This window comes from Mercenaria mercenaria, chromosome 3 (assembly GCF_021730395.1).
Source record: "Mercenaria mercenaria strain notata chromosome 3, MADL_Memer_1, whole genome shotgun sequence".
Taxonomy (NCBI): Eukaryota; Metazoa; Mollusca; class Bivalvia; order Venerida; family Veneridae; genus Mercenaria; species Mercenaria mercenaria.
The window spans coordinates 34,230,635-34,456,926 of record NC_069363.1 but is presented as its reverse complement, the minus strand read 5'-3'; the positions used below and the strand labels follow the sequence as shown (position 1 = coordinate 34,456,926).

The 226,292-nt window shown below is 35.5% G+C and overlaps 6 protein-coding genes across 13 annotated transcripts; 3 read left to right on the top strand and 3 right to left on the bottom strand.

Annotated features, from left to right (window-relative positions):
* The first annotated feature begins 11,942 nt into the window (after positions 1-11,942).
* LOC123525115 (tubulin beta chain-like) lies at positions 11,943-17,185 on the top strand. Its single transcript, XM_045303864.2, has 4 exons — positions 11,943-12,101; positions 13,655-13,763; positions 14,858-15,213; positions 15,510-17,185. Exons 1-4 carry the CDS (start codon positions 12,045-12,047, stop codon positions 16,326-16,328), a joined length of 1,341 nt encoding a protein of 446 aa, XP_045159799.1. The 5' UTR covers positions 11,943-12,044; the 3' UTR covers positions 16,329-17,185.
* Positions 17,186-19,910: 2,725 nt separating this feature from the next.
* On the top strand, positions 19,911-26,709 carry LOC123525116 (uncharacterized). Its single transcript, XM_045303865.2, has 5 exons — positions 19,911-21,490; positions 21,813-21,977; positions 22,990-23,073; positions 23,256-23,334; positions 23,748-26,709. Exons 1-5 carry the CDS (start codon positions 21,397-21,399, stop codon positions 25,522-25,524), a joined length of 2,199 nt encoding a protein of 732 aa, XP_045159800.2. The 5' UTR covers positions 19,911-21,396; the 3' UTR covers positions 25,525-26,709.
* Positions 26,710-27,370: 661 nt separating this feature from the next.
* On the bottom strand, positions 27,371-29,167 carry LOC123525117 (uncharacterized). The gene is made up of 2 exons (XM_045303866.2): positions 28,454-29,167; positions 27,371-27,628 (listed from the first exon to the last, which is right to left on the bottom strand). The coding sequence occupies exons 1-2, from the start codon at positions 29,082-29,084 to the stop codon at positions 27,411-27,413; spliced, it is 849 nt and encodes a 282-aa protein (XP_045159801.2). The 5' UTR covers positions 29,085-29,167; the 3' UTR covers positions 27,371-27,410.
* A 17,913-nt stretch (positions 29,168-47,080) lies between these two features.
* On the bottom strand, positions 47,081-98,056 carry LOC123525118 (serine-rich adhesin for platelets-like). Of its 8 annotated transcripts, none has more exons than XM_053538157.1 (25): positions 97,845-98,056; positions 97,707-97,747; positions 89,506-89,580; positions 84,370-84,433; positions 81,695-81,835; positions 80,259-80,349; positions 79,052-79,146; positions 78,818-78,880; positions 78,429-78,484; positions 78,111-78,159; positions 77,398-77,497; positions 70,717-70,823; positions 66,159-66,200; positions 65,790-65,882; positions 63,549-63,755; positions 59,810-59,960; positions 59,201-59,341; positions 58,360-58,491; positions 58,038-58,129; positions 57,456-57,557; positions 56,368-56,505; positions 55,706-55,771; positions 52,220-53,381; positions 49,795-51,612; positions 47,081-47,504 (listed from the first exon to the last, which is right to left on the bottom strand). In XM_053538157.1, exons 1-25 carry the CDS (start codon positions 97,917-97,919, stop codon positions 47,488-47,490), a joined length of 5,118 nt encoding a protein of 1,705 aa, XP_053394132.1. In that variant the 5' UTR covers positions 97,920-98,056; the 3' UTR covers positions 47,081-47,487. The 8 variants fall into 8 exon arrangements, with proteins under 8 accessions (XP_053394132.1, XP_053394134.1, XP_053394131.1 ...); XM_053538159.1 differs by having other exon boundaries at positions 65,790-65,879; XM_053538156.1 differs by lacking the exon at positions 70,717-70,823 and adding an exon at positions 69,773-69,879.
* Positions 98,057-98,080: 24 nt separating this feature from the next.
* On the top strand, positions 98,081-134,904 carry LOC123525119 (DNA repair and recombination protein RAD54-like). The gene is made up of 21 exons (XM_045303868.2): positions 98,081-98,230; positions 103,263-103,361; positions 104,556-104,675; positions 105,261-105,321; positions 107,449-107,584; positions 109,834-109,903; positions 112,618-112,695; positions 114,356-114,403; positions 116,013-116,081; positions 116,816-116,909; positions 118,772-118,896; positions 119,235-119,385; positions 120,193-120,299; positions 121,348-121,420; positions 123,263-123,421; positions 127,307-127,417; positions 128,013-128,136; positions 129,385-129,463; positions 130,340-130,519; positions 131,721-131,884; positions 134,314-134,904. The coding sequence occupies exons 1-21, from the start codon at positions 98,228-98,230 to the stop codon at positions 134,519-134,521; spliced, it is 2,259 nt and encodes a 752-aa protein (XP_045159803.2). The 5' UTR covers positions 98,081-98,227; the 3' UTR covers positions 134,522-134,904.
* Positions 134,905-145,084: 10,180 nt separating this feature from the next.
* Positions 145,085-169,857, bottom strand: LOC123525120 (uncharacterized). The gene is made up of 14 exons (XM_053539654.1): positions 168,667-169,857; positions 166,569-166,693; positions 166,042-166,214; positions 164,555-164,689; positions 163,294-163,497; positions 162,600-162,719; positions 159,957-160,983; positions 159,646-159,779; positions 155,116-155,169; positions 154,408-154,461; positions 154,181-154,226; positions 151,498-151,623; positions 151,264-151,337; positions 145,085-146,636 (listed from the first exon to the last, which is right to left on the bottom strand). The coding sequence occupies exons 1-14, from the start codon at positions 168,908-168,910 to the stop codon at positions 145,409-145,411; spliced, it is 3,744 nt and encodes a 1,247-aa protein (XP_053395629.1). The 5' UTR covers positions 168,911-169,857; the 3' UTR covers positions 145,085-145,408.
* Positions 169,858-226,292: the final 56,435 nt, after the last annotated feature.

Below are 226,292 nucleotides of genomic sequence, written 5' to 3'. Positions count from 1 at the left end.
GAGCTTGAAATAGAAAATATTTTTAACACCTGATGGAAATTCCAGCAATTTTTTTCTACAAATTGTTTCGGGGTCACTAGAGCTTAAAATTGGAAATCCTTCTTCTCATGAACCACCTGATCGATTATTTTTATTTTTTATAGATTTTAATGTCTGATGCCACCTTATTTCTTAAACAGAAAATCACTTTATTTTACTCTCTGATTGAGGACTTATTTGTATATACTTTATCCTGTCTATTCAAAACATGACCCTACTTGACCAGGCATCTGCGTCCTTCCATGTCTACACCTTGATTAAAGTTTTAATGCACTTTCTCTTTATCTGTAATTACTTGATGGACTTTATTCCTCATCATCCACATATTTAGAATTTCAGGTTAAAGTTTTGTTGCACATTCACCCTATCTCAGTTATTATTTAATAAATTTGATTCAAACTTAAAACAGTTGTTCCACATCATCACCCATATCATATGACACAGTAATAAATTTTCATGAATTTTGCCCTTTTTAGAATATTTGGTTAATTCTGATGCATTTTCACTATATCTCTGTTATTACAGAAGAGATTTGATTCAAACTTAAAAAATGATATTTCTGCATTATCACCCACATCATTTGACACAAGGGCCATAACTCTTCAACAATATTTTATTGATTATGCCCCCTTTTAACTTAGTATTGCAGGTTAATTTTGGTATACTTTTACTATATCTTTGTTATTTACTTATTGAACTTGATTCAGACTTAAAATAGTTCTTCCACATCATCATCACCATCATATGACACAAAGTTCATAACTCTGGTGCAGATATTTCACGAATTATGTCCCCTTTTATTTAGAATTTCAGTTTTGATGCTTTTCACCACATCTCTGCTGTAACCAAATGAATTAAAGTTAAAACATAAAATGTTTGTTCCCCATAATTACCTACATCATATGACACACACAAGGTCCACAATGCTGGCACCAATATATTACGAGTTACACCAATTTTTGATTCAGGTTCAATTTTAGATGCACTTTTGTGCTATCTCAGTTATTATTCACATTATTAGCCGTGATATGACACATTCTGCAGGCATTTTCCATGAATTATTCCCCTTTCATACTTAATTAATGTTTTGATACACTTTATCTCTGTTATTACTAAATACATTTGACACAGACTACAGAGCTATTGCCCAATATCTTCATCCACGCTGGGGTCAATAAACACTCCAGTGACAGTCTAGCTGCCTCAGATGTGCCCTATTTCACTATCCAGCATTTAAATAGTCTGTCCCCCATCCCCACCCCCTACACACACACACATTTTAGGAGGTGCAGATATATTTACCACTTTCCGTAGGTCTATCTTGTCATCCAACTGAATTTGTGTTGCGCAGGTCTAAAAAAGTCTTTGATCTTGAGTCATCAAACATAAAAGGATTATTAAGTTGTGAATATGTAAAGTTATGTACCTGGGGTTTTGCTGGGGTTTCACAAAGCCACACCAGAGTTAAAACATTTGACTTAGTCAGAATTATGCATAAATTGACCAAAAATTTTGTATCGCACATATCTCAAAAAGTATTTGACCTAGGGTCATGAAACATTTTAGAAATATTTTACTCAGCACAGGGAGTTGTGCACCTTGAGTTTTGATTTGGATTTTACTTAGCCAGACAAGACTGGTCCTTAACTTAATAAAAAAAACTTGCAAAATTGGCATAAAGAGTTGTGTCTCCTGTATCTCCAAAAGTGTTTTACAGTGAGTCATTAAACCTTAAAGGATTTTTATTCAGCATGTAAACTGTGCCCTGCGATATTGTTTGGGATTTCTGTCAGCCAGTCCAGAATTATGGCCCTTGCCTTTGTCAAAAATATGCTTAAAGGGTCTGAATATTGGTGTCACATGTTTCTCAAAAGGTATTTGATCTTGAATCATGAACGATTAGGGGATTGTTATATAGCTTGTTAAATTTTGCACCTGATGTTCTCTCACTCTACCAGACATTAGTTTTGGTCCTTGACTTGTAAAAAATATGCATAAATGCCTTAAATGTTTAGGTTACATATATCTCAAAAAGCATTTGATCTAGAGTCAGAGGACCATACAATTCAATATGTGAATTTGTTTTCCTGGGGTTTTGTTTTGGATTTCTCTCTGCAGAACTGGAGTTATGGCCATTGACTAAGTCAAAAATAGGCTCACTTTCTTTTATCTAGTGTTTCTTGGTGATGTGTTTTATAGTGTCCGCCTAAGGCAATAGCTCTGTAAAAGTTTTTTTAGTCTTGTATTATCAACAAGTAACAAATAATGGTGCATTGACAGGAAGTGGGGGCACCAGTGTGGACACACATCTAGATTTATGCACAGTTTGTTCAAGATAAATTACAAACCTGTGTTAAAGACCACCTCTGAACAGAGACCACCTGGCTCTAAAGACCACATGTTTTGTTTCCCATTTTAATATTTACAGTGTATTTGAACCTTTGAATAAAGACCACCTCCCAATAAAGACCACATTTTGGCCCTTCCAAGGATGGTGTTTATAGACAGGGTTGACTGTATAAGAGAAAATATCCCTTAAATTTTTACAATTTCATGTAAAACTTGTCTGCTCACAACAACCTTCATCTGAAACAATGGAGGTTGAAGAAACAATTAGATGTACATAGTTTTATATCCGTTAATTTATTTTTAAAATGTTTATTATTTAGATGCATGTACATTATTTGTTATTTTTAAAATGTTTTGCGTATCACTATTGTTATGAAATCCACATATTTTTTCACATATTTTAGAAGATTATATGGTTTGTTAGTGTTTTTCTGAGTATTGTTTTTGAATGTGATGTAGTAACTATTTTGTATAAGTTATATGTTTACCAAGGCCATGGTATGTTTAAGTTGCATTATTATTAAGATCTATTTGTAATTGCATAAAAGAATACCTATTGATGCTGTTTTAAGATGTATTATTACATGACTGTATTCTATTGTTTCTCTGATTGGCTGAAAACGGTTCGAAAAGTAACGAGTACATATCATATCAACTTATCTTGGGTTATAAATAGTACGAAAATAAAAATAGATCGAAGTAGGTGCTTGGAAAACCAATAACAACCTGATTTGGTCTAAATTTATTCCTTATTAAATTTTCTTTATTAAAGATACAGTTGTAATAACAAGACTGACTATGCATTTATTCATGTAATAAAACAATTATTGACTTTTTCATAGGTTGATATCAGGATTTATCAACCCGCAAAAAGTTATATTCATCTCGCCTTGGGCTCGGTGAATATAACTCTTTTTGGGTTGATAAATCCTGATATCAACCTATGAAAAAGTCAATAATTGTATAAGATCATTGACAAATAAATTCAAGTCCCAGTTGTAGAACTTTTGTGTTTTTGCATCCCTGCTAAACAGAGTCATATGTAAATGTGTGTCCAAGTTTATTTATAGTAGCCACAGGTTTTCAGGCCTCAAATCTACCATTTACTATCCTGTAGCATCCTTGAACCTCACAAGCTGCTGAAATTGTTAAACCCATAGATACAAAGTATATGGGGACAGCGTTGGATTCATGCATGTCCGTACTTGGACCATCTGTCTGTCTGTCTGTCTGTCTGTTCCATATCTTCTTAACCACTAGTAAGATTTTCATAAATTTTACCGAAGTTAATGACTTCATCAAGATGACGTGCAATGTACATATTCAAGGTCCCTAGGTCCAAGGTTATGGTCACACTGGAGTCAAAGGTCATATAGCTTAACTTACGTCCGTTCCATATCTTCTAAACGGCTTAGAAGATTTTCTTAAAAATTAGCATGAAATATTTAGGTCAACAAGATGATATGCAAAGCATATAACCCAGGTCAATTGTGTCAAGGTCAGGGTCACACAGGTAAAAGGTCAGATAGCTTAACTTGTGTATCCGCTCCATTTTGAAAATTTTCATAAAACTAGCATCAAATATTTACCTCATCAAGACCACATGCAGAGCACACAATCCAGGTGACTTAGTCCAAGGTCAAGGTTACACATGGAAGTCAAAGATCAAATAGCTTAAATTTGTGTCCATTCAAAATCTTTTTAAGCCAAAATGTGGAGGTCAGTGCCTTTAAAAAACAAGGTCACACTAGGTCAAAGGTTGATATGGTATGAACAGGGTGTGTTTTGTGTTTGATCCAAAACTCTGACATCCAATTAGGAATTACAATAATACATGGCAACACTGTTTCACATAATTAAACGATGTGACGTGGGCAACACCCAAATCCCTAGCTCAAAGATCAAGGTCACACACTAAAGTCAACGTTTTTTTCCCCTGTCCGTTCCACATCTCTATCATTTATCAAGGAATTATAATATTACTTGATACATATCTTACCCATAATGATACGATACCAAGGTCCCAAGCCTGGCAATACTTCATTCACTTGTTTGAACATATTTTTTTAAATGAATATCGTGGTAATTTGAACAATCCTGGTCACCAAATGAACATTTCTTTGAAATTATTTTAAAATCGGACCAGCGGTTCGAGAGATGTATGAAGATTTTCCTACTTTTTAGCTTTAGTGGTACCTGTGTGCGACCAAGCAGAACGTTTCAAGACCATCTAAGGAATATCTGATATCCATCTATCTAATAATCTCAGAGGAGATGTTGTTTGAAGAAAATGTTAACGGACGGACGGATGGTCATAATATTATACAATGTATATTATAAGAATTTTTCACTGGTTGTAGGTGCAGATTTTCATCAAACTTGGGTCAAATGATCACCTCATCAAGAACTCATGAGTCAGCCATGTCAACTCAAGGTCAAGGTCACAGCTGAAGGTCAAAGGTTTTAGCTCTGTATCTCCTAAACCCCTTGAAGGATTTTCATGAAACTTGGGACAAATGATCACCTCATCAAGACGTTGTGCAGAATTCATGAGTCAGCCATGTCAGTTCAAGGTCAAGGTCACAGCTAAAATCAAAGGTTTACCCTTTCACTATCCATAGCAGTGGCGGGGGATTTAGCTGTCTTTCAGACTGCCTTGTTAAATAGAGGTTAGACTGTAAATTTTGTAAACCTGCAAAGAAAGCAGGCCTATGAAGTGTAAAGTAAAATAGCTGTGACACAGTTTACTTCTATAACCTTTCATTTGTCATTTACCCACCTGCTGAGCACACTAGGTAAAACGCACATAATATCCAATTTGGAGGTTTTTGCTAGGCTTGACAAGACATGTGTTCTCCATGATTATTGACTGAAGACTGTTTGTCTAATTTCATTTCTCCACAACCACAGATTTATGTGAGGAAGTTGTCAGTTAGTTGCTGAAAACAGGTTAATATTGGCAGGAAATGAGAAAAAACATGGTCTGGCTCTCCACCAGAGTTAACAGAAACACTGTTAAAAATGTAAAACAGCTTTAAGCTGAACAGAACAAACATTTTTATATAATTTACTATACATGTTAGGTATTATTATTGTTTCTCTAGGTCCAGATCATATCACTTTACAAGTACGGCCCCATCATGAAGTATCTCTGCAGACATGGAGTATAAGCGAGTACAAGCCGTATCCTGTAAAAATGCCACGTGACGTTAATGAAACAGCATATTTTGTCTATTATTCACACGGTGAAACTCCAGCCACTCCCTGGACATTTTCTATACATTTTAAGGTAGGTTGTATAACATTGCTAACTTAACCTCTATAACCTGCTAAACTTCTAAAATGGACTGGTCCATCATTCAATTTGGGCAATACCATTTATTATTTGAAGGGGTGTTCACTCAGATTTACTGACTGAAATAGCGAAGAGTGCAGACCATGATCAGCCTGCACGAAATGTTTGATGTAGAGAACAACTTGTTTTTTACCCCCAAACTAATTGCTCTGTAGTTTGTTGCTCCCTCCATTCAGAATGTGTCTCGGCTATAACTTCTAAAATGTTCAGTCAATTATGTTGAAACTTTATATGCATGATAATCATGATTAGTATTGTCACAATCATGCAAAAGTTGGATCTGTCCCTCAAAGATAATATAACATTCAAGGGCACTAACCAGAACTTTAACGTAATTCTGTGTTTGATATGCCATTTAAGGGGCATGTGTTTTGCAAACATGATTACTTTAGATCTTTCAAAATATAATTAGAAATAACTAATTTTGTGAAGTTTAAGCTAGGCAAGTTTTAATGTGTATAGTACCGGTATGTAAAACCTTTTAAACTCGTTGATATTCAATTATTTTAGTGCATCAATATAAAATACCATATCTGATAGAATTACTGCTACGAAAATGAATGCTCATTAGGGCTTTCATAGCCATTTGGTTGAGGAGGCTTGAGGCTACTTGCCCTTTACTACTGTCGTAAGGAAACTCTGCAAGGTATGCAGTATTTATATGAGGAAACCTTCATGGCGGCTTACAGAAAGTCTATGGTTCTATCTAGGTGCCCACTTGGGCATGAAATAGTACTTGTAAGGTCACTTGTGGTCTTTCTCTGGCAGTAGAAGCTAGATTATTGTCATTTGACCTAAAAATGTGTGGGAGTGGCTTAAAATCCAAGAAAGCAACAAAATGCTAACAAGTGTATAATATTGTAAGTGGTTGCAGAGTTTCCTTTGCTTGCAGGTACCACAGAATCTTGATACTAGTAAAGGAATAGTGGATATTGGCTTGGCTGGACACTATTTACACAGTGAAGATAAACACACACTAGAGATGGATACCCTCCTTTCACAGGCTCCTGATTGGGCAACTCCAATCACATGGTCCGCCTCCTGGGATGGCTTTGTATTTTAAGGCAATTCATTTGATGATGACATGGGACTGTAATAATTGCAATAATTGTGTGAAAACTTTTTGAAGATATTTGAAAAGGGTTCAAGTTAGAATTACAGTGTAGGTGTTTGAAAAGTTTTGAAAGCACTGATTGAACAAAATGAATCATAATTGACTGCTAAACTAAAACAATGTGTAATTTCACAGAACATTTTGTTTCAACTATTTGAAATTTTTAGCTCACCTGTCACAAAGTGACAAGGTGAGCTTTTGTGATCGCGCGGTGTCCGTCGTCCGTCCGTGCGTCCGTAAACTTTTGCTTGTGACCACTCTAGAGGTCACATTTTTCATGGGATCTTAATGAAAGTTGGTCAGAATGTTCATCTTGATGATATCTAGGTCAAGTTCGAAACTGGGTCACGTGCCATCAAAAACTAGGTCAGTAGGTCTAAAAATAGAAAAACCTTGTGACCTCTCTAGAGGCCATATATTTCACAAGATCTTCATGAAAATTGGTCAGAATGTTCACCTTGATGATATCTAGGTCAAGTTCGAAACTGGGTCACATGCCATCAAAAACTAGGTCAGTAGGTCTAAAAATAGAAAAACCTTGTGACCTCTCTAGAGGCCATATATTTCACAAGATTTTCATGAAAATTTGTCAGATTGTTCACCTTGATGATATCTAGGTCAAGTTCGAAACTGGGTCACGTGCCTTCATAAACTAGTTCAGTAGGTCTAAAAATAGAAAAACCTTGTAACCTATCTAGAGGCCATATATTTCACAAGATCTTCATGAAAATTGGTCAGATTGTTCACCTTGATGATATCTAGGTCAAGTTCGAAACTGGGTCACGTGCCTTTAAAAACTAGGTCAGTAGGTCTAAAAATAGAAAAACCTTGTGACCTCTCTAGAGGCCATATATTTCACAAGATGTTCATGAAAATTGGTCAGAACGTTCACCTTGATAATATCTAGGTCAAGTTCGAAACTGGGTCACGTGCCTTTAAAAACTAGGTCAGTAGGTCAAATAATAGAAAAACCTTGTGACCTCTCTGAAGGCCATATTTTTCATTGGATCTGTATGAAAGTTGGTCTGAATGTTCGTCTTGATGATATCTAGGTCAAGTTCGAAACTGGGTCACGTGCGGTCAAAAACTAGGTCAGTAGGTCTAAAAATAGAAAAACCTTGTGACCTCTTTAGAGGCCATATATTTCATGAGATCTTCATGAAAATTGGTCAGAATGTTCACCTTGATGATATCTAGGTCAGATTTGAAAGTGGGTCGCGTGCCATCAAAAACTAGGTCAGTAGGTCAAATAATAGAAAAACCTTGTGACCTCTCTAGAGGCCATATTTTTTTATGGGATCTGTATGAAAGTTGGTCTGAATGTTCATCTTGATGATATCTAGGTCAAGTTCGAAAGTGGGTCACGTGCCTTCAGAAACTAGGTCAGTAGGTCAAATAATAGAAAAACCTTGTGACCTCTCTAAAGGCCATATTTTTCATGGGATCTGTATGAAAATTGGTCTGAGTGTTCATCTTGATGATATCTAGGTCAAGTTCGAAACAGGGTCATGTGCGGTCAAAAACTAGGTCAGTAGGTCTAAAAATAGAAAAACCTTGTGACCTCTCTAGAGGCCATACTTATAAATGGATCTCCATAAAAATTGATCAGAATGTTCACCTTGATGATATCTAGATCAAATTTTAAACTGGGTCACGTGCCTTAAAAAACTAGGTCAGTAGGTCAAATAATAAAAAAACCTTGTGACCTCTCTAGAGGCCATACTTTTCATGGGATCTGTATGAAAGTTGGTCTGAATGTTCATCTTGATGATATCTAGGTCAAGTTTGAAACTGGGTCAACTGCGGTCAAAAACTAGGTCAGTAGGTCTAAAATTATTAAAATCTTTTGACTTCTCTAGAGGCCATATTTTTCAATGGATCTTCATGAAAATTGATCTGAATGTTCACCTTGATGATATCTAGGTCAGTTTCGAAACTGGGTCACGTGCGGTCAAAAACTAGGCCAGTAGGTATAAAAATAGAAAAACCTTGTGACCTCTCTAGAGGCCATATTTTTCATGAGATCTTCATGAAAATTAGTGAGAATGTTCACCTTGATGATATCTAGGGAAAGTTCAAAACAGGGTCGTGTACCTTCGGAAACTAGGTCAATAGGTCAAAAAGTAGAAAAACCTTGACCTCTCTAGAGACCATATTTTTCAATGGATCTTCATGAAAATTGGTCAGAATTTTTATCTTGATAATATCTAGGTCAAGTTCAAAACTGGGTCACATGAGCTCAAAAACTAGGTCACTATGTCAAATAATAGAAAAAACGACGTCATACTCAAAACTGGGTCATGTGGGAAGAGGTGAGCGATTCAGGACCATCATGGTCCTCTTGTTATTTTGTCAAAATTATGCCCCTTTTTAACTTAGAAATGTTGTGACAGTTTTTCATGTAAGCATGTTTCTCAGGAATTACTTGACCAAATGTTTTTGGATTCTCTACACATCTTTGGCATTATGGGATGACCTCATATGGCAAGTTTCATAACTCTGGCTTACATTTTAGCAAAATTATGCCCCTTTTTCAACTTAGATAATATTGCTTAAAGCTTTTGTATGTAAACTAGTATTAGATGGAAGGGCTTCAAAGAGTTGAACATGCTGTCTAATCTCTTGTTAAGGAATATATTTGGACAATTGCAAGGGATCTCGCAAAAAACTTTTAAAATCTTCTTGTCAATAACCTACAACATTCAAATTTGGACCACCTGTATGGTTTTGAGTGGCAAGATGAACCTTGACATGAGTTGACCTTGATTTTGACCTAGTGACCTACTTTCACATTTCTGTAGCTACAACCTTCAAATTTGGACCACATGCATAATTTTGTGCACTGGAAAAAACTTTAACCTTTATTTTGACCCTAGTGACCTACTTTCACATTTTTGAAGGTACAGGCATCAAATTTGGACCATATGCATAGTTTCGTGTTTCAAAATGAAATTTGACATTGATTTTGACCTAGTGACCTACTTTCACATTTCTCAAGCTACAGCCTTCAAATTTGGACTACATGCATAGTTTTGTGTACCGAAAAAAACTTTGACCTTGACATTGACCTAGTGACCTACTTTCACATTTTTGAAGGTACAGGCTTCAAATTTGGACCACATGCATAGTTTTGTATTCTGAAATAAAATTTGACTTTGATTTTGATCTAGTGACCTACTTTTACATTTCTCAAGCTACAGCCTTCAAATTTGGACCACTTGCATAGTTATGTGTACCGAAATGAACTTTGACCTTAAGATTGACCTAGTGACCTACTTTCACATTTCTGTACTACAGGCTTCAAATTTAGGACCACATGCATAGTTTTGTGTACCGAAACAAACTTTGACCCTGACATTGACCTAGTGACCTACTTTCACATTTTTGAAGGTACAGGCTTCAAATTTGAACCACATGCATAGATTTGTGTTGTGTACGGAAATGAAATTTGACCTTGAGCTAGTCAATAAGTCTTGAAATTTGGAACACTCAAAAATGGCACATTGGTGGGCGCCAAGATCACTCTGTGATCTCTTGTTCTTTGTTACTATTGCTTATATCTTACTATAACTTCACACTAACATTGTTCAGCATGCAAACAAAGTATGTGCAGGGACTGGGCCCATTATACCCAAGTTCAAGGTCACCAAGTTGTTATAGTGGTTAAAGTTTTTCGGCAACCTTTGTTTTTCTGTCATATCTTTGTTACTATTGCTTATATTTTACTGTAACTTCACATAAGCATTGTCCAGCATACAAACAAAGTATGTGTAGGGGCTGGTCCCATTATATCCCATAAAGTCAAGGTCACCAAGGTGTTATACTTTGAATTATTTTCATGTTAAAGTATAATTATGTATTTATTTCCAGACATTTTTCTTTAAAATCAGTGGGAGTATTTTTTTATTTCTGTCTCATAAATACTCGGGGAATTAGGGTAAAACCGGTAATGAACCTATATATCATTATTATAATCTGTGATTTTTACTATAACGGCATTGCTAAACATTCCTTTTTTATTTTGTGGGTTTAATTACACATTTACACTCGCTTTTAATGAAAATAAATATTAAAATTAATGAAACTTGTTTTTGTTTTACACAGCAATGGCGCAGGAATGTTAGTTTAGCAGATAGTAGCATAGAATGTTAAAGGAGGCTGTGAATTAAGATCATCCTCGCTAGTGGCTGAAATATAATTATATTGCCCCTCTATCCGTCCCCGTTCAGAATTTGGCATAGGCTTTCTGTCGCCACTCTTCACCGACGCGCACGCGTAAATTTATACGTGCACGCACAACTACACTGAGTGCACGTATAATACACGCACGTCTGTATAAGCGTGCGCCTACATATTTACGCTAGCACGTATAAAATTATACACGTGGACGTACATATTTTAAAAAGCATGTACATATATTTTGAAATGTGCGACCTAAATGGTACACCATACTGTACAATAAATGAAGAAATGCTATCAACGGCGGTAACATGTTACATCTGTTACAGATCTTGGAGAGTTAAATGATGACACATCCGTAACATGTTGTCTTGCATATTTTGATCGTCTGCCAACAAAGTGTTTTGCTCGAAAATCCATAGCCTGGTGCTGTTACTAATTATTACAGAGGAGTAACGTCTGATGAAAATAGAATAATGATTTGCATAATTAAAGGGGAAAACACCAGACTCCGAGCCAGGGGGTATGTGTTTCCTGATATGGCTTGATAGAGATGACGGTCTCCCAAAGTACTAGATATCAACCCCAGTGGCAGTCCTTGATCAAAAGTTACTCGCACACACGGAGCCAAGCTACAGTCTTAAAATTGGTTCCCTGTGTTATGCTCAGAAGACATTATTTCAGGGAAGGTTACAAACACTCGGGTTAATGATGTTATAAAAGCCTTTTTTTACATACTTATATTTATCAAACTATATTATTGTATGGGGCTGCCAAAACGAAAAGGTTTCGTGGCTTTTAACATTGTGACTAACTCGAAAGCTACTTCGGTTTGGCCGTGACGAATAAAAATCATTTCTTTGCAGCAGACGGTATTTTCATTGATCATTTTCTGGTTCCTAGCTGCAATCGCTGAATCATTAAGCACGAGGGTTTGGCAGATGGTAGAGTGCATGCACATGTTACATAGTTTCTGAAAGTGGTAGACGTTTTATTCATTTCGCCAAAATGAGAGAAATTGTGCATATACAAGCTGGACAGTGTGGAAATCAGATAGGATCCAAGGTATTTTTGTGTATATTTATCTGGATTTTTGTTCTTTCAGTATATCTTAATTAATTCAAATTATTTGTAAATATTTCTGTTCGTGTTGTTGTTCAGTTCAACAAACAGTTCGCACTTGGTAAAACTGAAACTTTTCGGACATAATTAAAATTTTCTGTACTTTTTAATTTGATATATTACAATGTATTTAAAACAGTAGTCAATTATTGACCTTTTCTAAATTAAAGATGTTTTAATATACTAAAACATAACGTTCCGGTTTCTTGAAGAAGAGTGGTATGGAGACTGAGATAGGCAGAAATATTAGACGTGTACGTGATAATTTTACCTTCAGCTTCCATATTTTTTTTTAATTTATATTTTATTTTTAATTTGCAATGTAACGATCTGAAATAACTGATAGACACCAACAAAATTAATGTAAAAAAACAACAACAAAAAAAAAAAAAAACAACGTTATTCGAGGTCTTATACAAAGAAGATAACCCAAAGCACTTCGGGATTTCAATCTTCCGGTATTGAATAAGTGAATTTTAAGAAGGGAATAAGAGCGAATGGGAAACGAAATAATTTGCCTTTTCTGAGTCATCAAAATTACATGATAATTTGAAATTTACTGAATGTTCCGAGTATCGTACGTTAGACAAAATTATTTACAAAAAATATCAGTTTTAACAACCGTAAAATACACCGTATGTCCATTTTGCTCTTTATTTCTTTTTGCAAAAGTTGCATAATTTTGAGACATGCAAAATCGATTCTTGTCTAGACAGCGGGATGTTAAAGGTTTCCACGGCAACTGAAATGAACTTTCTCCAAGAAATAACGGAAAATTTAATCGAACGTCTGCGTCATTACGCAAGAATGCGGAGAATGTGGGGAATTTATTTGTAGAAGGAAATAAATACTTGTAGGATGGGATAAATATAACTGAAGTATATTATACTGGCGGTATATATATCGGAGTGTCAGCCAAAAAACATCACTTTGACGTATGATGTACAACTGTACATATCGTGCTACACGACTGTTGTACAAAGGTGATCAACTCACTAAGACATTGGTCTTTAGTGTCACTGTAAAGAGGTGGAACATGGAGCTCACATAAAATTGTCCTTTCTGTTGCGACATGAACGTTTTTTTTTTCAAAGTAGATTTTAACGGTATTCCGATATGGTATTATAATGACAATTTCAAGATGGCTTTATATAAATACAGTTCGAATTGATAAAATTCTCTTTCTTTTGGTTTAACCCTTATCACGCTGGACACGACTGATTCTGCCTTTGCGGCCAGTTTAGATCATAATCAGCAGTCTGATCAAGATCTGCACTGTTCACCATTCAGTCAGTATCTTTTTGGTAAGCACCCCTTTTAACAGTTAATGGCACTGTCCAGATTGAAAGATTGACATGTTCATTATGTACTCGCCGAATATATAGTTCGTCACGACGCAAACCACTATATAGAAGATATTATATAATCGCGATTTACCTAGAACCATTTGAAAAAAAAAACTTATTTATTGTTAAAACAGGAATTTTATATTTTAGTTCTGGGAAGTGATAGCAGATGAACATGGGATTGACCCTACGGGGACGTACACAGGGGACGCAGACACGCAGCTCGAGCGGATTAACGTGTACTTTAATGAAGCTTCGGGTAAACTTAAACATTGTCTGTACACTTCTTGCGCTTCAGTAGCACTCTCGGTTTGGCATTTATATGTCAAAGAATTTCCTTTTCACATTCAGTAAAAATCTTCAATGAGTCAATTTCTGCTCAAATGCTTAGATTGCCACAAATCCGTCTCTCTAATATTCAACTTGTCTTTTCGGCACTTAAGCCTAAATGTTCTGACATAGGCCCATTTGTGCTTCTAAAAGTTTCGTTGAAGATATTCGGGTGATATGTATATATATAAAAAAGGAACGAAAATATTAGCTATTACAATTACTGTCAGTTGCAGTACAAGTATAGGCAGTCGCACAGGTAAGTTTCATGTACAAGTGTGTGTTTGCCAGCAATTAAATTACCAGAAATCAGAAATTGTTACACTGTTTTGCGCTTGAGCAAACATATGTTATTTCAGCTTAAAACATGATTTTTTTCTTATGATTCTTTTTGGGTTGCCGTTCCCGAAATAAGATAAGGCATAGCTCATCGCCTACAATGAAAGAAATGCATGATGTTCAAATATACCGTCATTCCATTTTGTATACGTTCGCCGCACTCTATTCAAACGGGGGAAGCGGCGGTCTAGTGGGTAAGATGTCGACCGCTCAACCCAGGGGTCAACTGATATCATATCTCACATGGCACCAGTTCTGGGTTTTCAACGCAGTGGAGACGAGAGCGGCTCCAATAAGCTTTAACTCTGGCAATCGAGCTTAGATAAATTAGTATAAATTTAGTAAATCCTTTTAATATTCTAGTAGCAATGTTTTCATGCCACAAATATTAGCACCCCTACACCCGTCCACTCAACCTCTCTCCCCTCAACATATTGAATACAATCGTCATATTCTAGGGTAAAGGTCAAAGTTATATAACCATATTTTAGAAATCACCTCATTGATTGTGCTGTAGTGAAAAGATTATTCGGTGAGATAATCTCTACAGGGTTGGAGGTACGGCGGGGCGGACTGATTTGTGTTGTTCATCAGTTCTTTTTATTTTACTTAAAACGTTTTAATCTAGCTTTCTCGTGCTTTCCAACCTGTCGAAACATTGCATTATTATTGATATAATTCCAGGAAACAAATATGTGCCACGGTCAATTCTCTTGGACCTTGAACCAGGGACCATGGATTCAGTGCGATCGGGACCATTCGGAGCTCTTTTTCGACCGGACAATTTTGTGTTTGGCCAATCAGGAGCTGGCAATAACTGGGCCAAAGGTCATTATACAGAAGGCGCGGAACTAGTTGATGCCGTACTCGAGGTTATCCGGAAAGAGGCGGAAAACTGCGATTGTCTTCAAGGGTTTCAGCTGACACACTCGTTAGGGGGTGGAACTGGGTCTGGAATGGGAACATTGCTCATCAGTAAGATAAGAGAGGAATACCCAGACAGAATCATGACAAGCTTCTCTGTGATGCCATCTCCAAAGGTATTGTTATGTTTCGTCCTTTGTTGCTATCAGAAAATATGTAGACTCTACGTTTACTTTTGAGCCAGACAGTGCTGTATTCTGTCGGCAGTAGCTCATGTATATTCTTTCGAAACGTTGTGGCAACCCCCAAGAAATTCATCGTCAACGATAAGATACATGTAGAATGAAATCACGATCTTTATGGCTGCAGTGGTCCGGGATTTTTTTTTCTGGGTGGTATGTTTTGATTCCAGGTTATAGCTGAAATAACTTAAATTATACATTTATATCATACTTATCCCTCTTGTTTTCAGGTCTCCGACACAGTTGTTGAGCCATACAATGCCACATTATCCATACATCAACTTGTTGAAAACACAGATGAAACGTTCTGTATCGACAATGAGGCTCTATATGACATCTGTTTCCGGACACTCAAACTTACCACACCTACATATGGGGACTTGAACCACCTGGTATCTGCAACAATGTCCGGTATTACCACTTGCTTAAGGTTCCCTGGACAACTTAACGCAGACTTGCGTAAACTTGCAGTAAATATGGTACCATTCCCTCGTCTTCATTTCTTTGTTCCCGGCTTTGCACCTTTGACATCACGTGGCAGTCAACAGTACAGGGCACTAACCGTTCCGGAACTAACCCAACAAATGTTCGATGCTAAAAACATGATGGCCGCATGTGATCCAAGACACGGCCGTTATTTGACTGTGGCTGCTATGTTCCGTGGACGCATGTCAATGAAAGAGGTTGACGAACAAATGCTAAATGTTCAGAACAAAAACAATGCATACTTTGTAGAATGGATTCCAAATAATGTTAAAACGGCCGTTTGCGATATTCCACCACGTGGTTTAAAAATGTCTGCCACATTCGTTGGTAATACGACAGCAATTCAAGAAATCTTCAAGCGAGTATCGGAACAATTCACTGCCATGTTCCGTCGTAAAGCTTTCTTGCATTGGTACACAGGCGAGGGTATGGATGAGATGGAGTTCACGGAGGCGGAGTCGAACATGAACGACCTGGTGTCCGAATACCAACAGTACCAAGACGCTACGATCGACGAAGACGAACAGGAATATGACGAAGATGAGGAGGAAGCTGATGAATGAATCAGACTTTAATTATATGTGCTTTTTTGCTTATAGTGCGTCATGTAAAGTCAACATATCAGTTTAATTTAAATAATCGTGCAAGACTCAGAAACAAGACGTTTCGTGGTCATTCGCCGGAAATGTTGCCCATAAATACGCCGAAAAAAACAGAAGCACCGTTTGTCATAAGGTCTGAATTAAAATATATAGATATTTGTAAAGAGAGAGTAACGCTAAGAAATAAAGAATATTGAATAGTTTATCATCTCTATTCTCAGATAAGTCATGATGCTTTCATGAAGTCTTATCTCTTATCCGTGATATAGTCTTGCAATGATAGCATAATGCAGCTGTAATAGAGTCGTAATAATGTTGTTTATATCTTGAAAGTGCTTTAAAGGCAGACACAATTGTTAGTTACTTGGATGATAGTAAATTGATAGCAGACTTTTAATTTAATAAGATCTGTGGTAAACATTTTGTTGCATTTTATTATCTTAGAAACACGTTTATAGTCGCTCATTGCAAAGCAATATTTGTTTTGAATTGACCGAGTTTAGATTTTCTCCGTGCAATATATTATTTTTTAATCATTTACGTGCTCAGTGGTATAATTTTTACCTTTCCTCGACTTGGACTAATTTACCTCGAATATTAATTTGATAAGAATCTAAATACTCCTTTCTCTGATATACATTCGCTGTACAACCTATAATAGTCCCGAGTAGATGCATATGTTAATTTAACTTTAAGACGAAAGTTTTAGTCACTACATTGACTAAAAATACTGCAGTATTTCGCAGATTTGGCAGTAATTACTTTTATATACATGTACTTTTATTTGCTGCCGAAAATAAATTTGTCAAAACATTGAATACAGTGTTAAACTAAGATATAGCTTATGTGGAAGGTAAACATGTTTACTTCCCTTTTCCCTCTACGCTGCTAAGGCGTAAAAAACTGTTTGTTTCCGGTATCCCGACCTACCCTAAATTTTTGGCCCGACCCTAAATGTTTTTATGGCCTTGGAGAATTTTTTTTTCAACTTTTTAAGAAAAAGTTGCAAAACTTCATTTTTATGCTTTAAACATGGTCAGTGATGTTAGAAATCAACTTACTGATGCTCTAAAGGCATAACCACCTTATTTGTATTCATGTTTTGACAAAGAAATAATTTCCGTAAGTCTCACTTAATAAAAAAAAAAATCCGACCTACCCAACTTTTTACCGGAAACAAACGGAGTTTTTTAGGCCTAACAAAGCATTTCAAATCTAAGACAAAGTGCTATGGTTGTGTCACTTCAAAATGCATGTATATCTGCCAGGCCTAGATCAAATCCCGGACCTCACAAATCATTAATCAGGTAATATTTGATATATTGATACCACCAATCTGTACCAGTCTATGATGTCACTAAACTATTATCAACTTAAGGTAGTAGAGGTGTAATAGCAATGTTTACAAAATGGCATTTGCATGGTATATTCTTAAAGATGACCGTGTTTTGCACTGCATTGCAAATTTTAAACAACTTTTACCATGCCGTTTTTTCTAAATTTTGTATAACTTGTGGTATCTCCTCTAGCTCAAGTAGAGAAAAATTTCAAAGTGATGGACGCTATATAAAATGTTTGCAGAGAACTCATTTTACCATTAATTTTAATAAAAGAATCATCAAACTATAGTTAAACAATTATTAAACACAAAATAAAAATGTGGATATCATTTTATATAGTGTTCCTCAAGTAAACAGATTTAATGATACAGAATTCTTATTTCAACGTTGAAAAAATAAGGTCGAATCCTTGTTTCTGTTTTGAATTTTGCTTACTTCATTCAAAAATTACCTTGGGACAGATGTAAATCCTACCTAAATTTCTTCCACAATATGTAATCTAAAGAATGGAAGCAAAACAGAGAACTTTTACCACATGTAACTCAATATTTTTACAGATGTGTAACTCTACCCCTTCTGTTTAAGTAGTAAATTCACTTTGAACAGCAAGAAATCGCTTAGCAAATGTTTTTTTTTTCATTTTTGTACAATAAATCTATCATAAGTCTTGAAAGAAGTAAAAACTTACTAGAAAAAATCGAAAATAAGGGGAAAAAAAATTTGGTCCCAGTAGGGCTTGAACCTACGCCCCCCTGAGAATTGCAGTAAATGTGGGTTTATGGTAGGAATTGAATACTCTTCAAAAAGGAGGTACTCTATTACACATCTACTACCTTAAAGGAAGTCATTCAATGTTTGAGTTGCACACATATATTTATAGATAAATAAATACGCGCATTTGCCAACATTTAAGAAAATTTGAGAATACAATTAAATTACATCTAAGTGATAACCGATGATGACAATAGTGTTGTTGTTGATGATTATGATGATGAGAATGATGATGACGACGACGACGGGGAGGATAGCGACGACGACGGCGATGCTGTTGATGCTAACGTTAATTTTATATTATATCAAAATTGACTTGAGATTTCCTTCTATAAACGTGGATACCAAATGAGAATAACATCATTTAAAAATGCGTTCATAGTATATTTGTTAGTAAAATGAAATATTTAGACAATACGAAGACAAAAGAAGACTCCTTGATAAGTCGGTATCAGGTAACGAACATGTACATTTTGATTTAACAGTAAAAATGTGAATGCAGGGCAAATGTTTTTTTATTTGCGTAACAAAGGTTTCCGTCGATATGTCTTGGACTGTCGTGCAAAGAATTTCGTCTGCTCACGATTTTCTCTATCTTGAATTCTGTGAAGTATTTTATTATCATCAGGTGCTCAAATAAAACGATATTCATATTTTTAGTTATTCCCCGTACCATGCCATAAAGTTAACAATCATTTACATTTATATAGGTAACTAGTCACCAGAATGTATTATTGTCGTCAAACTCAAGATAACACTTTTTATCATAGGTTATGCCGCTATTCGTTGGTACTAAAGATAACACTTTTTATCATAGGTAACGTCGCTATTCATTGGTACAAAAGATAACACTTTTTTATCATAGGTAACGTCGCTATTCATTGGTACAAAAGATAACACTTTTTATCATAGGTAGCACCGCTATTCATTGGTACTAAAGATAACGCTTTTTATCATAGGTAAAACCGCTATTCATTGGTACTAAAGATAACGCTTTTTATCATAGGTAACGCCGCTATTCATTGGTACTAAAGACAACACTTTATATCTTGGTAACGCCGCTATTCATTGGTACTAAAGATAACACTTTTTATCATAGGTAGCACCGCTATTCATCGGTACTAAAGATAACGCTTTTTATCATAAGTAGCACCGCTATTCATTGGTACTAAAGATAACGCTTTTATCGTAGGTAACACCGCTATTCATTGGTACTAAAGATAACACTTTTTATCATAGGTAACACCGCTATTCATTAGTACTAAAGATACAGAAATCAGATATGTCTTATTTCAACACCGGGTCATTGATGTAACATTTGATATAATAGTTATCGTCATCCATGAAGGTCCCAGTCCATAATTATAATAGTTTACAATATGCTTTTAAAGTAAAATTATATGTAAAATGTAACACAAGGTCATAAAGGTAATAGCCGATGTAATAGTCAACACCATCTCATAAAGGTAACAGTAGATGTAATATGTAACACCAGGTCATAAAGGTAACAGTCAATACAATAGTTAACACCAGGTCATAAAGGTAACAGTCAATATAATAGTTAACACCAGGTCATAAAGGTAACAGTCGATGTAATATTTAACGCTATGCTATGAAGGTAACAGTTGATATAATAGTAAACACTATGGCGTAAAAATAACGGTCGATATGATAGTAAAACACCCAGTCATAAAGGTAACAGTCAATGTAATAGTAAACACCCGGTCATATAGGTAACAGTCAATATAATTGTAAACACCATGCCATAAAGGCAACATTCAATGCAACACTAAACGCCTGGTCATAAAGGTAACAGTCAACATTATAGTTAACACCATGCCATAAAGGTAACATTTAATGTAATAGTAAACACCAGGTCATAAAAGTAACAAGCGATATAATAGTAAACATCGTGCCAAAAAAGGTAACAGTCGATTTAACGGTGTACTATGTCATAAATGTAACTGTCAATAAAATATTTACCACCAGGTCACAAAGATAACGATTCGTTGCCTTTATGTCATAAAGAGTTATTGACGTCAACACTCGTGGTAACATTTTTATCATAGGTGACATCCGCCTATATCCATTGGTGCCAAAAGTAACACTGTTTATCGTAGGTAACGCTGGATTTCGTTGTCACTTAAGTAATCGTGATTTTAGGTGCTAATGACAACTGCAATCCGAGCTTAAACAGTAATGATATCTTTCTTTAAAAAAGGTTATGAAATATACAAATAGTAATATGTACATCATTTCTTAAATGTGGTTTTCTGAAGAAAAAAATAGTTGTACATAATCATTTACGGTGTTTGTTACCATGAATGACGATGGAACCGGGTGCACCTTTTATAACCAAAGGTGTCACTTTAAGTGTTGGCGAATCTGTTACATTTATAACACTTTGTTGCCTGCATGTTATGAGCCCGCGTTACCATTATGTCCAGTTGCAACAAACTTACTGGTAGTTTGAATTACACTTTCGCAGCATACGGGATGGTTTGTAATTGACAAATTATCGTGTATCCAGTTTTATCTTAACTTAATAATAATATCTGCACCTTGATGGTGAAGTTATCAATGAACATGTACCAAATATACCTGATATGTACAGTTATGTCCACGGCTTGATCAGCCTAATTTTTGTGCAGATTAATAAAAGGATTGTCTTTAATAATTACATTCTTTTGTCAATTAAAAATATTAGTGTATATTTCTGTAAGAGAACGTCGTTTAGTGCAAATTAGCAGAAACAAAGTGGGCAAGTTATTTAAACATGTGTGTTTCACCCAACATCACGGGATTGTTTTTAATCTAATTTCGAAGTCCACCTTTTCATTCCAGGAAGGAAAAGCAAAACAGACATACATTTTTAATGAAAAGAAATTTCTACAGTGATTATTTTCAGTAAATAATGGATGTTTGACAGCTGTAAAACATTAAAAATGAAGAGCTTGTTGACTTTTATCATAGTTTATGTTTTAATTCAGGGATCTTGCAGTTCAGGTATAGGTAAGTTTTTTCACCTTTTTCAAAACATACTTGTTTGGTTTTCTTATTATCATTTAATGTTATTAAACAGGAGCAGGAATCAACATCACAATTTAATATGCATTTATCTAAAATCCACACATGTACTGTAAAAATATCATTATTTTTGACAATTTGAGTGCATGTGCGTCTATCAATTTACACCTTCTTTTGTTAATCAGATGACTTTTTAGATTGCTAGATTCTATTTCAATAACAAAATTTATATCCACACGTCTTCGGACTTGATCAATCTGTACCTGGCCGGTCTAGCTTACTTTCTTTAACTGCATGTGGTTTTCAGCTGAGACTGTAACAACCATTGCATCATTAAATTCCACGTACATAACAACAGAAGAAAATGCTGCAACACGTGTCACCACAGCGACAGCGTTTCCAGCCACGACAGCGTCGAAGACCACTGTCCAGTCTGGTGCTAGTATTAATTCCTCGTTGGCATTTTCGACAGGTATTCCGATACAAATGAACAGTATTATAAAAGATGATTAAACATTGTCACCCATAGCTTTGTCGTCGGGTATATTAAAACCTATGAAAGGATACAGAAAATCTGTTGAAGTATAGCCCACCAATCGATATATATCCAGACGATAAGCATAGGCTTTTAAAGTGTTTTTTTTTTAAATTGTATTAGATTAGCATTACAGTTTGAATATATTTTACAGGCAGCCATATCCACTGTCCTTAACCAAGGACAAACCACGGAAAAATTACATACTCTTAGATAAACAAAAATGTTTCTCTATTCGTATTTAATTTTGTTTATATAATCGCCATCGTTTGCTTATATCGTGTATATGGGCGGCGCATTTACATTAATATAAGTAAGTTTATGTCTTAAATGATATTGCAAGATACATAAGATGGTCCAGCCCTATTCCCACTCGGTAACTCTAATTACCTCCTCTTACGAAGTGCCGTTGAAATGAAATAATTTGTTACAATTTCGCCAAATGTTGGACTAGTTCCAGAAGTTTCCTGTAATTCTTTCACGAGCAAGGTGTGAAGCACTGACTTAAAGTTAAACAGTAATTTTTAGAAAAAAAGTCCAGCCTTTTGTTTGTGAAGTCTGAGCTAAAGCGGACTCAAAATCTTTACGGATTCTCCGAACTAATTGCAAAAATATGAGTCGTGCCATGGGAAAACCAACATAGTGGGTTTGCGACCAGCATGGATCCAGACCAGCCTGCGCATCCGCCCAGTCTGGTCAGGATCCATGCTGTTTGCTAACAGTTTCTCTAATTGCAATAGGCTTTGAAAGCGAACAGCATGGATCCTGACCAGACTGCGCGGATGTGCAGGCTGGTCTGGATCCACGCTGGTCGCAAAGCCACTATGTTGGTTTTCTCATGGCACTGCTCATATGGCACTAGCATTTTGACCATCTTGGTAATCTACTTTTATCAAATTTCTATACATGCACGTTTACCAACATGTATAATTTTATTCATACATAATAGGAAGCGGTCTTACAGAAAATGGACAAAAAGGAAGCGGATTCACAGCTCTGTCTACAACAACAACTAGTCCAGGACCATGGCGAGGTTTGTAACATAAAATGGATACATGTACTAAGATATTTTACTTTAACTTCATGTAATTCACAGGTTCAAACCTGAAATTGTAATCCGAATATATAAGCTTAAATTCGCTTTGATATACCACATACTTTCCCTATGCTATAATATAAGCATTTTTTCTCTCTTTTTTTTTTCATTTTCAACAGTTCTGACATACGCCTTGTCTGCAGTATCTGGCGTGTTTTTCTTGGCCTTCGCAACTACTGTTATCATTCTATGTAAAATGTAAGTATAATTTCGGTAACTGGGATAATATATTCCGTTGTTTTTTTTCCTTTAACGGACAAGATTATAAGGTTTTTACATTTTATTTCGAGAAGATGAGGTGGGGATAGGGAGGAAGAGGGATGTTGGTGAAAAAAGAAGAAACCTATAATTTTCATTCATCAGTCTGTCTTCTTTAACATGTCATATCGCTCATTTTAACACACTCTTCCTTTTTGTTTAAAATTTTCGCTCATGTCTAGATAAATATTTTACATGAACGTTCATATTTTGATCTCACTTATCTCATGTTATCATAATGGCATTATGTAAATATTAGATTATATCTGATAAACAATTATCTTCTTACGGTATAATCTAGTAAATATACTACATGGAGTTCATAAAATAATTTCAATTTATATGTATTTTAGGAGAACAAGGCTCCGACAAGCCAGCAAAACATTGTACCCTATAACCCCTGGCCCAGATGATCACGAGTACCTTGACCTTGAAGAAGGTATTAAGAAAAATAATAAAAAGGCAGTCCAACTGACACATATAACCACGACACATGAGGAGGAAGAATTCGACAGTCCCACGTTCTCTCCAACACCACCAGCAAAACCAAAAAGGTTTTTCAAAAATCCGCCACCAGTGCCTAATTCAAATCCACCTACAGACAAGTCTTCAGATGGCGCTCCGCAACTTCCGGTGAGAGCAAAGAACAAAGGGCCACAGTCAAAGTTGTCGAGTGAAAATATGCAGGGCACATTGTCTAGTGGAGGTAACAAACTAGCTGGATCTAATCCCGGTATTGGTGAAACCAACGCCGCTTTTGTGAATGACGAAACAAATACAGAGGACGGCGAAATGTATGAGAGTTACGAACATAGTAATACTGCTAATCTTACAGATGGAATGGACGACGATGATGATATGGATATACAGGGACCATATGAGGAACCTGTCAAATCGTCTACCATAGCAAAAGAACAACTACTACAACGCCAAGGCTCTTCTACTGGCCTCCCCGACTTGGCGGTACAGAGGATACCAAGTCGAGAACAAATGCAGGACACACCTCTACCAGTAGAGGAGGAAGAAACGTACGATAATGAAGATTTTGGAAACGTAGATCCTGACAGCGGCCTTCCAGACTTGACTGGTATGCAAAATATTGATGACTTGCAGTTTTTCGATGATCCTGATGCAATGACTGCACAAGTGAATGGAAATGGTACAAATACTGAAGACACGGAAGATTCCCAAGACAGCGAAGTTGAACATAGCGATGCACCTTCACCAACAGTAGAATCATTAGATGATTTACTTACTTACGATGACGCTGATATGGCAATTGCTGATTTTGGTATAAATAAAGATGGTGATGATGAACCTGGACTTTATGAAGATTTTGACATAAACAATGAAAATGAAATGCATTTTAATATTCATTCAGCATTTGATGAAGAAGACAGTTCTAACAAAGCAGACATGATCAATAAAGAAACTAGTAAAAATAATGTTGTTTTAGAAAATGACTTGCGAGAGAGAAATACGACAAATGAAAGAAGCGGTGCTGACGAATCTGAATTTCCAAAAGTTCCCCCGAGAAGGAAAAGCACCATTGATAAAAACAGACGTTCAGCAGATCAAATCACAACCCCTTCAATAAGCAACAGTGCTACTAATGAAGGCAGTGGCGTTCCAGAACCAATTTCAATTCCGTCAGTGCCTCCGAGAAGGGATCTGTTGAGAAAACAATCAGAAAGTGAAAGCGCTACTGGAAGTTTCGATGAAATGGTTTTAACAATTGAAAAGCCACGTGAAATAAATTGGGATACCTTTCCAACGAACAATAACCCTGAGGATATCGTTCAATTAAGACCCGGAAAGAAAGTTGGCGAGCAAGGACAACAGCGACCAAGGGATTCCTATTTTCTATATATGGAAGAGAAACCTGTAGAATTAAGTGAAACCAACACAAACGATATCTCTGATATGTCAGGTCTAACAGAAATTTCAGAAAGAAGCGCGGATTTAAATGAACAAAAGGACACATACATAGGGTCCGTTGCCGCGGAGCTATCAGAGGAATCAGGAACAGACACTTTTTTGCACATAAACGGCAATGTACCAAACACTAGAGGGAGCGGTGTGGACGATGGCGGGTTTGCCACGTGGGAGAACAATGATTTGATTGATTAATTTCTTACTCATGTACAACATTAAAACGTAGTCCAAACACATGTTGATGACTGTAAAACTGTTTTATGTGAAAGAAATTTCGGACAATGAAAACAGGTAACAGACAGATTTTACTACTTTTTAAGCGAAAAGCTGAACATGTCTTTTCTTATATGTGTGAAGTGCACATATATCATTTGTTTGCCGACCATATATCGTTAGCAGTTCTGACAGCACAAACTGGTCTTTTGCACAACGGAATCGGATGGTTATTTTTTTTCTGATAAACGTAGACATAAAAAGAACAAGTGCAAAGATGGTTCCAAAACGCATTAGTTCATTATTTTCAAGAATCGTTAGAGACTTAACGCATAACTCTGAAATTTTAGCAAAACGGACAGAATTATAATCTTATTCTTGTGTCCATTCTACCGAAAAATTTTGGAATTATTGACCACTGCATGTACGACTGTTTCAGACATTGACGTCTTTTGAGCGGACTCTCATTAAAGACTATCTTTTCATCATACCGATAACAGAAATCATATTAACTATCAGTACGTTTTTTTTTAAAGATATAAACTTTCATTGTTTCTTTCTTTATACCGTTTATCTTTCTTCTCTTATCTTACAATTCGTTTTTCTGTGTCATTACCTGGCTAATGTAGTCATATCTTTCAATTCGGACGGAGAAATCAAAGTTGCAAACAGATATACTCCATTTTTGTGCCCCCACTCCCATGAGTGGTGGTGGTGGGGGGGGGGGGGCATATAGATTTGCTCTTGTCCGTCCTTCCGAGAATGTTGTGTCGCGCCTAGCTCCAAAAGTATTTGACGTAGAGTCACAAAACTTTACAGGAATGTTAGTCAGCATGTGTAGTTGTGCACCTGGGGTTTCGCGTCCGGATTCATTCAGTCGTGTAGGAGTTATCGCCCGTGACTTTGTAAAAATTGGTCATTTTAATGTTGTATCGCGCCTAGCTCCAAAAGTATTTGACCTAGAGTCACCAAAGTTTACAGGAATGTTGGTCAGCATGTGCAGTTGTGCACCTGGGGTTTCGCGTCCGGATTCATTCAGTCGTGTAGGAGTTATGGCCCCTGACTTAGTTAAAAATTGGCCATTTTAATGTTGTGTCGCGCGTAGCTCCAAAAGTATCCGACCTAGAGTCGTTATTTCACTACACAAGACCGAACTTCTTTTCCAGACTTACTCAAAAAAAAAGTTTGCGAAACATGTATGTTAATATGTACTTGACCTAGAATCATAAAACATTAGAGGATTGTTTTATAGCCTATGAAGTGTTCTCTTTAGGATTTTACTCAGCTAGGCCAGAGTTATGGCCAACTAAGTTGAAAGTTTGTGTTGCAAACATCTTACAAATTGTTTAACCCGAGTCATTAAACCATGTTACAGTGGCAGGAGTGGGTAGGGGTTGTGGGGATGGGGCACCTGTGTCCTATGGACACACATCTAGTTTTTACTTCTTTATTAATTTTACTGCAATCCGTATAACTGCTTTATTTGATGTTTAATCGGACAGGCATAATCCAAGCTAAGATAATCTTTGTCTAATATTTTCCCCTTTTGCTTATTATTTCTAGATTTTATTTAAGTTATGCACACACATACATACATGTATATTTAATAAAATATGGTTAAAAGTATTAAAGTCAGAAATTATCTTGTTTTTATGTAAATAAGCGATTAGAAACTTAGAAATAAGTTAACGTATCTTGTTGGCCATACATTATTTTTGTCATACCGATCAACATGACATGGTGCGCTTGTTTCACGGGGCGGGGTGTAGGATTACGCTGAATACTTGTAACTTGAATATGAAGTTTGAATACTACTGAAGAAGAAACAGAAAACTGCAAAGCTCTATTTTTGGTAACATAATGAAACATTATACAGTAGAATTGACATCGCAGTTCTGCGTTTTTGGTCTGCAATATTGCTCCACTTTGTGTCCAAGTGAGGTTTCCAGTGTGTCGGCGATAGCTTTGAAGTCATCTTGGCTGATGGTTGGGGTTCGTGAGTACACAATGTTACCTTCATACCACCAATCGCTGGTCATGTGACCACAGTAATACATGATCACATACTTCCCTGACTCTGCGTAGTCTGAAAATATAGATTTTAGAAAATATGCTTTTGGCTAGATTGGTCTAAATATTAGCTTAACCTTTACCCTGCTAAATTTATAAATGAATTGGTCCATCATTCAGTTTCAGCAGTACCACTTCTTATTCAAAGAGGTGTTCACTGAAAATTTACTGAACGAATAGCGAACAGTGCAGACCATGATGGGCAGGCTGATCTTGGTCTGCACTGGTCGCAAAGGCAAAACCACTTGCCAGCAGGCTAATGGTTAATTTCAAGTATTTTCAGATACTTGCAAAATAGCAAACGGTGGGTTATCTCTTTTGTTAAGTATAGTTTGAGCATGAATATTTGACATAATGTCATATTTTTCAATTTGTTAATTTGTACAAAAAGTAAGATGAAACTTTTTTTATTTGATACCATTTCAGGAATTATAAATACTTCTGATATATAACGTTTTTGCGAGGGAAGCGAGCTGAATATTTGGACAAAAAGACTGATGTCTTAATTTTCATCGAATTGATAATATGTTCGACTGATTATAGGATTGTGCCTTACTTTTGATCCATCTTTGACTTGAATTTACATAAAAATGTTAACATATAATGAATAGACACATTTGCACGTGAAGGAAGATGTATTTAAAGTGATTCCTCAGTACACATATTCAGTTGTGTTTCTGCATGTTTGTTAATTACCTAGAATCTACATCTAATGACTTGTAGAATGTGTAATGTGGTCCTTAAATGATAAAAGAAAGTGCAGTTTTAAATCACTCTGCTTTAAATACAAGTATTATGAATTAAAAACAATATAGTTGTGTCTTTGATGAAATTAGCTCACCTATGACCTGCCATTTCTCATACATGGTTAATCCCATAATTGTGTTTGTAAAATCGAGATTCCCGCCATTGAATATATCCTTCTGCTCCACTTGCTGTATGGCGATGCGGTGACGTATAGTACCGTTGAGCATATTGACGTCATACTTCTCCGACAACGTATAGTTTCTCGAGTTTGGAGTGGGTGCGTAGGACGATATTTGACAGTCAAAACAATCATAGTCCCGATTGAGACCCAGAGCGATATACCAGGAACCCTTGAACTGGGGTAGTGAAAAGTTCTTTACAACGGCTGTCGGCGGAGAGCATCTGAACGTCGGATCCGGCGGTACAAGCTGCAAACACTGATAGTCGTCAACTAAGCATTTCATAAAAGAGTCAAAAATTTTATCCTCATAAGTATTCATACACTCGTACATACAGCTGTGGTTAGTCATTCCGCACTTCATCATGCATACCATATTCGCACGACAGTTAGCGTCCCCCATACAGTCGGCAGACTGACGGCTGCAGTGCTCCATGATGCAGACGACATCCGGGTTGCTGTTGAAACCATGGTGACCGAATAGTGATTCAAGAAACGCGAAACTCGTAGAACAAATCGCGAACGCTAAAGTAAGTTTGAGCAACATGATAGTCCTTTGATTTCCTAGCCGTATCAAAACGTTGAAAAATCTTGACTAAAGTTCTATATTAGACCTCGAATTCCTTATCGTTGCGAAAGCGACCTTTTATCTAGTACTTTTGACCTGACGGTCATAATTATGTAGAGCATAAGTTCCTCTGCTTACGACGCAGATTTTGTAACTTAACTTTTGTAACTCAGTTTTTAACAAGCAGGTCCAGTCTTAAAATGGATCTTAAAAGTACATTGTATATATAATCGGTGATTAATTTCGACAAAAATAACAATAAAATAATGGTTAATTAACGCCGTGTAAAATATTTACGTTTACATAAAGGGGAAGGCAGTCAAAGACCTCATTTATGTGGCAAGAGCTCTCTTTTTCTGCTTTATTTAATTGAAATTGTAGAAGTAAGCTAGATATATCGCATCGGCATAATTATCTAGGCCACATGGCGCTTTTCCAGCTTTTGATGGCGAAGGAAGATCTTAAATACCCCTTCGAACATTATGCCAAGCACCGGTGGGCACCCGAATACAAGTACGGGCTCACCGCAAGCAAATTGGATGGCTTCCTCACAGAAAAGATATAAGCCACAAGTTAGGTTTCGAACGCAAGTGATTCAATGCAGCGACCTTAACCACCCGACCACTGAGCCCCCTTTAATAATGGGTACTAGGAGGGAATGTTAGAAGCATATTGATATTATTCAGTGCAAGCATTGATTAAATTTGCTGCATACCGTGCTGACCAGTGTTTAGATATTTTAAAGGGATTATGAAAAAATGTTTATTGAAATTTTGCATTAAATTGCAGTAACACAAATGGTACTGTTACGTGCCATGCAGCTTTTTAGATTGTTACATATAACATATCTCTGATAAGTAGAAGTGCATGACCGAAGATAACGGTCTTTTAAAATTGAGCACGAGTACATACGCGGCACAATGGTGTGTTAAATTTCCATTTATATGCTTTTATGTCAAAAACAGATAAAGTAGTTGTACAGTCAAAGTCATAAAGGGAGGTAAAAAAATCAATGGATTCAATATTTTCTTCTACTATATACATAAAAATCAAATCTTTGATGAATATCTAAGACAACAATTACCACGGATAGAAAATAACGAGAAATTAAAACATTTTATGTTCAAAACAAAAAGATGCCAGCCATCCAAAAAACAAAGACATTTTTCAAAGCCAGTTGCCGAGTGGGAATAGCACCACTAGATAGGAATCCATTTTACAGGTTTGCTGAAGCTCTATATTATCTTGTACTCGCCCATGTCTGAAATGATATCCAGGGCGACAACTGGGAGGTCTTCTGTTTACTGGCAAGAATTATGAGCATTTTTGTTGATATTTCTTAAAAAACAAACAAACAAGGTACTTTAATCGGGTATTGTATATCATTATGCTGATTTCATCCAGAAAGTATTTGCTTACAACTGATTTGGCAACATGGCGAGTGTGGTGGACTTAGGTGTCGACTGTTTGTGCTGGATGTCTCGGGTTCGAGGCTTACTGGGCCATGGCCCTATTTCCTGTAAATGACGAATCAGAGTTTTAGATATGCACCCAATGACGGTCTATATGAGGAAAAGGTTTGTAATTTTCAGTTTTAAGTATGCTTTGACCTTGAACTTTGACCTGATGACTCCGAAAACAAAAGGAACCAACTGCTGACGATAGACCAATGTGTTATGAAATTCGGTAGTCATATGCAAAAGTATTCACCAGCTATAATCCAGAACCATTTTATGTCTCAAGGCCAGTGGCATAGACCTTTAACTTCCAAAACGACACAGGCCATCTACTGACCATACACAATCATCCTACGAAACTTGATGATCATAAACCCAAGCATTCTCGTGCTTTAGATGAAATTACATTTTAATCTCATCGTCACTTGACCTTCTGGCGTGAGAAATGTGAAAGTTGGTCACTGGATCAATTTTAAGGTCAAAGTTTATTTCTGTACACAAAACTATGCATGTGCTTCAAATTTGGAGGCTGTAGCTTGAGAAATATGAAAGTAGGAACTACATAAAAAACAAGGTCAAATTTCAATTCAGAACACAAAACTATGCATGTGGTCAAAATTTGAAGCCTGTAGCTTGAGAAATGTGAAAGTAGGCCACTAGGTCAATCTCAAGGTCAAAGATCATTTCGGTACACAAAACTACTAGTATGCATGTGGTCCAAATTTGAAGGCTGTAGCTTAAGAATTTTGAAAGTAGGTCACTAGGTCAAAATCAAGGTCAAACCAGCCTGTACCTTCAAAAATATGAAAGTATGTCACTAGGTCAATGTCAAGGTCAAAGTTTATTTCTGTACACAAACCTACGCATGTGGTCCAAATTTGAAGGATGTAGCTACAGAAATGTGAAAGTAGGTCACTAGGTCAATCTCAAGGTCAAATTTCATTTCGGAACACAAAACTATGCATGTGGTCCAAATTAAATGTGAAAGTAGGTCACTAGGGTCAATGTCAAGGTCAAAGTTTATTTCGGTACACAAACATATGCGTGTGGTCCAAATTTGAAGGCTGTACCTAAAGAAATGTGAAAGTAGGTCACTAGGTCAAGATCAAGGTCAACTCATGTCAAGGTTCATTTAGCCACTCAAAACTATACATAAGGTCTAAATTTGAATGTTGTAGGACAAGAAGATTTTTAAAGTTTTTCCCTATATAAGTCTATATAAACCATGTGACCCCCGGGCGGGGCATATTTGACCCTAGGGAAATAATTTGGACAATCTCGGTAAAGGATCGCTAGATGATGCTACATACCAAATATCAAAGTTCTAGGCCTTATGGTTTTAGACAAGAAGATTTTCAACGATTTTCCCTATATAAATCTATGTAAATTATAAAAATAAACAAAGAGCCATAACTCACTCAAAACTTGTTGAACCAGTCTGACTTGAGGGGGACAATACATCATTCTGACAATGTTTGGTCAAAATCCCCCCTGTAGTTTCTGAGTAGATGCGATAACGAGAAATTGTTAACGGAAGGACGACGGACCACGGACGCAGAGTGATTTGAATAGCTCACCATCTGATGATGGTGGGCTAAAAACAGTAGGGGTCATCTATTGACCACAGATAGTTGTCCTATGGTGATTGACAGTCTGTTTGTTTTGGGTTTAACGCTGTTTTTCAACAGTATCTCAGTCATGTAACGGCGGTCAGTTAACGTAACCAGTGTTCCTGGATTCTGTACCAGTACAAACCTGTTCTCCGCAAGTAACTGCCAACTTCCCCACATGAATCAGAGTTGGAGGACTGATGATTTCAGACACAATGTCGTCTATCAAATAGTCACGGAGAACATACGCCCCGCCCGAGGATCGAACTCACGATCCCGCGATCCGTAGACCAACGCTCTTACCTACTGAGCTAAGCGGATTGACAGTCTGAGAACAAAGCATTTTTCAGTTATTGATACGAAACTATTTTAGTCTTGGAGTAACAATTAATGACATAGCTTGACCTCCAAAACAAGAATAGATGATATCACTGTTTAGTTTTATGGTCGTAGAACCAACCTTTTCAGCTATCTATAAAAACCTTCTGGTATCAATGCCATTGTGACCATTAACTTTCTGATTGCAAAAAAACAGTACAGGTCATTTAATGACCACAGTTTTCTTATGAAGTTTGGCAGTCCCTGAACTTTTTGTGACTTTGACCTACATACCCTAGGTATACTAGCAGCAGGTATCTGTTGGTCTGAAGTCAAATTTTCTGTCAGCAGACTAACACTGAGCAATGCAACACACACCCTCTCCTATGAATGGGGCATAATTAGCAGAAAGGGTTATGGTAGTTATACTGTGGCATCCCTCTCCTATGAACGGGGCATAATTAGCATAAATGGTTATGGTATTTATACTGTGGCAACCCTCTTCTATGAATAGGGCATAATTAGCATAAATGGTTATGGTAGTTATACTGTGGCAACCCTCTCCTATGAATGGTTATGGTATTTATACTGTGGCAACCCTCTCCTATGAATGGGGCATAACTAGCATGAATGGTTATGGTAGTTATACCGTGGCAACCCTCTCCTATGAATGGTTATGGAAGTTATACTGTGGCAACCCTCTCCTATGAATGTGGCATAATTAGCATAAGCAACCCTCTCCTTTAAATGGGGCATAACTAGCATGAATGGTTATGGTAGTTGTACTGTGACAACCCTCTTCTATGAACGGGGCATAATTAGCATAACTGGTTATGGTAGTTTTACTGTGGCAACCCTCTCCTATGAATGATTATGGTAGAATGTGGCATAATTAGCATAAGCAACCCTCTCCTTTAAATGGGGCATAATTAGCAAAAATGGTTATTGTAGTTATACTGTGGCAACCCTCTCCTATGAATGGGGCATAATTAGCATGAATGGTTATGATAGTTGTACTGTGGCAATCCTCTCCTAAGAATTGGTCTTCATTAGCATGAATGGTTATGGTAGTTGACTGTGGCAACCCTCTCCTATGAATGGGACATAATTAGCATGAATAATTATGATAGTTGTACTGTGGAAATCCTCTCCTATGAATGGGGCATAACTAGCATGAATAGTTTTGGTAGTTCTACTGTGACAACCCTCTCCTATGAACGGGGCATAACTAGCAGCATGGTTATGGTAGTTGTACTGTGGCAATCCTCTCCTATGAATAGGGCATAATTAGCATAAATGGTTATGGTAGTTATACTGTGGCAATCCTCTCCTATGAATGGGGCATAATTAGCATACATGGTTATGGTAGTTGTACTTTGTGTCAGGATACGAGTTATATGACCCAGGGAAGTGCCTACGCCTTTAGTATCTTGAACAATGGTTTGGGTCCAATCGCTAAGGTGACTATGTCTTAGACTAGCTGACAAACGATGTAGAATGTCCTTTGTTAAAACGTAGAGCTGGTGAGACCAAATATATCATATATAGAATTTTCCTCTGGCTACCTTGCCTAAATGATTCGTGTACCAATGATTCGTAAATGATTTCTATTAGGAGCTTATAATAATTTCAGGGATCAGGCAAATCACTAAATGTTTCAAACCAACAATCTTCATTTAATGATAAAAAGCTCAAACTCCTATAGGCTGGAGACGCTATACTTGACTGGTCTTTTTGTTGAAGTTCCCGTCAGACAATGTCTTTGAATCGACAACATACGAGTCCTATCGCACAGATGCTCGGCCTCTGTCCTCTTAATTGAAGTTTATAACTCTACATGAATGCCCTGACTCCTGGAATGCTCAGCGCCTAAATGCTACCATATGTAGCATTCAACTACCATATAGGTATATCCCCCGATGCCTTGGCTGTACTTCACCAATAACGCTGAACCGTCTATAAGCTGGAACTCTCCTACTCTCAGTAGATTATCAAACTCTGGGTCTCTGTCTCAGCTTTCCGATGCTCAGCCTATATTTGCTATAGTCTATAAACCATAAAGGTAAAACTCCTATGTGCTGGCCCTATAGCTCGAAACCTTTATTGAAATTCTGCAACTCTTCTTTAGTCTATGAATTTCAAACGTCTTTTTTTTAATAATTTATCCGCCCTAACAGGTTAGTTGCAATAACCTCCTTCTCAGTATTAGTTGAATCCTCGATGTGTCTTCTTCAATCGCGGGATACCGAATGCCCTCTCTTTTGTTTGTTTGTTTTGGGTTTAACGCCGTTTTTCAACAGTATTTCAGTCATATAACGGCGGGCAGTTAACCTAACCAGTGTTCCTGGATTCTGTACCAGTACAAACCTGTTCTCCGCAAGTAACTGCCAACTTCCCCCACATGAATCAGAGGTGGAGGTCTAATGGTTTCAGACACAATGTCGTTTATCAAATGGTCACGGAGAACATACGCCCCGCCCGAGGATCGAACTCACGACCCCGCGATCCGTAGACCGACGCTCTACCTACTGAGCTAAGCGGGCGGGCTAAAATGCCTTCATTGTCATCTATTTTCCTATTTATACCTCAGCAGACGTGCTATTTTTAGAACTTGTTTCTGATTGGTCCAAATTTAAACATAGCGTTTTACAACCGGCCTCTTACAACGAGTACTTGCTCTATCAAATACCTGGTTCCCTTTAACTTTTGTATATGACATAATGTGTGATACTGGGATCCAGCTATCCACATAATGAACCCAAATCAGCCACAAATAACACAAATTCTATTATTTACAGCAATTCAACAGTAATCATAGCAATGATAACATGAAAAGGAAATCAAGCACTATCTGTGCTTATGTGTTACGTTATCAATGTATTAAACACACAAATTATTCTGACACTGTGGCAATCCTCTCCTATGAACGGGGCATACTTAGCATGAATTCTATTATTTAAAGCAATTCAACAATAATTATAGCAATGACAACATGAAAAGGGAGTCAAGCACTATCTGTGCTTATGTGTTACGTTATCAATATATTAAACACACAAATTATTCTGACACTGTGTCAATCCTCTCCTATGAACGGGGCATACTTAGCATGAAGTCTATTATTTACAGCAATTCAACAATAATTATAGCAATGACAACATGAAAAGGGAGTCAAGCACTATCTGTGCTTATGTGTTACGTTATCAATATATTAAACACACAAATTATTCTGACACTGTGGCAATCCTCTCCTATGAACAGGGCATACTTATCATGAATGGTTATGGTAATTGTACTGTGGCAATCCTCTCCAATTAACGGGACATAATAAGCATGAATGGTTATTGTAGTTGTACTGTGGCAATCCTCTCCTATTAACGTGGGCATAATTAGCATGAATGGGTATGTAGTTGTACTGTGGCAATCCTCTCCTATTAGCATAAATGGTTATGGTAGTTATTCTGTGGAAACACTCTCCTATTAACGGGACATAATTAGCATATATGGTTATGGTATTTATACTGTGGAAACACTCTCCTATGAATGGGGCATAATTAGCATGAATGGTTATGGTAGTTATACTGTGGGAACCCTCTCCTATGAATGGGGCATAATTAGCATAAATGGTTATGGTATTTATACTGTGGGAACCCTCTCCTATGAATGGGGCATAATTAGCATGAATTGTTATGGTAGTTTTACTGTGGCAACCCTCTCCTATGAATGGTTGTGGTATTTATACTGTGGAAACACTCTCCTATTAACGGGACATAATTAGCATAAATGGTTATGATATTTATACTGTGGGAACCCGCTCCTATGAATGGGGCATAATTAGCATGAATGGTTATGGTAGTTATATAATACTGTGGCAACCCTCTCCTATGAATGGGGCATAATTAGCATAAATGGTTATGGTAGTTATTCTGTGGAAACACTCTCCTATTAACGGGACATAATTAGCATATATGGTTATGGTATTTATACTGTGGAAACACTCTCCTATGAATGAGGCATAATTAGCATGAATGGTTATGGTAGTTATACTGTGGAAACACTCTCCTATGAATGGGGCATAATTAGCATGAATGGTTATGGTAGTTATACTGTGGGAACCCTCTCCTATGAATGGGGCATAATTAGCATAAATGGTTATGGTAGTTATACTGTGGGAACCCTCTCCTATGAATGGGGCATAATTAGCATGAATTGTTATGGTAGTTATACTGTGGCAACCCTCTCCTATGAATGGTTATGGTATTTATACTGTGGAAACACTCTCCTATTAACGGGACATAATTAGCATATATGGTTATGGTAGTTATACTGTGGAAACACTCTCCTATGAATGAGGCATAATTAGCATGAATGGTTATGGTAGTTATACTGCGGAAACACTCTCCTATGAATGGGGCATAATTAGCATGAATGGTTATGGTAGTTATACTGTGGGAACCCTCTCCTATGAATGGGGCATAATTAGCATAAATGGTTATGATATTTATACTGTGGGAACCCTCTCCTATGAATGGGGCATAATTAGCATAAATGGTTATGGTATTTATACTGTGGCAACCCTCTCCTATGAATGGGGCATAATTAGCATGAATGGTTATGGTAGTTATATAATACTGTGGCAACCCTCTCCTATGAATGGGGCATAATTAGCATAAATGGTTATGGTATTTATACTGTGGCAACCCTCTCCTATGAATGGGGCATAATTAGCATGAATGGTTATGGTAGTTATATAATACTGTGGCAACCCTCTCCTATGAATGGGGCATAATTAGCATAAATGGTTATGGTATTTATACTGTGGCAACCCTCTCCTATGAATGGGGCATACTTAGCATAAATGGTTATGGTAGTTATACTGTGGCAACCCTTGCCTATGAATGGGGCATAATTAGCATGAATGGTTATGGTAGTTGTACTGTGGCAATCTATCCAGTCCTGCAACAAATCTTGTTCGATATACTTGACGTGGAGCAAGACAACATGTAAACAAAACAGAAACTGCTTGAATTTTAAAAGCTTTTTATTTACATTTTTACTAAAGTAGGCCATTGAGCTTTACTTTAAAATGATTATGATAAACATTCAAAACCAGAAACACACAATCAACATATAGGGGAAAACTCCTTTCTCATTTCAAAGACAAAAATCACTTGTGATAAAATAATAAACTATTAACAATTAAATGAGTAAAGAGTATCAAAACTATACAAAATTATTAACTTAACAATTGGAACAAATCACTATTGCAAACTAATGGGAACTTTGTTATTATATTTGATAAACAACAAAATTTAATACAGAATTATCTTTGAAAACTAATTATTACTCCTGGACTATACATTGCCAGTATTTGTTTCAAGTGCAGTCAACCATGTCTATAAAGGTTACTACTGGGAAATAAAAAGTAGACTTTATTAACAGGTGTTTTATACAACTAGTACCAAACAATGGTATACCTTGGCAGGTTAAATCTACACCTTTAAAGACAGGTTCTAACACTGTAGCATTTATTCAGAGGTGGTTTCAGAACAGGGAGCACTGTAACTGACATATCATGGAACTTGTGGTCTATTAGCATATGCAACTGACCAATATCAATGACCTATTTCTATGCCACTGTTCAGAGGAATGACACGGTGACATCAGAGATGACCAAAGTGATCGTGTGGCATCAAGTAACCTTGTTTTTTTTTTGTTTTTGTTTTGTTTTGGGTTTAACGCCGTTTTTCAACAGTATTTCAGTCATGTAACGGCAGGCAGTTAACCTAACCAGTGTTCCTGGATTCTGTACCAGTACAAACCTGTTCTCCGCAAATAACTGCCAACTTCACCACATGAATTATCAGAGGTGGAGGACAAATGATTTCAGACACAATGTCTTTTTTATCAGATCGTCAAGGAGAACATACGCCCCGCCCGGGGATCGAACTCGCGACCCCGTAGACCAATGCTCTCCCTACAGAGCTAAGCAGGCGCAAGTAATCTTGTTACTTTGTTCAGTAATATAACTGAAATGTGGAAATATTCCCAAACCAACAATAACAAACAACCTTGTAACATGTACATAGTTTTTAAATATTGATATTTTGGCTAAAGAATAGTAAAATATAAAGTTAGTGAACGATTTATAAACTTCTTTACTAACATAATTTGTCCTGAATAATTTTTTGCATAACAATTGTAAGATTTAATTAAATTATTCTATACATGTCACTTAGTACATATATGTTGTTGCATGTATCTATACAGAATTCAAGCTTTTTCTTCTTCTTTTTTTTTTAATCACTGAATCAGTAATCTCTACTTAAGCATAGAGTCTCAAGTTTTAAAACCAAAAATCCAGATTCCAAGGATATAAAATCAGATTTTGAAACGAACCTTGCCATTGGTCAATTTCCAGATTTAGCTCAGAAACAACCCATCAGATGTTGGCACATCTAGACTGGTGTCAGAACTCAATCTTTATAAAACAGGACCAGTCTCAAATCTCCAGCTCCTGACTGGTTGATGCTGAGGTCAAAACTGAAATTGTCCAATGGAAAGCTGCATTCTGACACTTGTCTTAAAATGCAATTTTATAAACTAAGAACCTGATAGTTTTAAGGTTGCTCTCTTAACTATTCTAAACCTCTAGCATTATCATTAGTAAATACTTGAAACAAATCACTCAAAAAGGTATCAATTTATACTAGGTATCAGTTTTTTTTTAGTTAAACACATATATTAAAACACTAAAGTATTCCTTTACCAACTTTACATTTACAAGTTTAAAAATAATGAAAAACAATATATAACAAGAGCTGTCCGTAAGACAGCACGCTTGACTTTTCTCAGTGCTTAACTTCATTGCCAGTAAAATCTTTATAAAACTTTAACCAAAAAAGTTAAAAAGGGGCATAACTCTACTCTGTCAAAATTCAAATCAGAATTATGGGTATTGTTTTTCCCGGTGTAGACTTTGATAGTAAATAACTATTTTAAGTTTCAAGCCAAAAGCTTTGATAGTAACAGAGATATTTGACTTTATTAAAAACTTTAACCAACGGCCATGGCGACACCAGGGCGAGTGCAATAGTTCTACTTTTTCTTTGAAAAGTCCAGCTAAAAATAAATTAAAATCAGCTAAAATAGTAAAACTGCAAGAAACTGATTTCAAGTGGTTAAAAAAGTTTAACTACAGGCATATAATTAACCTTTTCCAATATTTGATATAACAAAGTTTGGATTTAACTCACTGAAGTATGATGGCAGCTATATCTGGACAAATCCCACCCCTCACACAGTGTTTGTACAGGAATACTATCTCCAACAATTTCATTTTATTACAACTTAGGCTGAATTTGAAATAATCATTTTAAGCTTATAAACTGTACCATTTTAGCTACCTGTTTGGGTGTCTGCACTACAATTCTATTTAAAGTCACCATCTGGAATGTTTTTCATCGGCATTAAAATCTTAATTCACAGGCCATGCTTTAAGTGGAATTCACCAATACTGAATTTTATTAATTTCATCAAGGCTGTTATATAATTTTTCATGGAAATAATATGTAGTTAACATACATGCCCATGAATTACGTACAACATATGTAATACCCATGGATGAATTACATACAACATACGTAATACCCATGGATGAATTACATACAACATATGTTATACACATGAATTAAATACAATGTATCTTATACCCATGAATTACATACAACATACGTATTTAACATTACATAATATAGCAGTTTTAATTATTTCCACCTGTTTCTGTTTATTTTCTCACTCCTGTTTCACTAGTATCTCAATAAAAAAAGTGAAAAATGTTGTTCTGGCTGAAATCATTCACCTATCACTTAAAACATGTACTTGTGGAGAGAGCCTGTAAAGTACATACGTAAAATAATAATATGAGCTGTGCCATGAGAAAACCAACATGGTGGCTTTGTGACCAGCATGGATCCAGACCGGTCTGCGCAGTCTGGTCAGGATCCATGCTGTTCGCTTTCAAAGCCTATTGCAATTAGAGAAATCGTTAGTGAACAGCATGGATCCTGACCAGACTGCGCGGATGCGCAGGCTGGTCTGGATCCATGCTGGTCGCAAAGCCACTATGTTGGTTTTCTCATGGCATGGCTCAATTATAGTATATTGTAGCAAATATTTTATAGAAATTATTGCGGGTACATACCAGTCCATACTTCTAAGTTTAATATATACCTATGTTCAAACACAAAGTCAAACTTTATATGATACAAACATATGTAACTATATATATATTTATATCAGGCAATTTTAAATTGAATACTAGATTCATATCCCTAGTCATATTTAGAAATAAATTGTCACCTGTTACTGACTTTCTTGGAAGATTGCCATAATTTGTCAACAGAATGTAAAATGAAATATCTGTTGGACTGTATTAAAGATGACTGATTGATACATTCGGTACACCTTTACTCTATAACAGCAGTTTTGGTTTACTAGGGATCTAAATCTAGCATACATTTACAATGAGCCTTTCTATGCTGCCAAATGAAGTATAAATTAGTCTCTGATAACAACATGTACAATCTTTGCAGACAATATGGGGACAACATCTCTTGTACATCTATTCCCTTAAAAACTTTTAAGTCTACATCCATAAACCAATAAATACTGTCATTCTCTTTTGTATATTCTATTTATTATCAACATTCATTTAAATTTATACATTTAAAATACTGTAAACTTAGAAATGATTTCGCACTTTTTAAGTCTCTATAATTTGTGAGAACAGTATATCTGCAAACTTAAGTAGTTGTGATATTGTCGCTAAATACCGTGCTATAGCAGAAGAGTCAAGAAAATGTCACTCAGTAGAAAAGTACAAAATACTACCATAACAAACATTTCTAAGTTTACAGTACACATATGGAAGTTTTCTCTTAAACAAGGTTACTACATATCTTGTTCACTAATACTAGTACCAGTGACCTACATAAATGACTATATATCTGGTTACCTATACTACTGTGAAATCATTTGGCAGGGGGGACAACTTTTCCAGGATTTTGTAAATGCCTAGGCCACAAAATTATATCACAACAAACAAACAAAAATCTCATTCATTCTACCTTTCAATTCAGCAAGCAATGTCCCAATAAAATACAAAGTTTTATGCCCACAAAATCAAATAATTTCACAGTATCTACTTACATAAAAGCTAACATTTTCAGTATAAATAAACTACTAGTATTCCTATTACCTGCTAGCTATTTATTTTAAAGCTAAAGCCCCTTAACAGTTTATACCAGGTTAAAGGTATCTATATCTGAAAACAACAATCCAAATAGTTACACTTTGTTGCCACCTTTAAATAATCCTTATGTACAACCCAAGGTATATTATCTTAACAGAAGAGCTTTCTATATTTTGTTTAAAATCTTCTAAAGCAGCTGCCGATATCTAACATTTTTCCATGCCAGTTGCCTGCATTCTAATTAATTATAATGTTGTTAGTAAGTCTGTTAACAACACATTTAAAGCGCAAACACCACTCTAAAAGACAGATAGTTTCTTTCCCATTCCAGTAACTCCTTTATAATAGCCCTCGAGTCATTAACCTCACCTTTACTAGAGCAAAAAAAAAGTGCAGTCTCCCCATGCATTCAGTTTTAACCAGAGGGCGACAACCTGGTGAAGAAATCCTCCAACCATAAAACCTGTAATACTTGTACAATTGGGCTTGGTATTGAATTGATCATTCCAAATACTGTAAAAATGTTTAGTAAAAGAGACGGATAGGACAAAATTAAAACAGCTCCTCTACTTAAGGGAGACAACTATTAAAGTTTAGTCTCCACGTGGTGTTTGCTCTAGAGAGTTGTATTCAAAACCCAGAACTTGTGTTCTGATAGTGCCAGTAACAACTATATGCTGTTTATGTTAAATGTTTATGCACATGAGTAAGGTGTAAGATAAGGCATGTACAAAGTAAAAAAATAATCCAACACTTTGAGTATTTACATGGTGTTGCAGCTTTACTGAGGTAATTATTTTTCTCTGAATGGGATGTATAAACTAAACATGTTTGCAGGCTTTTCCTTGTGATGAGCTTGTAAAAAATTATTTCTATCAAGATGCTGGGGATTAAAGTGTAATTCTACCAATGTAATTAAATATGGTAATGTAGATTACTTTAAAAAAAAAAGAAAAAGAAAAGAATATTGTGTTTTTTTCATCAAAAAAGGTAAAAAGATAAGCATATTAAGGACAAGTATTCAGACACAACTTTGTAACTAGAAGATGCTTTTGTAGAAAAGTGCATGTCTCCCCCAATGCACAGTGATATAGGCAAGAAGTCAATAGGGGACAGGAGCGAAAGACAAAAGACATTGATTGTTGGCTGCAATAGGGGTCATCTACTTAGCATGTCCAGTCATCCCACTAAGTTTCAACATTCTAGGCCTAGTGGTTCACAAGTTATGAATTGGAAACGGTTTTCCATGTTCAGGCACTGTAATCTTGACCTTTTATTGAAAGACCCCGAAATCAGTAAGGGTCGTCTACTCTGCATGTCTAATAATCCTATTATGTTTCAACATTCTGGGTCAAGTGGTTCTCAAGTTATTGATTGGAAAGAGTTTTCTATGTTCAGGTCTCTGTGATGTAGGGTCATCTACACTTTAAGTCCTATCAATCTATGAAGTCTGAAGGATCTAGATCAAATGGTTCTCAAGTTACTGACCGGAAATTGATTTCAATGTTCTGTCCACTGCTTCCTTGACCTCTAATAGAGTGACCCCAAAATCAATAGGGGTCATCTACTCAGCATGTCCAATGATCCTATGAAGTTGCAACATTCTGGGCCAAGTGGTTCTCAAGTTACTGACTGGAAATGGTTTTCCATGTTCAGGCCCCTGTGACCTTGACCTTTAATAGAGTGACCCCAAAACCATTAGGGTCATCTACTCTGCATGATCAATCAACCTATGAAGTTTCAATATTCTCAGTCAAGTGGTTCTCAAGTTATTGATTGGAAATGGATTTCCATGTTCAGGCCTCTGTGACCTTGACCTTTAACAGAGTGACCCCAAAATCAATGAGTCATCTACTCTGCATGTCTAATCAACTTAAGAAGTTTGAACATTCTGGGTCAAATGGTTCTCAAGTTATTGATTGGAAATCGTTTTCCAGGTTCATACGGGTCGTCTACTCCATAAGCCCTGCCATCCTATGAAGTTTGAAGATTATAGGTCAAATGGTTCTCCAGTTATTGATCGGAAATGAAGTGTGACGTACGGAAGGACGGACAGGGCAAAAACAATATGTCTCCACCGGGGGGGGGGGGGGGGGGGGGTGGGGGGGGGGTGTGGAGACATAATTAGTCAATTACATGAATTACCAGTTTGTTAGATTTATATACATATAAATAATTTCTGAGCAGAATTATTAGTACAGACTAGAATATGGAGTTAATTCAGATGCCCTTTAAACTTTCATATATAACAACTTAAGTACTGGTTAATTGCTGACTAAAACTTCTGTTTTAATTAAATCAGAAAGTGAAACTGTATACAGATACTGTAAAGCATATACAGAAATTCCTGACCCCACTGCTAGACTGGCACAAGAAGGACAAATTCAAACTTATTTTTCTAAAAAATCTCCTAAATAGTAAGATCACAAACAGAAACTCAAATGGGAGAAACATCAACTTGAAAAATTGTAAAATTAAAAAAAACAAAACAAAAACAAGAGGACCATGATGGTCCTGAATCGCTCACCCCTTCCAACATGACCAAGTTTTGAGTATGACGTCGTTTTTTCTATTATTTGACATAGTGACCTAGTTTTTGAGCTCATGTGACCCAGTTTTGAACTTGACCTAGATATTATCAAGATAAAAACTCTGACCAATTTCCAAGAAGGTCTATTGAAAAAAATGGTCTCTAGAGAGGTCACAAGGTTTTCCTATTATTTGACCTATTGACCTAGTTTTTGAAGGTAGGTGACCCTGTTTTGAATTTTACCTAGATACCATCAAGGTGAACATTCTCACTAATTTTCATGAAGATCTCATGAAAAATATGACCTCTAGAGAGGTCACAAGGTTTTTCTATTTTTATACCTACTGGCCTAGTTTTTGACCGCATGTGACCCAGTTTCGAAACTGACCTAGATATCAAGGTGAACATTCAGATCAATTTTCATGAAGATCCATTGAAAAATATGCCTTCTAGAGAGGTCAAAAGATTTTAATAATTTTAGACCTACTGACCTAGTTTTTGACCGCAGTTGACCCAGTTTCAAACTTGACCTAGATATCATCAAGATGAACATTCAGACCAACTTTCATACAGATCCCATGAAAAGTATGGCCTCTAGAGAGGTCACACGGTTTTTTTTATTATTTGACCTACTGACCTAGTTGTTTAAGGTACGTGACCCAGTTTCAAACTTGACCTAGATATTATCAAGGTGAACATTCTGACCAATTTTTATGGAGATCCATTCACAAGTATGGCCTCTAGAGAGGTCACAAGGTTTTTCTATTTTTAGACCTACTGACCTAGTTTTTGACAGCACTTGACCCAGTTTTGAACTTGACCTAGATATCATCAAGATGAACATTCAGACCAACTTTCATACAGATCCCATGAAAAGTATGGCCTTTACAGAGGTCACAAGGTTTTTCTATTATTTGACCTACTGACCTAGTTTTTGATGGCACGTGACCCACTTTCGAAATTGACCTAGATATCATCAAGATGAACATTCAGACCAACTTTCATACAGATCCCATGAAAAATATGGCCTCAGAGAGGTCACAAGGTTTTTCTATTACTTGACCTACTGACCTAGTTTTGACGGCGCGTGACCCACTTTCAAACTTGACCTAGATATCATCCAGGTGAACATTCTGACCAATTTTCATGAAGATCTCATGAAATATATGGCCTCTACAGAGGTCACAAGGTTTTTCTATTTTTAGACCTACTGACCTAGCTTTTGACCACATGTGACCCAGTTTCGAACTTGACCTAGATATCATCAAGATGAACATTCAGACCAACTTCCATACAGATCCCATGAAAAATGTGGCCTTTAGAGAGGTCACAAGGTTTTCTATTATTTAGACCTACTGACCTAGTTTTTGATGGCATGTGACCCAGTTTCGACCTTGACCTTGATATCATCAAGATGAACGTTCTGACCAATTTTCATGAAGATCTTGTGAAATATATGGCCTCTAGAGAGGTCACAAGGTTTTTCTATTTTTAGACCTACTGACCTAGTTTTTGAAGGCATGTGACCCAGTTTCGAACTTGACCTAGATATCATCAAGATGAACATTCTGACCAACTTTCATAAAGATCCCATGAAAAAAGTGACCTCTAGAGTGGTCACAAGCAAAAGTCTACGGACGCACGGACGGACGCACGGACGGACGACGGACACCGATCACAAAAGCTCACCTTGTCACTTTGTGACAGGTGAGCTAAAAAAACTTGGTTTAATATTGTCTAAATTACACAAGTAGGATTCTGAGCGTGACAAGCTTTGTCCTATATTCAGTTGCCCTCTAGACAGCATGAGGATCAGTTAAAACCAGAAGTCTGAAAATTTACATGCCAAGTCCAGAAGTATACTTATTCAATGAAAGTGTTATGTAGAACACACAAAAAGCTAAACTATTCCAGATTTACAAGACTAAAAATTCTATAAGTTTGATGTAGCGACAGAAATAAAGCCACACCTTCAGTAAACATCTCAGATTTACGTATCATAATGTTTTCTCACATGTAACCACATAATGTTTACTAAAACTCTTATAACAATGGCACTTTTTTCATTCATAGTTATAAACTACGCAGTAAATACCCGTTATAATGAATTTCTCAAAATTACAGTTTATCAAGAACATCCATGTTTCGTACCATAATTTCAACTCCCTTATTATTTCATTTGATTACCTACTCACTTTTACTCTATACTGTTACAACAGAACTGGAAACGTCAATATTATTCCATTCTGAAGCCTGAGCTTCAAATCGGGTGTGTAACGTCAGTTTAATGTGTTTTTTTTTTTATTTACATAAGTTTCAGCTGCTAAACAAATTCATAAATATGATATAATATTAATATGGGAAAATACATAATGTATTAACCTTTAGCCTGCTGGCGACAAGTGATTCTGCCTTTGCGACCTTCGCAGATCATGATTAGCCTGCACGTCCGTGGACGCTATTCAATCAGTATATTTTCAGTGAACATTCCTTCTTATTATAAATGGTATTGCCGAAGTTGAATGATGGACCAGTCAATTTTAGAAACCTAGCAGGCTGAAGGTTAAAAAGATTATTAGCCTTGCATCGAGAAATATGCACTCATTCTTTGGTGGAATAATACTCGCGCAATATTTCCATTGCAGAACGTGTTCATATTTCTTGATACAAAACTTAACTACAAATACGAGTAAGTCCTCGTGTCAGAAGGAACGCTACCTTTACTTCAGTAATTTTGGTTTCTAAAAGTTGTTGTAGCATGATCTTATGTACAGGCCTTAATCATTATTATTTTGCAGCATATTTAAAAATGATACAGAAAAGGAAAATACCCCCAAAACATCTTACGATGATCCCCATTTGCATGATCCACATATTCAACATTAGCACTTTCAAAGCACAAAATTATCCATTGTAACAGGATTTACAATCATTTCTATAAATTAAGACCAATAATGAAGTATTAGGTGAATAAAATAAAAAAAAAAATACTTCATTTTTTCACCTGCTAATAAATATCCCTGATTTGACCATGGTCTAATAAAAATGTTTATAATATCTGCATTGGTAAGATCCATCTTTGTTACCGAACACTGTCAATCGTGTTAACTCAATCCATTCTGAGGTAATTATTGGATGGCGGTGAACCAATGAACAATGATGATGCAGATACTATGGAATTCAATACAGCACTTGTCCAGTAGTGTTTGTTGTACCCTCACCTTATATTCCAGCCTGAAAATTATAATAGTCTTAAAATAACAATACGGCTCCATTTGTTTTCCTTTATAACATAAAAAGCTGAAAGGATGGTGCTGTTCTATAATAAAAAGATTGTTTATATGCAATTGTAAATCAACACTTGGGTGAATTCATCCTACTTTATAAGATGAAAAACATTATACCCACTATATAACAAATGCTTGCGGTTAAGATACATATCATTATATCACTCGACCCTAGTTTTTGAAGGCATGTGACCCAGTTTCGAACTTGACCTAGATATCATCAAGATGAACATTCTGACCAATTTTTATGGAGATCCATTCACAAGTATGGCCTCTAGAGAGGTCACAAGGTTTTTCTATTTTTAGACCTCACCTTTACAGTATCTGTATACAGTTTCACTTTCTGATTTAATTAAAACAGAAGTTTTAGTCAGCAATTAACCAGTACTTAAGTTGTTATATATGAAAGTTTAAAGGGCATCTGAATTAACTCCATATTCTAGTCATGACTCTCTCAAAGGATAAATGAGCTGCGCCATGAGAAAACCAACATAGTGGCTTTGCGACCAGCATGGATCCAGACCAGCCTGTGCATCCGCGCAGTCTGGTCAGGATCCATGCTGTTCGCTTTCAAAGCCTATTGCAATCAGAGAAACTGTTAGCGAACAGCATGGATCCTGACCAGCCTGCGCATTCGCTGGTTGCAAAGCCACTATGTTGGTTTTCTCATGGCGCGGCTCAACTGCTTTTTTTTGGGATACATTATACATTTATTGAATAGCTTGCTGGTCAGAAATCAAAACCATTTGCCCAAGGCCTGAGGGCAAGTCATTCACATTCAGTAAGTGTTTATTACAGGACATTCAAAGCTTTCATTTCTCAATTTTTGACTGTAACGCTGCAAACCTGCTGAAGTACAGACTGGTCAATAGCACAAAGTACTTTATATAAGTTGTTATGTCAAGCCACGAAATTTAATCCCAACAAACAAGTAAAATTCCCATTCATTTTATATTCAAAAGTTGAAATCCACGAATTCCTATCGCCAAGAAATTGCTGTTTTGACCAAAACCACGAAATTTCATGCCCACGAAATTAAATGATTTCACAAATTCCTAAATACTTAAAGATGTGTACACTCTAACTAGTCATAAATAAACTTGAAGCAAATATTCCACCTTTCAGTTCATAAAAATATTCTAAAAACACTGAAAAATACAATATGTTTAAGCAAAGTAAGATCTGATTCTTCTTTTAAACAAGAGGGTCATGATGACCCTGAATCGCTCACCTGAGTAATATGAGCCACATGTTTCAAATGGCAAACTGATACTAAAATATTAAGAAAGTAGGTCAGTAGGTCATATTCATGGTCACTGAAAGTCAGTTTTAATATCGGTGTGCAAAATTGTACATGTCATCCAAATTTCAAGGCTGTATCTTAAAAAACAAGAAAGTAGGTCATTAGGTCAAGGTCACAGTCAAGTGACCCCTAATCACTTGGAGTCATCAGGTACTTATAATTAAACAGTCTCAGAAATATTATCTGATAATTTTTGAAATATTTTTTCCTATATAACTCATATAACAAGTGACCCCAGGGGCATAATTTGAACAATCTTGTTAGAGATCCACTAGGCAATGCTACATACCAAATATCAAAAGCCTAGGCCTTAAACTTTCAGATAAGAAGATTTTTTTTCCATACGTAAGTCTGATTTTTTTCCCTATATAAGTCTATGTTAAACTTGGGACCCCAGGGCAGGGCCTCTTTTCATCCCAGGGTTATAATTTGAATAATTTTGGTAGAGGACCACAAGGCAATTTCCTATATAACTCATATAACAAGTGACCCCAGGGTGGGGCCTCTTTTCACCCCTGGGGCACAATTTGAACAATCTTCACAGAGGACCATTAGATGATGTCACATGCCAAATATAATGGCTCTACGCCTTGCGATTTTGGACGAGAAGATTTTTAAAGTTTTTCCTTTCGGTTGCCATGGCAACCAGAGTTCTGTGTGGAATTAAATTCTTTAAACAATTTTGAAAGGGGGCCACCCAAGAATCATTCCTGTGAAGTGTGGTGTAATTCTGCTCAGTGGTTTTCAACAAGATTTTTTTAGAACACGACATGACACACGAAGGACATTGAGCAGTCACAAAAGCTCACCATGAGCCATATAAACAGAAACTGACTTTAGAAAATTAAGTTAATAAGTTAAAGCTGTACAAGAAAACCATTGAAAAAAATTATTAAATTCTCTAATTATTTGGAAATTCTCTCATAGTGTTTACCTCCAGCTGGTCTATATACTGGAAAGTCAGGTCTCAAACTCGCTCCTGCCTGGTCAGAGTACATCGCAAGTCTTTGTGTGGCCAAACCCTGGTAGCCTTGAACACGTATTGCATGATGTGCATCTCCAGCCTCGTTTGGCCGGATTCCTGTGACCGTGGCCAAGCCAGCATGATCCCCAGTGAATGGTTGATGCGAGAACTGACCCAGGTTGAAAACACCACTGTTTAACTGGCTGAGGTTAGATGGAATTAAGAGGCTTTGCCCTTGAATTTGAGAATGACGCTCATGCGATAATTCCGTTAAAATATTTGGCGTGTTTGCACCTGGGCCTGGTGTGTATATCCTTGGAATAGGCGTATGGGCAGGCTGAGGTTGCACGGATGGCGATACAGAATTTAAGGATGACAATTTTGTTGAACTTGATAATTTGGAACTTTGCGATTTATGCTGCGAGGTGGCAATTGTCTGACTGGACGATGGATGTTGGAATGCTGCTACTGGCACCAAATGGGACGGTAATCCATGATTAAACATAAGAGGTAAATTTGATGCTGCATTTAATGTATGTAGTGTTGCTTTCGGTTTCGGTATATCTGATAACTTTGAATGTGTTGATCCCACAATATTTCCCATCAGTAAAGAGTTACTGCTTGTACTTTGAACAGAACTGTATTTTGGCACATTAGAAGCACTAGTATGTTTATTCTGACTTGGTTGTCGTTTCAAATCATGTGATGAGGATGATTGGCTGCTACTCCCTGAATTATTTGATCTGGAATTTGATGGTTTTGATGTTGTAACAACATTTTTCTGTTGACTTGCTGTCCTATTACTGGAACCTGAACTTTGAGGTGTAAAAGTAACCAGCTGGTAACCTTGTGCTACACCATTACTACTCTGAGGTAACAATGCCATTTGTACAGGAAGCTGGGAACCATGATGATTTCCTATTGGCTGACCAGATATACCAGTAATGAACTTAACTCCGCCTCCAGATAAGGATGAATTATTAACAACTGTCATATTTTTCTGTCCCAAACTAGAGCTTAGTGTTGTTACATTTGATACCACTGGATTAATCATTTTATATGCTGTCTGAATAGATGGTGCACTTGTTTTCTGCTCTTTACTTACTGCATGTTGTTTTTGAACAATCATTGCTGAGTTACCCTTTTGGCCGATTAAAACTGCATTTTTCTGTGCTACTATATGTGAATTATATACAACAGTACTTTGAATAGTTTGGCTAGGTCCAGAATTTTGTAAATGCATTTTATATTTAGGAACGTTTTGCGATACAGTCACAACAGGTTTTGTTACTGTTGTTGATGCCACTGATTTCAATGGAAGTTGGGGCTGTGTTGGTAACGTCTTATTTTTAAAGTTTTTCTTTCTACTTTCATCTCCGGAGTCATTGCTACTTGTACTACTGCTGCGACTACTTCGAGAAGAGCTACGACTTCTACTACGGGAACTAGATGTACTGCTCTGACTTGATGACCTTGACCTGTTCCGACTGCTATTTTTAGATTTGTTACTTTGAGACAGTGAACTTGGTGATGTAGCTGGAGAGATAGACTCTAGACGAATTCTTTTTGGAGAGCCAGCTCTCGCGCTTTCAAACTTCTGTGCTCTAGAGGCCTTATCATTTATTTCAGCGGTATCAAAAGACTGAAATAGTCTTTCCTGTGTGGGTTGAGGTTGCTGTTTTTGTTGTTCTTCCTGAAGGTTTTTATTGTGTTCCTCTGAAGCAGTAGCAAGCAAAGCATCAAATGTTGTTGATGGATGCTTGCTTGGTGAACTATGCAAATTTGCACCTAGAAAAGAAGTATCCTTGAATAAATAATCTTTCAAAAAATCCTAACATATCTAAGGTAATCTTCAAACATAGACTTTCTTTTTTTCCAAATAGAATTATCCTCGTTACCAACAATAATTTTTAGATTCATATCACATTTTCTAAGAAGAGAAAACAAACTGCTAGGTATTGTGCTAATATTGGATAGGATACTTAATTTTTTCAAGTTAAACTCAAATAAGCTAACAGAAGTCAACATTATATCATTGTTAAAATGCAGTAAAAAGATAAAAAATGTAAATATCATCTGTCATTATTGCAACTTTAACTCTATATCAAACAGAAAACAAAATTTAACATTGCTTTGTTACTCAAAAATCTGTGACATTTTCAAAGTCATCGACTAAGTGCCCCTCACTCCCTGAAAGATAACTGGAGACCCTTATTTTATTATTAATCACTTTAAGTCCAGTATGAGAAGGACTTTACGGTAAATTACCTATGGTGTTAAAATCCAACACTATTATTGAATCCCAATCAGAAGTAAACTAAGCTATTATCAAAAATATTTTTTTCAAAACTGATTAATTATACTAACAAGTGAGATATGTAACTAATATTCTTACTGTTAGACTGGAGAACAAGGTTTTTGCCATGAAGATCTGGCGATGGTATCGCACTAATTGCTATTGGCTGATTGGCTGTGGAGATCAACATTGCCGTTGACGTCCGTGATTCTGGAGAACTGGAGGCCTGATTTATCACATGACCTTGAACAGATGCAACCTGCTGCATACCAAGCAGCTCACCATTCATCATTAGTCTCTTTGATACAGAGTCCATTTCTTGCTGACTTTTTCTTTTCAAATTTTTATTCTGTTCAATTCTATGTACCAATGTTTGTTTTAGAAGATCATTTGTATTATTTATACTACCATTTAAAACCTGTCCTCTTTTTTTCGGAATAACCATTTTGTCTATAGCAAAATTTGTTTTTGAAGACGCCACTGTACTTCCAGCTTGAGAATTAGCAACAAAATTAGCAGACGTCCAAGCAGACGACTTACTGGATTGGTTTAAATCACCCTGAAGATTTACTGAAATTTGATCACAACTGGTTTTGTTCAAACTATGTGCACTGCCTACAATATTTCCATTTTCAATGATACTGTATGGACTATTTTCTAGACCTGCTACTATAACACGTTCCATAGCCTTTTTCACATTGTCACCTGGAAGACAGTCAAATGGAATGCTGATAGGTAAACTAGGTCGAGATTTATTGAGATCATTATCGCTGCGACTGGACTCTATATAACCGTTTAACTTTGGAACTGTATCAGCAGTTTTACCTGACTGGTCTGTTCTAGTATTTTCTAAAAGTTTCCGAATGGATAAATTAGAATTAGCTGCACCAGAATTATCCAAGTCAGATGGCGCTTTTGATATGTTGTTTTTTCCACGATTTGAACTCCTGCTTTTTCTTTCTTTACTTTTTCTGTTAGATTTTCCAACAGTTGGAGGTGGAGATGAAGCAGACGGTATATTGGCAGCCATGTTTGGGTGTAAATTCTCTGACTCCATTTTCCTTTTTCTGTCTGTCCTTTTTGCAGGTCCCTGAGGCAGTTGGTTTACAATATTTTCGCTAACTTCTATGCTACTTTGTAGTTGTTTAACCTGAGTCTCCAGCTCCTGTGCTTGAGAAAGAAGTTGTTTCTTTCTACTGAGTGATTCAGAAAACTGATTGGCTAAGTAACCCTGAGCATTGGAAAGCTGCACTAGGCCATTCTGAAATGAGAAAGGTGATCATTAGTTCATTATATGCTGTACTCAAACATATTACAGGAAAACTGAGAATAATCATCGTATCTTTGTTTTAATAAGGTTTCAAGAAATATCTATGGTGACTCAAGAAGACCCCAAAAGCCCCTTTTGGCATTATGTGAGACACAAGCGTGTACCTGGGAAGAACCAACAATCTTCCATAAGCTAGCTGGATGGCGTCCCCGCATAAAAGAGTGCAACACCCAAAGCAAGATTTAGAACCAACTAGAAAATGCTTTTGTAAAAAAGCGCATGTCTCCCCCAATGCAAAGTCCTATAGGCAAGAAGTCAATAGGGGTCAGGAGCGAAAGTCAGAGACACTGATGGTTGGCTGCAACAGGGATCATCTACTTGGCATGTCCAGTCATCCAGTCATAAATTTCAACACTATTGGCCTAGTGGTTCTCAAGTCACTGTTCAGGCTCCAGTGACCTTGACCTTTGATCAAGTGACCTCAAAATATTTAGGGGTCATCTACTCTGCATGTCCAATCATCCTATTAAGTTTCAACATTGTACGTCAAGTGGTTCTCAAGTTATTTCCAAAAAAAGATTTTACATGAACAGGCCACTGTGACCTTGACCTTTAATTGACTGACCCCAAAATCAATAGGGGTCATCTCCTCTGCATTAATCATCCTATGAAGTTTCAACATTCTGGGTCAAGTGGTTCTCAAGTTATTGATCGGAACTGGTTATCAATGTTCAGGCCCCTGTGACCTTGACCTTTAACGGAGTGACCCCAAAAACAATAGGGGTCATTTACTCTGCATGAACAATCATCCTAAGAAGTTTCAACATTCTGGGTCCAGAAGTTCTCAAGTTATTGATTGGAAATGGTTTTCAATGTTCAGGCCCCCGTGGCCTTGACCTTCAACAGAGTGACCCCAAAATCGTTAGGGGTCATCTACACTGCATGAACAATCATCCTATGAAGTTTCATCATTCTGGGTCAAGTGGTTCTCAAGTTACTGACCGGAAATGGTTTTCAATGTTCAGGCCCGTGACCTTGACCTTTCACAGAGTGACACCAAAATCATTAGGGGTCATCTACTCTGCATGACCAATCATCCTATTAAGTTTTAACATTCTGGGTCAAGTGGTTCTCAAGTTACTGACCGGAAATGGTTTTCCATGTGTCCCTGTGACCTTGACCTTTAATGGAGTGACCCCAAAATCGATAGGGGTCATCTACTTTGCGTGTACAATCATCCTATGAAGTTTCAACATTCTGGGTCAAGTGGTTCTCTAGTTATTGATCAGAAATGGTTTTCAATGTTCAAGCCCCTGTGACCTTGACCTTTGATGGAGTGACCCCAAAATCAATAGGGGTCATCTACTCTTTATGACCAATCATCCTATGAAGTTTCAACAATCTGGGTCAAGTGGTTCTCTAGTTATTGATCGGAAATGGTTTTCAATGTTCAGGCCCCTGTGACCTTGACCTTTGACGGAGTGACCCCAAAATCAATAGGGGTCATCTACTCTTCATGACCAATCATCCTATGAAGTTTCAACATTATGGAACAAGTGGTTCTCTAGTTATCGATCGAAAATGGTTTTCAATGTTCAGGCCCCTGTGACCTTGACCTTTGACGGAATGATCCCAAAATCAATAGGGGTCATCTACCCTTCATGACCAATCATCATATGAAGTTTCAACATTCTGGGTCAAGTGGTTCTCTAGTTATTGATCGGAAATGGTTTTCAATGTTAAGGCCCCTGTGACCTTGACCTTTGAAGGAGTGACCCCAAAAACAATAGGGGTCGTCTACTCCAGCAGCCCTACAACCCTATAAAGTTTGAAGGTTCTAGGTCAAATGGTTCTCCAGTTATTGCTCAGAAATGAAGTGTGACGTACGGACGGACGGATGGACAGGGCAAAAACAATATGTCTCCTGGGGGAGACATAATAATGGCAAGGAGCAAGTGTTTCAAAAACAGAGATCTTACCCACCCAGCCACATTGGCCCCAAGATCAGTCTTAGTGTACAAAAAGAGAACTTAGAATGTGTTTTAGGGGATTGTACATAATGTCTTCTGTCTAATAAATACTACTCCAATAGCTTTAAGTCTAGGTTAACAGCATATGATTACATTACAAAAGTATATTTATAAAAGACAGATTTTAAATTGTTTTATATGAATATGTCTATTTAAATACTTGATGATTTCTTCAAGATTTACAGGGATGATTAAGAGGCTTACAATAGTGCTATGATGTTAATAATATTATTTGACCGTGAAATTGTATCCCGATCACCTAATACTTTAGTGAGAAGTGATTACCTTCTTGCCATTGGACTTCCCTGATGATAAACTATGGTCTACTACAGCTTGATTTTGAGCAGCAAGCTGTAAATATACAAGTTATGTCGTGACTTCCATTCAGAATAATAAAATAGTCATTCTAACATGGTTTGATTTGTAAGTCAGTTAGGAAGAATGGAGTCAAATGTGTTCGCTACAAATCGGGCAATAAACCTAGTGAAAACCATGTTTAATGTATTGCTTTATGAAATTTTATATAATATCCATTTACAAAGCTGTCTCTATTTTCCAATATAATTTCAGTTTTAAAACACATGTCAAAATATTAAAATCTATAAGACTACTAACTGCATTAATAAAATATAAAATGCTTTAGATTCTACATTGTTCGGTTTTATGGTTTTAAGGGCGACTTATGTTATACAGCAACTTTCCACCAATAAAAGTAGATGGACGCTTCAGGCACAAGAGGCACCTACATTTAAAATGTACGTGTTGTGACAAGCCAGCTTAATGGTGTCTTATAATGAAAGAATTATATCCTTGTATAGTATGAACCAAAACTAATTAAGGCAATACTGCCCTGGATGCAAAAGAATCACACAGGAATGGTGGTGGCGTTTGGTACTGAGGAGAGGGTGAAGGTCACTAGAATTTCAACTGGTCTGAGAAGCACTTACCAGAGCTTGATTTTCTACTTCTAGTTGTTTAATCTGTACTTGCAGACTTTGGCCCATGGCCTCTAGCTCGTTCTGCTGTGTCAGTATACCCCTTGCCTGAGCAATAAACTCTGATGGGGTACATGCATCAATCTGTAACTGAAAATTACATGTATATTTGTAATGGTATAGGATTCTAGATAATAAACTAAGTTATGAACCAGTCTTAATTTTTTGTTAAACAGTCTAAGTACTCATAAAGTCTAATTGGTTGTTTCTCCAAAATCAAATTTAGTTTCAAAATCTCGAACCTTTTGTTCTGATCATCATTTTGAATTGAAATTGGTCATTTAGGTCAACAAGTTGATTAAATACACAATGTCTAATGAGTTTCACACTTTCCAATTAAACACTTTCTTCATACATACTGACAAGCCTAAATGGACTTAACAAATCATAAGTGCTAAATTTACTGTGACCATAACATACTATAATTAGTATCAGAAACTCAAAATTTACATAAATCATGATTCACTTGACTTTTACCTCATAATTTTCACAGATATGGAAAACAACTAAATTTAATAAACATTAACAAGTACAATCAAACCTGTATCAAGCAGCAAGTCAATGGAAAAACACAAGCTGATGGCTTAAAGGTCCATTACTAAGGGAAAGTGAGTTGGCAATTTTTTTCATAGCCAGTGCATAGACTTCTGCAAGACACTAAATAATGAAGATTGGCAGGTCAAAATTTACAGAAGGTCTTTGGAACTCAAAGAAATGTATGTGTATTATGTTGAAATTTCAATGAATCGACAGAATGACCCCCCAGGTCTTTTTAACTTTCTTCATACTTCATAGAAAAATAATTGTACATATACTGCGATTTATTTCGAATTTCTACATACCAACTTTCATTTGCCAATAAAATGAAATAGTTTCTGTGCTTTTTAAAAGAAATTAAAATGTTCACTTTCCTTAGTATTGGACCTTTAATGTAGGTGAATGCTTATGACAATTTGAAATAGAACAAAATGTCAAATTGTTAAGTACCCCGACACATTGCTTAATACAGGTGGCCACCACAGCAGGTTCAACTGTGTTACCTCTTTCAACCTTGTCTTCAGTTGCTTGGTGCTGTCTTTCTGTAAATGCTCTATCTGCTTCTCCAATCTCAGCACTTCAGAGTTCAAATCCAGCTGTCGTAACTACAAATACAAACACACAATAGTTCACTTGAAGCCTCATTTCTAGATGAAACATGAATTAAGTTATGCGAAATCTTGGCTGGATCAGAAGTATAAGCATGAAATCTTCAGTACTGAATTAAATCTACAGATCATACTTTAGAAGCAAAGAACGCCACCAACAAATATAACAGCAGAAATGTTTTTGTCAAGTCTTTTCATGAAAGGTAATGAAAGATGCAACACTCCTCATGCCTGCTAAGGCCGGCTTAAGTAGAGCTCTATACTGCAAACACTTTGAATGGACAATCCCACAGGATGGTAAAATATAACAACATTGAGGAAGTAATTACTTAATTGGCTTGTCTTTAATCAGTCACCCCTTACAGCCATTAGTTCAAGACTTCCCATGGCTTAATTTTTATAGGAGTACAAGTAACCAACTTTATTTATACAAATGTGGAATTTCCTTAAACCAAACAAAATATTTAAATAACCAACCTTTTCTTTTTCTATCTGTTCAGTAACAGATTCCTTATACTCAGAGGTCTGCATGTACACTAAGAATTGCATAAACTGTTGTCGGAACACATCTACAAAGAAATATATACATAGCAACAAAGCCTTTAAAAAGATAGAAATCATAAAAGGGCTGTCTGAAAAAAAATGCAACTGAGTATGTATTTTGCTAACCATGCCCGTTCTGTTAAAAACAATTGTTTATTTTTACTATCAGTAAATATTTTCTCATGTCCTCCGTGCTTAAGCTAAAAACGGGGGCATTTTTGACCTGTAGTAAGTATTAATCCAAGTAATAGCTTACCCATGAGTTGTTGAACCACTGGAGCCATTTCTAATGCAGATACAGACTGGGGCTGGACAGACTGTTTGAAGTAAGAGTTGGATAAAGCTGTCATACTGGGTTCATTGTAACTCTTCTTCATTGATTCATCGGCTGTAAAATACAAAACAACACGTGTCTACCTTACAGTCAAAATGCTGCATTCATACTGGTTCATATATATAAACGAACAGAGATCATGATAGTCTGATACTAGTTGTAGATGTAGATGACAAAATATATCCAGTTTGAGACTAATGTTTTGGCTGTAAAGAGGTCCTGTGGAGTTACTGCCAAAACAGTTACCTGAGAGCCAGATATTCCCATCTGCATCTACAACCAGTGATAGATCACTATTCTTGCTTACCTAATTTTACAAACTATGGAGCAAATACTACAAATACTATCAATAAAATAGATTGTACCACTACAGCCAAATCTGTATTAAGAAGCAACACAATCTGGCTGCTTAGGTGAGGTGGCTACTAAAGACAAGTTGAAATTAGAACAGAAAGTTCATTAGAGAAGTTAGCTAAGTGGCTGCTTAAGGAAGGTGGCTACTTAAGCTGAAATTAGAACAGAAAGTTCATTAGAGAAGTTAGCTAAGTGGCTGCTTAAGGAAGGTGGCTACTTAAGCTGAAATTAGAACAGAAAGTTCATTAGAGAAGTTAGCTAAATTAGAACAGAAAGTTCATTAGAGAAGTTAGCTAAGTGGCTGCTTAAGGCAAGTGGCTACTCGATACAGGTGGCTGCTATGGCAGGTTCAACTATATACAGAAATGATCTTTTCTACATGAAAAGGAAACAGTTTTTCGAGACTTACCCACAGCTGATGTTGACAGCAAAGTGTGACTGTGTAACAAATTAAGGCTATCCAGTGCCAGCACTTTCTCCTTGCTTTTTGTTTTAGCTAAAGCACGAGCTTTTAGTGCAGACAACACTTTTCGCTGCTTTCTTCTTTGTACTGAAATGGGCAAGAATAGCAATTCTGAACAAAAATCCTCATTCTATAAACAATAGCAGAAAGTGATTCCTTAAGCACTTGGACTGACAATTATTTACATTTTAAGTTAGAAATTCATAACTCCAGACCCAAATTTTCTTGCATGTCAAGTCATCACATTATACCCACACAACCTAACCCAGAGTGATAAACTGATTACAAGGTCAAACAATTTGATCTTTTTTTACAAGCAAACACTAATGTCTTAATCCTCAAAATAAAGTAAAACCTGTACAAAAAACTCAATTGAATAGCTTGCTATAATGATCACCTGTTTAATTTTCTGTTTTACATTTGCAGTTTATTTTAACTTGTGAATTTAAACACCACTACATTAAAGACCAATTTTTGGTTCTCCAAATTATCATCTTTATTAACAGATTTGGCTGAAAATATCCATGTATATTTTCTAAGATATAAAGTACACACCCATTTTCTTTTCTTTATCATCCTCCTTCAGCTGTCCATTACTAATGTCTGTAATTGCAGCCTGAATCTTTTGTTTAGCAACTAGATGTGCTTTACGTCCCGCTAAAGGTTTAGGCTTCTGTCGCGTCCTCCTTACCTCCATCTCTTCCTCCTAAATCACATAAATTATAAACTTTCTAAAATCCAAGTTCACAATTGAAAAGGGTAAATTCAGAAAAAAATATTTTTAGTTTGTTGTTCATAGATTCTAAAGCAATAAATTTGTTATTTCATATACAATACAAAGAGAAAAACGTTCCTAACAGAATGAGAGAACTTGATCTGGCTCCATTTAATGAGATGCCAGAGTATTTGTTAAAATCACTGCACAATAAAGAAAATCGCAATGTGTGTCAATACAGTTGTTAACATGTCATAATTATGTTCAATTTTTAGAAATTAAAAGCATATAACCAATGAACTGTTCAAATATCAAATATTAAAATTACTCCTACTTCTAAAAACTGTGATCCAAGTTTTAAGCAAGTAAAACAGTTATACAATGTATATACTTGAAAATTTCACAGTTCACAGGTTTTGTGGTCTAGTAACTTAATATCTAAAAGCTGTGGTAAAGATAGTATCACACAGTGCTTTCATCCCATTCCCAGTCTTCAAACAAAATGAAATTCAACAAAATATCTCATGTTATAGGCAGATTGTATTCAAACAGGTATAACAACGTTACTAGAATGTTAAATAAGAGAAATGCCTCGAAATTGAAACCATTAAGAAACAAATTCTGATGTTTTTCCTAAAAAAGCCTAAAACTGCAGCTGTCAATACAATCTATTCAGAAAACCAAGCTGTTAGATAAATGAAATCTAAATGAGCCGTGCCATGAGAAAACCAACATAGTGGTTTTGCGACCAGCATGGATCCAGACCAGCCTGCGCATCTGCGCAGTCTGGTCAGGATCCATACTGTTCGCTTTTAAAGCCTATTGGGATTGGAGAAACCGTTAGCGAACAGCATGGATCCTGACCAGACTGCGCGGATGCGCAGGCTGGTCTGGATCCATGCTGGTCGCAAACCCACTATGTTGGTTTTCTCATGGCGCGGCTCAAATGAAAATTGATAAAAGAGGAAAATCTTCATATACTGCAACATACTGCCATTATTTATTCATTGTTTTTGTAAACGCTCATGTGACAGGCTGTATAAAGTCTCTTGTAACATATTCATCTGTGCAAGATTTTCTAATAAGATATCAAATCTAATATGAAAGACTATTTATCCTTGAATCACAATGTTTTTTTTTTGTTCTTTGTGGTTGCTTTAACGTCAGATTGGCAAATATTTAGTTTTAATAGTAAATGAAGACCCTCTTGATGGTGCTATTTCAGACACCTGGGTGAAATAATTGACTTTGCACAAGTCAGATGAGATGGAAAACTTCCTCACATGAAAGAATTCTTCACCCGAAGTACGTTTCGAACCTACAGCACAAAGAAGGAAGTTATTAACCACCTGGTCATCAAGGCCACTGTAGCATCATGATAAAATGATTTGCTTCAACCTGAACAAACAATCCATTCAGAAAGCTGAATGGAAATCTTTTGTAACTCCTTCTTTATAACAGCTTTTTTTTTGCATTCAACCCTTGATTTATGTTTAGCAAATGTAACTTTCATAAAATTACATAATCACTGTCAGAAAGTCACACAGTTACTGTCTGGAGTTCATCAGTAATTCACACAGTCTCTTCTCATTTGCTTTCTAAGGGACAGTTATGAACTAGAATGTGTCTGTAGGACACAGGGTGTGCCCCCCACTGGTACATTTATCACAAATAAGAGGAAATCATTCAAATGTTTGCAGTCTTAATGGGGTATAGCCTCAAAAAAAAATTTATGAAATGGATTCATTATTCTATTCTATATACTTTTTGAGCTATGAGCATCACAAACAAAAAATCCACTATTTTGGCTATTTCAAGGGCCATAACTCTGTAATAAATGCTAAAATTCTCAAGAAGAATGCCAAGTGTGCAAGGCCACATTATGATAAAGACTCAAGCAAGGTTTCATGAATTTACATTAAATACTTTTTGAGTGAGGCACATAATTAGGTGAAAATGTGCATTCTTTTACTATTTCAGGGGCCATAATTCTGGAAATAGGGGTCAGACCCAGATGAAAAATAGGAGGTGCGCAAGTTCATATCATGATAAAGATTCATGCAAAGCTTCATCAATTTATATCAAATATTTTTTGAGCTAGGCGTGTCATGAAGTGAAAATGTGCATTTCTGACTATTTCAGGGGCCATAACTCTAGAAATAGGGGGCAGACCCAAATGAAAAATAGGAGGTGTGCAAGTTCATATTATGATTCAGACTCATGCAAGGTTTCATGAATCTATATCAAATACTGTTTGAGCTAGGCGTGTCACAAGGTGAAAATGTACATTTTTGACTATTTCAGGGGACATAACTCTAGAAATAAGGGGCAGACCCAAATGAAAAATAGGAGGTGTGCAAGTTCATATTATGATTAAGACTCATGCAAGGTTTCATGAATCTATATCAAATACTGTTTGAGCTAGGCGTGTAACAAGGTGAAAATGTTCATTTTTGACTATTTCAGGGGCCATAACTCTAGAAATGGGGGGCAGAGCCAGATGAAAAATGGAAGGTGCGCAAGTTCATACCATAATAGAGACTCATGCAAGGTTTCATCAATCTATATCAAATACTTTTTGAGCTAGGCATGTCACAAGCTGAAAATGTGCATATTTTACTATTTCAGGGGCCATAACTCTAAAAACAGGGGGCAGACTCAGATGAAAAATAGGAGGTGCGCAAGTTCATATCATGATTAAGACTCATGCAGGGTTTCATGAATCTATATCAAATACTTTTTGAGCTAGGCGTGTCACAAGGTGAAAATGTGCATTTTTGACTATTTCAGGGGCCATAACTCTAAAATTAGGGGGCGGAGCCAGACGAAAAATAGAAGGTGCTTAAGTTCATATCAAGATAAAGATTCATGCAAGGTTTCATTAATCTATATCAAATACTTTTTGAGCTAGGCATGTCACGAACTTCGGACAGATGCACGCATGGACAAGAGCAAATCTATAGCCCCCGGGGGGGGGGGGGGGGGGGGGGGGGGGCACAAGGATGTGCAAGTTTGTCTAACCTTTTTGAACTTTAATCATTAAAGACTCATAATACCTCTGTCTTTGTGCTGTATAAGCAACTGAAATGCTGGCAAGTTAACCTAATTATTTATTATTCTCCACTTGTAACTGACAACTTTCACAATATGAATCAGAGGTGGAGAACAATTATTTAAATGGTAATTAGAGCTACAATTGTATATGAATCTTGTATATAAAACTGCCTATACAAATAATTAAATATTACCATGAAATATAAGATATCTGCCAAAAAGTGGAATTCAAAGTCTGTGCTGTATAATGTAGCAAAGTAAAAGTTCAGACAGTCTTTGTTAGTTTAAAAGACTAACAGAAAAAATGCTACTTAGATGACACTGTGAATGAAGCTTTTCTTTATCACACTGATACACTCCTTCATTTCTGAACCAAAGAAGGAAAGAAAAATAAGTGAAAAACTTAAGAAAGTGTGTTAACAGTGAAACACAGCAAAACTGAATACCTCCCAACGTTAACAAAGAAAACTGCAAACTATTCACTACTTTAACTACCGACAACATCTCCTCGTTAGCCTCACTCACATTTTCTGTGTCGGAAACAGAAGATGCAGACTGAACGGGTGGAGGTCTAGAGATCCACTGGGACCACTTGTGCCGAGTCGTAGGGCCATATACCTGATACTCCTCATTACCCGTCATTTCGGAACTCGCGTTGCTTGTAGAGTCAAAGTCTAGAAGTTTGGCTGCCTTGTAAGAGCTGTCAGATTTCTTATCGCCAGCTTTTTGTTCCTGAAAAAGTAAGAAACTATTTTGGTCCTTCATGTTAGAATTTCACTATCATGTATATTCCTATTCTTTTTTTCAAATCTTTTAACAGTTTCACACAGCTGTGAAATCAAACTAAAGTGAAAAGACTTATTGAACTACTTCTCTATCACCATAAAATATTCATACACTAGATTAAGTATCAGTTAAGTGGTTTCTTTACCTCAATCAATGAGACACTGACACACTAAAAGAAAAATCATATAGGTACATGTTGCAAGGTATAATTTACACCTTATCACCTGTTTCATAAAGCAGATATATGCACTAGTTTTGAAGATAAATTTGACATATTAAAGCAGAATGTTTTAGGCTTTACCAATGACTTTTTTGTTAACAATGATTAAACATTACTTCTAGAAATAAAGGTCATAAAAAATTAAAGGGACTAACCCACACAGCTTAGGCAAAAAATAATTTCTCTCAAAAATCCATAAAAAGTGAGTACTCTGAAGGTGACTTATTGACATAAGACTTTTGCAAGATATCCAAATAAATAACCAAAAAATATTGTGGAGAAGGTAGAAAACCATTTCAATGCTTTTGAAACAATGCAGAAAATTTACATTTTTCTTGCATTTTTACCAATATCTAACTTTTATTTTCACCCACTTTATCAATCTTCATTGTCATATATACAATCTATGCCAAACCTAGTGGAAATGTATATGTTGAAAAAATGCACACAAACTGTGGGCGAGTAGCTTTAAAGATGGTAAAACAAATTTAAGCAAGATTTTATGAAACTTTTCCTATATTCTGTAAGAGATATATTTAAGGAACAAAAAGACCCATTACATAGCGTTAGATCCCTATCAGGAATGTTTTATTGCTTTTATAAATTTTTGAATTACCCCTCTTTAATATCAAAGTATTTAAAAAGTTTATTTTTTTTTTTTACTTCAGTCATTTCTAATTTTACATTTGATATATAATGGAATAATTCAACAATCTGAACTAGATGGCAACTTTTAAAACTGTGGATAGCTTTGAAATTCATCTACATGTATTTTCAATCTATCTTTTTTGCACTACATGGATAGGTAAAGGGAGGTAATAATACTTTGACAAACTTGCAACTGTAATAAATTTCTCCTAAATACACAATTATTGTTTGACAAATATAATATAACAGTTCTTACATAAATTTTGTATCATTCCTTAGGATACACATACCAAATTTGTATGTACACTACAAACAACTAGATCTTAGTTAGGCAACCAGGATAGGATAATCAAATTAAAAAAAAATCCAGTAAAAATCTAGTATTAAATACTCTGTGAGCATGAATAAGTGTACATGATTACGTGTTAAAGTTCTAAACAATTCCAGCAGTTCGCCAAAATCGGAATAACCACCTTTAATTCATACGGTATTATACTAATAATTTCAAAGACATGAAGTGATGCTTTGTACAAGCTGCCAGTTTTTGTTTTATTTGGTTTCAAGTCACAACAACAGACAGTAGGTCATATGGCAACTTTCCAACTCTTAGTGGAGGAAGACCACAGATGGCCCTCCCAGCAATATTTCATGCACAGGCTGGTACAGGGGTAAAAGCCACTGATCTTCCATAAGCAAGCCAAATGGCTTCCTCACACGTATGTGTACACGCATTGGTAGAGAGGGTTTAGACACTTTCCTACAGAGGTGAAGGCCCCAAGTTCGATTCCTGATTACTCCCATTGCGGTGTGTCCTTGGGCAAGGCACTTTATCACGATTGCCTCAGTCGACCCTGCTGTAAATGGGTACCAGCAAATTGCTGGGGTAAGGTATAATTGGTTTTAAATGTTCTTAAAATAGGGTTGCTCAAAAGTTCAACAGAGCTTATGTTCATTGTTTCACAAAGCGACGGTAAATAAAATTTACCTTTACCTTTACCTGTACATCCATAGTGAGGTTTAAAACCTACAGCAGTGAAGATCAACTGGGAAAGTGATTCAAAATCCCTTATACAAGCTAAGTTCTTATATTTGACACAGTATACAGCACTGACCTGAGAGTTGTTTTTCAATGATGAAGTTAATGAAGGTACAAGTCTGCCTCTTCTATCTTTTCTCATTGGCTTGGATGGTTCCTCTTCAACCTGCTAATATATATCAACATTTGAACAGGGAACCACTCATTGAAAATACAATCTAAGACTTCAAAATTGGGAACTTACCAGAAATAATGGACTTCAAAATTATTTCATCATATAAACTTGGAGTCATACCATGACATACTATTTCCTTTAGAAAACCAAATATTTCTCATTTGCATTAAAGAGAAGAGCATTATCTACAAAATCATTCAGTTAAAACACCTTAATTAGTAGAAAGTACTTTATTCTTTAACTAATTTATTACTATAAAAAAAGTCCTACCTTTTTTGAAGGATTTCTGATTCTTTGGAAGTATTTCTCTAGCTGTAATGACAACAAATTGATAGTTAACATATATACCACTTACATAGATATATAACACTGGAAAATTACATTTGTATATCATACAGCTTTATTGACAATGAGCCATTTGGTATTACTTTAATCAATAGCAAAAGTATTACACGGTATAAACCCAATAAGACAAAATGGCTAGTACATCATGTGGTATAAACCTAACAAGACAAACTGACTAGTACATCATTTTTCTAGTTATACTCTATACTATACATTATAAACCCAACAAGACAAACTGACCAGTACATCATGTATTATACAGTATAAACCCAACAAGACAAACTGACCAGTACATCATGTATTATATAGTATAAATCCAACAAGACAAACTGACAAGTACATCATGTATTATACAGTATAAACCCAACAAGACAAACTGACTATGACATCATGTATTTTTTATACAGTATAAACTGCCATGGCTCACATCATGTCCTACAGTAATTTCATTAGGCATTTGTAGTGATGGATTTCTTTAACTGTGTATCATGAGTGTACATAATTTCCATTATATGTTAAAGGGGCATCCAGATATAAGGCTGATTTTCCCTCCTAAACTTCTATCATCAGCAGAATTTTCAGTTTACCTTATTTCATATCACACTTATACATTATCGACAGATTCATTCACACTTTTAGGCCAACATTTTCGTCTCACTCAAAAAAAAAAAAAAAAAAAAAAAAAAAAAAAAAAAAAAGCCACAAAAAGTGGGTGCTGTGAAAGCATCCAGAGGTACAAACTTGCTGACATATGAGCCGCACCATGAGAAAACCAACATATGCTTTGAAAGCAAACAGCATGGATACTGACCAGAGCGTGGATGCCCAGGCTGGTCTGGATCCATGCTGGTCGCAAACGCACTATGTTGGTTTTCTCATGATTTTTTAAGACATATCTTAATAAACTGTTATCAAAAATATTGTGCAGTTAGGAATTAATTATTTGTACCATAAACACTTTTCAGAGAACTGAGAAAACCAACATTTTTCTTGCTTTTTTAATCAACATCAAACACTTATTTTTTGCTCACTTTGTTATTTTCAGTGTCATATCCAATACATTGTTTGCAAAATTGGGTGGCAATAAAAAATTGAAAAATGTTTTCTTCCACTCTCTCTCCACCATGGGCAAGTAGTTTAAAGTCATTATAATCTGCTTTAAAATTATAATTTACAACTGGTGGCATGGCCTGCTTTCAAAGCTATCAATGTTTTCTGCTTCATTCTACTCTATCTTTTTACTATTGTTGTTTTTGTATTTTTTTAGTTACATCAACACAACTTGGTGCTGAAGATGTTTTGTTTAACTCAGTGAAATCATTTTTCATATCTAAATGCTGTACTGAAAGTCTGGCTCATTTTCATGGGAACACCTTTTTCTATCATGTACGTAAGGAGCATGTTTCTAACTGAGAAGTCAGAAAATAGAGAGGTGTTAAAACGGGGATTGCTTTATTAACAACAAGAACACAGTAGGTGTTGTTAACAAGTAAATAGACAAAGAAAAGTGGGATGGATATCTGACAAGTCATTGACTTCAGCAGTGCATGTCTTTTCAATAATGTGTGGGCTTAAAAGTAAATGGGGAGAACTGCTTTCACAATATTGTATTCTAGTACAAAAATAGAGAATCTATATTTGGTCTGATAAATAAAATTTTACCTGTAACATTTTCTAGTAAATATTGAAATTGTTGACAAAAAAGAAAACACTGTAACGTTTCGGTCAGGCCATGTTTTCTAGAAGCTCTTATTTATAAAATTTCACGCCTTCTGTTATTGGAGTTATTCATATGTCATCAATAAGTGGACTTTGAAAACAAACTTCTTTTAATGACCTTCTCCAATACCAATCCTTATGCTTCGAAGGCAACTTCTAAGCTTTTAGTCTTCTAGTGCCACATAACGGCCCTTAAATGTTTCCCTGTCCTTGCACAAACTGTTGTTATATTTTCTGGTCCTTTGTAGTCCATTTAATCTTTATTTATAGTAGAGTTCCTCTTAGGCCGATGCTAGGGACTGATGCACTTTTCACTACCTCTCACAAACAGACTCACTCAAAATCAAGGTGACAAAATACACAGGATTATGAAACAATATATAGACAAGAAGATTTTCTTGTCAATTACACAATATCTGAAATACAATAGCCATGCACCCAAATTTTCATTAAGAGCAATTTAACAACAGCTATTCATAAAACAAATATGCTTTCATGATGGCCTGTTCGAGGCAACTGGGTATGTAATTCTATATGCTAAGGCCTCATCTTTTAACCTTAATGACCTCTATAACAATATTGGTCTTCTACTGACTACAGGCCTATGAAGTTTAAAGCTCATATCCAGTTACTGACAAGGCCACTGTCCCTCAACCAACTTTGACCTTGACCCTTTAGGCATTGACCTTAAAAACAATAAGTGGCATCCTTTGATCACAGGCAATCATTCTTGAAATTTGATGACCATATGCTTAAAAGTGCTCCTGATACTGATCAGACCTGTTTTCAGTTTCGAAGTCTCCTTGATCATTGACCCAAAAAACATTAAGGGTTGTATGTTGACTTTTGGAAATAATTCTATGAAGGCATAAGCAAGCAGAAATCGTCATCCTGACCTTGACCTACTGACCCATAAGATAATAGGGGTTATCTGCTGACCACAGGCATCCACCAAATTAAGTCTAGGTAATAATAAATACTACAATAAGCCAAGGAATTTTCTATTCTCATTTCTTTCTAAAATATTAGAATCATGAAACACTATTTGAACAATCATATTTACATCCAAATATTCATTGTTCAAAGATTCGTTGACATCCCAAGTTTAAACACATAATGCAGTCAGTTTGTTTGATAGTGAATCAACAATTATCTACAATGTTCAACATTATATTGTAAATAACATTACAGAATAAATACATAGTATCTAAAGATGTAATTTTTCTTTTCTAAATTCCTTTTTTAACATTGTTCCACCCAAACTAGTTTATAACATAATATTTTCATATTGACCTCACCAAAATTCAGACCTTTACAACACCAAAGAACACTCAATTTTAATACTTCCCCTATATTCAAACTTTACTCTATCAATTACAAAGACATTTAGGTTTTTAATAATACATCTTTTTGTACAATGATATTAGTTATTTGTTCCGTATCATTTTTAGATCAAATATTGACAACTACAATTCTTTCAAAGACTCACTTTATACTGCATAGAAACATAATACATACTTACATGATGTACCTATCTTTGTCAAAAAGTCAATGCTTTCAAGTCACAAGTACATGTTATTATTTAAACATTTGAAATTTCATTACATATAAATATACAAAATATATCAAAAAGTACAGTTTCTCTAGAAAGAAAGCTCTTATTCTACATCACTACTCTATGTATTTTACAGTCGGCTGTTTCTTGTTGCCCCTGGTACAGCAGCTATCATCATGTGATATACTATATCCTGTTATGTGACCACCATCCCTATGGTAACAGTGAAGGTGACAAACAATGACAGGAGTTTGACTTTACTCACCAGGGTTCGGTCTATTGTGTGGACATAGTAGCTAAACGCTTTTCCCGTCCACGACACCGCACCACTCATGGGGGATAACTCAGTCACGTGCATAATTGTTCCAATATCTGCAAAGGCAGAGACGTGAATTCATCGAAAAGATGAAAGTTACTCTCTCATGCATCTTGTTGATGGACAAAAAGACAGACAGATGAACAGACATACAAAGACAAACAACAACTGTAAAAATACACACATTCCATGCACACGTTAGAGTAAGATTCATTCGCTGTGAGAGAGAAAGATACAAATATCATCATTCAAACATAACGTAGCCTCTCAGCTCATCAAGAAGCTGCTAATGATAACCAATTTTTATGTCTGGTATATCTGATTTTAATGAAAGAACTTAAAATCTTTAACAGCACTTACAACTGCAAAAAAAAACCAACAAAAAAACTAGAAAATTTCAGCAGAAAACATCCCATAGCAAATAACTTTGTCAATCTAAAGCAAAAAATATTAATGTCAACAAATACAGACCCTGAAAATATATGAACTACCTTTACACATACCACCTGTGATCTAACTCATTATAGGAAGATAAATTCAAATAATGTATGTTAACATTTGGATGAAATGATGTATTTGTATCTTTCAGGAAGGAAAATGGGTGTGGCTTGGTTATGGAAAATGGTTCAATGTTAGTGAATGGAAAAAGAAAACACACACAATCTTCTGGTTAACAAACTTGTATATCTAAACAACCCTCCCATTTTAATGGGAAAATGTATGTATAAAGTTATTTATTGATAAATAATTCCATCTAATTTTTTAACCAGAAGGTTATGTAAACGTGAAATGAATAGGTATTTTTTGCAGCAGACGACAAAAACAAACTGATCTGCAAAGACAGTCCATTCATCTGCTACACACAAGGGACAGAACTCCTGTCGTTCACTCACCATCGTTCTATCAACTACATGAAGAAAATATGTGACTGGATTACAGGTCCACGAAACGGCTCCTCTCAAGGGTGACAACTCTGTAACCTGCATTATAGCTCCAATATCTGTGAACAAGTTCCGACAAAATAAATGGGTGAAACAAAAAATTGGTGAAATGGAACGGTAAATTCAGAACATTTTCAGGGCTCTTGTTTAAAGCATTTAAGGGATATAATATGCCTCAAACTGTATATCTTATTTTCCTTAAGTTAGAGCCTAAAATATTACTGGTAAATAAAATGTAAAATTAGCAATTCAGTGGGCTCTCAGCATTTCTAATTAATAGGAGATTCATGAGGTCTCCAAAGTATGTAGAAAAGCTTTTTACTGTTTTAGTCACACAATGATTGTCTTTTTATGTAAATCATAATTTAGCTGTACTTGTATTATTCTGATAAAACAGCTACTCCAATATTACTGACATTCAGCTACTTCAATATTACTGACATTGCTATCATTTTGGAGAAAAAAAAATCATTATTTTGAATTTGCCCCTTCAATTGAAGTCTAATATAGTAATTTTCTTTTTCTTTTCCATTCTGTAACTTTTGCTTTTCTTTCTTCAAAATTAATCCCCTTCCAAAAAGATAATAAGAAGTTTTAATACACAAATAATATAAATGAATAAATATGATCAATAAAGTTTATTTTATTCTTTTATTATAAATTTTGCAATTGGATACGTGTATTTTTATTTGGAGATGAAATTTAAACTAGAAAATGCTTTTGTAAAAAAGCGCATGTCTCCCCCAATGCAAAGTCCTATAGGTAAGAAGTCAATAGGGGTCAGGAGCGAAAGTCAAAGAGACACTGATGGTTGGCTGCAATAGGGATCATCTACTTGGCATATCCAGTCATCCCGCTAAATTTCAACACTCTTGGCCTAGTGGTTCTCAAATCACTGTTCAGGCTCCTGTGACCTTGACCTTTGACAAAGTGACCCCAAAAAAATAGGGGTCATCTACTCTGCATGTCCAATCATCCTATTAAGTTTCAACATTGTAGGTCAAGTGGTTCTCAAGTTATTTCCAAAAAATTATTTTACATGAACAGGCCACTGTGACCTTGACCTTTAATAGACTGACCCCAAAATCAACAGGGGTCATCTACTCTGCATGTTCAATCATCCTATGAAGTTTCAACATTCTGGGTCGAGAGGTTCTCAAGTTATTCGTTGGAATTGGTTTTCCATGTTCAGGCCCCTGTGGCCTTGACCTTTAACAGAGTGACCCTAAAATCGTTAGGGGTCATCTACTCTGCATGACCAATCATCCTATGAAGTTTCATCATTCTGGGTCAAGTGGTTCTCAAGTTAATGACCGGAAATGGTTTTCAATGTTCGGGCCCCTGTGACCTTGACCTTTCACAGAGTGACCCCAAAATCGACAGGGGTCATCTACTCTGCATGACCAATCATCCTATTAAGTTTCAACATTCTGGGTCAAGTGGTTCTCAAGTTACTGACCGGAAATGGTTTTCAATGTTCGGGCCCCTGTGACCTTGACCTTTAATGAAGTGACCCCAAAATCGATAGGGGTCATCTACTTCGCATGTTCAATCATCCTATGAAGTTTCAACATTCTGGGTCAAGTGGTTCTTTAGTTATTGATTGGAAATGGTTTTCAATGTTCAGGCCCCTGTGATCTTGACCTTTGACAGAGTGACCCCAAAATGAATAAGGATCATCTACTCTTCATGACCAATCATCCTATGAAGTTTCAACATTCTGGGTCAAGTGGTTCTCTAGTTATTGATCGGAAATAGTTTTCAATGTTCAGGCCCCTGTGACCTTGACCTTTGAAGGAGTGACCCCAAAATCAATAGGGGTCATCTACTCTTCATGATCAATCATCCTATGAAGTTTCATCATTCTGGGTCAAGTGGTTCTCAAGTTACTGACCGGAAATGGTTTTCAATGTTCGGGCCCCTGTGACCTTGACCTTTCACAGAGTGACCCCAAAATCGACAGGGGTCATCTACTCTGCATGACCAATCATCCTATTTAGTTTCAACATTCTGGGTCAAGTGGTTCTCAAGTTACTGACCGGAAATGGTTTTCAATGTTCGGGCCCCTGTGACCTTGACCTTTAATGAAGTGACCCCAAAATCGATAGGGGTCATCTACTTCGCATGTTCAATCATCCTATGAAGTTTCAACATTCTGGGTCAAGTGGTTCTTTAGTTATTGATTGGAAATGGTTTTCAATGTTCAGGCCCCTGTGACCTTGACCTTTGACAGAGTGACCCCAAAATGAATAAGGATCATCTACTCTTCATGACCAATCATCCTATGAAGTTTCAACATTCTGGGTCAAGTGGTTCTCTAGTTATTGATCGGAAATGGTTTTCAATGTTCAGGCCCCTGTGACCTTGACCTTTGACGGAGTGACCCCAAAAACAATAGGGGTCGTCTACTCCAGCAGCCCTACAACCCTATGAAGTTTGAAGGTTCTAGGTGAAATGGTTCTCCAGTTATTGCTCGGAAATGAAGTGTGACGTACGGACGGACGGACAGGGCAAAAACAATATGTCTCCTGGGGGAGACATAATAATCTATTTTTCTGTTTGTTACTGAAACGTTTCTCTTATAATGCAAAACAAGAGAAAACCTTTTGAGCAGACTAGTTGTCAATTTTCTCAATTTTGAATAATGCAAGGATCCTTAACCCTAGAGCTACAATGAATATCTAGTTGGTTATCAAATGTGGCAAAGATAATATTCCCATAAACTTTGTGACCAAGCTGGGTGAACACTGGCCAGGAACTACTCAAGTTAAAGTGTGGACACTATTCTTGCATTTTTTATTAATTCAAAACCAATCACTCCAGAGCCTCTCAGACAATCAGGCTGGTTATGGAACACAGATAAGTTATTATGCCAATAAATATTGAGACCAAATTTGGTGAACATTCAATAAGAACTGCCCAAGTTAGTGAGCAGAAACTATCATTTTTCTCAATGTTCAAGGGCCATAACTCCAGAGTCTCAAAGACAATCAGGCAGATTATTTATCATGGCCAAGATATAATACCAAATAACATTGTGACCAAGTTTGGTGAAAACAGGATAAAATCTGGGCAAGGCAGAGTGCAGATACTTTCATTTTTTGCAATTTCAAGTAATTCAAGAACCATAACTCCAGAGAGAATTGAATGATTATTAAGGTTACCAAACCTTTTCAAGGTGGCATTATAATAAACACTGTGACCAAGTTTACTGAAAACTAGATAAGAGACTCAAGAAAGAGCACAGACACTGTCAACTATCACAACTTCTAGTAATTCAAGGGCCATAACTCTAGAGCCTTTCTGACCATCGGAGTGTTTCTCAAACATGGCCAAGATATTAAACCCATAAACATTGTGATCCAGTACAGTGAACACTGGATAAGAACTGGCTCATATTAGAGAGAGGACAACTCTAGTGGAGGCCACCCACCTACCACAGCTGGTAATCACATTTTAAGTCCAATTTAGAGTACATACAAAGATTTGAACCCTCTCGTCAATTAATACCATGCCTCGACTCATAACAAGCGCCCTGATGTTAAGGTAGTGGACCCATAATAACACTCTGCAATTTCTGAGCAATTACATTTAATTATTAAGAAATTTAGCATTCTTTGGCCGTAATATGTAGCTCAACATGCACACGGTTTTCCCAAAAACTGCAGAATGCAGCAATCGAATCCAGAAACAAGAGATCACAGAGTGATCTTGGCGCCCACCAATGTGCCATTTTTGAGTGTTCCAAATTTCAAGACTTATTGACTACTCAAGGTCAAGATTCATTTCCGTACACACAAAATCTATGCATGTGTTCCAATTTGAAAGCTTTAATTCAAATGTGAAAGTATGGTCCTAGGTCATGTCAAGGTCAAGTTTGTTCGTACACAAAACTATGCATGTAGGTAAAATTGAAACTGTAGCTACAGAAAGGAAAAGTAGGTCACTAGTTCAATTTAAGGTCAAAGTCATTCGGTACATAAAACTATTCAATGGGCAATTTTGAAGGCTGTAGCTTTGAGAAATGTAAAAGTAGGTCACTAGGTCAAAATCCAGTCAATTTTACTTCGGAATACAAAACTAGCTGTGGTCCAAATTGAAGCTGTACCTTCAAAAATGTGAAAGTAGTCACTAGGTCAATGTAAAAGGTCAAAGTTATTTTGGTACCACAAAACTATGCATGTGGTCCAAATTTTAAGGCTGTAGCTTGAGAAATGTAAAATAGGTCACTAGGTCAAAATCAAGGTTAATTTATTTCGAGATACAAAACTTTGATGTGGTCAAATTTGAAGCCTGTACCTTAAAAATGTGAATGTAGGTCATAGGTCATGTAAAGTCAAAGGTCATTTCATTACATAAAACTATGAAGTGCCAAATTTGAAGGCTGTAGCTTGAGAAATGTAAAGTAGGTCACTAGGTCCAAAATCAAGTCAATTTTTATTTTCAGAATACAAAACTATGCATGTGTTCAAATTTGAAGCCTGTACATTCAAAAATGTGGAGTAGGTCACTAGGTCAATGTCAAGGTCAAAGTTTTTTTCGGTATACACAAACTTGCATGTAGTCCAAATTTGAAGGCTGTAGCTTGAAATGTGAAAGTAGGTCACTAGGTCCAAAATCAATGTCAAATTTCATTTTGAAACACGAAAACTAGCATAGGTCAAAATTTTTTGATGCCTTTACACTTCAAAATTGTGAAAGTAGGTCACTAGTCAAAATAAAGGTCACAAGTTTTTTCCAGTGCACAAAATTATGCATGGTCCAATTTGAAGGCTGTAGTACAGAAATGTGAAGTAGGTCACTAGGTCAAAATCAAGTCAACTCATGTCAGGTTTCATCTTGCCACTCAAAAATATACATGTGGTCCAAATTTGATGTTGTAGATACTGACAAGAACATTTTAAAGCTTTTTCCTTATAAGTCTATATGAAACCATGTGACCCCGGGCGGGGCCATATTTAACCCTAGGAGGATAATTGTGAACAATTTGGTAAGAACCACTAGATGATGCTACATTACAAGTATCAAACCCTAGGCTTTGTGGTTTGACAAGAAGTTTTTCCTATATAAGCTATTAAACATATGACCCAGGGCGGGCATAGTGACCTAGGGTATAATTGACTAATCTTAGTTGAAGACCTCAATGAATTTCACATACAAAATATCAAAAGCCCTAGGCCATGTGGTTTGGACAGAGGTTATTCAAAAGTTTTTCCTATTAAGTCTATATAAACCATGTGACCCCAGGGCGGGCCATTTTGACCCAGAGAAATAATTTGAATCATCTTGGTAGAGGACCACTAGATGATGCTTCATACCAATATCAAAGCCTTAGGCTCTGTGGTTTCGGACAAGAAGGTTTTCAAAGTTTTTCCCTATATAAATCTATATAAATTATAGAAATAAACAAAGGGCCATAACTCACTCATAAATTGTTGAACCAGTCTGATTTTCAGGGGGACACAACTAGGGTAGCAATACATCATTCTGACAAAGTTTGGTCAAAATCCCCCCAGTAGTTTCTGAGGAGATGCGATAACGAGAAATTGTTAACGGACGGACGGACGGACGGACGGACGGAATGACGGACGGACGGACCACGGACGCAGAGTGATTTTAATAGCCCACCATCTGATGATGGTGGGCTAAAAATGTCATTTGCAGCTTGTCATTAAGGGTCCATTAACTCGACAGAACAATCTAACAACAGAACTGAAGTTCCATCTAACAAATGCAACATAAAATGATCACATGACAGATGAAACAGAGGATGTCATGAAATGAGGACACACGCATCATGCAGTAACATCTCACAGTTTACAGTCATTCTTCTAAAACTATTCCATTAGAAAAATGTAGACTCTCAGTCATGAACTGTATGACAGTACATACAACTTGATGAGGTATAGTCATTCAGAAAGGTAGCAAATATTCTATGCAGATTGAAACACAAGTGCAGTTGGCATATAAGTAATATTTCAATATGAATTTTGATAAGGGATTGAATTATTTTATCACTTTAAATTCATTTTTTAGTTCAAGACAGAAATTCATGTCTATTATATCATTTTTCAAATGCATCTAAAGAAAACAAGTAAAGTTGTCTCCCTTAGACTATAAATAATGGAATGTATACAGAAAGTTTATTTATTGCAAGGGTCGCACTTTGCCTAAGCAGGAATAAAAAACAAATGTCTATAATCTTATTATGAACCCCTAAATGAAACAAGCTCTCAGTGTTCAACTTTTAAGAGATCTCATTTAAGAACAATACTTTAGACAATAAAATACCTGGAAAAAACTGAATTATATAAAATTTCTGAGAGACAAGAGTCTACATTTTTTAAAGATATATAGTTTGTATTAAAGAAAAACTGACTCAAAATATGAATTATGTAAAATCCTAAACAAAGCTTTTATTTCTTTACTTAAAAAATTGTATATGATCAAATTTGTTACATTTCTTTGATAATATGCAATTATTATTTATTTATTGTTATAGGTCAAATATAAGGTCCTAATATGCATCCTTTCCATTTATTGTATGTAATTTCAAAATAAATTGCTTAGATAACTCTTAACTTAGTAAGATAAATCTTGCTGATTAATTTCTTTAAACAAAAAGAATCTTACCGCTGAGGTTTCTATCTGTAATTCTGAAGTTGAGAGGACAGAATGCTTTAGATGACACTATTTTTGCTCCCTCCTTCATGTTGGCAAACCTGAGTTTAAGCTGCAAATATACATGAAATGTATTTTATTAAAGAACTGCATTTCTATGTTTTTTTTTCTGCCAAATGGGAAATTCCCATGTTTTAAATTGCTTTTTACAGATTATAATCTCCAATTACTCACGATTTATAGAATTCCCATGCAGAGCAAGTAAAAATTTGGAATTTTTATTATAGAATTTGCCATAACTTTTACTTTACAGATTTTCATTATGTGATAAGTAATTTGCAGTTAACTTTTAGAACAATAAAGTTAAATTCAACAATTTTTTCATTATTTTCACAGAAACAATCAATTTTCAAGGCATTTTTTAATTCAGGATTATTACGGACTGCGAAAATAAAACCATCATGCAGATTTCTTAATGTCGCACCAACACAATTATAGGTCACATGATGATGACTTTCCAGCTTTGACGGTGGAGAAGACCCCAGGTGCCCCTTTGTGCATTATTTCATCATGAGCAGGCACCTGGGTAGAACCACCGACATTCCGTAAGCTAGCTGGATGGCTTCCTCACATGAAGAGTTCAACGCCCCAAGTGAGGCTTGAACCCAATTTGTGTTTTTAAGTCAAACTTGCCACAATGATGATGAATTCTGCCACAAACTTACCTGATGATCAACTTGAGGCCCGAAGGCGAAGTTGTTCACAAATATCACACTGAAAATATACAAATTAATATGTCAATATCCTCACAGACATTACAAGGAAAACCGTATGGAATGAATCTGCATTTCTCTAAAGGTAGCAAAAATGTAAATCAATATGGAATTTTTGATAATATGGGAAATAAAAGAAAACAATTTATTAACTCTACAGTCATTACTAAAAGCTTCAATTATTTTAACTTGTACTGATGGAAAAATGCAGTTCACCATTTTATAAGTATGCTGAATAATAACACGTAATGGTTGTGGGTAGTAACTTACGTAGCACTATTAATTTTTTCTTTTGTCTCTTCTGATAGGAAGTCTCCCTTTTCCAGCTGTAAAATACACCACAAGTATGATAATATCTTCTTCACACTAAAAAGACTTTACCTTTATACAAAGGGGAATCACTTCTGCAATCTCAAGTATAAAAAAAAAAAAAAAAAAAAAAAAAAAAAAGTAAATGTAATAACATAATAAATTATGTACTGGTAATAACCAAAGGCGTTTTAGCACTTTCATTTATTATATTTATTATTTGTATTTAATGAATATACAAAAAAGCAGCTATTGAACTGTAATATGAAGAGTCTATTAAACAGATTAATCTTCTGGTTACACCCTAACAGGCATTGATAAAAGTACTTTTTAATTCTGATAGGACTTACCAAGAACTTGCAGTATTTCTTCCCATACCATTTCATCCAGCGTTTATATTGTTCTATCATACCCTGTAATAATTTTTTATTGTTTGAGTGTTATAGATATATCAAATAATATGAGACAAAATCAACTACGTGACATTTCATTTGCCGGGAGTTTTATAGTAAGTTTTGTTTTATATTAAGTTATGATTATAGATATTTTTGTCTGATCACGAGTTTGAAAGATGTACTACTTACATCAGCATATGCAGCAGGCCACTCAGCTTTCTCAATACCATAACACAGTTTACAAGGGGTTGCTGCAGCCACCTGTAGTACCACCTGGCCCACACCTGCAATTACAGAAATAAAATAGCAATAACTACTTGTTTCTTGGCAGCATGTACAATTATATTTATATACAGTTGAATATCGTTACCTCGATATCGGTTAGCTCGATACTCCGGTTAGCACGATGTGTCCGAGTCGGTCCTGATTTTTCCCTATTTATCTTAATGTAATTATTTATCATTACCTCGATATGATTAGCTTGATATTTTGTTTAGCTCGATGAGATTTTTCAGTCCCGTCAACTTACCTGTACTGTTTTTACACCTGGATTCGTCGATATCACAGCTTGTCAAAAAATATCCATGTTATTTGTAAGGTGTGAAAATCAACCTATTGTTGTCCGGCAATGTATTAATCATATTCAGGTTAGTTTGTATGTATGCTTTGTTATTTAATCTTTAATCCAATTTAAATGTCAGGAAGTTTGCATTTAATTCCCAATAGTTAGTGTTATAAAACACCGTGCAAGCAGGAAAGCTGTTTTCAAATATAACAACAAATTGGATGAAATATTTTCTTTTTGACGGAGTAAAATCTGCCATTTAGGACTGAGTAACAATATTTAACTAGCCAAGTTTCGTTATTTAAACACAGTCAAAATGACTACTCAACTAGGAACGTTACCGCTGCATTCAGACTTGTTTAGGGAAGGAATAAAAATGCAAATGTTTAAATGTATATTTTGAAAAAATTAAAAGTTCTATGTATGTATTTAATTAGATGTTTTATTTGTAAATAAAATTAAAATCGTATTTATGTTTTATATTATTTCTTTCCCCTTTCAGGTCATCAGAAAAAAGCACTGGATATAATGACAATATAGACGTCCGACACAAGTACAAAGTAGTCCCAGATAGTCGATATTGTTACGGCGAACTTCGGATATGTCGATGCAATTTTGACAGTCCCTTGAATATCGAGGTAACAGTATTCGACTGTAATTTCAAACACATATCAATGAGAGGCAGATGATTTAAATTGGCAATTTAGCACAATCTTGAAATCAACTAATGGAAGGACTGCATTCTGAGATTGGTCTCCAAACCCAATTACAATCTTGATTTAGTTTCCCTGAACTTTAAAAAAAAACAGCATAAAAAGTTGAGTATCTTACCACTGCCTAGGTCTATAAAGTAGTCATCCTCGGTAAACTTTATTGACTTCACCATCTGATCAACCAGATCAAATGATGTCTCACCATAAACCTTTAATAAAATGCAAATACATTAATACATTTCGGACATTTCCCTTCTACATTTATTTACATCAAATTTATAAGTTAGAAGTTGCCTTAAATTGAGTATCTGACATCTCATTCGGGTGTGAGACGGTTGAGTCAGCAAAATGCATACTATCACACACAAACAACCTTAATCATTTATGCCTTCAATCATCATGCATTAGTACTTTACCTAGTTAATTATTTGAGCTGTGCCATGGGAAAACCAACATAGTGGCTTTGCGACCAGCATGGATCCAGACCAGCCTGCGCATCTGCGCAGTCTGGTCAGGATCCATGCTGTTCGCTAACAGTTTCTCCAATTCCAATAGGCTTTGAAAGCGAACAGCATGGATCCTGACCAGACTGCGCGGATGCGCAGGCTGGTCTGGATCCATGCTGGTCGCAAACCCACTATGTTGGTTTTCTCATGGCACGGCTCATTTATAATTTCTTTAAAAGACAGCAAACAATGCTTACACTGAACAAAGGTATGAAAACACACAATGATCTAACTTGATGGTACACTACAGAGTTTCCCATGATATGTGATTTCATTTTGTAAGTCTATATCTTGTATAAACTCTTTTTAAGTAAGTGAACACTCGGAGTTATTATGCATAATTTTAAGTTTCATTTCATATACAGCATGTATATATCTAAGTTTCAATACTGAAGGAATTCAACATTTAAAAAAGAATGGTTATACAGAATATGCTTAAATAAGGTGCTTATATAAGGGCATTTTTCACATATTATGACCTTCACTCATCTTTACAAATGTGCATGTGCATGTTTCTGTGTTACATTCTCGATGAATATACTTTTTTTTTAAACTATCAAATGAAAAGGAGTATTGGGTCAGACCAGGTGCATAAATATTGTTACCAGTGGGCAGGGACGTCATTAGTGCATAAGCGAGCATAGTCTGCAAAACTTCCATTATTTAATATCTATTGAATATCTTACCAGCTTGAAATATACATGCTATACATAAATTAGAACTTCAAACTATGCATAATGATTGTCTGATTACATATTATATATAAAATGTCATCAGATATAACAAGACAACCTGTACAAACATGTACCTACTTAAAATAACCAATGTCAATAACTCTGAGAATAAGGCCCATCCTTGGTGCTGTCTTTGAAAATTTGAATGAATTACTCTGCTGGACAATAAATGAGAAAATTGTAACTGAAAAAGTTTGTATTGATAGACAGTGACCTTCATTTCCTGTGAGCAAAAACATCCAATTGAAATGTATATTAAATCTGGTACATATTCAATACTTTGCAATGTAAATAAAAAACTGGTAAATCTATACCTCTGGCGAGAAAGGCTCATACTGGTTCAGTTTGTCTGGGTCCTGGACTGCGTGGTCGTAGCACTGTTGCAGTATATGTTTTAACAAAGGTGTTGAAGCTTGAGTATTTATTAGGCTATCTGGTTTTGATGTTCCTTTCCACTGAAGACAGAAATTAAGTTACTAACAAAATGTTACAGTTTTATTTAACGTCTGTACCGAGCTGCCTCAAGAAACCTATGCAATCATAAAAAAATCTCTAAATAACAGTCTGTGAAAATGTCTAGACAAAGTAATATCACGTCATCATCTGCCAAACAACACCATGTAAGAGAAGTATAAAACCACACTTCTGCTACCAGGTAATATAATATACTGCTTTTAAATGGAAACTGACAATAAACCAAGGGGGAAAATGTATAAGAAAACCCTCAAACCTGAATGAAATAATCAGAAATTGTAGGGTTGAAATTCTGGTGTTAAACAACACCTCCAGGTACACACCTCAATTATAAGTATTTCCATATGTGAACAGATATAATAATACTGCTAATACATGTTTCAAGGAGAACTATTCTTTTTTTTTATGTTGACATATTTTTGTAGGTACATTTGTACAAAGATAAAAGCCACCCCTACAGTCTTGTAAGTACAGTGAAATATTGTCTGCTAGAATATTGTGGCTCAAACACATTGCCTCACTCGAGCAGTCCCTACAGTCCCTGACTTTTGACATTTACTTTTTTTTATCTCTTGAAATCTTGGATAACTCAAGCATTTTGCTAACCCTTACCCTGCTAAATTTCTATAAGTTGTCAAACTTTCAATTTGGACAGTACCACTAACTGTAAAAAGGAGTGTTTACCAAAACAATACAGACTGAATGGCGAACAGTGCAGATCTTGATCAGACTGCACGGTCGCAAAGGCAGAAACAATCGCGTCTAGCATGACAAGGACTACCGGTAATCACCTTTCAACCTGAGCAGTGTTTTAACTATCAGGAAATTTTAATTCTACTGTCTGGAAATGACAAATTACTGTGCTCAGACCAATGAAACCTGATGTCAATCTAACATTGTACCAGATAGTGGATCCTGCAGATTCTGAACTTAAGAAAATATATAATACAGATTGTCACACATAAAAGAAGTCACGTATCTCTTATATAAATTTACATGTGTATCATACCGGTATATATATTTCTGATATCTAAGGGCAAAGACCATCTTAAAAAATGTTTGGCAAAGTCTTGTTATTTTCTTCTTGTTGTACATAAATTGTTGTTGTTTGTCTGTTTCAATGGTAAACAACTTTTTTTAAAGAAAATATGTATCACTGTACGTATTTGGGATTTATTCTAGACTACTGATAGATGAGAGAATTGGAAGAAACAGGAGACATTTTTTGTTTTTGTTTACAAGTTACTAAATGTCATTTCACAACACAACATCACTCTGCAATATAGTTCTTTTCAACATGGTGACTCAAGAAATTGCAAACATTTATACATAATACCTGTCATTTTACTGCATGACTATGATATCTGCTCAGAGCATTAGTCAGATGACCATACAGTATCAGAAAGTAAGGTGAACTTATTATATACCTTTCCAGAACAGACCAGAAGTCTTTACTGTAAAATCAATTATGCTGGAATGAAGCCTGGTGATTTCACCCACCTGTGGCTGCTTTTATGAACATACCAGTGACCAAGTTTCATAGAAAACATTAACCTTTATCCTGCTAAATTTTTAAAATGGACTGTTCCATCATTCAATTTGGGCAACACAATTTAGTATTCAAAAGGGTGTTCACTCAAAATTTACTGACTGAAGAGCGAACAGTGCAGACCAGTGAAAAACTGAACAGTGTCTGCTATGGTTGCACAGGCAAAACTACTTGCCACCAGCAGGCTAACTTGGCTCAATACAATCTTGGAATTCACAAAAAATGTAGTCTCCCCAATCTCTGCCCCAGGTGAATGAAAGATCACACAATATTATATCAGCATGTTTATCATGAATTGAACTGGACTTTGAGGCATTACAATAACAAACTGTGTAATTGGGGCATGCATTTTAACTGATACCATTAATCATTGGACCTAACATCTTAATCACGATATTAAGCTAAATTCAAAATAATTAACTTTTGCAACTCGACTTTATCAGAAAGGTTTATCTGAGGTTTGTATACATGGCTATAGACCTATGGTCTGATGGTAACTTAACAACCTTTCCAACTAAGGATTTCTCCTTGTGGGCCCCCGCCCACCTGAGATCATAATTATAACACCTAAATACGTAAAAGCACTCTTCACAGAAAAGTTACACAAGTAGAAAAACTGAACTGGCCTGCCAGCCATGTTACCAGATTCTTAGCTTATGAAACTAAGTTTGTAGACCAGTCTCAGAATGCAATCTTATCATTGGTCAATTTCAAACTGAGCTCAGGATCACCCAATCACAAGGCAGAATTTTGAGAATGGTTCTCCAAACTTAGTTTTATAAAATTATTGGACTCATACCTCTTATCCTTGTAAGAATACAGTATCATACATACAGACATCTGTTAATACCTTGTTTAGCAGTTCTGTGCAGTAAGATGTTAAGTTAATAGATTTGTCTGTAAACTGATGAGCTATGCAAAATGTTACTACAGACATTGTCTATATTTTACACAATCAATACATACCAGTTGTAAAACACTGTCTATCGCTCGGTTGTACTTCTCACATAGACTTTTCATACTGTCGTAACTGAAATCATGCATGTATTGTATGTTTATACATTGTTTTACAACAATCAATATTCAATTATTGTTTTAACTCAACTTCAAAGAAAGTTATTCTCAGTTGTAAAGGGATAAGCACTACATTATGATAATTTCATCCTTATTATTTAAGGGGCAAAAATATGTTAAACCATAAATCATGACTACTGATTTTCGTTGCTAGTGTAAAGTTTTGATATTACTACAGCTAAATTCCTTTCTACTTTACATAAAAATTTTAATGGAGTGCATAGTCTATATGGGTGATCTGAAATCACTTTTTTATTATACTATGAAAGCACTTTATAAATTTCGAAAATATTGACCCCATTCTGCAGGTGTTCCTTTGAAGCAACTGATTTATCTACATACTACTTTTGTAGTAACAAAATACACTATTAACCGTGACATTGTCAAGTCAGTGCAATATGCCATGATGACATACCAGTTCAAAAAGGAAGAAAAAAATAAATTTTATTTATCTGCTGACCTTGAGAACTGATCAAATGAACAGATAAAGCACACACAATGACAAAAACTGACAACATATTTGTTTACTACAGGTATAAACAGACAAAACCAAGGAAGTATATTATACAACTGAATTGACAATGCATTTCAAAGAAATCATTAAACAGTTCATTATATACACTGAAAAATGTTTGCCCTAAATAAACATACCTATCCTGGAATACTTTATACATGTAGATCTATTGTAGAAAAGATTATATGAAACTGAAAGTTCTTCTCTACATGGATCTGAGAATAAACCTATTTCCATGTATGCCAATATATTTTGTTTGATATAAGTACTAAACTTAATATTATCAAACAAACTCTTCATGTTGACAAAATCAAAAGACTGAACTTTTGAATGACTATATGAAAGACATTTATGACCTAAATTATTAGACTAACTAGATGCCCACCATCTTGTTGAGCCCGCCAGCTGTCAAAGGGACTAACATTTATTAATATAAAAGGATTAACTATTTGGCGGCTACAGAACTGATTGCAACAAACCTTTCTGCCAAGTTATTTAAGAACATCTCAATCCATGACTAAGTTACAGCCCAGACAAGAGAAACTGTATCAACTTTTGACCTTTGACCCCTAAGTGTGACCTTGACCTTTCAACTACTTGTGCCTGACACACCGTTTCATTAAGACAAACAATACGGTAATTGTGCCAAATTATTTAAGAAACCCTCAATCCATGGCTGAGTTACAGCCCGGACAAGGAAACTGCACCAAGTTTCAACCTTTGACCTCTAAGTATGACCTTGAACTTTGAGGTAAGGGTCTGGGAGTTGCACGTGACACTCTGTAAAACGAGAGCCTTACAGGTGCATAATAGAACTATTGTCCTACCAGTGTGTTTTTATGATATTTTCTAAGTCCAAAAGGGGCCATAATTCTTGCAAAAAGCAGGATGGAGTTATGTTTCTTGCTGTACAGAGTCAGCTTTTGATGGTGAACAAGTGTTGCATGTTTTAAAGCAATAGATTTGACAGTTTAGGAGAAAAGCTGACATAAACATAAAACTTAACCATTAGTGGAAATCTGATATTTTCTAAGTCCAAAAGGGGCCATAATTCTTGCAAAAAGCAATGTAGAGTTACAGTACTTGCTGTGCAGAGTCAGCTTTTAATATCATAACTGCTCCAAGTTTTAAAGCAAGGAGTTAAGGAGAAAAGTTGACCTAAATGCAAAACTTAACCAAGAAATCTGATATTTTCAAAGTCCAAAAGGGGCCATAATTGCTGCAAAATGCAGGATGGAATTATGTTTCTTGTTGTGCAGAGTCAGATATTGATGGTGAACAAGTGTTGCAAGTTTTAAAGCAATCGCTTTAATAGTTCAGGAGAAAAGCTGACCTAAACATAAAACTTAAACAGGCAACGCCAACGCTGATCAAGTGATGACAATAATTCATTTTTTACAAAAAATCAGATGAGCTAAAAAGACTGCTTTATGCATGGTAAAATTACAGCCCAGACAAGCTCTAAATGGACCTCTGATTCCCCCAAGTGTGACCTTGACCTTTGAGATAGGGACCCAAGATTTGCTCATGACACTCAGTCTCATAGAGGTGAACATTTATGCCAAAGTAAACAAGCAGCTGCGTTCAATAAACGCTTGATGCCCCCAGTGGCATCCTTGTCGATAGATTTTGCACCTAAGTCCAAAACGAGGTCAAGGTCAAACTGAGGTCAGGTGATGTTTGAAGATGAGGAATGGTCACAGGTTACATCTGTATTAGTATCAATTCATTCTTGTAAGGGGTATTGATGCTAGATGGAACGATCCCATTTGGTTAACCAAGAGATGGCCCATATAAAGTAACCTAAGTCCAAAATGAGGTCAAGGTCAAACTGAGGTCAGGTGATGTCTGAAGATGAGGAATGGTCACAGGTTACATCTGCATTAGTATCAAGTCATTCTAGTAAGGGGTATTGATGCTAGACGAAACGGTCCCATTTCATTAACCAAGAGATGGCCCATATAAAGCAACCTAAATTCAAAATGAGGTCAAGGTCAAACTGAGGTCAGGTGATGTCCGAAGATGAGGAATGGTCACAGGTTATATCTGCATTTGAATCAAGTCATTCTAGTAAGGGATCAAGCAACCTAAATTCAAAATGAGGTTAAGGTCAAACTGAGGTCAGGTGATGTCTGTAGATGAGGAATGGTCACAGGTTATATCTGCATTAGAATCAAGTCATTCTAGTAAGGGGTATTGATCTAGGTGAAACGGTTCCATTTGGTTAACCTCGTACGGACGGACGAACGGACAGGACAATCACTATATGCCTCCTGCATCAGTAGATGCAGGGGGCATAAAAAGATTGCTCCATACTTATCAAAGTTATGGCCTGAACCCCTAACTGTGCCCTTCACCTTTGAGATAGGAACCTGAGGTTTGCACATGACACTCAGTCTCACTGAGTTAAACATTCATGCCAAATATAAACAAGATTCCTCAATGCATGTCAAAGTTATGGGCCGGACAAGATCTGACATGACCTTTGTACTCAAACTGTGACCTTGACCTTCAAGATAGGAACCTGGGGTTTGCGCATGACACTCCGTCTCACTGAGGTTAACATTCATGTCAAATATACGTCAAAGTTATGGTCCGGACAAACAAATCCAGACGCACGCATGCACTGACTCAAATACACCGACAGCAATTTGGACAACTATGTCTTCGCTTCCGCAAGTGGGCTTGACAAAAAGCATATCATATTTAATGGGCTCCTATTTACAGGTAGCCAGACCTGATTTCCATTTCTATGTTCCCCTTTGAAGAAGGAGGGATATATTGTTTTGCAGATGTTGGTCGGTTCGTCGGTCGGTCAGTAGAACAATCTGTTTCCGGATGATAACTGAACAACGCTTGGGCCTAGGATCATGAAAGTTGATAAGGAGATTTGTCATAACCAGCAGATGATCACTATTGGTTTTGAGATCAGTAGGTCAAAGGTCAAGGTCCGATGACCCAGAACAGTTAAACGGTTTCCGTATGATAACTCAAGAATAATTATGCCTAGGATCATGAAAATTAACAGGAAGGTTGGTCATGGCCAGCAGATGACCCCTATTGATTTTGAGGTCAATAGGTCAATGGTCAAGGTCACAGTAACATGGAACAGTTAAACGAATTCTGAATGATAACTCAAGAATGCTTTGGTCTAGGATCATGAAAGTTGACAGGGAGGTTGGTCATGACCAGCAGATGATCCCTATTGATTTCAAGGTCAGTAGGTCAAAGGTCAAGGTCACAGTGACCCAGTACAGTTAAATGGTTTCCGGATGATAAATCAAGAAAACTTAAGCCTAGGATCATGAAAATTGAAAGGAAGGTTGGTCATCACCAGCAGATGACCCCTATTGATTTTGAGGTCAATATGTCTAAGGTCAAGGTCACAGTGACACGGAACATTTAAACGGTTTCCGGACGACAACTCGAGAATGCTTTGGTCTAGGATCATGAAAGTTGACAGAGAGGTTGGTCATGACCAGGAGATGACCCCTGTTGATTTTAAGGTCAGTAGGTCAAAGGTCAAGGTCACAGTGACCCAGTACAGTTAAATTGGTTTCCGGATGATAAATAAGAAAACTTAAGCCTAGGATCATGAAAATTGGGAAGGAAGGTTGGTCATCACCAGCAGATGACCCTTATTGATTTTGAGGTCAATATGTCTAAGGTCAAGGTCACAGTGACCGGAACATTTAAACGGTTTCCGGACGACAACTCGAGAATGCTTTGGTCTAGGATCATGAAAGTTGACAGAGAGGTTGGTCATGACCAGGAGATGACCCCTGTTGATTTTAAGGTCAGTAGGTCATTGGTCAAGGTCAAAGTGACCCTGAACAGTTAAAACTGTTTCTGGATGGTAACTAAAGAACACTTGGGCCTAGGATCATGAAAGTTGGTTTGGAGGTTGGTCATCACCAGCAGATGACCCTTATTGATTTTGAGATCGGTAGGCCAAAGGTCAAGGTCACAGTGACCTGAAACAGTTAAACCATTTCCGGACGATAACTTGAAAATGCTTGGGCCTAGGATCACGAAACTAAATAGGGAGACTGATCATGACCAGCAGATGACCTCTGTTTATTTTAAGGTCAAAAGTCAAGGTCATGTTTACCCAGAACAGTAGAACTTTTGTGTACAGCGACTAAATAATTTCTGTTCCTTGTGCAATTACTGAATGCATCAAGGGGGGCATTTCGTGTTCTATGAGCTCTTGTTTCCTTAGACATGTAGGCACCAGAAAGAAATTGAAAATTTATTTACAGTAAAATATCAGCTAGGACTTTGATAATATTGACAGATCCTAGTGATAATCATTAGGAGACTTAGACATACACCTTCAAACAGATTAATACTCCTTAAAATATATTTTAAAATGAGATTAGGACTGGAGGAACACAGTTACGTTATGTATTTTCTATGAATAAACTCAAAATCTTATACATTTTTATTAGTTCCCAGACTCTATTAAGACAAAGCTATAACCTGTTTTGGTGAAAACTGAAATAATTAAATACCTGGTTGTATCATAGTTTTTCAGAATGTTTCTATTCAAGGCCTGCTCCAATTCTGGTATCTCTGCACTCACCAATCTGATAAAGTATAAAAACAGAACATTTACAAATAACACTGATATAATAGATTGTGAAGTATAAATAATTTTGCTAATTATGCACTTCAAAATGGCAAGTCTTGGACCTCAGAGACCACAATGCCATAATACTTGAAATTTCTGTCATACACCCACAATTTCCCACACTAGTTCAGTACGTATTACTTGTCATTAGGAAATATTTCTTTTTCATGCTGATTAATTTTTGTTTTTCTGGGTTTAATATCACACCAACACAACTGAGGTCTTATGGTGAGTGTTACTGCTTTTTATGGTAGAGAAAGGCCAAGCAATATTTTATCACTGTTAGACACCCGAGTAGAACCAACGACATTCCATAAGCCAGTGGATGGTTTCCTAACATTACAAATTCTACACTCTTAAACAAGGCTTCGAACCTATGGATGTGGAGGGCAAAAGCTTAATTCAAAATCAGCCCCCTAACCAATCGGCAACAGTGGATTCAAGCCATACCTCAAAACTGATTAATATAATGTGGTGTACAAAAGATTGAGGAAAAATTGTGGTGAGAATATGACTGTATCTTTGTGGGGGCAGACGGTCAAGGATGGAACAATCACAGTCAACCTACAAAATAAATACTGTCCAAAATAAACAACAATTTTGAGGGCAAGACAACTCATGTAAAACTATGACTTCTTATCATCAAATAGTTTATCAATGATTATCAGAAACAATTACTGCATGAATCATTAGCATGATAGTGTACATCATACACTCATTCTCATGTGAGTACTACAAACAGAATTTTTCCTTATGATAGTAACTGTTGCATATCTTATCAATATGATAGTAATGGGACTAAATTGTATAATAAAAAAACAAAACCTTTCTGCATGTGCACAATATTGATGATACATATCTAACATTTAGTTCATTGACTTACTGCATTCCAACATTTTGACCTTGGCTTAAGTAAGTAAACCCTTTTTGAATATTGTGTTACCTCATGACCATAACCTTGAAGATAGGATACCAAATTCTGAGCAGCAATCTGATAAGAACTTGAGCAAATAGAGCTGTCATAAGGCAGTAACACTGGACTACTCAAAAGCCTTGTCCATAAAACGTTAAATGAATGTATACAGAAAGACAAAAATTGAATGTGTGTGGACTTCCCACCAGTAGTTACCAAGATACCAGCTAACTTACTACAAAAAGATAATCAAAGATTTCCAAGTAGAAAAAGAAGCATTAATTCGTAAAAATGGAAAATAGAGTTATGGAACCTGTGCATGTCAGATTATCACAGTGAATAAGAGCGTGAAGTTTCAATCAATTTACATCATTGGTAAGTTACATACAAAAACTTATCCAAAACTTGCTAACCGAAAAGGGGACACTGAAGGAAAACTGAACATGCAATCGTACATGCATAGGCAGAAAGTTGACTTGTGCTGGCGCCGGCCTACTATACATTTGACTAGTTTAGATCACATACAATCATGCCCACTCCATAGTTTTATTGGAGGTGTAAAAACCCAGATCTATGCCCCTTTGAGCATTATTTCAGGCAGACAACCACCAACCTTCTATAAGCCATCTGGATGGCTGCATCATATGACAACTGGATCTAAAAACGACTCAAAGCTTGTGACCCCAACTGCTAGGCCAAGGAGACAAAATTAACAAAACACATGCATACATGCAAAAACTGTTCATATTTTTCATCTAAATCTCTTTACTGAATAAGGCTTTACCCTGTAATTGGCAAAGATTGCAACCCTAAATTAGTGCAGTCAGTGCGAAAACATGATAATAAAGACTAAAGAACCTTTTGACATGAAAATCAATAAAGTCTGAGACTTCAGTATAAGCAACAAGTTTTACATTATTTATTGGTTCTAAATCAGGTCAGTTAATTATAACAAAAGAAATTATTTCCACAGAAATAACAGGCTAATTGTTGGCATAAACATTGCCATCTATTAAATGATTTTTTTACAAGGTCTAAAGCTCTTTTGTTGTAGATTTTGCAGCCAATATGTCTGTTTCGTTATGTCAACTTAAGATCAAGTCAGTAAGTGGGTGAACTGGTTTTGATCTCAGGCCTTGAGATTGAGGGGAAGTCATTCAATTCCTGGCTACTTGTAAGTTATGTCTGTAGTACCTATTCAGGAAACAATGGTACCTAAAAATGTACACAATTCTGCAATGCTGGACAAGCATCATTTCCGTATATAACAAATTATGCATCTACCAAAAATCATTAAACTGAGAAATTTTGAAAACATTTGAAACTAGCCTTGAAAATGATAACAGATTCTCTCTACATAGTTTTATTTAAATCAATCTGATAGTCCTCTCCGAGTCGGAGTGCTCTAGCGACTAACATGCCCTTATTTTCATGTAAAAACAGTAAATGACCTAGTAAGGCCTAATCTCAGTGTAAATCAAGGGGTTAAATTAGAGCCAGGAGATTGTAATTACATATTAATAAAGAAGGCGCTTGCTACATTCTGGCACTAACACCTCAAATTATTTACTTTCACTAACTTGACCAATCTGACTGAAGTACAATCTTCTAAACGAAGATCTGAGAACGACCCATTCACATACGTCTTCTGTATATTTTGGATTTCCAGCATTGCTATTTTTATTTTAACCAATGAGACGACTTGTTAGAATGTCAAAGAGTAAGAAAAATGTGCAGTTATTCCAGGGCTCGAACTCGGGACCCCTCGATTACTAAGCAAGTGACCTACCGACTGAGCTAACCGGCTGTCTGACATATTCCAACATAAGAATTGTAAATATCAAAAGACTAGGCTACAGGTAATTTGCTAAATTTTGTAAGTTAAGCTCTGATTGGCTAGCGAAAGGGTCGTCAGAACGAGGCTATGAATAGGTCGTTCTCAGATCCTATGCGTAGCGTAATAGGAGATGTACTTTAGTCAGATTGTAACTTGACTAAATACAATGTAGATCTAGTATTTTTTCAGGTCAACAACCCCAGCTGTACACATGAGGTTTACTGACCTAATGGCCATTTACCTTATGCATTAGCTTGAAAAATATCTCCATGCTCACTGTATATTGATTGAACATACTGTGATTTTTCCCCAATAAATTGCTACAGATCACTAACAGAACCTCTTGACAGGATAATATAACTGGCCATCTATGCTGTGGGACATGTGACACACTAAATAACAAGAGCACCGCCTTGCGGGTGCTGACGCTCATCTGATTTTTTTTTGTATAATAGAAATATTGTCCTACCCATGATTTTCTAAGTCTAAAAAGGGCCATCATTCTTGCAAAAAGCAGGATAGAGTTATGTTTCTTGATGTACAGTGTCCACTTATGATTGTGAAAAACTGTTGCAAGTTTTAAAGCAATAGCTTTGATTGTTTATGAGAAAAGTTGCCTTAAACATAATACTCAACCAAGAAAATGATTTTCTAAGTCCAAAAGGGGCAATAATTATTGCAAAAAGCAGGATGGAGTTATGTTGCTTGCTGTACAGGATCAGCTTATGATGGTGAACAAGTGTTGCAAGTTTCAAAGCAATAGCTTTGATAGTTTAGGATAAAAGCTGACCTAAACATAAAACTAACCAAGAAAACTGATTTTCTAAGTCCAAAAGGGGCAATAATTCTTGCAAAAAGCAAGATGGAGTTATGTTTCTTGATGTACAGGGTCTGCTTATGATGGTGAACAAGTATTCCAAGTTTCAAAGCAATAGCTTTGATAGTTTAGGAGAAAAGTTGACCTAAACATAAAACTTAACCAAGAAATCTGATATTTTCTAAGTACAAAAGGGGCCATAAATCTTGCAAAAAGCAAGATGGAGTTATGTTTCTTGCTATACAGGGTCAGCTTATGATGGTGAACAAGTCTTCCAAGTTTCAAAGCAATAGCTTTGATAGTTTAGGAGAAAAGCTGACCTAAACATAAAACTTAACCAGGCAACGCCGACGCAGACGCAGACGCCGACGCCGACGCCGACAACCGCTCAAGTGATGACAATAACTCATCATTTTTTTTCAAAAAATCAGATGAGCTAAAAATGCCATTTTAATAATAACAGATAGAAGGTATCCTTGAGTTGGACTGGAAATAAAAAAAAGAATTAATTAATATAGAGGGACAACAGGCCTGAACACCAGATAGGTTTTAACTGTATTTATTTATAGATCTACTAGTTTCGGTTCTCCATGAACCTTCATCAGGGTCACTGGAAATAAAAAAGTATGACAGGTTTCCAAGGAAGAAAAAACACTCTTATATGCACCGGTAACCCAGATAGGTACCATACTACTTCTTGTCTGAACAGTAAACAGACTGATCTTGCCAAGACCTGCATCCGTATGCCAACAAATCAAGTAGAAAATTAATTTTTTTAAAAATGTTGCATTTAATAATAACTGCAAATTTCTCCCCTACCCTCCCATCAACTTTGAGAACTCTCCAACAGCAGTAAAAGTATACAGTATTTTTTGTTTAATCCTTGTGTTGTTTAAAAGTACTTAAAATGGATAAATTTATCCATACTTCATACTGTAAAAGCACATATTTTTGCTGGGTCAAAATTTCGCAAATTTGAAATTTTGAGAATGTTCGCATGCTTTCATATTCGAGAAATTGTAAAAGTAGTATTTGAATTATATTAATGGTGAATATTTATGTGAGGATTAATTTTCATGTGATGTAGGGCCTCGCGAATATAACGAAAATAAAACCCTTGCGAAAATTTCTGCTTTTACAGTAACTATCATGTATACTATTAAGAAAATACCAAGTTATGACTTCGTATTTATAAACTTGTGTTGCACATAATATTATGGTATCAAGTCCCTTTAAATACCAGATGCACTGATATCATCCTTAAAGTATGCATATATCTACATATACGTTCCCTGAAAACACCTTTTTCATGTTGCTGAAGTAATAAAAAACACTTCCTGGCCTGTACCTCAAACATCAAAGGATTTTTCAATGTATAAAGATTCCCCACATCATAAAGGTGAACATGTTTTTGCAGAACCAGATGTTAAATAACAGAATTCAGTACAGCAGGTTTATCATAAAAAAACAAAAACTTGCAGTATATATCAGACAACCAGTGGCTAAATATAGATTTTGTAGACAAGAAGCAACCATCCATTATATAGGTCAGTAATGTAAATTATCTAGGTCAATGTTCAATAAGATGGGAGTACTATGAAGGGAATGAAACAGATGTCAAGCACCAAACATGAAGAAAACATCTTTAAAATAGTAGTAGTATGAGTATTGAAAAACCAGGAACACAAATAAATGGTTTATTTATAGAGTGTTTACGTGCACACTGCGGTGTTGCAATACTACAACTGTGGGAGAGGCTGTCGTGACGCAATCACTGATTCAGTGAAATGCCAGGATCAAAATAAGGGGGAATTTCTATAATTTAAGTGGGTTTAGATATCTAAACTATTAAATAATGAGTAATGAAATACGAAATACGACAGAAAAAAAATTAAAGTGGTTGAAAATGATATTTCCTCATGAATGGGTAATAAAGAGGGTCTTCTTGTAAATATTAAAGACTGAAATATAGAATAATTGAGAATATATAATTCAAAATATTATTATTATTGAATCCCTATTAAAAAGAATCATTTTAACTTCAAGTAAGGGACCACTTTTTATGTTAGAAAGATAAACTCTAGATAATCAAAAAGTCATTTAAATATCAGTCATATAATATCATTTCCAATATGAAGATTTATTATATTAATTCAACAATATTCCGTACGAAAACTATTTAGGCTGACACTAGAACAGTAAATTATATTAATGAAAGTTGTATAAATATTTGATATTCAACATGTCTTCAATTCCACTAAACCCTTTTCAGTTAGGTCTTTTATTTTTATTATTCAATAGTTTATTATATTACACCAACAATGACCATCAAACAAAATTGTTTGTGCAAAAAAATAATATTATATCACTTTACAACCTCAGTGGCGCTGTCAAAATTGTCTGAAAAATAATGAAAGAGCAGACGTTGCTCTAGCTGTCAAGTATATACCTGACAAAATCCTTAAAAACAAAACAAAAGCTGTAGGGTAGCTTTCTGTCTGACAATTTGTATGTTTTGTTGAGTTTTGAGTGTCATTATTGCATTGTTTATAATGTTGCTGCCACATTCTTTTTCAAGAACATTGCTCATAAATTTAATTTTCATAACTTTTCTCCAATTCTATATGTTATCTCATACATTTGTTGTGGGTCTGAACATTTGAGTAACAAAGTAGGAAGTATTTCTGACAGTTGATTTTTGATTCCATTCTTTTTCATGACCTCCCTTTAACCCTTACCATGCTGGACAAGATTGCTTCTGCCTTTGCGACCAGTGTAGATCATTGCACATCCATGCAGACTGATCATGATCTGCACTGTTCGTCTTTTTGGTAAGCACCCCTTTTATAACAGTTAATGGTACTGTCAAAATTGGAAGATGGACAAGTTCATTATAGAAATTTAGCTGGGTAAGGGCTAAATGACAACAGCATAAGTTCAAAGTAGGGCATTTATAACTAAGTAACTATTTTGACAGTCTCTCATTAGTGTTTAACATAAAATTAAAAGTACTATGGAACTTGAACACAGTTTTTCAACAGTGTTTCTGTTATTGTAATTTGTATGCTGCTGTCTCTTAACCTAAACCTTAACCCTGCTAAATTTCTAAAACGGACTTGTCCATCTTTCAATTTGGGCAATACTATTTATTATGCAAAGGGGAGCTCACTCAACATTTATTGACCGAATAGCAAACAGTGCAGACAATGTAGCCTGCACAGATGTGCAGGCTGATCTTGGTCTGCACTGATTGCTAAGGCAGAATCATTTGCCGCCTGCTGGCTGAAGGTTAAAATACATGCATGTTAAACAAACAGGTGGTGTGTCTTGATCAATAGTGAAGAAACTCTTTAAAACATCAAGCAAATTAATGTAAATGTACAAGATTTGTGTTGTGTGCAGGTAATAGCTTTTCAATGATATAAACTTGCAGACTACAAAAATATATAGTAAAATATGTATTTGATCTTGTTTTTAGGTATCTAATTATAAGCCTCTCTACAATTAACATTTCCTGTAGACAGCCACAAACAGGTTTCTGAGATCCAGAAACTGGACCTCTAGACTGCGGGTCTAATTTAATGGTCCAGTGCTGAACCTCTAGCCTTTGCCCTCACTTAATATAGTATTATTTAAGGAAGTAGCTAGAGGTACGGTAACCGGACCTCTAGACCCGAAGCCTAGAGGTCTGGTAATCAATATACTTGTTCTGTTCCGTACTGTTTTACCAATGCATAATTTAATTATGGTAATTTTTGGGGAAAAGATATAATTTGTTGCCATAAAGTTGCTATTATTAGATATTTCTTTTGTAAATATTTTTGTAAACAGCTCTCACTCGGGCTGGGTTGGAGACATACTGAATATGAAATTTTATAATTATTTGGCGATTTCTGTAATTAAGTTACTGCAAAGAAGTATAAAATACATTATTTGTATAGCTCTTTGGTTACTGTTACTTACTTCAGCAGTAAAACGAATTCAACATTTCACGAACACAATTCAAGTTTAAAATACTAAAGAAAAACAGAAGTTTACTATTTAATCCTTCAATTCCGAGAAAAACAAAACTGATAAAAAATTATATAACTACGCACAATAAAAAATAATTCATTAAAGTTCGCGATCTTGTTTTTCTCGTGATAAAAGGATTAATCTTTTTGTTTCTGGTCACCTGAAATTTATTTAAAACAATGAAAAAAAACTGAAACCATCACCAGGTTTTGATTGATAAATGAATGTTTCCTATCTTCAAAAACCATTTTCAGTATTCATACTGATTACCCGACCTCTAGACAGCCCGCAGACAGCCCTACACCGCTGGACTTCTAGTGTCCAGTAACTGGACCTCTAGACTGCAGGCCACTACATTTGTCAATTTTTACATTTGTTAAATCATAATATATTTTACCCCACTTGAGACCCCAAATACAGGAACATGGCGATCAGCACTTTTCAGAAGAAAGGAAATTTTACTTAGTTCAAATAATAATACAAATAAATAAGTTAACTTACTTAATGGTGTCAATTATTTCTTGGGCTCCTTCCTTATCATCCTGTAAAATAAAACGAACATTTTACAGTCAAATTTGTAAAGAAAATAAGCAAAGAAATTGAGACTATTGTCACGGTCCAAAGAATAATTTGGCTTACCGACGAAGGTATCGGCCACGTGTAGACAACTGGTTCCGACCCGACAGGGCTGTGTAGTTTTAATTCTTTCGCCATAGCGTATTCTTTCGGTCTGTACTTGTTGATTTCGTCAATATTGATGCGATCGTTCAGGATTTCCCATTTTTATTCACGAATATTTCTGACCTACATTCCAGGCCGACCCTCGATGCCCACGCATATCGGGGAAAGCCGTTTCGTCACGTGCGACTGTTACTTCTATCCGATTGGCCGCCTCGCTGTCAAATGGGGGTACCACGGTTCGCGGCGGCTGCTTTCAAAACAATGGACCAAAAATACTGAAATTCTAAAATTATACGGACATGTCTTGAAGGCGTTAAAGTCCCCTTTTATTCACGTGAAAAATGGTACTTTGTTTCTTTACTAATATGTACTTTTTAATTAGTTGTAAATGTCATACAGAGATATTTCGTGAATTATCACATATTTTCGCGATGTCTGCAGCGATCGCTGTACATAATTTGGCCAAAGGGAAATCACTGAATTTCAATAGGACCATAATATGGATTCGTTTAGGAAGTTTATGTTCTTTAGATCTATCAAAATTATTAATGATAATTCATGATTTCTGAATGCATGTTTTAGACAGCATCAAGATTAATTCTCGACATGTGAAAACTCTAGAAATATTCTGTATATAATCAAAAGAAAGTTTGGTATAGATTAACATCTGCACCAAGATAGAGAAAATAAAACGTATTTGAATAATTTCTGTTATTCTTATTAAAACGCACTGCATCAACAATTTTACATAACTTATTATCATACTGGAAACCAGTCACAAAATGATAACTGTTTCAAATTGAAAAGCTTGAACTTTGAAAATTTCAAACCTAACAGAATCGCATTAGGCCAGTAGCCAAAGGAATTCTGTGTCTTTGCGTGTGAGTGTTGGGCAATGAGGACTTAATGTAAAAAGTTAATGTTCCAATTCCAAATTTAATTACAATAGACTTTAGTTATACAATATTTTCAAAACTCATAATAATACAAAAAAAAAAAAAAATGAAATAAAAAATAAAAATTAAAAAAAAATCTGGTCCAGGTGAGGTTTGAACTCACGACCTCTGGATTACAACCAGGGTTCTCACTAGCAATTTGAAGTTTCAGTCCTGGGACTCCCAAAGCTGAAAAAGTTGCAGTCCCAACTACTGACTAGACTGACGGACAGACTTAAACTTTGACCAAAACACAGGCCTCTATCGTACTGTCAAATTAAGTAAATTAAATGTAGACTGACAGACATTTTGTAATCACAATTCTTCACCCAAATATTGTTCAGGTGAGATAAAAAGGTAAATGTAAAATAGGTAAAATGTAGTCAAAAATTAATGTAGGACAAAATCACCCCTGGACCCCCCACCCCCACTGTTTCTGGTCTTCCTGGATGAAGTCCTCCTGTGAAATTATCAAGGTGGACAAAATCCCCCTTGTGAAAATACCAAGTTGGACAAAATCCCTCGTGATAATTTGTTTCTTTACCTTTTCATTTCAGGAAATGGAAACGTATATAAACATACAGTGAAAAGAAAATATATGAACAATTATACTTTTATTTTGATACTTATTAAAAGCATAACGTTAAAACATTCGGTCTAAAATACATTAAGAATGCACAGTATGTCTATGATCAACATATTAATAAATGCTTCTTCAGTAACATCAGCGACTTTGCAGAAAAATAATCACGTTACTAAGACCGAAATCGACAGCATCTTAAAATTACTCGGACACTCATAATTAAGCCTAATTATCACTTTTTCTAAAAACATCTTGAAAACTGCCTGATAATTAGTATGTGAGAAAACAATCGAAGTTACTTCAAACACCACGTAATCCGCCGTTAACATTTTTGAATTAGAAATTGTCACCTATGCAATCACGCCGACAATCACATGTATTCGAGTTGATCATACATATGCCGCCTGTCTCGCAGTGTAGTGGAAACGGGCAACGCTGATTGACTATACGCGGCCATTGGTGACAAGCGAGTAACTCCGCCCACATGTTTTGCTCTCGAGTCAAACCTTGTGTATTCGCAGATTTACCTAATCAATTAATTTTTATTGCGTCTCACTGCAGAAACGTGCGTCTGGGGACTCCCAAGCTGCAATAAACATGCGTATACCAGGACCAATTATGCGTACAGGGATGCCGATTTCGGCGTTTCCGAGAACCCTGACAACGCGAGCTCGCTAACCACTACAACATTATGGAGTTATGACATCATGAGACAAACATAAGTTTATATATTAAAGTTCAGGAATGGCAGCGTGACGAAAGTCGTTTCAAAATGAAAATATTGTGTTTTATTTCTTTTTTTCTACGTAGAAAATGTATTTAGCATTGAATTCTTATTATCAAATGCTCATTTTCATTTTTATTCAATATTCAAAGCAGTAAGCGAGACGCTTTTGTCAACCGTAAACAGTAAGCGTCTACAGACGTCTTTACTGATTAATTACTATGTGCATAGTGTACTTGAAAAAATCCGAACAACACCGATTCCAAAAAGTACCACGAATTTTCAACTCGATAGTATACACAGTTAGATCTCTCTATTCATTTTCTTTTTCATACGTTTAACCGTAATGCGATGCTGTCGGCGCCGCAAAGCGGCGCCGGTAGCTCTGCTATTATAATGATATAGGTTATACTATCCTAGCATTTAAGCTTTTGATTTATTACATTCTCAGCAGGAAAGATTCGTCCAAGACCTATCCTTAAAAGGTAGCAAATGCAAGTTTCGGACTTTCAAATGCAGACCACAAAGAATATTGGAAAATGCAGACCGCATAGAATATGTTGCTCATTCACTGTACATTAATGGGGATCACCTAAAACCCGTGACAGTCTTGAATTCAGTGATGTCCGTGACAACATAGATCTGTGACATACACCTAATATCCTTGAAATTTTTTGTGATGGACTAGTTAATGTACTAAACCCTGTGACTCTCTTATACACAAGATTCGTGTCTTCTGATTTTGTCTGTTTCGGCCATTTTTCTAAACTACACTTGGTTTAGCTCTCAAGAAAGGACGATCCTGACTTTCAAGTTTGAATTTCTGTGTGACATTGGCTGTGAAACTTGTTCATTTCCAATATACTGAATTACAAATGGACCGCGTAGCCCGCCCGCTTAGCTCAGTAGGTAAGAGCGTTGGTCTACGGATCACGGGGTCGTGAGTTCGATCCTCGGGCGGGGCGTATGTTCTCCATGACTATTTGATAAACGACATTGTGTCTGAAATCATTAGTCCTCCACCTCTGGTTCATGTGGGGAAGTTGGCAGTTACATGCAGCACAGCTTTGTACTGGTACAGAATCCAGGTTAGGTTAACTGCCCGCTGTTACACGACAGAAATACTGTTGAAAAACGGCGTTAAACCCAAAACAAACAAACAAATACAAATGGACCGTTGGTACAGTCCGGCTTGTGATAAACAAATTTCACAAATTCTTTTGAAGCTTCTTTTCTTCAGTCTTGGATTTCAGCGTGGTACGCTAAAGTTTAGCTCAAGTTCAAAACTGGGTTACCTGAGATATTAAACTAGGTCAGGTCAGGTCTTCTCGGTCTTTGTGAGTTTTAGATACTTTTGTGATACTTGGTCAGAATGTCTGCCTGTTTAAAATCTAGGAGAAATTTGTAAGAGGATTTCAGGACTAAATGTACTGAAATATGACAGCGTTCGCAGTCATATGATGCAATAAAACATATACCCTTCAATTTGTGATGTCAGGAAGATATAGTAGCCAGGCTAAACTAAAAGATAAAAAAGAGCTGTCTAATGACAGCGTGCTTAACTATTTGAAGCCCTTCCACATAATACTAGCTTACATACAAAAGCTATAGCAAAATTCTTTAAGATGAAAAAAGTGGCATAATTTTGCTAAAATGTGAGCCAGAGTTATGCCACTTGAGGTAATCTTAAGATGCCAAAGATATGTGGAGAGTCTGAAAACACCTGGTCACGTAATGCGCTTACATGCAAAACTGTCTATGAAAAAGAGGCATAATTAAATTGCATGCTAAATTGTGATTAAGATAATACAAAGTACAATTTCCAGTTCCTTTTAAGATTATATTTAAAGTAAAGAGAAAGTAACCAAGCTCACATCATAACTGCATCATAAAAATCCATAATAATCATTACTAAGTCCTTTTAAATCAAAAGTATATTAGTTGGCTGATACACAAATTGTACAATATCGAAAGATTTATATCAAATTAATTCACAAAATTAAACTGTCAGATTTTCCTCTGAGCCTACATGAAGGACTAATGCCGAACACCACCTTTTCTTTAAACTGAAGCCACCATGTGCCTGTGTTTATTTCAAGTCTCCATATGTTTCAGTTAACAGAAGTATATGCATGTTTTTCATTCAAATAGTAAATAATAATTAGTGACAAAGGCAAAGTCAAGAAGGTTTGAGCAACCTTCTCACTCAAATCATAACTTTTGACTTCCTAAACACACAAAGTCGGTAGTCTGTGTTTATGTATGATCTGACGAGTGTCTATATGTTAAAACATTGAAAGGAAAACATTTGCAGAAATTGCATTTTGCAATAGAAGGGACCAGAACATACCGAAAACAATTTTTGCCCCTTAGATGGCTTTAAAAAATCTTTGGTCAGGACCATTTCGATGGGTTGGTCAGGGCACTGCAAACAATTTTTTTAAATATGGCCTCATGATGCCGAAGTCATGTGTGAAGTTTGAAATAATTTTGGTTACATGCAAAACTTAACCTGAAATACAAAGTAAAAAAGGGGCATAATTTTGACAAAATAAAAGCTAGAGTTATGTAACTTGTCATGGGAGTTCATCTAGTGATGCTGAAGATATGTGTGAAGTTTGAAAGCATTTGGCTTAGTAGATTATGAGAAACCTGCTTACATGCAAAACTTTAACCTAAAATTCTAAGGACGTAAGTTTGACAAAATAAAAGCTAGCGTTATGTAACTTATCCTGGGTGGTCATCTCATGATGCCGAAAACATGTGTGAAGTTTGAAAGCATTTGGCTTAGTAGTTTATGAGAAACCTGCTTACATGCAAAACTTCAACTTGAACTTTTGTGGCGCTGATGCCAATGAAAGGGTAATAACAAAAGCTATACAAGTTGAAAAGTTTCAAATAGTCTAGCTAAAAAGGATAGTTACTTAGCAATTGCCAGCTACTCAGCAAACAGACTAAGGCTTAGGCTAGACTGACTAGTTCATCATTTCAATTTGATTTGTTAAGTCTTCTGCAAGGGGTGCCAAACAGTTGAAGTGTTCATATTCTGAGACCAGACATAGGTGTTGTAAACCTTTGTTTTAATTCTTTATTCATTTACAGTCATTATTTTATAAATGCATTTTTCTTTTCAGCGGCGTTCTCATGCTCCAAGCCAGCTAGGTCTTGTACCGAAAAGGAAATCTGATGAATTTTATGACAGTGAAAGGAGAAAAGATCTTGTAGGGAACAAGGTATACAAGTTCCTGTAGTGACCCTCAACCAAAGTTCCTCCAAGCCATATTGTTTTTTTGAAAACCAGGTTGGGACTTGTTTTCTCTGTATGGCTGTATGGGAAAAAGAATAAAAATCTTCTCCTCAGAAACCACTGTCCCATTTTAAAATAAATTTTTTCAAATGTATCATAAATGTTCTTTTATCAAACTCCTTGAAGTCATGTTAAAAATAATCATGGAAATGAGGGGGCAGGACCAGTTTTCTCTGTTTGGTTGTATGGAAAGCTTTAAAAATCTCCCAAACTTTCAGTCCAATTATAAAATATTTTACACAAATATTCTGTAGTTTTGCCTTTTCCAGAATTGTTCAAGCCACCTGTGAAACTCGGATGAATGATCTACATGTAGGACTATCATCTATACTTCTTGTAATCACATTTGATTACATTTATATTTTATAACAAAGGTTGTTTCCTTGTTCTTGATTTGATGTATAAGATGTAAATCTTCCATTTCTGAGAACAAGTCATATATGGTGACTTACTGGATATTTTGGCTGAATCCTTAGTCTTCCTCAGCAAAGTGCTTGGTCAGTGCAAGGTATCATATGACATAGGTAGTTTAGGTGGCAAGAAGACAGTTGTTACTGGAGGTAACTCTAACTCCTAATCCAAGTTGAGTGACCGGCATTACCATTTTGATGGCTACTACCTCTTTGACATGCCTCTTGCTGTGATGGTCCTCAGATGTTAAGGCCTTGTTGTTTTAAGATTTGATGATTGACCAGTAAAATTAAGAGTTTATAAATGGCCTAGTTGGACAAAGCCTCATATACTATCAAGCAGGGAATACTTTACGAAATGCAGTTACACTTTTGCATATAGAGATTAATGGTATATAGTGAATTGTGAAATATCAGGTACATGGAATGGTATATTTTATTTGGTGATAAGATTGAAATACCGTAATTCTACTACTATGAAAAGTTTCATTAAAATCTACATTGTGGAACTTTTTCTATATGCAAAATCTCATCAAAAGTGTTATTATCCGCAGGAGCCCATTGTGAAAATTGACCAGAGGGCAGTATTTTCAAATTGGTCTAACAAAAAAATCAAGCACAAGGTGGAAAAATATTGTTTCAGACATGCATAATACCTTAAAAGCTTCTTTAACTTTAAGTTCACAATTGATTGATATATGTTTTTTTAGACAAAGAAGCACCGTGTTTTAGAAGTTAGCAGCCCGCAGCAGTATATGTCACCATACAGGAAACCTTTAGAGAGTATACAAAATGTTCCAGATAATACAAGCACTGGATTGTCTAGTCATGTAAGTTATGCAGGGTTTTCCCTAGGAAATTTATTTTGAGGGACATCATGTTCCCCCAAATTTATTTTTCTGGAAAAAGAGACTATTTTGGGGGACATGTTTGGATTTGCTTGAATACTTTGATACTCTTTTGGGCTTTTAATAGTTTAAATTGATTGAAATTAACTTTTAATTAATTTGGAAAATTGTTTTTTTGGGAAAACTCATGCCCCTCTTTGCTAAGAAAAGGGGGACATGGACCTCGAAAAGTGGTAAATTTACCACCTTTTTGGGGGCTACAGAAAACCTTGGTTATGTCAGTCAGTCAGGTCCAGATAACTCTTGGCACTTCAGCAGTTATACTTACCATAGATTACCTCCACTGTTGTAGTGTATTTTCATTGAGATTGTGGAAACATGACATGTACTGATTATGATAGAGAGATGTCCTGCTCACCACAGCATGAGCATCCACACCCTGGTCTAAGTTTCAGTGTGTATAATATAAAATTGATCACAGTTAACTGGAAAATTTGTCAGAATTTAAAAGACATTTTTTTTAATTCATACAAAAAAGATGTTGGTAAGAGACTTTTAATATTTCAGGAAGCATTTATCAGGAAAATACTCTCCAAGCCATTCAAGGTTCCAATTCCAAATTATACAGGTGAGAAGGTTTTGTGTTATGTTTGAAGCAACAGTACAAAATGTATATTAATTGCAGTGACACTGTATTATTTGGTTCTATTCATTATAATTTATATGTATTGCTAGGTGATGTTTCCCATTCTTTTGAAGTAGATTGTTACACATTCACTGAATGGCTTGCCAGTCAATAGTCAAACCCATTTACATGATGATTTACTTCAGGTTCAAGTGACCAGTTGTAAGTGTTGGACAATTGACTAAAAAGCCATTCCATAAAGAGATTCTTATATGAGTGTCTTTTCATATTGAATTTATAATCCAAGGCTGTATTGAGCATTTTATCATTTTAGCTTGACTGTTGACAAATAAGGAGTGCAGTTGTACTTATTCTGGCATTTGGGTTGCATTCAGATTAAAGTTTTATGGCAAGCTTCTCAGTTCTTAACCCTTAACCTGCTTTATTTCTATAATGGACTGGTCCATCTTTCAAATTTGGACAGTACCACTTATTACTCAAAGGGGTTTTCACTGATAATTTACTGACTGAATAGCGAACAGTGCAGACCATGATCAGACTGCACGGATGTGCAGGCTGATCTTGGTCTGCACTGGTCGCAAAGGCAGAATCATCTGCAGCCAGCAGGCTAAGGGTTAACTGTTGCTCCTATGATTATTAAACCTTCTAAGTAAGGAGCAGAATCCTTTGCTTTAGGGCTAAGTTACCCATACATCAAGGTCACTGGGTTCATGTTTTTGATAATGTTTGTTAAAATTTTAACCCTGTACTCCCACTTCTTACTGCTATCTTAACCTGATTTATAAATCATTTAAAGTAGTCGATGTACAGTTGTCAGCATCATGTTATTTCAGATACTTCTCACACTTGCACACTGCCAGCATTAACAACGTCTTGTATATGCTGCATATTGTTACATGTATCGTCACAAATGTTCTATTGTTTTGGGTCGCAATTCCTGAATCTCTCGTAGAAAATCTGCAATGCCACTTACAAACTAGTATCTGAGAAACATTGTGGTGCCTCTCAACATGTTGCAACTTCTTTTAGAGTATATGGAATAGTTATTCCATATTCTACACATTATCTGATGACTATCTGTTGTGCCTTGGCATCTTCCTATGTCACCATTTTTAGCTTGTCTGATTTTTGAAAAATAATTTGCGAGGTATTGTTGTCACTTGATCGTTGGCGTTGTCGTTGGTTAAAATTTTTGTTTAGGTCCACCTTTCCTCAACCACCATAAGAGCTACAGCTTTGAAACTTTGCACAATTGTTTATCATCATTAGATGACTTTGTAGACCAAGAACCATAACTCTTACTTGCATTTTGTGAGAATTACGGTCCTTTTTATACTTAAAAAATTAGAGTTTCTTGTTTTAAATTTTTGTTTAGGTCCACCTTTTCTGAAAAACTATAAGAGCTACAGCTTTGAAACTTTGCACACTTGTTAATAATCATTAGTTGACTGTATAGGTCAAGAACCATAACTGATACGCATTTTGTTAGAATTATGGCCCTGTTTGTACTAAGAAATTCTGAACTATAACTATTTCTTACTGACCAGCACTTGCAGACGAGCGATGGCACCCAGGACGGTGCTCTTGTTACATGATATGTTTGATCACTCGTGTGCATGAAACCAAAACTGTTCAACAATTAATGATGTCAGTTATTTGAAATTAGGCAGCATGCCTTCAGAATGAATTATGCTAACATAGATCTGAACATTTAGCGGAAATGTTGACAATATATGTTCTTATAACAGTTTGAAGATGGATCACAAGTTCCTATATTGTTGCACTTCATTGGTTGCACAGCTCACATGTATCGTACCTCAATAAAAGCTCAAAAATAACTTTTTGTAATTTTAAAAAAAAATAATTTATAGTTTCTTGCAAATAGACAAAATACTCATTTATGTAAAATAAATGCAATCAGACATCATTAGAACCAATTTATTCCAAGAGTCTGTGATTTTTGGGGTAACCCTCGTACATAGATGTACATTTCTCACAATTACTTATATCTTGTGTGGCATCTTATGTTCCCTGCATCCAGCCATAGATTTTATTTTGCTCCTATGATGAAACTCTTTTCATCTTTTTTATCTTTCATTTCTGCTGTAGGGTCTTCATTCAATAAAGCTCTCGGAGTTAGAAGACAAGGGGCCAGACAACCTCTACATGACCCTTTTGAAGAAAGAGCACTGGTTCTATATATACCACCAGAGTTGTCTGCTCATGATCAACTTAAAGTTGATATGTAAGTTTAATTACAAAATGTAACACTTGCAGGGGGATACATTTAATTTGGGTAAAATGTTGATTTATCGTACCTCAATAAAAGCTCAAAAATAACTTTTTGCAGTTTTTAAAAAAAAATAATTTATAGTTTCTTTAACCATATGAAAAAATGATGTGCTTAACCGTCAGAAAAAAACAGTCATTCTCAAACTTGTACCTTTTGTTCCTATCCTTGGAAAAGGGTCCTTTTGGTACATTTGTTGAAAGGGGTCCTTGACAGAATTTCTCAAATGACAAAGGAGATTTTACATAGGAAAATCTTAAAAAATCTTCTTCTCAAAAACCAGAAGCCCTAGAGCTTAGATATTTGATATGTAGCATTGCCTGGTGGACCTCTACATTTGTTCAAATCATGACCCCCGGGGTCAAAATCGATCCCGCCCCAGGGGTCACTTGATTTTACATAGGAAAATCTTCAACAATTTTCCAAAAATAAAGGCCTAGAGCTTAGATATTTCACATGTAGCATTGCCTAGTGGACTTCTACAAAATTTATTCAAATCATGACCCCCGGGGTCAAAATTGACCTCGCTCCAGGGGTCACTTGATTTTACATAGGAAAAGCTTCAAAAAATTTCTAAAAATAAACCAGAAGGCCTAGGTCTTAGATATTTAACATGTAGCATTGCCTAGTAGACTTCTACAAAATTTGTTCAAATCATGACCTCCGAGGGTCAAATTGACCCCGCCCCATGGGGTTAGTTGATTGTAGATAGAAAAGTCTTCAATATTTTCAAAAAATTAACCAGAAGGCCTAGAGCTTAGATATTTGACATGTAGCATTGCCTAGTGGACCTCTATAAAATGTGTTCAAATCTGGACCCCCAGGGTCAAATTGACCCAGCCTAAGGGTTACTTTATTGTACATAGGGAAATCTTCATAAATTTGCTAAAAATAAACCAGAAGGCCTAGATCTTAGATATATGATATGTAACATTGCCTAGTAGACTTCTACAAACTTTGTTCAAATCATGACCCCCGGGGTAAAATAGGCCCCGCCCCAGGGGTTACATGATTGTACATTGGAAAATCATCCAAAAAATTTCTAAAAATCATCATTTTAACATTTAAAACATGTAGCTCATATTACTCAGGTGAGCGATCCAGGGTCATTATGACCCTCTTGTTTATTATTGGCTGTAGGGAAAAACCCAAGACCACTTTACTGTGGTATAACATGGATGGTACTTCCAATTTTTAGGTGTATTTTGACATAACTCTACCTGGTAAGGATTTTTTTTTGTGGACTTAGAAATTTTGTTTGGGATTTCTTCCCTTTGTCGTTCCTGTCCTTTAGGCTTCAACAGTCAAGTTTTTAAAATTTTGCTCCCATCCTCTTCTGATATAACCTTTCGGGCATATATTGCCCCACTTGGCGGAGCTCTCGTTATACCATATTATAGTCATAGATATTATGTGTACATTTTTATATATTTGCAGAAATTCCGAATCCTAGTAAGGTTTTCATTGATTTAGTCATTTTTTCCATTAGTCTGCCAAATGTAGTTTTTAAAAAGTTGCCATTTGCAATTAAATCTAAGGGAGACAATTATCTTATAGAAGTGAATATAATGGCTATGATTTTTACAAGATTCATTCATAAAAGAGAACGTAAATTGTAAAATGAATTCCTCACAATCCTTGGTAAAGGAACAACATTTGAGCCGTGCCTTTGAAAATTGCTGTTTGTAAAGAAATAAAAATAACATGTTAAAAACAGTGTTAAATTGAGTTATGTGATCTTTCAGCACTGGGACTTTATAAGTGCATCAAAGCAGAGATATTTAACAGTTCTTTGAAAATGGTGTCGCCCCTTCTTGCAGTCTTATTTCGAAATACATTAGTAAATTAACAATGTTTAGTAGAATAATATATGTGTTTTATATGCTGTTCAGTTTTTATGTAAAACAATTCTGTGATTTGGTGCTGTTTGAATTTCTTGTAAACAAATATTTGTGCAGTTGTTAAGTAAAGAAAAAACAGAGGTCTACATATATTTGCTACAGGTATAAAAATGTTATGTATTGGCTTCTGGCTTTGTACACTGTTTATTGTGTTTACTGCCAGTGTTATTTAAGACAAGAAAAACAGAGCTCTACTAGGTACATGCAAAAAAAACCTCAACTATGTATGTGCCATTGCTTTGTTGGGTTAGGATAGGGTTATTGCCTGTACGCCAGTTATATTTAGTTGTATGTATTTTGCAGAGAGAAGCAACCAGTGCATGTTGTTGTGGATCCAATCCTGTCTAAGGTGCTGCGACCACATCAGAGAGAAGTGAGTTCATTGTTCAATTTAATGGGAACATCAACAATTTGAAACCATTTAAAACCATCTACTGTGCTGCCATTATTATCTTATAAGCCATCTACTGTGCTAGTTGGCAGGGCTCCAGATAATTTTTTTGGCCAATGAGTATTTACTCCACATATTTTTTTTGTGAATGAGTAAAATGCTATAATCTGAAATTGACTAGAAGTAATTTTACTCCTGGAAATTTATAATTGTGAAAAAACCAGAAATCAGTTTTATAACATATTTATTGGGTGGATATCCGGGCACTTCAGCGTATCGCGTTGTGTAGCAACAAGCGGAGGTGACAGCAAACGCTAAATTGTAATTGAAAAGCGTTTCATGTTTCATTAGTGCTGGTTGTTTTTCTTTGCTTAAAGTCAAATTTTGGGCAATATTAATAAGTCAGTGAATTTATAATGTAGCATGATGTTCCAAAAATCACTCCAGAGAAAGAGAACTTTCTTTTTTAGGTTTCAGACGTGATATTCATCATTTATCCGTGTAAGCTGCAAGGTCCCATATTTATGACGGATTGGAGGAAAATCATAATTTAAAAATTTAAGTTTTTGCTTCTTTTTTTCCCTTGGCTTGCTTTGGCTTCACACTCACTACCGAATAAAATAGAATATTCAATATACCTTTAGCTATGTTTTGGGGATCAGTTTTGTTGGTTTAAAAAATGCGTAGAGTGTTTGTTCACTTATACATTCTTAGAAAGAGAAATGTTTGTTTATTCCGCACCGGAAGTTGATACTTTAAATAGACACCGCTTTAAAATACACTACCGTACCATCAATATTAATTCCCAACTATCTGATATACGCAGCCATTGAGTGTAAAAAATAGCTTAACCTAGGAGTACCATTCAATGTGGGAGAATTAATGCCGACTGTGCTCTGTCACATAAAGCATCCGGACGGTTCAGATTTTGTTTACGCCAATAAAAAGTCATGGCGTGAGTATCTGTTATTTCATATACGTTTTTATACGCTTAAAAATTATCAGACATGCGTATATGCATTATTTCAAAGCGTAATTTACGCTAATACGCATCTTATCTGGAGCCCAGAGTTGGGCCATTATTATCGGTTATAAGCCATCTGCTGTGCTAGTTGGGCCATTGTTATGGGTTGTAAGCCATCTACTGTGCTAGTCGGGCCATTATTATCGGTTATAAGCCATCTACTGTGCTAGTCGGGCCAATATTATCAGTTATAAGCTATCTACTGTGCTAGTCAGGCCATTATTATCGGTTATAAGCCATCTGCTGTGCTAGTTGGGCCATTGTTATTGGTTATAAGCCACCTTCTGGCTAGTCAGACCATTATTATCAGTTATAATCCATCTACTGTGCTAGTCAGGCCATTACTATTGGTTATAAGCCATCTACTGTGCAAGTCAGGCCATTATTATCGGTTATAAGCCATCTACTGTGCTAGTCAGGCCATTATTATCAGTTATAAGCCATCTACTGTGCTAGTCAGGCCATTATTATCGGTTATAAGCCATCTACTGTGCTAGTCAGGCCATTATTATCGGTTATAAGCCATCTACTGTGCTAGTCAGGCCATTATTATCGGTTATAAGCCATCTACTGGCTAGTCAGACTGTTATGACCAGTTACAAGCCGTCTACTATCTAGTCAGGCCACAATAAATGATGTAAAATAGAAGGAATTCAGCTTGACTTTACATCATACTCTTAAGAAACTTACAGTAGTATTTCTTTAGGACTTGATTTTCAACTTGCCTTATTATGAAGTGCTAATGATTGTTGGAATATCCTTTGCTACAGTGTGACTAAGCGTTCACATTGTTGAAGCACTGCTAATCAAACTTGAACACAGTATATGTGGCGATACGGTCTCGTTCCAAGTTTGGTTATGGGCCGAATCAGACCATTAGGTCAAGAGTTGTGGACCTTGATTCATCAGAAAAATGTCATTTAACAAAATATACCCGATAGCCCCTTCATTTCTACACCAATCCAAATGATATTTTTACAGAATTGGTATGACCTTAAGATCTTGGTCAGATCCTTTCATAATGGACAAGATCTGAGTAATGGATCAGGAGTTACGTTCCAAATGCCTTTTCACTATATTTAGCCTCGCAACTCCACTTCTTCAGCAACAACAGGATTTGTATACATATACAATCTTGAAAAGGAATTAACAGCTAGATTGGATTGGTTAGCGAATTATGTGCCCTTGATTTATGAAACAATATTTGTTGTTTTTTTATGTGGTGTTTAGTGACCTTGAACTTGTCCCAAAGCTTGCCCAATGTGGTTCTAGGATGATCTATGTATGAAAAGAATTGGAACCACTGCCTTACACTTGCATGATCGTAAGAGGCGATTAATAGGGTCTTAACACTTGGTTTTGCTGTAACTCTGTGATTTCAGCAGGTATGCAGATTTTGATTCCATACCCCATGTTTTTATTTCGATGTAAATGAGATGTGAAACCAAAATTTGTAGTCCTGTTTGGTGCCATATAACCTATACTGTGTTGGTGTGCCGTAAAACCCAAATAATAAATAAATATCCGAAAGCTTAGGAGTAATGATCTTCAAGAAGTCAAATTTCTCATACTATTCTTACTATTTTGAATTGTGATGATTCTCCTTGTATGTGTAGAATAAAAGCCTGGTCTTTAACTATACTATGATACCAACATGTGTTATTTTTTTCAGGGAGTTAAGTTTATGTATGATTGTGTGGTTGGAGTGCAGATACCAGAAAATTATGGCTGTATCATGGCAGATGAAATGGTAATATCTACAAACAAAACATGTTTTATGTGTTATATTTGCTGGCCCTGTATTTTAATTATTTAGGTTTTAGTTAATTATTAAATGTCAGTCAAGGCGAAGATTATTTCCCCTTACTGCAAAAATGTCAAACTTATTTGTTGTTAACAAATAGTCTGCACTGTTCGCTATTCAGTCAGTAAATTTTCAGTGAACACCCCTTCGAATAATAAATGGTATTGTCCAAATTGAATAATGGACCAGTCCATTTTAGAAATTTAGCAGGCTAAGGGTTAAAACATTTACTGGTATATACACAGGGATGAAATGCAGTACGTTCCTGTTTCTTTTTGTTACATGCATTAGAGATTTAAATGTATACAAGTATAAAAACAAATGTAGTTTATCTTCTGGTGCATTCAGTGAAAGAAAGTGAATTACTACTTGACATATGAATGAAGTATTATATGTTTTTGCAAGCACCGCCATACTTTCAATATTTAAGGTGATGTAGGGATGAGTATAATCAGAAATTTTGTATTAAGGTATATTATGGTGCAGCAACTCCATATCATGATATGTATCTTAATATATTATCATCTGAAAAGTTGTACATCATGAAGTTCAAAGTAGAAATGTATATGTTTCTATTTGCCTGTATACTAGCACCATAGCGTGAAATGCTAATAAGATTATCAGATATACATGATGAAATTTACAACAAACACTTCCATTGACCAAGCTACGGTACAAGATAAATTTATATTCACTAACATAGGGGCATGTTTATCCTAGTAATTTAGTTATGAATCTGCTGCATCAATTGATGACATGTTGCTGTTTGCTTCAACAAATGATTGAGCCGTGCCATGAGAAAACCAACATAGTGGCTTTGCGACCAGCATGGATCCAGACCAGCCTGCGCATCCGCGCAGTCTGGTCAGGATCCATGCTGTTCGCTTTTAAAGTCTATTGCAACTAGAGCAACCGTTAGCGAACAGCATCGATCATCCCCGCAGTCTGGTCTGGATCCATGCTGGTTGCAAAGCCACTATGTTGGTTTTCTCATGGCACGGCTCATATATAGATGCAGGAAAATTACCTGTACTAGGATTTACTTTTACATGACTCCTACAAATCACCAGTTCATAGTTTATACTGTATGATCAGTCTAAATTCAACACATGCTTACTGTAATAATTTGTCAAAAAATTAAACATACAAGTGTGAAACTTAATTTATGATGTTGTGTGAAAAAAGACTCACTTTATGGCTTGCTGATCAATAGCCAAAACTATAATATTGGCCCTCTGTTCTTAGTTTTGACTATTGACTGGAATATGATTTTAATAATATAAATTTTGTTTGCTAAAATAGTCAAAATCTTTTCATTATACATGTATTTAGAAAATATATAAATCCATTAATTTTTTGAAATGTCTTTTAAATCTCTGAACAGATAAAACACAACTGATTTACAAAAAACTGATATAGGTCATACAAGGGGAAAAATATCTTCTCAATATTTGACCATAGCATACAGCTGAGGTAGACCCCAAAGTAACATGTGTTTTACACAGTATTTCCTGCCCTGCTTGAGGGATATATGTTAAACAAAATGTTGATGTTTGTCTTTAAATTAATGTAATGCTGGTACGATTTGTAAACTTCTATATTACAGGGTTTAGGGAAGACACTCCAGTGTATTACACTGACATGGACCTTGCTGGTATGTTTTTTTTATTTTTAAAATGCACTTTTTAGCTCGACTATTTGAAGAATAGGGGAGCTATCCAACTCGCCCCGGCGTCGTCTTGAGCGTTAGCGTCACACAAATGTCAAAGTTTGCGTACCACCCCAAATATTTTCAAAGTCCATTGAGATATTACTTTCATATTTTGCATACTTGTTTACCATCATGACCCCAGTATGTAAAAAGGAGGAGGCAACTCTATCAAGCATTTTGAATTAATTATGGCCCCTTTTCGACTTAGAATAAATGTTAAAGTTTGCGTACCACCCCAAATATTTTCAAAGTCCATTGAGATATTGCTCTCATATTTTGCATACTTGTTAACCATCATAACCCCATTCTGTAAACAGGAGCAGACAACTCTATCAAGCATTTAGACTGAATTATGGCCCCTTTTCGACTTAGAATATGCTTATTGTAATGTTAAAGTTTGCTTACCACCGCAAATATTTTCAAAGTCCATTGAGATATTGCTTTCATATTTTGCATACTTGTGTACCATCATGACTCCAGTCTGTAAACAGGAGCAGACAACTCTATCAAGCAATTTGACTGAATTATGGCCCCTTTTCGACTTAGAATATGCTTATTGTAATGTTAAAGTTTTACTCATAGCTTATATTATACTATCAAGCACTGAGAATAGTCGAGCCCATTGCCAGCTGACAGCTCTTGTTAATTTTTTTAATTATCAACTCATTGATGTTGGACATAAATGGGAGGTGTTTAGCTTTCCTGCATGTTTGAAACTAAGTTGGTCTGTTTACTTGTAAACCAGAGTAAAGATCTTCCCCTTAGAACTTACTCTGTAAATTGTGTCATCTGAAATGTTTCTACCATACTACAGAAATATCTCATTTCAGTTGTAAAAGTTGAAAGAGAAGCGTACATCAGTATGCCTTTTTACTGACTGTGAGTAATGAAAAATGATGTGTACAAATTAAAAAAACAGATATGCCAAAGAAAATAGAGATGATGAATTTCAAATATTGCAAATCATTAGTTTTCCAGGATTACATGGTTGAGTCTATCCATTAAATTAAGATCCCGGTGAAACAATGAAATTCCCATTGATTTATCTTCAAAGGCCAAACACATGAATTTATAACCCCATGAAATAGCTGTTTGGCCAAAACCATGAACTTTCTTGCCCACAAAATTAAATGATTTTACAGTACTTGATTTGTAGAAATTCATTTGCTGATTTTATAAAACCATTTGAGCCGTGCCATGAGAAAACCAACATAGTGGCTTTGCGACCAGCATGGATCCAGACCAGCCTGCGCATCTGCACAGTCTGATCAGGATCCATGCTGTTCGCTTTCAAAGTCTATTGCAATTAGAGAAACTATTAGCGAACGCTGGATCTATGTTGGTTTTCCCATGGCACGGCTCATTTGTTAAAAATACAGTGAAATACCACTTGCCCAAGCATTAGGGCTGGCTGAAGATAATTAAATGGTGCCCAGTTATTTACGACATTATTGTCTTTGTTTGGATAACACAAACCATGGATAACTGAAACGTGTTGCTCTATCCCTTGTGTGTGAGCAATTGATGTTTTACTGTAGTGATTACATTTCAGCGGCAAAGTCCAGATTGTTGTCCAACATTAGAGAAAGCTGTTATAGTGTGTCCTAGCAGTCTAGTCAAGGTAATTGAATCAATGGTTTATTATAAGATCTGATGAGCATTAGGGCCAAGAATAGTAGACTTAACATGGTCATTAACAGTTATAGTCATATATACTTGCATATAAGGCGGATTGCTTATAAGACGGGGTCCTGAGTTTGCATCAAAATCGGCAGTACTGGTATAAACATTAATGATTTTCAAAGGAGCATAAACAACTGTATAAAACCAGAAGTCTGTTAGGGTTGAAAGTAGTTGTGCTTTGAATATGAATCATAATACTTGTAAAATGCAAACTGTTTTGAAATTCATAATATGTGAAGAAATGCTTCCTGAAATTTTTGCAGAATCAATTAAAATAGTACTCTAGTCTGTACTTTTTATTTGGCTTTTACTCGATACTCTATAGTCTTTTATTACCTTTTGTGTCTAAACAATTTGCTCTAGGTAAAATAGTTTTAATTATGTGAATATATGTGTAACTTACAGGATAAGTTAGGAAGAATTGCTGTAGATACTGTATGTTTGTTATTTGTTAAATGCTGACATGAAACCACAGGAATTTGATATTCAATCAGAAAATAAAAAAAGAATTATATATCTTGAAAAAAAAGACCCCCAACACCAACCCACCCACGCCACCCTCTATACAAATGATTTTTTATACACTCATTTTTCCATGATACATATTTTTTTTTTATTTACTGATTGAATATCAAGTTCCTGTGATGAAACTCACATTAATATATTTTTCAGAATTGGCACAATGAGTTGAACAAATGGTTAGGCAACAAGATAAATGCATTAGCAGTTGATAGCGGCTCAAAGAGTGAAATTGACAGAAATTTGAGTAAGGCTATTTTATTCATATAATTAACTGGACTGTTTTTCAGGCTACTGCAAGTCAGAATAGTTCGATGGCAATGCATGTAAAATTTCCTTAAAGGGAAAGGAGGGTCATTCATACTAACATAGCTTTGTTATATAACTTAAGTTTGTTCAGCAATGAAGAAATATTTATACATACTTGATGCAAATAGTTGTTTGGACATTAGTGACACAATGCAATATGCTAAATTATAAAAACAAAATATTCTGATTAGCTCAGTACCCAAACAAACTGTCCTTAAATTTTAAGAATTTTCAGATCCTCTTTCAAACTCACAGAGATTTCCATATATACCCAAGTTAAACACTGAAAATATAAGAAGAAAGAAGAACTGCAAAAACTGTCTTCAAAATTGTTTTCTAAACTGCCTGAAATTTACACATTTTAAGTACATGTATACAGGAAAGCATTGATCACTCATGGTCATGAGGGAATGAGCAAAATACTCGAGTTTATCAAGGGCCTCAAGCCATCTGTTTACTAACTCAAACATACATGTTGGACAACTAAATTGGAAATTTATGTTCATGTTTCCTTTGTTTTAGACATCATCAGTAATGATGCATGATAATAGCACGCTTGTGACATTTTCAAAAACACACTACAAACATTAACTCTTGATTACTGTCTTGATTTTCTATCATTTCCTTACTTTGATGTCAACACATTTTTATTATAGACCTTTTTAATAGATAATGTCTTCTGCAACTTATATTTTAAAATTTGGGTGAAAGTTTTACATATGATATTCTTACTCACATTGTCTTCTCAAAATTAAGATTCACATTATTTTCTCAGTGTTATATGTTTTCTCATTTCTAGCTCAAATATATTGGCAAAGAAACATTTTAAATAATCAGAAAGAGTGTCAGATGATTCTCACTGTATGTGAAAATTTGTATTAGCCTTCTTCCCATGGAAGCTACCAACATTTATTGACATAAAAGTTCGAGTTTGCCAGGAGCAATAAAAAAGTTATTACTCATGGACCAAGCGGCTTTCTCAATCTGTTAAGGACAATCGTTACAGTTCTTGTATGAGGTATGGCGTAAAAAATTTATTTTTGACATAATTTCTTCAAACTTTGTATATGGACACTGTATCATGTAAGAAACAGAATTATGAAAAAAAAAATCATAGGTCACCGTTTTGGAGCTATCTGCCCTTGAATATGCAAATTTGAAGAAAAATACTAGTTTCAAGGGCAGATAACTTTTAAACTAGCACCTGGACCTATGATTTCTTTTCAGTAATTCTGTTTCTTACATGATACTGTGTCCATATAGAAAGTTTGAAGAAATTCTGTCAAAAATAAATTTTGGCCCCATACCTCATACAAGAACTGGAGCGATCGTCCTTAAGTTAATGATGCTCAAAACCTCCTCATTAGCCTAGTGGTAGAGCACCCACTTAAAGTGCAGGAGGTTGTGGGTTCGATCCCTGGCTGTGACGTAAAAATGATACCAGCTTCCTTGCTTGGTGCTAAGCATTAAGAGGATAGCGCTAGGACTCGTCAGCCCGGTATCAGTATAATGTGACTGGGTGGGGTATCATATCACATGTCAATGGTGTGATATTCTAGTGAGGCAGCACTATAAAGTTTGGCATTGTGCTCACTGCTGCAAATAGACACTGTTGTTCATATAACTTAAAAATTGTTGAAAAAGACACTAGGCCCAAACACACACCAACCAAGCCAAGGTAATTTCATGTAGAAAATATTAGGTTTACAGCTGGGACCATGCAAATTACTTGAGTAAACCAGGATGTTGAGCCCTCAATGCATGAGCAAGTGATATTTCACTGTATATATTTTTTCACAGCTCATTTTATGCAGCAAAAAGGAAGGCGTGTGTCAAATCCAGTGTTGATCATATCTTATGAGACATTTAGATTACATGCTGCAGTTTTACACAGAGGAGAAGTAGGACTGGTCATTTGTGATGAGGTAATGTTTAAATATACAGTGTTTCTTTAACTGTTGTGTTAGATGGTTTTTCATTGGTACATTGTTTTCCTACCATTTTATCTATTCACGAATAATAATTTAAAGCTTTTGATGATTGAGGAAAACACCACAAGTGGGCACATTTGTAGAACTACTGACCATCTATAAACCAGCTCTAACCGACATTAGGGAGGGGCAAGTGATTTGAAGATATATTCGGTAAATTGCAGTTGAATAATGACTCCAGGCTACAGTCACAAAATTATGTTTTTGGTTATGTAAAAAAGCTTTCATAATTTTTGTTCTCAAGGTGAAACATTTTTTTTGCATGCTTACAGGGACACAGGTTAAAGAACTGTGAAAACCAGACATACCAAGCATTGACAGGTCTTAACTGTAAAAGAAGAATATTGTTATCGGGGACACCTATACAGAATGATTTGCTAGAATACTTCAGCCTGATACACTTTGTAAACAAGGGTATTCTAGGTAAGTCAAAGAATCTGATACAGAATGATTTACTGGAATACTTCAGTCTTATCATAGTGGCATAGTGTTAGAGCGCCTACTTCGAGTGCAGATCATGGGTTTGATCCCTGGCTGCGTCATACCAAAGACATGAGAAATGGAACTAGCTCCCTCGCTTGGCGCTCGGTATAAAGAGGATAGTACTAGGACTTGTCAGCTGGGTGTCAGTAAAATGTGACTGGATGGGGTATCATGTCACGTGTCTACGGCATGATATTCCAGTGAGGGAGCACTATAAATTTGGGCATTGCGCGCACTGGTACAAGTAGACACCAATGTTTGTATGACTGAAAAATTGTTTGAAAAAAGACGCTAAACCTGTAGACACATCCGCTTTGTAAGCAAGATTATTCTAGGTAAGTCATGAATACAGAGTGATTTACTAGATACTTGTCAAGATTTGAATTAAAAGAAAGTAATGTCAGAAATTGCTCAAATTTACAATCAGCAGAATCATTCTGACAATAAAATCAAAACTAATGAAGGTATTTTCAAGACTTAAAAAGTTACTGTTGCCACTTGGAGTTCTTTGTAATGATGTATAATTATGTATGGTACTGTCTTATATTTAATGAGAAATCAAGGAAACATCTTGTTATAGAAAAGGTAACTCAAACACTTGTCTGGAAAATTCTCTTACAAAAAGAAATTTGAGAATTGTTACTCATGACAGTTATTCTTGTGTATATAGAAAATGAATCAATTATCATCTTTATTGTAAAAGAATGGAAAGAAAATCATAATAAGTCTAGTTCATATGTCATTCAGGTACAGCACAAGAGTTCAAGAGAAAGTTTGAGACACCAATCTTACGTGGTAGAGATTCCACTGCTTCAGATGATGATCACAAGAAGGGAATGGAAAAATTACAAGAGGTAGACACCAGAGCATGTTCCACTAACATTGTTTGTATGAAAGGCCAACAAGACATTAAAGTTTTAAGTCAGTAACATGTACTAAGGGGTGTTACTGGAACTTTATATTTCAATATTTATGATGCATGTATCTGTCCATCTTGGCAGTCCATCTGTCCTATTTCACGGCCAGAGCATAACTTAAAAACTATTGAAGATATTGTCTTTAAACTTGCCACATAGTAAAGTTGTGGTGAGATGATGTGCAGAGCATAAAAAGTGTATCAGTACGTCAAAAAAAGGTCAGAGGTTAAGGTCACAAATTTGAGCATAAAGGTCAAACCTATTCATCATATTTATGTCCAGACCAGAATTGAACAATTGACCTAGTATTGCAGTGGCAATATAGAAGTCCCCTACCAGTATAAAACTTTGTTAGTGTTTGTCCCTTGTGGTTGTTGGCAACAGTGTTAAGACTAAAAATGCTTCAAGGCATTTAGGAGCTAAGAAACAAAAACTATTTTTACTTAAATTTCAATAGTGACCTTGACCTACAAGCATAGATCATGTACACAACACATTAATTAAAGGTGACCTCCCATGACCAGTTTCATATATCTTGCTTACATTTTAGCAAAATATATGTCTTTCTTAACTTAAAAAAAATTACTTAAGCTTTTGTAATTAAGCTGTTAGTAGGTGGTGGGCTGCAAATGGTTGGTTGTGTGTGCTGAGTCAGCTGTTGTTAATGTTTATCATTTGGTAACCATAGAAAAACTGGCTTCTGTATGGGGAAAATTATAAAGTATAACATGTAAATGGGATTCTTTATATTTGCTGAGATTTAAATTTGAGCAAGCACAAAACCTAGGAAGATTAGTATTTCACAGGTATTAATTAATCCACAATAAAATACAGTGACACATCTTTGATTATGTATGGCATTTACTTCTCTGTAACATGGTCAAGCTTTTGATTGTTATCATTATTCAATAGAATACAATGTTAATTCTACAACTGAAAGTCTTGTTGAAGAAGCAATCAGCAGTTTTCACTGTTCTGATTACAGCTTGCTGCTATTGTAAACAGATGTATTATCAGAAGAACCCAAGCATTGTTGACACAATATCTGCCAGTTAAAAGTAAGTATCTCACAGACTGGAACAAATCCAGTAGTCAGATGTAAAATTGTGAGTTTTAAACACAATGTACAGACAGTTATTGTGTTGGAAATCATTTTGTCCACCTCTGATTCATGTGGGAAGTTGCAGTTACTTGCAGAGAACAGGTTTGTATTGGTACTGAATTGGCCTTCAGTTGCATAACTGAAATACTGTTGAAAAATGGCACTAAGCCCAAAACAAAGACATTTTACTGTATTGAGATAAAACTCTAAAGAAAATTATCATCCATGAAATAATGCATTGATTCTATAAAAAATTAACAGTTCTGTAAGCAGTGTGTCTTATGGACATATAGATTCCTTGGAATGTTCAGACTGGCTGACAACTAAGACTGTTTAGCGTTATTTCTAGAGCTCAAAAAGGGCAGGGTGCTGCCAAAAAGGGGCAGGGTGCTGTCCGAAAGGGGCAGGGTGCTCTTTTAGACGTGAAAGTTACCATAGCAGTAGTTGCATTTCTAGACGTCTATTAATATGTATTCCATTTATCTTTATTGCACACTTAAAAGAAATATCACAGAATAAAGTGGTAAATCTTCCCAAAAACAGCAACAAAGTTTACAAAGGCTTTTTACTTACTTTATAGTTTAGGTTAAACCATTTAAGCCTTTCTCTTATAAAAAATGTCACCAAGAATGTCAACTTATTCATATGAATATGAAATAGTGGAGGGCCTTAATATAAGCTTAATCTTGAAACCAAAATCATGTTGTAAACAACATAGTAAAAGGCCTGTTTCAGGTTACATTGTAAACTAATAATTATCAAAAGTCATGTTGTATTGATCAGGTCCTTCATCGATATTTTATTAACAGAAAAGTGCTATTACAGTCAGGTTAAAGTTTACTAAAACGCATATCCAAAATATACTATCCGGATATTGGTACCCTTTCGGAATTTTGTCTGAAAGTAGTTTTTACTCAGTTTACATGACCCACTAGGGTAAACCAGAGATAGTTCCTCAAATTTTGATGTTTCTCATCATAAAAAATACACCGACTGTCAGCTTTTTTGAAGGAAATATGAAAATATTGCATACGACATCGGGAGTAATAAGACTCGTGAACGGACATTCTAAACTTACTTTTACTTTCGATATTCATTAAAATTTGTGCATTTTCTAGTTTAAATTAAAGTAGAATCAAACTGCATTGATATATACTTGTTATTATACTAAACAACGGTCTAATTTAAATTTTGCACAAATCTAAGAAATCTAGGGCACTTTTCACGTGCTCGGTAATCAGCTGGCCCCTTACGAACGCCTTTTTGACATTTCACAGGATCCATACTCTTTATCAATTAGTTTTAACACTTCATTGATTCTCATTACATGTGTGCACTCGCCGTGACGTAATTTGCTGATCAAAAAATCGTCGAGGCATGTCAACAGGGAAATTGGCGGGATTTAGGAGAAGATCAAAGGCAAGAGGGCACATTTTAAGGGCAGCGTGGCGGCAGTAAAAACGGGCAGGGCGGGGCGCCCCGCTGCGTCGCTCTAGAAATAACACTACTGTTAATTTTGGGTAATCAGGTGAAAAATCTGATTTCTCAGTAGGTCTGGCACGAGGTTTTGTGTCAAGAGATACTGGGCTTGGCAATTTATGTTGTGACACAGGAGATATGTGTCATTTTTTCATCAGTTTTGAATATTTGGAAGTTATCTGTCTTGCCGAGAATGTGTTATTACTTGTACAGAATCAGTACCGGTAACAGTATTTTTTTTTTTTACTTACTGTTATTTTGTTCAAACAAAATTGTTACTATGCAAATTTCTAGACTGTTCCCCTTATTGATATTTCAGTTGAAGAGGTGATTTGTATAGAGCTGACACCAGTCCAGAAGGAGATGTATAAACAGTTGGTCCAGTCTAAGGCTGAGGAATGCTTGCAGAGAGCAGAGGAAGGGAAGCAGTCTGCTGGCAGTCTGTCTTTCATCACACAGCTGAAAAAATTGTGCAATCGTAAGACTTTATCTGTGCTGATATCATTTCCTACAAGCTTTTGGATCAAAGTACTTCTGTTATGTCTTTTAATGTCTTTTTATACGCCCGTTTGAAAAACGGGACGTATTATGGGATCGCCCCTGGCGGGCGGGCGGGCAGGCGGCATCCAAAGACTTTGTCCGGAGCATATCTTCTACATGCATGAAGGGATTTTGATGAAACTTGGCACAGTTATTCACCGTCATGAGACGGAGTGTCATGCGCAAAAACCAGGTCCCTGGGTCTAAGGTCAAGGTCACACTTAGAGGTCAAATTCAAGAATGACTTTGTCCGGAGCATATCTTCTTCATGCATGGAGGGATTTTGATGAAAGTTGGCACAATTGTTCATCATCATGAGACGGAGTGTCATGCGCAAGAACCAGGTCCCTGGGTCTAAGGTCAAGGTCACACTTAGAGGTCAAAGGATACAAGAAAGAAAACTTTGTCCGGAGCATATCTTCTTCATGCATGGAGGGATTTTGATATAACTTGGCACAAATGTTCACCACCACGAGGCGGAGTGTCATGCACAAGAACCAGGTCCCTAGGTATAAGGTCAAGGTCACACTTAGAGGTCAAAGGATACAAGAATGAAAACCTTGTCCGGAGCATTTCTTCTTCATGCATAGAGGGATTTTGATATAACTTTGCACAAATGTTCACCACCACGAGGCGGAGTGTCATGCGCAAGAACCAGGTTCCTAGGTCAAAGGTCAAGGTCACACTTAGAGGCCAAAGGTCAGATACAAGAATGACTTTGTCCGAAGCATTTCTTCTTCATGCATGGAGGGATTTTGATGTAACTTGGCACAATTATACATCATCATGAGACGAAGTGTCATGTGCAGTTCCTTTCTTTCGAATTACTTCCCTTTGTTGTTACTATAAATAGCTTATATTGTAACTTTTTCATTACTAGTCGTAGGGAAAAATCGAGACCACTTTTATGTAGTACAACATGCATGCTACATCCAATTATGAGGTGTATTTTGACCAATCTCTACCTGGTAAAGATTTTTGTGTGGACTTACAATTTTTTTTTGGATGTGTTTAAGATTATCTTCCCTTAGTTGTTACTATAAATAACTTATATTGTAACTTTTTTTATAATTGACCGTAGGGAAAAAACAAGACCACTTTTCTGTGGTACAACATAGATGTTACTTTCAAATTTTAGGTGTATTTTAAGGTATCTCTACCTGGTAAGGAGTTTTTTTGTGGACTTAGAAAAACAAATGACTTAAATGATTACTAAACAACCACAAAATTAAAATTCCATTTGCAAATACAGGTGCTAGAGTAAAGAAATTTGCTGTGACGGGCGTATATTGTGACATTCTGGTACTCTTGTTATGTCTACTTTTAACTTATCTATCATTTTTGGAACTGATGACTTTAATTTTAAAACCTTTGTCTAGAGTTGTTTCTGATCAATTACGAAATTTAGCTGACCAAGGTGAGCTGTTATGATCACTCACTGTCCCTGATTGTCAACATTTTCCTCAAACAGCATGTCTGAAACCATGTGGTAGAAGTAGATTAAACTTTAGTTAAACTTGGCAAGGATGTTTCCTTGCATTCAGTCTTTCGAAAGTCATCCAGCAGTTTGGCTAGGCTGCACGCACATAGGGGCAACCAAAGCTAAAATAGACAAACCTTTAAACATCGTCTCCAAAATCTCACACATGTATTCCTTTTGAGACCATGTGTCAATAATGCTCACATTATTTAGACTTATTAGAAATTATTGCCTCTAAGGGGCATGGTCATATTCCCCTGTATTTATATAGTAGAAACATGTATTTTTTCTGTTGTGCCAGTTTTGAAATTGTTCCAAGGGTGACCCTTTATGAAGATTGTTCAAATTCATTTTTATCAGAAACTGCTTTGTTGATTTTAAATAAATTACTCACAAATATTTTTGGTGACCCTTTTTGCTAGGACTGGGACGATTACTCGGTTAATCGGATCCGATTCGATTACTAGGTGAAACCTGTTTCAATTTTGCAAAACCGCAAATCGCTCTCAAACAGTAAGCATCACAAATTGTACTTTATACATTTCTTTGACCGGCACATATTATATAATAGACCCGCAGTATATTTCAGTATATTTCCGCTAAAACACATCAACTTGAACATAATCAGTAGTCTCAGATTTGCCTGTCGCTATATATCTAAAATAAAACACACCAAAATATGACTTATAAATTACCACACTGCTTGCAAACGATAAAGTTCGTAAGTTCCTAATGAAGTCAGCTGCTGGAAGTACCTTGAAAGGAAAGAAAACAGCATTTTCAATATGGCGACCGATTAACCGGTTTGATTCGATTTCATGCAAATGATAAACCGGTTTCAAAATTTTGAAATCGTCCCAGCCCTACTTTTTAATGTTCAAACAACATTGCTGCCGTAGGTAAAAATAGAACAATCATCATACCATATCTCTTCCCTAAACTGCAGGTCTGCTTTTGAAATTAGTTCTCAGAAATGCTCCTTGCTTGACTGCCTGCCAGTATTATTATGCCCCCCCTTTAAAGATGTCGGTCGGTCGTAGGTCGATCGGTCTGTCGGTATGTAGACCAATTGGTTTCCGGATGATAACTCAAGAACGCTTGAGCCTAGGATTATGAAAGTTGATAAGGAGGTTGGTCATGACCAGCAGATGACCCCTATTGATTTTGATATCAGTCGGTCAAAGGTCAAGGTCACAGTGACCTGGAACAGTTAAACAGTTTCCGGATGATAACTCAAGAACGCTTGGGCCTAGGATCATGAAACTTTAATAGGGAGGTTGGTCATGACCAGCAGATGACCCCTATTGATTTTGAGATCAGTAGGTCAAAGGTCAAGGTCACAGCAACCCGGAACAGTTGAACGATTTCCGAATGATAACTCAAGAATGCTTGGGCCTAGGATCATGGAAGTTGATAGGGAGGTTGGTCATGACTAGCAGATGACCCATATTGATTTCAAGATCAGTAGGTCAAAGGTCAAGGTCAAAAGTGACCCGGAACAGTTAAACCGTTTCTTAACAATAACTTGGGAATGCTTGGGCCTAGGATCACGAAACTTGATAGGGAGGACCAGCATATGACCCTTATTGATTTTGAGGTCAGAAGGTCAAAGTGACCCAGAACAGTTAGACTGTTTCAGGAAGATAACTTGAGAATGCTTAGGGTTAGGATCAAGAAACTTAATAGGGAGATTGATCATGACCAGCAGATGACCCCTATTGATTTTGAGGTCAGTAGGTCAAAGGTGAAGGTCACTTTAACCCAGAATAGTAGAACTTTGTGTACAGTGACCAAATAATTTCTGTTCCTTGTGCAATTACTGAATGCATCAAGGGGGGCAATCGCGTTCTACGAGCTCTTGTTGGTATTTCTCTGATTTGTTGAAAAACATTGCCACGAGAGTTAAAAATAGAGAAAATCTCTCATTGCCATTTTAGGCCATTTCCTTTACTGCTACTTTGAAAGATACTGAAATTGTTAAATCCATTTTGATTTATAAAATTGTTACATCCATTTTGATTAATAAAAAAAACACAGTTCAGTTGAGCAAGGCTTATTTTCCCTTTTATGGCGTTATTGAAAGCTGTGAAAATTGTATGCTCAGGAATACCTGGCCTAATGTCAAAATAATTGGAGGGGACATTTCCTTGGGAGATACTTGTGTGTTTTATACCTGAGCTGTGAAAGTCTGGTGAGCAGTCAAATTCTTCTTTGGCCCTCTTGTTTATAATTCTTGCCACAAAGCACAAATGAAACAGTACACATTTTCTCATCTTCAGATTTCAAGATGTATATTGACTACAAGTGAAATTATTTGTAAGAAGGAATTTTTTTGTATTGCAGATCCAGATCTCATTTATGACAAGTGTGTCGAGCAAGCAGACGGCTTTGAAGGAATGTTGGATTTCTTCCCGGCTGGTCATAATCTAAGAACAGTCAAACCAGAACTCTCAGGTAATATTCTACTGCAGTTATTGTAACAAACTTCAATTTTTTTTCACTTCTGTGTTGTGTTTATATTTGTCAGTGGTAAAATCAACTATGTCTCTGATATTACTAACATGTTCAGTAACATATTTGTAACATTGTTTGTGAAATCCAGAGACAATGCGCTCAGTTATGAGCTGGACCTATGTCTTCCTGAATGTTCTTTTAGCTGCACCTTTACTGTGATTGATTAATGAGCAAGTTTTCAGTTATTTTTCATAAACTAAGCTTAACCTGGTACACTGCTGGGAATAATGACAGAAAATACTATATGACCATCCATACATCAAGCAGAGAGGAACTAAGTAAGGGAGGTAGTGTTTTCTGACTTAATGGGCACAGAAACACAAGGTTGCTGGTATTAATGCATTTCTTGCATGCTACCTACCTGCTAAAATGAAAAATGTAAATATGGTGCAACTGTTCCTGTCCTAGGAACAACTTTAATAACACTGTATTGTCTTACAAACACTTTTACAATAAAAATATTTTACTCAGGTGACAACCTGTTTTCAGCATGTATTTTTTTTTTCATTTCTGTATGTTTTATGTTTTATTTCAGGAAAGTTCCTTGTGTTGGACTGTTTGTTGGCTATGATAAAATCTACAAGTAGTGACAAAGTTGTCTTAGTCTCCAACTATACACAGACATTAGATCTGTTTGAAAAATTGTGTAGATTGAGAGGGTAAGTAAAGCTGCTGTATAAGCCTCATTTCCCAGTTTAAGCTAAATTTGACCTTCAGTTTGTATATTGCAGACATTTTTAGGTCGACTACTTGAAGAATAGGGGGGGCTATCCTACTCGCCCCGGCGTCGGTGTTGGTGTGAGCGTGAGCGTCACACAAATGTTAAAGTTTGCATACCCCCCCAAATATTTTCAAAGTCTATTGAGATATTGCTTTCATATTTTGCATACTTGTTTACCATCATGACCCCAGTCTGTAAAAAGGAGGAGGCAACTCTATCAAGCATTTTGACTGACTTATTGCCCCTTGTCGACTTAGAATATGCTTATTGTAATGTTAAAGTTTTACTCATAGCTTATATTATACCGTCAAGCACTGAGAATAGTCGAGTGCGCTGTCCACTGACAGCTCTTGTGTTTGCCCTTAGCCTGCTAGCGGCAAGTGATTTGCCTTTTTGACCAGGGTAGACCAAGATCAGCATGCACATCTGTGCAGGCTGATCATGGTCTGCACTGTTCGCTATTCAGCAAGTAAATTTTCAGTGAACACCCTTTTGAATAATAAATGGTATAGCCCAAATTGAAAGGTGGACCAGTCCATTTTAGAAATTTAGCAGGCTAAGGTTAATATGCCATTAGCTTGGTAGGTAGAGCACGAGACTGTTGTGAGTTTGATTTCTGGCAAGGTGAATGTATTTCAGAAGACAATACATCTAAGATATTTGTCGTCCACCTCTGGTCCATATTTGATAGTAGTTTGTTACTTGCAGAGAACGTAGCGATGTTATTAGAATCCAGGAACATTGGTTAATGGACGTCCATAGCCAAGTAGTTAAGGTCGCCTTCTGCAAATCTCTCCCCCCTCAGCTCTCTGTGTCAGAAATGATGGCTTTTCAGAAAGTCAGTTAGTAGGTCTACATAGGTGCCTGCCTGTGTCTGAAAAAAATGTTTGTTATGGAACCTGTAGGTTTGAATCCAGTATTACGTAACTTGTGTTGGTGTGACTTACAATTGAACAAGCTGACTTGTTCACTGACTGACACTACTTAACTGAAACAATTTTAAAAACTGTATTAAACACATACCAATTACTTATATCAAATAAAACAACAGTAAATTTTGTTATCTAATAATGCCGATTGCAGTGGCATAGATATCAGTAGAAAAAAATTTACTGCTATGACTGTTGTCACCTTTTCCAAAAACTTTACTTTATATCTTAGAACATAAATTTTTGTTTACTTCCAGGTATTTATTTGTAAGACTTGATGGTTCTATGACAATAAAGAAGAGGGCAAAAGTTGTTGAAAATTTCAACAACCCAACAGTAAGTAATTCATTCCTATGTTATCACATTCATGTATAATATCAACATGTATAATACCAACATGTATAATACCAATCAGGAACTTCAAATTTAACATTGGGTGCTATTTTAGAGTTGTGACATTTTGATCCAAAGCATGATGTATAGATGTAGAACTGTTCTTTCTTCATTTCTGCTTTTTGTTTGGAGTTATTTGTTGAAGACAAGTTGTTTCAGCTTTGTTGATGTTAAGTTACAGTAAGCATTGTTCAACGCTGTTTAAGTGACAAATGTTAAAAAGTTAGTTTTGAAATGAATAACATGGCTGTACATGTGCTCAAAATGAAACATAACAAAAAAATGTTTATTTTTAAAATTGGTGCAGATTTTATTGGATTGTTGGTTCTGTTAAACTTCTTTTATTTTGGGCAATAAGATAATACCTGTAATTTTGACAATAATTATTTAAAACTCAATGTGCAGAGTTACCAGCTGTTTTCGTTGCGTCTCATTAGAAAAATACAGAATTTTACTGACAGTTTTACTAGATTTAGCTTATTTTGTCGGGGCATTATTAAGAGGTCAATATTTGTCAGTGATAAAAAGTTTTGCAGACGGTCATTAATTCACAATTTGATGTGGCTGTCATAAATCAGCACATCACTAGTGCCAGGTTGTTTAGAAATACACGATTGTGTCATATACAGTATAATCTCTATTGGCAGCATTTCGGAAGAAAAAAAAAACACTTCAATCTCCCTTTTCTATCCAACTAAACCACTTTCTTAGGAAATTTACCGCTTCAGAGCAATAAGCTCTGTACAACAAATTGCAATATATCTTTTTCCTGTTGGGTAAGTTCATTCATTGAATTTTTGTTGTTGTTTTATTTTTCAGAGTCCAGAGTTTATTTTTATGCTGAGTAGCAAGGCAGGTGGATGTGGTTTGAATCTCATTGGAGCCAATCGTCTTGTGATGTTTGATCCAGACTGGAACCCGGCTAACGATGAGCAAGCTATGGCACGCTGCTGGAGAGATGGACAGAAGAAAGACTGTTTTATATACAGGTTATTGGCGGTATGTACGTTTGTAACCAGTCAGAATACTAATTAGTTTGATCTTATATTTACTTGTGTTTTTAGCTTGACTGTAATGAATAGCGAGGAATACTCTACTTACCTTTGTCACACCTTTGTTAAAATTTATTTTGTACACTCTGTCAATCTCAGTAATCATTGCTTGCATTGTATTAAAACTGCACATAAGGCTCTTGGTTGAATTTAATGTAAATTACTGACATTTTTATATGCCTGAAGGGATGTATTATGTTATGATGCTGGTGTCCATCTGTCCATTAGCAATTTTGTGTCCGCTCTGTATTTCTTGAACCCTTTGAAGGATTTCCAAGAAATTTTACACAAATATTCAACACATGAAGACGACTTGCAGAGTGCATGTTTTGGTTAGCTCGCTTCAAGGTCAAGATCACACTTAGGGGTCAAAGGTCATATGACTTTGTTTTGTGTCTGCTCTGTAAGTCTTGAACTGCTTGAAGGATTTTAAAGAAATTTGCCACAAATGTTCACCACATTGAGACAACATGCAGAGCGCATGTTTCTGATGGCTTGCTTCAAGGTCAAGGTCACACTTAGTTGTCAAAGATCATACTTTCGGGCGTATATTACTCCGTATTGTGGTGCTCTTGTTTTACTATTATTAAGAAATTTCAATTTAAGCTTTCCATGCAGCTATTAAGCTGTGTCTTACTAACAGCTGTATTGTACATGTATTCAGTTGAAACTTCACAACAATGCTTCCAGTAACCAGACCAGCTGAAAAAACCAAGATAGATAACTCTTATTATTTTAATTTGGTATAAATTATTACTCATTTTCACACACACCTTCTAAGTCACCAAACCTACTCTAACAATTTGTATGAAGTCTGTCAAACAAGACCATGTTATACTTAGTGTAGTATCTTAACCATTCATGCACAAGCAGGTGTGTGGCTTAAAACTTAATACTTGCATTTTCTTTGAATACTTGCTTTACAGAGTACAGCTGTGTTGTTTTACTATCCCAATGTATTTACAATTCACCAATTACATTACAATTAACTGTCCCATTTCCTTTTAAGTATTAATTTAAAATAAATGAAAAGGGAATAACATCTGCTTGTATCTGATTGAAAAAAAAACTCATCTTGGAAGAGAAAAAATTGCAGCTACAGAACAAAACATTTGAACAGATTTAAATAATTTGTGTTTTGTATTTAGACTGGTACGATAGAAGAAAAGATATTCCAGCGCCAGGCACACAAGAAAGCCCTAAGCAGTTGTGTAGTTGACAAAGAGGAAGATGTAGAGAGACATTTCAGTCGAGATGAGCTCAGAGATCTGTTTCGACTAAACGAAGAAACACGCAGTGATACTCACGAAAAGTAAGATCATTTGTGACCAGTTTGAATGGAAGCCCTTTTCTTTCATTAGTAGTGATTTAAGAATTACTGGTATAACATATATGACATTTATAGATCACAACTTCATTCTGAAATGTTTAATTGTCTTTGATCTATTTATTAAGGTAGTAGGCTGATAATGGCATTAGGTAATTGCCGTGCAATCTGATATTCTGGTATGTAATTTCGGCATTTTCATTTGTAAATGTAGCTCATACTGGCATGGAAAGTGCTAAAATCACATAAGAAGAACAATGTAATCAGACAAAAAATATTGATTGTTATTGTGGGTCCACTACCTTCAAGTTTAGAGGAGTATTTCATCAAAACACAGAAATATAACTGGATACTAAAGATATTCTCAAAGAGTAGATACATTTTGAAAGGTAAATTCCAGTATCTTACTGTTGACAGGAAACCAGAAATAGTTTTTGGTTAAAAATTGCAATTACATAAATGAACCACAGCCTCAAGGAATTGTACTTTTTTCACTAGTTAGAGACAGTTATAGAGGATAATTATTTGTTTCAGTGAAAGATTGATTTATCTTTCACAGAGTAAAAATCAAATGCATTATTTATAGCAGCAAGTGAACATGTAAATCTGGTGGTCATGAGAGAAAAATTTTGATCGTGACAATTGGTGTTTTTACTGGTATGCCCCCAAAGGGAGGCATATTAGTTTTCAACTGTCCGTCCGTTTGTTCGTTCGTCACAACGTTAACTTTTTGCATGAAGGCACTTTACTCGCGAACCACTGCATCCAGGACCTTCAAACTTCACATGCTGATAGTACTTATTGAGTACACGACCCCTACTGACTTTGGAGTCACCAGGTCAAAGGTCAAGGCACTGCGGGGGCATTTGTCACCATTAGTGACACCTTGTTTAAGCTGGTTTTCATAGAAAACCGGTTATTAGATTTGGGTATGTAGTTGGATGGGCGGGTGGGCGTCAAACTTGGTTTCCACACAATAACTTAAGTTTGGAACAAGCTATAGACACCAACCTTGGCCTGTAGATAGATGGTAAGGAGACGAAGATAGGGATTGCATTTGGGTCAAGGTCAAGGTGCTGTTACTTAAGATAGAAAAAATGGTTTCCACTCAGTAACTTTAGTTTGCATTGTTGTATTGAAATTAAACTTGGCCTATAGGTAGCTTATAGAAAAACCAGGGTAGGGATTGTATATTGGGTCATTGGGTTCAAGTTCAAGGTCAGCATAACTTATTGAATCTTCACACTTAGAAAATTCCACGGTGGCGCAGTGGTCTAAAGCTTTGGGCCAAAACCAAAAGCTACATTTAATCAGTGGGACAGAAGGGCATCGGTTCAAATCCTACTGAGATCCAAAAAAAGTTTTTTTCTTTTCTTTTTTGTGTGATAAAAAAGTCATTTTAATGCCATTTGGTTAAGGTCAAGGTCACAGTTACTAAAAATAGGTTTTTTTTTCCTAAAAATAGATTTTTTTTTTTCAAATTGATCATCAAAAAGTCAGTTTCTGCTTTATAATTTTAGTTTGGACTTACTTACTGCCACCAAAATTTGTGTACATCAAGCTTATCTGAAAAATTTGCTTTGAATGATATTTGGGGTCACTGTTAATAAAACAGAAAAATGGCTTCCACTCAATAATTTTAGTTTTGGTACACTTATTGTCAGTATACTTGGTGTGTAGATAGCTTTTATCAAACCCAAAAGGAATGCATTTGAGGTCACTTGGATCAGGGTCAAGGTCAGTGTGGCTAAAAATAGAAAAATGGGGTCATATTTGAAATTAAAAATAGCTTTTTGTGCTGTGGAATGGAAGGGTGTTTATTCAAATTGCAATAAGATCCAAACATTTTTTTTTCGTTTTTTTTTTCTTCTTGGTGACAGAAAAGTAATTTTAATGCCATTGGGTAACTGAAAATAGAAAAATATGGTCATAGTTATAACAAAAAGTATTGTTTGTTTTTTTTTCAGTTTGATCATCAAACAACTTGTTTCGAGTTTATTACTTTAAATAATAGAACTTATATCTTTAGTTTGGGTGCACCTATTGTCAGCAAACTTTGTGTTTAGGTAGCTTTTATCAAAGAATCTTAAATTACATAGGGAAATGACACAATGTACTTTTCTTATACCTGTACTACTGAATGGCATGATTGGATGCAGTCAAATATGTGTAATAGAATATGACCATTTTTGTAAAGAACCTAGTTTTCGTGCATTTACCACGTTTCTTTATTTATTAATATTTCAAGTTTTTGTTTTAGTTAAAGAAAAATACATTTACTAAGTTTGATTTTTAGACTGGAAACTATCAAATATAGATCTTTTTCACTGTAAAATTTCAGTGATTCGATGTAAAATAAGTAATACAGTAAGTTCTTTTGTTTGCCATATTTAAACTGATCTGTTCTTTTATAGGTTCAAGTGTAGAAGATGTGTAAACAACATTCAGGTGAAGCCCCCGCCTGAGGACACAGACTGTAACTCAGATATGTCACAATGGCATCACTCTACTGATAAGAAGGGGTTAAAAGACTTGATGTTAAAAGGGGCATGGTCCTCGGACACACCTATATCATTTGTGTTTCATCATCATTCACATGAAAAGCAGAGAGTAACTGTATAGCATTTACTTAGTTTCATGCAAATTGTACTGATATATTATGAAAGCAACGAGAGACGGTATTACTTGCATGGTTCGGATATACATTGCTTCGCCAGGAAAACATACAGTGAAAAACACAGTCATGTGTTCAACGGTTCAAAGGTTGTGTTGACATTGTATGAAAGTAGAGATTCTGAATAGCTAGCATGTATCTGATGGATTATGTTGCTCAGCCATGAAATATGGTGAAAGACGCACCTGCATGTTCAACCTAGATCAGCAGTGCTCCAGAAGGAAAAGCAGAAGGAGATCGGGTCAGAGATAAGATTCAGGTGGATTTATGACAAAGAATAACTGCTGGCAGCCAGTTTGACTCCAGTTTGTGATGCATTTTGAAAAAACAAGAGGACCATGATGGTCCTGAATCGCTCACCTCTTCCCACATGACCCAGTTTTGAGTATGACATCGTTTTTTCTATTATTTGACATAGTGACCTAGTTTTGAACTTGACCTAGATATTATCAAGATAAAAATTCTGACCAATTTTCATGAAGATCCATTGAAAAATATGGTCTCTAGAGAGGTCACAAGGTTTTTCTATTATTTGACCTATTGACTTAGTTTTCGAAGGTACGTGACCCTGTTTTGAACTTTACCTAGATATCATCAAGGTGAACATTCTCACTAATTTTCATGAAGATCTCATGAAAAATATGGCCTCTAGAGAGGTCACAAGGTTTTTCTATTTTTATACCTACTGGCCTAGTTTTTGACCGCACGTAACCCAGTTTCGAACTTCACCTAGATATCATCAAGTTGAACATTCAGACCAATTTTCATACAGATCCCTTGAAAAATATGGCCTCTAGAGAGGTCAAAAGATTTTAATAATTTTAGACCTACTGACCTAGTTTTTGATCGCAGTTGACCCAGTTTCAAACTTGACCTAGATATCATCAAGATGAACATTCAGACCAACTTTCATACAGATCCCATGAAAAGTATGGCCTCTAGAGAGGTCAAAAGGTTTTTTTTATTATTTGACCTACTGACCTAGTTTTTTAAGGCACGTGACCCAGTTTCAAACCTGACCTAGATATCATCAAGGTGAACATTCTGACCAATTTTTATAGAGATCCATTCACAAGTATGGCCTCTAGAGAGGTCACAAGGTTTTTCTATTTTTAGACCTACTGACCTAGTTTTTAACCGCACATGACCCTGTTTCGAATTTGACCTAGATATCATCAAGATGAACATTCAGACTAATTTTCATACAGATCCCATGAAAAATATGGCCTTTAGAGAGGTCACAAGGTTTTTCTATTATTTGACCTACTGACCTAGTTTTTGAAGGCACGTGACCCAATTTCGAACTTGACCTAGATATCATCAAGATGAACATTCTGACCAACTTTCATACAGATCCCATGAAAAATATGGCCTTTAGAGCGGTCACAAGGTTTTTCTACTATTTGACCTACTGACCTAGTTTTTGATGGCACGTGACCCAGTTTCAAACTTGACCTAGATATCATCAAGGTGAACGTTCTGACCAATTTTCATGAAGATCTTGTGAAATATATGGCCTCTAGAGAGGTCACAAGGTTTTTCTATTTTTAGACCTACTGACCTAGTTTTTGAAGGCACGTGACCCAGTTTCGAACTTGACCTAGATATCATCAAGGTGAACATTCTGACCAGTTTTCATGACGATCTTGTGAAATATATGGCCTCTAGAGAGGTCACAAGGTTTTTCTATTTTTAGACCTACTGACCTAGTTTTTGATGGTACGTGACCCAGTTTCGAACTTGACCTAGATATCATCAAGATGAACATTCTGACCAACTTTCATAAAGATCCCATGAAAAATGTGACCTCTAGAGTGGTCACAAGCAAAAGTTTACGGACGCACTGACGCACGGACGACGGACACCGCGCGATCACAAAAGCTCACCTTGTCACTTTGTGACAGGTGAGCTAAAAAAAACAACATAAAAATGTTGGAAGTGTTTTGCAATACCACATTTCAAGTGCAGTATTGTTGTTGCATCAAGAAATGAAGAGTGACAGAGCATATACAGCGACAGTGCAGATACCAGGTCTTGAAATTTTCTATAGGAACATGATATTGTCTAAACTTCGGCTTTTACGAAGCTGTTTTCTGTTTTTAGTCAAGTAAATATATATTTCTTGGGTTAAAAATAAAAGAGGTTGAGCAAATGTATAGAATAGAAATAATTATTCATTAGTTATGTATGAAGCAGAAATCATATATTTTCATCGGGGGATTTTTGTTGATCTCATAGATGTGTCAGTTCACAGCATTATCAAAAGTTTCATTTTCCTTGGCAACCAGAATAGCCATTAAGGTCAAAACCCATAAAAATGAATGATTTCACAGAAAACTAACATCAATGTATGTGCAAATTTTCTTTTTTTGTACGTGTAAATTGTGTGGTGATCCTGCATTGATTTATTTATTAAACTGTTTTATATTAGAGCATAGAAAAGCTATAGTAGCATTTACAACTGATTTGTTTTAACATTTTACAGTAATTGTTCTTGATGAGAATAGTAATTAACCTTTACCCTGCTAGATTTCTAAAATGGAATGGTCCATCATTCAATTTAGGCTATACCATTTATTATTCAAAGGGGTTTTCACTAAAAATTTACCGACTGAATAGCGAACAGTGTAGACCATGATCAGCCTGCACGGGAGTGTAGGACAAAATCCCCTGCGGACAAAACCCCCTTTGCTCATTTTTGCACAGGCGGACAAAACCCCCTTTATCGTTTTTACAAAGAGGACAAAATCCCCTTCGCTGAATTTTACAAGGAGGACAAAAACCCCTTCATGCTTTTTACAAGGCGGACAAAACCCCCTTCATTTTTTTCACAAGGGGGATAGAAATAAACATGAAGGGGTTTTTGTCCTCCTTGTAGAAAACGTGAAGGGTTTTTTGTCCGCCTTGTAAAATTCAGCAAAGGGGGTTTTGTCCTCCTTGTAAAAAAGATGAAGAGGGTTTCATCCGCCTATGCAAAAATGAGTGAAGGGGGTTTTGTCCGCAGGGGATTTTGTCTGGATCCCCCTGCACGGATGTGCATGCAGGCTGATCTTGGTCTGCACTGGTCGCAAAGGCAGAATATCTTGCCACCAGCAGGCTAAAGATTAAGGACTATAAGTTACAGAATTCAGCTAGAATATCAATGATTGAAAACTGGAGAATAAGTCAGTAAGTGTCCCTACTGAAATTATTAATTTTCGAGAATGTTAAATACAAATGTATTAGTACATTATAACTTTTTTATTTGAAACTTAATTGGTTAAACTGTTACTCTGTCTTCAATGTGTATGACCAGTAAAAAGAAGATGTATGTGGGCATTTTTTTCTTCATGTCATATCTTTGGTGGACACATTTCAAAGTATGACAAACATCAGATACAAAAAGAAGATGTTAGTATATTATGATATGTTTTTATAGTAGTGCTGTTGTTACTGTAACTGTAGTGCTGTTTCTATTTATGTCTTCAGTTTCTGTGACTTGATAGTACCCATTGGTTTAGTATCTTGCTGGGTCACTAGCTTAAATTCATTTGCCTGTCACTATAGGTTGAATATCCTACTTGGTATTCAAACTTCTTTCATGTAAAGATTTAATCACACTTACAATTAAGTCACAATAAGATCTTGGTTCCTTTTGAAAACTGGCTAGATTCCATCATAGGTTCTAGAGAAATTTCCTGTTTTGGCCCCTTCAGCCATATAGAGGTTTTATTTATGCTTTGATTTGATACAAACTTGCACAGAATGTTTATCTTGATGATCTCTAGGCTTGGATCCAAACTGGTCATGTCAGGTCAAACACAAGATCATCAGGTTAAATCAAAGGAAAAGCTTGTTAACAACCTAGAGGCCCCATTTATGACCCTATCTTCATGAAACTTAGTCGGAATGTTTATCTTGATGATTTCTAGGCCAAGTTCGAAACTGGGTCATATGGGGTAAAAAACTAGGTCACCTGCTCAAATCAAAGAATATGCTTGTTTACACCATAGGGGGCACATTTTTGATTCCATCTTCATAAAACTTGGTCAGAATGTTTATCATAAAGTCTTGGATGATTTTAAATCTGTGTTACGTGGGGTCAAAAACTAGGTCACTTGGTCAAATCAAAGGGAAAGCTTGTATACACTGTAGAGGTTACTTTTTTGCTCCAGTCTTCCCAAAACTTTGTCAGAATGTTTGTTTTTATGAAATTTTGAACATGTTGGAATCCGGGTCATGTGGGGTAAAAACTTGGTCACTAGGTCAAATCAAAGAAAATGCTTGTTTACACTCAAGAGGTCACGTCGTTTTGGTCCAATCCTAATGAAGTTTGGTCAGAATATTTGTCTTTTGTTAAGTGACAATATTAAATCTCTAGGTAAAACATGTTTACACTGTTATGGTGTGTTACTCAGGTGAGCGACCTAGGGCCATCTTGACCCTCTTGTTTATTTTGGGGTCATTGGGTTAAAGATTAACCTTTACCCTGCTTAATTTTTAAAATGGACTGGTCCATCATTCAATTTGGGCAGCACCACGTATTCAAAGAGGTGTTCATGAAAATTTACTGACTGAATAGCCATCAGTGCAGACTAAAAGATCAGCCTGTATGCAGGCTGATCTTGGTCTGCACAGGTCGCGAAGGCAAAATCACTTGCTGCAAGCAGGTTAAAAGACTGTTGACACTAAAACCTTTTCAGCTTAATATTTTGAGAATGATCACCTACCAGCTTCAGACTTGGCAGGCACATTGCTCATGAGAGTGAGTAAGCCCTACTGATTTTCTGACATTGGATCTAAGGTTAAGATTACGGTGACCATTAGTTAAAAAGAACATTCAACTTGGACTGTTCTTTTGAGGCTTCTTGGTCAAAGGTCATGGCCAGTGTCATGCCAAATGATCAGATGGTCACCCGTCCACGTGTTTTCAAATATACTTTCTCCTCAGTAACTTCACCATGCTTTGACCTTTGATTCTCAATTTTGATAGGAACATTGCATCATGTATCATTAAGCGGTGCTTGTGTTTACTTACACTCTTGAAGGGGAAGCATTTAGTCGCTGCTTCGTCCATCTGTCCGTCCTGCAATTCTTGTTTGAAGTATTTCTCAGCAACTAAGTACTGGTTTGAATTTAGCTTAAGTTCATAGGAAGCGTCATTATCAAGAGAAGATGCACATATTATCTTCGTATAGCACATTCTCTAATCAGCCTCTGTGTCTATTTTTAGAATGACCTGATAAAACCCAGGTTTATGACTTTAGGATTCGGACAAACATTCAGAGAGATATGTGTGTTATTTATATAGACTGAAAGAATGTTATGCAATGGTTGAATATTGTTATACACATTTTTTTCTGTTTAAGAACTATAAATGGATTCAGACATGTCCTAGAACTCTGTTGACTGAATTACAAAAAAAAAATTACTTTACCTGATGCCTGATGTTATTATAACATGCAGTAAACTGTTTTCACACCAAATTAGATTACATCTTATTTGTGTTGAAATTTAATTAGATTGACTACAGTATACTGAGAGTTATGACGTTTGTTATAAGAAATAATAATTCAGGAAAACTTGATGAATAAAAAATAACATTAAAAATTGGTTTTTACTAAGATTATCATAAAATCAAATCACATATTGTTCTGTATTATCATTGTTGAATGTAAACAACAGATGACACCGATAGGATAAAACATCTGTTACTGAAGCCTAAGATTGAAATCTATATCGATAAAATATACATATTAATATGAAAGTTACATAATGTGATCTGTCAGTATAAAACAATTTTCCTTTTTTTGAGAACCAGAGTGGGGAGATCATGAACAACTGTCTTACTTTATAAGAAAATTTATCTATTTTTTGTTTTAACTAAAACATGATCAGTATTTTATCCAATTCAGTAGCACCAATCCAGATGTTGTGAGTTTGATCTCAGTGACAATTTGTCTAGAGAGAGTAAATCAGAAATAATTTGTTCTCGATCTAAATTTTGTGGGGAAGTTGTATGACAGTTTACATTACTTCAGAGACTCATGATACATAGCCTAAATAGCACTAAAATGATAATAATGCGGCAACAAACAATAAAAAAAAAAAACAAGTAGAATCTGTCAGAACAAATGTTACAAAATATATGTAACAAAAATTAAGAATATATTGTTCTGCATTTTTATGCCCCCGAAGGGAGGCATATAGTTTTTGAACCGTCAGTCTGTCGGTCTGTCCGCAATTTTCGTGTCCGGTCCGTATCTTTGTCATCCATGGATGAATTTTCAAATAACTTGGCATGAATGTGTACCGCAGTAAGACGACGTATCGCGCGCAAGACCCAGGTCCGTAGCTCAAAGGTCAAGGTCACACTTAGACGTTAAAGGTCATTTTTCATGATAGTGCATTGATGGGCGTGTCCGGTCCATATCTTTGTCATCCATGGATGGATTTTCAAGTAACTAGCATAAATGTGTGGCACAGTAAGACGACGTATCGCGCGCAATACCCAGGTCTGTAGCTCAAAGGTCAAGGTCACACTTAGACGTTAAAGGTCATATTTCATGATACTGCATTGATGGGCGTGTCCGGTCCATATCTTTGTCATTCATGCATGGATTTTAATATTATTGGACATGAATGTGTACCACAGTAAGACGACGTGTCGTGCGCAAGACCCAGGTCCGTAGCTCAAAGGTCAAGGTTACACTTAGACGTTAAAGGTCTTATTTCATGATAGTGCATTGATGGGCGTGTCCGGTCCATATCTTTGTCATTCATGCATGGATTTTAAAATAACTACGCATGAATGTGTACCACAGTAAGACGACGTGTCGCGCGCAAGACCCAGGTCCGTAGGTCAATGGTCCTAAACTCTAACATCGGCCATAACTATTCATTCAAAGTGCCATCGGGGGCATGTGTCATCCTATGGAGACAGCTCTTGTTTCACTATCATTCAAGATTATATAAATAATTATTATGTGTAAAAGTTACTAAATTCAGATTTAATTTTCCGTCTTAAACAAAAGCAGTGATTGTTACAAAATATAATTCATTTATTATCATTAACAAATATCATCTAATAACATTGTGGAAAATAATAGTTTAAAAATTTGTCCAGCACCTTCACTAGGTACATTAATTAAAGAGAATTCCTATAGTTTTTTTCTTTTCATAGAGAATTTTTAAATTCACATGTATGATAGGAAAATTTGTGCTGAAAACAATGAACAAACAAAAAAAAATAGGTCACCAGGCTTGTTTTTGTGAAAAATTGTTTTGAACACACCCACTGTTGCTGAAACTGCTAGCGATTTCTCAACATTTTCATAATTTTCTGCTTTTTTGTAAATACCAACCAAAATATACATCAAGACAGCACAATAAGTTTTTTTCTTTTTACAGATTTTATTATTTACTTATTTGATATCATAGTCATATTTGTAATACTCTATCCTTGAAAAAACTCTTTCATAGAATTTTTTTTTGTTTTTCTTATGTATAGATAATTGTATTGTGAGCATAAAAATGGCTAAAAATGTGTGGGTCACCAGGCTAATTTTTATGTTAAGACCGCTAGCATAAACACCTGTTCGGACGGAAAATGGCGCAAACCCGGCCAAACTGATTACATGTATGTCTGCTAGAAGTTAAAAAAGTTAAAAAAATTCTTAATTCTTTCTATAATTGAATACTAAATAATCTGAAAGGTGATAATGTCTTATCAGTACTAAGTCAATTATCTTACATTATATGAACAACACTGTCTTTGTACTAAAATGCAATGTGAAAACACAACCACAAAAATAGCAAGATACCTGTCAGGCATGATACTTGTCAATACAACATAAACCAGTATAAACATTTGATTACTGATAAAACATATCAAAAATGTTATTTCATTCAAGATTCGTCATATTTAAGACTGTCTGTAACATGTTTCAACAAATTTTGACTTCAGTTCAGTTTTCCATAGAATGTGTCGGCTGCGCAGAAAGATGCGCATAAAAAACTATCGGAATTCCCTTTAAGTAGCTTAAAATGGTTTATAAAATTACAACCCATTTACTATCGTGTATATATAAACCATGCAGATGTTCTTATTTAAACTGCCCTTTTCGCCAACTGTTAAGACATTTTATAAGCATTTTTTTGCTAAGAATATTGGCAAAAGTCTCATAAATATGTATACATGATCAATTATTACATGTATATTCCATTCATGATTATATTAAAAAGATATGAACAAAATGCACAAAATATTCAACCATCTCAGTTAATATGCATTTTAGTGCCTTAAATGTAAACAAATTTTTGCATCACTGGCCAGGTACATCATTTACCGTGAGATAAGAATGTGCAAATGCGATCCTTACAGTAATTAACTCTATATGCTATAGAATTCTACTGTCCGAAATTCTCTGAGCCATGTGAGTTTGTTACTAATAATAGGGATGACCGCATTGAGTGTGACGTAGTGATACCTGTAATCTGAAAATGTGCTATTTTAGTTTGATGATTTTTCACTGAATTATTGCCCTTTGATCATTATGTAACATAGTATACTGCAGTACCATTTTTTGTTCAGAGCATTTCTCAGCAAACACTGGATGTAATTCATCGAAACTTCATAGGAAGCTTTACTCCCAAGAGGGGAAGCGCGTACTGTCTTCATGTTTTAGTGGGATGACTTTTCACTGAGTTATTGCCATTTGATTATTCAACATTAGTATACTGTAGTACCATTTTTTGGTCAGGAGTATTCCTCAGTAACCAGCGGATGAAATTCATCAACTCTTCATAGGAAGCTTCACTACCAAGACTATTATTGCCCTTTGATTTTTCAACATAATGATACTATAGCGCCATCATTGTTGGGAATATTTGGCTTGAATTCTGTGAAAATTCGTAGGATGCTTCACTCACATATTCTCTTCATCTTCTGATGGGATGATTTTTCAGTGAGTTATTGCCCTTTATTCAACATTAGTAAACTAATCATATTTTGGGGAGCATCCATCAGTTTAACTGGTATTTTTCTTGTTTCACAATGGAAACAGATTGTTACAACATTGTAGTGTGTTACAAAAGAATCAACATTTTTTTCACTTTACTGGTCAACTTTGTTGTGTTCATTGAAAATATTCTTATTTTGCACTACCTTCAGAGTATGCCCAATTATTTGGATACAGAATTTGGTAGTTGAACACAAAATAAGACTAAATGTCATACTTGACTTAAGTGCTTTTAATTAATATTTCATAGTTATTATGATTTGCTATAAATGATACTTACAGGTTGAATTTGCCTCCTTAGCTATTGTAAAATGATATCTTAAGATTGGAATGTGTTAAGTTAATCCCTTGAAACATGACCAAAAAAAAGGTCAAAGAAATTAATTTGTATTTTCATTGCTTCTTGGTGTTTCTTGTTTATTTCTTATCAGTTACACATGTGATGTGATATTTAAAATGAAGTGTTGCCCGGAGGATGGTTGAGGCATGCATGAAATGTGTATTCTAAAAGCTTACTGGTTCGAGTCGTAAATTCGGCCACTTTTTGCGGTTTTTCATAAATATTTCTTTCGTTTTACAATTGATTTGTACAAAATTTCTACCATATGTGCTTTAATACAAGCAACATTGATTATTATCATTAACGGCCGTTTACAGTATGGTAAACAATACAACCGCGCTTGAAATAACAGACAGGTTTAGCCTCCACATTTTACCTTCTAGAGGTTGTAAATATTCGGCCACTTTTTAAACATAAGTTGGTTCTTGGAAATAAATCGATGCTACAGACAAACTGCAATCGATTTTCAATTGCATACCTCGTGGGAAATATTTGCCAACAGAGATTTAAAAAGCGCCTGTCATCCTTCTCACACCAGCATGACGTAGTTTAATTCTTACGTCACTGTTTATTACACATTCTAGCATAAAACTGCTGTTCTTGTCACTTTTCGGGGGTGTTTCAACAGGTGAGTAAAGAGAATCTCTCGCTCACGTGCTGTTATAACACCTTTGTATATATGCGCGTTCCGTTGCAAAGCATAAACGTATTACGGCCCCAAAACGGATAATTCAAAAGGAAATGACGCCAACGTGAAAAAAAAACAACGTAGACATGGAAATTCAATGACGTTGAGGGACAGTATATTCATTCTCTTGGTTTTAACGCGTTTCATGCTAGTTAGCGCATGTTCTTTTTGTGTTATAAAGTTTAGATTTGAATTAACCCTTGCCAGGCCTCGGCATAAACGAGCGCGTGCAATGACGTCACGCGACTCGCGAGACAAAATATTTGCTATTTAGAGTACCACAGGAGCCTGAAATCTTTTATCTCAAATGCTAAATTAAACTAACTTTTCTGTTTTTCGAAGTTTCTTTGTTTACAAAAAGTGGCGTAGTTATGTTTCATTCGTTCTTTTTAACTATCATGGAGGGAATTTTATAAAGTTAGCCATTTTGGAGCATTATAGATAGAATTTCAGGCTCCTGTGAGAGTACACAACTTGAGGGAAGGACAACTTTTTTTCTATTCACCTCAACTTGTTGTTTTTTGCCGACTTTGTTGCTAACGCAAGCGCTTGTGATGACACAGATGCGTCCTCAAGCATCTGGCTCGAAAAAAAGCTTAAAAGTGGATGGCCGAATATTTACGACCTGGCCGAATTTACGACTCGAACCAGTACTTTGTTTTGCCCTAAACTGTGTTCCAGTTATTTTCATCTTGTATTGGGAAACTAGAAAACTTATTTTTAGGTGTCTTACTATAATTCGAATATATATATATAAATATATATATATATATATATATAGTCACAGATAGATTCAATAAATTAAGATTTATAGTCTTGTAGTCATTATAAATGAACTGTCATCTTCTTGGTCAGTGTCTTCTTCAAAGTCTATTTGCCATATTTCATTTCCCTGCCTTTTTATTCTGTCATCTTGTCTTGATCTTTCATCATTTTCTTGCATTATTTTCCCATCATCATCTGGACGTTTTCTATCATTTTCTGTTTCCTTTGTTATTTCATCACCCGTGTCATTCACTTGTTGCCTTGCTTTTTCATTCGCTAAATGTTTAGTTCTTTCATCTACTTGTTTACTTGTTCTATCATTATATAGTCTTGTTTGTTCAGCTGATAATTTTCTGTTACTTCCATTATCTTCTTGTCTTGTTCTGTCACGCACACTGTTCCTTTGGTATTCCTCTGCTAAATGAACCAGTCGCCGCAAATGACTGTTTTGGTGCAGCATCCTGTTGAGTCTTGTTTGCAAGTCTATTTCGGATCTCTTCCATAGAATCAACAAGTCTTCTTTAGACAAAGCTTCCACTGCACCTTGATCAAATGCCATTGATCGCCTCCTTTCTGTTTGTGCCATAGCGTGATTACGAATGTCAGATTTTAGTCTATTGTCCTTAAGGTTAAGACTTATTCTTTGATTCTTTCCTGTTGTTAAACCTTCTAAAGAAGTAGAGGAACATGTTCTACACTGTTTTGCTGGTATCTTATTTACAATTCTGTTTTTATGTAATACATTTTCTCTGTCTACATTAGAAAAGGACTTGAAATTATTGTTTTGCGTTCTTTTAACACTTCGTTTACGCATTTGTGGCGACGGCCATGTCTCGTATCGTCTCTCTTTTCTCCGTGGACTGGGAATGTTTTGTCCATTGTCGCTATATTTGCGAGAAATATCTGGCACGTTATGGGATGTATTGTCCTGCAGTGATTGTCTGTTCATTGAGGTAACTGATTCACTTGAAACATTTACATGTCCGTTACATACGGGATCCTCTATTTCAATGCTGCAACTTTCACACCTGTCCGATCTACCTGTATTTTCTAACACTATTTCAATATCGTCAGAATCAAAAACTGGATTATCATAACCAGTTTCTGATAAAATTTCTTCAGATATATCATAGACTGAGTTTCTTTGTCTGGGCAATTGTGTTAAGTCTATTTCTGATAAAATGCCGGCAAATTCTTCATCCACCGAGCCAGATATTGTGTAAATGTCGGAGTCACTGTGTACATTTTGCGTCTCGTAGAAACTTTTGTACCTGTAATAAAAATAAGATTGTTATACTCTTTTTTTACTGCGACAGTGTGTGCGATATTTCTTTCGATCCAACTATTTCTGATAAATGGTAATTTATGCTAGCAGTTCGAGAAATCTTCGTACAAGTATTAGTGTAATGTAAAGACCAGTCATATGAACATAGAAAATATCGGTCTGTTTGGAAAATATATGTTTTAGCAATAAGGAACACATAGACTGACCTGAAAATTCATAGCATGACAAGTCGTTGAAATTTGTAAGAATAGCCAATGCAACCAGAGTCGGTTTGATCGAGTCTGTACATGAGAGGTAATAAAATGTATAACAAGCCGTATACTTTCCCTAATAATGCCTTCAGGCCTGAATCAAACATTTTTTACCTATCGACCATTTTACGCAGGGTGGGTAGGTATTTATTTTTTGCTGTACAATTTCATTTTCAGCTTGAAATTTTATGTGTGTTTCTGTTGCCTACATGCTGACCAGATAAGCCAGAGTATTCTGCGGTTAAGAGTCTCCAGCCTCTTGCTGCTATGTCTATTTGAAAAGATAGTGATTTTTTCAGTCTTATGGGAACGAGCCTTGCCAAAAATAAGAAGTGAATAAATACATTAATTCAAATCTTATAGCTATTCTGATACTTATGACCATAATAAACAAGAGGGCCAAGATGGCCCTAGGTCGCTCACCTCCGAAACACACCATAACAGTGTAAACATGTTTGACCTAGTGATTTCATTATCATTAAAATTGGAGTAAAAACCTTGAGTATAAACAAGTATTTTCTTTGATTTGACCTAGTGACCTAGTTTTTGACTCCAGATGACCCATATTTGAACTTGACCTAGATTTCATCAAGGCTATCATTCTGACCAAATTTCATGAAGATCAATAGAAAAATACAGCCTCTATCGCATACACAATGTTTTTCTTTGATTTGACCTAGTGACCTAGTTTTTGACCCTAGACAACCCATATTCGGACTTGACCTAGATTCCATCAAGGCAACCATTCTGACTAAATTTTATGAAAATCCAGTGTAAAATACAGCCCCTATTTCATACACAAGGTTTTGCCTTGATTTGACCTAGTGACCTAGTTTTTGAACCCAGATGACCCATATTCGTACTTGGCCTAGATTTTATCAAGGCAATCATTCTGACTTAATTTCATGAAGATCAATTGAAAAATATAGCCTCTATCGCATACACAATGTTTTTCTTCGATTTGACCTAATGAACTACTTTTTTACCCCAGATGACCCATATTTAAACTTGACCTAGATTTCATCAAGGCAATCATTCTGACCAAATTTCATCAAGATCAGTTGAAAAATACAGCCTCTATCGCATACACAAGGTTTTTCTTTGATTTGACCTAGTGACCTACTTTTTGACCCAAGATGACCCATTTTCAAACTTGACCTAGATTTCATCAAGGCAATCATTCTGGCTTAATTTCATGAAGATCAATTGAAAAATGTAGCCTCTATCTCATACACAATGGTTTTCTTTGATTTGACCTAATCAACTACTTTTTGACCCCAGATGACCTATATTTTATCAATGCAATCATTCTGACCAAATTTCATCAAGATCAATTCAAAAATACAGCCTCTATCGCACACACAAGGTTTTTCTTTGATTTGACCTAGTGACCTAATTTTTGACCCTAGATGACCCATATTCGAACTTGACCTAGATTTCATCTAGGCAATCATTCTGACCAAAATTCATGAAGATTAATTGAAAAATACAGCCTCTATCACATACACAAGGTTTTTCTTTGATTTGACCTCGTGACCTAGTTTTTGACCCAGACGACCCATTTTCGAACTCTGCCTAGATTTCATCAAGGTTATCATTCTGACCAAAATTCATGAAGACTAATTGAAAAATACAGCCTCTATCGCATACACAATGTTTTTCTTTGATTTGACCTAGTGACCTAGTTTTTGACCCATGATGACCCATTTTCGAACTCGGCCTAGATTTTACCATGGTGATTATTCTGACCAAAACTCATGAAGATAAATTGAAAAATACAGCCTCTATCGCATACACAAGGGGCCTCCGTGGCCGATTGGTTAAGGTCGCCGACTTCAAACCACTTGCCCCTCATCGATGTGGGTTCGAGCCTCACTCGGGGCGTTGAATTCTTCATGTGAGGAAGCCATCCAGCTGGCTTACGGAAGGTCGATGGTTCTACCCAGGTGCCCGTTCCTGATGAAATAATGCACGGAGGGGCACCTGGGTCTTCCTCCACCATTAAAGCTGGAAAGTCGCCATATGACTTATTATGTGTCGGTGCGACGTTAAATCCAACAAAAAAACCCCCAAAAAACAAAAAGAAAACAAGCTAAATGTTGACAGACAGACGACAGACAGACAAACGCCAGACATCGAGCGATCAGAAAAACTCACCTGAGCATTGCTCAGGTGAGCTAAAAAGACAAGTTTAACATAAACAACTAAAATATAAAACGTAGACATAAACAATACAGAAGGTGCAATTATTTTGAATACTTTGTGATGCTTCATGCAATAACAGATCACGACAAAAAAGTCGAGAAAGGGGCATAACTTTGTAAAAAAGCAAAAAAAAAAAGTTATGAAACATACAAACTGCATATCAGATCATCGAGAGAACATTGTATGAAGTTCAGTCAATTCCCACTGGTGGTTACCGAGATACTAGTATACAAAAACTTAACAGAACATTTCCAATTCGAAAAAGGGGCATAACTTCATAAAGTGCAAAATAGAACCTGTGCAGTTCGTGTCAGTTTATCACAGTGAAGTGTTTGAAGAAACTACTGGTTGCCGAGGCACTATAGCTTACATACAAAATTGTATGAGTGCAATAGCTCAGCGTGTTCTTTGAATAGCCGAGTTAAAAATTGGTCAACTAATGAAAGTCCTTCCGAATATTTTTTCGGAATACTACTCTAATACTTTATGTGATGAAATCTTTGTAACCGTTCTAGCCAAATTGATGAAATAAATGCAAATTGTTTATTCAACAGTGAAGTAATATTTTGTCAAAATATGTGGTAGTGAAACTTGTTTCCGGTTGGAAAAGTGGACTGTTTTGCATCTCGCCAAACTAGTTCCCATACCGAGGAAAAAAAACGAAATGAAAAACACATTTCAAAAGTGACCCAAGAGAAAGGAAATTAATATCTCTAAAGTTTCCGAGCTCTTTTCCATTAAATGTTCCCAATTCTTTTCCATTAAATGTTCCCAGTTCTTTTCCATTTAATGTTCCCAATTCTTTTCCATTAAATGTTCCCGGTTCTTTTCCATTAAATGTGTATTCTACCCACCATGAAAATTTAGGTCAACAGCAATGATAAGTCTCATTCCTGATTCTTTGAAGTGGGATCAAAAAATAACTGCATGCATTATGCATGAAGTTTCTTTTGATCCCACTTCGAAATCTATAGCGTCGATATACATCAAAAGAAGTTTTTAATGGTTTCTTAAAAATTGATGTTAGGTTCTGTTATTTTGTCACAGAAGTTGTCATAGTGTTCACAACACAGTAAAATCTGGATTTACTGACAATATTTGAAGCCTGTCATTTTTTAAAAGGTAAGAAGAAACTTTTTTAGTTATTGTAAATCGCGAACTTTAACTTTAGACACTTAATTAAAACATAATTGGAAACCACTTCTTTTCGCCACTTGTTTCATTGTACTTGAAATCAAGTCGCCAAATGACTTGGAACGTCACTCCAATTTAGTTCAGTTACGTCAGGTTATGTCGTGTATTAACAGAGCAAGGAAATGGTAAGCGGTGGCGGCGGCATTTCTGTGTAACCGATGCTGTTTCTGTTCTGGGACAAAGTGATAAAAACTAAGTCAAGAAGGTTAAGAAAAGGCAATGTAACAAGACCTTGTTTCAAGAAAAAACGTATGTCTGCCACCACTCAATACGTAGACATTGTAAAATGCATCAAATTAAGGATCATAACTCCAGTGAAAATCACTTAACACTCCAACGATATACACAATTAGACTTGGCAAAGATCACTCTCGTAAAGTTTGGTGGAATTCTGACCAGCGGTATAGGAGAATTAGCACACACTTCATAGAATTTGACAAATCACGGGTCATAACTGGGAGTCTCCGTTGAAAATAATTCTACAGGAACATGCCGATGCTATACTTAACTACTTTACACACTGATCACTCATAAAGTTTGGTGAACTTCAGTCCAATGTTAATGAATCAAGGGTCATAACTGCAAAAAAAATCACCAAACCTGAACATGCCGACGACATGCAAAACTACGCTTAGCCTGGTGATATCTGAGCAATTGCGCGTGCAAGGTAAAATACGACAAGTCTAGCGCCATAACTCTAAAAATCGCTGAACCTGAACATGCCAACAGTATGCACAATGAGGTTTAGCACCGATCACTCAAATGAAAACATATTATTTTACGATCCTAGATAAAACTTACTGTGACTCCTAACTATGTAAACTATTTCAGGGAATTAAAAACAATACACCCTTCCACCTTAGATTCCTACCCGGGGCTTCCCCTGTTAGAAACCAGTGTGCATCGTAATCTGTGATTTAAAGTGAACGTTTATGCACAGTGATTGCAAGTATAATTACTTACGCTATATCTAAAATGTGATTTATTCTCCTGTTTCTTAGTTCATATGATGACAGATTTGCAGGCACACTTCTAGCCTGAAATAAAATACAAAAAAAATAAAAATTCTTTCTATTGTGACGTACATTACACAATATCTTCATGATGTACAAACAGAAGGTTTCCACTCCCTATCTTAATGGGAGCAAAACTTGTTAAAATAAAAGATAAATACTGGAGAATTTGACAATACCATACCTGTCTTATTCTGCTTTGGATTTCAAACTTTCTTTTCTTGACTTTGGATAGAAGAACTTTAGCAGGTGGTTCAACCTTCTCACTGTTGATTGACTTGTACAGCCTCTGAAATGCAGTTTTGAATTCCTTGTAAATTACAACATTTACATCCTGTCAGTTGCACTGCAACTCGTGTATGATGTCATCCTAAATACAGCTCAGAGCACCCAGTGGACGAGTGGCTAAGATTGCTCATCAATTATGTTAGTTTTAGCTCTTTTCCAGTCGTTATAATAGTACGCCATTCGGCTCTCTTAAGGAACTTGACGATCGTTGGTTCCACCAAGGTGATGGTCATGGCTAAAATTATATCCCAAGGGACACCTGGCTGAAATCTTCACCATTAAAGTTGTACAGTACTGACATGAACTTAACATTCATTGTGTCGGTGACTTACACGCTATGCATGTCAGATGCAGTGCAATTTTGATAAACATTTCTAAAGGTTCTTCATATTCATACCACCCTCTGCAAATATGACTAGATCCATCATATAATATAAAACCACAAGTAGCTAAGAATTGTCACCCACCGCACTTTTTTCCTGTTTGCAATGAGGTAATACCGTAACACCACAGATCTTACAATTACCCTTATATTGAAGCTATATTGAATAAATGTTGAAAATGAATACTGAAGTTTTGTCATGTTTTAAAATTAGTAATCACCTACTGTGAATTCCATGTTTTTCTCCAAATATGTTCGGTTTCTTACTTCGTTCGCAAAACAAGTAAATATGTTCTAAAACTCAAGAGATTATTGCTAGCCAATGCAACAAAGGCAAACACTGGTGTGCTCAACTAAATTGTATCATTTGTGTATTGCCACGGAGTTGGAATCTCCAATTTCCAGGTTCTCACTTGTTCCTACATACAGTAAAATTACATGTACTAAGGATAGGTTTCTAAGTACTAAATCGTTACTTGCATTTAAAAAATATTATTATGTAAATCTACCTGTGAATGTCTTGGGCCACATGTATCAGCGTCATTTGGGTCTCCAATCAGTAAATTCTCAAGGTGTTGTCTCATCAATGTTTAGCAGCTTATGGTCGCTTTCTGTAACAGTTATACATTTCCGCTGAACTTTAAAGAAATGGAGAAATATATTCAATGACCCAGTCGTATGTCTTTTCTGCATTAGCATTAAATATTTTACTCAGTTGTGGTTGTACATCTTGTGTAAAATATTGTACTAAAACCATAGATATTCATGGTACTGATTTATATCAAAATATACCGGTTATTTATTCCATCAAAATATTGATAAATTAAAGTTGGAAATCAACATGAAATTTTATGGCGTCTATGGAAAAAATGTGTTAAGATCATTATAATTCATAGTCTTAATTCTTTTCTAACATAAATATTGTAGAGATAGTTACTTTCAGCCAAGACCTTTCTTCTTCCTAAACATAGTTTCTCTCCGAAGTGGAATGCAATTAAGAGCAGTTGTCGTCATACTAAATTGCGTACTCAGAGTGGGTATCATCAATGTATAGGTCTACTGGTCGTTCCTAAAATAGTAAATACACATAAATTCAAGATTGGAGTACATCAATGTATAGCTAACGTTTCCTAAAACTAGTAATACCAATAATTCTAAGATTGGGTACCATCAATGTATAGGTCTACTGGTGGTTCCTAAAAAGTAAATATCATAATTCTAGATGGAGTACCATCAATGTATAGGCTTTAACTGGTCGTTCCTTAAATGGTAATACCACATTAAATCAAGATTGGGTACCATCAATGTATAGTCTAACTTCTGTTCCTAAAATAGTAAATACTGTACTCAAAATCGAGTTGGAGTATCATCAATGTATAGGTCTAACTGGTTTTTCCTAAAATGGTAAATACAGGTCTAACTGGTCGTTCCTAAAATAGTAAATACCACATAATCAGATTGGAGTATATCAAGTATAGGCTAACTGGTCGTTCCTAAAAATAAATACTAAATTCAATGGGTCATAAAACAGGTTTAAATATAAAATCCACTAATTCAGATGGGTACCATCAAGTAAGGTCTAACTGGTCGTTCCTAAATAGTAAATACAATAAATTCTAAGATTGGGTACATCAAGTATAGGTCTACTTGTCGTTCCTAAAAAGTAAATACACATAAATTTAAGATGGAGTACCATCAATGTAAGTTATGTCGTCCTACATAAAATTACTAGATGGAGTACATCAGTGTATAGGCTAACTGGTCGTTCCTAAAATAGTAAATACCACATAAATTCTAAGTTGGAGAACCATCAATGTACAGGTCTAACTGGTCGTTCCTAAAATAGTAAATACTACATAAATTCTATGATTGGAGTACCATCAACGTATAGGTCTAACAGGTCGTTCCTAAAATAGTAAATACCACATAAATTCTAAGATTGGAGTACCATCAACATACAGGTCTAACTGGTCGTTCCTAAAATAGTAAATACCACATAAATTCTAAGATTGGAGTACCATCAACGTACAGGTCTAACTGGTCGTTCCTAAAATAGTAAATACCACATAAATTCAAGATTGGAATCATCAAGTATAGGTCTAACTGTCGTTCCTAGAATAGTAATACACATAATTCTAAGATGGTACCAAAGTATATAAGTTCAGTCTACTGTCGTTCTAAATAGAATACCACATACATCTAAGATTGGAGTACCATCAATGTACAGGTCTAACTGGTCGTTCCTAAAATAGTAAATACTAGTCGTTCCTTAAATAGTAAATACTACATAAATTCTAAGATTGGAGTACCATCAATGTATAGGTCTAACAGGTCGTTCCTAAAATAGTAAATACCACATAAATTCTAAGATTGGAGTACCATCAACATACAGGTCTAACTGGTCGTTCCTAAAATAGTAAATACCACATAAATTCTAAGATTGGAGTACCATCAACGTACAGGTCTAACTGGTCGTTCCTAAAATAGTAAATACCACATAAATTCTAAGATTGGAGTGCCATCAACGTATAGGTCTAACTGGTCGTTCCTAGAATAGTAAATACCACATAAATTCTAAGATTGGAGTACCATCAATGTATATAAGTTTAACAGGTCGTTCCTTAAATAGTAAATACATGTACTACATAAATGCTAAGATTGGAGTATCATCAATGTACAGGTCTAACAGGTCGTTCCTAAAATAGTAAATACTACATAATTTCTAAGATTGGAGTGCCATCAACGTATAGATCTAACTGGTCGTTCCTTAAATAGTAAAAACCACATAAATTCTAAGATTGGAGTACCATCAATATAAAGGTTTAACTGGTCGTTTCTTAAATAATAAATATAACATAAATTCTAAGACTGGAGTACCATCAATGTATAGGTCTAAGTGGTGGTTCCTAAAATAGTAAATACCACATAAATTCTAAGATTGGAGTACCATCAATGTATAGGTCTAACTGGTCGTTCCTAAAATAGTAAATACCACATAAATTCTAAGATTGGAGTACCATCAATGTATAGGTCTAACTGGTCGTTCCTAAAATAGTAAATACCACATAAATTCTAAGATTGGAGTACCATCAATGTATAGGTCTAAGTGGTGGTTCCTAAAATAGTAAATACCACATAAATTCTAAGATTGGAGTACCATCAATGTATAGGTCTAACTGGTCGTTCCTAAAATAGTAACTACTACATAAATTCTAAAACTGGAGTACCATCAATGTATAGTTCTTACTGGTCGTTCCTAAAACATTGAAAAAATTACATGTACTCTAGGGATGAAGTGTCAACGTGTAGGTCTTACTGGTCGTTCTAAAACAGTAGATCTATATTACATGTACTCCAGGAGTGGGGTATCGCCAATGTACAGGTCCTACTGGTTGTTCCTAAAACAGTAGATATTATATGTTCTCAAGAAGTGGGATATCGTCAATGTATAGGTCTTACTGGTTGTTCCTAAAACAGTAGATATTATATGTACTCAAGAAGTGGGATATCGTCAATGTATAAGTCTTACTGGTCGTTCCTAAAACAGTAAATATTACGTGTACTCCAGGAGTGGGATATCATCAGTGTACAGGTCTTACTGGTCGTTCCTAAAACAGTAAATATTACGTGTACTCAAGGAGTGGGATATCATCAGTGTACAGGTCTTACTGGTCGTTCCTAAAACAGTAGATATTACGTGTACTCAAGGAGTGGGATATCATCAGTGTACAGGTCTTACTGGTCGTTCCTAAAACAGTAAATATTACGTGTACTCAAGGAGTGGGATATCATCAATGTACAGGTCTTACTGGTCTTTCCTAAAACAGTAAATATTACGTGTACTCCAGGAGTGGGATATCATCAATGTACAGGTCTTACTGGTCTTTCCTAAAACAGTAAATATTACGTGTACTCCAGGAGTGGGATATCATCAATGTACAGGTCTTACTGGTCGTTCCTAAAACAGTAAATATACGTGTACTCAAGAGTGGGATATCATCATGATAAGTCTTACTGGTCTTTCCTAAAACAGTAAATATTACTGTACTCAAGGAGTGGGATATCATCAATGTAAGGTCTTACTGGTCGTTCCTAAAACAGTAAATATTACTGTACTCAAGGAGTGGATATCATCAATGTATAGTCTTACTGGTCTTCTAAAACAGTAAATATTACGTGTACTCCAGGAGTGGGATATCATCAATGTAAAGTCTTACTGGTCTTTCCTAAAACAGTAAATATACGTGTACTCAAGTAGTGGGATATCATCAATGTATAGGTCTTACTGGTCGTTCCTAAAACAGTAAATATTACTGTACTCAGGAGTGGATATTATCAATGTATAGGCCTTACTGGTCTTTCCTAAAACATTAAATGTTATATGCATCCGCGTTTCTAAAACAGTAAATATTACGACTCCAGAGTGGGTATCATCAATGTATAGGTCTTACTGGTCGTTCCTAAAACAGTAAATATTACGTGTACTCAAGAGTGGGATATCATCATGTAAGGTCTTACTGGTCGTTCCTAAAACAGTAATATTACGTGTACTCAAGAGTGGGATATCATCATGTACAGGTCTTACTGGTCGTTCCTAAAACAGTAAATATTACGTGTACTCAAGGAGTGGGATATCATCAGTGTACAGGTCTTACTGGTCTTTCCTAAAACAGTAGATATTACGTGTACTCAAGGAGTGGGATATCATCATGTACAGGTCTTACTGGTCGTTCCTAAAACAGTAATATTACGTGTACTCAGGAGTGGGATATCATCATGTACAGTCTTACTGTCTTTCCTAAAACAGTAATATTACGTGTACTCAGGAGTGGGATATCATCAGTGTAAGGTCTTACTGGTCTTCCTAAAACAGTAAATATTACGTGTACTCAAGAGTGGGATATCATCAATGTAAGGTCTTACTGGTCGTTCCTAAAACAGTAAATATTACGTGTACTCAAGGAGTGGGATATCATCATGTAAGTCTTACTGGTCGTTCCTAAAACAGTAAATATTACGTGTACTCAAGAGTGGGATATCATCAATGTAAGGTCTTACTGGTCTTCCTAAAACAGTAAATATTACGTGTACTCAGTAGTGGGATATCATCAATGTAAGGTCTTACTGGTCGTTCCTAAAACAGTAATATTACGTGTACTCAAGGAGTGGGATATCATCATGTAAGGTCTACTGGTCGTTCCTAAAACAGTAATATTACGTGTACTCAAGAGTGGATATCATCAGTGTACAGGTCTTACTGGTCTTCCTAAAACATAATATACGTGTACCAGGAGTGGGATATCATCATGTACAGTCTTACTGGTCTTCCTAAAACAGTAAATATTACGTGTACTCCAGGAGTGGGATATCATCAATGTACAGGTCTTACTGGTCGTTCCTAAAACAGTAAATATTACGTGTACTCAAGGAGTGGGATATCATCAGTGTATAAGTCTTACTGGTCTTTCCTAAAACAGTAAATATTACGTGTACTCCAGGAGTGGGATATCATCAATGTACAGGTCTTACTGGTCTTTCCTAAAACAGTAAATATTACGTGTACTCCAGGAGTGGGATATCATCAATGTACAGGTCTTACTGGTCTTTCCTAAAACAGTAAATATTACGTGTACTCCAGGAGTGGGATATCATCAATGTACAGGTCTTACTGGTCGTTCCTAAAACAGTAAATATTACGTGTACTCAAGGAGTGGGATATCATCAGTGTATAAGTCTTACTGGTCTTTCCTAAAACAGTAAATATGACATGTACTCAAGGAGTGGGATATCATCAATGTATAGGTCTTACTGGTCGTTCCTAAAACAGTAAATATTACGTGTACTCAAGGAGTGGGATATCATCAATGTATAGGTCTTACTGGTCGTTCCTAAAACAGTAAATATTACGTGTACTCAAGGAGTGGGATATCATCAATGTATAGGTCTTACTGGTCTTTCCTAAAACAGTAAATATTACGTGTACTCCAGGAGTGGGATATCATCAATGTATAAGTCTTACTGGTCTTTCCTAAAACAGTAAATACTACGTGTACTCAAGTAGTGGGATATCATCAATGTATAGGTCCTACTGGTCGTTCCTAAAACAGTAAATATTACATGTACTCCAGGAGTGGAGTATTATCAATGTATAGGCCTTACTGGTCGTTCCTAAAACATTAAATATTATATGCACTCCGCGTTTCTAAAACAGTAAATTATATACGCACTCCAGTAGTGGGGTATCATCAATGTATAGGTCTTACTGGTCGTTCCTAAAACAGTAAATATTATATATACTCCAGTAGTGGGATATCATCAATGTATAGGTCTTACTGGTCGTTCCTAAAACAGTAAATATTATATATACTCCAGTAATGGGGTATCATCAATGTATAGGTCTTACTCGTCGTTCCTAAAACAGTAAATATTATATATACTCCAGGAGTGGGGTATCATCAATGTATAGGTCTTACTGGTCGTTCCTAAAACAGTAAATATTATATATACTCCAGTAGTGGGGTATCATCAATGTATAGGTCTTACTCGTCGTTCCTAAAACAGTAAATATTACATGTACTGCATGAGTGGGGTATCAAAAATACATATTTATAATTTGGACAGTTTACGTGGAGTAAAGCGTTACAAACGCTTTTCAATTTTCATCGTAAAAAGTATAAAAACAGCAAATTCTCATGTTTTTCCGTAACATATACTTTGTCAGTACTTAAAAGCTTTAAAACCTTCTTAAGAAATGTAGCATTTGTTTCCAGATATGATATTTATTTTGTTGTCGAACGATCTGGAGGCCAGTCCCTTTAAGCCCACTCTAAATAGCCATTCTGGAATTAAAGTCCCCTCGAAATGGCAGTCCTGACGGACTACGAAATTTTATGCGAACGAAACAATTCAAACATACATCTGACAGATAAATTCTAATACAGTCACTTATATAAACTACATAATAACTGCAGTGCGTATGATTTCTCTGACTAACTTTACGTTTTACTGTGAAATACATTTCTGTATATCAATAAAAACAGCTTACTATCGGAAGACAAATAAGACATGATAAGGAGTGAAAGTTTCAGAAAATGAAAATGCTCAGATGTAAATTCTGATTGCATTCGCACGATTACATATCTCGGGCAATATATAGACATGCAGCTGGTGCAAGATTTGTTCATGGCTGTTTAAACAATGGCAACAGCTTCGTTGTTATCAATGGTCACTTTGTTCTATCCTTTTCAACCTTTTCGTCAGTTATGTGCAATATTGATTCTATTCTAAATCTATTTTTTGAAGTCATCATCCGCTTATTTCACTATAGCTCTATTGGTTACGACAACGGGAAAATGTCTTTATTGCCTCGGTTGTCCGGGGTTAGATTCCCGACGCGGTAATCTTTTTTTCTGATTTGGATTTTTAAAATATTTTAGAAACAAAAACTCATATTCTAATGTTCATAATATGACCAAATTTCTATTTGAGCGAAAGATTATTTTTAGCCAAATCTAGAGGTATGTGCCTTTAAAATCGTGGATTTCAAAGGTAAAATAAATGTCGGATCTTTTTCTTTGTTCGTTGGGGTTAAAAAAATTTATGAAATCTATGTATATTAAAGGCTTCATAGCATTATCACTAAAACATAGAACAAAGACAAACCTAAGTTTATAAAATGCTTCTTCAAAACCTGTGAGATAGTTGTTCCTAAATCGAGTCTGTAAGATAGGGTTTACTGTTCGGATATGCTCCTCTGCTGCACTCGTGTGAAGTACGCCAATACGCTTGGAATATAACTGAAATGCACAAGGAGATTCCCAAATATCTGTTGTCCAAAGTATTCTAAAGCTTGTTTAAAGAAAAATGCCTATAAAAGTCAGGGAAAACTCACGAAATCACGACACGACAATAACTGAGCTGCACTGAAATTTATCTTCCTAGACAGCTTAGGGAACAGATAGAGAAGGATTTACCTGGGCATCAAGAACGCTGTATGTTGTATCTTGGTGTGCGTTTCCGGCAAGGAAAGCTGCTAGGTTGGCGGTGTAGGCTGCAAGAACAAAAATGGATAAACACGCCCAGCAGTTCTGCAAAACCTTGCTTGGCCAACTTTTTGGGGACTTTGTTTTCACGGTATGTCCAAACCAAAGAGAATACACCATAGTTAATGCTGATCCAAGAGTATAGTTCTTTTTACGGCATTTACCCCATGGATTTAAACCAAATGGACTGTTCCATTCAAACAGAGACGTGATGATAGCAACGCTTGTCGCTGATACAACGAGCATTATCCAAACATAAGGATCGAAAGGGTTCATGAAAGCCAGTAACGTTGTAAAGCGATAGTTATTTCCAGATACCATGCTGAAAGAGGCAAAATAGAAAGCCTCCGTGAAGGTGATTGCTTCCATTCTCTCTGACGTAATGCTCACGGCACCCGCCATTACGTCGGCTGCTCCGCTGATGACGTCACCCACCATCCCCGTCCATGTTCCATTTTTATAGTTACCATAGTTCTGGTCGTCTTGGAAATAAATGAGAAAGTCAAATTTAAGTTCCACAGACAGTGCATGTATAATATCAACAACAATTCCCTCACAACAATGTATTTCGTATTTGTACTGATTTCTTTTTGCTTTATTATTTCTAAAACTCTCAATAATGTGGTGTATTTTGGAAGGGTCATATGTGAACACTTTCAGACATTCTGTGTCGGCTGCACACTCATCGCGTGACTCAGTCGGTCCTCTGACGTACAAAAATGGTTCCGCAGGTCTTGTGACAAATGAAAAGAATGCACGAGCATTTTTCATTGGTCCAAAAATTGAATGACCTGGCCAGACGACTGTGTTGAGATCAAGGTCATTTCCTCTGATGTAACCAATTGTCCGCCATAATGAACTATTTCCTTGTTTGTCTTCTATGAAGTTGAGCAAGCGATATTGCATGTTTAACCGTCTTCCATCAGACCCGAAAAGTAAATCATTCAGAAGAAGTCGACTGTAATATAAAATGTTGCGAATATTATTTTTCTTGAAAAGGTTTAAAAATCGTTATCAGCTGCATTTTCCCCTCTGTGACAAACTTGCATTTATACTGAAAAAATATTTTATTATGTTTCATATGACAAACATATAAATGCAGTTCTGTTTTCATATTGAAATCATTTTGAAGCCGCATTTCAAACTGTAAATAAAAAGGGAAAGAAAGTATTCGGACATCAGCAAATCGGGAACGATGTCCAGCGACTTGAAATAGTGGTCAATATACAAAATTGTGATAGTATTGGCCATTAACAGCTGAAAGCAAATAAGTTATTGAATCTCTTTTGAAAATCTATATGCAATATCCTGTACTTTTAAGTTTTTGTGTACATACAAGTACTAACAGACGCAGCAAAGTGAGATACATGTGATACGTGCAGATCGATAAACCTTTGGACATTTTCTCTAAGAAATGAAACCAGCACGAAACGTTTCTGTAGGAGCTAATTTCAACAGAATCAGAATTAAGACATAATATCAAAGACAATTCTTCTAAAGATGAGAACTGCATTTTACTGTTGGGTCCACCTTGTAAGATATCATGGTTAGCATAAAAGACATATTCCCGTGCAAAAAGTTGTAACATTTCTACACAAATATTTTTCCATTTTTTTTTTTTGAAAATATCTTTCTTGGCTATAAAATTGACATTGTTAAAGATATTTTAAAACTAAATAAACATCCCACTACCAACATCGGAGACCCGGTGTATAGGCTATATCTCGATCTTGCGAAATAAAGCCGTAACTTGAGTGCATCGGCATCATGTCACCACCTACTGCTTGATATGCATTTGTTGGCAATATCATTGAACACTCCAAGTCGATTTCCAGTGTGTTATTATTTGCAGAATTGACAGTTGTTTTTCTGACATTTTGATAATCAGCAAAATTAATTGATTTCTCTCTCGTCTGTGATCCGAGATACTTGTTTGTTACCATTGAGAACGCGATTCTGTTTTATTTGAATAACAAATGCAAACCTCTGATAATACTTGTATGATATCTTGATAAATGTTTGCCCGTGCGTTATGAGAGACAACAAAAGGCTTCTCACCTTGAGCACGATTTTAAGTGCATTTTCATTAGGACTAATTCCAATCGAATACGCCGGAAACGCTTTACAGTAATTGAAGAAGTACTGGACAATGAACAATCACAAAGAGAATGTAAATAGTGCAATCGGCTAAATAAATTGATGATAAAAATTGTTTTAAGACAACTTTCCATTGATTTCTCTTCCAATATTAGATAGTACTTTTGATATTATAACACAATGAAGCCAAAACAAATTTGGCAGGGCGTTTTTCCTGTTGTATAGTCTAGTCCGTTTTGGCCATAAAAAGGGTTAAAAAGTGTTATTCTTACTCCAGATTTATAAGGTTTTGATATTTGTCGAAATTTTCATAAGCCAAAATTGTACACAAGTATTTCCTGTGAAAATTACATTATCTGGCCATAAAATTGAAATAACAACAGTTAAGAAACGAGACAGATTTCAGTCCATATACACTCGGCTGGCATTCGTTACAGGGACATAATACTCAACCTGATGATACACATTTTAAGGTACCTGAAAAATTGTCCATAAACATTCTTTCTCCCCGCAAGTACGACTCGAAAATTTTCAGCGAGGTATCTGGTTGTGAGGTTATATATGGTGGCATTCTTCAAAAGCTCAAGAATTTCATGTCTGAAAAAATAAAAGATCAGACATATATAACTTCTTTAAAGTGCATTTCATTATTTTGTTACAAAGAACTGTAAAAGTATTGTAAAAAATCGTTCTTTTGCCATTTCATTCCTCATTGCTAATCAGAGATATCAGTACTGCATTCCATGGGTATTTGACAGAGTGTCGTCTGCTACTAGGCCCGTATTCATAAAGCTCCTAAGGAGAAAACTTAGGAAAATCCTTAACTTTGTAAAATTTCCTAAACAACATAGCACAAAGGAAAAGTGTAAACTTTATAAGATTTATTGATAATCTTCGTTACTATGCCAGACTGTTTGTGACAATAGTGTTTGACATTCTAACTATCTCGACGATTGTCTACAAAATGCTTTGGAACTTTTCCCTTAGTTAGTCTCTTAGGGAAAATTTTCCCTTAGGAGCTTTATGAATACGGGCCCTGGTGCCTTTTTATTTCCATATGCATTCCATCAATAACAGCAGCAACAAAAAAACAAAAAAAAAAAAAAAACAAAAAAAAAAAACAAAAAAAAACAGGGATACACTGTAGACACTGTAGACAACACTTACTTACCTGACTGCTTTGATAACATGTGTCAGCAGGTTCTTGTATTTGTCCACCTCAAATCCATCAACAGCCAACAAACCTGTAGGAATATTTCCCTCCATTGTCGTGGTAACATCGGTTGTAACAGAAACGTAAGACATTGCCTCTTCCGTGATTATCCATGCATACCCAGATTTAAAATATGACATTTCACTTGCAATTCTCACAAGTCTGCAATGTATAATCACTAATTATGGTACAAGTTATGTAAATTCCACACATATGTAGAATTTTATTGAAATCATTTTTTAAATTCTTTATATTACTGGACGATCTTTGACAGATCATTACTTCAAGATTTAGCAAATGGCGGTTTACTTTGATGGGCAATTTGTAGACGACGCTATTGCTTAGCGTCACTGTGACATATGGATTATGCACCCATACTTTTCTCGAGATCAGAATATTCAAATTCACCATCAAGTGCGTGGGTTTTGTTATGGCATTATATACCTACAAATAAACGCTGATTATCGTTGTTTTCCTATCCTTAGAGCAATAACTATTCGTAATCAAATGCAACATTATTGAAATGAGTAATACCATTAGATAATTAGCCTCCAAAAATACCCATTTGAGCCGCGCCATGGGAAAACCAACATAGTGCGTTTGCGACCAGCATGGATCCAGATCAGCCTGCTCATCCGCGCAGTCTGGTCAAGATCCATGCTGTTCGCTAACAATTTCTCTAATTCCAATAGGCTTTGAAAGCGAAGAGCATGGATCCTGACCAGACCGCACGGATGCGCAGGCTGGCCTGGATCCATGCTGGTCGCAAACGCTCTATGTTGTTTTTTTATGGTGTGGCTCATTTTATTGACGACTCTCTTCTACCCAGAAGCTCTACACAGTTCTAAGGAGAGCAAAATTAGTTTAAAATCGTTCCGAATCGGAAACTCTGCTGGTTTGTTAAACACTAAGACCTTAAAGTAACCATAAATTTCTTGTTATTGTTATTTTTAGTTTCATTGACTGTGGATTTTACTCATAGTCTTTGAAAGAGAGTATAAATCTGAATGAGAAATAGATAATGCTGCATTTAGTCTTCTTTGAACAACTGATAACTCTCCCGTGCCTTTTTATTTAGAAGAAATATGTCCACAGCAACCGGTTTTGCTTGTCCTCTGCCGATAAGAGGCAAGACATATCAAAGAATAATTGTAATACGGTTAAAATAATATTTAGAAGCTATTTTAGTTGAACCAGGACTTCGTATACCGATTCTTACCTTTCAAATAGTTCGGGTGAACTATGAACGATCAGCATACGAAACCCATTGTCATGAACATTTAGCAAGAGATTTCGAAGGTCAGGGTCACTGTCTGAGACTGATATCGTCGTGTCGAGACTCTCGTTTGTTCTGCTACATAGAAATTTCAAGTTGAAAAAATTTACTTGCATTTATTCATTACATTAAAAATGTCTAAACATTAAACATCATTTGTTCTAGTGTAAAGAAGCTATCCAGCTTGCTTTCAAAAGGTTGGTTAGTCTGCCAAGGTGACCTTTCGTCATTGAAATAAAGCCTGGAGGGACACATAGGATCTACGTTGAAACATGACCAGTCTAAAACCCAACAAAATGAAAAAAAATAAACAAGAGATCACAGAGTGATCTTGGCGCCCACCATTGAGTCATTTTTGAATGTTCTAAATTTCCAAATTTCAAGACTAGCTCAAAATCCTAAAAAGTTCATCTAGCCACTCAAAACTATACATGTGGTCCAAATTTGAATGTTGTAGGTTAAAAACAAAAAAGTATGTCACTAGATCAAAATAAGTGACCTTGACCCTAAACAAGAGAGATGACACTATTAATGAGTTATAATACAATTTGTTTTCTTATTACGGAAACAGAGAATGAACATATAATTACTTATATTATAACTAATAATTAAGCCCATACCCTAAACAAGAGAGATGACACCATTAATGAGTCATATGCAATTATTACTTTTTCTTATTATGGAAACAAAGAATGCACATGCAATTACTTAGATTATAACTAATAATTAAACCAAGAAGTTTGAGTACTAAACACATTAATCATCAATCTACTAGGGTAGTCCATTCACTGCTGAGGTGTAACAGGAAAATAATGAACAATTTTAATCATTATCTCATTAATGGACCCTTCTACACAAGGCCATAACTCACTCAAAAGTTGTTGAACCAGTCTGATTTTCAGGGGGACACAACTAGGATACCAATACATCATTCTGACAAAGTTTGGTCAAAATCCCCCAAGTAGTTTCTGAGGAGATGCGATAACGAGAAATTGTTAACGGACGGAAGGACGGACCACGGACGTAAAGTGATTTTAATAGCCCACCATGATGGTGGGCTAGAAAGTGGAAAACAACAGGTCGCCCAACACGACATAAACGAAAATGTTGCAGGCGCTCGGTTTGACCGAGCCTGTTCATGGACAGTAGTGGAAATGCAAGCTACCGTCCACGCCCTCTAGCCCCGGGTTGAGCAGAACTCAACATTTACACATGTTATAAGTACCAAAATACAATTAAGAGACATCCGCAGATGTAATTCATATGGCTATGCACATGGAACCTTCAATGATGCACATAGTGCAATTCTATGAAAAGCGGCATATGGTCCCTAGATAAACTAATGGTTTTGCCCTAAACGAGTAAACAATGGACAGAACTACACAAACTGGAATTTAGAGAGGGGATCTGTGGTTATGGAAAGCTTTTACCTGTTATACAGCCCATTTTCCTGACGAAAAACATTTAGAAATCCATCTGACGAAAGAGAGTCCTGACAAATCACGAACGTGTTCTGTACCATTTGTTTACCAATTACCGTTAAGATAGCCCGTGCTAACCCTTCATGATCCGGATGAATAGAAATCACACCGTATTCGTACATCTATCAAATATAGAAGATACTGAGTTTGGTTTGTATACACGGTACGTTTTTACCAAATAATCTGTTATCAGATCCTAGTTATAAACAATTGCGGTAGACATACACCTGACATATTATGTCAAGTTTTCGAATTTTAACAAAGTAGAGTTCATAAAATTCTGCTTCTATGACACGAAACGTCCCAGAAACGTGAATGTTAAAATACACCTCTAAAGGCATGTCCCTTTAAAGCAATAAAATCCACTTATTAGGCCTATAGCATCATTTTCATTGTGCAAAGAACATAATCATTATACAGAAACATAAATTTTATTTGTTTAACATAAGAAATATTACTATTCTATTAAAACTCACATTGGACCTGTGACTTGACGTCGAGTATACAACAGCAGGGACTCCTGCAGCACGTGCGATGCACGAGACCGCATTCACAACGTGATCATTTCCTATGCCAACGAACAATATAGTCCGAGAGTTGTCTGAAAGAAAGTCGAGTACTTTCACTTTGAAAATGGAACATGGCTAGTTTGCTGGGTTTTTATGCCCCCAGCATCTACTGATGCGGGAGGCATATAGTGATTGTCCTGTCCGTCCGTCCGTCCGTTCGAGCTCACATTTGCATACTTAGTGGTTATAGGAACAATAGGTAACTGTACTTTTTCTTTGATGTCATTCATTTCGTAAGGGTTTTATGTGGCTATTTTTCTCTTACGTGGCTAAAAGAACAATAGAGAGCACAAAAGAGTAGCCACATAAGTATCCATATGTAGGAACGGACTCGTCCGTCCGTCCGTACGAGGTTAACCGAATGGGACCGTTTCGTCTAGCATCAATACCCCTTACTAGGACTTGATACTGATGCAGATGTAACCTGTGACCATTCCTCATCTTCAGACATCACCTGACCTCAGTTTGACCTTGACCTTGACCTCATTTTGGACTTAGGTTGCTTTATATGGGCCATCTCTTGGTTAACCAAATGGAACCGTTTCGTCTAGCATCAATAACCTTTACAAGAATGAATTGATACTAATACAGATGTAAACTGTGACCATTCCTCATCTTCAAACATCACATGACCTCAGTTTGACCTTGACCTTGACCTCGTTTTGGACTTGGGTGCAAAATCTATCGACAAGGATGCTACTGGGGGCATCAAGCGTTTATTGAACGCAGCTCCTTGTTTTATTTAGTTTGGATTCAAATGAATTCGAAATAAGACGTCATAGAATGCAGGCGAGAGAGAATTTGAGATATTGACACAACACAGAGTTTAACAAACACAATTTCTATACGTGTAAATGGCTACTGTAAAAAAAGTGAAAAAGTACGTGTAAATGTACACAGTTTTAACAAAAATGGTTTACAAGTGTTTCAAGAACATTTTCTTCTTTATTTAGTTTAAGCTTGGTTAAAATGTAGCCGTTTTTCATTCTGCATTTGTATGTTAGTTATAATGTTGCTAACATTGTTAAGTATCCATTTTTTTCTTATATTTTGAGTGCATTAAGTGTCAACCTCTCTAGATCCACAGCTTAGTTTGAGACAGGCATGATGCACGTTATTTTGCAAAATTTAAAATATATGACTCATACCATGTTTATGTATATTAGCTCCAATACAATACCCTTTACCAGTGTCAGTTCTGTAAATACTGGCGCGTGCGTATATTATTGTGAGTCACGTGATTTTAAAGAAATGACACACCTTTGATAGATTTGAGTAATACATGTAATAATAATATTGGCATCACGAACTGTACAGTTCGATTACTAGGTCATACGTGTTTACACGTTTTCAAACCAAAATTTCTCTACTTACAAAATGACCTTTCTAATTTTTGATTATGTTTTGTTTTAGCTTGAGCTCATGATTTTCATATACTTAGAAACACTAAAATATGGAAGCCGGAGTTAAGGTTACAAAACGCAATCTTTAATGTTTACAAACTTGATGTTTACAAAAACGAACGGTAATAATGATTTACTATAATCTAAATAATTCATAATTTATAGTCTGACAAAATACGACAATACACGTGGCCTTAGGTCAAGCAGATAAATTTAAGAGTTATTTCGTGATATAGCCTTTATTACTACAAGTACTATCATGGATTATTTTTGTCCGGCATTCTTTGACAATATTTTATCTCGATTTTTGTTTTGTTTCCATACTGGTGTCTGTAAAAGATGATTTTAATACAAAATTATTATGTGCTTATAATGGCATTTTTTTCGAAAATAATATCAACATCACGAGTTTACCGGGTATTGACTGACATAAATACTTGGAGTACCTTTTTATTAAATGTCATGCATTTGTTTATCATAAAAATATGTAAATACATTGTACTTTACTCGCGCCAATTCTCTGACAAAACACTCAATAGCGACAGATGTTCGTTTATAACTATTGCTGTTTGTTGGGAATGATTCATTTCAAAAAGCCTTACCGGTATGGTGCAATGTCCGAACATCTGTACTGAAGTCTCCTGAACTACGCAAGGCAGTTCCCGTCAGTTTTATGTGAATATTGTTAATTTCAATGAACTCTGGCTGGTTTTCAGTGATCACATCCTCGCAAATATTGTGCACATCCGGGTCACAAAGAAACACCATAGATAGTTCCGTCACTGAGGCATCATAAGCCAAAAGCAACATGACTGACGTAAGAAACAGTTGGTTTGAAAGCGCCATATTTAGACTCCATATTAGTCAACGCATTGCTTCATTAACATATGCATTTTAGTAGAATTTACATACATGCAGTTAAACTTGTATACATAGACAACGCTTCAAAGAGCCCAAAACTGGCCTTTCTTTGTAGGTGACCTGTATATCTACAAATTGAATTGCACCGCTAACGTATAAATCAGAAAAGAAACTATATTGGCGTTAGAGCCAGGGAGTCGTTATACACAGGTGGTCTTTAGAGAAAAGTTGGCCAAACTTATTTCTCTTTACAAAAACACGGTTATATTTCATGCTGTTATTTTTTTTACTTTTTTTTCCACTTTATGCGCCTTAAAATCCATATATTTGCTTATCCAACACACAAACTGAATTATTTTCAGTTTCACACAAGCAATATTCAATGGATATGAATAGTATCTTTTTTTTTCAGAATAAAATACATCAAACTGTATTCATCCCATATTACATGTTTTACGTCATTTTTTTTCTTAGTTTAATTTCATTTCAGTCCTCCATATTTTGAACAAAAAGCGGAATTCCTTTTCACATTTAACGTACTCCTTCAAATAATACTGAATCTAAAAATTCCAGAAAAAACGTTATCAATTTATTTGCTATATAACATTCAATTTGTTAATGATCAGTTCTTCATCGGGTGGTAAAATATTGTCCTGTAGTATTATCATTGATCGTTCATTCCCTATACAGGTAAACTTGATCTAATGCATTAGATTCTCGGGGAAATATTGAGACTTTTAATCATCCTAAAGTGACACTGGAATTGCTGATGGGGCTGTTATTACTATTTGTTATTGTCCTCAATCATCATTGGGTAAAAATTGATCTTTGATTCATGTTTGAGTATTTATAAAACAAAGCGAACGGGATATCTAGCGGGATTCAGACCATTATCGCACAGCAGTACCTTGGCTCCCCGTAGCTTTAGGAATAGATATTTTGACAAAATGTTGCGCGGAGGCACGCTAATCCGTTGGGGGATATGTGAACATCATTCTCATCCATATGAAGGTCAGGGAGACATTGACTCGTCAAATTCAAGGCCGATAATCTTATTTACATACATGCAACCCTGGTATTTGTTGTATTGCGCTGTCGTTTTGCAGGGATGAAACAACAGCATCAAACAGGAAACTCTTTTTAAAAGATTGTCGTCGTTTATAGATGGATATAGTCTCTTCCTATATACATACATATTATTTTTGTGAAATGTAAAGAGACATTATTTCAAATTTATCTTTTGCATGAGATTAATGACTGAAATGAAAATACATCTATTATCGTATTTCAAAGTAATTAAAACGAAGATATATTCAACTTAAAGATATCAATGGGCATCTTTCACTAAAATAGTTTATTTTCTAATTCTTACTTAAAATATAGAAAATAGTCATCAAATGAATTTAACTTGACTAAATATCTTAACTAAATGTGTTTGTAGTACGATTCACAATTAAATGTCTACAGATATCTATCACAAAAACTTCCTGTTTTTAGTGGAAGCACACATCTATACAGTGCTTTTTATCTATACATGTATTAGGTGTGTACCATTTATCTAAAAATATTACTTTTTATACACACAAACATGTTACTTTTATGTTTATACAGATACCATAAAGTAATTGTTCATAATTTCAAAGATATTTTTGGGTCTAATATATCTTTAAATCTATTAAAGGCAATGCAGGAAGCGATTCCCAATATTGTCCTTTTCCCCCGGCATTTTGATAATATTAATCGACCAATCTATGGATAATAAACTCAGGAGTTCCCAATTATGTTTTGATGCGACCAAATTTCGTGATCGCTAAAAGCCAACTTAAACGTATAGCCTTGCATAAAATTATGATAAGAGAAGTTTTTAAAGCAAAGATATCCATTGTTATTAAAAGCTAACTGATGTGCACTTTGATATGCAAATGTAAAATAATCTTAACCTAACTAGGGAATGTGCTGCACTATTACAAATTATTTACTATACGAGGGTCCTGCAAAAAGTTCAGTCACTAATGGGCTTCCGTAGTTTTATCCCATTTTTTTTTTTAAAACGCTTCATTGCACTTGAATTGTGGTTCCAATAACTTACGATATCCGTTTATTTCGTTCAAATTGCTTTTCAAATGACCCAGTTATTTCAAATTGAAATACATGCAGTCATATACACTGGACGAAAAGACTGAACTTCGTAGCTATATCAAATGCCGCATTAGGCTTGATATAGATTCAAGGCAGATAGTTGATGAATTGTGTGGTATATATGGACCTCAGGCCATTTCAATGCGCACAGTTTTAGGTTGGTTAAAGCTTTTAAAGCTGGGAAATTATCTGTAGAAGATGATACCCGTTCTGGTAGACCTAAAACCTCTGTTACCAAGGCAATCATCGCTGCTGTAAAAGTTGTGGTCGAACAGGATGCGTGATTGTCGGAGAAAGATATAGTCATCAGAAGGCAGTGTGCAAACAATTTTAAAAATGCATTTGGACCTGAGAAAGGTTTGCGCTAGGTGGGTACCTCATTTGCTGACTGAGGAGCAAAAGAAACAATGCCTTAAATGTGCCCGTGAACTTTTGAAAACATACAAAGGCTGTGATTGTCGGGTTATTTCTGACTTGCTAACAGCTGATGAAACCTGGGCGCACATGTTTGAGCCACGGAGAAGAGCTGATAATAAGCAATCGAAGTGAAAAGATCAAAAATGCCCCTGTGTTTCCAAGAGAACCAAAAGTTCGAAAAAGATGTTGTACGCAATTTTCTTCATTTCTAGTCAGCCAGTCGTTCAAGTGCCTTGTCCATCTGGTCATACAGTCACTGGACGATTCTACAAGAACTCTGTACTGAAGAAAGTGAAAGAAAAAAGTTTTACAATAATAAACGTCCAAGCAAATGATGGTCAGGAGTACATCTTATACACGACAACGCCTTCTCTCACACGTGCGATGTTGTTATGTCTTTTTTCGCTTTTGAAAAGGTGGAAGTTGTAAACCGTCCACCTTATTCACCTGACCTGAGTCCCTATGCCTTTTTTTATTTCCAAGGCTTAAGAAAATGCTTTCTGGAAAGAAATATAAGTCCAGAAGTTCTCTTGGCAGTGCCATTAATCAGTGTCTCAAACAGATACCAAAAGAAGACTATTTGGGTAAAAAGGTTACAAAAATGTGTTCTGAAAAGGGTGAATACTTTGAAGGTTTGTAATAAAAAATAATTTTGATGAAACTTAAGAAATCCAAACCCAATGACAGAACTTTTTGCATGACCCTCGTAACACACTTGTTTGATTTTTTCCAGAACAGATGAGAGAAAACATGTTTATGACTGCTATTTTGTTTTTTCATTTGCGGCAATTGTTTTCATGCTAATTTCTTGTTGTGTTTGCACAGTCTAATCTTTATGTGTTATGCTTTCTTTCTAGGAATCGGCGTTTTATTAGATGAATGGAGGCAATAAATAGTTTTCTAGCTTCTCGGACAACAGTCATTAACGTAACGTTCAAAATCTCACACAAAAGTCTGCAACCACGTACCTGAAATAGAAAAATTGCGATATTAAAACGAATATGCGTATCAATACAAACCATCGGCAATACATGTCTAACATCTAGTTTTTAATTTTCAAACCCTTAATTTTGTATCCTCCCTATCGCTAAATCTTATAAACGTAAAACGTTAAATTTGCCAACTTTTAAGTTGGTGCAAATGACAGTAGGTCTCCTAGGGACATAATTTCAGGCGTAACCGGACTCCTTGGTAGAACATGACCTTCTTCAAACCAGGGTGGGGTTGGGTCATGTTATGGCCCGAGCCGGTATCGAAATTGCTACAATACTGCAATGGAGAGAGCAACATATAAGAATAAGAACCAGTCGTAACACTTTCCAGACAAAAAACTTTATTAAAAGATGTGTATAGTTTCAGAAAGCTTGGCAGTTCTAGGCTGGGACATATCACTTCAGTCAGCACACCTGATAGGTACGGTGAGAGCAACCAGCTAACGATGAAAGTGTTTGCAGTGTCATCAATCTTTCTTTGTCCGTTCTTCAAAATTGTCATAGAACCAGAGTTCAGTTCTGCCTATTACAAATCACATTCGTTAAGAGTCAGATTTTGACGAATCGATCGATTAATTGAAGAATTGCGTGTAAGAGAATGTCAATGATTATGTTATCAATAAAACTAAGAGGATATTGTGCAAAATTCCAGTAGACTTTGAAGGGAACTATAATACAAATGAAGTATTAAGAAACGTTTGAATTATTCGTTTGAATGATGAAATCTTATCAATAGGTTAGAGTAGGCCCTGAAGAATTTCCTAGAATCGTTTTACTTCATTATCTTCATAATTAGACAAATAAAGCTAGAATTAGGGCCGTGTGCTTGATTTTTTGGTAGATAAATATGAAAAAGACCCCACACAAGTATATTGGTAGTCTATGGGAATGACATTTCGTGAATAGAGGATTTTTACAATGCAATTTCGTACGATTATAAATGAACATGTGGTCTATAACATGATGAAACAAAATGTATAAGTCCGTGAGTTCACCATGATTATTAACTGGAGACATTATTGGAATTATTTAACGTGTCAAACTTTTAGTAACATTACCGTTCAAGTTAATAATCATACTCACAGTTTGCCATTTATTCATAAAATGATTTTCGTTTCCGTATGACGAGTCCAGGCTATATTCTACGTTATCCGGATAAACGACGTTACGCCATTATTAAACGAACCGCACCATGAGAAAACCGACAGTGCGTTTGCATCCGCGCAGACTGGTCAGGATCCATGCTGTTCGCTTTCAAAGCCTATTGCAATTAGAAAAACCGTTAGCGAACAGCATGGATCCTGACCAGACTGCGCGGATGCGCAGGCTGGTCTGGATCCATGCTGGTCGTAAAACCACTATGTTGGTTTTCCCATGGCGTGGCTCATATGTATATAATCGGCAAGAATAATACGCTCTATTTTTATTAATCATATATGAGCAGCCGACTTCTATGCTACATAGTTCTAGATTTCTACGGTGAGTTTTATCTCCAACGTTATTTAAAGTCTTTTAGCGATCAATGGTCATTAGGAAATGCGTTGATGTTGCTGCGATAACAGCACGGGAATTCCAAACATCAACTATATAATAGGCAGTCTGCTTATCTGTCTAATGGATATTTAAATGAGTCAGATGTCACCGCGATTTGCGGAAGCGGAACCATGAACAATAGGTTCGGCAGTAATAAATCTGTGTTCCTCGGATTTCTCTGTATAATCAGAAACACTGAAAAACGCGTTTTCAAATACTACAAAATTGCTAATAGCTTTTTGCATTGAAGGACCGGGGAGGGGGTTTCAGTTAACGAATCTATAAATTGATTGAAAGATATATTATAGACCCGGCCAAACGTGTTTTGTATTTAAAAGACCAGGGAAGGAGCTCCACAATTATCTTTCCGCTTCCCAACCCGCTCTCCCCAGCCCAGCCCAGCCCAGCCCAGCCCAGCCCAACCCGCTCTCCCCAGCCCAGCCCAGCCCAGCCCAGCCCAGCCCAGCAAAATAATTTATTCATATTGCTGACAAGTCATCATTCGTTTGTTCATTAGTTTTTTAATATATGTCAGTGGAGGACCCATGAACCAGCCTTACAAATTTATTGGTCAGAAGTATTTATATTACTGCGTTCAAGATTTCCAACTTCGAGAAGGAAGACCCTATGTGTCTAAACGAGATTTCGAACCCTTGGGTATTTTTTTGATGCCATCGACCTTATCCACTCGGCCACAGAGGCCCCTATAAAATAATTACAGTGCGAATGCATATATATGTACGTATAGGAAGCACCCCCGCTCTTTTAATCCTGAGAAGAACCCTGAACGCCATTCTACGTCTTTCGTTAATAGATGGACCTCTTTCACTTGTTTGTATCGTAAAAATTAGTCACAACAAAATTACTAGAAAGCATTGCATTCCATGATACTTCTACTTGCAATACATATTGTCGCACCAAAAGATAGTCACTATTGTAAAATTGCGTTGCTACCATTGTGAGGCGTAACACAGTTACTGTGTTATGGGTAATTCCCATTGGCACCAGATGTGAAAGAAAATGTCATTATACATGTTATATACCATGTCCCTTTTATACTATGATAACCACGGTCATGAACGGGAAAATAAATTAGCCCATTTCAACGAGCAGTTCGGCTCATTGAACGTGCACCAATGACAATTTCTCAATGTTTCCTATCGCAGACACTCAGTGTATTTTATGTATTTCGCCCACGGTTTAGAAAAACTTGCACTAACCCCCTTAATCAACTTCCCGTGCGATGTGCGACAGTAGAATGATAGGCTAGCCACGGAAAGACGCTAAGATAACTAAAAGTATGATAGTAGGAAGGCAATATCTCCTACTGCTACCCTACTATTCTACTATCGTCTTTCTACTGTCTCCTACTGCCTACCATCGCACTTGGATCACTGGCAGAAAATGAAAAAGGTGGATTCCACACCTGTATATTTGTACAACTAAAACAAAAATGTCCATTAGGCATATCCCTCAAGTTAAAACCAACTATGGTCTCTTGATTACTTGCTTTGCAAGCGCCTCTCAAGACATTTCATTTATCTCTGGTGCTGTGAAGGGAAAAAAGTATCTTTCCTACACAGCATACTATGGTGCTCCCACAACCAACGGCAGCTCTGTATCAAAAAAATGACTAATATGGCGATACGTGGAAATACATTTATTATGTATAATTGTAATTTTCTGTACTTGTCAAACCTGCTTTTCAACTTCTCAAATAATACACCAAACCGGGAGTTTTAAAAAACAATGAAAACTATGATGAAGTTTCAACTGATTTGTCAATAAATGTGCTTTAATTATTTCTTTATTAAAAACTATTACATTGTGTATTTCATATTAGGTGATTTATTAAACGACACTTCGATATCTACACTTTATAAATATTGAGTTATGACAGTATTAAAAGCCTGAATTAGTGTCTCTTACATAAAAATAGATCAGTTCCCGGATAACAGGATAACTTCAATGGAAAACAATTACAATGTATACGTTTTAAGAAGTTTTGTTAAAGATATATATCATTTGACAAAACTAAGATAATTTGATTTTATTTTGGTTGAATTCCCATACTTCCGTATAGAATGAAATGGAATGTATGTTTCATTGTTATCGTGATAACTCTCGAGAATTATTAGTATACCATATACACGTTATAAAAGCTAATTGCAACTTTTTTGAAATGCAAAAAATGTAATATAAATTTCAAGTTTATAAAATTATCGAAACTTGCCTGTATGAGCTCCTGCTGAACATTCGACCTGATATACGGAACTGTATTAAAATAAAAGTGTTTTACGTCTATTTTTTTTAAAATGTCAGCCATTTTGGCTTATGAGAAGCTTTTGCATAATGTACTGAGCGGCTCACCAATCGGCCGCGTCTCAAAGTACTGAGATAGCTATCTAGCTAATAAATGACAGCTGTGGTACCGAGAAAATTTTCTCGTGGCAGAAATATGGCATGTTTTATAACTGGAGATGTCATTGTAATTTTGCTAGCACAAGTTGTTCCCCTTAGTACAGATTTGGTGTTGTTGTTGTTGCTTCAGCTGCTGCTCCTGCAAATGATGATGGCGATTTTGAAAGACTTTGACAAACAGCAAGGCCACGATATGTATATATATATATATTTATATTTATGTATATGCATACGTATAGTACCAAATTTAATGAAGGTCACTGTCATTCAGTATGATTAAACAGATATTCCTGGGGTGTTTAATACGTCTAAATTAAGTATAAAGTGCTGAAATGTAAAATGTATCAATAGCTGAATTATTTACGTTGATAAATATACATAAATAACCAATAGTGGTTTCATAAATGTAAAGTAGTGGGTGGGGCACGAAAATATGCCTATATTATTTCAGTCAATTTAAAACATATTGAATAATAAAAGTTATATTTCAGGTCATGAATTGTAATAATAACATTGAAAAACATCATAAATAATACAACATATTGCCAATAAAAAAATAGTGCCTTTATTCATGACGTCATGAAGTTTCCTAGTCGCGATCCCCAAAACATGGGAATTTACAAAATTATAAACAATATTGGTCGCCTTGTGGAACAATTATATTCGACCCGCGATTATTTTTTGTAACACTGTATTATCCAAACAATACTGGAGATTGTGTATAGTAAGACAGTTTGCTTAAGGTTTTGTACTCAATGCAAAATCTTTCCGCGAACTTGATCAATTCAGGCCCGGCACCAGAAATATTTGACTGGGGGGAAGGGGGCACCAGTCTAGAACGAAGACGTCACTGACGAGGCGCATAGCGCCAAGAGCTGGTAAGTATGGGAGGGGGCCTCTGCCCATTTAAGCGAGTCAGGGGGTCTTCCCCTCCCCTGGAAATTGTTGAAATACAGTTATGAAATGGTGGCCTCTGGTGCATTTACTGGTTGGGGTACACACCTCATTTTAGCGGGATCAGGGAATTTTTTGAAATACACGCATGAACTGGTGGCCTCTGGTGCATTTTAGGTCTTAATCTTGAGGTAATGCAGGGATTACTCCCCTCTTGATGGGGGAGGGCGGTCAGGGGGCTGTCCCCCTGTAAAATTTTGAAATACAGGTATGTAATGGTGCATTTCTGGGTCTAAATTTTGAGAAAATATCATTCCTTTGCCAAAGTAGTAGGGTGTATCTTTGATGAGTATATAGGTCACTTCTCAGCCAACTGGAGGGGGAAGGGGGGGGGGGCGCACGAGCCCCCTCAGCCCGGCCCTGCATCCGGGCCTGCACTTTATTGTTTGGTTGTATTGTTTGAAATAGTCGTCAGTTCCGACATATTACTCGGTGTCATATTATTTATTGTTTTGAAAAATAGCAGTCATGTGGTATTCAGGGAATTGTAATCAGTTAAATGTTTTCATTCCAAAGTTATTCCTTTTTAAAGAGCATTTTTGCATTAATCATTTTTTAGGAATGTTATATCTTTGTGAATGGTAATTAAAGTAAAGTTTTACCTATGTATATGCCAAGACTTTTTTATCTCAGGGATAAAGTACTAAGAAAATATAAGGATTCATACATACTTATCAATAATTACTGTTACTGAGGCGTAACCTTCTTTGCTAAAATAAAATATTATTATCCTACATTTATCAATTGTCATACTTACATCTAAACATTACTGAAGTAACAGACCGTTTCAAAATAAAAGTCCAAACAATTCCTAAATACAGCCCGAACTTTTTTAAAAACAGTTTTCAAGTAGGAGAGTTTTTGTTGACACCCTTTCATGGCTTTTTGCATGTTTATAGTTTCTAAGATGTTGATCGCCCAACTCTTTAAATCTCCTTACATGTCTTTGCCAAGATCATAAGTCCATACAGGGGTAACATAACTCATATTTTGTCATTCAGAAATGCTGTTAGAAGATATACCTCAGAAAGTACTGGACCTAATACTTTTAATTTTCTCACTTCTCAGGTTATCTCACGGGCAAGGTTACAATGCTCGTAGCAGAATATTGGACAGAAACGTCACAGCATAGCATTACTTTATGTGGTTTTATATGAACATTACAAAAATACTACCAAATTGCGTTGTGGCTAACACAGTTTGGTAGAGATTACCGAAATTCGGTCGAATTCGGTAAAAGGTCAAACTAACATAAATAGTATTCCCTATATATTCTATATAAAACTGACATTTTGTAATGAGCTACCAAACATAACTAGACCCATTTCAGAGAACAAATCCTTACTTCGTTTGAAAGAGTTATGATAAAACTGATATAAAATGAAGAGAAATGTATAGGGGTCATGTATCTTCTAAGAGAGATTTCTCTTGTCACATTTGCTTACTGTAAAATCACAACAACATCACACTGCTTTGACCTGGAAGTACTACTCATATTAAAATTGAGTTTCACTTCACCAAATACAACCTCCTCTCCCAATTTTTCTACTAAAGTGTCAAAAAGACATCCACAATGAACAGCTTTAATTTAGACCTCTCTGGCCATGCCAAAGTGAAATATTAGTGTTAAAAAACCTGTCCGCCATTACGCGTTTACTATAGTTAGGCTAAAACTGCCAAAATGCTTTGCTACCATTTTGAGGCGTATACATAAAAAATCGACTTAAAAACTTCCCCCATACACCAAAAAGACATAATAACATGCAAAAATAGAATCCCTATAAAACGACATTAAAAACAACAATAACATTCATAATAACATTCATATACTATTCGTGTTATAGATGCTGCTGCTAGATTTTCTCTAATGACGACAAGTAAATTTAAGTGTAATTTCCCTGATGATAGATTATTAAATGGATGAGTTCGTTATGTCCATGTCTTTAATGTTAGTGCTAGAGGGTAAGTGGTGATGATCGATCTGCTGTAATCCCAGGCAACGTTCTACTCAATCAATTCAATATACTTATCTGCCATACAAGGTAATAATTGGGAAACCGTTGCCATAGCAACCAGATTTAAAGATAATAGAAAGATTCATTTGCTTTCCTTAATTATATTTTGCCAGACAATGCCGATCTCTTAAAAAAGCTACACCATTAAGAGAATGAACGCAGTCTTTTTATTACCAGGAGTATAAAAAAGTGAATGATATAAACACAGGCGAAAATGACAAGGTGGAAGTGTATGATTAAATTACGAAAGAAGACACTTCCATACAATTTATGAATCAATATAACAAGAACTATAATTCCTTTGTTCTAGCATACTGCTTTGAATAGTTCTTCTTCAGTCAGCAACGAAATGTTGCATTTATGGCATAACAATCTCATTACTTAAACAGCACGCTTTCAATAGTCAGTCAAAATTTCTTCGATATTATATTTGTTAGTATGAGAGATGCGTAAAACGCATCCAAATATATTTTTTTTCATAATGTTGCGGCAATTTTTCATATCGCTATTCATAGCTGTTTCCCTGGCTCAATGTTGCTTTCAATCTCTAAAACGATCACATTAGGAATAAAAACGCTAGAAAAACAATTGTCGTAAGGTATTACTCATCCACTGACTCACATTTCTTAATGAAAAATTCCAGACAGGTAATATTGTACCGTAGAAGGAAACGCCAGTAAATTTTTAATTTGTATCATGAGACATTTTTATAACAATAGAATCACTTGTCATCCGTGTTATTATTTCGTTGTTACTATTTGATGTCTAGACATTGAGACAGACTGAATAAGATTCACAGATAGGTTATTAAAATAACGGGAAAATGATCAACAATTATCAAGTATGTAAACAGACTAGATCGTTGTAAATATTGTGACAGTCAAGTTCTAAAGTACATAAAGCATAAAATATGGACATTAGATATAACATGATGGTAGACCTATAACATACGTTGTAAAGTTTGATATATTATTCTTTTTTTTAAGAATAAGTAGTTTCAGGGTAATTTATAAATTCATGAACTAGAAAATCATATATCAAACATTACAATCAATGAAGAGCGCTTGTGATACTGTGAAATCGAATACTTAAATGTAATTAACTTAGAAAGTTGGGTCTCCTCAGTACAGAGTGCAGAAACGAACTGTCATAGAGCAAGGATTTGCACATCAACAACTGTTCCGACATCCGTAGTCGGCGACACTTCCTTACTGCTTGTCAGTGGTTGGTGTCCATCTCCTCTTTCTTGAGCCGCAGTCATATAGATACCAACTAAACAGCTCTTCTTTCACTGTCTGTTCATTTAATCCACAGGACTTTGAACAATCTCAACATACACTGTGTTGCAAAACACGTTATTTTACGGTAGAACCCTCAAGCCTCGTTACCGCCCAATGCGCAAGTGCACCCGGGACGGATATTGCTATCCGATTCGTAAACACGTGACAGATATATCATTTAGTGACGTGTGGCACTTCTAACCATGATTTGCTGTTAACTTTGATTACATTCATCAAAAACTCTTTTATTGCTCTATTGTGTCATCAAGTTTGCCATCTTCATTCTCACCCTCACACATTGCTTTCATAGCAAAAAATAGAATGTATCACACATACAAACCATATAAACCTTCTCGACAAATTTCATTTATTATATAAAGTACATATTAATATCACAAAAGAAGAAAATTACAATATTTTTATGATTAGTTTATGTATGAAAAATATTCCACCGTATGAAAAACATGGTCCGTGGAAGAGAAGTACCGCAGTTCAAGTTAACAAAGTTACAAAGTTACTTATTTTTTACATTGCACTTGAACTTGAATTCTGTCTATGAGTGGATGGTATCTCAAGAGCAAAACATTTTTTTTTTACCAAATTATAATAGTTAGGCATTTGGAACTGGGTCGATAGTTTGGTTTTGCTTATGTTATTTTTTTTAAAGTCATCGTTATCATTTAGAATGTTTTTCTCCTTTAACTCGTCGCTTAAATACCATTGTACCTTTTTATTATATAGTAAATTTTTAATGAAGTTATTTTAAAAGTCTCTCTCTCTTTCTCTTTCTTGGTTGTTTTGTGTCTTACTTTAGTAAACAACCGTTTCTCGTAAAAAATATGCCCACTTATCTGTTTCTGTCGTGAAAAGACAGCATTTTTATATTTATTTTAGGACAATAATAGCATGAGACATGGCTGGGCGGTAATGCGATCACGATTCCTCCCCGAAGATGTGATCTCATTATACAAAATTACTTTTCCTGCAGGATACAATCAATATTTATTTTGTTCTGTCCTGAAGTCATCTTCTGCCGCGTCTGCTTCGGGGAAACATCAGCTGATAGCTTGGACGAATCTATTTTGGCTTAGGGGTGTGCCATGTTTAAAAGAGTTTTAGAAAAGCATGATGTGAGTTGATGAGAAAATTATCATTATTTTCAAAAGGTCTGTATAACATTTCTGACCAAACTGATTGGTGTTTTATGAGGTTCCATGCGAATAAAAAAACAATATTAACTCATTTCTAATAATCTTCTATTTATATCAGATGCCTATCAAACAAGATTGGCCCCACGGTATTTTGTATATATATCATGATTTTATCAAGGGAAAAAAATCTCATAAATAGCCCTGTGTTTGCAGTAGGTTCTCCCGATAACCTTTCGCCCTGCCGGTCTGATGTTTTTGTAGAAAATCAAATATTTAGATAGACAGACAGCAACCCTCTCCTCCACACAAATCTGGAAATTGGAAAGTACAGGAACGACTGTTTTGTGGAGTATAGGATAGAGATTTCGTGGTAAGAAATTGTTTTATTCTTTGTGTTTGTTAGGTATAATAAAAGTGCTCAATATGGCTTATCAATCATTGCACGTGCAGTTGATTAATAGCAATTTGTACATCAATTTCATTGTTACGATACAGATCAGCTAGGCAGGTTTTTTCAGTTAAGATGTTGCTAGTATTATTGAATTCTTAATATAATATCGATATAGAGGCTTAAAAAGAGTTTGTCAAACACGAAGGTCGTGAAGTTAAATCTCGCCTGGGTCTAAACAGGGCCTTCTCGCAGAGTTTTTTTACCGCGTCCCCATTGAGGACACAATTTCATATTTTCTGTTTAATCGAATAAATATTAATTTGAAGAAAACTTAACCAGCGGGTTTGATTGACTTTCTAGTTATAAAAGCATCGTACAACTGATTCAATAATAATTAGATTTTGCTTTGTCATTCTGGCTTTTACAATAATTCTCTTCTATAAATGACGCATGGAGGATGAATATATTACAAAACACAAAAGATAATTCAACTTGAGGCGATCCAATTAATGATTAGATAAAATAAATGAATAACAAATACATTGAATGACTATTCAAACGACAGCGTGCATGCTAATTTGAACTTCAAAACCCTATTAGGAAAGAACACTGGACTATTTTGTATTGCTTCTTTGACCTGGTAAACCATGTAAACGTTATATTATCACAAGGCACTTTTAGCGTTAACAATCTCTGTTACGTTGCACAGGATTTCTGCATGAGACTTTTTTGTGCGTATTTTTTTTTAATTTAAAGCAAAGCACAAATGGTTCCGCATGTGCTTTTCCATTATAAAGTAGTTAAGATTGGTATGCGTTTTGTAGAATATATATCAAGGTAATTCGCAGACGTTGGCAGTAGATCAGACTTGAAGTAGATTCCTGAGATGATAAATCACCGAGAATCTCGAAGCTTCAAACATTATTACAAGATAAGAAACATACTGGAATGTTATTTCAAGGGAGTTCAGTTTGAAAAGGGCTGGTTCATAAGATGAGATGTAGGGAAGATCAGGAATAATAACGGCGTGTTATTTCTGTATTGGTATACTTATCGAGGCACGTACGCAGAGTGAAGTTAGTATCTGAAGAAAAGTACAGGGAAAAAAAACATTTGTGTAATGTCATCCAAAGGAGATAACTCGAGCTATTCAAAATTTATGTGCTTATGCTCATTCTCTCCTTAAAGCAGATAATCAATTGCTGAGATAATTGAATTTTTTTTTCCAAATAACCTTATCTAGTATAGATAGTCAATCAATTGAATTTGTTTTGTATACTTTTTAGCAGCGTAAATAACAGTTTTACTCTGACTATGGACTCTCGAGGATTTTCAATTTTAGGGCTTTAGTAGGTCATTTTAAGTGATTTAACAAGTTTGAATGCCCTTATTGTCAGAAGACCAAAATTCTATTACAATACATCGCTATAACTGGGGAACGTGTACTGTAGCTTTAGGTGAAGTAATAATCTTTAATTCTGCTTTCTTTAAAAAAAATATATTTCAAAATCATACAGGCTTTACTAGAAAAGACAGCCAGCACATATTGTATTTGACGGACAAATGGCATAAGTCACGGCCTGTAAAACTGGTTTCTATCGACCTCGAATTTACATTGTGTCCAAAATGTTATTACAAAAGATAATCGAGTGATCATAAAATGCGTAACGTGATATCTTAAGTATGTTCCTTGTTGAGTGTAGCTATATAACATAATTGAAATACTACACATACATTTAGTTTTAGTGTAACAATGCCATGGAAACTGAAAAAAAAAACCTTGGGAGGTAAATTAGATATTTCTTGCGTTTATTACATGCAGACTTTCTCGGTTTGACTGGTGTAAAATAAGAAATAAATCAAAGCCTTGAGACGTATGGTAGGGCGGGTTTTGGTTGATCTATTTACTGTTTAATAGCAACTATTGTATACCTCAATGTCATTTATGAAAAGCTAGGATAAAGCAGAGAATACCTTATTTTACATTTTGTCTATTGAAAATGTTACGCCAGTTGTACAAAATGTATCTTTATAAATCAAAAACAACAAACAGTTTCATGCAAATCAAAAACAAAACTTCACTGTGAAATATTAACATTCCCCATTTTAATTTTATAAATATCTCACTTTTAAATTGTGCTATAAGTAATATACTTCTGATCTATTTGTAACACTTTATTTGTAACAAAGCAGATGCCAAACTATTACAATACATGTCAAAGAAACAAAATACACATTTGCCTCAAATCTAAAACGAACTCTGAGTGACCTCACATGACCATACCAGCTTGAAAGCAGTGATGTAACCATGGTCTGGAATACCTTATCAGTGACAGATCTTCTAATGCCCCATCCCACGTCCCATACACTCGTCCCAAATTTGTTCCAACTATCTAACTTTCAGGTTATAGCAGTCGAGCGATGTAGGGCCGTCATGGCCTTCTTGCTCATTTTACGCGACATCGTTTCGTTTGTCTAGTAATGAAATTTGGACGAAAAACACAAAATATCCTTTGTATATCTACTAGATTATCCTCAGTGCTATGATATGCTAAAAGTTGCTAAATTATATGTCCATGTGTTTATTACTATCGGCTGTTACTAAGTTATTTTGTTAACTGATACTAGTAAAACAATTCAATGTTGTACTATTCATTTTGCAGACGTTGTTTCACATAAGACAATCGCCAGACATTCCAATTAATTAATGCATTGTTTGCACTGTAAAACGTTCCTGCAGCCGCTAGTGATATACCAGTGCATGCACCGATATAATTACCCTCTTGTCTGTAAAAGCAATTATATGAAAGTACTTTATCTTCAGTTCTAGTAGGCACTTGAAAAGAACAGCTGACTTGAACCACCTATTCCAGTCAATAGATTAGTGCGCGCTTGTGTGTGGTAGGGATGGAGGTCAAGTGCAAAAGACCTTTTGCTGTTGTCTTAATACATGCTTTTCTTACTTTTTTCTGCTAGATGGACATTATTCATCCTTTACATGCATTATCTCCTGCGCAACTGTATACGTCAACCCAGCAGGAGGGCACCCTCTGTCGCACCTACCCGTATTATAAAAGTCTAGCTACACTTTTATATAAAGAGTATTATTTTTTTTCACCAGCTCACCGGAGCATGAAGTGCTCGGGGAGGGCTATTGTGGTCACTCACCGTCCGTCCACACTTTTTTCAGAAACATCTCCCCCGGTCAGAATTGTACCAAACTTGGTCAGTAGCATCCTGGCATGGTCCTCTATCATTTTCAAATGTTTTAGCTTGCTAGAGCTAAAAATAGAAATACCATTGAATGACTTCTTTTCATAAACCGCTAGATGGATCTTCCTCAATCTTAGTCTGTAGCAGCCTTATTGGTCTGTGGGCCAGTTTCTGAAAGTCCTCTAGTTTTTCGATTTCGTAACCCAGAAATTAGGCAAAGGTTCATCCACTTCAGCCATTAATACATTCATTCCGGGATTGTTTAAGACCGGATGTCGCTTTCTACCGTATGTCAAATAAAAATTATACACATTTTAGTAAACCTTGTGTATGAAAAATGCGGAATTCTCTCTCTTTGAAAGTATTGTTGGCTACACACGAATTCTTAACAGATTGTTTCAATACTGACTTTCAGATATTAGAGTTTTGCTTATGTAACTGTTCTAAATCAATTAAAGCTTCACTGTAACAAAGTTTTCCAAATTTTGACGATTTCTACCAAAATTTAGGGGTCAAAATACCCCACCCACCCGAGCTACATTTTTGCCATTTTGAATATCTCATAAAATTATCAAAATTACTATATTTTTAGCTCACCTGTCACAAAGTGACAAGGTGAGCTTTTGTGATCACGCAGCGTCCGTCGTCCGTCGTCCGTGCGTGCGTGCGTCCGTGCGTGCGTAAACTTTTGCTTGTGACCACTCTAGAGGTCACATTTTTCATGGGATCTTTATGAAAATTGGTCAGAATGTTCCCCTTGATGATATCTAGATCAAGTTCGAAACTGGGTCATGTGCAGTCAAAAACTAGGTCATTAGATCTAAAAATAGAAAATCCTTGTGACCTCTCTAGAGGCCATATATTTCATAAGATCTTCATGAAAATTGGTCAGAATGTTCACTTTGATGATATCTAGGTCAAGTTCGAAACTGGGTCACGTGCAGTCAAAAACTAGTCATTAGGTCTAAAAATAGAAAAACCTTGTGACCTCTCTAGAGGCCATATTTCTCAATGGATCTTCATGAAAATTGGTCAGAATGTTCACCTTGATGATATCTAGGTCAAGTTCGAAACTGGGTCATGTGGGGTTAAAAACTAGGTCAGTAGATCTAAAAATAGAAAAACCTTGTGACCTCTCTAGAGGCCATATTTTTCATGAGATCTTCATGAATATTGGTCAGAATGTTCACCTTGATGATATCTAGGTCAAGTTCGAAACTGGGTCACATGGGGTCAAAAACTAGGTCATTAGATCTAAAAATAGAAAAACCTTGTGACCTCTCTAGAGGCCATATTTCTCAATGGATCTTCATGAAAATTGGTCAGAATGTTCACCTTGATGATATCTAGGTCAAGTTCGAAACTGGGTCACGTGGGATTAAAAACTAGGTCAGTAGATCTAAAAATAGAAAAACCTTGTGACCTCTCTAGAGGCCATATTTTTCATGAGATCTTCATGAATAATGGTCAGAATGTTCACCTTGATGATATCTAGGTCAAGTTCGAAACTGGGTCATGTGGGTCAAAAACTAGGTCAGTAGGTCTAAAAATAGAAAAACATTGTGACCTCTCTAGAGGCCATATTTCTCAATGGATCTTCATGAAAATTGGTCAGAATGTTCATCTTGATGATATCTAGGTCAAGTTTGAAACTGGGTCACATGCGGTCAAAAACTAGGTCAGTAGGTCTAAAAAAAGAAAAACCTTGTGACCTCTCTAGAGGGCCATATTTTTCAATGGATCTTCATGAAAATTGGTCAGAATGTTAACCTTGATGATATCTAGGTCAAGTTCGAAACTGGGTCACGTGGGGTTAAAAACTAGGTCAGTAGATCTAAAAATGGAAAAACCTTGTGACCTCTCTAGAGGCCATATTTGTCATGAGATCTTCATGAATATTGGTCAGAATGTTCACCTTGATGATATCTAGGTCAAGTTCGAAACTGGGTCACGTGGGGTCAAAAACTAGGTCAGTAGGTCTAAAAATAGAAAAACCTTGTGACCTTTCTAGAGGCCATATTTCTCAATGGATCTTCATGAAAATTGGTGAGAATGTTCGGCTTGATGATATCTAGGTCAGGTTCGAAACTGGGTCATGTGCGGTCAAAAACTAGGTCAGTAGGTCGAAAAATAGAAAAACCTTGTGACCTCTCTAGAGGCCATATTTTTCACGGGATCTTCATGAAAATTGGTGAGAATGTTCACCTTGATGATATCTAGGTCAAGTTTTGAAGTGGGTCACGTGCCTTCAAAAACTATGTCATTAGGTCAAATAATAGAAAAACCTTGTGACCTCTCTAGAGGCCATATTTTTCAATGAATCTTCATGAAAATTGGTCAGAATTTTTTATCTTGATGATATCTAGGTCACATGTGCTCAAAAACTAGGTCACTATGTCAAATAATAGAAATAACGATGTCATACTCAGTTCAACACTGGGTCATGTGGGGATAGGTGAGCGATTCAGGACCATCATGGTCCTCTTGTTTAATAAGACATCATCAAATAATTGTGTTAAGATTCACAATTTTACATATTTTCATGAGAGAATATGAAATATTGCAGTCACTTTAGGTTATAGACAACGTGCATGCAAATGTAATACATATAAATCACATACTGTTTCTCAATAAATCAAGCCTATTTGTGTTTCATTCAGAAAGGTTTTGGGTACCAATAATTTTCTTCTATTTTAGATGTCAAAGTAAGCTTACATGTATAATTTTAACCTTTATTTGATAAAGATACTTTAAAATGTAACATACGTAACAGCCGCCACTCAAATTTTCCACCTTGAAGAATTTGCAACATTGAAAATACTCAAGCAATTGCATTTGTATGCTTTTAATTAAAATAAACTATGCACAAATGACCGTTATAATTTTGTTGGACTTAACCCTGTAACTATTCTTAATTACAGGATGTCGACAAACTACAGTAAAACAACGGTGCCTCTTTCAGCATCACTGTAAAGATAGCATAGATTTAATAGCATTTTATGGATTCTGCTTCAAAAGATAGCATATTGATAATTAACAATAGACTTGGTTACAGTTTGTACGCAGTCTGAATATTTTTGTCTTTCATTCAAAATAAATACAGAACGTGAGGGTATCTAAGAATCAAATGTACGTTACCTAGGTTTTAGTTTATACTTATTTGTTATAGCTCGATTGTAATGAAAGCTTCAAGCCTTTGAAACCACTCTTTGAGTCCGCTTCCTGGAGAAACCAATACCGGTGCCATATGAGAGGTCATGGTCGTGATCCTAGTGAGGCTCGAAACCAGAACCACTGGATTGAGCGGCCGGCACCTTATCCACTAGACCACCTCTCCTACCTAGGTTTTAAAGGTCACCTATTCAATTTTATATTTCGTATATAATTATTCTAGGCTAATACATAAATCATGCTTACTGGCATCGCAAAGCACCAACTCAGTCAGTTTTTACAGCATTACAAAGATGAAATGAATAATATATTATGAAACATACGTTACCAAGATTACACAGAACATTAAGTAATATTAAAGCTACATTAAGTAACATTAAAGCTATTATAGTTTTGGGGTTTCGATGGACTTAGGCGGTTTCAAGACAGAGGATTTTATATTTTAATGCGTTGTTTTGATATTTACGGAAGGTAAGATTGTATTCATCACTGAAATTATCGGTTTATATGCATTATGTGTTCAAAGTTGCTGATATAATTCCTGAAGTAAATAACACGGCACATTTTGAACTTATGGAGCATCATACATATACAGTACAACATGGGTACATGTAGTGAAACAAATGACACTTTTTGTAAAACATGCTTTTTAAAATAGTTCTGTTTCTGACCATGATGATTTTCAAATATCACTTAAAATGGGGGACGGAATTACTGAAATACGAATTCATATTACATTCCCTTAACGGAAACATAGATAAGACTCCTTGTTCATATCCTGATTGTGGTATCATTATTGTCAGTTCTGCGTTCTTACTAAAATTCAATATTCTATTTTCAAAACTATTAACAAATACAAAGAAACTAGTTCGTTCAAAAATTGGTGTATTTCAACTGTTACATTTAGATTAACTTGGTATGTAACTGTGTTTCAACCATTAAGTCTAGTAACTACCTTAATCTAATTTCGGTAACGTATGTTTCAGAACTACACAAGAGGACACATTATAACACCTATGTACACCATATGACAGAAATATACTCTAAATTTTGATATGAGAGGTTGCGTGGAAGTCACTTTTCGGTATCAGTAATCAGAATAAGTTCATCATACACATACATACTTACAGAGTCTGTACTATTTGCTTGGAAAACGCCAGTGGTAATTTGATATCTTCATGACATATCTGTAAAAACTCTTTTCAGTTATGTGCTTTATTCCGTAGTAAAATCATTAAGCTACATCCTTAAAGGGATTGAAACATACGTTACTTTAAATATTAATTACAACAATACCAATAATAATTGCTTATACAACTAAAAAAAATAAAACAGATACGATACACGACTTTTTGATTCCAGGACTTGCTCAATTATAGCTGCGAAGCTCTGTACTACCTGTTCATTATGTCAAGCAAATGCATTACTACAGATATATTCATAACAGTTTGCACTATTTCAGAGGAATACGCATTGAAAGGATTTTGTTGAATGATGTATGATATATCTGACTATTTCTATTTCAAACAAAACAGATAAAACTTTCAAGCACAACCTAAAGGTACATCAATATATATGCATCTTAAATTGCTTTGATAGGTTTTTGAACTGTATATGCTCATTTCTAGGAAACACTGTATATGTAACATCTATCAGGCAGCCATTTGATACAAATTAATATTACATTTTAGCTACATTCAAAATCCTTTGAATGAAAATTGAGAGTAACATGTTTAGTTTTAAAAGAAATAAAAGCAGTATTTAAATCATATTACTATTATGTCTTTTATGGTACGCAATTTTGAAAATGGCGCCATCTTGATTAAAACAAAAGAAGTAGTTCATATTGGTAATGTAGTTTTCCATTGAACATTATAAATCCTTTAAAATGTTTTAAAGACATAAGTGTTTGTACAATGATCTTTTTCATTACCTCAGAAGAAAGTGATAATTTCATGATATGTTCCATTCTCCATTTCTCATTATTCCACTAGGATACACTGTATATGTAACATATATCAGGCAGCCATTCTGATACAAATTAATATTACATTTTAACTACATTCAAAATCCTTTGAATGAAAATTGAGAGTAACATGTTTAGATTTAAAAGAAATAAATCAGTATTTAAATCATATTACTGTTATGTCTTTTATGGTACACATTTTGAAAATGGCGCCATCTTGATTAAAACAATAGAAGTAGTTCATATTGGTAACGTAGTTTTCAATTGAAATTATTTAACTTCTATTACAGCATGATTACTTAAATCTTATCCATATGTATGTTTGCAAACTTACTTTTGGCGACCAGTTTGAAAATGACAGAACAGTATCTTTATAGATTGATCTGGATAACCAAACTTCAATCCTTGGAAACTTATTTGGTTTGTTTTATAATACTGAATATCTAACAGTAGTAGCTCATCAATATTTGTACATGTAGCTGATTTCAGGTGGTCATTTTGTGAGCGGTAAAATCCTCTGTAACATGTTTCAATCAATATCAAGTGATTCGTGTTATAGTTTTGACTTTTAAAGAGCTACGCCTCTTTCATGTGCATGTGTGATCAAATTTAAAGCAGTTATTTGGAAATTTGGAAAGTGGTGGCCGTCTAAATTTGTATAGTCTGCGTAACTAAATAACCTAATTTGTTGGTAGTTTAACAAACATAAATTTTAGGTGATTTAATAACTACGTACAAAATGACTACTAAGAAGACCTAAGCTAGAAGAGAACTAAAGTCATCAAAATATAAAAACTTTTGTTGCATTAACTCATATGTATAATAATTTTGGATTAATTTGAAATAGCTGTCATCTTGAATAAAGACTTATATTGCTGGATCTGCTTCCATTTTGATGTTCTCCATAGGGAACTTCCATAAAAACGTTTGCGGTCGTTTTAGTTTTTGCAATACTTTCATCATTTTTACTGCACTAGCAAAGAATACGTCTGTCAGTATGCAATTGCCCAGAAATAAAACATAAACAATAGGTTTAGCCAACTGATATTAAAGTGTAAAGGTGTCTGAAATTTTAGTTAATTATTCATTCATTTCGTTTTCATTACTGTAAACATTAGGATTCTGTTCCTTTATAAAGGATTAAAAGTTCTAAAGATTTCCCGCATAAATATATGTACTAATGTGGTGGGTGGGGTACATCAACCCCTACTTTTTACATTTTATTCAGTATATAATACATATCGTAGCATTCTTTGACAACAAAAGTAAATTATTGATTATTTCAGACATTAAAAGATAAGATTTGTTATAAGAAATGTCGCATAAATGTCTCTTTTACCATCCAAATCGGCGATATCCCTATGCAATGCTAAATCGTATTTATTAGACACCAACGTTTTTAAAATCGTCATTAAATTTTACTGACATGTCGCTCAGACCGACATCCACCCTTAAAAGTTTCCTAAATGATAGTATAACATCATGGTATAGCTCAACCTTTGCCTAATTTCTGGGTTACGACTTTCAAATTTTTTGACCTTGGCCCACGGACCATATAAGGTCCACTCCAAAGATTGCTCAAAGGGAGCACTTGGTCCCTTTTTAGGGGCCGTTAGGGCTAAAAATAGAAATACAACTTCGACTTCTTTCTGTGGATCTTCATTAGTCTTGATCTGTAACATCATTAGCCCACCACCATCATCAGATGGTGGGCTATTCAAATCACTCTGCGTCCGTGGTCCGTTGTCCTTCCGTCCGTTAACAATTTCTCGTTATTGCAAATCCTCAGAAACTACTGGGGGATTTTGACCAAACTTTGTCAGAATGATGTATTGGTACCCTAGTTGTGTCCCCTTGAAAATCAGACTGGTTCAACAATTTTTGAGTGAGTTATGGCCCTTTTTTATTTTTATAATTTACATAGATTTATATAGGGAAAATTTTTGAAAATCTTCTTGTCCAAAACCACAGGGCCTAGTACTTTGACATTTGGTATGTAGCATTATCTAACGGTCTTATACCAAGATTATCCAAATTATTTCCATAGGGTCAAATACGGCCCCGCCCCGGGGGACACATGGTTTATATAGACTTATATAGGGGAAAACTTTAAAAATCTTCTTGTCATAACCTACAACATTCAAATTTGGACCCTATGTATAGTTTTGAGTGGCTAGATGAACCTTGACATGACTTGACCTTGATCTTGACCTAGTGACCTACTTATACATTTCTGTAGCTACAGCCTTCAGATTTGAACCACATGCATAGGCTTGTGTACCGAAATAACCTTTGACCTTCAGGGCCCACACTGGGCTGAAAAAAGTTGGAGCCACCTTTTTTCTCGGGAACGGTAGGGAGGGTGCTGGAGAGGTTTCCCTTCCCGCGGCGCGTTGAAAATTTTTGTTACTTCCCATAAGCAAATGGTGATATTCTAGCTATATAGGGGGACTTCTGAATGAAAGTGGGTATACCTCTAAAGCAAGTTTTGTATTTTAAAATGTTGTTGGATGTTTGAAGCAACCTGTCTGAAATATTTTCCATTACAGCTTCTTTTGTTGTGGGCCTACTATGTAAATGCATGGCCCGGGGGCTGTGTTTTTGGTGCTCTGTGCTTCCGAGAAATCTACCCTGATACAGGATTACATTTCAAATCCATTCCTAACTTTTAAAGACATTCAAAAAACTTGGCAAACACTTTACTAATTACTTACTAAGATCACAGACAGGGGTTTCCAGTGTTTTTTTTTGTTTTTATTAATATAAAAAAAACAACCTTTTTTTCACACAAATATGCTTTCTATAGGTTAGTCAAATGAAAAAAAAATGATGACAAAAATCCGGTCACAGTGTATGATATTGTGACCGATTTTTTGTCATCATTTTTTTTTTCATTTGACTAACATATAAAAAGTATATTTGTGTGGGGAAAAAAAGGATTTTTATATTAAACAAAAAATACACTGGACCCGTGCCTGTAACTAAGATACTGTCTGACGGTGGCGACAACGTTAAAAAATTCATCAAACCATTCATTATTTGCCGATTTATTTATTAATTATTTGATCCGTGGAAATTAAAGGCATCAATCATTTAATCTGCCGTAATGAAAAACAAAACAAAAAGATTATTTTAACCCGATAATCGGTTGCTAATTGATTGCAAATTGCATCTTCTCGCGTGTCAAGATGTTTATTACACATTGTTATATGTAAAAGTAAACGCAGACTGGGTAGTACTATCCCGAAATAAGTTAATTTTATAAGGTAAAATTATCGGAACCAGTCAACTGTTTTTTAAACATAATTTCTCGGAGGTTACGATTTAGAACGTCTGAAACAAAATGGCGGTCCAAATTACGAACATTTTTTCAATTTCGCCACTCGCGATTTTTCTTCGCCACTTTCATCGCAGATTCGCCAAATGGCTCGAGTGGCGAACGACAGCGTGGGCCCTGACCTTGACATTAACCTAGTGACCTACTTTCACATTTAATTTGGACCACATGCATAGTTTTGTGTTCCGAAATGAAATTTGACCTTGATTTTGACCCAATGACCTACTTTCACATTTCCCAAGCTACAGCCTTCAAATTTGAAGCACATGCATAGTTTTGTGTACAGAAATGAACTTTGACCTTGAAATTGATCTAGTGACCTACTTTCACATTTCTCAAGATACAGCTTCAAATTTGGACCACATGCATGGACCACATGCACAGTTTTGTGTACTGAAATGAACTTTGACCTTGATTTTGACCTTGATCAAGTCTTGAAATTTGGAACATTCAAAAATGGCCCAATGCTGGGCGTCAAGATCACTCTGGGATCTCTTGTTGTAACGTCCTCTCCCAAACTTTATTTAAATGGGACACATAGTTACTTTAGGGGCCTCTACAGATAAAGATAGAAATGTATTTAAACAACTTCTCTCATGAATGGCTAAATGGATCTTCACCAAGGTCAGTAGCATTATTGTAAAGGCCTCTCCCAAAGTTGTTCAGATGGTAGCACTTGGCTCGTTTTAGGGGTCAATAGAGCTGAATATAGAAAATACTTTTAAAGAACTTTTTCTCATGAACCGCTGGAGGCAACATCATCGAATTTGGTCTGTAGCATCATTAGGTCCTCTCCTAATTTTGTGTAAATGTGGGCCTCTTTTTGGGGCTGTCAGAGACCTTCCAAAGCACACTCAGGGTGCTCGAATTCGAAATTGTCTGTTTGTGTGTCTGTGTTTTAATTTCACCGAATTTTAAAGACCCTATATGTATATTAGTGTTTGTATTGTTTAGATGTTCATTTGATGAAAGAATTTCCTATTATTTATAATTCTAACTATTTTGCGTTCAAGTATAGGTCGGTAACAGTTAAAATTGTAAAATGAAAGTCCTACTGTTTGGCGATTTCAAGTTTTAAATATAATTCGCCGTTATTATCATGTTAAAAAAGATTAAACAAACAGTGGATATTTATTTGTTTCATTGTAACATCGAAATAGATCAATCTTTAATCGAATGATCCTGAGATGTACTATTTTCACGAGAAGCGTAGCCACGAAAAAAATTGTAAACGAGTGAAACATATTTCGCTCTCATGTGTAAAGCAGATACGTTTTATCTTGTTTTTATTCTCTTTTTAATTATTTTAAATTAAATTTTATCAAGTTTGAACGCGAAACGTCACGTATGAAGCCATGACGTTCAGAGTGCTTTTCAGTTTCTTTTACAGTTTCATATGATCTGACTTTTTATTCCCCGCCGATTTGGCGGTTGGTCCGTCGATCTGTGCGTGCGTCCGTCAGAAATTGAAAATACTTATAATTCAAAACGTGTTTTAGCTAGAATCACAAAATCTCACACAATTGTTAAATAGCACTTGGCCTTTGCTCACTTAGAGTATTATCCCCCTTGACTTAGTAAAAGCAGAGTTTTCCCCCTTGATTTTGTATACACTAAGTTTTTCTTTGACTATCCAAGTAACCTTTTGATGGATCTTCAAAAAACTTAACACAAATGTAGAGTACTATAGGGTTGTGTCACACGTGCAACTTTTGTCAGGATCATATCAGTAACCAGACTTATTGCCCTTTAATTGTTTTACTATCAATAATTCCCATATAACAAAGTAATCCAATGATGGATCTTCATGAAATTTAATACAACTATAGGGCAGTGACGCATGATAATCTTTCATCAGGATCTCTTCAGTTACTTCAGAATTATTGCTCTTTAATAGTTTTAAAATTAATAAATTCACAGAAAGCAAAGTAACCTTTTGATGGATCTTCATGAAACGTAATACAAATATATATCACTACTGGGCAGAGTTTTTACTTTGATTTAGTAAAATCAACCAACAAACCATGGCACAGTCCTGTTACACGTAACTTGTACATATCTGGAAATTAAATATCTTTAAAAATATAGTCCCCAAATTAAAAAAAGAAAAGAAAAAGAATTTATTCTGCGGGGGGTATATTTACTGAATTTGCTTGTATTTTCATGCTCTAAAGTATATTTAAATACATGTGTATCTCTTTCAAAGTTAATTTTAGTATGAAATCAAAATAATATTTGATAATTCATTATTCATATTCGTCCACATTAAAGTGTAGTTCCGTAACAGCCGAAAGTTTGAAGTTCACTATTATATTTTAGTAGACTAATAAGAACATGAAATAAATATTAATAACCGATATTATACATATTTATGGTAATGATGTACGTAAAATATACACCTAAATGTGAAAAAATAAGGTAATTATTAAAATTTAAAACTTTTACTGCAGGGCAATTTAAGCCAAAGAAATAATATACAATCTTTGTTTAAACTTATTGTTTAAAATAATGCCTTAAGATGCTTCATGTCAAATTGCTTTTATGTGCTTCCGGAATGGCAGATTTGCCAAATTATATTTTGACGTTTGCGTACTTCAAAGTGATCGTTAAAGGGTATATGATGACATATTTAGTGTAAGATCTTAATCTTTCGTTTGCATAACCGATACAAATTGCTTCTTGTCGATCATCATTCTGATAAAGCGTCCATGTGACATGCTGGTGCAAATCATATTTCAAACGATTACCATTCGGTATTGTTCACGTGCTCAGGAGGGATGCGCGTGCTTTGACAAGATGTAGCTCCGCTACATTGTAATTAGCTGCTTCAAATTGCATTTAATTAATGTTCTCGGGTAAAAAAAGACCTTCAATTATAACGGCTATTTTTTTTTCCAAATTCGTCCGTTTTGTTCTTTTGCCCCCGCCACGACGACAAAACGAAAGGGCAACAAATACGCGCATGTCTTTTCCCCGTCTGCGATGACTGTTTTGTTCTGTCGACAGAACGAGACAACTGCAAAAATAAAAAAAAATAAAAAAAGAAAAATATTTTTCTGCCGTCGTAGCGGGGGCGGCAGAACGACAGGGCAAGACAAGCAGAAGCCAGCCAACATAGCAAATGACCTCTATAACAGCGCGTTCTAGACAGTCCAACACCAAGCATTCATTGTAATACGCTAAAGAAGATAGAAAAAAGCACGTGTTGCCATTCTTTTATTGGTATCTCTTTCGTCTAAATGAATAAGGATTGTATACAACTTTATTTTATTTATTAGCATTTTTGTCCGTTTCAAAAGGTCAGTTTCACGAATTTCAGCTTAGCTTTAGTTAAAGTGGTTTTGGTTTGTCTAACGTGTAGGTAAGATCGGTAGTTTAGCTTTTGTTAGAGTGGTTTTGAGTTGTCTTACGTGTCGGTATAAGATCGGAAACTTAGCTTTAGTTAGAGTAGTTTTAGGTTTTCGTCTGTTTCTGTAAGATCGGGAGCTTTTCTTTAGTCAGGGTGGTTTGGGTTGTCTTACGTGTCGGTAAGATCGGGAACTAAACTTTAGTTAGAGTTATTTTGGGTTGCTTTGCGTTTCAGTAAGATCGGGAACTTAGCTTAGAGTAGTTTTGGGGTGTCTTAGTTAGAGTAGTTTTGGGGTGTCTTCCATGTCGGTAAGATCGGGAACGTAGCTTTAGTTAGAGTGGTTTTGGTTTGTCTTGCGTGTCGGTAAGATCTGTAACATGGCTTTAGTTAGAATAGTTTTGGTTTATCTTGCGTGTCGGTAAGATCGGTAACTTAGCTTTAGTTAGAGTAGTTTGGCTTGTCTTACGTATCGATAAGATCGGGAACTTGGCGTTAGTTAGGGTGGTTTTGGTTTAGAACTAGGACTAGGCTTTAGTTAGAGTGCTTCTGGTTTGTCTTGCATGTCGGTAAGAGCGGTTACTTAGCTTTAGTTTGAGTGATTTGGCTTGTCTAACGTGTCGGTAAGATCGGTTACATGGCTTTAGTAAGAGTGGTTTTGGTTTGTCTTGCGTGCCTGTAAGATCGGTAACTTAACTTCAGTTAGAGTGGTCTGGCTTGTGTAATGTGTTGATAAGATCGGTTACTTGTCGGTAAGATCGGTAAATTGGCTTTAGTAAGACTGGTTTTGGTTTGCCTTGCTTTAGTAAGAGTAGTTTTGGTTTGCCTTATGTGTCGGTAAAATCTTTAACTTAGCTTTAAAATGATTCGTTTTGGTTTGTCTTGCGTTTCGGTAAGATATGAATCTTGGCTTTAGTTAGGGTGGTTTTTGGTTTGCCTTGTGTGTCGGTAAAATCTTTAAAGTAGCTTTAGTAAGAGTGGTTTTGGATTGCCTTGCGTGTCGGTAAAATCATAAACGTGGCTTTAGTAAGAGTGGTTTTTGGTTTGCCTTATGTGTCGGTAAAATCTTTAGCTTAGCTTTAGTAAGAGTGATTTTCGTTTGCCTTGCGTGTCAAAAAAATCTTTAACTTGGCTTTTGTAAAAGTGGTTTTGATTGGCCTAGTGTGTCGGTAAAACCTTTAACTTGACTTTAGTAAAAGCGGTTTTGGTTTGCCTTGCGTTTCGGTTAAATCTTTAATTTAGCTTTAGTACGAATGGTTTTGGTTTGCCTAGTGTGTCGGTAAAATCTTTAACTTAGCTTTAGTAAGAGTGGTTTTGGTTTGCCTGGTGTGTCGGTAAAATCTTTAACCTAGCTTTAGTAAGAGTGGTTTTGGTTTGCCTGGTGTGTCAGTAAAATTTTTTAACTTAGCTTTAGTAAGAGTGGTTTTGGTTTGCCTGGTGTGTCGGTGAAATCTTTAACTTAGCTTTAGTAAGAGTGGTTTTGGTTTGCCTGGTGTGTCGGTGAAATCTTTAACTTAGCTTTAGTAAGAGTGGTTTTGGTTTGCCTGGTGTGTCGGTGAAATCTTTAACTTAGCTTTAGTAAGAGTGGTTTTGGTTTGCCTGGTGTGTCGGTAGAATCTTTAACTTAGCTTTAGTAAGAGTGGTTTTGGTTTGCCTGGTGTGTCGGTGAAATCTTTAACTTAGCTTTAGTGACAGTGGTTTTGGTTTGCCTAGTGTGTCGGTGAAATCATTAACCTAGCTTTAGTAACAGTGGTTTTGGTTTGCCTAGTGTGTCGGTGAAATCTTTAACTTAGCTTTAGTAACAGTGGTTTTGGTTTGCCTAGTGTGTCGGTAGAATCTTTAACTTAGCTTTAGTAACAGTGGTGTTGGTTTGCCTAGTGTGTCGGTAGAATCTTTAACTAAGCTTTAGTAAGAGTGGTTTTGGTTTGCCTAGTGTGTCGGTAAAATCTTTAACTTAGCTTTAGTAAGAGTGGTTTTGGTTTCCCTTTTGTGTCGGTGAAATCTTTAACTTAGCTTTAGTAAGAGTGGTTTTGGTTTGCCTAGTGTGGTTTTGGTTTGCTTAGTGTGTCGGTAGAATCTTTAACTTAGCTTTAGTAACAGTGGTTTTGGTTTGCCTAGTGTGTCGGTAAAATCTTTAACTTAGCTTTAGTAAGAGTGGTTTTGGTTTGCCTAGTGTGTCGGTAGAATCTTTAACTTAGCTTTAGTAAGAGTGGTTTTGGTTTGCCTAGTGTGTCGGTAGAATCTTAAACTTAGCTTTAGTAAGAGTGGTTTTGGTTTCCCTTTTGTGTCGGTGAAATCTTTAACTTAGCTTTAGTAAGAGTGGTTTTGGTTTGCCTAGTGTGGTTTTGGTTTGCTTAGTGTGTCGGTAGAATCTTTAACTTAGCTTTAGTAACAGTGGTTTTGGTTTGCCTAGTGTGTCGGTAAAATCTTTAACTTAGCTTTAGTAAGAGTGGTTTTGGTTTGCCTAGTGTGTCGGTAGAATCTTTAACTTAGCTTTAGTAAGAGTGGTTTTGGTTTGCCTAGTGTGTCGGTAGAATCTTAAACTTAGCTTTAGTAAGAGTGGTTTTGGTTTGCCTAGTGTGTCGGTAAAATCTTTAACTTAGCTTTAGTAAGAGTGGTTTTGGTTTGCCTAGTGTGGTTTAAGTTTGCCTAGTGTGTCGGTAGAATCTTAAACTTAGCTTTAGTAACAGTGGTTTTGGTTTGCCTAGTGTGTCGGTAAAATCTTTAACTTAGCTTTAGTAAGAGTGGTTTTGGTTTGCCTAGTGTGTCGGTAAAATCTTTTACTAAGCTTTAGTAAGAGTGGTTTTGGTTTGCCTAGTGTGTCGGTAGAATCTTTAACTTAGCTTTAGTAAGAGTGGTTTTTGTTTGCCTAGTGTGTCGGTGAAATCTTTAACCTAGCTTTAGTAACAGTGGTTTTGGTTTGCCTAGTGTGTCGGTAGAATCTTTAACTTATCTTTAGTGACAGTGGTTTTGGTTTGCCTAGTGTGTCGGTAAAATCTTTAACTTAGCTTTAGTGACAGTGGTTTTGGTTTGCCTAGTGTGTCGGTAAAATCTTTAACTTAGCTTTAGTGACAGTGGTTTTGGTTTGCCTAGCGTGTCGGCAAGATCGATAACTTAGCTTTAGTTAGAGTGGTTTGGGTTTGTCTTTTTTATGTTAACTTGTTACTGTTCGACTGAAAATGTGTTACTACAATGCTTAATTTTCCCTCGATATTTGTTCATCAAGAAAAGCCGCGTTGTAGATGTAAAATTCCTGAAATCTGTTGGCATAATTAAGAAGGAAAAAAATGAGGTAAGTTAAATCATAAACACTATTAAAGGGACAAATTTGTAAAAAGAAAATATATGTGCGTACGCTTGTTATGTCATGATAGGCTGTTAGCCACATGGAATTAATTAATAATCTTTCCGTTTCTTTGCAATCGCTGAGTAACTGACTGCTTAACTCTATATAAGATGTCCTTACATTTTTTTTACTCTACATAATTTTGATAATAATGCAAATTTCTTCAAGTATGACTGAAGTGTAGCTATATATCAAATATTCATATAACATGCCTTAATAAGGCTGATAAATTGTTTTTGTGGGATTAATAACGATATTGCAGTTATATTTGCAAAAACAGCTGTTTACGAAGCTTTAATTTCCTTACTGATAAATATTTATAAGTATACTGGATATTCAATAATAATCGTCTGATATCGGGAAATTCAATTAGGAAAAGTGATACCAAAATAACTGATGTAGATACAGCGTTGCACACTGGACCGAGGATACGTTATTTTAATTAAATGAAAATACGCTGCAGGCAAATGACACCACTTTTTATATGCGGTAGACTTGTAGATAGTGAAAGTGGCGACTATACTATAAATGTACTAATGTGCTAGCTATGTGAATTAAGTGTCAGATACTTGACAAATTGTCGGCCGCAACGATCTTGACCCCTGGTCAGGACTTTAATACACCAGTGAAGTCGCGTTTACCTCGCTATAATTTATGTTAAATTCTTTGTGAAGGAAAGGATTTTTTTGGATATAGCATTTATTTGAAGTAAGTTTCACAATTATACATAAAATCCGGTCTCAGAGATATTGTACATAAAAACTGGTCTCAGAGAAATTGATGTCTGAAAGTTCATAAAAATCTGTCCGTTTATATGTTAGAACTTACACGTTTTAAAAAGGATATGTTTGATGTAAGGAGAACTTTTCTTGATTATCCACTGTTCAAGAAATTAAGACCAACTGTTGCTGTCAGGACCTTATTTTATTTTAGCTTTCAGGACCTTATTTTTTTTTAGCTTTCAAGATTTTTATTAGCTTTCAGAACCTTATTTTACCTTTCAGGATCTTATTTTCTTTTATCTTTCAGAACCCTATTAAGTTTACTTCAGCTTTCAAGACCTTATTTGAGCTTTCAGTACCTTATTTGATTTTAGTTTTCAGGACCTTATTTCAGCTTTCAATACCTTATTTGAGCTTCAGTACCTTATTTGATTTTAGTTTTCAGGACCTTATTTCAGCTTTCAAGACCTTATTTTATGTCAGCCTTCAAGACTTTATTGAAATTTTCAGGACCTTATTTTATTTTAGTTTTTATGATCTTGTTTGAGCTTCCCGGGACCTTATATATATCTTTCCGAACCTGGAATTAATTTTAGCTTTCAGGACCTTATTTTAGCTTTCAGGACCATATTGTAATGTTATGACATTTATTATGCGGTATGCAACGGAAACAGTTGCATAGTAGATATCAAATCTCTCGAACACTTTTTAAGAACGAGAGTTTTGTGTATCTATACACCGAGGGTTGAGTGCGAAACTGCTGTAACTGTGTATAAATAAATAATAAGAAACAGTAGTTTTGTGCTCAGCCCTCGATATAGTATTCAGACTAAAATTTAACTGTCCCAGTTAATTGATATTTATTTTTAAAAAAACTAAATACTCATGCATGCAACTAAATGTATAAATTAAATCATTTTATTTGCGAGAACACGCGCAGTCTATCTTATAGTCATAAGCAGTTGCCTACATGTATAACGTACCACCTAATTATACAGTCAAAGTGGGCAGATAATTATAACCAATTTATAACTACACATTTCATAGTCACTATCTGCACTACCATATTCTATATTTCTGTATTATGAACACAATTTGTGTGTGTGTGTGTGGGGGGGGGGGGGGGGGGGGGGGGGGGGGCGGTTTAAGAAAAAAAGATAATCCAGTGGGTAGACAAACAAATAGCTACGTTACCAACATGAATCGGTTTCCGTGTAAAAGAATGACTTTACAACCAGGTAACATTAAAGCAATGATACCGTTTATTTGACGTTTTCGTCCAGTCGGCATTGTCAATTTTTTACAGTGGGACTTTGGAGAAATGGTGTGACATTGCAAACACAGATATAAGTGTGATATGACAGCGACATGTTTATACATATAATTTATTATTCCGCTTGTTTGGCTGTAGAGCGATGTAGAACTAAGATTATTTATCAAATGTACTGAAACGTTAACTTTGGTAACACTGACAGCGTTTCATACACAGGGTCAAGGAAACTTCTGAAGGCAAACATTTGTCTCGCACTGAACCGAAACACCTCAAACGGTATCTTTGTTCCCAGTAACATTATAGTTAGTTGTCCCTTGGAGAATTATTTGTTCGTATGTATAGGTAATAATATATAAATCAGCCATGCCATGAGAAAACCAACATAGTGGGTGTGCGACCAGCATGGATCCAGACCAGCCTGCGCATCCGCGCAGTCTGATCAGGCTCCATGCTGTTCGCTTTAAAAGCCTATTGGAATTGGAGAAACTGTTAGCGAACAGCATGGATCCTGACCAGACTGCGCGGATGCGCAGGCTGGTCTGGATCCATGCTGGTCGCAAAGCCACTATGTTGGTTTTCCCATGGCACGGCTCAAATATCATCCTTAGGAAGCATAGAACGCTCCCAAGCAAAATTGTACATAAGTCTATTCAGGAGAGGCAATGAAAGTCATTCAGTTTATTTCGCGACTTGTTGAAGATCGATTTTGGTCTAACCTTCCTCGAACTTATAGTGGACGCAACTTGACCCCGATGGTTGACCTTTGTATTATAATACATAATGAGGCACAACCTATTATTGAAAAGGAGTGTGCGTAAACCACGAGCTGCACGAGAAAAGGGAAATATAAATTTGTGTAAATATAAATTAGTGTATTGGAAGGTTTTAATTGATCAAATGTAAGTATATATACTTTGAAACTACACTATACACAAACTAATTCCATATAAATATATACGGCTACCCTAAGCACCCTTGATTTCTATAATGAAATAATCGATATGAATAATCAGCTTAAGGTCAACCATCGCGGTCAAGTTGCGACTACTATACAATTTAGTTAAAACGCGTGATCGCTCGATGTCCGTCGTCTATTCACACTTTGCTTGCGTATGCAATAGAGGCTGCATTTTTTTTTACTTGATCTTCATGAAATTTAATCAGAATGATTGCCTTGATGAATTCTGGGACAAGTTCGATTATCGGTCATTTGGGGTAAAAAACTAGGTCACTAGGTCAAATCAAAAAACACTTTTTGTATGCAATAGGGGCTGCATTTTACACTGAATTTTCATGAAATTTGATCAGAATGTTTGACTTGATGAAATCTAGGTCAAGTTTGAATATGGGTCATCATTGTTTAAAAACTAGGTCACCTGGTCGAAACAAAGAAAAACCTTGGGTATGCAATAGGGGCTGCATTTTTCACTGAATATTCGTGAATTTAATCAGAATGTTTGCCTTGGTGAATTCTAGGTAAAGTTTGAATATGGGTTATCTGTGGTCAAAAACTAGGTCACTCGGTCAAATCAAAGAGACAGTGTGTGTGTGTGATATAGGGGCTGCATTTTTCATAGGATATTCGTGAACTTTGATCAGAATGATCTTCTTGATAAAATCTAGGTGAAATTCGATTATGGGTCATCTGGTATCAGAAACTAGGTCACCTCGTAAAATCAAAGGAAAACCTTGTGTATGCAATAGGGGCTGCATTTTTCACTAGGTATTCATGAAATTTAATCAGGACAGTTGCTACGATGAAGTCTAGGCGAAGTTCGATTATGAGTCAAATGACTGTCTTGATAAAGTCTAGGTCAGGTTCAAATATGGATCACCCAGTCAAATCGAAGAAAAACCTTGTGCATGCAATAGGGGCTGCATTTTTCACTGGATATTCATAAAAATTGATCAGATTGTTTGTCTTAGGTCAAGTTCGATTATGGGTCATCTGAGGTCAAGAACTAGGTCACTAGGTCAAATCAAAGAAAAAATCTTGTGTATGTTATAGGGGCTGCATTAATCACTGGATATTCAAAGAAATTTGATCAGATTGTTTGTCTTGATCAAATTTAGGTAAAGTTTGAATGTAGGTTACCTGGTGTCCTTGTGTATGGAAAATTAGACGCTACATTTTCACTGGATCTTCTCGAATTTGATTAGGATGATTGCCACGATGAAGTCTAGGTCAAGTTAGGACATCTGGGGTCAAAATCTAGGTCACTTGATCAAATCTAGGAAATGCCTTGTGTATGGAAACTTAGAGGCTGTTTCCACTGGATATTCATAAAATTTGATCAGAATGATTGTTTTGGTGAATTCTAGCTCAAGTTCATTTCCTACCTAGCTGGGAAAGTATACATTTATCCGAGCACGCGCCGGGGATAGATATTCCTGTCTTTCCCTAGGGAAAAACCTTGACTAAAATAGCGGGCACTAAGGTGACGTCACATAGTACTGGTACCATTGTGACGTCATAAACGTTATAAATAATGTCAGGAAATACCCAAACCTATTTGTCTCCACGATCTATTTTGAACATGATAGGCAAAAAAAATTATCTAACATGTCTGCCTGTGTAAAACAGCTGTTTTCCCTACCCTCGGGACAGCATGGATAAAAAACCCCGCTAACGCTCGGTTTTCCATTCCACACTGTCCCTCTGGTAGGGAAAACCCCGTCTTACAGGGCAGGCATGTAAGATCCTTAGTCATCTGGGGGCCAAAATCTTGGGCCCCTGTCAGATGTTCCTCAGGTGAGCGACCTAAGATCATTTGGTCCTCTTGTTTATACACCTTATAAATAAGAGTCTATACTCCAAATTTCCATTACAGTGTAGTTGCACTAGGCGAAATGTATTGTCTAAAAAATGTTGTTACATGTGAAAATACAATTTTTAACTATTTTACGTCGAAGACAATAATGCCGGTAAGAATATTATAGGAAGAACGTATATACAACGTCAAAGTTGGTTGCGTTAAAAGTAACATCATATTTCATGCGCTCTGTCTTAATGTAATTATGTCGTGTTCTCGAGATAAAGTAATTTTAAAAACTAAATATACCGCCGTTATACAACCGCCGTCTTACAATCTACTAGCGTACGTCGTTTTTGTTTGTCTTGAATATAATTAGAATGAAAGGATACATTAATTTTATGGAGACCATACACGGGCCATGCACGCGGTAATTTGTCTCCATATGATGCACGATGTTAATGTATATATTAATACAATAAAAATAGTTTCATTAGAGGAAGTGTCGTCCATAGAGATAAGTAATAAGGCATGTTGTTACAAAAATAATGCATGTACATTATATATTTACATATACTGTATCTGTGATGAACAGTATGTAAAAACACGTATGAATCAATTAGTAAAATTCAGCTACGGGCAGGAAAGTATGTTAAATATTACACACATAGGGAAATCTGTTTGCAGAGAAAGTAAGTTAAATATTACACTAATTGCAGTTTTTGTCTTATCATCTATATACCCTTTGGCGAAATATGAATTTGCATTTACTGTAGAAAAAGGTAATATTGGTGCACTGATTCAGGCAGAGATAGAAATCTTCTACGCTGTATTCCGTTCAATTTGACATTATACATTTCATTTAACAAAATTTCGATAAAATTGTTAATCCAATAACAGAATTATAAATCGAATAATTATTTACTGTTGGCCGCATAACATTTTATCACTGAGTAAAAGACTGCGAATTTAAAAACAAAATATGTATGATGGCCTTAGTGATTAAAACTTAACTTCATATTTTGCAAAGTTAAGTCGACGCTCCCGCTTCATTGCGTGTTCAGTGCTCCTATAGGCAGAACGCCGACTGTTCCTTATTTCATATAAAATTCACTTACTTTATAACAGTTTTTCGACATTTTCTAGCATATAGATTTTCAGAGACTTATATTCCCATAAAGAACTATTATCGCTACTTTAGAAAAACAAAAAGAAAAGGGATGTCAACTTTTATATAAGGAAACTACAGTTTGTTAAATACAACCCGCTGAATTTACTCCTTTTCGCTTCTTCCAATTTCTCTTTTCGAGACATTAAATTCATACGCCGCCATTTTTTACCTAGCATGCGATAGCTATGGTAGCAGATGCCGGTTTTTTCTAGTATTTCGGACTTCCGAGCTATGTGGCCCAGTCAGACGGCTTCTGATATCTTACGAGATGCAGACCTGAAAATAAAAAGATACCTGTTTACATCTTACTTGAAGAAGAAATAAAATACATAGTAAACTTCATACAAAGCATAGATTTTTAAATCCACAAGCCACCTGAAAGATAATTTCAGCCCGCGAAAATACATGACATTTCAGCCCAAATTAGCCATATCTCCAATTGGCCTTAAAATGTTAGGGGAAATGATAGAGCCAAATGGCCACTTGCATTCTGTACTCAGTTTCAAGTACTACTTGCAGAGCTGGACAAAAATACCTGTCAACCGATTACTTTTTTCACTATTTTCAACTGTGTGAGGCCTATATGACATTTGAGGTTACATTCTACCAATTCAATTCCTTATTTATTTCATATTAATAACAAAACTCAGACCTCATTTTCAGCACTTTAGAGCATTTCAATGATATGAAAACCATATATGGCCATTTAGTATAACATGTCTTCTTATCAAAAATAGAAAAATATTGACATGTTATGTTAAATATAAGAATAATAATCTGTTCTGAGAAACACCACCCTCTAAAATGCCCCCATGAAAACAGCCGTTTAGCAGTTTAGCAGTTACGCGTAGGTAGACATTTTTCACAAAGAATAAAACTTATTCCAAGAAATTTACAATGAAAATGGCCTAGATCTATTCTCAATACTATAAGCAATAAACATAAGCCAAAAATTTAACTGTCACCTCCTCATGTCACTCATTATACCAGATTTCATCCATAGCATGGAACTACATTTTGGACTACTTCACATGTAACACTGAGTAGTCACTTCCGGTTTGGTGTAATCCGTCCTTGACAGTTCACGAGAAGCTGAATGCTGATAGTGGTATATACGCATTTCAAGCAGTTATATGAAAATATTGCCATCAAGCTTACATTTGCATCTGCCAGAATTTCTGCAACATACCATTCTTAAACTTGTTAATCACAAACTCACATCAACAAATATTTCAAACATCAAAACAGCCTTCACTTCAAGGTTTTATCTCTTTTGACTGGCCAATTCGAACCTGTGGCTGGAAACTACCAACTGCTACCTATAGGTAGCAGGGTACACTTCGAATTTTGGCCCCCGTCAATATTTGTTATAAATAGAACTTCGTGATTTTGGATGTCTGTAAATTAAGGTGAGAGATAATGATTATTAATTCTTTAGAAAATTTATACAGCCGATACATGTAAAATTCTGATGTCAGTTGGAAAACCATCTGCTGGTAGCTTTGTATGATCAATGAGACACCTTTTCGCGGAAAAATTCAAATCACGGAAGGGTTCTGTGCTTTTTGATTGATACTCGGGAACATTTTCGCTATTTTGTGAAAAAACGAGCTCGATGGGCCCCCATTCCGTTTATATCCTGACGTTCAGCAAGGACTACTAAATTGAGAAATGCAACAAAATTGGGAATGGTTCTTGCAGCGGGAGCATTGCAGGCTGTTCAAAAAGTGCAAAATTGATGATTTTGGCATGCTATTTTTCATGGATGGTGTAAACCTTTCGTTTTGATAACTTCCTTTATTCTTGTATGTGAATCCTGATCTTGCCATTAATCAAAAGCACAAAACATGCACGCAATTTATAAAATGGCCACCCTGATTCTGCTCATAAGGGAAGTGCAATATTGCGACTCGCTACATGTAAGACCATCCGTGCCCAAAATTTTCGCATCTAAGTGTACCCTGCTACTTATACATACTGAAACGCGGTAGAGTAAAAGAAAACACGATGCTGTTGAGAAAGGGCGCGAGGAAAGGGAGAAAGATTAGCACTATTTCTATTTGGACACATTTGATTTGGTAGTGACACAAACTGCCATAGATGCTATGAATTCTCACATTCCCGAGCATTCCTTTATTAAACGAGCAGATAGATAATAACTAACCCATCTGCTGCAGACGAACTTTGCCGAAATGTTCATCTCACGAGCAAGACACGTATTCGTATTGTGCTGTCAATGTCACAGTTAAGGCTTTTGATTTTTATCCTGGTCCGTATCTTCTAATATCCCCTTGAAGGATACTTACGAAACTTGAATTGAATATTTTAGAACATTAGCCCCGCTTTGAAGAATTTGGTAGCAGACAGATTTCACAAAATCTAGTAGGCATGTTAAAATTAGATTTAGTGGTTATTTTCTGTGTGAAATAAGTTATATTAATGCAATCTTTTGATTTAATATTTGGATTTCTCACGCTTTCTATATCCTATAACCTGTCAAAGTTGTCCCCTTCTTGGTCTTGATGAATATCCAAATTTGTTCAATTACCACTTGTCTTCACAATGAAACAACAGTTTTGTTGACCACAATGTTACTGTTTTTATAGCGACTTTGTTCTCAGTGAAATGAATTAACCGCGTTCATTTCAATTTATCTTCATATTCTAATGTTAGTGAACGTTTTGATGTTGTTTAAATTTTCGGCCACTAGTTGATTTAAACCAGTCATTTTTTACTAATCGAGTGCCACGTTAGAGTTATGGCTATCACTTATAAAGGTCATATTGACAGATCAAAAGTGAATAAAAAGTTCAAGCCAGATATGAATTAATTTGGCTACATTGAAACTAAAAGTATTGTTGCTTTGACTGACTGAATTATTGTTCAAGAATTGATCCAACGATGATAGTTTATTTTTCAACATACGAGACAAATCACAACAACTGCGCCTTGACAATACCTCATTCCTTATTTAAATGCCATTTCAACGTGCGTTGATACGCTTCAAAAACCCAAAGTGATTCCATAATGCATGCAGAATGCAGACACGTCCCAATCTGTGACTCTAGTTACCTCCCCAGACGGTCCATCCAATAAAACATGACAAAGAATAGAACTTTTCAACATTTTGAAGAGCAGATACATTATCAGACAACTACTAGTACCAGCATATCTGTGAAAAACAGTTATGTTTACGAAAATCGGTTATAGGAAATGTATTGTTACCGCCTAGTGAAAAATGTCGAAGCAATTATCGCAACAGCTGGCGTCACCCGATGTACATGTACAAATATCAATGTGCAAATGAGATGACTTCTGTTGTATTGTGAAAGCAAAATTATGCAAAACACCACGTGAACGCTTTATACAGTTATAATATCACAATTTACAACGAAGAGTTGTTTCGCTTGTGTATTTGCAGAAAATCTGGAATAAAATCTGGAATAAGTAGGCAGTGAATTGTTTTTAAAAATTGTGTAAGTAAATTTAATTATTTCTGTACTTTGTCATAATAAATATGTATAACAAAACAATCCGTCAAAATTACGTACTTATCACTGTATCGTGAAAGGTAAAAAAATATGTATAGAAGGAAATAGTTAAAAATATAGAAGATAAGAGTTATCAAGTAAAAAAAAAAAGAATGTCATCTAGAAATATACATGTATGAGAATTAAAGGAAAACCTAAGCCTTTTATATGTAAAAATTATTTAAAAAAACAAACTCTAATAAAATTGGCCTCCATTGACAGTTTCCTTATCAAGCCTAAATTTTAAAGGTTAAAAAAAAATAAGGAAAATTTGTTCTAGTCTACAATACTATTTAAACTGTTAAGTAGTTTGCTGTTTCCTTTGCATTGACACCATAAACCGTAGTATAATAATTGAAGTACCGGAAAATTTTAATAGCTTTAAGGAAATAATAAAAAAAAAATACGTGAAACATATATGACGAAATAGAAACATATAAGGAAATGCAGACAATGTATTAGTGTTTCATGCACTGCATTTTCTACACAAGGATATTAATATTACTTTAAGGTATTTACGTTCTTTCACTTACTGACAAAATTGCCTTCACAAAAACAGTTCCTTCTATAAAACAAGACATACACTTTACAAATATATGATATTAAGGAACAATTAATGCATGAAAACAAAACAGAACATACGTATTATGCAATTATTCCAACCATATCAAACTGCAGAACACTCAGAAAAAAAAATTACGAAATAAATCTAAGAAGCCATGCATTTTTTTAAAGATTAAATTATCTCGTGCGCACAACTTCTTATCTCGAGCGCACGACATCTTACCTACATATATTAAGGCCCTTCGTGTGAATTATTTTTTTGTATTTAAATCAGTCTTTCATTTTTCTAGTAGGGGAAACTAGGATATGGTAGTCAGATTTAACAAAATGAACTATAAAAACACCCAATCAATTTACCAGTGTTTGGTCGCAACTGTAAATTCTTTGTTAAAAATATCGAAATATGAATCATGTAATATTCCTTTTTTTTATATATATATTTCCAGTTTTGTATTATACTGAACGCACAGGCATTAATAATGTATAGTTCAAATGAGGAAACAAAAATTATACCACATTTTAACACTTTTGCAAATACTGTTAACACAATAGTGTATTTTACTCTATTAAACTTTGTTCAGGGTGAGCTGTTAGTATTTTTGGGTGGTCTTGTGTCTGAGTCCATCGTCCTGCGTCAACATTTTTACTTCATCAAATTTAATACCATTTGATGGGAGTAGAAGTAATGTTCCGTATGTTCCTTGGATTGTTCTCCATCAAAATCGTTCAAAGAATTCCACTCCAAGCAGATAACTCCATTATTGTCTTGGATAAAATGGCCAAAGGTATATTGTAGGCCTATATGCCAATATGCCAATAAATATGAAACTTAAATCAATATTGGTGTCCCGATTAAATAAACTTTGAGCAATAGATTATATAGGAAAACTATTTTCAATGGTTAATTTCAAATATTTCTTTACATTTTTGAATGTTTTAGCAGATATGACATTATACATAAATTTCTCCTCTTTAATTTGATGTAAAAATATTTACTCTAATTGAATATCTTCTTGCTTCCAATTTTGTTTTAAAAGTATCACCATCACTTATATTGAGCATATAGTGAAAATCACTAAAATTTACAATTTCTTTCACTTCAGAGGCAAATAAATTATATTTTTCGAAATATGACAACTTATTAGCACATACGTAGTTGTGCTTGACTTTATGAGCATCACGATGACATATTTACAATTTTAAAAAGATAAAAGCTTCTTGCTTCCATTTAACGTCAAAGTTAACCAAGAAACTAACACTGGCGGTTTCCCTATAGCTCTATTGTAACTTACGCGAACTATAAATACTACAATTCTATCCAAGGATATGAAATGATAACGATCGTATTCATGCTAATGAGGAAAGGGAACAGAATATAACATATCAGAACAGAACAGAATAGAACAGAGCTTTAATTTATTCCAGTTGTTTTAGGAAAGTTAAGAACAATAGCAATAATCACGAATTAGTCCGGACAAAACAGTTAGATAGTTAAGAGTATTTGACGATAGGAGAAAAAAAGGTCAATAAGAGTCAGATTATGGAAAAGACTGTTATCTTATTTGTTATTTCGGTGAACAGTAAAAGTTATGAGTGGGGAAATGGTATATTTAAGATGCAACGTGAATTCCACAGATGTATGTACAAATCAGGGGAAAATAACAAACAAGCAATACAGTGCCCATTTTAGCTAGGACAAACCACGATTTAAAATAAAAATAAATAAAAGAATGCTTTCCACGGTGTGTCGGTGGGATTACCTAGACCTTATTGCTACTTTCATTTTTCTCACGGTTTTGTTCGTGAAAAGCATGAATATAACAATCCCCATTATAGCTCAGGTAAATTTTATTTTATTTCATAACATAACATAACATATACTTTATTTGGCATAAAATGACAAATACACATTTATAGCCTATACAGTTACAACAATCATGTAATGTAAGACCATATGACTCACAGCTTACTGAGTGATAGTGTTTTACTGAGAAGTATTTACGTATTCACAGTTCACAAAGTAATAATGTTCTACTGATAAAATAATTTCGTAAACTGATGCAGATGATTTTAAATTTTATTTCATGATTGAGCTGTAAAATCCGCCCAAACAGGAATGGCACTTGTCAAACTTTCACACTATTAAAAAGTAGACAGAATGAATCAGAACTATTTTTTATAACTCCATTAAATTTTCTAAAGGTTTGTGATCATCATATACCAATAGATTCATTAATTGAAAAGTTTCCTTCTTTCCTTTTTTTATGTAAAACCTTGCAGTTTACAGCTATCTGGCAACAGAAAGGATCAAGTCCAGTTTAAACTGGTAATCAGTCAAATGTGTGTGCGTGTTTTACTAACATGCAAGTTTAATCAAGTTTTTTTTCCATACTTCTCGAAATTTATAAATACATGTATGTCGTTTACCGTATTGTTTAGTTTATAACCTTTTTTCATGTTTTTAAAGAGAAAACCTCTAGGAAATAGGAATACATTGTGTCTTTATATTAGTCTCGTTTTGATCATGGAGAAAACTATTTTGCATGTTGTTTTTGTTGTTTTGAAATATTTGGGCATCTCCTTGTGGCGGACTATAAAGTTTCAAAACAAAAGGCTATAAATTTATCTATATGTATTTATTTTCTGTTACATGAAAACACGAATTCTGTAACATCGTAAGCTGAAATAATGTTTCTATATGTTTTTTTTACTGAAATGTTTTATTTTTTACAGAGATAATCTTTCTGTATGAATCTATTAAGTAACAGAAGTTATAGCTTTATTTCAGTGTTTTGCCAAAGGCAATACTACGATCAATGTAAAACATATGAAAGTGAATTGTTAATGTAATGTAAGGGAGACAATCCAATCAGGGAGACTGCTTTAGAACAATTGATAATCAAGGGAGAGAAAACTCGATATTTCTCATCATAAGCTGGCCATGCAAGGTTAGCTGCCTGCCGTTACATGAATGTAATACTAAATCCCTAACAAACAAAATTAGCATTGTATGACCTTTATAATTTCTTCTAATGACGGATTGGAACAAAATTATTCTATATTTTACATCAAAAGAAGCAATTACAATTTATTATCAGTAATATGGTTGAAAAATGAATAATTCAACCATATTATTTAACGGTGCTCACATAATTAGACCGCAAATATATTATTATAGAAATGTATTAATGATTGCACCTCCTCTTCTCTTCAAACGTTAAATGATGATTATATTTGCATAAGTTAATCATAAAATGAAGATATTAATTTTCAGATTTATCTTAATTGAATAATATGGTAATTTTTAAGAAAATAATTTTCCCAACCCAGTGTTTTGTGGGAATAATTAAAGGTGTTTTATTACGCACGTTTAAAACTTTGAAAAACAAACCATGCAGTGTTGGAAAATGAAGAAGGCTCTTTTAAAAGCAGTTACACATTTGTGATGTGGTATACGGTGAACGGTTTAGGAAAAGAAAAGCCACCTTTTGTTTTGGCAATCAGGCATTAATAAGGGAAAGGTCAAAAGCAAAGCTGTTCACAGAGTGGCTGTAAATTCACGAAAATAAATCATGCGAGAGAGGAGCACATGGGGCAAACCGTCTGAAACGGTCAGTGGAAAATTCTGAGTTTATAGTAGCCGGCTGAGAAAACCACAATAGTGGGTTTGCGACCAGCATTGATCCAGACCACCTGCGCATTCGCGTTGGTAGGATCATGCTGTTCGCTTTTAAGCGTATTGAATTGTAGAAACTGTTAACGACAGCATGGAACCTGACCGATCTCGCGATGCTGTCCAAACCCATTATGTTGTTTTCTCATGCATGGTCATTATTAACTGTTCGACTTGGCATCTGACTTATTTTCTAACTAGGATAAATTTACCAACCCTTTTGCAGTAATTGAATTCGAAAACTGGCTATAGTATAAAAGATTATTTACGATTTTCTATTGCATATGCAGTTTCGAACCACCACAGTTTTCTCTTTTGTGATCTCACTATTTCATGTGAACATTGCTTTATTATTTTATGTCTACAGGTCGTTCTATGTTGCTTGAAAACAAATTGCAGCACAACAGAAATAAGAGTTGCATATGAAGCTCTGAGACGTCATAATATTAAACTATAATAATTTTATTATGCTGTAATAGAATAGCCTATATATCCCTGAAAGACGTTACCGTTTCTCATAACAACATGATGATTATAAATTGTAACTAGAGATGTCTATAAAACGATCCATATAACAAGTGACAACATGGTCCAGTGCAATTTCATTTGCGAAAAAGAATGACACTTTGCTGATAACCAGTCACATATATCTGTACAGGTCAAGCAATACTTTTCCTGCTAGGTTTATTGACATATTTAATGCCATAATTGTTATCAATTAAAGAAAAGAAAAGCAAAATTAAGTAAATCTGTAAAATTGTGTGTACGTTCACTGCAAATGTCAACTAAGTTATACAGAGGCATTGTAAGAACTGATAGAAACAGTCGTCTAAGCACATCTCCAAACGAAAGCCATAACAAAGCATTTTTGTATTTAAGGTTGTGTTTGCCTCTTGTTGTTTCTATCGATGAACATGTAACTTATAATTTCATTCAGTACGAAGATGGTTGTTTTAATCAAAAGAAGCAGTGGAATCAACATTTACTCTGTATGAAATTGATATATACCCTTTGTTCTAAAACTTGTAAAACGAATCTAACTTGGACAACTTCAAAATGAGAACAATGAACCACAACCCCTCATTCCCTGCAGAGATGTAAAATCAGTGAAAGTTTACACGGCGTGACCGGAATTGTAACAAACATTTACTTTCCTCTCATATGTTTGTGTGTATAGACAAACTGACGACGAATTTGGTTTAAGTAATTGTGTACACAAGGTTAAAGCATTTTGTAAAAGTACAGTGATTAATAGTATCCATAGAATGACATTTATTGGCGCCAGGCTAATCGACAGTTTTCTTTTAAATTTCTATTGTTTTTAATATGGACTGGTATTTTATTTTTTTGTTTTCAAGTTTCAGTATATGTCGATGAAATGGCTGGAGTACTACGAGATCCCTAAGTAGAGACCAAAAGGAATGGCACGCCATGCCAATGACATCTTACAATGCACACGAACATAGCATGATGTCTATCCATGGTTTTAACACCAGACTATAGAAAGTTTATGAACATTGGAAAGTCAGGATTGTTCGCAAAAATTCGTCATTGTTTAACAATATTCTTTCCTTTGTGCCTCGTTCATGACCACATACGTGATTTATATTGTACACAATCACACTAGAAACGAGTACACAGAATGATTGCAAGCACGGAATGGATCATATTTCATAACTGTACGAATCTGGAGCAATATCAGTATTATCAACAGTTTTACTGTTAGTGTCGTTTTTGTTTTTCGTTTGGGCTGTCTTCTGATGCGTGTCTCCCTGGATAGAAGTGTCCCGGTCACCTGTGCCCAAATGGAACACCCTGTACCGATAACGTTTTCTTATTACATTGTCCACATTTTGTATTTGCTTGCTACTATTGGACTTAAAATGTTACGGAATGACCCCAACGTAATTTTACGATCGATTCGTGATATCTATCTAGCATTCATGAAACTTTGGCACTTGTTTTTTACTTGTCTGGTACTTCAAAGGGTGTCTAAACGCCATCCTCCACGACCAGTGGCCAGAAAGATGGAGGTTTCAATATCTTCGATTAATTACTGGTGAACAGAACTTTACCCACGATTTTGGAGTCGACTGAATGTTTCAACGCGTTTCGAATGACAATGATGGCCGCGTTTGTTGTATATCGCACTAAAAGCTACGAGTTGTATGGCTTTGTAGACAGCATGTTTGTTACAAACCGTCCTTCACGTGCCTATATTCACAAAGTTTTTCACTGGAAGCGGGTTAAATGCAAACGATTGACATATTTTGGACAGAGCGGTTCTATATATGTTGGGTTGCCTCTGCTGCTCCCTGCATTAATCCAATTGTTAGTCATATTATAGTTAGTCCACCAGTGAACTGTGGTCCACGTCTGGCCTTCCGTGGTTTCTAGGTCTTGGACTGGAATCTGTTCTAGTCAATATCTTGCATTTACAGCGCCAGGTCGTCCGAGTGCCAATGGAAATTGTCTTGTTGGGGAAGATGGCCGCACATATCGAGCTAAATATACAATCAAAGTGGCTGAAGAACGGAAGCATTTTGTAAAGCCAGGTTGGTGGGATTATCCTAGGCTTCCATACATCCCCGAAATCTGTTATCTTTCTTCTGGACTTTACCACAGATTTGTCCGTTTCATACACATACGTGATCGTTTTAGTGTCCTTCTTACACCGTAGTTCATGATGAATACAAGTGCTCTAGATCGGTAATACTGGCAGATATTGCCGAAGGTGAAGCATCAAATTAACATCTTGTTTGAAATGGAACACTTTTAAAGTTAACAAAAACAATGTTCTCATTGTAGTGAAATCGTAGAATACAAGTTTTTGCAAGAAATAGTATTATAATTGTGAATTCAATGTTATAATTGGAATGAATCATTATTTAACAATCATTAAAAGTGAGTGCAACGATCATCGGCAAACGCTCGCTGGTACTAGTGCTTCCCGAGTAAACGAAACTGGATAAAAAAGCAAACGAATGTTAAAAGTATAGAGGTGTAGCACACAAACCAACAAGTACTATCCTAAATGTGATTCCATTCAAATTTTGGTGTGACGAGATGACAATAATACTCATTTGGTCCTTTTCTGCGATTAACATTGGCGAGAAATAATTGATCAGTATATTGATAAATGTATGTTAAACTTCCTTAAGCAGACCAGTTGCTTCTATATGCCATATATTTTATTCAATGTTTTCTTTATGACTTGAGTTATAATGTTGTTTGATTGTACTTTTAATATTTGCTGGTTGTTTTGTGCTTTTGCGAAGATTTTTACTAGTTTTAAGACATACCCAGGTGATGATGAAAACATTTGCTTAAATTTAATATATTTTTTTTTACAAAAGGTATTTTAATCGCATAATGTAATGATATCAAAGTAAACTGACTGTTATTGATATTGACTAAAACAATGATTAAGTTAAAGTTAGTGCATTCTAGTCACGTGCCCTTCATCACCACAGATCTAGCTAGAGGTGTAATGAATTAATTTTAACAGACAATATTTTTGATAGGATGTAGAATTTTATGTTTGTTTCAGTGATACAGTGAATGCTTTCGTTCCATATTCATATACAAATGCTTTATTCTTGCCATTATTTATACTCATGGATGTAGACTACTTTTAAACTAATTATTTATATGGTGTTGTAAAATAACAAACGGAAGTTTTACACGTTTTGTTTTGATTGTGTGTTTCAAAATCAGTTTTATATACTTAGTAATTTCTGAGCTTTACATGACTAGCCAGCAGATGTAGGTTCTCATTTCAAGAATGGCTCACACTGAAGACTAGGCAAAGCATTGCTGAGTCATACTTGACAATCTTATCAACATGAATTCCCATTTGATGATTTTCACTCATTAGTATCAGTCATTCATAACAGTGATTTTATATTTGTCGGACTTTAAGACTTCGATATTAATTTGAGGAACACGGATAAGTATCCATCAGTAAAGTCCAACCTTCGCGCAGGACTATATCCCTGCCATCGAACATATCACCAGACGATGGTAAAACTACCGTGATCGTGAAATGGGGACACGCTTGGCAACATCATGTTAAAAGCAAGCGTTGTCATATTCACATTTAAGGCACTTATAAAGTATTCATCTCTTTGTGATTGAAGCGGTCTCCAATTCTTTGACTGTCAATCTTTCAATCGTGCGCGTCAAACTACTAGACAAAACTAGTAAATTTTGTATTCTTGATAGTTTTATTTTTTGACCTCGTAAATCTACACTGAGATATACCCTTGTCTGCAACATCATAACCAAAGCGAATGTTAACTCGTGAATACACGGTCATACTTAAACCCTAGTCACCACACCAAAAGTGGTGATAAGGAAAGGAGCTGTCGAATTCGTGAGCGCTATCACCGGTTTTAAATTGTAAATATTTACATTTTGTCTTGTATCTTTATTGAGAGAACTTATTTAAAAAATCGGGGAATGTAGTGCCAAGTTTATTTCTTATGAACTCTCAATCTCCTATAAAAAAAAACCAGTCTATTAACTTCCTTATCCAACGATAATGGTTCACCAATAAAATATTTTGTCGGCCATCTTTTTCGAGAAAATCTTATACTATTCATAATCTAATAACGTATCCCATTGGATATTTGTTTACATCTAGAACCAAACTCACATTATCATTGGAATTTTCAGAGTATACAGACTCATTTTTACTTTATTCCTTTTTTTTTTCAAATATTTCTAGAACATCTTTTAATACTTCTCTCATGGTTTTTCCACCAAACCTCTTTCTTTGTTACAAAAAAGGAAATGTTAATTAACTACATCTATTTAATGACAGAGTCCAGCACCAAATAAATACCGTCAAGTGTAACATTCCTTCATTTCGCCAACATTTTCAAATAATTCCCCACATTCATTATCATCATTAGAACTGTTTAATATCTTAAAATGTCGTGTGATTTGATAGTGAATACCTTGGAAGGTGACATATATTATGGTCGGTGAACAAATTTAGCCCTTTTACATGACGATATTTTATGGAGTCTGCTTTCTTGTTATAGAACATGCCTTTGTTTATTTGAAATTATCCTTTCTGAGAAAATGGCTTGGCAAATTATTTTATTCTTTTAACTTGTTAGGAGAGGTCCGCTTTTCCTTTTTCGCTTGAAAATCTCCATCTGCAATGGATAAACAGTGTATACAGAACTTATCATAGTGATACTTGTTTCTATAATAACTTTTAAGGCATGGAAGCATACCAGAGTTCTTATTAATAAAACTACTGGTCAGACATTCTAACGCTAACCTCCCGCATCCACAGCGACACCACTTCTGAATAGCGCCATCACTGATACGATAACGCCACTACTTTGAAAAAATACTGGCAAATACCTTCTAAGGGAGGTTTCAATTGTTTTTATGTTTGTCGTCTGTGTAAGCATCATACACATTCAGACTATTTGCATGCGTTATAATGTTCTTAAAGTGTGTCTACGCATCGAAATGTAGTTTGAATACATACAGATGTCAAAATGTACAAACGTCTGAATCAGGAGATAAGCTCTTGACACCACATTATATGTTATATTTTAACGAAGTTACAGTCAGTCTGTAGTAAACACGGCACTACATTCTTCGATTTTTGAATTAAGTTGCATAAGTGAAAATATAGAATAAAATGTAAATTGTTCTCACCTGTTTACACTTTGAAACCGGTGATAGCTGCACCACGGAAATGTCTACAGCTCCGTTCCTTATCACCACCTTTTGGTGGTGGCAATAGGGTTTAGCAGCCGAGTTATACATGGTTGCTGTGTCTACAGTATTGATAGGAAAGGCCTCGCTCCAAGAAAGCAGCCTCCTATTGCAATGTGTACATGAGTAATGTATAACTGTAACATGGATTTGACTGCCAGTTAAACAAAGAGAAAATTCAAGCTCCGTATATCCTGCGATGACAATAATGACATCCGGTTTATTGCTACTTGAATAAATAAAGCCCAGCAAATGTTTTACAAGTTAAAGCGTAGCAAAAGTTCCTTCTAGGGTACATCTATATAAATATATAATGACCACCTTGTAAAATTTTGGTTGCATTGTCTGTTTTAAATATTGGTCATCAGTGTGTGGAACCCCAGGATTGAACGCATGGACAAGACCATTCTACCTTATTGACATTCCGTATCCCATCGTTTAAGCGCGTTTTGCACCAAGGGGCCGTTTATTTCTGCACCAAAATACAAAAAAAAACAACAACAAAAAAACACTAAAGTTTTGAAATGAAATATGTTGTTTTCTATTGCCTAAAAATGTCAAGTCCGCAAGGCTGGGACAGGCAGCGAAACTATAATGTCGGGAACATGTAAAGTCGACCCAGGGTAGGCTGGAACAGGCATCCACAATATAGCGCCGGGAACATGTAAAGCCTATCCTGAGACAAATATTCTTTACATGTTCCCAACGTTATATTTCACTTCCTGTCCCAGCCTACCCTGAGACAAGTATTCTTTACATGTTCCCGACGCTATATTTTCGCTGCTTGTCCCAGCCTACCACGAGGCAATTATTCTTCACACCTTCAAATATCCAGTCTTTTATCTCGTGATTCCTGATGATGTTTTATAGTATGCATACTCCCTGCCCCTGATGATGTGCACCCAAGACCCAACACAAGGCAATATGAAAGCCCATCTAGTCTTGCATTTTCAACAAGTATCATATCGCCATATTATGAAGACAAGTGGGGGTATGGGCATACATCTCATTTTATTTATTATCTTTGTAGTTTTCTTTTACTAACTGTAAACTACATTCAAACACAATCTGTCTCTATGATATTTGAATAACCCGACGAGTTATTTCCAGAGCAGTACAGCCTGAGAGATAAGCTACAAAGTATAATAATGGAATACTCCTTCATGATCAAATTGGTTATTAGAGAGGAATGGAGCAACATTGGGTTTCTGAGACAACAAAATCAAGTAAGTCTTTAGGAAAAAGTATATGGTCAGTTTCTAATCCCTTTGAATATGCACTATAAATAATAACACATATCTGTTGAGAAGCAGAGGCAGGCAATCTAAATCATGTTAGGTTAGTGTCAAATTTAATTCACCACTCTAAATGGTTGCAGGCCCAGATAAAATAAATTCTAGGAAGCTGCACATTTTATTGGCAAAACGGAACTTTCTACTAAAGTTCAATCTTTCATGTATATACATGTACTGGTTACAGACCTGTAAATAGATTTACATATCCTCACTTCACTGTGACTATCATACAATTTTGCAATGTACTTCATTTTGCAGAACCAACCAACTTCCACACAGCATTATCATTTCTTAGTATCAATTACTTTCATCATATTATAAAATCCGAAAGATTTTCACCATGTTTTTAAAACGTTCTGACATTTCACTTATTTCATAATAGACAAAAGCCCATGCAATGTTTTTATCTTTTAGCAGATCAAGCACACATTATAGCCTCGCGAGTTCCCTAGACATATTGGCTTTTCCCAAACCTTTGAATTTCTGATTTGAATTTATAGATCTGTAACTTACTGATTAACATAACAAAATGAATCAGATTAGAGAAAAAGAATATTTATATCATATGTCTACTAGAAAAGGGATCAAGTAAAGAAGAAACACAATAAACGTAGATGTTCTTGCTGAATGGCATAAAACAACACATAAATAATCTGTAAAATAGTCCTGAACACTAACAGAAATGTTTCGCAAAAAGGTTACAAAAAATGAAAAGTTTCATTTTGACATTTTACCTTCAATCTTATTCAAGATTCTAAATTAACTCTACCTATTTAACAAATGAAAATAATTTTGTATGATTTTATTAATTACATTACAGTTTACTTCACTAGGCATAGAAACAACACATTTTATCAAATTACTATGAAGAAAACAGGTGTATCTTACATGCTAACAAGAATGATGTCAACGTTAAATGTCACATGTCACCTGATAATGTTTGTTTGATTACTTGATAGATTAAAATATAAATTAGAAATAGGAGCAGACCACAATCAGGCTGACATAAAAACTCCCAATAATAATTGCATGTCTTAAAGCTTACGATGGAAACCATGCAAATTTCATTTGAACTGGATAGAAACAAGTACATAATGTATAGATGTAGTTGTAATATGGTTAAAAAAGAGGCATAATTCAGGAAATTATATTTGGACATGAAAATCCCGACAATATGCGCATATCAGCTCCATGTTGGCGATGCACATCACATTTTATTTGAATCTGAACGAAAGTATAGAAGATGAGTACACGAGGTACAGAGGTAGTTCTAATATGGCCAAGTTCAAAAAAGAGCATAACTCAAAAAATATACTGGGACAATAAAGTCCTGATAATATGCGCATGTCCATATCATGTCGGCGACATGTACAAAGTTTTAATTGAATTGTGTAGACATGGTACTTAAGTAGTTGTAATAGGGCTAAGTCCAAAAATGGGGTCATAACTCAAAAAAAAAAAAGAACATTTAAGTTCTGACAATATGGACATTCCCACACAGTTTTATTTGAATTGGATGAACCTTGTAAGTGGAGTTGAATATACAAAATTGAGTGACGGATAGACTGTTCAATGCTATTATGCCTCCCGGGGTCTTCGTCACACGGACCATCAAAATGACATTTAGCGACTTAGCATTGAATTTGAGTTGTAACCTTGAAGGTTTTCAAAAATATCTGTGAAGATTTTAAAACATAGTTTATTCTTTGCTGTTTTTTTTTCCTGAAATCCGTGATAATAAACAGCAAATATAACAAATAACATTTTACGTTTTTCCCCCTTTTTGTGTTGAAAATGGTCATCTAGGATGCCGTTTTGTATATCTCCATGTATATACTTCAGACATTTCCGTTATTAAACTAACACCGTTTACTTTATGCTGCTTTGTGGTATAACTTTGGTCAAACTTTAAAGAACGTATTGGCTATATATACTCAAAATGCAAAAACAAATGCCATTAATAGTTTGACCTTGAATTTTATATTGAATTCGACCTTGACCTTGAACACTCTTACAAACATTCTTGAAGATTTTGATATGTTTTTATTTTTCTCCTTGTTTTAACTGAAATATTTTATATCAGATAAAGTGAAAAAAATAAGATATACTCTTTTATCGTTAGGAACACATTTTTTGCGAAAATGTCAGCCATCTTGGATGCTATATTGAATTTCTCCATAGTAACTAACAGGAAGGGTTCTGCTATGAAAAACATACTTGAAATCCACTATTGTTGCCTAGTATGATGATAAATAACAGATATGTCAAAATACAAGGAGAATACTGAAAATGATTGATACTCAAAATACATTTTTTTTCAAATAAATTACGGGTTTGACCTTGAATTTGACCTTGACCTTGAACCATTCAATACCCTTTTTTGGGAGAAATTTTAAACTGGCTAATTAAATCATTGTATATCTGGCAAAATCGGCGGCCATCTTGAATAAGGTCGTTTGAAAGCACTGAATACTCCCAAGCAAGACAAAATCACACTCGATCGTTTCATTGTTTGATGAGATGTTCAACACTCTTCGTGTGCCCTTCTTTCTGAAGACGATAATGATCTCGATAACGAAAATTATCAGTAGGCCTAAACAACGTCAAGATTTGTTGTTGAAGATAACGATCTTGTTGGTGAGCAAATGGTTACATGACATGACCACGTTTACATGCTCTGATTTTAGTATAAGTAAAGACAGTAAAATAACAACAAAAGGCCTCATTTACACACGATCTTTAAGTTGTTTGACTGGCATTGTTGAATTTAAATGGTAACAGTATTCTGTCAGTCAGTGTTGGATTTGCAACTTACATTTATAATTTAAATGTGTTCTTAAAACTTGCTAAGTCTATTGTAGAAGAGTTAGAAATCTACTATAGTATGTGTTGTTTTGTTTGCCTTGGTTACTTCTGATATGAAAGGATAAACTAATTTTATACCAGTACAAAATGTACAGATTTAACACGAGCTACAAACTTGTGCTGACGCGGTAATTTGTCTCAAAAATGATACAAGATGTCAACCTACTAGGTATAATAAAATGAATTAATGAAATAGTTTCTTTAGAAGTAGTTTCGTCCATGGAGATATGTAATTTGGCATGCTATAAAATGAGCATGTACATTGCACATGAATGCATTTATATATATTCATGTAATTGTATTTAGGAATATCAGTATAATTACTAGTATGTGACATCACAGTGCGAATGAACTGAACATATATAATATATCTGCTCGAATTATCATGACAGTAGCAGTTTATTTGAAGAATTATTGTAATTTTAACCTAATAGCATTTTTTCACTATGCGGAAGGCAACAAACTTGATAATTCAGAAGACCAAGAAACTTGTCTTGTTTCCTAAACTTCCTTGGTTGCATGGTGCGTGCCTATCTTAGTGCTAAAATGCAAAGATTCAACAAACAGGTAGATACCAGTCCAGCCCACCTGCTGAGGACGAAGACTTGTGGGATGTTATAGCAAATCAATTATATTTTTCACTGGTAAGAAATGGTTAAATTTAGTCAAAACATGAAATAAAAAGAAAATTTGTCTGTATTACACGTAAGATCGAAATATATTTCACTCGTAAACACCATAATTTACATTTTCACTTATGGCTGCACTACTCGTGAAAATATTACACGCGGTGAAATATATTTTGATCTTACACTGAAACAAAAATATATCCCCTATTTATTTCATACTAATGCCATTTTAGTTTCTGAATCAGAGATTACTCATCAGAGGTTTCACTCCACTATCTGACACTTGTAAGAAAAAGCGAAACATCTGCACTTTCACAATGCCTCACTGTATATTCGACTAAGGATATTAATATGATACTAACCATATTTAACTGCACGATATCAGACAAGTACATTCAGATTGTAATGTATTTCTTTATGAAAATCAGTTAAATTTTGGAATTTTAAAATCAGTTATAGAAAATTCACGGTTTCTGAGTCATGAAAAATTATCATAACTGCTGGCCAATCCGATGCACATTGTATTATTAGCAACATTTATGCATAAAACATGTGAACGCTTTATATAGTTTGCATGGAAGACTTGTCTCACGTCCTGTATATTTGCAAGAAATCTGGAATAAAGTCTGAAAAAAGTAGTTTCTCAATGCATTATGAAACTTACAGCATGTGCAAAAGAAAACATCATGGATTGAAATAAGAAGGGAGTTTAACATAAGCTATAGTAAAAAAAAATCTTACCAACATTAGAAATTATAATTATATAATAAATGAATAAGAATTATAATGTAAACTTGATAAAAATTGTTTCACTATACAATTTGTTCTTAATGAACAGAACAGAACAGAACAGAACAGAACAGAACAAATCTTTTTTTAGACTTGAGCTTACGCTACTTATCCTTAAACAAAAATATCATATATCAAGGTCACACGTACACATTTATATAAATAACAATCATCCGTACAATACAGACAATTGATTAAACGAGAGTGACATTATGCTTACATTTTGTATTAACGAACAACGTCAGTTATGGACATAGTCCGTATATCACAGCACACCAACAATCATGATAGCAAAAATCTGTATGTATTGTAAATGGACCCGCAATTGTAATTCATTCATACAGGAGTCTATTATTTCTTAACCGTATTGGTTATTATTTAAAGAAGACATTACAATATATCGTTTTTGCCTGAGATGAACTTTAGGTGTTCCATCACACACATTATGCTATGAAAGTTGAAATAATTAGATTGCAAACACGTTAAAAATAGGAACTATCATTCCAGTTTTGCTGAATTAATCCCATAAATAAACGTCACACCCCTTCTATTTAAAAGTTAATGGTTTTTATTTGCATAAGTCATCCTAAAATGCAGATATTAATACCAGATTTAACTTCATTGAATAAATGCTAACTATAAATCAAACCCAGTAACCTGCGGGAAGAATGCTTGTTTTGTTACAAGAT

Coding starts and splice junctions, on each gene's coding strand:
- LOC123525119 (XM_045303868.2), top strand. Junction 118,897..119,234: donor GACTGGTCATTTGTGATGAG/GTAATGTTTAAA, acceptor GCATGCTTACAG/GGACACAGGTTAAAGAACTG. Junction 131,885..134,313: donor CGCAGTGATACTCACGAAAA/GTAAGATCATTT, acceptor GTTCTTTTATAG/GTTCAAGTGTAGAAGATGTG.
- LOC123525117 (XM_045303866.2), bottom strand. CDS start 29,084: ATGTTGCTCAAACTTACTTTAGCGTTCGCGATTTGTTCTACGAGTTTC. Junction 27,629..28,453: donor TGAGAAATGGCAGGTCATAG/GTGAGCTAATTT, acceptor CTATATTTTCAG/ACTACGCAGAGTCAGGGAAG.
- LOC123525116 (XM_045303865.2), top strand. CDS start 21,397: ATGTTTGACAGCTGTAAAACATTAAAAATGAAGAGCTTGTTGACTTTT. Junction 21,491..21,812: donor ATCTTGCAGTTCAGGTATAG/GTAAGTTTTTTC, acceptor TGTGGTTTTCAG/CTGAGACTGTAACAACCATT. Junction 23,335..23,747: donor GTTATCATTCTATGTAAAAT/GTAAGTATAATT, acceptor TATGTATTTTAG/GAGAACAAGGCTCCGACAAG.
- LOC123525120 (XM_053539654.1), bottom strand. CDS start 168,910: ATGGCGCTTTCAAACCAACTGTTTCTTACGTCAGTCATGTTGCTTTTG. Junction 163,498..164,554: donor TCACCCGAACTATTTGAAAG/GTAAGAATCGGT, acceptor TATACATTGCAG/ACTTGTGAGAATTGCAAGTG. Junction 155,170..159,645: donor GAAGCATTTTATAAACTTAG/GTTTGTCTTTGT, acceptor TTACTATTTTAG/GAACGACCAGTTAGACCTAT.
- LOC123525118 (XM_053538157.1), bottom strand. CDS start 97,919: ATGGCGAAAGAATTAAAACTACACAGCCCTGTCGGGTCGGAACCAGTT. Junction 80,350..81,694: donor ATGAGCCTTTCTCGCCAGAG/GTATAGATTTAC, acceptor ATTTTATTAAAG/GTTTATGGTGAGACATCATT. Junction 59,961..63,548: donor CTGTTTCCGACACAGAAAAT/GTGAGTGAGGCT, acceptor TATGTGATTTAG/GAGGAAGAGATGGAGGTAAG.
- LOC123525115 (XM_045303864.2), top strand. CDS start 12,045: ATGAGAGAAATTGTGCATATACAAGCTGGACAGTGTGGAAATCAGATA. Junction 13,764..14,857: donor GTACTTTAATGAAGCTTCGG/GTAAACTTAAAC, acceptor ATATAATTCCAG/GAAACAAATATGTGCCACGG. Junction 15,214..15,509: donor CTGTGATGCCATCTCCAAAG/GTATTGTTATGT, acceptor TCTTGTTTTCAG/GTCTCCGACACAGTTGTTGA.